The sequence below is a fragment of the Melozone crissalis genome, unplaced genomic scaffold (assembly GCF_028551555.1).
Source record: "Melozone crissalis strain CALT ecotype California unplaced genomic scaffold, PUWL_Pcris_2 ptg000120l_1, whole genome shotgun sequence".
In the NCBI taxonomy this organism is placed as follows: Eukaryota; Metazoa; Chordata; class Aves; order Passeriformes; family Passerellidae; genus Melozone; species Melozone crissalis.
This window is the reverse complement of record NW_026535896.1, coordinates 4,083,058-4,321,800: the sequence shown is the minus strand read 5'-3', so window position 1 is coordinate 4,321,800 and position 238,743 is coordinate 4,083,058. Positions and strand designations below refer to the sequence as shown.

Genomic DNA, 238,743 nt, shown 5'->3' with positions numbered 1-238,743 from the left:
TGTGGTGTCTGGGATGTTCCACCACCAGACTAGCTCACGCCGTGTCCCTCAGGATGCTTGGTGGTACTGCTGGTGGCACTGTGACTTTGGTGGGGCCTCTGTGACATTGTGATGACACTGTGGGGAGAGGGGTGGGCTTGGGCAGGGAGGAGGGATGGAATATGGCATGGGGAACATGGAATGGGGGACATAGAGGGTGTGGAACCAATGTGATAGGACATGGAATTGAGGACATGAGATGAGGGATGTGGGGGATCTGAGATGGAACACATAGAATGGGGACAAGAGGGATGTGGGGGATGGGGGATGGGGGACATGGAAGGGGGGATGTGGGATGGGGGGCAAGAGGGATATGGAAGATGGGACATAGAATGGGGCCACAGAATGGGGACATGGAATAGGAAACATGGGGGATATATGGGGAAATGGGATGAGAGACATGGGGAGGATGGGGGACATGGAGTGGGGACTTGGAGGATGTTGGATGGGGAGCATAGAACTGGGGACAAAGGGGACATGGGAGACATAGTCTTCAGGTGTTCAAAGACATTACAATAAGCAGGCACAGTGACAAAGCAATTTTTGAGGCATTTTTCTTATTACCAGGTCCTTAACACCTGGTCAATGCCCAAATCCTGAGACAGGGATTGCAGTTGCTTGGCTTCACTACCATCCAGTTCCACACTGGAGTTGTGCTACCCCAGCAGACAGCAGCAGCGTCAGCAGGAGCTCTCCCAAATGGCAGCTGAAATCTTTTCACACATCTCACAGCTCACCTGAGGACAAGGATCAGGTGATTGTGTCTGGCCCTTACTTTTCCTCCTGCTGTGAGGGCCCTGCTTCCTCTTCCTCCCTCACTAAGAGATTGGTGCTGATTTGGTCTTGGATTTCTTCTGTATAGCAGCAACTGCTCCCAGCAGGCTCTGTTCCCCTGGTTCAGGAATGCCCACAGTGCCTGTTGCTGTGCTTTCATCCTCCTCCCCCTGAAGCTGTCCAGTGACCAGCAGTGTCCTGGAAACAGTAGCCAGGGCCCTGCAGATTCCATCACTTTGTACCTCTCTGGAGCTGCTTCAGCATTTTTCCTTCACATATTTTATCACTTTAAAAGGGTCCTGTAGCTGTTCAGGAGTGAACTTCTAAATCATTGAAGGAGAGGAGTCCTCCAGATACTGGGCTATTTTCTCCCACATTCCATGCCACTCATGACTATCCACTCTTGGGACAGATCTCTGAATGACCCTCATAGAAACCTCTGTTATGACTCTAAACTTGGTGTGGAGCACACTGGGGAGAGCTGGCAGACTCAGCAACAAGAACAGGCTTTCCTTAACACCCAAAGGGAATTAAAACTTCTCAAAAGCCATTGAAACGGGCCTGAAGGAGGAAAAGGGGGTGAAAGGCAGGGGAAAATCATCCTCTCCCCTTCCCCCCACAGACTCCATTATTAATGGAGTCCCAGAGATAGCACCCAAGGCAAGGACAGGAAAGCAGCATTAAATACACATCCCAAATGACCCTCACTGCCCTTGATGTTCTCGCATCATAAACTGATTTTCCACAGTACATCAACAAAGCAATCCTGATCCCTCGCCTTGCTCTGAAAAAGATGCCTGAGAGAAGCACAGACAGGAATATGTACATGGTGAGCTCCCACACCCACATGAGCAGACCAAACAACATTGTGCCCACTGGCTCTGTCCCTAATACAGCAAATGCTCAGATCAAATTTATTCCCAACCTGCTCAGGGCAGATTTGCTGTTATTCAGCTTGTTGTGTCCCACAATGGCCACTGGAAAGTGCTGCAAAACGTCCCCATAACCCCTTTCCGACCATATCCTGCTCTAACTTCCCATTTGCTCCTCTTCTCTCAGTGTTCACATGTTAATTGTGACACCACTTCTGCTAAAGGAGCCTGGTTGGGAAGAAATTGGCTGCATAACTTGCGGACAAGATATTAATCACAGAACCGCTCATCCCAGCAGAGACAAGCCAGAGACAGAGGAAAGGGGAGAGTCAGGCCCAGGGGACAAGGCTGCAACGATGATGGCTGTGAGGTCACTGCCACTGCAGCAGCCTGGCTGGCCCTCAGCACACATTCTGGCCAGGAAGGTATTGTAAGGTCATGTTGGAATGTTGGGGACACAAGACAGACTATGGACTTTGGACCTGGTTGACATAAGAGATTTGATAACAGGATGCCTTGGCTAAATCAAAAAGAACTTTGAAAATTAGACCTAGGTTGCAAGAAGATTAAATCAGACTTAGAAGATTGAAAAGGTTTACTGGAAAAAGAAAATGCAATTAAACTCTGCAAGCAAGAGATATTGGTATTTGCATAAGTTTATGTGATTTTAACCTAATCATTGTAGTACACATTACTAGTCTCCCTGAAATACTATATAAGTGTTTGTATCCCACAATAAAATTGGATTCTGATCACTGAGTCAGTCTCCCTGTCTCTTTCCATCGCCGACAATGTCACCCAAGCACATCCGAGAATCCACACAACAGGAATTCTATCCTTAGGGAGATAAAGGAGAGAGGTAGGAGGGAGAGGCTCTTCCTGGGCTCTGATTCTAGAGGCACCTCTCTTACACAACCCAACAAGTGCTGGCACACAGGGAGCCCAGCCAGGCTCCTGGGGATCCTGCTCTGCATCAGCCTTGTCACTGGGGGAAAATCCTTCCTTATCTCCAGGGTGAACACCTCCTGTTTCACCCAACACCCCTTGTGAAATAAACAGGGCAGGAGACTTTTTCTCCTTTTAACGCCTTTATTAAAAGTGATCAGCTCAGGATTGCGCAGCTCGACGGGTCTGCAGTCTCCCATCATCTCCCCCAGGGCAACGAGGAGGAGGATATGCGCAGCTTTGTCCACTAGGGGCAGAGCATGGGGTCCGGGCCTCGTGGGAGCCTTTAGGGCGTGGCGACCCCTCAGATGTTGTTGTTCGCAGCTTCGCCCTGTCTGCTCCTGGTTTCGGGATGACCCCCGTGCTCAGGGTGAGGGACTACGAAGGTGTTCAGCATCTCTGCAGGCTCAGCACTCTGTTCCTCACGTCTCAACATCACGCCAATCTCTTAACTCTTAGTTGGTTCGTTGTTTTGGGGGTCTTTTTTAGCAAGCTAGAAGTAGTAGCTTCTCATGGCATGCTGGTCTTGGGGTTATTTTGCATGTCTGCCCCCCCCAAGTCTCTTCTCTTCACTGTTTGGGGAGGTCCCCACCCTTCACTGTCCCAGAGAAGAACCATTAACTTGGCCTCAGCTAGGCTTTTACTGATACAAAAACAACTATTAACAACAACGACCCGTAATTACCATAACACACAAGCAGCACCCCAGCAGCAACAGTGGTACCTTTTTTCTCACAAAAAAATTGGCAGATTTTTGTTTTTAACACCTTGTATTTCATCTTTCTCACATCCTCCAGCAAAGCTTTCACTTCCTAAATACAACAAAGTCACTGTTATGAGTAAAAAAAGTTACCCATTTTTTTAAAAGGTTGCAGAGTGAACAGGTTGGACCAGTTGCTGCCAGGGTGGAGTTCCATTTGTTATTGTAATCACCAGTCGTTTCTGTTAACTACCTGTTGTTGATTGTTAAGAATTCCGCCTTTTGTAAGAGTGACACCCTGCTGCTTCCTAGAAGATTACACCCAGAAGGTGGAGGGGAAGGGACATCGAGTCAATATGCAGATGACATTGGATCCAGCATGCAGAGGGAGAGACTCCTCACCAAACCTAGCCAAAAACTCCTAAAACAATGAGCCAACACAAAATTGATGAATCAAAGTGTTGTCTGGATGTGAGGAACAAAGTCCAGAGCCTGCAGAGACACTGAGACCCTTTTTTGCCCCTTGCCAGCCAGGGAAGGACCTCGGCTAGACCAGGACCCTGGGAGTCAAACCGTAAAGGGGAACAAGGGATTTTTCCCGATGCTTTCGTGAGGATGGAATCCCCAGCTCTGCCCACAGACCAGTGGACAAAGCTACACTCTTCTCTTTCGTCTTCCCCGAATCACAACTGAGAGCAGCAGCGGCGTGAGCGTGGACCCGTTGGTTCTCCCCCCAGAGCTGATCACTTTTAATAAAGGCAATGAAAAGGAGAAAAGTCTCCTGCCTGTGTTTATTTCAGACACCATATCTGAATTTCCCCTTTGCAAAGTGTCCTTGCTGACACTTCCTGGCAGTGGCTTCATGGTCCCTGACAGAGCCTGCCCTGTCCTTGCATTGCCCCAGCTCTGCTGCTCCAGAGCTGCTGGATCAGGAAGGGCAGAGCCCTGGGGGAGGGAAATGCACAAGGACTCCTCCTGGGAGGGACCATGGCAGGTTTCCAGACCAACCCAAAGCACAGTCAGTGGAGAAAGGAACACAGGGATGGGCTGGTTTTGTGCTCTGCCATGGCAGAATGAAATGCAGAGCTGCAGAGACACCCTGCAGGATCCCTGCAGGAGTTGATCTCACACAGTGGTTCCCAGGCCTTTGCTGCTCACTGGTGGCACCGGTTTGATGTTCCCCAGTGGTTACACCCAGCCCCACACACACCAGTGCTGGGTGCACACACATGCCAGTCTCACCAGTGCCTAGGCCCCCAAAGGACACAAGACCTGATGATTTGTGGTCCTCACTCCAGTATCTGGTACTCAGACATCCCTCTGTACCCAGTGCAGAGAGAGCTGCCTTGTCTCAGAAATTTCTTGGCAATGGAGGGTTTAGGAAAATGCCACAGGCTGTGGGGATCAGCTGTTGGGCATTGCCAAAGCAGTGTCCTCACCAGCAAACACTGTTAGGAAAATTAATCCACAAACATCAGAGGTTTATGTCCAAAAAGGAGACAGAGGAGTCCTTTTACTTTATTCCAATATAGGGAAAGGCCATGGGGCATTTCCCTAGGGTCTGTCCAATTTTTGGAGGATGCAGCCTCCTTTTTATCCTAATTTCACAGCCGCATTTCCCTTCTCTCTTTCCCCATTGGCTGAGGTACTTAAGAGGCACAGACTTCCCAGTACATCTGATACTGAAGATTTCCCTGTAATGTATAACTCTCCCTTTTAATTTTCAATTCTTATGGAATTTAGGGGGTTTCCCCATTGTTTCTTTCATCTTTCAATATCCAATTTCATTTATCAGTAAACCTATAGTTTATTTGTAAAAGCAAATATCTTTGTCCATTCATCGATCAGTGGAATCCTTCCTATTGTTTCTTTTATCTCTCAGAGTTAATTTTATCTACAACAGACCCACAGCTTGTTTGTAAAGAAAAATCTGTCATTCCTCTCAGTGTAAACCCTGGTCAAACATTATCATCTCCTCTCATCCTTATTTCTCTCTGTTTTCTCATGCCTTTTCCTCAGCAAATGGCCTTGATCCTCCATTGTTTCACTTCCTGGACTCCCTTCTTAGACATCCTGTGGGAAATCTTGCACATTCCCCAAATGTCCTTTGTGGATTTCCATCATGAGTCTCAGACCTCAATGTAGAACTCCCAATGCTCAGCTGGCAAGGTCATGCTGGAAAGCTCAGTCATTGAGCCCCTTGGTGAGTCTTAAATGCAGAAGTGTCAGAACTTTCCTTGAATCAATTTTTTAATTTTGGTTTTTTTTAAATTGGAATGGCCCTAAAATATCATCTACTTCCCCCTCTTGCTGGGGGAAGGCAGAACCACCACTGGAACAGATGGTCAAATCTCCTGATGTAGAACACATTTTATTGAACACTTTTTAGTTCCTGATATTGAACACTTTTTTATGTCTGCTTCTAAAGACAGCCTGTTTCTCTGTCTTGTCACCTTCATCATAAAATATTTCTTACTTATTATCCAATCTAAATTTACCCTTGACCATTTTAAAGACATCGCCCCTTCCTTTGCCACTAAAGGCCTGAAAAATAATCACAGGCTTTTTTTATATATATATGTATGATCACAATATTTTAATCTGAAAAGACCTTGAAAGGACAAAAAATCTCCCAAGATGGGATTTGGAGGCCTCAAGCACATGACCCACAGAGACTGAGGGCCCTGGGCTCAGTGGAGTGGAGACTGAGGACAGAAGAGGAGTAGCCTGAGAAGTCTTGAAGGGTGGTTTCAGAGATGATGGAGCTCATCTTCATTGTATAAAACAGCCAGAGAAAGAAATTATGCCACCAAAGGCCATGGGGGAGGTCCAGACTAGACACAAGGAGAAGGGAATTTCTCTCCCAGGGTAGTGATGTGGAGCAACACATTCCTCAGAAGGAGCTTGGAGCAGCCCAAAACTTTGTGTGCCCAGGCAGAGGCAGGCAGGAGGCAGAGCTGTCAGCAAAGGAAGGGCCCAGCCAGGTCGGGCAGCCGGGGGATGCTGACAGCCTGCAGAGACAGAGGCGCAGGGCAGGGACACCGTGGGACAGCCTGGGCTGCACAGGGCACAGGGATGGGCAGCAGCTGCAAGACAGCCCTGCCAGAGCCACCTTGGGCAGCACTTTGGCCATGGCTGCTGGGCCTGGACCTGAGGCAGGAGCAGGAGACAAGTGACCCTTGCAGGCCTGGGGCCTCATTGCCTCCTTGTCCCTGCTCAGCAGCCTGGCAGGGGCCGCCCCATGCTCCTGCCCTTGCCATTGCACATCCCCACATGCCAATGCCCATCCCGGGAAGAGCCTTGAGCAAGGAGAGAGGGACAGGATCTGCCTGGCCAGGGGCTAGGGCTGAAGCCTTGGCCCATTGGATTAATGAAAGACATTCAGGTTTGCTCAGCGTCAGAGATACATTTACCTTGTTTGTCCCCACCTGTCATCACTGCCTCTAGTGTTCTGCTCTAACTGGAATGCGGGGACACTTTCACATGAGTTGTGTCCCTCAGTGGGACCGATTAAAACTTCATGAATCTTTGGAATTTGAATCTGACTTTGAATTCTTGAGAGATTTCTTCAACTCCCTGTCAGGGACTGATGTTCAGGGCCTTAGCACAAATCACCCTAGAAGGGTGATTAAAGTCCTTGGGCTGTGTCTGTGCTGCTGAGCTGGGCTGGGCTCCTGGCACAGAGGCAGATCCTGGGAGGGCTGGGGCACTGCCTGCAGCCACTTTGGGCACAGCACAGAGGCACAGAGAGCTTCAATCAGACAGAGCTAGGAAGATGCTGAGAAGTGACTGGGGGAGAATCACTGCCAGCCCTTGGCACACGAACCTCTGACTACAGGACAATGCAGCTGCAGCTCCTGCAGTGATCTCCGGAAGCTGGAACATCCCACTGACTACATATTCTGTAAGTACAAATCAGTATATCTTGGGTGCAGAAGAGGACAAGTTGAGAGCTTCAGCTCACTTCCAGAATATTTCCCAGATAAAGATTTTTATAAAGACAAGGAAATTTCCTGAGATTGTTTCCAACTTCCTTCTCTTGTGCAATGGAAAGGATAAATTATTATAAAATTATTAATTTTGACAAGTATCTGAAAGACCTGAATTGTAGTTTTGAGTGCTCTGTAAATCTACAGGAGTTTCTTAAAGTGCTTTCAGATGTTCCACTGTCCATGGGCAGCACTAGCATCTCCTTTGCTGGACCCGTCAGCCTTAGTCTGAGCTCTCTTTTTTCCAAGCTGCAAAGAGAACCTGCCCCCAGCCAGTGCCCTGCAAACAGGCAGGGTTCTGTCAGGCCAAGGAGAGTGTACAGAGATTTGGGGTCTGTGAGTGCTGGCAGGGAGAGATCAGGCACAGGGAAACACCTGCAGGAGGAAAACCTGCAGGAAGCAGAGAGAAGATCAGGGAATGAGAGAAAACAAACCCCAGCAATGCTGTGGAAGGGAGAGTTTAGAGATGCCCACAGGATCCCCTCCAGTGCAGCCCCTCCCTCTGAACAAGCCCCCTCACTCCTGTGCCCCAGCCAAGCCTCTGCCCTCAGGGCCGGGGCTCCAAGGCGTGCAGCCCCTCCGGTGCAGGCAGAGCTGCAGCAGAGCCGTGGGGCAGCTCTGCAGCCCCAGGCCCAGTTCCCTCTGCAGAGCACAGCGCTGGGAGCAGCTGCCCGGCCCTGGGGGCTCTGGCAGGGGGCACAGCTGACTCAGGGTGACACTGTCCTCAGTGCCCGGCTCTGGACAATGCTGTCAGTGCAGCCAGGGAAGGAGCCGCATCTCCCTTCATCCAATGCCATCAGAAGGACACTTGGGAGTCTCTCTGAGATTTCAGTCCAAGCTGGAGCTTCAATCCAGCATGCATACCTGTCCATATCATTCTTGTGTTATCTGAAAACCCCTCAGTGAGACACAGAAGTTCTATGATGGAGAAAATCATCGTGTTGGGTTGGTGAAATGAGCCTTGTGTGACCTTGGGTACAAATGTGGGGCTGAGACCTTGAGAAGGGGATGGACATTTGGTGGACTGTGGTGGATCCATCTGCTCTCAGCAGTGTTGGGATGGTTTTTAAGGGAAACATGGGAGTGAGAAGATCATCCTCTGTTTAAGAAAGGCGAACGTCCACAGAATCTTGAAACAAGACAGCGTGACAGACTACCTGCCTTCACTCTCCATTCACCACCTTGCCTCACAGAACTCGCTTTGTCCCTGAGAGCAGCACAGGTCCCTGTCCCCCTCCCTCTTCTGCAAAGCAAGGCTGAATTATAAAAACCCTGTGTATAGTTGCCCTGAACCAGAAGTCCCACTCAGCAAGCACCAACCAGGTGCCTTGGACATGAAGGAAAATCTTTTAGAAAGTCAAAAGGGTGTCCCTGTGTTACAGGAGAAGGGTCTAACAGAAAAGGCTTTGATTTTGCTGAGGGAAATTTTCCCTAACCTGCCACTCTTTTTTTCTCCACTAACAGATCCCCATGGCCAGACACAGCAAAAGTCCAACAGCAGCTCCATCAGCCACTTCCTCCTGCTGGTACTGGCAGACACTCAGCAGCTGCAGCTCCTGCACTTCTGCCTCTTGCTGGGCATCTCCCTGGCTGCCCTCCTGGGCAACGGCCTCATCAGCAGCGCCGTAGCCTGCGGCCACCACCTGCACATGCCCATGTTCTTCCTGCTCAACCTGGCCCTCAGCCACCTGGGCTCCATCTGCACCACTATCCCCAAAGCTATGCACAATTCCCTCTGGGACATCAGGAACATCTCCTACAGAGATATCCTGCACAGGAAATTTTCTTTCTCCTCTTTATGTCAGCAGAGTTATATCTCCTGACCATCATGTGCTATGACTGCTATGTGTCCATCTGCAAATCCCTGCACTATGGGGCCCTCATGAACATCAGAGCCTGGGCCAGTGGCTTTCTCACTGCTCTGCTGCACATGGCCAGTACATATTCCCTGCCTCTGTGCATGGCAATGCCCTGGGCCTGTTCTTCTGAAAAATCCTACACATCCTCAAGCTCTCCTGCTCACACTCCCACCCAAGGGAAATCGGGATTCTTGTCATTAGTTCCTGTTTATCATTTGGTTGTTTTGTGTTTATTTTTTTCTCCTATGTGCAGATCTTCATGGTCATGCTGAGGATTCCCTCTGATCAAGGGCAGCACAAAGCCATTTCCATGTGCCCTCCTCACCTGGCTGTGGTCTTTCTGTTTATCAGCACTGGCACATTGTTCTGTCTGAAGCCCCTCTCCATCTCCTCCCCATCCCTTGATCTGCTGGTGTCAGTTCTGTACTCAGTGATGCTTCCAGCCCTGAGCCCCCTTATCCACAGCCTGAGGAACCAGGAACTCATGGAGTTCATGAGCAAAGTGGTGGATTTCAGAAGCCATGAACTGCCTCTTTTCTTCTACAGAACCCTAAACCAAACCCCTACCCTGTCCCTAGCCCTAATTGTAGCCCTAACCCTTTGTCACTCACTACAATCTCAGCCTTTTTGTTCTCTTTTCCCATTTTTGCATTGTCTGAATATATTCCTACTGTAATGTTTTCCAGAAAAGGATATTACTCACAGTATTTCCACATGAATATCTGCCATTATTCTGTATCTCAATAACTTTGAAAAAGATTGTTCCCTGTTCACCTGAATAAAATAATTATTTTTGTGTAGAGATGGAGGGAAGAGACCCCCAGCAGAGCAGCATGGCCAGGGACAATTGCCCTGGCTCTTCCCAGCCCTCCTGTGGTTGTAAGGCCAGAGTGTTCTGGCAGCTCAGTCACTGTCCTGCTCCTTGTCCATGCTGTGACTACAGGCAGAGACAGGCCATGGGCACTGCTGGGACACAGCTGGGCTCCACCACAGCAGTTCCATCAGCAAAGGGCATCTCCTGAGGGCAGAGCAGGAAGGCTTTGCTCTCCTCCAGAGTCACTCTCAGGAACAGACCAAAGAAACAGACTCTGAAAAGACTCCTTGTGTTCCTTGTTCTCCCAGGGCTCAGTAGGATGAGATCAGGGTCCCAGGATGGCCTTCAAGGGACTCAGGTCTGGGTCAGCTTTTGGTTGTTGGGGGCCAGTGTCCATCACATGGTGAATGGTCTGTGCTGAACCTTCCTGGGGCTCTGCAGCTTGTGCCAGGGCTGATGGCAGGGGAATGTTTGTCTAGAGGGCTTTGGGAGCTGCCAGGAGAACACAGGGGACCTGCAGGGACAGAGTGTGCCAGGGATCAGCAGGGAGTGGAGCTCACTGGGCACGGCCTGTGCAGGGTGGGGTCACCCCTAGATCAAGGACTGAATGTCTGCTGTGAGCCAGGAGAGCTCAGTAGGCACAGGGAAAGGACTCTGGGCACTGACTCCTCTGACCCTCAGGGAACTCCCCCAGGAGGATCCAGGGCAGCCCTGAGCCCCTCTGGCAGCCCTGGAACAAGGCAGGCACCTCTGAGCCCCTCCATGGCCCCACAGAGCCTGTGTGGGAGGAGGTCAATACAGAGAGTACCATTAGTAGCCTCTGTCACCCAACTTGAGCAGCAGAGCCCAGCAGAGCACAGCCCCCGTGCTCTGCAGAGCAGCAGCCCCAGCTCGGGGGGTGCTGCTCCAGCCAGTACAAACATGTTCCCCTGGGAAAGGTTCTGTGGGCAGCTGGCCTGTGCCAGGAGAAGAGCAGGAGCCCGTGGGTGTGCAAAGGAGCACTAGCAAGAGGCTTCCCTGTCCCTGGGCCAGCAGGAGCTGCCCTGAGGAGCCCCAGGGCCAAATCTTTGCTGCTGCACTGGGCAGTGGGGCTGGCCTTGGGGCTGCAGGAGCTGGCCAAACTGAGGATGTCCTGAGCATTCCAGACACAAAATCACTGTCCCTGACCTCCAGGGCATCCAGTTCCTGCAGTGTGGGGGGATAGAATGTAAGAAAATAAAGATAATGCACAAGGTAATCTCACCCCTGAGGAGTTGCAGCTGTACTAATTACCAAAGATTAGGAACAGGCCTGCCCTTAACAGGCCACAGCTGTATCCAATGAAGATGAGTGCTATAAAAAAGTGGGTTAGTGTCGGATTTTGGTGCTGTTTAGATGGTCTGGGAAAAGCCCAAAGATGGCCTTGGGCCCCCGGGTTCGAAAGGACGAGAGGAAGCTTCAGATTTTTCTCGGTCTTGGTGTTTATTAATTGCTTATCTAAAAGATTTTCTCTTGGCCTGACAGAGTTCTGCTCAGCAGTCAGCCATGGGCACACACTGAGAGCCCCTGGGGCGGCCACCTATCTTTATACCCGGAGTTACGTATACAATATTTATCATTTTTCTCCAATACCCTCTACCCTTATTAACCAGTGTTCCCCTAGTAAGGTCCAATCCTGGAGTGCCAACTCCACCACAGAAGATGGAGGCCTAGAGGAAGAAGAAGAAGGAGAAGGGCACGCCCCAATTCCTCCATCTTACCTCTCTAGACCCCCCTGTACAGGGATCTTAAACCCTGTATCTCATACTCCAATTAACTTGTCCCTTCACCATTCACCCCAGTGAAATCCTCCTGTCCTCATACTGATGTCATCTCCCATGTGGGATCAAAGTCCAGCCACCAGACATTTCTGGCAGCATTCCAGGACTCCCGAGCCCCCCAGTTCTGAGAGACTGAGATCCCACATCTCCCCCTTCTGTTTGCACCAAAAGACCTTTTTCGCTTTTATGTGAAAACCCCCCAAAGTCCTTAGTTTCTTTTCATTTCTCTTCTGGGTCGTTTTTCGCAGCCTGAGTCTCGACTTCTGTCTGAGTACTCGTCTCTTTGTTTCTCGGATCAGCATTCTCGTGTTCTCGCGTTCGGAATGGCTTCACGTGCCGCGCTGACACCCACTTCAGACCTCGATCTGTGGAGATACAAGCGAAACCCTTTCCCCAAGTGATTAGTCTGAAAGGACCCTCTATTTGTCCGGTCTCTGGGTTTCTGATCAAAACTAAAGGATTTTCCCTTAGCTTTGCCTGTGTGTTGTTTAGAAAATGTCTCACGATCGGTGGATCAGGTTCCGAGGATGAGCTATTTAGGAAATTCAGCACATACAGTGCCTTATTTAATTTCATGTGAGGTGTTGCCTCTGGCTCACCCCTTCTCTGTCTGTCCAGAAGGGATTTTAGGGTGTGATGTGTTCTCTCAATGATTGCCTGACCTGTGGGTGAATGCGGAATACCAAACGTGTGTCTGACACCCCATCTTTTCAGGAATCTGTCAAGCACCCTGCCTGTATATGTTGGACCATTATCTGTTTTTATCTCCTGAGGCACACCTAATGCTGCAAATGCCTGCAGAAAGTGTCGGCAAGCATGGTCTGCTGTTTCCCCAGCATGTGCTGAAGCAAAGACTGCACCTGAGAATGTATCTACCGAAACATGAACATTTTTGAGCCTCCCAAAAGATGGGTATTTTGTGACATCAGTTTGCCACAACTGAAGACTTTGCAGCCCCCGCGGATTGATAGCCCCGGTAGAAGAAGGTGGCTGCACAAGCTGACAGTCTGGACAAGCACTAATGATCTCCCTCGCCTGACTCTTTGTGAGACGAAAGGACTCCATTAGCGCCTGCGCATTCTGATGAAAGAACGCATGACTTAACCTTGCCTGCTCAAAAATGTCCGGCAGTGTTTGCAAAATGGGCATTGTCAACCTGTCCGCCCGAGCATTCCCTTCCGCTAAAAACCCCGGAAGTGTTGTGTGCGCTCTAATGTGTGTGATAAAATACTCTCTTTCCCTGCTCTCTAGCAGTGTTTTCAAGCTTGTCAGGTATGAGTATAAAACCTCATTACTGACTTCTTTCAAGAGCGAACCCTCCAATCTCTTGACCACACCCGCAACATATGCGGAATCTGTCACCAGATTGAGAGGCTGTTTGAACAACTGAAATGCTCGGACAACGGCTGCCAACTCCACAATTTGTGGAGAGCCCTGAACCATCCTCACGTCTGATTCCCAATCCCCTGTCGTTGAGTCTCTCCACGTGATCACTGACTTGTGTGTCTTCCCCGAGCCATCCGTGAACACGGTGATCCCGTCCAAAGGTTCTTCACTTATCTGTGGTTTTGCTCTATAGCATATTTGCGATTGCAGTATTCTGTGTTGGGGAAAGTGGATTGTGCAAGTTCCTGGGAACGCTAACAATGCGATTAACAGGTCTTTCGATTGTTGCATTGCCCAATCGAAGTAGTCTCGTTTCAGAGGTAACCTGATGACTGAGAATTCTCTTCCTGCCATTGTCAGCAGCCTTGTTCTCGCCTTTATGATGATTTGTGCTGCCATCTCCAGATCTGTGAGAATCGTTTTCGCGGGCCTGTGCGGTAGGAAAATCCACTCTATGATTATCAAAGAGTCCTTTTGTGATTCATCCCATTGGAAGATCAAACCATGGAACTGCGTTTTCTTCCCCAGCACTGCCAACTGAAAAGGCAACGATGGAACAAATCGATGTGCCTGCCTTTTCTGTATCGCGTCCGAGATTTTCTCCAACTCTTTTCTTGCTTCTGGTGTGAGTGTCCTGGGAGAACGAATGTCTGTGTCTCCTCTCAAGAGATCAAGCAGTGCTGGAATGTCACTATTTGTGATTCCCAAAACTGGTCTCATCCAGTTGATTTCTCCCAAAAGCTGTTGCAAGTCATGCAAATTGTTGACCTTTGTGCTGATCTCCACCTTTTGAGGCTTTATTGTTTTCTCTGAGATTTTCCACCCCAGATATTTCCAAGGTGCAACCTCTTGAATCTTTGAAATGCTGATTTCCAGACCTGCCTTTTGCACCTCTGCGATCACACAGTCACGAGCTTCTTGCAGCTCCTGTCGTGTTGATGCTGCAATGAGCAAATCATCCATGTAATGAATGATCTTCGCCTTCGGAAATTTCTTCCGTGCTGGTGCCAAAGCTCGCGCCACGTACCATTGACAGATCGTCGGAGAATTTTTCAGGCCTTGTGGAAGACAGACCCAATGGTACCGCTGCAGAGGCGTTTCCCTGTTGATACTCGGGACTGAAAAGGCAAATCTCGGAGCATCATCTGGATGGAGTGGGATACTGAAAAAGCAATCCTTGAGGTCAATGACCACAAGCTGCCAATCTCTGGGAATCATCGAGACAGATGGAAGTCCCAACTGAAGTGGCCCCATGTCTTCTATGACTTCGTTGATCTTCCTGAGGTCGTGTAACAACCTCCATTTGCCCGACAGCTTTTTCTTGATGACAAACACCGGAGAATTCCAAGGGCTGTCTGTTGGCTTGATGTGTCCCTTCTGCAATTGTTCTTGGACCAGGTCTTTCAAAGCACTCAATTTTTTCCGCTCAAGGGGCCACTGATCCACCCAAACTGGATCATCTGTTTTCCATGTCAGCTTCAGTGTGGCGAGTGCTGCAGTGACCCCTATTAAAAATCCATTTCGATCTTCGCGCCCCATTGTGCCAAAAGGTCCCGACCCCAGACTGTGATCGGCTTTTGAACGACAAAAGGACGAATGATCGCCGTCTTATCTCCTGGTCCCGTGGCAACGACGGAATTCTCACTTTGCAGACACAGAGATGCTCCCCCGATGCCTGAGAGAGAGCCCAATGGCGCGACCAAGCTCCAATTGCGTGGCCAAAAGATGTACGATATTACTGTTACATCCGCCCCTGTGTCGAGCATACCTCTGATCGATATTGTCCTGTCCCCACATGTCAATTGGCACATGAGTGTGGGTCAATCTCGACCTATGTGCTTCACCCATGTTGTATGTACTTCAACATGCTCTTTCATAGGGAGACCTTCTTCGTCGAAGATTGACATGACCTCTCCAACTGCATGTGGTGGCAATGCAAAGGCTCTCGCAACCACAGTATTTTCCGGCACAGTCAATGGTGGACGAAGCGCTCTTGCCAAAACTGTTAACTCTGTATTTTTGTCTGCTGAGACAACTGTTGGATAGACAATGAGCCCAAGAATACTGCACTTATCTTGTCCAATTATCAAGAAATCTTGTTTCTTGTATGAGTCCCCGCGGATACCTGTGGGTATCTCCGCATGACTTTCATCTAGAAAGCATACTAGTTTTGAAGCTGCCAATGCACACTGTGCCCCTGGTGGGAGGAGGTCTGGGTCACTGTGGAATCGACTGAGGGTTTTGCTGAGGGTATCTGCTTGTCGCTCACTGATGACTGCCCTGTCTGTTCTTGTGACACCGCCAGTACTTGTGTCGGAGCGCGCTGGGGATTTCTCGCGCTCAATTTCCCGTTTCCCGGATGCGGCAACGGATTTCCTTCCACATCTGTCCAGGAATAACATTCTTTCACAGAGTGTCTTCCTCTTCCGCACCGTGCGCAAATTGGTCTTTCCGCTCTCTGGGCTGGCGTTGGTATATGTGTCCGTGGGCAATTCCTTTTCATGTGCCCAGATTCCCCACATCCGTAGCACTGTCCTCCTTGGGGTCTGCTCTTTTTCTGCATTGCCGCAAGAACTTTGTTGACATTTTCGTCCTGTTGATGGAGTAATTTCTCGAACATCTTCTCCAATGTCTTGTCCTCTGATTGCCCTTCTGAGCGTCCCTTTAGCTGTTTCTCCCATTCCTCATTTAATTCATTCTTTACAATCGCTGCGACGTGCTGAGGCGTCCCCACCTTGCTGCATGCCTCCACCATCTCTGCCAAGGATGGCCGTCCTGGCATGGTGCTAATCACCCGTTGACAATCCGGGTTGGCATTGCCGAAAGCTAAATTTTCCAAGAGAGGCCTCTTCACTTCTTCTGTTGTCACCTGTCGATCCACGGCTTGCGTGAGTCGGTCGATAAATGACATGAATGGCTCTGTGGGACCTTGCCTGATGCAAGAGAACGGGACATCCGGAGCTCCTGTCGGCGTAATTTGCATGATTGCCAATCGCGCTGCTTCTTTGATGTCGCTTAACACTCTCCGTGGAAGCCGCGCTGCTTGTTCCCCTGGATTGTCATCTGGAGGATCCCCTGCTAATTGCCCTTCTGTGAGGTTCGCATTCGGCCCACCTTGGTATCTGTTCCGCAACTCAGCAAGATATTTTCTCCACCTTTTTTCCCAGACAAGACTCTGTGTGTCAGTGAGGATCATTGCCACAATACTTCGAATGTCATATGGTGTGAGATCATACATAGAGAATGTCCCTCTTAATAGCTGTTTGAAGTATTGTGAGTTCAGCCCAAAAGTCTGAGCTGCCTTCCCTAAGTCTTTGAGTGTCTCATGACCCATCCTTTCCCACCTTGGATTCTGTCCCTGGGCATCATATGTCACTGGCATTGTCAAATCCCCTGATCCCGGGAATAAATGCTTTTCCTTTTCCAATGCTTTTCTGATTTGCCTCCAATCCATTGTCTTCACCGGCTCTTGAAACCCCTCTTCGTCAGACTCCATTGGGATTTGCATGAATAATGGTGTTGTAGATGTCATCGGTGATTCATGGTGTCTCATTTTTCGCCTTGAGGTTTTTGGCCTTGCTCCTAAATCCGAAAAGGAAACTCGAGGATCCTGTTGATATTTCTTCTTCACTGTATCGAATGAATGCAAGAAGCTTTTTGCTGCTTCTGCTGCTGATAGCATCCATGTTGGGACACCTTCCGATGCTGTGATCCTTATGACATCTTCCCCTTGTAGCTGTTCTTCATCTGAGCTTTCATCATCTTCATGAAATCCCGAAGTGGATGGATAATCCCTTTGTCGTGTTAACATTGTCTTCTTCGAGGTGCTTTTCTTTTTATATATTGTTGGAAAAAATTGCTGCATTGTTGCAGTCTCGCCACGAGATGGCGCTGTGGCTCCGCCGAGCCGACTCAGCATGTCGTGCACTTCTGCCCTCCTGCCACTAGGTGGCGCTGTCACCGGCCTCCCTGGCATGGATGACGGAGCAAGCTCGACTGCCCCACTTCCTCTTCCTGCTCGGCGTCCCCCGTGAGGGGAAGGGACTGGGACTCCGAGGCTCTGAACCAAAGGCACCAGATCTGGAGACGGTGTGGAGCCCCGGGACGTAGAATCCCTAACAAGGCCCCTCCTCACCCGCGACGTCACAGGGGACCGGGCTCGGGTCCGCCCGCGTCCTACTCTCTGCGCATGCGTACTCTCCGAGCTACTCCCTGTGTCTCCCAAGCTGACATCATCGTCTCTCCCCTGTTCCACCTCCGAGGTTCCAGCCCCTCGGTCTGTCCCAGAGTCCAACCCCTCCTCCTCTGACGTTGTGTTCGCCTCTCCCGCCGGCACCCCGGCTCTCCCCGCGATTCGAGCTGACCGTCGCACCGGATCTGACGTCACAACCGCGCGCCTCCTGCGTCTCTCCGCGGCGGCTCTCTGAGCCTGCACATTTTCCCTCAGCCCGCCTTCCGCCCTGGTATGTGAGTCTACACCCCGGTTTTTGCGAGTTTCGCCCTCCGCGCGCGTCTCCTCATCCTCACCCGCGCTGCCCGCGCTTGCCGCCGCCGCCACCGCGTCGCCGCCTTCGCCGCGAACAGGCCCCCCCCCCGATCCCTTATCTTTCTGCTCCCCCCCTTCTGCTCCTGACTCCTCCACACTCTCTGGAGTTTCAGGACGCCCTTGGGGTTTGTTGCATTTTTTGATCGGGGGTTTTAATATTTTTTCCTGCTCTCTTTTTTCGAGAGCCCTTTCCCCCTGGCTTTTTAAAGCCAGAGCAATTTTTTTCCCGGAGCTTCGCCGCTCCGCCCCCTTCTCTGAGGGTACCGCAGCTTCTCGCTGCTTTTCCAGTCTTTTAGACTGCACTGAAATACCTTGTAACATGATTCTTGCCGGCGAGAGTAGCTTTAACGCTGTCTCATCTTTTTTTGTTGCTAAAATATATAAATGCCTATTAATTTCTTGCCAAAACCCCACTTCGAACAGCAAACATGTCTCCGCAAGTGGATAATTAAGCCTTGCCCATAGTAACAGCTGTTTTAATTCTTTCTTTGGGATCCCTTCTGTATATAATTCTGCTACACTTTGTAAGGTGGATAAGATTTCCCGTTGTTCTTGGGAGAGTGAGGCCCCCATGATTTATTTTGGCCTTCTTACCGAATCTGTCGTCAGAGTGGTCTGGAAGCCCTCAGTCTCCGTCCAGCAGGTCACGAGGGATGGATCAGAGGCGCCTTTCTGGTCCCAGTCCAGGCCGCTCTGCTACGAACTGTCTTCAGCAGAAGCTGAGAGATGTGATTCTCAGTGACTGCTGATTTTTGCAGCTTCTCCCGGCCGGTTTTTTCTTTTTCTTCTTTCTTTCTTCAGGCTTCCCTCCTCAGGAGTTATCAGTGCTGTCCTCTTGGCTCTTCAGCTCTTCAGGGCTTTTCCCCCCCCCGAAAGGTTTGGTGGGAGATAGCCCGCACAGCGGACGCCAGTTGTCGGATTTTGGTGCTGTTTAGATGGTCTGGGAAAAGCCCAAAGATGGCCTTGGGCCCCCGGGTTCGAAAGGACGAGAGGAAGCTTCAGATTTGTTCTCGGTCTTGGTGTTTATTAATTGCCTATCTAAAAGATTTTCTCTTGGCCTGACAGAGTTCTGCTCAGCAGTCAGCCATGGGCACACACTGAGAGCCCCTGGGGCGGCCACCTATCTTTATACCCGGAGTTACGTATACAATATTTATCATTTTTCTCCAATACCCTCTACCCTTATTAACCAGTGTTCCCCTAGTAAGGTCCAATCCTGGAGTGCCAACTCCACCACAGAAGATGGAGGCCTAGAGGAAGAAGAAGAAGGAGAAGGGCACGCCCCAATTCCTCCATCTTACCTCTCTAGACCCCCCTGTACAGGGATCTTAAACCCTGTATCTCATACTCCAATTAACTTGTCCCTTCACCATTCACCCCAGTGAAATCCTCCTGTCCTCATACTGATGTCATCTCCCATGTGGGATCAAAGTCCAGCCACCAGACATTTCTGGCAGCATTCCAGGACTCCCGAGCCCCCCAGTTCTGAGAGACTGAGATCCCACAGGTTAGCTGGTTGAGAAGGGAGCTGGAGTTTGTTTGCTGTGTTGTGAAGAAGGAGGTAGAGGAGTCAGTGCTGTGAGGAGGTGTCCATGAGAAATCACTAAGAAGGTTTGGGAGCTTTGCAATCAACTGACAACACTGCTGCAGGGTCAGACCTGACTCTCCTGCTCCGCTGGGGTGGGGCAGGGAGAGGCTGAATAGGACAGTGCCAAGGAGAGGAAAATCATTGCCCCTTGGTTTTACAAGTCCTCAGAGTTTCAGAGTGGTCTCCATGGTTCCATGAGACCTCACAATGTCATACTGGCCCCCTGGTTCCATAGGGCCCCACAGTGTCACTATGGCAACTGTAGCCCAAAAACATACAATTAAACTGGTTTATCAAAGGTAAAGTTGTGCTAGCATTGATCATATGCACAAACAGATTCACCAAGTATTTTCCCTTTATTGTGCTCTATAAAATCCCTTACAGTAATTTGAGTTAAAGGAATTACTTTTCCATGGGTGGATGTACTGATTCATCTGCACCTTATTTGTATTTCTTCCCCAATTATTCAATTAGACTACTAGTCACATTTTTTGTTCTTCCCATCATGTTTCCAGTATGTTTCATTTCTGTGCATAACCACAGTGGCCAAATTAAAATTTGAGAGATTTTCTGCAGCCATACTAGAATATCTAATGTGAGTGTGGGGACTGTGGCCAATCTGAAGTAAAGACTTAAGTCAGAATTGTGATACTTATCAGAAGCCTAAGAGTCAGCATCAGGAGAACTTGAAGATCATTGGTCCTACTGGCTCTGATGTCCATACTCCTTTGGATGCCTTCTTCACTCATGAATAGTGAATCCAGGGAGGTTTTTCTTTGATCTTGATTGGCACGAAGGTTGTCAGAAGCACCTGGGGCAATCCATTCCACTTCTTTTCCAGACACTGACCTGAAAAAGCCTTAACAAATACCCAGTCTCCAGGTTTAAAGCAATTAATTGCTTGACCCAAACCTCTAGCTCTGGTTTCAAAAACTCTCTCATCAATTTTGTTCATTTGTTTTTCCAGAGTTATTATACGCCATCTCCAGTAGTCTTCTCTTATTTGGCTGATGTCTTCTCCCCCATATTGAGTCTGATAAGGCCTGTTATATAACATTTCAAATGGGCTTAGGCCTTCCTTAAGCTGTGGTTTGACACTAATTCTGAGTAGGGCAAGTGGAAGTGTCTGATTCCAATGAAAATTTGTTTCTTAACAGGTCTTTGCTAATTGCTGTTTGATTAAATGATTCATTTTCTCTACTGGTCTACTGCCATTGGATGATCGGGTATGTAGTTGCCAGTCTATCCTAGGGCCTTACCGACTTGTTGGACTATTTGTGCATGGAAATGTGCACAACTGTCACAAGATATTGTAGCTGATACCAAAAAGTGAGGTATAATTTAGTGTAAAAGTACTTTAGTAACTTCTCTAGATTTATTTGTTCTGCATGGGAAAGCTTCCAGCCATCCAGAGAAAGTGTCTGTCAATGTCCTGGTTTAGGGCAAATTTGGGTTCCTTTAAAAAGCAGATTCAAGCAGCCCCTCCCTCAACTGGTTCAGGAAAATATATCCTTGGAGAAAAGTGGAAAAAAAAATATTTATTTATCAGGCAAAGCATTCATCAGCACAGAAAAAAAAATGAACAATATGTCTGATTGAATTTGTAAAGGCTGAGGAGAAATAGATTGGGTCTTAATGCACCTGTTTTGCAGAGATAAACAAAACTCCATAACTTTTGTGAAAGTTGTAATGCTGGTATGTTTATTATAGCGCTGGACACATGTGGGAATCCTTCTCTTAAAATGACATGCCTACCTCTGGGAACTCCAGATCTCTTTTTATCTCTTTTTCAAATACATATGCATGTAATTTCACAATAGGTTCATACATATTCATTCTACTGATTTCATGTGACACTTGCTACTAATTCTTTAGAAAGAACTCCTAGGTCAGGTTGCCTTGCTCTGTCTGCCTCCCTCTTCCCCCCCTATCTCTTGTCCTTCAGCTGAAGCAGTCTTTCTAAGCACAGGCTTTTCGAGAGAACAGGCAGTCAGACTAAACAGCAAGCTATAGACTTAACTCAAAGATGTTCATTTTACTTAAATCAAAATGGATTTCTACTTTGCTTCATTCCCCCCTTTCTCAAAAGGAATAAGTAAATTCTTTGACTTCATGCAAATTCTTATGACAATCAATGTGCTTTAGTGCTTTACTATGTACGTTTGGTAAGGAGGTTAACAGCTATACGCTGTAGTATTCTCTGATTCTAAATTAACAATAAAAAGGATAACTCCAAACTTAGTCTAATTAATATTAACAAAACTACAATAGGATGACACGAGCTTATTAAAGATTTTATTTGCAGTTGGTGACTACTCAAAGGTTCATCTCACTAGTGATGATCTGACTTTTGTTTTATTCTTTGCAGAATTCTGGTTTCTTTTGTACTATGTTGGACAGTAATTAGGGTATTACAGGGACCTGACGAAGGTCTCCAGGGTGAGAGAAGGATGAGAATCTTGTTTCATGATCAGAAGGCTGGATTTATTGATATATGATATATAATACATTATGACTATACTAAAAAGAATAAGGAGAAAAGTTGCAGAGGCTTGCTAAGCTAAGAATAGAATTGAAAAGAATCTATAACAAAGTTCTGTGTCCAGGGAATCTTTCCCCGAGCTTGCTCCTGTGATTGGCCCTTAATTGTACACATGGAACATGAACCAATCACAGGTGCATCCTATTGCATTTCACAGCAGCTGATAACAATTGTTTACATTCTTCTTCTGGGGCCTTTGCTTCCCAGAAGATGCACAGATCCCAAAGAAAGGATTTCTGTGAAAAAATGTCTGCGACAATTAGGGTTTTCTCTTTGCTGTCTTGGGTTTTTTTTAAGATCTCTAGTAGGTCTTTGGTGTTTAATTAATTGTTTTACTAATGTGAGGTTTATCCTAATAGGAGTAGGTGACAGTCTGTGGTACATTGTGTAACTGGTTTTAATCAACTGGTGGGATGTCACTGGGGCCATGTATGAAAAATCACACCTGATAATCTTAAAAAAATTACAACTACAAAAATTAGAATGATTTCTACTAGACAAAATAACATTGTTGTTATTAATTTTTACAGCAGCACAAGCAGTTCTCAGGCACACTTTTACTAGTATATACGAGCACAGTTTTCTGATCAGTGACTGGATGAATTTCGAAGTGGCAAATACTCTGTTCAGTGTCTAGACACACATCTTGGGTGTTAATAGTATTGCTTTCACAAATGAATGCCATCTGTTCTCTAGTAATGCAGGATTCTAAGTCTACTGTTTGCCACTTTTCATTCACCTTTCGTGCCCACACTCTGTGTTCTGAAGGGTAGAGTATTGTTTTTTCATTATTTAATCTTAGTGCAATGATGGGGTGGATAACGTAAACAGTGGCATTATGTATGGTTAAGCACAAAGGCAGTGGCCACATTAGAAGCAGGACCATAGGTGAAACTTACCATAGTTTACTAGGATTGAAACTTCTTTTCAAAATCAATTACATTATCTTAGACAACTTCCTGAATTTCAGCTGGAAAATCACTTGCACCCCCTTCCCATAGGATCAGAGCTGCTGTTGCCTGCATCTATAACTGTGCTTGTATACAACTGAAAGCTAAAGACACGTTATCTTGAATGTTATCTAAGTGCTTCTACCATTAACTTGTGGTCTTGGTCTCTGTTTTTTTTTTTTACTTTGGCAGTACTTTTGAAATCTGCTACTGGCTAGTTCTTAATGCTAATAGAGATGACTGTAAAGACTGCTTCAATTTTGCCAGGCCACCCACTGCAGTGGCCAGCTTATTTATCAGTATTTCTGAATCAATTATATTTAAAACTCTCAATCCTGTCCCTAATATCTCAGTTAGATCTTTTCTTATTTTGCTCTTGAGATATACTTGTCTTTGTAACCACGTTGTCCAGCCTTCAAAGGATGTTCTTAGGAAAGAGGAGTGGGTTGGTTGGATTTTTGAGATGTTAATTTGCATTAGCAACTTAACACGTTTGAGAGACTATTCTGGATTTAACAACAATTGTTGTACACCCACATTCCTCACTATGTAGGGGCCTATTCTATACACTTCAGGTTCAAGTTTGGGTTAGGTCTGAACTATTTGAGTCATCCTGAGCCCAAAGGCAAGTCATTTCTACAAGCTGTATCAAGGTGAAATTACACCAACAGTCTGATTCACTTAGGCTATCACAAACTTCCTGGTGCCTGTATACAGGAGAGGTTGAGGCACTAATTGCATCTGGTCTCTCATAAGCTGTCTCATTGACTACCTGGCACCCTACTTTGATTTCTTCTCTTCTGATTCTTTGAAGTCCACCGTTTCTGTTCTTGCTACTCTTGCTCTTCATATACTTGATCTTCATGAATTACTACAGTGGATAGGTTTAAATCTTTTATCTCAGAAAGTTCTCCTATGGATCTAGTATGCTGATTAAAAGCTTGGGACTAAGGCCATTCAGCATTGCTTTGAATAGAGGTACTCTCTAATTGTAAGACTCCAGTTATAATTATATACAAAGCAATTTTGTACATTGTTACTGCGCCTGAGTGGGTCACTGCTGGTGAGAGAGACGATGAATCTTGTTTCTTGATCAGAAGGCTGGATTTATTGATATATGATATAAAATGCATTATAACTGTACTAAATAGAATAAAGAGAGAAGTTGCAGATGCTTGCTAAGCTAAGAATAGAAAAGAAAGAATCCAAAACAAAGTTGTGCCCAGGGACTCGGTCCCCTGGCTTGCTCTTGTGATTGGCCCTCAATTATAAACATACAAACATGAGCCAATCAAGGTGTCCCTGTTACATTCCACAGCAGCTGATAACAACTGTTTACATTCATCTTCTGGGGCCTCTGGCCTCCCAGAAAATGCAGAAATCTGAAAGAAAGGATTTCTGTGAAAAAATGTCTGCGACATCTCACCTTTCTAAATTGTATAAAATAAAAGAAAAATGCTGATGTGGAATGAACAGGAAATTTCTTCACCTGTAAAATATACAATACTAACAAATCACTAAAAACAATCCTACAATCTAAGAAAATGCAAAAAACAATGCAAAGAGAATTCAAGTCCATGCAGCTGAGTTTCAGGAACAGTCCATCAGCTGAAGTTGTTTCTTTTGGACATCTGAGAGTCCTTTTTGGTCCTGAAAACAAACTTGCTGCAAAAAGAATCCCATCAATAGTTATCAAAAACCCACTGACAGTCCTACAACAATTTCAAACAATTTCAAACAATTTGAACAACTTTGGAATGTCCTTTTCTGGCCCTTCAATGCTTCAGTGCTTCAGAGCTGCTGCCCGCTATTTTCAATCTTTTTAATTTAATTTTAAATTTTTTTTTTTTTTTTTTTTTTTTTTTTTTTTTTTTTTTTTGATCGAGAAGCAAAAGAGCAGCAGCCGAGCAGAGCAGTGCCAGAGAAGGAAAGGCTCTGGGGGCCCTGGCCCATGCTGGACCAGGAACCCCAAAACTGGCCCACAAAGGGGGACCAGGACCTGTAGGACAAACCAGAATCCCCAAATACATAAGGAGGCCACGCAGTGGGCCCGGCCCAGGAACTATCTGAGCCCAACAGGCCAGGCCAAACCCATAAGGCAGGCTCTGCATTCCCGCAGGCCTGAACCCTGCTGCCAGCACAATGGCAGCACGGGTAGTGAGATGCTTCCTTTCCCCAAAACCACTGAGGCATGCCAGCAGCAGGGACATAGAAGCCTTCCCCAGCAATGCCATCTGGGGTCTGTCTTCCATCCGCTTCATGGCATCACCCCCACCCCCTCCGGGCTGGGGATCAGAGGCAGGGCTCTCGGGATGCACCTGCCCCCCCATGCCACTAGGACGCAGGAGAGGCGGCAGCCTCCATGGGACAGCAACCAAAACACCACCCCCCAAACCGCGGAGAACGCTGATCTTAAAAACAGGCAGCTGGACTGCCGCAAGAGTCAGCTGGCGGGCAGCCCCCGCTCCACCGAAGGAGAGACCCCCGGCCGGGGCAGCTGCTGGGGCAGCCGGTCCGGGACGGTCCGGGCTCGAACCAGCCGCCGGTGCCATGGCAGTCTCTGACGCCGACACGGAGGACAGAGCCTCCGACAACGCCAGAGCCGCTGGAGCGGCCAGTCCGAGCGGCGAGGGGGGGGCCGGAACTGGGGAGGGAACCGCGCTGAGAGTGGGATCAGCCGCGGGCTGCTCGGAGGGTCCCGCAGGTTCAGCGCCGTTTTCAGCCCCATCCTGAACAGGAACTGTCTCGCCTTGAGGCGGCGGGGATGCGCGGGAACACGCTGTTGCTGCGTCCCTTGGCTCTGAAAGCGGCGGCAGGCACGGCACAGGCAGCAGCGGAGCCGGGAGAAGCGGCGGAGCATCGCTGTTGCTTAGCAACAGCTCAAGCACAGGAAGTGCTGTCTCTTCTGCCTTCTCCGACGCTGAGCCGGAAGCTGGAGACGCATCCTCGTCGTTGCCTAGCAACAGCTCAGGGGGCGGGGAGGCCGGTGAAACCGCGGGCGGGACAGCCTGGAGAGGCGGAGACGGGATCTCCTGGAGTGACGGCTCTGGCAGGACCGGAGAAACATCAGAGACCGGTGCCGCCCCCATGTCTGAAGGCGGAGTCTGAGAGGCCGGCGCTGGCTTGAGCGGCCACTCCCATCCCCCCGGAGAGAGAGAAGGGGGGGAAGGAGAAAACTCCATCTGAGCATGCTCCGGAGCAAGAGTGAAAAAAACTTCTTCGCCCAGCGAAGTTTCAGCCCCCCCCGCCGCGAAGCAGGGCGGGGGGAAAAGCCCAAAGTCATCACCCACCGGGTCTTCTGCCAAGGAGGGGGGAAACGGTGCCTGGCCATAACAATTAGAAATCCATTGGAAACAAGCTGCTCTGCGTTTCAGAAGTGGGAAAAGCTGTATAAATGCTGGGTAGATAGAAGGCAGGACACGTCCCTGGCTCCAGACGAACTGGAAAATGGAGTCCATGCACTCCCAGACAAAAGCATCTAAAGCGAACAGGACATCAGTAAAGAACCCAAAAAGCTTTGCCCATCTAAAGAATTTATAGAGATCTGTTTCTGACAAAAAGCAACCATCTTCTCTAGACCAATGGTTCCAGAGGGCTATAAGTTTCTCCTCTGAAGGGGAGAATTGAATCTCTTCTGGCAAGGCATGTGTCTGCCATACAAACAGCCACAGACTACGAAGGGCTGGTTCATCAGGGATAGAAAAGCCCACAGTACCTTTTGAAAGAGTCCAGCTTGCTCTGGCCAGCTCCACAGGTCTGCTGCTCTTTTCCATCATCTTTCCTGAAGGTTTTCCAGAAGAAGGTTCTCTTTGTGGTCAGCCTTGGCTGTGAACTCTGTCCAAATCAGGATCTTCAGTTCTTCAGCTCCTGGCTTGAGTCCACTTTTGTGGTCACTTCAAAGCAACCATCAAATGCTACACATACAGGATTTTTACCCAGTGCAGCAATTTTGCTCCTCTGGTCTTATCAAATTAATTTTTGCTCTGACACGAGGGGTCACCAGATGTTACTGCGCCTGAGTGGGTCACTGCTGGTGAGAGAGACGATGAATCTTGTTTCTTGATCAGAAGGCTGGATTTATTGATATATGATATAAAATGCATTATAACTGTACTAAATAGAATAAAGAGAGAAGTTGCAGATGCTTGCTAAGCTAAGAATAGAAAAGAAAGAATCCAAAACAAAGTTGTGCCCAGGGACTCGGTCCCCTGGCTTGCTCTTGTGATTGGCCCTCAATTATAAACATACAAACATGAGCCAATCAAGGTGTCCCTGTTACATTCCACAGCAGCTGATAACAACTGTTTACATTCATCTTCTGGGGCCTCTGGCCTCCCAGAAAATGCAGAAATCTGAAAGAAAGGATTTCTGTGAAAAAATGTCTGCGACAGTACATGAAATTGTAAACTACCTTTGGTTGCAATATACTCATTTTGCTTGAGTAAGTTTTAGTTCATTGTCTCCTGGTGTCACTCTCCAAGGGGCTTCTGGGGCCTTCTTCACTTGAGAGTGGTGGATTAGGCATTCTGCTCTGATCTTGATTGCAGTGAAGGTGGTGAGAAGCACCTGGAATGGTCTTTCCTACTGTGGTTCTAAAGTCTTTTCTGCAAGAGGTTTAACATATACATAATCTCCAGGCTGTATGTTATGTATTGGTCCATCTAGCTCTCTGCTCCAAGCTCCAGCCACATGTTTTCTATTTTCTCTAAACTGTCTTCTTAAAGCCACTATAGAGGTATTGTGGCTGGAACTCCAAAAGTGGTATTGTTTACTCTGGTCATTTCTTAAGCTTTGACAGTTCTGGTGGGGAACACTTCTGGCTACTCTGAAAATTTATTTGTCAATACTCACAAATACTGACACCCTCCTTTCCATGGGAGTTCTGAAAAGTCAATTTGCTACTGCTGTCTGGAACCATGACCTTTCTTGATCTGACCTAGTTTTGGTCTGGGGGTATTCTTGGGGTTAGTTTGGAGGCAACGATCACACTGTCGGTTTACCGGAGTAATAGTGGCATATAAATTTTTGGCAACAATTCTTTCCATCAGATGTCTGTTCTAGAAAGCCTGTGGAAACTACTACTTAAAAGTCAATACTTCATTTCAATGCATTCTGTAACACTGGCAGCCTTGCTCATTCTGGGAAAGGAGCTACACTTTATAAAAGCTTTTAACTAGTTAGAGAAAACTAGTGTGTTTTCTGGTGCTCTTCTTTTACTAGTGACCACAAAAACGGGAAGGAATTGCCAGCTCTTTTTCAATGGTAGCCCACTTCTTGTGGTTTTATGTCTTTTTTGATTAGTATTATTATTATATTCTGGCTTAACTTTAAGGGAAATCTGTCCATAATTACCTCACCTTTTGCTGCTTTCTTTGCTTCTTCATCTGCCAGCTCGTTTCCTTCTTGTAATTCTGAGCTCGCTCTCTGGTGTGCCTTAATATGCTTTTTCAGGTAGCTGAGCTGCTTCCAGCAGCCAGATTATCTCTTTTTTCCTTGTGAGGTCAGCTGTCCCCTCTCCTTCCAGATGTCTCCATGTGCATGCACAACTCCGAGTGCATACCTCAAGTATCTTTGCATGTAGTCACTGTGTATTTAGCATGTCACTTTTTACTGGCAATGTAGCTACTCTAGTCAGTGAACCAGGGCTCTGCATTGTTTAAAGGAATGTCTTTTAAGTCTGGGTGGCTGGAGTAGGTAGCTTCAATGGTCTCTAGGCAATTGTGGTGTACTGCTTTTCCTTGTTTTCTTCTGAGAAAAGAAGCTGGGTTGACAATATTAGTCACCACTATTTCTTCATCATCTTGCTCTACCATGATGGCCTAGTATTTCAGAAACTTCTGTGGTGAAAGCCAGTGGCTGCCCTTTACTGCTAGTGCTGTAGACACCGTGTAGGGCACTAGCACAGTCATTTTTGTCTCAGGGTAAACTTGCGTGCCTCTTGAATATTCGGCACGACTGCTGCTACAGCTCTGAGGCAACCTGGCTATCTTTTGGCTGTTGCTTGGAGAAGAAAGCAACTGCTGTCTTGTATGGACCCAAGTCCTGAGCTAGTATTCCTACGGCAATTCCCTGTCTTTCATGGGAAGATAGAAAGAACGGTTTACTTACATCTGGAAGTCTCAAAGCTGGAGCTGACATGAGGGTACTTTTTAGCTGGTGAAAGGCTTGTGTGGCTTCTTTTGTCCACTGGAGATCTCTGTTTCCATTGGCAATAACAGCATAGAGGGGTCTGACGAGCAGTCTATAATTATAAACCCCCAGTTGGGACTACTCTGCCATGCTAAAGAAGGTTTGGAATTCCTTTGTTGTTTAGGGTTTTGGGGTTTGGCATGTGGCTTATTTGTGAGCCTGCCTTAAAGTCTCTTGCTTAGCACTCACCTCATACTTCAGGTAGATTATTTTCTGTTTCACTACCTCTGCTTTTTTCTTTGATATCTGTATCTTTGGAGTCTTAGGAAATTTGAAAGTCTTACTGTCTAGGCTACACATGCTTCTCTCATCTGAGTGAGTACTAGAAGATCATCTACATACTGCAATAGCCGTCCTTCTTCCTGTGGAGCTTCCCAGGACTCTGGATCTTTGCAAGTTGTTCTCTAAACATAGTGGGGGAATTTTGAAGCCTTGAGGCACATGGACTATGTGAGCTGTGTTTTGCACCTCTTTTAGGGCTTTCTCATTTGAATGAAAAAATTTTCTGGCTGGCTTTGTGGATAGGGAGGCAAAAGAAGGCATCTTTCAGGTCTGAAACATTAAACCAGGTTAGCTCAGGTGTTAAACAAGTTAGTAAAGTACATGGATTTGCTGCTACAGGGTATATATTCTTTGTTATCTTATTAACAGCTCTCAATCTAGTACTATCAATTATTGGGCTGATTTCATCCTTATCTTCTTTTCAGGGAGTACTGCTTAATTCTCACTGGTTGTGTTCTTTCCTTAAGCTTGATTACTATGAGGGGGCATTCTTCACCTTCCCTGGTACAGCAGACGCCCATTCCTCTGAAAATACTTGTCTTATTATCTCTTTACGAATTTCTTTCTTAATTTCAATGGCTGTTAATGTTAAGCTTAACATCTTTATATCATTTGCCTCCAGAGTAACCTCCTCATTTTAGAATGTTTAGTGAATTGGACATATACAAAAGCTTTTAAGTACACATGTTACTTTAAAGGTTTGCAAAACTATGCCTTCTCAGACTGGCCAGTTGTTTCTCACACTTCAACATAATCATCTTCCACAGGTACTAAAGCTTTATTTAAAACTGAATACATGGCCCTTGTCTCAACTAAAATTCCACCCTTTTCTTCTAGTCTCACTGCTTCTTGCAGAGGGGTCTGTTGCCTCCTAGTTCTGGATGAAACTGGACTGCCAGGAAGGGGATGGGTGGGCTGCGAGTGGGTATACTTTTGGAGCTTGAGTTTTCTTCCTTTTAAGGGAGGTCCTCCTTATCTTCTCTTACTTTAGGAGGAGCCTTTAACAAATCATATGTAGTCATTTTGCAAGTTGTAATCACTTTGCATTTCAGCATGATAAACTTTGTCTGACTTCACACATTGCTATCTTATGCTGCATTCTGAACAATTGATTTGCCTTCTCTTGGCTTTGTTTTCTTTTTCAAGAGCTAACACTAGGAGGTCAGAGGGAGCTCTGAACCCACAGTTACTCTGCCATTCTGGGTGTTTTCTTAAAGCAAGAAAACTACATCAGCATACGGGACTTTATCTCATTTACCTTCTCATTTTAAAACAGCATTAACTGCAATAAGATATTATAAATCTTTTTATTTTCTCTTTTACTAGCAGCTTTCTCTCAGTGAGTCCCTCCCAAAGGGGCTAGTTCAGGAACTTCTTTACTGTGGTTAGTATAAGGAGAAGGAGATAATGAGAAGTATCTTGTTTCTACACAAGCCTCACAGTGTCTTTTCTCAGTTTTTCTTCACACACAGACTTTTAGGTGGCAGGTATTAGATGTGATCTTCCACACATAAGCTTTAAGATCTTAGGTTCTGAATTGGCTTGATCAGGCACGTTCAATTTACACTTGAGGCACAGAAAAGCAATACCAGTGCCTCTCACAAACTCTGCATTGCACATAAGGTGCCAGCCTCTCAACGCACCAAAAGCTCTTGGGAATTGCTTGCAGGCTATTCTGTTTATTACTTTGGCATTTACCATTTAACCTCTATGCTGGGTTGTTCTCAATGTAAACATACTATATTACTAGCTGGAATCTCATAAACTCATTAGTCTCTTATCTAAACTCTGTTTTACAAAATCTCAGTCTTTTCCAGTTCTCTTCTCGCACAATCTAATTAAATCATTGTTTCCACTGACACTCACTTTACTGCCTTGCAAAAGGCTGTGCTTGTTACAGAAAAAACTCTGATATGCCCACAAACACAGACACATACACACCTCCCCCTCTTATCTCAAATTCACTAGAGTCAGGGCTTGAATTGCTGGGGGAGCGGGGGAGAATTCTTGGAATTCCTTTACTTTGTTATACTACAGTTAAACATAAATCACCATACTATAGTTCTTCTGTGTAAAATGCTACACTTATTGCAAACAAAATCTTAAAATCTCTACAAACACCACTATACAATCTCAAGAATCAAATTACCACAATGCCAGGTGTTATGAACAAAAATTCAGTTGATTTTTTTCTGTGAGAAAAAGGTTACCACTACTGCTGGGGTGCTGCCTGTGTTATGGTAATTACGGGTCGTTGTTGTTAACGGTTGTTTTTGTATTAGTAAAAGCCCTGGCTGGGGCGAGGTAATGGCCCTTCTCCGAGACAGTTACAGGTGGAGACCTTCCCGAACAGTGAGGAGAAGAGACCTGGAGGGGGGGGTTATGCAAAGTGACTCCAGGACCAGCATGCTGTGGGGGACTACGGCTCCAAACGTGCAGGAAGAACCCCAAAAACAACGAGCCAAATAAGAGTTGAGAGACTGGAGTGATGTCTGGACGTGAGAAGCTGAGTGCTGAGCCTGCAGAGATGCTGAACACCTTCGGAGCCCCTCTTGCCCTGACCATGGGAGTCGTCCCGAAACCAGGAGTGGGCCGGAAGGAACAGAGAAAATTAACATCGGATGGGATCACCACGCCCTAAAGGCTCCCACGAGGATGTGATTCCCCAGCTCTGCCCCTAGTGGACAGAGCTGTGCTTATCCTCCTCCTCTGAGTCGCCCTGGGAGAGACAACGGGAGACTGCAGCTCCACCAAGCTGCCCAATCCTGAGCTGATCACTTTTAATAAAGGCATTAAAAAGGAGAATAAGTCTCCTGGCCCTGTTTATTTCACCAGGGAAGAACTACACAAACTCACTGGGAAAGGGTAAATCTCTCAAAGTGCCCACTTTTCTCAACACAACACAACATACAATACTTCAGCATTTACCTACATCAGCTTTCTCTGGTCCTCACACACTCTGGACACAATCAAAATAACAGCACACAGTAAAATTCCAGAGATCAAGTCCAAACTACCAGGGCAGAGGAATTCCCTGAGCTTGTTCTCATGGTTAAAATGTGCCAAATCTACACAAATCACCACTTTTAAACACAATAAATTTCTTCATTGACGTTTATCTACTTGTTCCACTTCTCTGCAGGGCACTCTCTGCCCTCACAGGCTGCCCCAGCCAGTGCCTCAAGCCTCACCCAGCCACTTCAAACACAGGTAGAACTCACCCCCTGCACTGTGGATACACTCACTTGTTCGCTCTCTCTTTCATATGCCACTCACTCGCACAAACACATTAACCTTAATCACGCAATGAATTAACCATAAAATGATACAGTGTCTGGACACCACACACACATACACACACGACTTCACTCGATTCACTCCCAGGGTTGCTAGCGGCTGCACTATTGAACAGCGAACCCCTGTCTCTAGTCCAGCCGCTCTTTCAGCTGGTCTGCTTGCAGGTACAGGAACATCTCACTCAGATGTCTGTGAGTGACTTACTCAGCAGTCCTATCTCTCCCTACCGGGGCCTTTTGATATACATACCGTATCCTGTGCACACTAGCAGGTCTTTGTCTGTCTCCGCAGGAGGCAAGCTGAGATGAGAGGAGCTCCTCCAGGAAAATCTCGGGGCACACCTTGGAGGTGTGTCTATCCCTTCTGTGCCTGCGGGGACAGAGACGGTTCCTTCGTGGTTGCTAGAATGTTTTGCAGAGATAAACAAAACTCCATAACTTTTGTGAAAGTTGTAATGCTGGTATGTTTATTATAGCGCTGGACACATGTGGGAATCCTTCTCTTAAAATGACATGCCTACCTCTGGGAACTCCAGATCTCTTTTTATCTCTTTTTCAAATACATATGCATGTAATTTCACAATAGGTTCATACATATTCATTCTACTGATTTCATGTGACACTTGCTACTAATTCTTTAGAAAGAACTCCTAGGTCAGGTTGCCTTGCTCTGTCTGCCTCCCTCTTCCCCCCCTATCTCTTGTCCTTCAGCTGAAGCAGTCTTTCTAAGCACAGGCTTTTCGAGAGAACAGGCAGTCAAACTAAACAGCAAGCTACAGACTTAATTAAAGATGTTCATTTTACTTAAATCAAATCTGCTTTGGAAAATTTCTACTTTGCTTCATGCCAGCCAAGGTATTTCTCAGGGAGTTGACCCTGGATTTTTTCAGGATCAACACAAAGTCCCACCTGGGTTACAGCAGGGATGATAAGGGCTAGGACTTCCTCCATAACCTCTTGGTTTTTTTGCTGCAACCAGAATGTCATCCATGTAGTAATATAGGAAAGCATCACGTTATGATGAATGGGGCTGAGGATCCTTGCAACAAACCACTGGCAAATAGTAGGGCTATTATTCATTCTCTGCAGCAAAACAACCCAGTGATATCTTTGCAAGGGTGCTTGCATATTGGTGCTTGGGACAGAAAAGGCAAATTTAGGAGCATCATCAGGATGCAAAGGAGTGTTGAAAAAGCAGTCCTTTAGGTCAATGATTGTCAAATGCCAATCTTGAGGGATCATGGCAGGAGACTGGAGACCGGGCTGCAGGGCTCCCATGTCCTCCATTACAGAATTAATTTTGTGGAGGTCTTGGAGCAAGCACCACTTGCCAGTTTTTTTTTTTTAATAACAAACACAGACGAATTCCAAGGACTTGTGGAGGTGACTAAATGCCCCTTTTGAAGTTCTTCTTGGACAAGTTCAGTGAGTGTATGCAATTTAGGGATTGGCAGGGGCCATTGGTCCACCCAGAGAGATGTATCAGTCTTCCAGGTCAATTTTAGGGTGTCATGCACTACAATGGCCCCCATCAAAAATCAGACTGAATTTTGAAATCCCATTGTGAAAGTCCCCACAACACCATGGTACAGGTAAAACAAATGGCTTGAAGGAAGCTGTGTGACCCTCTGGTCCTGTCACCTGAATTAGATGGTGACTTTGATAACTGCAGCTGCTTGCCCCAGTCCCAGTGAGGGCTTGGGGTACCTCCATAAGGGCACAAGTGGGAGGCCCTGGGAAATAACAGTGACAATAGCTCCAGTATCTAAAATACCAGTGTTATCTGTAGCTCCTGTAAAAAAAGGGTACATTTGCAGGTAGGGCATTTATCAGAAATTACCTAGACCCATAATATTTGTGGGGTTCCTGTAGAGCCAAATCTTCCCACCCTTGTTTTGCATTCTTTTACAGGGGATGGAGAATACTGTGGGAAAGGAATTACCTGAGCAATATGGGTCACTTTAGGTACAGTACAGAATGGAAAAGGGCTCCAAGCCACAATCCTAATTTCATCATTACAGTCTATGACCCCAAGGAGAACAAAAATTCCTAAATGGGCGGTTGAAGATCTCCCTAACAGCAAAGCACTTTTATGGGATCCTGGTGGGCCAAAAATTCCTGTAGGAAGTAGAAGAGCAGAAGAGTCTAGCAATGTTGCTATGATCGAGGTTGCCAGGTCCAGTCCTGCACTGCTTCCTTAAGTTGCTGGGCAGACTTAAGGAGACCCTGCCTTGAGCATCTGTGAGGGCAGCATCTGTGGGTGCAGCTGAAGCATTTGTGTCTGAGCATGGTGCCATCCCACGGTCTGAGTCCTGTTTCCCTGGATCAGGCAACCTTCAGAATCAGAGTGATGCTGGTTAGCAGAGTGATGACCTTTACAGCACCGTGGGCATATATCATATATATTTCCCAAGGTTCTGGTCCCCTTCCTCCAGGGTAATTTCCTTTACTCACTTTCTAATAGTTAGAAGGGAGTTAAGCACACAGGAAAAGGCAACAGCTCCTGTTTCGAAGGGAAGCAGCCACCATCCAGCGAACTTCAGTTCTTGCCAGGCATGTGTTTGCATTTGAAGGGTGAGTGGGTGTTGGGGACAGAGATCTCACACAAATTCTAAGGCTGTGAGAAATCCAGAAGGGGCAAAGTATCATTCTGGGTCAACTCCTACTGAAATTCCATTACCCCACACCCTCAAAATGGGCAGGCAGGAGGGTTCAGTTTTAAGTGCCTTGTGCTCCCTGGCATCTAAGTGATCATATGAACTCTTGTACTGATTGATTGGGGTATGCCTGCTGAATGAGGAGGGGGAATCTCGGGAGACAGGAAAGTCTCTTCTTCTCCTTTCTCCCTCCAGAACCCCCTCTTAAAAGAGAAATGCCTGTGCTGGGTTACATGGGACCCCTTCCCTCAGCCCAGTGTCTAACTCACTGTGTGGTCTGTGAGACCCAAACCCAGAGGAGTCCCAGTATCAGTCACCACATGGTTCCCACACAGCAGGAGAAAGCACTGCTCAGAGCAGGGCTGGTGATCTGTCCCGATTCCATCCATGCCATTCCTCTCAGCCACAGATACTAAAAGGATCCCAGGAAACCCACAGTGCTCTACCACATCCCAGCAGCACTCCCTGCTGTAGCCTTAGTGGTGCTGGATAACCTCATCAATGAGGAGCTCTGTCTGGTGATGGAATGTATGGATGGAGGCCCTTCACAGGAGGTTGTGGGGCTAAATGAGAGATGACAGTTGTCAGTCAGGAGGGCAGGGACCCCCTTGTGAGTCCATTGGCTTTGGCACTCTCAGCCTACTCTTCCCCAAGTTCCTGGTTTCTGTACATTTACAGTAGAGAACCTTGCTTGTTTTTAGAACTAGAACAAAGATCCCAGATGGAACAAGTCTTGCTGGTTTTAGTCAGCAGCATCAATGACCAAAGGTCATGTTTCCTTTGGTTTGGTCACATCTTTTTTCCTTCTCAGTGTTCAGGCTGGGTTGTGGGGTGTCCTCATTTGCTGCATTTTCTGAGGGCACATAGATTGTGCCCTCTGAGGATTCTCTGTGCTCCTTGGTAACACAGGGGAACCTTCCAGGTAGTTTTTGGGTGAGCTGCTGCTTTGATGTCATGGGAACATTGCTGTGCCTTGTGGTGTTCCCATGGCTGTGGGGCACAGAAGCCTCAGTATCCAGAGTGGCTCTGGGCACCTGCTCATTGCCAGAGGATCCTCCTGCCCGAGGCATTTTCAGCAGCCAGCCCAGCCCTGATGGGTGTCCTTGCAGGGGTACAGTCTGCAGACATGTGCAGCACAGCCAAAATTATACAGCACATGGTTGCTGCAGTTTGCACTCTGTACTCTGTGGCTTCTTATGGGTATTTTTTAACCCACTTGGCACCTAAGTCAAAGTTTTCCCCAGGTGCACCATACCCTGGTTTGTAGCTACTGTGTGCCTTCTGTTCTTCCTTTAGAATGAAGTTGATTTTGAAACAAAGTTGCCATTAAGATGCCGCTCTTTTGGTAGAGCTCCTGCCAACAGCTTCTTGAACAAGGGGTTGTTTCACAGCAGGGTGTGCACAGCATTTGGAATGTAGCCTGGGGAGGTTCTGTTCCCCAAGCAGCGAGTGGTAGTGGAGCCTGGAACTCCCTCCCTTTGCTGGTCCAATCAAAAACTGGACACAGCCTAGCGTTTTGTGCTGTTCTCTTGCTTGTGGTGTGATCCAAAAGGACTGTGGCTCCAGGAGGGATATTGTGAAAGCAAAATGCTCTCTCTTCATGTTGACTTGTTCTATGGGATTTTCCACCATAGGCAAGTTTTTTTCCTAACAGCATCTGATTCATGTTCCCTCTCTTGTTGCAGGTCACCTCACACATGGATACTGAGAAGCTCCTTCTTCAGTGAGCAGGAAAGGAACCTTTGGTGTTCAGAGTTGTGCAGCAAGTTTTGAGCTTGGCCTGTTGCAGCAGAGGGACTGCCTGGGAGGCTGAGAGAAAGTTCTGTCAGTGTCATTGCAGCAGTAGAAGCAAAGGGATCCCTGGCTGTTTTCTCCTTTTCTGTTTAAGAGCTTTTGAACACAGCATGAACAAACCCTCTTCCATACAGCATATGGCTTTTCAGCATCCTTAAAGCTGGGTGAGTGAATTTGGGTTGGATGAGTGGGGTTTTCTGGTCCCACTGCCACCCATGAATTGACAGTCCATGGATAGAAAAACTCTATTCACTGTGAAAGGGTGTGAGATCTCAGCCTCTCAGAACTAGAGTAAACAGTGAAAGAATAAGTTAATTAGAGTGCGAGATAAAGAGTTTAAGATTTCTGTACAGGGGGGTCTAGAGAAGTAAAATAGAAGAATTAGAGCGTGCCCTTCTCCTTCTTCTTCTTCTTCTTCTTCTTGACCTCCATCTTCTGTAGTGATGTTAGCACTTTGAGATTAGACCTTACTAAAAGTATACTGATTAATAAAAGTAAAGAGTATTAGAGAAAAATAATAAATATTGTATGCCTAACTCCGAGTATAAAAATAAGTGACCGCCCCAAAAACTCTCAGTGTGTGCCCATAGCTAACTGCTGAGCAGAACTCTGTCAAACCCAAAAAAAATCTTTTAAATAAACATTTAATAAACACCGAAACCAAAAAAAAATCTAAAATCCCTTCTCGTCCTTTAAAGCACAAGCAACCCAAAACCACCTCAAACCTTCCCAAACCATCTAAACAACCAAAAATCCGACAAAAGGGTCCTGTGAATGAATGGGACCAAGAGCTTGATACACTCCTGCCTCAAAACCCAACAGATTTAGGGCCTCTTCAGGGACCAATGTCTAGTCCCAAGAAGCTCTTTTATTGGTTAAGCCATATAAGGGTTGGGCTATGATGGAAAAATCAGTAGTGTGCCTCCTTCAAAACACCAATAATCCTAAAGCAAGCTGGAGCTCCTTTGTGGTTCCAGGAATTTTCATGTCACCCAGGATAGCTGGTGTGTCAGTGGGAATGCCCAGAGCTCCTCCCCTGCACCATGTACTGCAACCCCTGCATTTCCTTGTCATCCCATCCCATCCCATCCCATGCCATGCCATCCCATGCCATCCCATCCCATGCCATCCCATCCCATCCCATCCCATCCCATCCCATCCCATCCCATCCCTTGAGCTGTTACACCCACCTTGCTCTGTGTTGCCTTTCACTGCCTACCTCCCCTCCCCCTTACTTCGCCTTGCAGACCCATCCATTGCCTTGCCTATCCCTTCCACTCCCCTCCCCTGCCTTGCCTACCTCACTTGCTTTATCCCTGCTGACTTTCTTGTCTTGCCTACTTTTAGGATGTTGGGAGACTCAAGACAGACTATGGACTTTGGACCTGGTTAACATAAGAGATTTGATAACAGGATGCCTTGGCAAAAGCAAAAAGAGCTTTGAAAAATTAGACCTAGATTGCAAGAAGATTAAATCAGACAGGTTTACCAGAAAAAGAAAATTTCATTAATCTCTGCAAGCAAGAGATGTTGTTATGTGCATAAGTTTGTACATGTGATTTTAACCTAATCACTGTAGTACACATTATTAGTCTCCCTGAAATAAGTGTTTGTATCCCACAATGAAATCAGATTCTGACCACCGAGTCAGTCTCCTCATCTCTCTCCATCGCTGACAGCCGACCCCTTTCTCTCCTTGCCTGGTCTACCCATACCTGGCCTGGCCTTGCCTTCCTCTCCCCTGCCTTGTCGTGCCTTGTACACACCTCCCTTGCCTTGCCTACTCCTCTCTTGCCTAATTTCTTTGCCTGGCCCTGCCTGCCCCTCGCTCCCCTTTCCTTGCACTGCCTCCCCCCATCCCTTGCCTTGCCTGCCCCTCCCTCCCTCCCATGGATAACTGTGAAAGTTGTGGTGCCTTGTTCCCGGAGCTCCCACATGGTATTGATGAGTTAGAACGGTGAATCAGCTGATGGGCTTTGTCCTGCTGCCAGATTTATCTCTGCTGTTGCTAAACTGCCTTTTTCCCTTGCTTTCCATATAAGACATCTCCTTTTTCAGGGATGCGCACTTCTTGTTCAGACTGCGTAGATTGCAAGGACTGTTTGACCTTGAAGGAATGTCTCTCCATTTGATTCTGTTTTCATTTACAAGTAACCTGGGAGCAAGACTCAGCTGCAGTCTTTCAATGAGGGGATTTAGCTGTGCACATTGATCTCCATGCCACTGTTTTCTTCTTTGAGCTACCTTGTCCTTGAGGAACTATAGCTGGTTATGGAATACATGGACAGAGGCACTTTTAGAGGATGAAGGAGAGATGGCATCTGTCAGTTGGGTGGTGAGGGATCCCTCTGGTGCTTCCCATGCCCTGGACAAAGTGGTCCTGGTAAAGACGTGATAAGAACAAAACAAAAAAAAAACCTCATCTGCCTTCATGTAGAAAGATGCTGCTCTAATTGTTTTGGATTAGCACCTCTTCCTCTTGGCCACAGCATGTTCTGTTATACTTACCATTCCCCAAGACAAGAAATCTCTTGGAGCCATTTCCTTTCTTTGTGTGATGAATTCAGATCTTTGGTTTTCACCCTCATATTTTTTGTTCCTCTGTTAGAGCCTGCAGGCCCTGGACTTCCTTTATTCCAACCAGGTCATCCACAGGGACGTCAAAAGCTCCAGCATCCTGCTGGGCATGGAATAAAGGAATAAATGGAATAAATCTGTCAGGTTGGGTGGGTGGTTTTGGTCAGGGGCAGCTTTCCTGGGCTGTGGGGTCTGGGACTGCTTCTGCGTGGTGCCAGTTCCCCAGGAGTGGTGCTTCTGGGAGTGCACGGAGCCCTGCTGAGGGCTGAGAGCATTTGCCCCGTGCTGAGAGGGCCAGAGAGGAACAGGGTGTCAGGAGAGACTTTGGTTTGTGTGTGTCCCTTCCAGGGGGACAGTTCTAATTGAAAACTTCCAGTGAATAAATGAAAGCCACTGCATGAAACTTGAAGGTTTCTTTAAGGGGCCACTTCCCACTTCCATCGTTCCTTGGCTACAGCTGTGATGAAAGAGAGCACAGCCACTTTTCCAGCGGCATTCCACAGCAGATTGTCAGCCTGAGAGTGAGGAATTCTTGTGCTTGGTTTCCTCATTCCAGCTGCCTTTAGCAGGATTTGATTTTCTCCTCAGCTGATTTTGGCCTCTGTGCCCAGCTCAACCCTGAGCAGGATGAACAGAGCTCGATGGTGGGGACTGCTCACAGGATGGCCCCAGCTGGAGGAGTGGTACTCATGGCCCCAAGGTGGACATTTGGTCACTTGGGATGGTGGCAATAGAGAAGGTAGAGGAGAACCTCCTTACTTAAGGGAACTCGGGACACAACAAGAAGAAAATTTCAGAGTGTTTGCATAGGCCTGAGTGCACAGAGGGACTGTGCCTTGGGACGAGCAGCTGGATGTTTATCCACATCATTGAAGGGAATCCCCAAAGACTCAGGCCTTGACACAGATTAATACTTCCCATTCTCCAGCAACCATTTGCTTTGGGTTTTAAGTTGTTGCAGCTCTTCTGTCTGCGAGGACGACCTGAAAACATGAAGCCAGCATATCAGATCTAATCCAATCTTGCAAAAAATCCAACCCCCAAATCAACACCCAAACCCAACAACATTTCTGAAAGAGTTTTAAAAACAGGTGTCATGAACCTCCCAATTCTTCTCATTGGGAAACTTGTCCAAATAATGAAAATTATTTTCTAAAGTCCACATGGTGAAACATATTTCTTTCCTAGTCCAAGCCACTTTCTCCATGTCACCAAGCTTGAGCTTTCAGCAATCCAAACCTCCCATTTCTTGCCTGGCAGTTTGTAGGATGCTTGTAGGATGATGGAGCTGTGATTAATGCACCTGAGTGTCTCCTCAGTTGAATTCATTGAATGAATGAATGAATCTTATAAATCTCCAGTCCTGGTTCTTTTCAGATAAACACTAAGTAGAATTCCTAGAACAGGAACAGGAGGGGACCTCTAAAGGTCATCTAGACCAACAGCCCCACAGTGAGCAGGAAAATCTTCAAGCAGATCTGGTTGCTCCAAGCTTTTTCTGACCTGAGTTCAGATGTGTCCAGGGATGGGGCATTCACCATGTCTTGGGGAAGTACCCATATTTCCCCAGTCCCCTTGTAAACAGTCTTTTAGACCCAGTGTGTTGAGTTAAAAGCCATTTCCCCTTGTCCCATTGCAACAGGACCTGTTACAAAAGCTTTGTGCCCAAGTTTCTGAGAAGCCCCCTTGAAGTGTTTACAGATTGCAATAAGCTCTCCCTGGAGCCTTCTCACACTGAACAAGCCCAGCTCCCTCAGCTGTCCCTCAGAGAAGATGTGTTCCACCATCCAATCATTCCTGTGGCCCTGTTTTGTCCTTTTGGAGTTCATTCAGTTTTATGGGTGGCAAGAGAACTGCTGTAGAATGATACTGGGTATGGAGGCCTGAAATGGTTTTGGGGGGCAAGGAACTCAATGAAACCAGTCCCAGCAGGGTGCTTATAGCATAGGTTATGGGAAACAAGGGACCATGGTGGACTCACTGTGAGCATCAGAGGGGCCCTGGCTTATTCCTCCTGCCCCACTCTAGCAGGTTTCCTCATTTTTAAAGATTTAAGTCACTGAATCACAGGCAACCAAGGACAGCAAGACCTATCCATCCGGGCAGCATTCTTCTTGGAAGAGCCCTTGCATGTATGGAATTTTGAAAGTATGGTTCCAATTACAGCCAAGGATGCCTGGATGAGAAGGACAAGTCTTGTCCACAGGAAGGAAAGCACAGAGCCCCAGTGTTTCAGGGGCAGATGAGTGGTGGCCCTCAAAAGACCAAAGCCAGCCAGACTTGTCTTTATGTCAGCATTCATCAGGAAGCAATCTTCGGATATACAAAATTTTGGATCTAGAATCCCAGTTTTGGCCATGGGCACCTGGAGGAGAATGACAGTTCTTTTCCACAGGAAAGAAAAGCAAAACATCCTAGTGTTTAAAGGGAAGAAGAGAGGTTGCCATGAGGCCACAGCCAGCCCAACCTGCCTATCCTGGCAGCTTTTGTCTGGAAGCAACCCTTGGATAGATAGAATTTTGGCACTGGAATCCCAATTTCTGCCATGGGTATCTGAACAAGAACAACAGTTCTTTTCCATAGTCAGAAAATCATGGAGGCCCAGTGTTTCAAAGGCAGATGAGAGTCAGCCCTTGGGAAGCCAAGAGCAGCCAAAGCTTTGCAGTCATGGCAGCTTCTCTCTGGGAGTATCCTTGGACATAGGGAGTTCCAGAGACAGACTCTCAATTTCAGCTGTGGGTCCCTGGATACGAAAGACAGTTTTTTCCGTAGGAAGAAAAGCACAGAGCCCCAGAGTTTCGACCTGTTCCATGTTTCCTTGGTCCCACAAGGCCCTGCAGTGTCACACTCTTCACCTTGACTCAATGCAATGCCACAGTATCACTATGGTCCACTTGGTTCCACAAGGTTCCATAGTGTCACAATGGCCCCTTGATGATACAAGGCCACAATGGTCTCAATAGGAAGGAAACTACAAAGCCCCAGAGTTTCAGAGTCAGGTGGGAAAGAAAAGCATGAAGTTCAAGTGTTTTAGGGGAGATGAGAGGTGGCTCCCATGAGGCCAAGGCCAGCCAGATCCATCTGTCCTGGTAGGCTTGTCTAGGAGCAACCCTTGGATATACGGAACATTTAATGTGGAATCCCAATTTTGGCCATTTGCGCCCAGACAAGAGGGATGGTTCTTTTGCATGAAAAGGAAAGCATGGAGCTGCAGTGTTTGAAAGGCAGGTGAGAACCAGCCTTCAGGAGGCCAAGGCCAGCCAGATTTATCAGTAATGGCAGATTTTCTGTGAAAGCAACCCTTGCATATAGAGAGAATTTTGGAGGTGGAATCTGAATTTCTGCCATGGGTGGCTGGACAGGAAAGATGAGTGTTTTCCATAGCAGAAAAAGCATGGAGTCCCAGTGTTTCAAAGGCAGATGAGAGCTGGACGTCAGGAAGTCAAGAGCAGCCAGACTTGCCAGTCATGGCAGCTTTTGTCTGGGAGCTATCCTGCTGACACAGGCTAACTGCTTGAAGATGACCACAGCTAGTCCAAGCTCCTGGCCCATGCCAAGAGTGGCTGCCCCCCACCCACCCTAAAATAGGGCTGCTTTACTCTCAGAGGCAGCGAAGCTGCTCTGTGCAGCTGCTGTTAGAATCCCGAATCAAGGAGCCCAGAGTGAAGGAAAAGAGAGGGATCACTTGTGTAGATTCTCAAGAGGCTTTAATCTGAGAGGGTCCAGGGACAAGTGACAGGGTTCCAGCATGGTAACAGATCTTAAGTATGGGGGAGGGAACATGGGGAGGATACAAACTTAGACCAATGGTGAGACGCTTGGGGAGGGGCGCAAGGCGGGGTATACATCTTGACATCTAATGGGGGACAACAGGGGAGTGGGACAAGCAGTCTAATAGATATTCAAGGGATACAGGATGGACACAGAAGTTTCTGGAAACAAAGGTGGAGTTTCTGTGACGGACAAGGGAGTAGGCCACGGTCTCCCTGAGTGGCAGGGAAGAATCTGCAATATGGGGTAGGTCTTCAGGGCAAGGGAATAGGTGAACACATTTCAGGTACAAACCAATATGCATGGGGGACAACTGGAACAAACCACTTTGAACTTATAATACCACAACTTCATAACAAAGAAACTCACTACCACATCCTATTATATTCAGAATTTTGGAGGTGAATTCCCAATTTTTTGCCATGAGCACCTGGAGAAGGATAGTTCTTTTCTGTAGGAAGAAAAGCATGGAGTCCCTGTGCATCAGGGTCAGAAAAGATGTGGCCTGTGGGATGTGAAGATCAGCTGGAACTCTAATGCAGCCCGCCAAGAGAGCAAGTCAGCCAGATGTGTTCTTGGTTCCCTTGGTTTCATAGGGCCCTGTAGTGTCAACATGCCTTTTGGTTCCATTAAGCCCTGAAGTGTCACAATGGCCCTTTGGTGTTTTGAGGCCCTGAAGTGTCTTATGACATGATTCCATGAGGCCCTGCAGTATCCCAATGACTTCTTGGTTCTACTACACTCACACTGTCACAATTGTTCCTTTGGTTCCACGAGCTTCTCTAGGGTCACAATGGCCCCTTTTTTCCATGAGGTTCCATAGTGTCACAATAGTCTTGGTTCCATGGCCCTGCAGTGCTCTGATATTGTCATTGTTATCTGGTGCTGTCAGGGAGGCTCCGGCATTTGCAGCAGCTGAGTCAGGCACTGCCCTTTGGATTCCTGCCAGGCAGGTGTTTCCATGGGAATGAGGTGTCCAAGGTTCCCTGTTGTAGGGTATAGGGTTATTATTATTAAAGTTGCTAAGGCTTATGCTCACTAGAAGGCCCTATGGGAAAGGGACACCTTCAGGCTGGACAGCTGAAGTCAGTTGAGAGATGAGAGGAAGTTATGAGTGAAGAGAGAGTCAGTTGGAAGTGAAATTGTGATTAGCTGGAGGAACACATGGACAGTGTATGAGCAGGAAGGTGATTGAATGGTAGGGCCCATGGACAGCAGCATGGCAGATTAGCCAGCCAATGGGTGCCTTCTTTCTGTTATGTTCCATTAAGTCTCACTCTGGTTTCAGTTATGCCAAGTTTAAATTAAAGGTATTAAAAGGGGCCCATTTTTAGAAAGAAGCTATTTCCTTCGGATGCATAAGGAGGTCCGTGTTGCTTTGTTCCCCACTGCTACACCCTGTGAGCTATGCGGCTATGGGCAAAGCAGTCCATGGGAAAGGAGAATGAGCTGAGCCCCCTCTCTGAGATACCATCATGGGCAGACCCAGGGATTGCCTTGCTGTGTCCTTCCAGGCTCTGAGCTGCCCTCCTGGGTGCAAGAGCCTCTGGGAGTTCCCTGAATGTCCCATGAGGAAGTGCAGAGCTGCCACAACTGAGGAAATGCTGTTGGGTTTGCCAAGGGAACCGTGAGTGGCCTTGGCAGAAGGGGGATGCTGAGACCTTGCTCAGAGACCTTCAGAGAGAGTGAGACATTCAGTGATCCCTCTTGCTCTGGTTTATCCCAGGGTGCCACTAGAGTGTAATTGCACTCTGATTCCAGCCAAAGGTACAAAGCCAGGGCAGTTGGGAACAAGCCCATCCAGCCCCTCACCTTGCCCTAAGCCACAGGGCCTCTCACATCTCTCAGTGGCAAACTCTGAGTGCAGCAGAAATGCTGGGGATTTCTGAACTCAGAGAGCCAGAAAAGATGTGAGGGCAGGAAAAAAATTCCTTATATCTCTTCTCTGACATCCCTGTCCTGTAGACCTGAGCGAGCAGATGGTAAAAAGCTTTTCTGCATTAGGAGTGATTCCACAGAAAAATCTTGACTATCCAGCCTTGTTCCTCTGCCACATGGCCACAAACCCAGGGCAGTGGAGCGGGGATGTTGCAACTTACTTTATAAGTTTTTTGACCAATCACACAAAGCAAAAGCATATTGACAGTAGTTCCATCCAGTCACTATAAGCACACGTACCTTCGGTTAAAACAATGCTTGCTTATTTTGAATACAATACCTGCTTGTAAGCCTTAAAACACAATGCACAGAGCTCCATTATTAAGCATAAAACGTACTAATATCTTGCTAGATAAGCTTTTCTTCAGCTTAGGGAGTTATTCTAGACAAGCTTTAATACACAGACCATTGTTCTAGTTGTCCTTACTTTTCTACTTCTCAGATAATTTTTCTGCTGATTTATTTTACGACTAGTGCTTAGCTCTAATCACAGTTCTGCTGTCTCTGAGGCCAGCCTTTTGCAGCTTTCCCAAAACCCTCTGATTTTATGGATTCCCACACAGGGCTGTCATATTTGACTGTTCAAACAGCCCTAAGCCTGTTTATTTACTAAGGTTGTGTCTTGGTTTGAAAAGACAGGTGTCTGTTAAGGAAGGCAAAAGTGTCCCCTGAAATGGGAAATGTAAACTCCCTCCCTACAAATTATTATAATTTTGAAATTAAGGGGCTTTCAGGCAAAGATATGGGAGTAGAAATAACATTTCCTTATTAGGGAAGAAAATAAAAATATTTTAAAAATGCAGTAATACAAAAGACTGATAGAGTCAGAATATGACCCGACCCCCTGTGAGTCAGGGTGTTAGTAGCAGTCCCATTAAATGGTGGCTGCAGTCCTTCTGGAGTGACAGATGTGGTTCCGTTGAAGCATTGATCCTGTAAAAGGGTGTAGTTTTCCTCTGGAGATCCAGTGGTGGTGTAGATGGGCCTGGTCTTCCCCTGGGAATCCAGTGGAAAAGGCTGCTTCTGGTGTTCCAAATCTCAGTGCCTATCCAGGTAGGAATACTTGGCTCCTCCCCCTGGGTGGAGCATTTCACAATAGGATGCTGTGATTTCATCAGACATGCAGTGAGACTCAATGGCCCATTAACAGAAGACATCTTCCCAGAGGGAGAATTGGTTGTGGAAGAGGTAAACTGCCCAATTACAAGAAGAAAACTACCCCACCTCTAATAGATAGGAAATAAATACACACCCCTAAACCACATCTTAAACCCCCAGACAGGATTTTCTTGAAATCAGAATTCTTCATGATGCCAATACCTTGTTTTAACAGGCAGGTGGGCTCTCTTCTCTTCTGACAAGAGTAACAGACCTCCTGTCTTATCTACCAAGCCTCTGTTCAGGCCAGGTGTCCATGCATGGACAGTTGCTGCCTTCCAGACATCCAGAGGGGCTCAGAAGGTTGGTTTTGCTTTGTGTTTATCTGCCAGCATGCTGGAGAATGCAGCAGCCAGGGTGGGTCTCTAATGGATGAACCGTGTGTTCAAGTTATCTTGTGTGTACTGGGATTTGTGAGGAAACTAAAGATCTGTCTGGGTTTTTACAGGCATTAGCAGAAGTAAAGCACCGAGGCTGACATTACTCAAGGAATGAGTTTTTGTAACTTTTCTTCCTCATCCCAGCTCAGGTAAGGGTGTTTCTAAAGAAAAGTGGCTCCCAAACAACAACCAGACCAGCAGTACAGAGGTACTGGGGCAGTTTCCTAAACTATTAGGAGGTTTTGAAGTTTCAGACTTAGTAAATAACTGAAAGAACTTGCCTGAGAACACATAAACATCACACTTTTATTATGTGAAGTGTAAATTTCTTGTCATATAACTTCTGTCTGAAGTGTTTGAGCTTGGAGATTTAACAAGCCAAGGCTAAAGGCCACCAAGATGGCTGTTGCAACCTTGCGGTCCTGTGTTATCCTGGCTGCTCCATGGGCTGCGAGTTTTCCTGAAGATACTCATGATGCTTTTCTTGTTGCAGGCTGTTTCTCACCTCACCTCAGTGCAGACCTAGCAGTCCAGGGCCCAAAGGCTTTTATATGAGCTGTGTTGGTGGGGTTGACTCACTCTGGCATATTTGATAGCAACTGTTAGTTGTCTCTTACCTGTTCTGTGCTGTGTAAGCCATCAGCTCTGCAAACTTCTGGAACAACAAAATTTGGAGATGGGATGACCTCAGCTCTTTCCAATTCTCCATTTCCCTCCTTTGGGGGAAAGCTTGGTCCCTCCACTAAATTTTCCTATACTGCTCCAGTATTCAGTGACTCAAGCACAGGGTTTTCATTGTTTCTCTTGGGAGCCTGTCAGGCTGCTCACCATGAGATGCTTTCCTAAGCCTCTGCCTGATGTGTTCTGCTCCTTGTTTCCAGCCTTGAACTGTGTTGTAGTGTGTTTTTATACTTTGTAATAGTTTTGTTTTTGTATCCCCGCATTTTTCCCAAATGGTTTACCCCAGATTGTACCCCCTCCCTCTACCTGTGTAATCCCTCTCTCTGGATGAGATCATCCCCAAATCCCTACCCTGGCTCTCTGTCAATCACTAAGCATCCCATCTCCTCCTTCTAGAACTTTTGGTCCAGGATGTCAAGTGATTAGCTGGAGGCTAGGGATCAACCCCCCAAGTGTTACTCCATATGCTGTTCTAAATGTCCATTTCCCAGTATCCATACCTTAATTTTTCTTATTGGTTAGTAAAATGTTATCTACTTTAGGTTTCCACCGCCCTTTAAATGTAACCTTGGCACATCTTCCAGGGCTCTCAGCAGGAGGCCCCTTAAGGTGCAGGAGCTCCCAGGAGCTCCAAATAAAACCTTGGATTAACCCCTGCTAAGAGTCGGCCCTTATCTTCTACCGATGCCTCTGGTGTCTCTCCTGCTGCAAAGGCGCCCAGCCCAGGTGCCCTCAGCACCCTCGGGGCACAGAGAGCGTCTCCCCGCTGTGGCTGTGTCAGGACTGGCCAGGGTTCCTGAGGGGCTCCCAGAGAGACAGAGACAGACCTGGAAGAGTGGTCAGCAAAAAGCTGCAGGGGGTTAATGCTAATCAAATTAAGTACTTGAGTACTGGTTAACCCTTTCTGGGTTACTTTGGTTCATGTTCTGAATAAAAAGGCTTGAAAGGAGAATGTCATAGTCACTTGAAGGCTGACAAGTGTGAGCACTGAGGTCCTAGGACTTAAAGCATAGGGGAAGGTTTTAACCTGTAGAATATAAACATTCCTTCCGTGATGATCTTTTCAGCTGAAATGCTGAACTACATGGTCAACTAGATGTGGAATTGCTGGTTTTATTTTAGGTTTTGCTTGTGCCTAGAATTAAGAAGCTTGATTTTTCTTAAAAAGCTGAAGATTTTCCCAAGGATTGCTTTCTCTGTTATCCTGTCTGTGCTGCCAAAGCTGCATAACCAGTAGCTTGACTGTAATGCGGAAGTAATTATTAAAATATCATCTGCAAAACAGAGCAGTCATGACAGGATAAAGCCATTTTCCATGAAAGATGAGTGGGATCAGACCCTGGATACTCTCAAATGTATCCCGCACTGAGCATGATTTCAAAAAGTTAAAATTTCAGCTGAGGGTTAGAAGCAATTCATACTGATCATAATGTAAGTTAGATAGGTAGATGATAGGTTAATGATTATTAAATGCTTAAGCGAGAGCTGATTGTTATATTGTTTGCTATTATGAACTTGTTTGTAGAAGGAAGTGGAGTAAGTGAACTGTTATAAGAACATATTGAAACCAGGAGAACAATGGTTAGCACCTGGGCTTGATGTCAATCAATCATGAAGCAGTGAAGTGATATGCAGAATAAATGGACTCCACAACTTGATGCAGTTATGAAGGGAGTATGTATGTCAGCACCTGGCACAAGCGAGATAGTTCTCATGAAAACTTGTGCCCTGAGCCCTGGTCTGAGCCACATCTTTATTCACAAAGGTGTTCCATATACATTACATTGCACAACCTTTCCATGCATATTCAACCCCTGGCCCCACCTGCTGCTGGCAACTATATACATTCACGAACGAGACGGGGGCACTCTGAACCAGAGTCGTGAGCTATTTATTCAGCACATCAGTCTCAGTACAGTGTTAGGACAATGGAGACAGATTACGTTAACAGCTCTCTGATCCAAAGGAAATGCTAAGGGGGTGTTACATTACAGCATAGCATAAAGCCATCTCAGCTTAGGTTTCAGCTAAATACACGTAGAGCAAGACATATTGACAAGAATTCTATCCAATCATATGAAACACACGTAATGGTAGTTAACACAATGGCTCGTTCATAAGAGACAAAGCACAGAGAGTCATTCATACTAACTTTCTAAAGATATACATTAAATAACTTTGTTGCAATCTATGAAGACACATTACAAAAGTCTATTGTGCTATTTCTCATGTATGCTCTACTGCTTAGAAAACTTTTCGCTGTATTAGCAATGTTCACAAATCTGCTCTCAGAGGCCTGCCTTTTTAACCATTTTCTCAAAACCCTCTAATTTTATGAATCCCAGCAATTCCCCCTCTCTGTTGACTCAGAAAGAAACTTTCATTTTCTTGTAATTTACTACTTGCGTTTCATAGCTCTACTGTAAAATTTCTGCTTATTATCTGCTGGAGGCCTATTCGCACTGATCTTAAGCATTGCTATGTTACAGAACAGCAACTTAATGCTGTGTAGGCTCAGTCTTTGAAAGAAATATGAATCACGTTTGACAATAGTTACAAGTCACTGTTCAAAAAACTCTGGTCGATTTCTCAAAACCCTCTAATTTTATGAATCCCAGCACCACATGTCCTCGCCTCACATGGTAATTAGATCCATGCCCTTCTGAACACGCATTGTTTGCTGTGGTGGTCGCACAGGGGTCTTTCAGTGGTCTCTGAGGCTGAAGGCTGTGGTTTTCCTCATGATTGAACTTTTGAACTTTTCTCGTTTGTGCATGTGCTTTGGTCCCTTGGTGCTTATCTGAGTATGTCTGTCGATTTTGATCTGCTTGGAGCCAGAGGAGCCCCTTTATCTGGGTTTCTTGCATTCCTTGGTCTTCTCCTGGTATTGTTCTTTATCGCAGGAAGCTTCAGAAATTTGCATTTTCCTATATCCTTTGTACCATGGCAGAGGTTTCTTAAGTTAAAGATTAAAATTCAACGCACAATTCTACAAGCTAAAATTTAAATGCTTAATTCATATTGCTAAATTAAGTGAACCCCCAAAACCTCAGTTTCAGCAGGGGACCTTGGATCGTGCCAGAGAGTCCCAGAGATCTGACGAAGACGTTGTTGACTTCATCCCTGGGACCACTAACCCAATTCAAGACCACTGACCTAATTCAAGAGAAGAATTGCACATGTGTGAAGGACTAATAACCTCATTTTAATACAGAGGATGGGAGGTGCTGGGGTTATGCATATATATTGTATGTAAGATCTTGGGAAATAAATAGAGGACAAAGAACCTTGTTCAGTGTGGTCACGCCTTTTGGGATGACTCCCCTGCCACCCACTGGTGTTAATAAGCTTTCTAACTTAGACTAGTTAGATAATCTTTGTCCATGATCTTTGGCTTTGATGACTCAGGACAAGAAGGGAGAATTAAATTCCAAAGTGTGTCCATGCAGGGGACAAAACTAGAAGAAAATCCAGTGTACACCACTGAGAATTCTGGAAATATTTAGGACAGGATGGAAAGCTGGTAGAGGTTAAGAAGTCTGTGGTAGGGTAATTGTCTCAATTTGAAAGACAGGTGTCTGTGAGGGAAGGTAGAAGCCTCCCTGGGAATGGAGAATGAAAACCCCCTCCCTCCAAATTACTGTAAAATTGAAATTAAGGGGCTCTCAGGCAAAGATATGGAATAGGAATTACAGTTCTTTACTAGTATGTATAACAAGGCAAACAAAAAACAACTATGGCATTAACAACAAACAGAACCAGGGACCCGGTAACAGTCTTCTTGATTGCAGGCACTTCCCCCTTTGGTGCAGTTACCATCACAGCTGGCAGGAGTAAGCAAAAATCCCGGGCTCGTGGGCAAGGTGTATCAGAAGTTTCACGGTAGCTGGAACTGTGGGGACATGCTGGCAAAGCAGCCAGCTGCGGGTTACAGCGTGGAGAAAGCCAGAGTAGTACCAAACAAAACAGCAGGGGTGGGGCAGCGGGGGCCCGGCTCGAGCAGGGCAGGGAGAGGCGAAGTTCAGGGTTCCCAGGGCACATGAGCAGATGGTGATCGGTCCCTCAGGGCTGAGCTCCAGCGGTGCTGGTGAAGTCTCCTCACAGTATGTGACAGCCTGGCTGTCCTCCTCCGATGCCAAAAAGCAAGAGAGAGCGAGGCTGCCTCCCAACCATCTTTTTACCTGCCCCCCATTCTCATGGTATCTCTGTCCTCCCCCAAGAGAAACTCCCAAACAAACAGAGGAGTTCTCCCTCCCTCTCAGTACCCAGCCATCAGCGCTTCTTGGCAACTCAGAGGGAAAAAAATACCACAAGTAACAAGGAAAGAAAAGAAAAAAAATAAACCAAAAAACTCAACCCCAAACAGTGATACCTTGTGGGATGGGAAACTCTCGGCTTTTTTGTTGAATTGCTTGGGAAGCTGGTTCATGGACTATATGAAATGAGCAGTGGGCTCTTCAAACTTGGGTAGAGAACAAGGACTGAGCAGGCACAGGGAAGGGTGTTGCCCTTGCACCTCTGCCAGGGGAGTGGAGGGAGGTTACTTGATGCTTCCTTACAGCCTCACACCACACACCTGTCCTGCCAACCACTGTGTGCACAGGGAGGAACTGCTGCTTCCTTGGGGAGAAGTTTTCAATGCTCTGACTGGCTGTGGCAAGGGGAGGGAAAAGCCCAAGAGCGCAACAAAGGGTAACAGAGAACCAGCCTCTGCAGCCTGACTCACAGCCATCTGCAGCCATCCCTCCACAGCTTCCCTCTGTCTTCCAAGAATGTTTAATAATGCAGCACACGTAGCTGAGATCACCCTTCTGGCAAGTGCCTGCTGTGGTGTGAGACCAGACATCTGGCGCCATTGCACCCACTATAGTCTCCAAGGCAATAATTTCTCCTTGCTCTTTGGAAGCTCTGTGTGTTCCTAAAGAAGCTGTCATCCTTCTTGATGTAAATGCAGCAGGTGTGAAAGGCTTTATCTGTGCTAACAAGCTCTAGATCAGGTGGCTGCTGCTCCAAGGAGCAGTGCTGCCTGCCCCTTGTATTGCCTGCTGAAGATATGCTGCCGGTCCATTCATCATGTCCCAAAGCGTCTCCTGCTTGTTCCTATCCCTGTGTGCCGTGTCTGTAGCCAGCTGTTCTGCCAGGGGGATCACTGGAGATCTCTGCTGAGGTGAGGTATTCAGGAAGAATTAATTCCAGAGGAGGTACTTGCTGTTATGAACAAAAATTCAGTTGATTTTTTTCTGTGAGAAAAAGGTTACCACTACTGCTGGGCTGCTGCCTGTGTTATGGTAATTACGGGCCGTTTTTGTTAATGATTGTTTTTGTATTAGTAAAAGCCCTGGCTGGGGCGAGTTAATGGCCCTTCTCCTGATACAGTGAAGGGTGGGGACCTTCCCAAACAGTGAGGAGAAGAGACCAGAGGGGAGGGGTTATGCAAATTGACTCCAAGGACCAGAATGCTTTGTGGGACCCCCGACTCCAAACCCACGAAGAAACCCCAAAAACAACGAGCCAAATAAGAGTTGAGAGACTGGAGTGATGTCTGGACGTGAGGAGCCGAGTGCTGAGCCTGCAGAGATGCGGAACACCTTCAGAGCCTCTCACCCTGACCATGGGAGTAGCCCCCGGAGATGAGGGCCTGCTAAGACAGCCAGCAGAAGTAGGAACAACTGGCGGGGACACCACGCCCTAAAGGCTCCCACGAGGACTGGATCCCCCAGCTTTGCCCCTAGTGGACAGAGCTGTGCATATCCTCCTCCTCTGAGTCGCCCGGGGAGACGACGGGACGCTGCAGACCCGTCGAGCCGCCCAATCCTGAGCTGATCACTTTTAATAAAGGCATTAAAAAGGAGAAGAAGTCTCCTGGCCCTGTTTATTTCACTTGCCAGCCCTGAAGCACTTTGTAGCACTGAAATGGTCACAGTAAGCAAACAATTTAGCAGTGCCCCAGAGTTGTTTCTCTGGGCTTCTCTTGAGCAGTTGGCATTTTCTTACAAATGGGGTTGTATTTTGGGGCAATGTCAGAGGAAAACTCCTTATGCTGTTTATGTAGAAGAACCCCCTGTTAGGTTTTACCTGGATCTAAGACCAGCTTTATGTGCTTGAAAGCAGGAATTTACTGAATATTCCTGATTGTGGGGTCACTGATGTACAGTGAGGGACTCCCATCTCCTGGAAGAAAGCCAGAATTGCTCTTCTGGCACAGCTGAGCCATCTGACAGCTGGAGTGATAGTAAGAGCTGTCTCAGCCCAAGCATTTAATGTTCCCTGTTGTCGCCATGATATTTTCTGAAAAATCCCTTCACCAGGATTTTTCTCCTGAGAAGCTGAGAAGCCTCAGAAAAGAAATGTAAACAATAATTATCTGTTTGCTTGGAATGTGGTCTGGAGGTTGTTTTCCAACAGGTGCATCTTTGATTGGTTCCATGGGAATTGTTTTTCATTAATGACCAATCCCAGTCCAGCTGTGTCGGGACTCTGGTCAGTCACGGGTTTTTATTATTCATTCTTTTTCCACCCTTCTGTCTGTATCCTTTCTCTTTCTTTAATATAGTTTTAGTATATAATTTTCTTTTAGTATAATATCTGAGACAGAGTAGAGATCCATTCTGAATTAGGTGAAGTGTCTAGGAGAGGTGAAAAGTCTGTGAGGCCAAAGCTGAAGGAAAAACTTGCATGCCGAGACAGCAAGGAGACAGAGAAAGAAAAACAGAAAAGACCACGAGGTCAGTTTGCCCCCGACCTAGGAATTCCTTTGATAAAGAAGAACTGGCAATAAATGAAATAAACAGGGCCAGGAGACTTATTCTCCTTTTTAATGCCTTTATTAAAAGTGATCAGCTCAGGATTGGGCAGCTCGGCAGGGCTGCAGTCTCCGTCATCTCTCAGGGCGACTCAGAGGAGGAGGATATGCGCAGCTTTGTCCACCAGGGGCAGAGCTGGGGATCAGATCCTCGTGGGAGCCTTTAGGGCGTGGTGATCCCTTCCAGTTGTTGGTTCAATCCGAGTCTCGCTTCCTCCCAGACCTGGCCCGGGGGCTCTTGAAGACAGGGTGAGGAACAATGAAGGTTTCCAGCATCTCTGCAGGCCCAGCACTCCGCTTCTCACATCCAGACATCACTCCAGTCTCTCAACTCTTATTTGGCTCGTTGTTTTTGGGGTCTTCTCAGTACAGCGGGGGACCCACACTGCATTCTGGTCTTGGAGTCACTTTGCATAACCCCCCTCACCTTCTCAGGTGTCTTCACTATTCTGGGAAAGGTACAACTTAGCCTCGGGCAAGGCTCTGCTAATACAAAAGGAGCAATTAGCCACAACGACCCGTGATTACAATAACAAAACACGCAGAACTTTGGCAGGGACAGTGATCTGGCTGCCTTTTTGTAACTTTTTTCTCACAAAAAAAATATTAACCGAATTTTTGTTCATAACAATAAATGTCACGAGGAATGAATATGTATGAACCTATTGTGAAACTGTATGCATATGCATTTGGAAGGGGGATAAAAGGAGACCTGAGGTCTTCAGGGGTATGCATGCCTTTTGAGGAGAATTTTCTCCGCATGCGTCCGGCGCCGTAAATAAACATACTGAGCTTTACAACTTTTATAAAGTTGTGAGGTTTCTTCTTTTTTCCACAAAACATATCATAATATAATAAATCAGCCTTCTGAGAACTTGGAGTCAAATTCTCATCTCTCACCTCATCGTGGGAACCTCACAACACAAGACCCTGTGGGTAACAGTGTGCTGCTGATTTATAGGAGTTGCTACAGTCACACCTGTCCCTTGCTGTGAGCCCTGTGAGGGAAAATGATGTAGTAGGTGCAAACTCAGCTTCATCATGGAAATGGTTTGTTTGTGTGCTCCATATTGAGTGACAGCTGCTGCAAATTTGCTCCCCTGCAGTTCTCTTGCTGCAATTTTGTCTGTGCTCCCAAACCTGGGTGGACTCTCCCCTCTGCTCCCTCAGGCTTGGGTTTCTGCCGAGTTATCTGTCAACTGCACCAGATAATTGCTGGCAAGTATTGGATCAGGTGCTTTACAGGAACTCTGGCAGCTGCCATGGCTGTAAATAGTGGCTGGCTGATGTTTCCCAAGGGCTGGAGGGGAGAAAAGGTGTTTCTCACTGATTATTGGGGTGATGCTGTAGCACTTGGGAGGCAGGAGCACGTTTGCCCTGTTACTCCAGGATGTGGGCCTGGGAGGACCTGCCCTTGCAGGCTGTGTAGCCCCAGTTTGGAAGCAGACTGGAGTTTTTGGGCAGAAAAAATGAAGTGAGGCTGAGTCATTTAGCAATTAGTGAGCCTTCAGCCATTTAGCAATTAGTGAGCCTTCAGCCCTGGTAAGAATCTGAGTAACTGAGAGGCAGAGTCTGCCTAGCGATTGCTGTTGAAGGATGTCATGGAGGCAGTCCACTTACAGTTCTGGCTGCTGTTCTGGGTTTAACATTTCCTTTTTTTTCCCCTGCTCATCTCCCCATCAGCAAGCTGGGGAATATGCATGGAAAACAAATCAGCAGCAGATAGTAGCATGTGAAGTGATTCTTCTGCTGGCACGGGTGGGACTCTGGGCAATAACACCCGTGGTGATTTAAAGTCCTAAGATAATGTGTTGCTTTCTTGCTTGCAAGCCCTAAAGTGGTTTGGAGGAAGGAGGTGAGAACCTGAGCCAGTTGGTTTGTGACGGATGTTGCATACTGTACAGCTGGTTTGGGTTTTATGTACTTGATTTCTTCAGAACTCATGAGTAGAGGGGACAGGCCGCTGTTACTGGCGTGAGCTGCTGCTCTACTCGTGAGCAGGCACAGGTGTCTGTGTAAGAGGCTCTGATCTCCCAGATAATACAGGTCCCAAAATGCCCGTAGAGGTTTTCTTTCCCCCTCTTTAGCATTTTTCAGGCAACATGGAGGCTCCCCATCCCCACTGGACTGGCTGGAGGCCTGTGCTGGATAAGGAAGTGAAAGAGAATGGAGGAACTAGGGACTCACAGTGAGAATCTATGCTTGGGGTCAGCCAAGAATGCCAGGAGGCAGGGAAATGGGAATTAGTCAAGCAGGAAGAGAGCCAATCCTCTTTGATGCCAAGAGGACCTTCTAAGCACCCAAGATTGCTGTGGGTGTGGAGCTGCCTGGAGTACTCTGTGGCATCCAAAAGAGAAGGGTGAAGCAGGACGGTCTGTGCAGCTCAGGGTGCAGGGGCAACCCCCCAGCCTGGGCTTGTGACTGCCCACACCCATGGAAGCATCTGAACTGCCCCAGCTAGCGGTTGTGAAAGCCTCTCTAAGCAATCATGAAATGTTTTCCTTTGATTCATCAGCTGTAATTCCTCCTGGAGACATGCTTTTCTCATGGCCTGCCTCCTGTAAGTCAGCTGTTCCCACTCAGGAGCTGAACTCTGGGCAGCCTTGCCTGGGTTCCTTTTCAAGGAATGCAGCCTTTCCTTTCACCCAAGCATTCGAGTGCACATAACACTCTGGACTCTCTCTTCCCTGACCCTGTTCTTTGTGTTCCTAGGCTGAGGTTTCCCCTGATGAATTTATTTGGCTCCCTGATCTCTTTAACTTTCTTACAGGTTCTAAGAAGATGGGTACAATGAGACAAAAATGTCAACCCCTTGTATTTTGTGCAGGGGGACAAGCCAGCACTGTTGCTGGATTACACAAACCCCTGGCATTGCCATCATTTGATGGGACTCTTGAGTTTCCCATTCCCAGTTCAGTGGTATTTTGCCCTGACCAGAACTGAACACAAATTTGGGCTGGTTTGTGTTTCCAGAATCCTGAATTGTCAGAAATGTGCTGCATCAACATGAAATGCAGTTTTTGGAGTCTAAGGGGTTTCTTTGTCACATAAAACAAGTAAAGAAGTTTTCTCTGATGCCTGAATGTTGAGGCACAGGGGGGAAATCCAGGGAGTTGCTGATAGACTGATGAGGGAATAAAACTCAAGTGGACTGGTGGCTCTCAGCAAACTCGTGAACCGTTTCCTAAGGGATAGCACTTTTCAGGGTGATTCAGAACTGCTCTTCCCCCACAGAACCCCACTTGGGTACCCTGCAGGCAAGGCCAGTTGCTCTCAGCTGCCTGGCTCAGTTCTCCATCTTGCCTACACTTGTTTCCCTTCCCTCTCATTCTTTCTTTCTCCTGTTGGGTCCCTTTCCTCTGGACTATAGCAGAGGGATCTGGGATTTGCAGCCTGTCCCTTCCCACTTGCCAAACCTCCTTCCTGGCAGTGCTGCTTCAGGAGTCCTTGTGCCTTAGCCAAGAGGGACATCTAGTGGGGCTGGAGCTCAGGGACCTGGGGCTTGTCAATATTTCTTGCATTTTTATTTATTAATTTGTAATCATTATGAAGGAGCAGGAACTGAGGTTTTACGTGGTCCTGGTGGCATGCTGGCAAGGTGGACCTTTGGTGGCTAGTTCATGGGCTGTTTCTCTCTTCTTACTTGCACATAGGGAAGTGACTGTGGAATAGGGCTTTTATGGGAAGAAAGGTGCTGTGGTAGGTGTCACTGTGCTCAGTAAAACAAAACCTGTCTGAACACACTTCTCAGTGGATTTGGTTGCACGAGGTTCAAACCTGGACTTGGAAAATCATCTTCTGCTCTCTTCTTGCTTGGCCATGATCCTGCTGGTTGTGGCAGGAGCCCCAGACTGCATGTGGGCACAAGGGAGAGAGAGTAGACACTGGATCTGGTGTTCAGGTGATGGAACAGCCCACTGCAGATCCTGTTGGAGCAGGTGCTGGGGCCCAACTGCTGGCCTCTTCTCATTAACTGTTTTATCCTTTAGCATCCTGTTATTCCAGGCATCTTCTGGGGACCATCATGCATAACAACTCCTGTTTAGGGAAGCTTTTAGTGGGCCACGTGTCTGGGGAGCTTAATTGCAAACTGTGGGACACTGGAATGCAAACATTTGTACTTTTATTTGCTCAGTGTTGCAAAAGTGCTGCTGATGCTCCCAGGACAAGAGAATGACCACAGTAAATGCTTCCAAAATGCTTCCTTTTGTGTTGCTGTAGCATTGTGTAAGCACAGATCTCAGAATGTTCCTTAACTCTGCAGGGAGGGCTGAGGCACAAACAATGCTCCTATTGTTAGCGTTCAAAAACACGTAATCACGGGGGATTATATGCGGTGCTTTTTATTAAGAGCTCTGGGAATCGGGGTATATTCAACCCAAATCTGACTCCGACCATACATCCGAAATGATCATGTTTTATACTCTATTGTTATATAACTTTCACGTTAATTATTAAACTTATATTGTTCTATTGTATACATAAATTTAGCCCCCCTCTGAATTTCCAACATAGTTTCTCATTATTCTTCTTATGGTTATATAATAATTATATTTAATTACTAAACAATCATCACATCTAACAATTATATAATTTATCACACTGCTTACGCAGGTGCAGTTGATCTGGGAAAACACAAAGCTTAACATTCTAGATTCTATCTTTAACTTTTTCCAGGGCTCCACTATCACTATGAGCCCTCACAGCTGCTTCTTGTTAAGATTTCTCCCCAGACTCTGCATCTCTGTCCACACAGTGGCGCTGCTGTGCAGAACAGCAGTGAAGTGTTTTACTGGGAGAGGCTCAGCTTCCCCCTTAGCACTGAGAGTCTGTGCTGTAGGTTTCTGTTTCAGGAACACTGGCACAGAAGCTCAGGAAGAACCACACAGCCACAGTATTAGAAAATATCCCAGTTTATTGCAGCATCTCAGTTCTGAGAGTTTTACAAAACAATGTATTTACAGGTAAGGAAGGGACTAAGCTGGAGTGTGCTTTGCTGGGGCAGGAACAGACTACAGAGGAGAAAGGAAGAAAATCAGCACATTCAAAAGTCACATTTTTCTTTACAAAAGTAAGACAGGTGTAAGGCTGGTGTGCACAGCTCATTGGTGTCGTCCTTGTGGGGAGCACTCCAAGAAAAATTCAGTGCAGCCCTTGTGCTCTTCACAGTGATTCCAGGCACCTGGGGCTCAGCAGAAGCTGTATCAGCTCAGCTCAGTATGATGTTAAGGCACAATGCAGTGATGCCAATGGCTCTGGGTCTCCACATGTGCCAGCAGCTCTGCCTGTGGCTTCTCTCATAGCGAGTGATAGTGTTTGAGCCCTGCCCATGGCTTTCTTTGGGGTGAGTGATGGCTTTGAGCTCTGCCTGTGGCTTCCCTCAGGGTGAGTGGTGGTGTTTCAGCCCAACATCTCTCTTTCAGGCCCCCGGTCCTGGACTTGGCCAAGCCAGAAGCAGAGCTGGACAGAGGACAGAAGGAGGAGACCATGGTGTGGGACAAGGGAGGGATTCCAAAGGGAATCTCCCCAAAACAATGGTAAGACCTCCATAAGGCTGAAAACCAGAGAAAGGATATGGACGGCTGTTTGAAAACAAATGCACCACTTAGAATATATGCTGAAACCTTGTTTTTGAACTTGTCCAATAAAGTTTGCCTCTAAACACAAACTGTTTGTCTTTTTTTCAATTAGATTTTTTTTAAAGTTTATTACTATATGAAATCTTGAATGATGGCTCATTCAAATTGTTCATGGGAGCTGCACTAGCTTACCCCCCCAAGAGAAACTTCTCCAAACACAGATTTCTCAGACTAAGGCCTACACCCAACCATCAGCTTTGGCTGCACATGGAGTCCCAGGCGCTCACAGCGAGGTAGAGGGAGGGTTGAAGTTCACAGTAGAGGCTGTGCATGGCTGGCACTGCCAAGTGTCTTCAGCCAGCGCTGTCCAAGAGGTGTCCAGGCAGGGATCCATCCCTAGAGGCCTGTGTGCTCCTGGATCCAGTCTCGCAGGCTCGTGAGCCGGCTGTACACCCCAGGTTTGTTCCTCTGGGCACAGCCATCGCCCCAGCTCACCACGCCAGCCAGGAACATCCGACTGCTGGGCTCCACACTGACCAGGGGCCCCCCAGAGTCTCCCTGCACAGAACCACACAGGAGCATAAGCACCAGCCCCATAGATCACTCTCGTGCACAGTGTTAAAGTCACTCACAAAAACTGAGCAAGAAATAATCAGTAAATCTCTGTCTAAGTCAGCTGTCATTACAATTTTTTGGCCATTCCCTGAAACAAATATTTAAGCACAGCAGTAAGAGCCACAGTGCCAGAACAAAGAGCTATAAAATACCAGTCAAGCAGCCTGGCTTGCTAACTAAGGCTCTGAATAAAAGCCAGAAATTGGAGTATGGCTGTATATCGTATCTGGTGAGATGGAGTCTGGGCTGTAGTTTTTGAGCTGTAAGTCATGCATCAACATAACTTGCTGCTGGTGCCCATTGTAATCTGTTCATTTTCTGAATCCAGGAGAATTCCCATAGATTTGTTTTATGTTAAAAATGTAAATATAAGTGGAAGCACATGAGCAAAGGACTGTCTCCCTGCCTAATAACCAATAACCAGCACTAAATCCAGGTGCTGCCTTACCTGGCAGGCATCCACACCCCCGGTCAGGATCCCCACGCACATCATGCGTGGTGTCAGCTGGTCTGTCAGGAGCTGGTTACACACAGTCTGGTTGATGAGCCGGATCTCTGCCTTCTGCAGGATGGAGGCTCCTGTGCCTGCCAAGATGGAAGAGCATCATAAGTAAAAATACCCATTTTTTAACAGCTCCCTGTTTTTCCCTCAAGAAACACAGAAATCATACACTTGTAGAATTTCAGAATGGTTTGAATTTGAAGAGAACTAAAGCCTGTCTTGTCCTGTGCCACAAGTAGGGACAGTTTCCACTACACCAGGTTGCTCCAAGCCCTGTCCAATATGGCCTAGAATGCTTCCAGGGATGTGGCAGCCACAGCTTCTCCTGGCAACCTGTTTAAAATACATCAGTGCAGCACCAAATCACATGCCAGTGCTCACCTCCTTCTGCAGTTGCTCCCCATCCAGTCACCCACAGGTCCTTGCCCACAGGGAAGTTGTGGGTGGCATCGGGCAGGCAAATGGGCTGGACGACAGCTGTGAAGGTGACAGGGCTCTGCAGCTCCAGCACAGCAATGTCATAGTCGTAGGTGTAGTCATTGAAGAAGGGGTGGGAGATGATGCGCTTGATTTTGCGGGTTTGCACATTGGGGCCGCTCCGGTCACCTTGGTCAGTCAGCCCCAGGTAGGCTGTCCATAGGCTGGGATCTGAATACCTGCACAGGGGCCATGACATACAGGGTGAGACATCATCTTGGAGACAGCACTGCTTACTACCTTAAACAGTTTCCTTGAGGAATGCCTCTCAGAGTCAGTGTTGGAATATTGTGGTTTAGGTCGCCACAATATAAGAATATTAAACTATTAGAGAGTTTCCAAAGAAGGGCAACGAAGATGGTGAAGGGCCTTGAGGGGAAGCCGTATAAGGAACAGCTGAGAGCACTTGGTCTGTTCAGCCTGGAGGAGACTGAGGGGAGACGTCATTGCAGTTACAACTTCCTGTGTGAGGGAGAGAAGAGGGGTAAACTCTGATATCTGTTCTGTGGTGCCCAGTGACAGGACCAGAGGGAACAGCCCGAAATTGTGTCAGGGGAGGTTTAAGTTGGGTATCAGGAAAAGGCTCTTTTCTCCAGAGAGTGGCCAGGTACTGGAACAGACCACTGCTTGATGCAGGGCAGTGGCCACAGCATAAAGCCTGACTGAGCTCAAGAAGCATTTGGATGATACTCTCGGACACACGGTGTGACTCTTGGGGATGGTGCTGTGCAGGGACAGAAGCTGGACTCAGTGATCCTTGAGGGTTTCTTCCAACTCAGCTTATTCTGTGGTTCTGTGAAATAGCTGGAAGGACAGGGATATGAGCCCAGTACCTGATGCCCTGAAGTGGCAGGAAGCAGTGTGCTGCCGACACCAGCCAGCTTGCTGACACCAGCGAGGCCCCACAGATGTGGCCCTGGCCCTTGACGTGCAGGCTGACCTGCCAGGGCCACTCTCCCACGTCCGAGTTCTGCCCACCAACGATCCGCGACTTCCTGATGTAGGAGCGGAGACCACAGTCTAGGGCAGAGAAGGAGAACGGGTGCTTGGTTTCTCCTGTTCTCATCCCATGCCTCCCCTCTGTTCCTCCAGGACATCTGACAGCACAAATACCCTGTTTACACATGTCAGGAAGGGTTGATGTTCTCTGCACAGATGCTAAATTAGCTACAACATTTACTGGCCAACTCTATAAAGGGGAGATAAGCCCCTGTATTACCCGTCTAAGCCTTCCTGAATAACACAGACACCCCACAGGCCACTAAAGAACGTGGCTTGGATATTTCCAGATCAAGCTCCTGTACAGAAACACACAGGGGCTCTCTCTGCCACACTGGGGTGTTTCTCTGAGAGACCCAGCCCAGAGTCCCATGTCTCCCCTATTCCTGAGGCACTCACTGCAGTTGTCCTCATCAGAATGGTCCTCACAGTCCTGCTCCCCGTCACACTCAGGGTTCTGTTTGCTGATGCAGTGTCCACTGCGGCACTTGTACGTGTACTCCTTGCAGGGGACCGTGGTCTGGCCTGCTGCAGGCAGGATGGAGGCACAGGGGTTAGTCCCAGTTCTGGGGAGGTCACATCAAGTCCACCTCTTCTGCCCAACCCCAGAGCATTTACACCCCATGCAAGCACACACATGAGGGTGCCCAGCCCCAAGGAATTCCATCAGAGGCTGCGTTTGCTGGCAGTCACCCTCCAGCCGACCCTCACCTGTGCTGCAGCTGCCCTCATCGGTCCCATCCCCGCAGTCATCCTTGCCATCACATTTCTGTGTGCTGGGGACACACTTCCCGTTGTCGCACTTGAAGCTGTCAGCTGGGCAGCCTGGGGACAGAGAGCAGCTCCTGAGGGCTGGGCATGAATCGTGCAGCACCTCAGCACACGGCTGTGCCCAGCTCCCCTCCCTGAGACAAGTAAAGCCTCTGCAGCTCCAAAATACTGTGTCTCCAATCTCTTCTCCAAACTGCACACCACCACGCAGTTATTCAGCCCTTACTATTCCTACACCACTGCTCATCCTTCTTTCCTCTGAGCTCTCATTCACCTGTATCAGGTGAGCGCTCATCATGCCTGGGCTTTTTTGCCTGCTCATTTCCAGCACAGCACTTCCCTCCACCCCACTAGCCTCCATCACCCTAGTTGCCCCCTGTGTGCCTGCTTGAGCCCTCAGTCCTTTGTGCCTGCAGGGTGAGTCACTCACTGCACTGTAGCTCATCGCTGTTGTCACCACAGTCGTTCACGTTGTCACAGACCCAGAACCTGGGCTTGCACCAGCCATTCTGGCACTTGAACTGCTGCTCCGTACAGGCTGGAAGAGCAGAGTAAGAATCACAGGATCATTTAGGTTGGAAAAGACCTCCAAGACCATCAAGTCCTACCTGAGACCAATCACCACTTTGTCAACCAGACCAGAGCACTGAGTGCCATGTCCACTCATTCCCTGGACACCTCCAGGGACGGGGACTCCCCTGGGAAGGCTGTTCTAATGCTAGAAATTAGGGGAGAGGCCTGCAAAGACACCTGTGAAGTCACCAGCAACCCACCCACCACGGCAGCTCTCCCAGTGGGTGTGCAAGCACTTGGAAATCCCAGAAACCAGCTTGGGACCATGCACATGTACATAAATACACTACACACACAGTACATCACAGTATTCCCACTTCTCTGGAGAACAAAGCCATTTGGAGCTGTTGTGTCTGAGGTAGTGGAGGCTGAAGCTGACATCACAACAGCAGGACAGCCAGAGGCAATACTGAAGGAAAGCAATTGCTGCAAGCAGTGGGAAAGCATCTGAGAAACCAGGATCATGGGGCAGCAGCACATCCTTCCCCAGAAAACTGCTCCTTCCAAACCAGGGCACCTCGTCCTCTCTAATAAACTGCAGACCCTGGACAATAACATTAACTATAGGACAGCTGTGCTAATCCAAGAGGAAAACCTGTTACACAAAGAAACAACTCCTGTGTGTCCCATGGGTTTTCCAGATGAGCTCTGCAAAGCCTGCCCAGTTGGGTAATGAAATGTGTCCCTCCACACCACTCAGCTCAGCCAAACCCACAATCAGCAGGATTAAACAGAAAAACACATTCCCAGCTGGAAAGAACTGGAAAGAGAGGGCGATGCCACTGGGAGAGGACTGGTTTAGCAAGAGCTCACAGCTCTTAGGCTGAGAAAGGATCCCCAATTGTGCACCGAGCCTCACTCCAGTCTGGAGGAGGGCGGCAGTGCTGGTTCCAGCCAGCACTGAGTCACAAGTGCTAACAAGCCTAACAAGCCAGAACAAGCCTAACCACCCCATGGTTAGGCACCATGGCCTTTCCATGCTGTGCCAAAGAGAAACCAAAGGCTGGACTTACTGCAGGACCTCTCATCACTGCCGTCCACACAGTCCAGCCACCCATCGCAGCGCATGCTCCTGTCGATGCAGCGGCCAGTATTGCAAGTGAACTTACCAGGGCAGGCTGAGAGGGAGAAAGGGACAAAACCACACATGAGCCCTCTTGGTGTCCCCTCTACATCCCTTTTGCAGAGTTTCCTATGCCTGCTTACAGCAGAACACAACAGGAAGACCAGGAGGTTTTCAGGAAAGCAAGGCATGCTGCTATGCCCCTATGGAAAAGGCTGCTTCCCATTTACAGGGCAGTGTAAACACAGAGGAGGGACAGCTCCACATCTCAGGGAAATTACTTTCCCCTCCCCAGCCCCAGGGTTTCAACTCACGGTCACTGGAGTCGTAGGACAGGAACTCTGCAGAGAAGCCTGTGTCTGTGTAGGACTGGTCCGAGTGGAACCGGAGCTCAATTTTGTTGGTGGTACTGGCCACCACAAACTGGGAGCGCTCCCCACAGTACCTGCAGGGAGAGAGCAAACAGGAGTCAAAAGGCTCAAGGTCAGCACCAAGAAAACCTCCTTCTATCCCTGATCTCCCTCCACACTCGGGAAGCTGAGAGGGCAGGAGAGCAGGGAGCAGGTCTGATCCCAGCACAGACTGCTGGGCCTCAGGGTCCGAATTCTGCTGCTGCTGGCAGAAGGTTTGGGCCAGATGTAAACACCAACTTGTGACTTTAGGAATGGCCGGGAACAAGTTCTTCCACATCCTTGCCTGCCCTACAATGTGTCTGATCTCAGATACACTGGGCTCAGGCAGGATCCCATCTCACCATGGGCAGATTGGATCACGTACGTGAACAGCACTGCAGAGGCAGGTGCTGACTTTGATACCCTCTCTCTGAGGCAGGGTCAGCTCCCTTGTCCAAAACATTGTGAAACAAGATTAATCACCTGCCTCTGAGATTCTAAGTTTTCTCTCTGGCCCAGCTTATATCAGGCTGAGGAATGCATCTAGAAATGCATCACAGGATATGAGTGCCCTGAGAATGGAGAGCTGCTCGTTCAAGCAAACCTACCCCAGATGTTCCTGCCTTCCCACACATGAGCTATGTGCTGTGATGTTCCACAGCATCTGAGGGGTGGTTCAGCTGCAGCACACCACAGTACCAAGTGTGGGACTCCCCACTCATCATGGGGCAGTCCTGGGCTGAGGCAGCTGTGGGGTTTTCAGGGTCTCCCCCGAAAATGACTGCCGTGGGCCTCCCAAACAGAGAAGTCCAGTTAAGCACAACCTGTTCGGGCCCCTCAGGCAGGCTCCAGGGCAGCAGGCAGTCTTAGCAAGCTCAGCTCTTAAGTGAGCCCAGCTCTTTAGTGATTTTCAGCTCATTAGTGATTTTCAGCTCTTTTGCTTGTTAAGTACCTTTGGCAGATGCAGGGAGAGAGAGGAGAAGCTCTGTGTGAGGTTCCACAGAGATGTCTTTATTGGTATCTTCTGGAAAGGGTCTCAGTGACAGCTCTTCTGCCAAACTGGGCAAAAGTAGGGGTTTATATAGGGTACAGGAGTTTTAGGAAACAGTCCAATAGTAAAGGTTGAGGCAAAAGTGACCTATAGTCTTACAGAGAGATAACAAGGGTCTGAAGGAAGAGGGGCTTCTTTTGGTCCAGTCATCATGACTAGGCATTTCCTGTCTTAGCAGGTCCTGTGCCTGCTACACTGGGCACCCTCCTGCCTCCTCCCAGCCCTCAGAGCACCAGCACACTTGTTCCCACAGCAGATTAAGGAAAGCACCAGTTAGTGTGTAAGTAAATGAAGCCACTCCATGGGTTCAGCCACCCAACACCCACCTTGTGCCGTTGATCTGCACATAGTCTTTGGTGCAGGAGCTGACTGGGATCCCAGGCTCCAGCACAAAGAACATGTTGAAACGCACCTTCACATTCTTTCTAGAGGGAACCTGCAAAAGGAAGCACGTCAGTGGGATGTTCCTTTCTGGAGCAAGAAAAAAGGAATAGTTTCACAGGAAGAGGGTTGTGCTTGAGGGAGGACAGAAGATAACTAAAAAGGGGAAATCAGTTTTCTAGCAGGAAAGAAACAGCTTCATAAAAGTCCCTGAGTCACCCTGGCTCCAGAATCCCCAGTGGAACAGGCATACAGAGGGGTGGAAGCCAGACCTGTGGTCAACAGCCAGTGACTGGCATGTCCCAAATCTCCCACTCTCATCCTTCTTGCATGAAGTTACAGGATTTTTCATGGTCTTCTGTGGGGTTCAGGCCTCTTACAACCTCTTCTGCCTTTGCCTCCAGTTCCTAAAGGCTCCCGCAATCATGCCAGACTTGGAGCCTCTGGGCCCCAGTTGCTGTGAGCTCCCTTGCATCATGTCCTGTATGACCAGGGTCATTTGACAGACTTGTTAGGGGAAAGAGAGGGTCCATCTCACCTCAATGTTCCAGACACAGTCCATGTCTGGGGGGTAGTGTGCTGGGTAATAGGGAGTTGTGAAGGTGCCACTGTCTCCCTTCAGGGTCTCACCACAGGCTAAAATCAAGCAGGAAGGTAATAACAAATTAGAGATTTAGATGTGGTTTTTCCAAGCCTCAGCTGGCTGTCATTGGAGGCGGTGGCAACAGTCTCTAACATGGTTAAGTCACTCTCTGGAGAGAGCAGCTTTGCTCCAAGGCTTGAGAGAACCCAGGAGATCAATTAGGTGCTTCCATCAATCTGCATGTCTAATCCAACATAATACTCATTTTTGCCTCCTTGGGGAGCATCCTTACTGCAGTCAAGAACACCGTAGGCAAGGCAAGCACCTGCTTCCAGGTGCTCCAGCCCTGGAAACATCCCTGGCAAACTGACCCCAGCCACAGCCACCTCCCTGTTCAGCTGCCCATGGCAGGGAGACATGGGGAAACAGGTCAAGGCCTCTGCTCACCTTTCATCTTTGGGAGCTGGAAGAACTCAGCCTTAAAGCCAGGGAATCGTCCCTCCTTGTTGGTAACCAATGTGACTAGCATGACGTTCTGGGAGGAGAGGAAGGTCAGGTTGTAGGATGGGGCATAATTCCCACAAAGTCTAGGAAGCAAAGGACAGAATTCGTAAGGCACTACTGCACAGGGAGCCTCAAGCAGCACAGCTCAGCTCTGAGCAGGAGATCTCAGGATCACCCCAGACTTGGTGCCATACAGGAACACCCACCTAACCAAGGCATGGGGCTCCACGGGGCTCAGAGAGTCATACACCTTGATGTAGTCACTGTCATCTCTGCATGGCTCCAGCTCCAAGGTCTTGAAGGTGAGACTGATGCTGGAACTGGCATCTGCCCTCAATGCCCAGTAGCAGAGGGCATTGTTGGGGTATGGGCTGTTGGGGAAGCCTGGCGTGGTGAAGCTGGTGACCTCCCCTTCCTTGGCATGAAGGGAGAACATGCAGCTGTCTGCCCAGAGAGTAGAGAACAGTTAACAAGGCAAAGAAGCCTTGCCCTGCCTTTCCCTGGGATGCAGAGAGTAATTCCTGAAGGCTATCCCAGGGCAGATACCTCTTCCTGGATAACAGCAAGGCCTATGCCACAGTCTGTCCAACCCCAAAACAGCTCTAAGAATCACACTGGGGTCTGCCTTGCATGCAGAGAACCTCTCTCCAGACCCTTCCCCATCCTGCAAGAGAAACACCACCCTAAAGAGACCACTGAGATGGAAGAAGAACTGTACTTACTGTCCCGGGCGGAGTGAGCTATGCTGGGGTCCACAGCTGCAGGAAAAAACAGAGCTGACATCACCCTTTGGGCTATGGGAAATCCCTGGGCACAAAGCCAAGGTTGTTCCTCAGACTGTCATTGATCTGGCCTCACTTGTGGAACCTCTCCCTGCAAACTGGCAGGAGAGCTCTTTCCTGGCCTCTGGGAGCTGAGGGAGCAAACTTTCCCTCTACAGAGGGAGAACTCATCCTTGTCCCTCTTCCCTGGGCTCAGAGGAGAACACAGCATTTCAGCAAAGGGGAACAGGTCCATGCAGCCCCCTTTAGACTCTACATCCCATTAAGCTGTGCTGTGACATCCAGGCCCTTACACCACCCTCAGGGCTGGCTTTCTCATGAGAGGGCTGTGACCAGCACCTTCTCCTTCCAGAGAAATATCCCACCTGATCCCATGCAGAGGCCCAGGGACAGTGGGACCGATACTCACGGAAAGCAATGACTGACTCCACCTTCAGCATGGGGTTTCTCAGGCGCGGGTTCCACCTCTGCACCAGGCTCTGCTTGTCAGCCATTGCCCTGTCCAGGCTCTCTTCCCGGTATTTGGGCACAAGGAATTCTGACCAGTAGTAGGCAATGACACTGCCTTCACTGTGGAAAGGGTAATTGTGGGATGAGGGCAAGGACAGACATGGGAGGACTCAAATACCACTAGAAGGGGCCAAACTACTTGATTAGCCAGTTTTTGGAGCCTGGCCACAAGGAAGGGAGAGTTTCATTACAAGTTAAGCAAACAGCAAAGGCCCCTGCCAGCCTGAGCAGTCTCTCTCAGTGCTGCCAGGCACCACCCACTGCAGTTCACTTGATTTTTCCCAAGACATCTGGCAGAAAACAAAATGTATTTTCAGGTCACTTTTTACTGCTCACCCTTTCCTGTGTCATTCAGGGTGATTACGGGGTACTTCTATCCCAGCATCCTGGGAAGGAGGGTAAATGGCTGATGTGATATCCTGGCATCCTAGATGGGGCTCAGGCAGTGCCTAACACTCACCTGAAGGCAGTGATTACTGTCTCTTTGTGATAAGGACCAATATCAGCATGATTCTTGTAGATCTCCTCCACCTGAAAGGATTAAAAAGAGGTGTTCAGCATGTCTAGAAGTGAGGAAAAGGGAAAGGCTGAAAATAGACAGAGCTTCAAGCCTGCAAAGGAAAACCAGGGCACATCCCTGGCATCCCTGTGTGCAGGAATCTGCAGAGCCAAAGAAAGAAAGAAGGAGAGTTGAGAGCCCCAGAAGAGCACAGAGCTGCCCATCACAGCCTGTTCTGACTCAGCTCACCCACTCTTCCCTGGGGAAGGTGAATCCCCAAGTCTGAGGGAAGAGGCACAGCTTCAGCCTCTTTTAGACACCCTTTTAGCTCAGTTCTTGGCCCTGATTCATCCAGTGATTCTGGGACGTGCCCTGGCAGCTCCTATGGCACCAGTAGATGCCATGGCACTGGGCTGGAGCTGGGATGTCAAGATCCAGCTCCAAAGAAGGTCCCTGCTCCCAGCCAGTGTGACACAGTGAGCAGGGAAAGCTCCAAGGAATCTTACATGGCATATCCCCATGGCCATGGGGCAAGAGGAAAATTCCTTGCTTGTAGAAGGAGGGAGGCAAGAAATCTCTTACCGTGCTCTTCACCTTCTTGGCCAGCATACTGAACTCTGGAGAGCTGGAGTTCTCATAGGCGTCCAGGAATTCCCAGTTCAGAACCCGCAAGTGGCCATTGAAAACCTTCTGGACAGGTGTGTTCCTATCTGGAAGAGAACAGCTCAGGGTCAGGAAGGGCAATCAGAGCTGGGACTGGTGCCACAGCAGATCCCCAGTGACAGCAATTGGGGCAGGGAGGTGGAAATGGTGTCTCCAGAGCTTGAGAGGGCACATGTGAGCAACACCGGGTAGCAAAGCTTTTCCAAGTGAACGGATAGGTTCCCAAGGTGTTACCCTACATGTCACCACCCACCAGACGTCACACTCACATTTGAAGTGCCAAAACAGGAGGCCAGTGGTGAGGGAGACAAGCAGAAAAACAATGATCAGGACAGTGATGACCACCTGCCGCTTTGGGCCGCGCTTCTCCATCTTCTTGGAGTTCATGGCAGGGAGGAACTCCACCCCTTCATCCAGGTTGTTCATGTCCTGGGAGAGGAGGGAAGGCAGGACAGTGAGAAAGCTGTTCTCAAAGCCTGGCTTGGGGAGGTCCAGCCACAGAGCAGCCTGAAGCAGGTCTGGGGACAAGGAATGCGGCAGCACTGAGAGCAAACCTCAGTGTTGGCAGCTCCACAGCCATGGCAGGACAAACCCTGAAGGTTTCTTCTTTGCTTTTCTGCACACACCTAATTCCTTTCTGGGCCTAATTTAACGTCATGACTTCAAGCACACTCAGGGGCAAGTCCACACACCCTCCTGTGACCATGGCAGGTCACAAGCCCACAAGCTCCAAGATCTGCCTCAGCAGATGAAACTGCAGAGAAAAATTCACCCCCACAAAGTGCTCGCGTTGTGCAGGTGTGTCACCCAGAGCTCATGGGGCACAGCATGCTATAAATAGCATTTCCCTAATAGAAGAAATCAAGCTGCTTCCTTCCTTTACAGCTTTTTCACAGCTCTCTGTCATGCCTCCTGAACCAGCAGCACTTCTGTGTTTCTGCTTAGAATCTCTCATCCAGCACAAATACTTGCTAAAAGAAATAAACCAAAAAATTAAGAAGAACACACAAAACATCCCCACAACCCACGAGCAGCCATGCTCCCGGGACAAGACGTGGAAGAGAGGAATGAGGAATGACACAGCTCTTGCTGTCATCATAATGGGCTGAGTGAGGAAGTGGAAGATGTGTTGAAGCATTGAGCTCTGTATCAGCTGTAAAATCTGAGCTCTATATCAGCTGTAAAACCATTGGTATCCCAAGGTTTCAGTTTCTCACACCTTCTGTTCTGTTCCTCCATCCTTGTCCTGCTTGTGCATCTGTACCTCTCACCTGGGGGGGAGCGGGGGGGAAGGTTTGGACAGCTGCAGACCCAGATGTTTTTCGAGGATCCCACACAGCATCTTTGGTACTGTTGGACATCGTGGGGGCCCAGATCCACACCTACCCTGGCACCTCCTCTCCTACCAGCACTGCCAGTGGTGTGGCCAGAGCTCACCACATCTGCTTCTGATCTGTGCCTCCCTTGGGAAGGAAGGGCTCTGCACATGCTGCAATGGCCCAAAACAGGAGGATCCTTCACCTTTCTGCTCACCACCTTCCCATTTTCTCCTTAGCAGGAATTCAGCAGCTTCCTGAGCTCTGGAACCTCAGCATGGACACCACAGCACAAAGTGCCAACTCACACAACTCTGTGGCATTTCCACATGCCCCATGCTCCAGAAGGGTAAAGCTGTCTCCACAAACAGAGGGTCAGACTCTGCCTGCCCTCTCTCAGCCCAGGGCTCACACAAACCTACTCCAACAGCTTGGGTTAATTTGAAGCAAATGTCACAAGCCCCTAAATTAAGGAAAAATATGTACAAAGGGGATATAGCTTGATAGAACACAAGGGAATGGCTTTGAAACAAAAAGATAGCAGGGTTTGACAGGATACTGGAAAGAAATTCTTCCCTCCGAGGGTGGTGAGGCCTTGGCATAGGTTGCCCAGAGAACCTGTGGCTGCCTCATCCCTGGCAATGTCCAAGGCCAGACTGGACAGGGCTTGGAGCAGTCTGGTCTAGTAGAAGGCATCCCTGCCCATGGCAGGGGAGTGGGACTGGATGGGCTTTAAGGTCCCTTCCAATCCTAACCACTCTGGGATTCTATGAAAAACAACTAGCAAAGGGGATCCTGCTAACACAGGGATCTCTGAGCCTGCTGTACAGACATAAGGAAAAAGCCATCTTCACTGCATTTCCTCACTGAACTTCCAGCAGGTACTTCATCTTATCTTTCCTCAGCCTTGCCTGGCAGGAAAGCCCAGCTCCCACCTGAACCATTCCCCCACTTCTTTTGCCCTTTTCTTCACCCAATGCCTGTGCTCTCCTCCCACCCTCCACACCCCATTGCAGCCTCTCCTCCTTGCAGTATTTGCCCAGGGCCCTTCAGAACAGAAAGGGAAGGGGCAGGCACCTTACTCCGAGTTGTTGTCAAGGACTCTGTAAGTTTAATCCTCTGCAAACACCAGAAGACCACCAAGACCAGAGCAACTCACCAGTTTTCACATCACCTGCTCTCAGAATCCTCTCAGTTTATTATTTGGTGGTTCAGGGAAGGAGCCTTCATTCATTTTTGAGTTTTACTGCCTAAGGCTAGACAGAAAGAACTGTTTCCATCCCCAAAATCCACCCACCTCCAAAATAAAGAGACCTAGCAGGGCTGCAGAGGACAATGCCATGGGGAATGCTCTGAATCCTGTTTGGCTTCTGATCATACAGGAAAAGCTTGAAGATATAACCCAAGGAAACTTTCAAACAGATGGCACACAAAATAAAGCTTAAATACACAGAGACATCCTAAATCAAGAAATTCTTCAATCAAAATCAAAACTACCTGGAATTTGACACACTGTCTTCCAAACTAGCTCCTACCAGTTTTCCAGTCATGAAATAAATCCCCCCCAAAACCGGGTAAAGAGAAGAAACTGGCCACAAAACTTGCAAACACATCCTCTCTCCCCCCACAGGGCTGCTCACAATGCAGAGCCTTCTCAGGACTTCCAAGGCATTGCTGCTGTTGATCAACATCTGCAGGAGTCTATGGCAAGAAGACATTCTCAGGCACTTAAATGATCTATCAGTTTCCTCAGACTTCCTGGAGCCAGCGAGGAAGAACTGCAAAGAAAACCAATTTTCCACAAGAAAACTCTTCAGCTGTGGGGACCTTCAGCCCTCTGCAGAGTTCATACACTTCTGTTTCACCAAACTGCCAGGAAAAAATAAGGAGCTCCTGCTGTGGCTGATGCATTTTAACATCCCCTTTAAGCTAAAGATTGTGTCCTTGCAGAGAGAAAACTCTCCCAGGGAGAAAATCATTGCTGTGATTAACTCAGAAGGCAAACAGAGCCCCCCTCTGCCTCCAGCACACACAGGCAAATGCACGGCTCGTGGGAGCAAGGAAATTAGACAGGAAAACTCACCATGCACTCTTTCTTTAGGCAATCTCTCTGCTTTCCTTGGAAAAAAAAATAGTATGAAAAAGCTAAACCTGGGAGTTTACAGTGCGCCTTCGTCAGTTTTTTCTTGCTCCAAAGCTGAGCCAGCAGCAACACAGAAGTGACAGGAGTTCAGGGACTTCTGGGAAGGTTACTTTTGTTTTTCCTCCAGTACAAGGTGCACAAGCAACCACTGACACTGTTACTTGCCAGAAGCTATCCCGTGACTACAAGCAGATAGGAGGCACGATCCAAAGAGGTTTCCCTCCCTACTCACCCTCTGTGTTGTATTCCAGCTCTCATCCTCTTCCATTCCCATACCCTATGAATGCCATTATGTTCCTCAGCCAACACACACACTTCTGTGAAGAGCCCTCACCCATCACAGCCTGGGTAAGGAACAGCCATTCCTGCAAACTCTTCCCAATACCCAGTGAAGAATCTGAAGCCTCTCTCAAGCACTGGAATGATGAATCAGGGCATGCAGAAGGTCTCAGATGAGGCCCTGTGTCGTGAACTCTAAGAGGCTGAAACCTCCCTGCCCACACTCTGCACAAAAACCACCAGTTTGACCTGAGGATAAGACTAGCCTGTGTCCCACAAGTGCAGCTCAGCCTCTGCCCCCTCACTCCCTGTGCTCCACATGCCCTTCGTGCCCAACACTTGGGAGGAAAAATACCCTGTCACCATTCTCTAAGCTAGACGGAAACCAGACAAAATCACATGCAAGACAGGCTCAAAGATTATGGTTAAATCAAGAAAAAGACAATTGCAATGTTAATCTCCTTTAGCTGATGGCTGCTGCACATTTCCCTCGCGTGCTCTGAACAGCAGCAGCTGTAAACTAGAGGAGCTGAACACGTACTGGGCTCACCTTGTCCATGGTTCCTCCAGAAACCGTCTCTAGCCTCAAGTGACTCAAGGTCTGACTGTCTCACCCTTCTCAAGGAAACTGCTCCAATAAACATTATTAACAGAAAACCTCCCTTGATATTCTCTCTGCCTTAGTCACTGCAGCAGTTACTTCCTTCTGCTCCTCCTCACTCAGTCCTTGACGGTACAGCCAGGCTCCCCACACAGGGAGTGTGACCCACACTGGTCACAGCATCAGCTGTGGCAGCAAAACCAATCCAGGGAAAAGTTCAGACAGGCACTGCCCCAGCTCTATCATGCCTCAATTTCCCCTGGAGTACCAACCCCATGAAGAAATTTTGAAACGAAGTGCACATAGATGGATTCATAGAGCGCTTGGAGGGCTCCTGCTCCTCTGCACAGCGTTTGAGCTCAGTCCTGGCGAGAGCAGACCTCCCACTCCTCCTTCTCTAAGCCACACAATGTATTTTTAGACAGTGACTGTGCTCTGTCCAACTGGACAAACCAGATGCAGAAGTGACTAATTCTGTCAGCAGGAAATTCAGCTGGCATAAGGGGGTGGTGGGAACCAGCTCTGCACTGGAGATCTTACAGGAAAGCAGAGATTCTCCTGCAGTGGGGGATCATGGAAAGGCTGGGATACGCCATGGAATACGGCTCCCCAGCATGATGTGTGCAAAGCAGGGGTCCCACAGGGAGCAGCATCCCCCAATGAGGCTGGTTTCTGCCTTTTCGGCACTCCCAGATGGTGATGTGTCCCAGGCACCAACCCCCTTACTGTTCCCCTCTCCTCCAAAACAGCTGTTCAATCTCTCCCTCAGTTTCTGCATCTGTTCAAAGGATTCTGACCCACAGGACTGGGCTCCTGGCCATTAGTTTCACCTGTCCTTTATGAACACCAGAAAATTTGTTCATCCAGCACCAGACATGAGATTTACCTACTTCCTTTGACTTCCCCAACTCCAGACTCTGCAGGTCTGCCACAGGACTGCTCAGGACCAAAGCTGCCCAGATCATACAAGGTAAGAGCAAGTGTGCAAACAAATAAAATCTCACAGGGAAAAAAGGTCACTGTCTGACACCAATGTACACAACCAAGAAAAGGAACCCATAAAATGCCAGGCTGGAGGAGGCATAGGGAGGTCAGAGATGAAGCAGAGTCATTGGACAGCATGGTTAGACTCTTGAGGGTAATTACAACTTGCAGATCCCAGCCTGTGTATCCAAGAGGCAATTCCCACCTCCCCTTTTGTAGCCACACCTGCCTCGGGTGGTGTTCAATAAAAACTAAAACAAATACCACATGAGAAACGAGAGGAATGACACCTGTCGACTGGGCCACAGTCTCAGGACATAGCCAGCAAGGCAGTTCAGAGCTCAGGAGACCAACACAGTGGGCTTGTGTGGCAAAGAGTTGTATTTTCAAAAGCTGAGAATTCCTGGATCATGTTGAAAGCCCACACCAGCTTTGTTGTGCTGGTACGAGGGAAAACAGCCTGTTACCCATCAGAAAAAGTAAAACAAATGTAAACAGCATGTGCAACTCACTTCATCCAAGTAGCTCAAGTACAGCTACAGCATCCTTAAATCAACTCCCTCACCAACTTTTGCTGCAAACCCAAATAACTCCTCTGGAAAAAGATCTGATAAGAATCATCTTCTCACTTCTCACTCTTGATAAGAAATAGATGGAAACAGCACACATGGGAAGCGAAGTTTACATAAGGCGTATTCATGTTGTGCCACCCCACCACAGGCAGCAAAGCACTGAAGAAACTTTACCAGTGCATTATTTTTTGTCTTCAGTTCTGTATTAAGGGCAATGAAGCTATAAAATGATGACATCAAAACTAGAAAGGGAATATGGGGCAAGAGCTCAAGGACAGAGTCCTCTAGACTGGGCACCTTCCAGGCGCAGAGGACAGGTGCAATAGTGAAAGATACAGGTCACACACACCTATTTCACATACCAAGTTTGAGCTTAACCCTCTACAGCAGATTGTCTTGTGATCACCCTGAGTCATATGAGAAAACTAATTCCTTTAGGTTTATTATAGAAGAAACTAATGTTAATTTTTGCAGAGATAGCATAGGCTTGGCTTGCTGTCCCATCCAGGCTGATGGGTGCAGCTCTGTCCTGCATCACAGCAGCTCAGAAAAAGCTACCATGTTTCTGTTTTTCTGTGGTACTAGAGGATTTTACACTTAAATCTTAGCAACTCTTGGGGAGAAGCTGGGAATAAAGGTACTCTACAGCCCTGATCTGTGTACCTATGGGCCATGAAATTCCTCCTTGCAACACACTGATGTCCCAAGAGCGGCAGAGAAACATGCCACAGATGCAAACAGCTCATTTAAATCACTTGTATGTCTTTCCTGGTACAGACAGAACTGTCTGGAAAACAGAACTGCCTCCAGCAGCTTAACCAAAGCAGCTGAGCCCCAGACCTCAGCCTCCACAATCCTTGTGACACTTTACTCATTCCTGAAGTTCTGAGGTGGATCAGGATCATGGGTCTCTGATGTTTGAAGCCAACAGCAAAGAAAACATGAGCACCTCCAACCAGGAAATTCTCTGTCTGCCAAACCCATCCCTGTTGGCTGCTCCCTCCCCATCCCAGTCCATGGCCCGGATATTGCAGGGCATATTAGCTCCCAGTCTGTCCCCAGCGGCCTTTGGATGGAAATGACACATTCTGCCCTGGGCAAGGGGAGAGAGAACCTTTGTACCGATACCTTCCCCAGAGCCAGGCCCTCAAAACACTCTCACTGCTCCCTCAAGGGTTTTACAGAGTGATCTTTCGTTTGCTGAGCAAAGGTCTGGCCTCAGCCCTTTTCTCATTGTGTCTTCCTTATCCCTGTTTGCTTTTGGCACCAACAGCAGCCAAACTGGCCCAAGCAGCAGCTCACCTGCCAGCCACTACCCCAAGGAAACTCTGCACCTTTCCAAGGAAGAGCAGCAGCTTCTCCTCAGCCCAAGAACTACAGCAGCTCCTTTACCAGCACAGGAGGAGACACAAGATGTTGCAAAACCACTAATTTCCTCCACTCTCATAAGGGGCCAAGTCCAACAACAGTCCATGGGTGACAAAATCCTTGGGTTGTTTCCTGCCAGGAGGGCAAGTACTGTCTTCAGGGAAGCTGCTCTGGATCAGATCTGTCCCTCTTAAACTGACACAGGGGGAAAACTGATCCAGAACTAGGGAAGGGACTCGCTTGAGCCCTCAGTCCTGCATAGAGACAAATCAGAGCACAAAGCTACCTTCTGCCAGGAGAACAAGCCAGGCAGGGAAGATCGTGTCCCACAGGTGCCACCCCAGCCTGTGGGACAAGGAGCCACCCCAGGGACAAGGAGCTTGAGCTGAACTGCTTCAGTGAGAGCATCTCCTTCCCACTCCCAGTCACGGCACACACCGGACAGTGGGATAGGAGGCAAGGGAAAATTTCTTGCTGCAGGCCAGCTTTTTGATGAGTGCCAGAACCAGCAGCTCCTATGTTGCTGCGAGATAATAACTACTAAAGCCAGGCCTCAGAGACGGACACCACACAGCCTGCTGGTAGGGTGGGAAATGCTGTTGTCCTGCTTTAACCCAAAACCCTGGGTTTGGAACAGCTCTGTGGAACAGAACAGGCTCTGGAGGTGCAACCCAAACTCAGCCATCCCTGCCCGACCCTCTGCCACGAAGATCTACACAAGAAGCTCACTCAAGTCTCAGAACACACTGATTATGCAGCGGTTAATTACTGAAGCCCCACAGCCCTCCCTTTACGACGCTTGAACACGTTTAGTTGGATCTGTTGCTAAACAACCCAGAGCCAGGCCCTGCACACAGCTTGCTAGCATGGAGTTTACCTTTACTCACAATCCCACTGCTTTAGCTGAAGCCGAAACCAAAAGCCCTGGAGCGACGGCAGCACCAACACCGAGGAGATCCAAAGCCGGCACTGACAGGCGATCTCCACTTCCCCAAAGCTGGTTTTTTTCTGCTCTGCTGAGCTCAGCAACGTCCCCCAAACAAGTTCTCCTGACCTTACCCAAGGGTGAGCTGGAATCCCCCCTTCCTGAGGGATCCAGAGCAGCCCTGAACCCACCAGGCTCGAAGGAACCAGACGAGCAGAGGACGAGGCATCTCGGCCCACGGCTGGCAGGTGTTGTGGGAGCTCCCCTGCCCAGGTGTGCCCTCACCTGCAGCTGGGTGCTGTACCGCACGCCGGCCCCGCTGGCCGGGGGGCCTCGCTCCATGGCCAGGGCAGTGCGGCGCGGCTCAGGCCGCCATGGCGCGGTGACTGCGGCTTGGGCACCGGGCCCGGCTCCTCCTCCCGGCGCTCCTGCAGGTGCGGGCAGCCGGAAACGCCCGCAGGTGCTGGGCCGCTCCCGCCTCGCCTCTCCACAGAAATACGGGAAAACACCGTGCCCAAAAGCCCCGCATCAGCTCTGCAACATCCAAGAGATCCTTCAGCCACAAGCTTTGCTTTAGCAAATGAAACCAGAAAAATCTTGTCTTCTAAGAGAGGCTGCCCTGCAATCGGTAGGAGGGCTGGCTGGCATGCAGAGATGCACAGTTCCTAAAGAAAAGCTTTGTGTATCCAGGGTCTCATCCCTCCTCCGGTGACAGCATTATCATGCTATGAAACCCTGCTGCAAAGAGGGCACTCTCAGCACGAACAGATAGTTTACCCCAGGGACAAGCCTCGTGCTCCCAAAAACATTTGGTACACTCAGAAGCAAAATATTACCTTTCCTCAGCCTGAAATCTGCCCTCAGCAAGGCTACATCAGTGTAGGAATGAGCTTTCTCTTGGCTAACAGAGATCAGATGCAACGTGAACAACACAGCAGTGCTGCAGAAACTGCTGTGCACCCAAACGTGGCACTCAGGGGATGCTCACATAGCCACAGCCCCTGGGGCCTGTGTGGTTTAATATTAAACAGAGAGGGAAAGGAGGAACTGGGGTTCTGAAAAAACTCTAATGCAGGCTTAAAAGAATTTGTAAAACTGAAAGCTGCATTCAATTTTACTTCACTATTCACCCTTTCTTGAAAAGATGATTCATACACACACTTTCCAATATTTAGGTTTCTCACATTCAAGAGCAAGTCGGGATTAAAACAGCTAGATCAAACTCACTCTTTCACATAAAAGTTCTTCCTTTCTCCATCTTACATGTGCCAATCCTTATGAATATGCAATATGGCCATTCAAAGTTGAACTGGCCACGCCACTGCTGAGCCACACTTTTTACACCAATTGCATCCTGCCCTGAAACTGAATTTTTTAAACACTTGAACACTTAAAACTGCCCAAAACTCTTGTTCTGGTACAACAAGAGTTGCTGATCACACGCAGAAAATACCTTGCTGAGTCTCCTTTGTTTCCCCTTGCTCTACGTGGTCTCCTGCGGAGCAGAAGTTTTGCAGGTTTTTTGCAGGTGGTTTTTTTGGGAAAAAAAAGAGAAGGAGTGAGGTCTCTGAGCCTGCTATGGTGTAGAAACACATAAACCACCGCCTTCCCTGCCCCCTCAGCAGCTGCCAGAATCCAACCCACCGCAGAACACGGCACAGGAGGCAGCATCCCCGAATTTAAGGTACTCCTTTTGAAAAGTGTTAGTCAGGCTGCTGATGTCAGGAGCTCTCAGTGCTCCTGCTGATGCCCAGCCCTGCCCAGCGCTCTTTTTACAGCCACTCCCTTACCTGCCTGGCTGCAGCCTGTCTTAACACCCCCGTGAAACAGCATATTTTGGGTACAAAGCAGCTGCTCCCAGCTGAACGACTGCTCCTACATTCTACACATTCTTCCTGTTTGGCGCATCCACTGATCTCCTCCAGGCCGATGGCAAGCAAACACCCGTGCATCAGGAATGTAGATGATGAGGGCAAAATGTGAGGATCCACAATCCCTGGTTCGACACCGAGCTGTGAATGCTCACTGCTCCCTGTCATTCAAGCCACTGACATTTCACAAACTAATTCACGAGCCCTCTTTGAACAAGGGGACACAGTCACCGTGGGGAAAGCCAGCAAGCAATATATGTGCAAAATGTAAATATTATACAGCTGGGAGGTGGCTAGTTCGAGGCCTCAATACCAGGATTCCGGTTTTTCTGTTGCTGGAACACAGGGAATTCCTTCGTGGCTGCGCTGCAGCCATTACCGAGTCACCGTGGTGGGAGCAGGTCCCCTCCTGGGCAGGGTACAACCCCAAAACATACAATAACAATTCCCAACCTGTCTGCCACGTGCTTTTTTTGGTGAGATACTTCCACGTCTGACTGAAAGACGCTGAGCGCAGCCGAGACACGGTGAAAACGCAATAAAGCATAAAGTTCAAGGCACTCACCTGCATGCAATGGCAGCAACCACCCGCAAAGCTTCTGTTTGCTCCCGCTGGAACCACTTTATCCAATAAAAGCTGTCACCTCCTCCTCCTCGCGTTGTCTCAATGTAGCCACAACAGCATCTTGAGAGCAGAGACGAGGTTTCGGAGGAAGGCGAGCCCTGAAATCTGAGAACCAAGTCCGGCTTGGTCAGAATCTGTGCGAGTTGCAAGAGCTAAATCGCCCTGAGCTCGAACCCCAGACAAGGATCAGCTGCAGGAGCAGCAAACTCTGGCAGGATCCTTCCGCGTCAGCTCCCAGCCCTGGGAATACCATGCAGGAGAAAGAAGGGAAGAACTGCTTACAGAAGGAATGAAGGCCGGCTGCCGGCGGGAGAGGAGTCTTCTGGTGAAGGCAATTGCCAGGAATTCTAGCATAGGAGCACCATCCATCCACACCAGCGACGGGCCAGATTCAGTAAGGGACGAAGGCTTTTCCTTCCCGTAGTATGGCTCAATGATTGTACTCTCAGCGCGACTCCCAAATTCAAATTTCAGCGACAGTGCCCTCCCACCCAGATTCCTGCCAGGCAACCCTGAAACCACCCCATCTCACAGCTCAATCCGGTCCGGCAACTTCTAAAGCATTACAAAAGACTGGGAGAGAGATAAAACTCACAGGGTGTCCTGTTACTTTGCATTCCAAAGAGTAAATAAAAGGCTGATTCAGTGGGAGGAGAGGAAAACGTCATCCAGCAGCGCTGTGCTTTCCAGCTGAACAGGCAGCCCCCAGAGCAAGGGCTGGGTACCGCTGGGGATGGGCACAGCCACCTTGGGCTGATCCAGCCTCTCTATCTGCAACGCAAGGGAATAATTACTGACTGTGGAGAATGGGAGCTGGAAAGGCGTAGCGAGTTGCTCTCAATTGACTACATGCTGCTCTGGGGCAGAACAGGGAGGTGGCACTCCCCTTCCCAAAGCTGTTCAAGGGTTACTGTGTCATTTGGATGGAAACTTCTCCTTTGATCTCAAATGTTTCTCTCACGAGCTCAGGAATGAGAGCCCTGCCCCCAAAACATGATTTTGGCAGAGATCAGAAGTAGCTTTGCCCTCCTGAGACCGTGAAAGCTGGCCAGAACTAAGGGGTCTAGTGCCCTGCTCCATCTCAGGGATGTCATGGGCATAAGGGCAGCCTCCAACACACCCCAGACAGCTCCTAGAATCGCTTCCAAAATCCAGGAGGGTAATTTCCCGTGCCTCTGCTTCTGGTGCCAGCTACGGGGCTCCCAAAGGAATACAAAGCACTAGGAAACACTAGGATGTAACCTTGCTGCCGGGACTATAAAGACAGCCAGGTCTCCTTGAGCTCTTCAACGCTAGAAAGCAGAGAAACTCTTTTGTGAGCTCTGAATCAGCAGCAGTGTTTGCCAGCCAAACTGTGAATGCAAGAGTGGACAGGCCTGACCGCCTGGTTTCTGGCACCGTGTGTTTTGAAACCAGTGGGCACGCCCAAGGCTCCAAGTCAGGTAAAGTTTGTCTTCTAACGAGCTGCAAATGTGTAAACTGAGGCCTTGACTTAGCTTAAAGCAGAGTGCCCTTTCACCCTCCCCCAGATCTGTTTGACTCACCTCAACACAAGCTGAAAATTAAGAATACAATAAATCCTGTCAACCAGCCTAATTCAGCTTTGTAATTATAATTACAAAGGACTCATCCCTCCGACTGGGGGCTCTCCTGGTCACAACTGCCTGAAAACAGACTAAACTTTCCTGTTGCCCTTCAAAGGAACAGGGTGCTAATTTTCTGCCAAAAAATACTTAGGGCTTTTTGGGAAATACTCAGCTTTGCACATTAACACGTTCCCTCCTCTCAGCTGTCCTAGCAGAGGCTGGAACAACAGCCCAGCTAAGTTTAGGATTTTTGGTAAAGTACAGAGGCTGCATATGACATTGCAATTATAAAAGTGACAGGACAGATAACAACCTTTGCACCAGCACCTTCACAGCCATTTCAGGGACCATCCTAAGCTGGAAGTCACTTAGAAGCCACTCTCAGTACAGGAGCACTGGCAGACCCAAAAGCTCAGCTTACCAAGTTACTGATTGTCATTAAGGTACTCAGGACATTCCTAGCCAGTGAAACAGAACTTACTTCCTTACACAAACAAAGGGAGTGCAAAGGGAGGTCAGTCATTCATAAAGCCGCAGTGACTAGAGGGCTTGTGACTGTCTCATATCCATAATTTCACTGTGTAACTGAGTACACAAGAATAATTCTCATCACAGGCTGACTTACAAGAACTCTCCTTAAGCAGTTTAAAAGCCCTCAGTGCAAATTCCTTTTGGGTTTGTTTGTTTGTTTTTTTTTTTTTTTTTTTTTGAGTAATCCAGCATATTTTTATATGTATAGAAGCATATTTTTGTATGCATGTCTTGTAAATATCAAGCAGCCATTGCTTCCCCAAGCACAAACCAAAAAGTTTCCATAAATTGCTTCAGAATAACAAATAGAAACATTAAAGCCACTTGCCACGTTTCCAAAAAATGCCAGCACCTTGCAGGTCCCTGTTAACTCTTCAAGCAGTGTCAGCATGCAGGGAGAGCATCCTGACCTGCAGCAGGTTTGCTCTTTTCTTTCTCTGCTCTACTTTCCAGGCCCTGATGGCCTTGCTGTGGGTCAGCACAGCCACTTACTGATGCTCCTCTGGGATTTGGTTGGTGCCTTCTCTAAGTGTCATTGCAAAACCTCGTGGTTCTGGAGCTCTGAAGGACCAGCATGTTTCTGCTTCAAAGATCTTGCATTTGGCAGCTGACTTAAACTGCTCCAGGTGCAAACTGCAGGACAGTGAGAAAAAGTAACATTAGGAGGTATGGGTGCAAGGCTCATCAAATTGGTTTGGTGAACACTTCCAGACATAAAGAAACAAATTGCTTCTTAAAATACTGACCTCTGATCGAGTTTCAGTATTCAGGCCTCAATGCAGGATGCCGTGTACAAGATTAATCCAGGCCCAAATGAACTAATCCACATTGAATGGGTCACTTGGCATAACCTGTGTCATCACCTGTGTCATCCCTAAATTAAATCATCAATAGTTCAAATTTGCACTACTCATGCAGAATTTCTTTAATAGTCCACAAAACCAAATGGCTCTATCCAGGGGGTGATTCACCGTACAGGGAACAGGAGAGAGGTCAAATAAATTGTTCCTCTGGAGGGATCAGCAGCTGCAAATGTAGTCTTGTGGTGAGAAATTCAGATTTATTTATTGAGAAATTCAAAGCACAAGAAAGATGATTCCAGCTTTCCACCTCTGGATCTACTACACACATCTGGTCTAGCCACATAACTAGGGTCCAATAAATCTCAGATTGAGATGAGTCAGTTGCAAAGGGGTTAAGTACAGGATTAAACAATTTTTCTACCAAAGCATGTTTCCAGCATGGATCCAGCAGCACATTCTCCCTTCCCCACAGCTCGAAACTGCTGTGTTTAGTGTTTAGGCTATGGGGCAAAGTCTGAATTCCAGAATGCCATCCTACAGGATGAACAGCACCCAGCCAGAAAGGTCCTGAGTTCGAGCACTATGTACCCAACTTGTGGCAGGCACAAGAATTGGGTCTATTGTGAGGTGGTTCAGGTTTGCCATGTGACAAACAAGTAACAAGGTTTTTGCATTTACTAAAAACAATGCTAGGATTTTCAAAGGTATTGGAAAAATGAAGATCAACTGTTAAAACATGTCCAGTTAATGACTCTTTTGAAAGGAACACTTGAGGTGAGCTCACAGGGTTATGAGGGCATCCTACTGAATTATATAAATACAGATTTCCCCCATGATTTAAATAAAACAAAACAGTTGTTAAAATAAAGTTTAGAAAGGTTTTAAATGGCTAGTGGCTGTTTGTGTAGCCTGCTCAGTTTTTTAAAGCAGGTTTTACACAATATTCTCTTTGTGGAAATAAACTCCTAATCCACAGCTTTTAGGAGATAAACAAGGCTCTTTGATAACTAGTGAGCATCTCAGTGTGACAAAAACAGGCTGAACTTATTTTTTAAACTAGAAAAGGTATTGACAAAGATTCATCAGGCTGAATGGCCCTTTAGTTCCAGGCAGGGCAGGTGGAAAATGGGTAATGTCAGTATAAATACTTTCTCTAGGCCCTCTTCCCCTGCATGCTGCCCTAGCAGCTCTTACTGCAGAACTCATCCAGAACAGCTTTCAGGCTGCAGAGCAAGAGGATGTGGGAGCATACACCACCTGGAACACAGTCTAGTTTGTAGATATCCTCCCCCAGTCTCAGCACACCCACAAAACCACAGGAGCCCTCCTCTGCCCTTCTGCCTCATACAGTTCAAAGTTACTTATTAAAAACAAGGGCTCTTGACTTGCAGTAGCTTAGGGGTTATTTTTCAACCAGAGGGGAGCAGCTCATCAGACAGGTGGTAGCTGAATCACAACAGGCTGTACTTTGTTTGTGAAAGCTAGGATAAACACTTCCGACCCAAGCCAGCACACGGCCATTCAAAATCAGAAGCCCATCCAGTGTCTGATGCTCTTTTCTCCCAAAACCAGACTTCAAAATAAAAGAGCATAAACCTAAGAGAAGCAACAGGGAGGCAAATGTTGCTCAAAAGTAGGACGGTGTTTAACAGCAAGACACTTAAAACCAGCAGCAACCACCTGAGACACACTAAGCTTCTCGGATTAGATGCAGGTTTCTTGTTTTCTTAAGCTTAATACTTCCAAAGCCTCCTGTGTCCAGCAAGAAAGTCATGAGGATTGACAGAAATTAAAGGGTCTTCACAATGTAACCATCTTTCAGCACTTGATTGTAGGTTATTTAATAATTTATTAATTATGAACAGAACATAGCAGGATTATCTTGATTATGTTTTGAATTCAAAAGGCTCTTTCACATAAGCAATAGCAGGAAATTGCTCGTTGCCTGCTTAATTTAGTCTTTTAACTTCACAACTTAAAGGACTTTGGAATGTCCTCACCTCCCTCCCACACCACAGTCCTTCTGCTGGCTCCTGATTGATAAATGTGCAAAACACGTACCAAACATGGCAAAGCAGGACAGAAAACCTTTATCACTCCATACTGTGAAGCATATGGACCATAATTCAAGCACTTGCTTTCAAATGCTGAACTGATGTGTCCTACTAACTCAGCATTTATATCCAGTCACTTCTTTTCTTACTGAAATAGCTGTTTTCCTTCAAAGTGGGAAGTGGGTTAGATGCAGTACAGAAAGATCCACAGCCCCAGCCTGAAGCCCAGCAAAACAGTAACACACACAGAGCTCCAACCACAACAGTCCCCAACTGTACATTTTGGTTCTTTAAGCATATTATATTCTATTATATATAACTTGGAGTAAACCACATCTTAAAAAAAAGCCTACAAAAAAAGACCAGGTTAAAAAGAACCATCTTATCAAGAAGATGGGCAGGTAATTAGAAGATGGACAGCCCTTGGCAAGCTGGGCAATGACTGTACACAAAACACGCTGTAGAGAACCAAAAGGATATAGCAGAGATCTATAAGGCTTTCTACACTTTTATTCTTCTCCTGGTCCAGCACATCTTTTGATCTCATTAAGCTTCAAGGTCATGTCAGAACAGCCACAAATTCATCTCCAGTATGTGCAAAATTCAAAAACATTTACATAGACAGATAAAACTACAAAAGTAAAACCAAAACTAACAGCCAGGGTCACGGGTTAAAGTATTTCTCCAGAACCCAAGAGACAACAGTTTGGGTGTATTTGCAAACATATTCCAACCTTTTAAATCAAGGTACAGTTTGTTTCCACTGATAAAAAGGTTTCTATGTTGAAGAAAAATAAAAGAGGATTGTTCTTGTGAACATCACCTTTTTCCTTTCCACTACAGTCCCATTTGCTGACAGACTTGTTCACACAGTGACTTTCTGTCTCTCATCTCCCTCTCCCCCATGCTCACTCTTACAGCAAAAAAACCACTTTGACTCTCACCCTATCTTTGACAGCAAACTGACATGGATGTAAGTTACAATAACTCCGGTGTCAAAGATACCATCCTGAGTCACTAGGTAACAGTGGTGACAGCCAGACTCCAGTGAAAGCAGACATCTTTTCCATGACTTTGAAAAGCCACTGAATAACCCCTTCCAAGCAACCTTCCCTGCTTAATGAAGATCCAGGATAACTGCTTTGTCTACAACTGAAAATGCAGAGGAACTGTATTTGCCAAAAATCCTTTGGATGAAAAAAGAACAAAAAACAGCAAGACGTTTCTTAAAACAACAATTCCACAAAACTTGGATTTTCACATCTGAATTGAAACATTTTGTTTTGCAGGTACAGCATGTTTTTTTCTGTGGAATTTCTACCCAGACATGGCAGTGCTGACCCTGGAGAAGCAAGGGCAGAACCCAGTCCAATTCCAAGCCACGGCTCGGGTTATGCAGCCTCAGGTGTTTGGTTGGATGCAGGATGACAATAGGCTCAGGGAAGTTCTTAGAAAGTGATCCATGTTAAAACCAGAGGTCACAGCTGATCCTGAGTCTGCTTTGGAGATGGAGCTGTTGTCACAACCACAGTGGACACTGCTTTAGTTGAGCCAGAGACTGTTCCTTGCTGGAGATGGGAGGCTGGAACTGTTTGAATTCGCACCTGTGTGAAATGGAAAGAAATAACTCATCTCAAGAACAACCTGGTGACACAATGACTGCACCTGCACTGTGCTCTGGTGAAGTACCTGCTTCTGCTGCCAACAAAAACTCAGTGATTAGAACAACACCAAGCACCAAAACCACTGCCAGAACAGAATATATCATAAGAAGGTCATTCTACCCACTGCCCATGAGAGATGGTGACAGGAGATTTCCAGATTAGAGAGGAAGACCTGAAAAGTAGTTTGAATAAAAACCTGTATGTCAGCTGCTGTTACACATTTTCAGAAGAAGGACTTGGATCCATTGGATACCTCACTTCTACAGACTTGTTAATATCAGCTGTCGATGCAGATTAATGATTTGGAATTATGGAACACTAAATTTCCAGACAGAAAGATGGATATGCAAATCAGTTATGTGACTTCTTCAAGAAAAAGTGACCCACAAAAGCTAAAGTAAAAAGCACTACAAAGACTGCTGCATGTATAGAAAAATCCTGACAGGACCTTTGGTTTTACATTCATTGTACTGGCAGTGCTTCAAAAACATTTAAAAACTTTATTTGGATGGAGAGAACGTAAAGGTGATGACAGATTCCATGTGCTTAATGCAGACACTACAACCCCATGTATCCAGTGTAATGTCCTAATGGAGATGTTAAGTCATTAAAAAGCAAATAGAATGATCATTCCAGGTGCCCTTACCTGTGTGGCTTGGCCTTGCTGCTGCAGCTGCTGTAGCTGCTGTGCAGTCAGAAAACTCACAGGCTTGTTCCCAGCAATCAGTTTAGTCCCTGCTGGCATTGTAGTCAGAATGATATTTCTGCCTAATCCACTGATGCTAAGGAATAATAATTGTTGAAAGGTTAGTAAACAGCACAGCAGGCTCAATCTTTCCAACTCCAAACCATTCTTCAGTTGCTAGTAGATTATAGTTCTACCACATGTACTAACCATTTTAAGTAGTGGGTTTTTTTTTCCCCCCCATAGAACTGGCAAATACACTAGTGACAAGTTTATGTCAGTTTTTATAAATATGACAGAGAATTAATTTAGCACACAAATCACACCCATTAACTCTGGACCATGCACACACTGGGTTAGCCTGATCAGACCTGAACACTTCACAATGCAGAAAACGGCTGAGCACTTGAAATATTAACTAAGGGAGACACTATCAGAATTTATGGAAGAATAAACAAAAAGCCTTCAATATCTGAATGCCAGAAGAATTCTCACTAAGGCAGTTAACTTCTCTTGAATGGAGAGATAGCCTCAGATTACAGATATTTTTCAGTGTGTTAATTCTTGCTCAAACACACAGAACTAATTGAACAGCTGATTTCAAGGCATAGAATGTTTTTTCTTTGGTGTATTTGCTAGAAGCTGCATCTCAAAATAAATAACTAAAAATTACAATCTCATTGCAGACACCATATCCACGCAGTTTCTTGCAGCTGATGGACCTCTTAACAGACTGCAATCCTATTCCAGCCTCTGTCTGCCTGCTCCCCAGAAACCCACTGAACACAGACCTTCCTCAGCCAGTTTCTAAAGCAGAACTATGAGATGCAAAGCACTCACTTGGCGCCGATGTTGCCCTTGATGATGGGGGCAGTGACCACGCTCTTGCCCTTCACTGGTTGGCTGATCACTGACAGGGGTACTGTGATCCGTGCTGGAAGTTTGCCCTGGGGAATGGGAAGAACACATGAGGAGCCATGGAGAGCTCAGCAGAGAAACTGGTCGACAACATCTGCTTTGTGAGAGTCCTGTGAGCAGAAACCAGCAGCAGTTTTGCTGATGAAATTTGTGCTCCAGTTCAGGCTTCTTAAAATTCATGTCCCTCTCATTCACTACACAGCTGTCTGAACCCTGAAAATCCACATCATCTTTGCACCACAGGATCTATGATTTTTATCCTTAGGAAACAACCATAGTATCATTTAGCTTATGTAACCACAATACAGTTTATGGTGCCTTCAGATTAGGGTATTAAAACAGCATTCAAGGATGAAATCAGTAAAAAAGTTAATACAAGTAATAAGCACTTCTAGTTCTGAATGTTCTATGACACCATTCCAAGGGAAATTATTGCCAGGGTGTGGGGCAAGACACAGAGCTGCATGAGGCAGGACTTCAGATATGCAAAGTTTATTTCATTCACTTGCAAAAGGACATAAGGGAAGTATCTGACTTTTGGGGGGCATTTCGCTGCAATTTCAACACCATGAAATGAGTTGCAGACCCATACCCAGAATACATTGTGGCTTCCTCATCCTTGGAACTGTTCAAGGCCAAGTTGGATGAGGCTTGGAGCAACCTGATCTAGTGGAAGGTGTCCCTGCCCATGGCAGGGGATGGGACTGAATGAACTTTAACGTCCTTTACAACCTAAAATTTAGAACCTAAATACAACCATTGCATGACTGGCACATTAATGTGAGTCTTTGTGGATGCAAAGAGCAGTTTTCAGCCATAAAACATCAGTGTATTTGGCACTCCCCTTCTTTACCCACCCCCAGTGAGAGCTCAGCATTACTCACTGCCTGGGATGTAGATACCACTGTGGTGCTGACGGGCACCTGCCGCACAGCCGTGGCTCCTGTACCAATGGTGATGGGGGTTCCCGCAGTTCCTGAGGCCACGGCAACTGCTTTGGACACTGTGGCACTCATGGTGGGTAAGGAGGTGTGGCCTGTGCCAGCAATGCTCACCGCCGAGGACGAGGGCACCTGCTTAGCATGAGTGGCTACCGTGATGGTCTGCCCAGCTTTGGGGGGTATCACACCCAGCCCCTGCACAATTCTGATAGTGGCAGCTGGCTTGGCCTCCGTGGATGCCACCGTGGTTATGGCTTTGCTCTTCTGATCTGCCACAGTCATGCCCAGGGCAGGCATCAGGCGGAAAGCAGAACTTGTTGGCTCTGCAGTCTTTAAGTCAGGAGTCACTTTAACCACAGTGCCTCCGGCTGGGCTGGAAGAGGCAGGAGACACCGTGCTTGTCCTGGCTGGAGACTCAGCAGTCTGGACAGGGTTGGATGTCACGTGCAAAGTCGCAGAAATGCCTTTTCCACCAGCACTGCTTCCCGCAGCTGCTGTGAAGAGGTCCTGAGTCAGTTTGACAGTAGTGACTTGAGACTTGGCCAGGGTGGCCATCATATCTGGAGTGATGCGCAGCACTGTTTGTCCCTTTGCGTCCGTGGTGATGGAGGATGGGGGCAGGCGCAACACATCCTTCCCTTGGATCCGAAAATTGGTTGCTGTGAGTGGAATGCCACTTCCAGCCTGGGTCTTCACGCCGAGCTGTCCTGTAATAGCCACCTGGGAGAGATCAGAGAAATGGTTCTGTCAAACTGGGAAAAGGTCCAAGGCATACTCAAAGCAGAACTTCCCAACAGGATGATGTTTGCTCCCACTAGAATGCAAGTGGAATAAGACTAGCACTCAGTACACTACTGGAAATAGTTCTGGTTGTTAATCAGATGGCATTCCCAATCCCATCTGAAATAGGAAACACTTGCGGGGTTAGTTTCTTTTCCAAACAAAATGAAGGAGAGATCACAAAAGAACCTGCGCTAACACATCTTTCACCTGTACATGAAAACAGGGCTCAAACACACAAAACTAGCAACCGTGTCAGCCCGCACAGTCCATGAACACACACAGCATTACAGCTCTCAGATGTTTACATCTGCACAACAGACAACAATCAGGTTGTGGAGCCCAGTTCCAAGTCTCTCCCTCCCTCTCACCTGCTTGATGATGTTCTGGCCAGCCATGTTCTGAATGATAGTGGTGGAGGAGGTGCTGGCAGCAGAACTGCCTGGAGAGCTGGTCACTGGCTTCACAGCAGGGCTGGGCACTGCAGGCAGCCCCGTCACAGTGATACCTGCCTGGCTGGCCATGGAGCTTCCTGCTCTTGGCACCTGCACCGGGCTACTTTGAGCTTTTACAGGCAGAGTCATCACAGCCTACAGAAGAGAGGAGGAAGACTATGAGCAGACTACTACAGTAGGAACAGTCTAGTGATTCTTCTTTGTATTGTGTTAGCTTGAGGGTTCAGGGAAGTTCACGAGAATTCCCTTGCAAGGATTCCAACTGCTTGGAACTGTAGTGAGGTGGATGTCAGTCTCTTTTTCCAGGTAACAAATGACAAGACAAGAAGAATTGGCCTAGGGTTGCACCAGGGAGGTTAAGTTGGATATTAGGAAATTCCTTTTCACAGAAAGGGTGGTAAAGCATTGTAACAGACTGCCCAGGGCAGTGGTGGAGTCACCATCCCTGGAAGCATTCAAAAAAATGTGTGGATGATGCACTTAAGGATTTGGTTTAGTAGTGAACATGGCAGTGTTGCTGCTGTGTTCATGGCTGGACTTGATGATCTTGACAGTGTTTTCTAAGCTTAACGATTCTGTGATTCTAAGTTCTTTGGACTTTTTATGTAATGCACAATTTAATGATGCCAGGTAAATATGTGAAAAACAGAGCACTGAACAGCATTGCACATGTAAAACTGTTTCTGTGCTCTTGACTGCAGTTAGTGCATGCTTCAAATGAGCACAGAATGCCTGCGCATCACACAAAAACACTGCAAGTCAGATCAGATGTCAGATACTCTACCTCTTCCAACTCACCTGAGGGAGCACTTTGGTTTGTGTGGCTGTAGCTGGAACACGGATTTGAGGCACTGACGTGGGCTGCTGCTGCTGCTGCTGCTGCTGCTGGGTGACCACTGGGGTTTGCTGGGACATAGTTGGGAGGCTGGACTGGGCAGTGACCACACGGACCTGTGGCAGGCCTGAGGAGCTGCTGTGACTGACCACACATGGGGTGGGTGCTGGCCCTGGTGGTGCCTGTGAGCTCTGAGCTGGGGACAGCAACGTCCCCAGCTGGGGCATGGTGGGAGAAGACACCAGGAGAACGCTATGGAAAGACAGAGCCAATAGGTCAGCAAAGATGTAGGAAATTCACACAATCAGAGAATCACTGAGGTTGCAAAAGACCTCTGAGATCATCGAGTCCAACCTGTGACTGATCCCCACCTTGTCATCCAGCCCAGAACACTGAGTGCCATGTCCACTTGTTCCTTGGTCTCCTCCAGGGATGCAGACTCTACCACCTCCCTGGGCAACCTCTTTCAATGTCTAATTATGCTTTGTGAAGAAATTCCTCCTGATGCCCAACCTGAACTTCCCCTGGCACAGCTTGAGACTATGCCCTCTTACCATGCTGCTGTTTCCTGGGTGAAGAGTCCAACTCTCAGCAGCCTCCAACCCCCTTTCAGGGAGTTGCAGAGAGTGGTATGGTCACCCCTGAGCCTCCTCTTCTCCAGGCTAAATAATCCCAACTCCCTCACTAGTGAATTATACAAATTATTGAAAAACAGCCAGCAGCATTCCCAAGTCACATAGGGGACAGGAGCAGTACCTCTGGCTGGGTTTTGCTGGCTCTGACCCAGCACCAGATACACTCTTGCTGACTGCAGACACCGGTGGGGGTGAGATGGGTGTTGCTGGCAATGCAGGGGCAGTTGGTGTCACAGGAGTCACAGGAGTTGGTGGCATGCTGGAGTCACTGAGGCTCAGCTGACTAGGATCTGCTGTGCTGGTGGGGAGGGCTTTCACAGTACCCTCCTTACTAGTCGACTTCTACAAAGAAACCACATTCAGCATCACAAAATCTGGGGTTAATTGCTGCACCTTACAGTAGGCTGAGCACTGCAGCCTGAGTTCTATATGGTGGTGAATGATGCTCTGCTGTTAAATCCTGAAATCCAACATGACTGACTGTCTGCCTTTCCCCAGCTGCAACCCTGGACGAACTGGTGTGTTTGTTTGCTCTTGCTCTCAAGGAAAAGTGCACCTCAGTTGTGACAAACGTTCAGAACATGCAGATTTCCACCCTGGTTAATGTGCCAATAGACAAGTACTTCAGAAATATTTAATTTCAGACATCCAAACCCTGAGGGCTTCAGCAGAGCAAGGGGGAGAACAGATGTGTTCCACACACTCTGTTACAAATTAACCTCAAAACTAGATCTGAAAGACCATCCCTTTGATAGGGAGCACAAATGAGAGGATAATAGTGGAAGCTGTGCACTGACATTCATATACATCATGAATTACTAACTCAAACATGGTAATTTTCATCACCTGCTATGGATGCAGAATTTATGGATTAAATTAAGACTAATTTCCTTCTCAATCCCAAAACCAGCTGTGCAACCCTGAGCAAAGAAATCTACCATTTTAGCTGGAGGTTTTGGCTTCTGAAGAGCTTTCTTGGCCTTTGCTGCAGCAGCTTGAGCATGATGGATCCGTTCTGCAAGGACGAATTAATGGTTAGAGCTCCTGAACACAAGCAGACAGATTTAAGGAAGAGGCTAAGTAAGAGGTGCAGATTCTTCTTCAGACAAGGAATTAAGCACACAGTCATGTAACGGTGCAAAGAAAAACATCTAGAAAATTAGCCAAAAAGGTTGAAAATAAGACACATAAAAACATATCTGCACATGGGATGGTATTTTTCCAACAAATGCTTCAAAGTGACACACTGCTCTCTAAAACTGGGTTTAAGTGCTGAAGGACTAACATAAGCAATTTGACTAGGGAAAAAAGCTAGACTGACAAATCAGTGTTCATTATCCATCTTTAAAAACATTTTTAATTCTTAAGATCACCAACTCAGGCTTACCAAACTCTTCCTCGCTCCTGTCCCGGTGTAGGTAGATCCACAACTTCCGCCCAATATCGTATTTCACACAGGGATCTTTCTCATAATGCAATCGGTCCAGAGCACCACTAACAACAGTGTTAACCTGAAGTTCAGAATTCACAGATTATAAGATATCCTTTGCTGGACTAGCTAAAACTGATGAATAGCAACATGATCCTATTTGGTATAAAACCTGAGTAAGCTGCGAGCAATCTCCACCTGAGGGAGAAGTGACTGGGGGCAGATATTGCATCACAGGATGGTGTTTGCCACCTTGGGTTACATGGAGCTTCCACCAAATCTCTGAAAATTGACTGCTCCTCAATCTAAAATGTGAGCAGCTCCATGACAGTGTTAACGCTATGGCTTTTCTAGCTGGTTTTCATCATCCAAAGTTGGTGCAGATTTGCAGCAGCTCATCATAGTAGTACACAGCTCCCTTTTGCTCATCACAGCAGCATAAAAACTATTGGGCCTTTGCCACTGAATACTGCCTGGCACCATGCAGTGTATTTTTATGAGAATCTGAGGCCAGACAAGACATCCAACTTACCTGAGCACTTGTAACATCTGGAGCTAGGAACTGGGAATCTTTGAGCAGCTCACAGATTTCAGCTCGAGTTCCCTCTCCATTAGGAAGGCGAGCAGCAGCATCACGAACTGAAACAAAAAAACCAGAGCTTAAACTTCCAGCTGTAACTGGACAGCAGTACTCAGGTACTCCATCAGATAAATTTTGGGACTGCTCTATTACCCTTGCTCTCACAGTCTCTACTTGCTTACTAAAATCTAGCCCCAAAAATCCCTCAAAAGTACAAGGAGAGATTATAAAGGATCATTTTAAAGTACATCAACTGTGCCAACTTTGTGCTAATAGTGATGAACTTGGGTACCAGCATTCAACCCCAATGTAGATTCCTGAAATCATTGTTTTAGGGGTCAGAGGAATGTTCTTCTTCTTTACAGAAGTTTTTCTGGCCATGACCTTACCAAGAGATAAAATGGTGACATATGCTGGTCTGTCTGAGCGCAGGAGAGAATGTTCCCGGGCTTTGTTTAAGGAGGTTTCCTTGTCAAACACTCCCTTCACAGGACCAACAACTGACTCAAAGCCATGCATCCGGAAGGTGAAGGCTTTGTGGGGCTGGCTGTAACGGTAACGCTCCTGGAGGTGAACACAAGAGCACTGACTTTACCAGGAAATATACACCAAAGCCTCATGTCATATTACCAAGTAAGTTGTTATCATTCTCTAGAGAAAGCCTTTTTAAACTAAAGGCTCAAATACTGCTATATAGACTTATTTTAGATCAAGAAAATCACAAACCATTTCATGCAAAGTACAATGCTCCACCTAAGCAAGTTGTGCAAGTGCAACGCATTCACTGTCAAGCAGCTGCACAGACTAGAGAGGTGCCAGAAGTACAAGAGATACACCTTCTGTCCCCTTCCCCTTCCTTCCTTTTATCTGGCTAAAGAGAGATTTCCAAAATTTAACTTATAAATTCTGTCCTGTAGACAGCACTTGGAGAGAAGGGAGAAGAATCCCTGTCATGTGTTTGCCCTCTAATTCCCACTTGCATCTACTACAGATAAGATAACTAAGTGGATGGTTGCACTTACTGACACTTATTTTTTGCTTGCACACATACATGGCCAAAAAAAAAGAGGTAAGTGGGGGATGGTGGGGGATGGCAAAGGAGACAGAGGGGTTGGCACAACCAACTGACACTATCAATTCCATTAATTTTATCCAATTAATTTTTACCAAATTAATTTTACCCACCGAAATACCCACTGGAAATACTGATGGTTTTGAAACAAGGCTATGTCATTAGCAAGTTTTATGCAAGGCCAAGATACTGACTTCAAGGCAGACGCAACATATCAATTCTTCACATTAACTACATTTGTGTACAGTATAAAACAGCGGTCCTACACAAATTCTCATGATTTAGTGGCCAACTGTTTTAACAAGTGCCTTTAAAATAAAGAGTCTCTTCTTACTTGCTCTTGAAACACCCGTTTCTCCTCTCCAGTGCTAGGCCGGACTACATAGTCAGTCCTTCTGAAACAAAGGCACCATCAGTTCTGAGCACAAGAAGCCCACAACAGTCCCAAATGATAAAACCCTTTATCCTTCTGCAAATTCTTCGGAACAAATCCTGAAAATATTTATGGCAACAAAAGCAAGCCCTGCAGAAATCTTAAAGTATGCTATGTGCAGTACCTGAAGGCAAGCAAGGACTATAAATTATCTCATTAGTAAAACCTAAGCTAGACTGCAGCTTTGTTCTGATAATATACGTGAATTTGGATAAAATCAGTTGATTTCATGAAGTCCAGTTACTGCATTTATAAAATCAAACTATCAAATTTTCTCCTGCCCCATGATGTAAAATTGTTTTATTTTAAGATCCAGAGGCACAAGGCCCAAATCCCAAGATTCAGCAGCACTACAAAGGCTTTCAAGCAGTGTTGCACACTTACACTCTGGGCAGTGGCATGGCATCTGAGCTGTCTTCATTTTCCTATTGAGAAAGAAATGTCAGTGTTGGGTAGAACTCAGTCAGGTTTCATGCTCCTAGAAGGTGGTTTTTGTCTCACTCACTTTGAAAAAAGTCTGGTCTTTGGTCTCCAACCAGAGATGAAACAGTGCTGACAGTTCCTTCTCATGATCTTGGTAACTACCTAGTAAGAAATAATGAAAATGTAAAAATAGAACTTTTGTAATTGTTAGGAAGCCAGATGCTTGTAACTCCCAGTCCTCTCCTGTTCCCTTCTCTCCTCCATGCATAACCAGTCACAGATGTTCAAACTGCAATATTTGAACACCTCCAGGCTTAGGAAATGCTAAATCCCAGTGATTCCCAGGAAATGCTAAATCCCCAGTGATTTTGGTGGTACAAAAAAGATGGTGCTTCAACTCCTAGCACAGAAGGCAAGATGCTGTTTGGGACACAGTCCCCTGTTCCCACTCTCCAAAGTAATCCCAGTTACTGAATCCATGAGCAGAAACACTGGCCTACATAACCTCCACCATAAACTGCAAGAGGGATCAGAGGAAAAGCTTCCTGACTCCAAATCTCTGCCAGTTTAAGCCTGCAAATGTGATCACTAGAACCACCATAGTAAAGCATGAAAAATTCTGTGTAGTAACTAAAGGAATGAACATAAACACAGAACATCTGTAATTTAATCAGTATGAGCCTAAGCACACTGATCATTAAGTTGCTCTTTGGTTCCCAATTTTAAAAATGAGAATAGTATCAGTTTGCTCTTCAGAGAAGCTTAATTCCTTTGCAGTTGTGATAATTACTAATTACTCTGAATCATCAGAAGGTATGCTCTACAGAAGGGAAAATAGGAAAGTGTTCAGACAAATTTGAAGGCTGACAAACATAGTTAAGTCAGCAACAGAAAGAAATACAGCCCAGTGCCTTTGTTCATTTATGTTCTGTCTGCTGCTGATACTGACGTCTCAACACCTCAAATCCAAAACATGTATTAGCTCAGCTAAAAGAAAAGAAAATGCCTAACCATGGAATTAACAGCTCTGTTTGTGTTTCTCTCCAGGCTGCAGAAAGACAAAAAGTAAAGTCCTGGAGAAAACAACAAACCTTTACTATAGTACATATCATAGAAGAACACAAGGTACTCACCAAGCAATTTCCACTGCTGAGTTTTCTCCTTGAATTCAACAAAAGGTGAGAAGCTGGAAGGAGCATCTACAATGACAAATGTACATGTCAGGGACATTATACCATTATCCAACCTCAAAATCATACTGTGGTTATGTCAAGTTAAAGACTCACACTGACAGACAGAGCATTTTAAATTATTATGTAAGTGCATCTCTAAAATTATCCTTGCCCTTGGGAAGGGGATAGGATCCCTTTATCACCTTGGGAAGGTGAGCATCTCAAGAGTATAAGGGCAAGCACAAAGAAAGAACAGAACAGGATAATGAGTCTTCCAACAACAGGCTGTCAGCTAAGAGCCTCTTCCTGCTGTTCACCATGTTCAGACCCATTATTTAGTGCACTGGGATGAGAAAATGCCAGCTGAGCACTTTATCTTCAAGCTGAAGAGGAAAAAGAAATATGAGGCCCCAGGGACTGTTATTGTACAGTGAAAATTCATGGACTCATGGGAAGAGAACTTGAGATTTACAGTATTCACCAGCATTATGGACAATATGCTGCAAGGCCACCACAAGGCCACCACTCTGTCTCTACCTTTAAAACTTCTCACTAAGCAAATCAGAACCACAGAATAATTCAGTTTGAAAGGAATGGCTGAAACTCAGCTGGCCCAAGCCCAAGATGGGTCAACCTCATGTTTCAGTGGATTGCTCAGGGCATCATCTAGTTTGATTTTTATTATCTGCAAACCCAACTACAACTTAACACTGTGGGGGAAGAGACTAATTCTTTCCTGCTTCAAATATCCTGCCTGAAGCCATGATCAGAACATGAGAAACTGTCTAGAGACAATTTCACAGACATTTTCACATACTTGGGAATCATGCTGGGTCTTATGTACTATCCACATGCAAAACAAGTCGACCACAACCAAGGCATGTCAACCAAACAGCCTATCACAGAAATACTGCAAGCAATGCAAGGATTTCTTGTAGTGGTGAATGAGAAGTTGATTTGAGCTATACTGCAAACCAGACTAACTAGAACAGAGAAAAAGCACAATTAGTATTTTTAACATCTCTTCTTACCTCTGCTATCGCCTGCCAAATACTGCAAGGCAGGTAAAACCAATTCAGACCAATTAGGGGCAAAGGAGAACCAGTTATTGAGTGCACTGGCATGAGAAGATTGCCAATCGAGAACTTTATCTTCAAGCTGAAAAGGAAAGATAATTATTTTATTAATGATCTCACAAGTTTAAACTATGACTGTCTTCACAGAAAACAAACCAGCTGAACACATGCAGGGGACAAAAAGGTTTTTATGTACGTGAAATAATCACCTGACTTTTTCAAGTAAGACAGCGCCAAAGAAGGGGAAAATACTTCCCGATCCCTGCCCTTAATATAGAAAATATATCTAACCATGTTCTACGGAATGGGTATGGAAAAACTCACAGATTCAACTGATTAAACTCATGAAACATGTTAAAACCAGAAAGTGGTAGCACTCCCACAGGGTTTAATTTCTTTAATATGTAATCTAAATCTTATTATAATTTACAGCAAAGTAAGTCTGGAGAAAAGTCACTATTACAAAGCTGTAAGCTCCTCTATTCTTTGCTTCCTGCAAAGATTCTTAGTAAGTGGGTGGTTCCTTACCACAGAGAGAATAGCAGGTCCTTCCAGAAACAGTATCTCCAAAAGAAGGAAAAAGAAGCTGGATGATATTTCATTTACTTCAAGGCATGGCTTCATATCTTCAAGAGGTCTTCAAAAGAAAGAGAACGCAGAGTAAATCCTCTGAGTAAATATTCACCTCCATATACAAAGATGAACACCACGTATTTCACCCATCCCAATCTGCATGAAAACGCAGCCTGCAACAGTCCCACAAAAATGTGAGCTGAAACATGTTGCTTTTTCCATCCACGTTAGGTGTTCAGGGCCCTCTGGAACACTTACTCCTCTTTGACAGATGACAGAGGGAGTGGGGAAAAATCCTGAGACATTGATGGGAGTCCATCTGCATTGCCAAGAGAGTCAGCCAAATCTTCCACCTCAGATTTAATAATCTTTGGCTTCTTTTTTTTCTTATCTTCCTTGTCCTTCACCTTTTTCTTGAGGGTTGCGAGGTCAAATAAGGCTTCAGATATGATAGAAGTTAAGAAGAATACTTAGCTTCTTACTATACCTTAATGAAAGTCATAAACTATTTAAGTATGTATCTAGAAATGTATGTTGTGTGCACTCTTTCACACATCAACCATTCCACCTTTCCAGCTGCTGTCATAAATCTTCACTTTTCCCCTCAACAGAAAACCTCTAGTTTTTAAATCAACATATATGAAATAAAAAAGCAAAGGATCCACTGACTTGCTAAGGAACCTTTCCTGCCAGCATTCACTCGAGTCATGATGTCCTCAAGGGTCAGGTCTGTCGTGACAAGATCCGGGTGATCCTACACAGGAAAATAGTACAGAAATTAAACTGAGAAAGGACAAAGTCTTAAGACAGCCATAAAGTGAAGAAGTACCCAAGTACAAAAATGCACCAAACTCAACCAGGATCAGCTTACTAAATTATTTACTGCAATAAAAGTTGGGAAGTCTTCTAACCCCGAAAACCAAAACTTTGTCCCTCCAAAACACATAACACATAAAATTATAAAATCCTTCTATCGAGGTGAACATGGCCAGAAGCTGCATCTATACACTGACAATGGAACCCAGGTTACAACAACGAGCTAATGGGTAGGTGCACACAAAAAATAGCAATCATTTCATCACCCAGAAGTACCCTGATCTTTATGGCTAGGAGATAAAAATATCCAAGTTAAAATGTAGTCCCACCCCCCAAGACTTTTTGACATCTTACAGGCTGACGTTTTCGTTTCTCGTGGTGCTTCTTCAACATCATCTTTAAATCACTTTCTCCAAGTTCTATCTTGTCTGCAATGAAAATAATTATTTGCAGTTTTCCTCTATTGTTACCTTCGACACTTCTTAGAATGCCATTTTCTATCCATTTACACTTCCAGCAATCTCCAAATTTCAGTAACAAATTTCTCCATATATGAATTTCCTTCATTCATCCATTCATTTCAGTGCTTCATTCAGTCATCAGACTTCACTGCTGATGCAAGCATGGAAAAGAAGCCAGAACCAGCTTGAACAGTTTGAAAAATTTATTACAGTCACTATAGGAGGAATTCTCAAGTATTTTGAACTGGACTATGCTAATGCTTCAACATCTAAAATATAACAGAGGAATCAGTAATATTACAGAAACTATGATTCTTGTGTTCAAATACTGGCCTTGCAAGAAGAAAAAGATTCTTCTGCAGAATCTTTTTCACAGAAGAAAAACTGGGAAAAGAGTCAACTATTTTGATGACTGCAAAAATGAAGCATCACATGATTTCCCATCAAGCAATAGATTTTAAAGATGATTTCCTGCAAGGTCTCAAGGTAATTCTCTCCCCTCTAGCCATACTGACCCCCTTTGTTTGGTTCTCACCTGCAGTTTTCATGTCCAAGGTTGACAACGTGGGGATCACTCTCAGGGGAACTGGTGGACTTGAACAACGTGCTGGAGAGCGTGGAGGCCAAGAGATTAGATCTAAAACAGAGGTATAAATTTACTTTTGCAAGATCCGACACCAATCCGCTGAACTATTACCATGTGTTCATTAGATCTCAGCCAGCGGAAGTAGAGCCCAGAATCAAAAATGTGTCTTTTTCCATTCACACCTGGAGTGTTCAGTTCAGCCCAGGGCATTACCTTCCTCATCAGAAGACAAGGCAGTGTCTCCACACTCCTCTTTCACTTCCCTCAGGATCTTCAAGTAGCGCCGATGTGTCCGTCTGTCTCGTTCTTCCGAGTCGTATGTTGGTGGGAAGTGCTTTCTCCTCAGGGTCATGTCAGGGCCTCCTTTCCTGGCTAATTCCAGCAAGTGCTGAAAGGAAAGATTCGTGTGACATTAGCTATGTCAGCTACAGTGCTGTAAGCCAGGACAGGTAAGCCCAGCTCAGATAACTTCCAGCAAGGTTACCATGAGGTGCCATCAGCGCCTCAGATCTGTACAAGGGGAACCTTAGGAAGAATCAGTATCTGCCACACACAGGATTTTAAACCTAGCATTTTAGATCATTGTTTAAAGGGGAGAAAAAAAACCAGGTGAAATTTCTACACCTTCTCCTCCACACGTAACACTATGTGTCATTTTATGTGAACTGTTGAGAAGAACTTAAATCATTGGTGTGAGGTGTAGTTTCCACACAAGTATGTAACAATGTAACCTTTGAAAAAAACATTTTACTTCTCATGGCTACAGAGGAAATAACTTCCTATGTATTCCATATTGTTGCCCAATTAAGTTGTGGATGCCCCATCTTTGGAAGTGTTCAAGGCCAGGAGCAACCTGGTCTAATGAAAGGTGTCCTTGCCCATGGCAGGGGATTAGAATGAGAGGAGCTTTAAGGTTTCTTCCAACCCAAATCATTCTGGGATTCTCTATTTTCCACAACATTGTAGGCCATTTTATAAAGACACATTTTCTTCTTCATCCCTACATACCAAATGTTTCAATGTCTAAGTGTAATGAAAATAAATGAGCAATAAACACATTTCAGCTGGCAAAAAATTTGCTCACAGAAGTATCCACAGAGGAAGACTTTACCAGGGATTTGCAGGAATGAGAATCACAGGTTTGGACCCACATATTTTCTAACTGTAGTTAGTTCAGAAATGGTAAACAAACAAAGGTAGAATGACTTGTTAAGAAAATAATAAGTTGCAAAGGTGCAAATGCAGGAAGTGGGAACAAGGTGGGCATGAAAAGAAGACAGGTCACACAAGTGAGAGCTATGAGAGTTACACAGCCTGAAATATAGCAACGAGTCTATCTGGCCCACTGGAAAATCCAGAAGCATTACTCCTTCAGTTCATCAGAGGAAAGACCTCAGAGAACTGTGACTGCACCAAGACACTTTTAATAAAGACAGGTTATTCATCCCAGAGCACACTCACATTGCGGGAAGCCAGGATCTGCTTGAGCAGCCGGTAGAAGTACTGCTGCTGGGCACTCAGGTAGCGCTTGTACTGCGACTTGTAACAGAGCTGCCGGTACTTCACCACCTCGGGATTGAAGTGTCCATCTGTAACAAAGACAAAACACACACTGGGTTTTCAACTGCTACCTGAGATCTTGCCCCAAACCCGCAGGGAAGCTCACGAGGCTGACTGACCCCGGAAGAGTTTCTGGGCGATGTGCAGCGGGTTCCCAAACCGAAAGTTCTCCCCATTGAACAGCGCTGAGATGAGTTTGTTCTGATGCTCTCGGTTGTTCTCAGGGAAGTGAGGCAGAAATTTTTTTAGGTGCTCTTGCTGCTCATCTGTCAGGACCTCCTGCCATGTTGACAAGCTGACAACCTCAAAGAAGATCTCAGGCTAAAGAAAGCAAGAAACAACAGTGAAGAAAATGCAGCCACGTTTTTGACAATTTTCTAGCCCTTGATGCTTTTTAAGTGACACCAGTCATGAGACACTGTTTTATAAGATACAGGAAACAATAGAGCATAAAAATGAAAGGTCAAGAAATTGATACTACTAACAAGAAAACAAATTCAAAGCTTGCAACAATCTTCTTAATGGCAATTTAAAAATAATAAGAATGTAACAGAATTGATTTAAAAGATATTGTCCCGAGATAAATCAAACACTCGACACTTTTCCCAAGGCAGTCAAAAACACCCCTCCTTTCCAGTTTGCTCCATAAGCCCCAAAAAAAGGAGTTAAACACATTGTTTATATAGAGGCTATGATAAGGTAAAGTGTCTCAGCACTACTCACATCCTCCAGGAGGTCCTCAGGCAGACTGACCCGGGTGGTGCCCAGCATGCAGTCCTCCATAATCCGTGTGCAACTGCCCTCCAGCTCCAGGGGGTCTGTGAGCATGTGATCCAGGGAATCCATCCTCAAGCCCTCCTGCTCCTGGAAAACGACAGCAAAACCCTCAAAAAACAAAAATCCCAAACCCAGATACATCCATCCTGATGTGAGGAATGATGGAGGACCAACCTTTGATGGGTGATTGTTTAAATGGTAGCTATGGAGCGGGCCTTCAATATCTCTGTGTGTATATATATATGTGTGTGTGTGTATGTATGTATACACACATATACATATGTATACATATCAAACCCATACATACAAACACAATGGAGAAGCATTGTCATGCCAATGGAGAAGTGCTTTTTCAGACAGGTAGATTGGGAAGTACAGCTGACCCATCACACTTTCCTTCCCACCAGCAGGAACCCTTTTCAACACTGTTAAACACCAGGACAGACTACATTTAAATCCAAAAGGCGGTTTTAGGGTGCAGAAGCGAAGGTCAGGTCTAAGGCGGGGTTTGCCTCAGGTTGAAGGTGTGACAGGGCCAGGAGACCCGTCCCCTCCGGCACGACACAGCCGGACCGCTCTGAGATGCGAAGAAACGCACAAAACACGCGAAATAAAGAAAAGGGGAATAAAAACACGCAATGAAACGGGTGGGACAGCGAAGAAAACAGGAAAACAGGTTTATTTCATACCCCTCACGCGGCCCGGCTGAAGGCGGAAGGCGGCGGCGCTGCCGCGCCTGCGCAAACGCCCCGCCCCGCCGAACTGCGCATGCGTACGGCCCCGGAGTCACGACAGGCCGCGACAGTGCAGTGGCCTACCAGAGGACAAGTGTGGAAGTTCCCCTGAAAATACGGTAGTTGTGGAATGCTGAAGGCACCTATCAGTGGCAGATTTATACGGCTTGACTGCAGTCCTGTGCAGTGGATTAGTCATTGAGATGCTGTGGTAATATTACAATGAAGTGTTGAAAGGCTGAATATTTTGAATTTTAATGCAAATTTTCATACAGCAAACAGAGGTTCTTACTGTCTCTCCGCGCCTTTACCCACTGCCAGCCCCCTCCAAGGACGCACATTAACAATTTCCAGAATAACACTCATTTAATAAAATCTCGACGGAGTAAGGTGCAGGATTGCAGGTAAGGCAGTGTACTCACAAACTCTAATCTGTGCCACAACTTGGCACAATTAGCAACGAGAAATCAGAGTGCAGGTCTTACCCAATGAGCAAAAGACAGATTCAGTGCAGAACTTATGATGGACTCTTCCCTAACTTCTCCCTGTTTTTGTTCTTTCTTTACATTTAGGTGGACCTTGAGTGACTCTTAGTGAGTGATTGGAGTGGATATGTCAGGATAGTACCTGAAATCACCCTGGGATGGGGACAGGAGTTGCTCCTAGAGGGATTTTGTCATGGTTTGCTGATTCAACGGACATCATTCTCACCTCCCTCAGTTTTCAGATGCTGTGCAGCTGATCAGCTAGAAAGAACTTATAAACTTTACCTTTAAATTTAAAAATAGTTTTTAAAATTCCATATTTTGCAAGGGTTTCAACAGAGACACAGGGGCTCCACGCCAGTCCACTCTTCACTTATCCTCCCTTGGACTGTGTTGTGGGAGGTTGGAAATTCTGTGATCCATCCAGAGAGCAGCAAATGTATATTCCCCTGTAACTGCTATACTGTTATCATCCCATCTATCCACGCTCCACCTCACTCACCCTCCACTGAACACCTTAGCCCAATGAACAGATTGGTCATCGCGAGTGATTTAAAAAAAAAAAAGAGAAACATTTATTATTTTCAGGTTGGTTTGGTTTGTTTTTTTTTTATACCTGCCAGGCTGCACAAGACTCTGAACACAACAACAGTCACCAAATGTACAATAAACATACACAGTTAAATAAGAAATGGGGCCTGAGCAGTCCAAGAGGTGCAAGATCAGGGTGCGCAGGCTGGGATTGTTTTCTTTTTCCTCTAGGAAAATACAGAATCTGACCCAGAATGCCTCCAAGGGGCAGCATCTCCAAACAAAACAGACCTTCCAGGCAACTGAGAGGACTCTGGATTTACACTTCTGTGGGATACAACTTAGAGAGATCTTTGGGTTGCTCTGGTTTACAAACAATAATAATTCATCCCATTCCTTCTGCACTGCAGAAATGGAGAAAAAAATCCGTGCAACCTTTGCCATCTGTGCAATCACTGTAGTTCCTTATTTTGGAAAGAAATTCTGTGATACTTCCATTTCCAGACTTGCTTCTTTCACAGGCAATTCATTCAACTCATGACACTAGGAATTACTTCACCTGGAGTCAGGCCAATAGCCCGAGGGTGCTGCTGCTGCTGCAGGGCAGAGAAACTTTGATGAGGAAAGTCAAAGAAACTTTGAGTTCAAAAAGGCTGTTTTAAAATGGTTTTCTGTTTTAAATAGCTTTCACTTTTAAATAACTGGTAAAACTGTCCTCATTCATGGACCGTTCCAACAAAGGTGAATAGAGCAAAGTAGTTTTTAAACCCCACATGTGCAAGATCAATAATGGGAACATATCTGATGTTTGTCTATTGTCAAACTTTTAAGATTCTTAAAACTGCTCCCACAGTCCTCTAGTATCCCAGTCTTCCATTTCCAAGTCTGCTATTTTCCTACTACTTGTAGCATTTCTGGCTTGTTACTAAATTAGCAGCAGCCTGAAAAAAGCTATGACAAAATTCTCCCTACTCTCTTCCCACATAAACAACATTGCAAGACTCAACGTTGTAATTCCAAAGTCCTCAGCAACATGAATTCAAGTTACTGGGCATTGTGGTTGTTTCTCCCCATTGCCACAGTGGCTGGGCTGCCAAATCCACAGAACGTAAGGTCACTCACTCACTGCACTTGACCAAATGGGAGCTCTGGTTCACGTCAATTCTACCCTGCTCATTAGTGCCTCAGTATGGTGGTACAGCAAGAGAAGAGAAATCCTAGGAAAAAAAGTAACCCACATTTTGGCAAGTCACTTCTCAGCTGGCCAGTATTGGCCAACTGATTTATCTCAATACTATTTCCATGCCACATTAACAGACACATTAATTACCAAAGCCATGCCTGCTGAAAGGCTTTACCCACAAGGAACCAGATTTGCTCTTGTGCAGCCTGAGTGTGGAGTTCCCTCATGCCAAAGAGCTTTAACTCCATAAAACCTGATACCACAATGTGTAGTGCTTACTGACGTGGGTAATCCACACCTGAATCCATGGGAATATCTATGGAAGAGTCCCATAATCACACTCAGTGCAGTACAAGAGAAAACAAATCAAAAAACACTTCTCAAGTTTTTCTGTCTCAAGGACCTCTAAGACACAGCATCCTTCTTTGTGTCTGTTTTATAAATAAATGTATCCTGATATGCACAGATGAGTTTTCCAGCAAAGAATGGAAATTCAGACATACACAGTATATCCCACCAGGAGTCAATGGAGTTGTAGTCATGTTTTTGCAACCACCAGAAAGCCTTAAACAACCAAGACAACCTGTGAAGAACTATGTAAGGAAAAACATATTACATGGCCTTAAAAGATAAACCTTCTCTTTCCCTTTCTCCTGGTCCCTAAATGCAACATGAATTCTGTATGTAGACCAGGTCCATCACATCTGGCAACCCTCATGGATGGCTTTCCATGTCCCATAAATAGTGGTCCACTAGCATGTTTCTTGTATGCTTCCCGAGTCCATGGTTGGTTGTTTTCTGGAACTGTCGAAAGGAATTACAGTACATTGTTAACAAGGTTATTTGGAAAAAAAAAAAAAAAGAAACCAACTCTCCATCCAGTCTTGAAGAGGAGAAATATGTTTACTTTGAGGTGGCCACAGAGATAGCGAACCTGTCCCTTCAGAGGAGTGCTCTGTATCCTCGTTTTCTCCTTGTACAACTATCTTAGATCACAGCAGAAGCTACTGTGCAGGTTTAGCTGAGCTGCTTGCTTTTTTGTTTTGTTTTGTTTTTTTTTTTTTGTTTATAGGCAAAAAAGCAATTTTCCCTGCAAACACTGGAGGGAAAAGAAGTAACAGTGGCTCTGTACTACCCTTAGGTGCTCCTAGGACTTCAGTCAGTTTGTTCCAAACAACATGGGGTTAAGACTGTGCTTTTCTTGCTTTCTGAAACTGCTGGGTAAAACAGGGCAGGGCAGACAGCACATAAACAGTTCTGGAGGGCTGGAAAAATAATAATTTAATGGACTGCTTCGGCACATCTTCACAGCTTCATTGTTCAATCCATCCCCATAAAGGGACACCACGAACCACCGCTTGGCTGCTGCTGCTCCTTTCTGCTCATATGGCCCAGGGACACTCCCCTTCACCTTGGCTGCTAGAAGCCACAGGAAGCAGTTCTGCCATATTCTAACAACTTACATGATGCTCTCCTCTTTAATGGCTCCTGTTAAAAATATACATACTACAATTTGCCAGTAAGCCTTCAGTTAGGCAGGCTTTCTGCCATACAGCTGAAATAATATTGTTTGCTGGACACACTTCCAAAAAGGAAAAATAAGGTTCAGCAGACATGCCAAAAATAAAGTCCAGGGCCAGCAGAGGTTTCACTTCTCTTGTCCTTTTTCTTAAAAGCTGCATAAAAAGCATCCCAGAAGGATTCTGAGGGTATTTCATGGTCACTGTGAATTAAACCCTCTTAAAGCATTAACAAGAGCTCCAAGATTTTAGTAGAAGGTAAGTGAGCATATACATTAAAACATACAGAGCCCCAGGGTACCCCCACATCTGGGCTGTCAGGGAGGTGACAAGGACAAGCAAATGGCACCATGAGGCCCTTTCACTCATGCTCTGCTGAGAAAGTCCTGGTTTTGGAGATGTGCACTTCACTCCCGCCACTCCCGTTGGTGGTGGTTGTGATGATGTACTGGGTGGTTTGCTGCTGGTTGCTCGTCTGGGATTCCAAGGGATCCGTGTGGGCTGTGGGCTGGGAAATGCCCACCTGAACCTCACTGGAGAGTGAAGAGTTTTGTTTACCATCCAGATCAGGCTGACCTTCAGATATCACGTAGTGAGTCTGCATGGGGAATATAGAAAATAACTAATAAACACTGTATCTTTTGTAACTTTTCTAATAGTCCGCCCACAGACATTTTGGTGTGAACAAGGAACTTATTTAATAAGCTCTATTTCATTTAAATGTATTTGACAGCAACATAATGCCTGTCATTTGATTTGAAGGACATTTGACTTACTTGGCTTTTGGTTAATTTACAAATGGTTAAACTCATTACACAATTAGATATTCACTACAGAATAAAATAGCAATTTTCAATTGCACTATTCTGAAAGGTTTTTTTCTTGTATTCCACATGTTGTAGCAGAGATTGCATTCCCAGTGACTAAGATCAACACAAGCCAATGACTTGTCTCCTTATGCTGGATTGCTTACAAGGAATAGCAGGAACTCTTCTTATTTTTTAATCTTACATATAACAGAAAGCTACTGAAATGTTTCCAGAAGCTGTTCTGAAATTTGGTTTAATGGATACAGCTTAATCATAAATATTTTTAAGACTAAGCAGTAACACTAAATAATTTTGTTCTGCAAATGTGATTAAGTGAAGATGTTAAACTGAAAGGAGTCACATGTACAAGAGCCAGATAGCATGAGCCTTGTAAATGGTTACAATGCAGACTATACTGTGCAGTCTGCATCTCTTTAGGTACCTCCTTTAGATACTCTGTGTCCCAGTCACGATTTTGGCATTCTTTAAGCCTTGAAGCTGAAGAGCTTTATGCTTGGTAATATTCTGGATGAAAAAAAGGCCATGATGATTTTCCTTACCTGAGTAACTGCTTTTACTTGCCCTGTGTTGACAGTGGTGACTGGGGTACCCACAGCAGTCTCTGTGATCACATACTGCCCTTGGGGGATGGCCATCATCTGAATCTCTGATGCTAAAAAGTTGCAAATTGGATAATCAAGACCTTTAGTCAAACTCAAAGACAACCTTCAAAGATCATATCTTATGTCAGAAAGATTTAAAGTCTGAACAGTGGGTATTGAATAGAATTCAGGTGATATAAGGCCTTGTAGAACCCTACAGGCCTCAGCAGAATTTTGCCAGTTAACACCAGATAGACATTTGGCAATTCATGCAGAGAAAACACATCCTGTTCTCACTCAAATCATCACAGAATTACCATCCAGAACTGCATGAACATGAGAAATCATCTTCATGTCACGCTCCTTTTCTACACAATTCTTTCAAGCATGCATCCAAATTTGAACAAGTAGCTATCCAACACATGGATTCTTGCTGTATGCAAGTTTCTTGGAATAAAGGAGCCCAGTGTGCCTGCCCAAACTATGTACTGGATCAGTATGGATGATAGTGGAAGAGCTGGTACAACCATTTACATTTGTCTGAAGCGTTATCTTCTTGATATCTATGAATATTAACCACAAAGCTGAATGAACTCTGAAAACACTGTCCCATTTGGTAGCTGGAGACATGGGGCACTTGTTAGTCAGACACACTTGCCAGACAAGTAGTTAGAGCTACTGCTGACACTTACAGTAGCTCCGGAATGAGTTCCAGTTGCTGGGGAGATATGTGTGCTGGACTGAGGAGCCTTGCTGCTGCTGGAGGGCTTGGTTTGGTGTCGATGTAGTTGTCTGTATCTGTGAGGGGCTGAGCTCCTGCTGAGGTTGTTGCGAGGAGGGACTCAAAGGTTGACCCCCAGCCTACAGGGAAACAAAAGTGCAAGTGTTCTTGGTGTAGTAAGGATTGCACAGCTCTATGCTGTCACAAACACGGCCTTCTCATTAAAGGAAAACACAGGAGGGGTTCCAGAGCATATCGAACACAAGAACTGAACTCTCTCTCTTCCAGCTTGCTTCACTCTATGGTAAATAAGCTCAGACCAGGAAACTGAAATAGTGATATTGTTGCTTGCCAAAGTGAGTCTGTGGCAGAGACCTGAGATTAGAGGCTAAATTCTACCCAAGAGCATGAAGAACTGCACTTCAAATCTTTGAGGAATGCCAGTTTCCACTTGCATCTTCCAACTGACAAACTTAATTTAGCTGCAAGTATGTCTGTTTCCAATCCTTTATCTCTCCTTTGTACATATTGTTGAGAAGAAAAAATACTCCACACCAAAAAACCCATACAACAAATACCAAAACAAATCCACAACAAAACACCCCCATACACCTTGAGACATCTGGGCACTGCTTGATGATCTCAATGCAAGAGTAATTTCATGTGTGGTCCTTTACATGAAAAAGAAAACACTATTCCCTGCATCACCACATGCAATATGGCAGCTGAGCAGGCTGGTAGGGAAAGCATTTTCTGATGAGAAGAGGGAAATACCTGTGATGATGACTGAGTTGCTGGTGATGGCTCTGTGACCTGGATGTGCTGCACCTGGATGGCATGTTGAGTGTATGTCTGGGGGTCATGGAGCTGCCCAACATCCACTGTGGAGTGCTGGGACTGGTGAGGTGAGGTAGCCTGGGGAAAAAATTAAACAGAATTCTTTACCTCAAATTCTTTACAAAAGCAGCCATGCAAACCTCTTCTGGGACACAAGGTCTGGAATAATGAAGTAGGTGCCTTCGTGGAGCACACCTGTTGAGCCTCGTTGAGTTTCTTTGCACCCCGGGAGATAAGGTACATTTAATAGATGTAATGGCACAGAGATGTTCTATCTCAGTGATACCAATGGAAAGGACTTGCCTAACATCATTCAAGCTGTTTGTGGCAGTGGCTGGACTAAACCAAAGGGGCTCAAAAGCCAGGATTAGTATTAACCCCTTCTCTGTAAGCATCTCTCTGTACAATGCATACATACTCAAGATTTGCATATCCAATTCTGTAGTTTGACACAGCTCTGCATCAATACAAGTGGTCAGAGGTTTTTAAAGGTTTTTCTGAACAACACTTGCTAATGATACCAATTGCAGTAATTGAATTACAAATTTTGGATATTTATAAAATTAAGATCTTGCTAATATTACCTGCAGGAATCAATGGTCATGCTCTTGGATTGTTACAACAGCCACAGACACTATTAACTGGGGCCATTGCTTAGGCCTTTATTAACCAAATTCATAATCTGATTTGATAACATGGAATTTCAGATTAAAATATAAACACATGGTAGTTTCAGCTTCCTCCAGTGGGTAACAGATTTCTTACAACTGCCTGAGATATTTTCCTCAGACCAGTTAATCTAGTTACACTGGTTTCATTTTTAGGAGGTTGATGAGCATTAACAGAATGAATATGCTAATAGATGCTATGAAAGGAACAAGCAACCACTCTCTGTACTCCCAAATTTTGGCTCTGACTAACTGAGGACAAGGAAGTACAAATCACTCTTGAACTGCAGAAAATGGGTCACCCACCGACCCACCTTTCCAGTAGCTGGAAAACATTCCTAGAGCAGACTTGAGCAAAGCTGCCCAGATGGGTATAACTACATCTGGACAGCGTCGATGTGTCTCCAGCAAGCTGACCAAGGCTGGCAGGACTATTTATGCCCAGTACAAGTGCTTATGAAGGGAACTCTATGCCTTATCAGTTGATTTATCTGTAAAAAGTAGCTACAGCACTTTTTGTAACTACTCCTTACCACACTTTTGTGTGCTAGAGCCCCAGGAACACACAGGCTTGGGAGGGAAGAAATCAAAAGCACAGCAAGATCCCCACCAGGTTACTCACCTGGGCCACTTGAACAACCTGCAGCTGTATGTGCTGAGGCTGCTGCAAGCCCGTTGTGGATTGAGACACAGGGATGTACTGGATGCGCTGGTAATCTCCCTGGGGAGTCCGGTAATCTGTAGTGAGGGTCTGCGATATCTCTGTCATTGCTTGGGTCAGTAGATCTGTTGTCTGAGCAGGGAGAGAGAGATACAGATCATCATCATACTGATGTACTTCTTCAGGGCTGTAGTTCTTTTATCTACATTTATGTGGATCTGGTCATTTTTTCACAAGAGCTTCATGTCCAGAGGTTGGGGTCATAAGTAGTCACCAGGGATCATCAACTAGAAATTGCTGTCTTCTGTCTAAATCCTACTCTGGACTAGTAATGGCTAACTTAATATATCATAATAAAAATAATTATTTTCATCTTGTGACATACCAGTGTTCTGTTAAACAATGGAAGTCCTGGTATTTGTGAAGAGCTGAGTTGGTTTCCAAGTCAAAAAGTAATTTGTTGATATAGTCCACCTTTCTTCCTCCCCTGTCAGAGTCACAACTGTATTTCTACTGTGTAAAGACATTTAGTACATAACTTAATCAGGTTTATGAAGCCAACAGCATCCTGATTAAATCTCTCCATTTTCAAGCAAAACAGTCTTTTATCTAGTCAGTCTTTAGATAAGAAGTTTTAAACCGTGATCAATAGGACTTTTAAAACTACATAGTATCCCACAACACTGAAGGGCACATTTTCTAGTCTCAGCTTTCACTTCAGTGGCAGCTGATGTATTAACAGTGGAGAGATCAGCCACTGGAGATTCATCTTTCTCAGAGCTGTGCTGTCCAAAGGATTACAAAAAGATCTGACTCCCTGAACACAGTTTGATCCAGTCCCCAGTCACTGCTAAGCTTGTCCTCTTGATGCCAGGAACTGCATCTCTCACTTCCTGAGAAAATTCCCAATGAAAATCCAGGAGATGTGTATCCCTGAGTTCATTATGTGGAGTCAGTAAGTCTGAATGAAAGAAGAAAATGGATTTGGGGATAAAAGACAAATCCCTAAAGCTCCAGAATGAAATGAACAGCTCCTGACAGTGCAAAACGGGACCACACAGGTTTAAAACCAGAAGTGATCTCAAATAATGTCCTAATACGGGTTTAAAAGTGGTGTCTGCCAAATAAACCAGGGTTACTAATACCAGAAGGCTCCTGTTCTGTGTTTCCCTGCACTGCCCTTGTGTGCCTCCAGTCCTTACCACAACAGTTTCTCCAGTCGTGCTGTCCGTGGTGAGAACAGCTGGTGTGGAACTGATGACGGCCGTCGCCAGCGGTGTATGGATCGTGTTTGGGAGCTGAGCAAACTCTGGGTGCTTCTTGCGGATGTGCTGCACCATCTTTGTCTGCAGAGAGAAGCAAAGGAGCGTTGGAGGGACAATCAGTAACTCTGCTCAGGGCCATGTGAAATACAACAGCCTGGCCAAACACAGCTTTTATGTTTCTCTCAGTAAAACAGCCTCCAGATTGATACTATGAGATCCTCTGGTCAACAAAGTTGAAAACAAGGATCACAAACCTGCTGCTGATTAGAGGTGACACTGAAGTATTGTCCTCAGCAGGTTTTTACCCCAATATCGCCAAATGTTTTATGACTTTTTCCAAAGGTCATCTGTTCTGTGTTTTGTTTCCCTGCTCATCTCCCCTGTAACTATCAGAGAGCAGTTTTCAAGCCCTTCCATTCATGCTCATGCTCTGGTAACTTTTCAGCACAAACCCTCTATTCATGGAATCTTTTGGCCCTAAAACAACAGACTGTGCCTGCACTGTCAGCACACAGCACAAAACCAGCACCCTGACTGAGAAGAAGAGAGGTCTGCTTGTGGACAGACAGGTGACAGAGACCATGGTGAAACAGCATCCCCAGGGAGAGGCTGTCTGAGGCCAGAACCCCCCATACCTTACTGCTGTATTGCTTGGAACAGTGAGGGCAGCACACTGGAGGGGTGGCAATGGTGCCTGTCAGCTGTGTGTGGGTGCTTAGCATAGGATCTGGCTCTCCCGGTCCTGCAGGACGCAGTTTCCGGATGCTTGGAGGTAGCTCAGCACCAGGATGGTTTTTCAGGATGTGTGCTTTGCGTTTGCTGGCACTCTTGTACACCTGCAGGGCAAAGATCTGGATTAAAATGGTGCAACCCTGGTGTCTGCACAGGAAACAGATCCCAGTTATCTTGATCTGGAAGGTCTGCATGTTGCTTTAGAAAATACATTTAGTTAAATTCCCAAACAATTACAACAAAAGGCATGAACATACACCTTCCAGTGTTTCATCAACCTGTAAAAGCAACTGACTCCTTGTGTAGCAGAGAAGCCTTTTGAGAACATATTGCATGCCATAACCAAACACCAAAGCAGGACAAGGAGGTAAGAGGAAAATTCTTCTTGCCATATTTGAAGATCATATGCCCAATGTTAATTTGTTATGATGGTTGATGTCTCTACTTGACACAGAGCATCAAACTGTTTTAGTTTAGTGATCAACATACCTTTTAATTCTTTTTAGGCACATCAACAAACACTATCTAATAATTAAAACTATTTTTTCTCCCCTCAAACAAAAGGAAAAGAGGCATCACAGAAAGACATACTGAGGATAAAGACAGTCAAAAATACACTCCCTAGTAAATAAAGGTCCCCAGGCATAAAAGGCAAAGCAGAATAAAAGCAAGAACCCAAAGGTACTGCAGAAGCAGCTTCAGGCTCCACTGACCACTGAGACATGACCTAGTAAGCAGCTTACAATAAAAGATGTTAAAGACTAACTTTTAGAAACGCAAGAGTACTTACTGGCCAGGAATTATATGCAGAAGCATACTTAGTCCTGTGCAAACACAAGACTAAGAGTCAGTGACTGTCTGCAGGATAATAGTACTCAAGTTTTCCAATGCCAAACACAGCAGAAAGGGGAAAACTACAGCTTTCAATTAGCATTCCACTGCCTTGACCTAAGTGCGTTTTGTCGTTTTTTTTTTTTTTTTTTTTACAGTACTGCAGGAATGTTGCTGGCAAGCACCTCAGAAAAGCTACAAACTCTGCCAGAGATTTCTACGCAGAGACAAATTGGTTGCATCCAGGACTGGGACTGAGCTATCCTCCGAGTGGTGACTTCCCACACACCTTATCGCAGTATTGACAGAAGTAATCTCTGTTGGGTTTTATGATGGGCAACGTGAGCTCTGGCACCTCTTCTATTTTCATGTCTGGATGTCTCTTTGATAAATGATTCACCTTAAGAGAAACAGAGGACAAGAACATATTACAGCTGAAAGCCGAACGATTGGTGCTTCTCCCAGACATGGGTAACAGCCAAACCAAAACCGAACGATGCAAGCCAGCAGCACTGGAAGCATGTGCTGCTGCAAGGGTTATTGTGCACTCATATTTAACTGCTGAAGGTAAATGTGGTCTTGCTAGGTCTTATTTACAGTTTCTCTAACCAAAATTAGATAGGAAGGGGTGAAATAGTTTGCCAGAATTGTCTTGTAGGTGATATCTGAGAGTGAGGTAGCGTGAAGGGCCTCTGCCCAAATCAGAACCCTCATGAAACCTTAGCAAACAATCTCTTGCTGCAGAACAGCCTTTATCCAGAGGCAGTGCCAAGACATGGCCAGAAGAGGACTTGGAGAAGGGGGAGAAACAAAAAACAGGAAAGACCGCCAGGAAAACGAGGCTCTAAGGCTGAACAAGGCAGTATTTTCAGCTCATGTCCTGTTAAATACAGTACACATCAGACAGCATTACTTAGGGTTGAAATATGGTACTGACAACCAGATGTACAGTGCAGGCAGTAAACATGTGCAAATTTGCTGAAGATGTAAAACACACAGGTTTAAAAAAAGATTGATCACCTCAACTCAGCTACAAAATTTGCCAAAATTTGTTTCATAGCATCCTGGCTGGATAAGACCAGATTGGATGGGGCTTGGAGCACCCTGGTCTAGTGGAAAGTGTCCCTGCCCATGGCCAGTAGGTGGAATGAGATGAGTTTTACGGTCCCTTCCAGCCCAAACCATTTTATTATTCTTGTGTTCCAACACTGGAATTCCATCTTTATTCCTTACCTATTCATCAGAATAGAGTAGAGAGGCTGTAACAGCACCCAGGCACTCACCAACATGCCCCTGCGGCGGAAACCCATCATGCAGAGGCGGCACTTGAACATGAAGCTCTCATAGTCAGTGGACGCGATCCGGGGCTTGAAGGTTTTGGAGCGGCTGATCCGATCAGCCTTCTTGGCCTCCCTCTCTGGGTTGTGCATCCTCTGCATGTGCTCTCGCAGCTTGTCCTTCCTCTGGGAAGGAGAAATTGGGGGGAAAAATGTCAGCAACATCACAGAAACGAAGTATCCAGTCCCTCAGTGTCCCATCACAAACTCAGTGACAGGGAGCAGGCTCCTGCCACCACTGTTTACCTGGCTCACAGTCTGCTCCATCTGTTCCAATGGGATTTGGAAAGGCATCTGGATGACATGTGCTGACAAGATGGATGCCATGGACACAGGCATCTCGGCCAGGAACATTATTAATCCACTGGCACCAGCAAGTTAACTGACAATGTATAAACAATGTAACCCAAACACCTGGAAATGGAGATGTATGATGTCCCAGTTCTTAATGAGCAGATAGAAAGTTCCTTTGCTATTAAATTATTAGGAATAAGATCTGTTTGAAATAAGATGCTGAGGTGACCTTGCCTCTTGTCCTTCAGAAATGGATGTCATAGCTCACACGGGACACCAAGAAATGCATGCAACTCACAGGCAAGTCTAGTGTGTTTACACGTGTTATTTTCTTTCACCTTTGAGAACATGAACTTATTTCCTCAAAGGAGGGTAAAGAATAATTTTTTTTATACTACTAATGATCCAGCCAAGAGCCACCTCACCTTAAACTGCTTGCCACAGGTGGAGCACAGGAAGTCTTTGCGGTCCGAGTGCCGCAGCATGTGGAGTCGCAGCTTGTCGGGGCGGCAGAAAGCCTTGTCACACTCTGTACACTGGTAAATCTTCTCAGAATGGAAACTGCGCACATGTTTCTTGACCTAAAATGGCAGATCACAGAAAAATGAAGTTTATTCAAGAGAGAAGTGAGTTGTAACACACTAGGAAACTCTTCGCAATATGAAAGAGAAGGAAAAGGTTTTGAAGGTGTGTAATATACTTTGGTTTAAAAAGTATTTGATCAGAACAGTTGATATCTCAGCAATAGTTTCTATGAAACTGTAACATCTTTACTACTCATCTGGATGGGTAATTTGATTTCCTCAAGACTGAATCTTGAAGGCATCAGCTATTGCACAGTTGCAGTTAATGGACAGCAAAAGTCCAAAATGCACCATTTGCACAGAATCGCCCTTGAGTAAACAAATTCATCTGAGGTTCATTATCTTCCTTTCATTTATAAGAAACCAAAACATAGGGACTAATTCCTTTCAATCAGACACAACGAGCTTGCAATTATAATTGACAAAGAAGAAAAAAACTTATTCAGAACAGCATTTGCACACCATTCCTGAATGGCAATTACTTCTTCATACTCAGGGACTATCCTTCACCTCTTCAGACATCTAGAGGGGTATTTTTTTCCTCCCCCCAATAATTAACTAATGAAGTTTGACATCTGAAATGAAAGCACTGTTCAAGAAATGGATCTCTAATTAAATCCTTACCGTCTTCTAATACTGATCATACACGGAACAACTTGGCATCTCTACCTGTTCCACATAGAAGTATTTCAGTAGGCAGCAGTGACTAGTCTTAATTACCCACACAGCAAGAAGAGAAAAAAAATTATTGTTAAATGTCAAAAATACAACCGAATAGCTGGAAAAAAAGCCATGGGACTTTCAGTCAGTTGCATGGGAAAGTTTACAGTGAATTAAGTTGCAGTACAGCATTTCTGAATCATCGACATTCTTCCTTGCTGAACATTTACAGAAGATGAAGGACTTCTTCCAGGATGGAATTATATTAGTGAAATCACTTTCCCCCATCCTTTCCTCTTCAGTCTAGTGGGTAGTCTATCTGTTCCTATTACTGATCTAAACCGGATTTCTACATTTCAGTTTCACTCAGGCAGCTCAGTAAGACACATCAATTGCTCTGTCCCTAGGAAGGATAATGAATATGTGCACGGTCCATCTCAGTTTTTTCTTACTGGAAGTGGAAATAGAATCTTTAAATTCTACTAATGACCTTGTCCAAGTGTTCAGCATAGTGCAGAGTAGCCGCATTACTCACTGCTCCAGTGCAGTGTGCAGGGAAGGAGAATAAAGTGCCCAACTGAAGCTCAGGGGGGATGTCAGGAAGCAGAGTATCCTGATCTGTTCTGGCATTTCTTCGAGCTGTTCAAATGAATTATCCTGACAGAAAGTAGGCAAGGGATTAAAGATGTAAAACCCCTCATTTTTTTTGTTCAGAGTTTTAATGAAGAAGGGCAAGGTCTGTTCAAGTATACAAGCTGAATACAACAAAAGACAATTCCTTTTTGTGCCACGGAGATGTAGTAGTCAGGACTTCTGCTTCAGGAATTTCTTAGGAATAAGGCATCCACCCTTCTGCACTACAGTGCCTTCTAATGACAGATTGAAGCATCACATCTGATGATTTAGTGAACAGAGCACTTCAGTGTCATAAGACAATGTCTAGCAGTGGTTGGTCACTCTTCCATTTCAATTTCTGACTGAGGTGGACCCCTGCACCTTGTGAGAATGAACTGCTGTGCAGTTACACATGGAGAGCACTGAGAAACCTACAGCCTTTTGGAGAGACCCCCAAAGCAGTGCTTCAGATCAGTACAGCATCTCACCTGGATAAAATCTGGGAAGCGTTTCTTGCAGGTGGGGCAGGTGAAATAGCCATCATTGACATGGACGGCCACGTGATCCTTAAGGAGATCCAAGCGGTCAAAGGACTCGGGGCAGAAAATGCAGGAGTACGTTTTCTGGTCCATGTGGAACTTCATGTGGCTCTCGAGGGCACCGCTGTTGATGAAGCCCTTGTTGCAGATGTCACAGGTCAAAGGGCAGTTCCCTTCCCGCCCATGGAACCGCAAGTGCTGGTCCAGCTTGTCCTTCTCCCGGAAGGCCTTCCCACACTGCAGGCATTTGAACGGGCGGAAGGATTTCCGGATGAACAGGTGCTGCAGAGCTGCATTCTGAAAGAAGCATCCAAGAGACCGTTAGCTTTCCTTACCATGTATAGATTCCACATCCATATATATTCAGAATTAAATATATCAGATGATTAGTGAACCTAAACTTCAAGAAATTATTTTCCATCATGTTTGGCCTCCAATTTACAGCAGGGGAGGCTGTGACAGGCAGAAGTCAGGAGAAACATCTGCAGCTACACCCTGAGCTAGCAGAACACAGTGCAGGAGTTTCCTCTACATCCCTGATTTCTTCTGATTTAGCTGACTTTCTTTAAACATGCAATTTTTCTGTAAAATAAAACTAAGTCCTCTCTGAAGCACAGACCCGGGCCTGAGAAAAGCTGCAATTCCAGCTGATTATCTGGCATCATATCATAAGTTCAGCCACCACACAAAGGAATGGTGAGCCAGCACTGTGTGTTTCCCTCAGGAGCAGGGCTTATGAAATTCCACAGCCCTTTACAAGATCACCTTTTGCATCAAATATCACCACAGAGATGTGCAGCAGTGGTTTAGCATTGTCTGGAGAACTTCCAGTGGAACATGCATTCCAGAAATGCTGGTCTGAACTGTTTTTTACTATTGCCACAAAGAAGAACAGAGTTTCAAAACATGATGACAAAGGCAGAATGGCAGCCTCATCAGCAGCACATAAGACCTTGTGAGCAATTCTCCACTTCTACTGTGCACCATGTCTCTTCTCAGCCCCTATGTTTTTAGTGTGTGTTTGCCTTCACTCTGCCTTTTCTGTAACATTTAATGATCGTTCTCTGTTTTCTCTCCCTACCCCTCAGATAAATGTTTATAGAGCCATCCCAGTCCTGACCCAGTACTCTCTGCTGGATGAACAGCTGCTGGATGCACTGCCTATAGAAAGAGGGAAGGAGGTCCTGCACTTGCATTTCAATATTGGATGAGAACTTTCATGTTGGATAGTTGCAAAGCTGGAATTGAGCCCCATGAAATCCCCCAGCACACTGTCATCCATACTGCACTCCAAGTATACTGCAATGCTCCATTCCTCTGCAAGAAGTCTAAGCAATATCCACTCTTCTCTAAAATACTTCTATAAACCATTATTTATTGATGTCTTTTTTCACATTACACACAGAATCTACATCATGATAGTTAGAGAAATAATGTGGAAGAGCATAAATTTAAGTTGCATATTAGGAAGAAATTCTCAGCTGGGAGGGTGTTGAGGCCCTGTCACTGGCTGCCCAGAGGAGCTGTGGCTGGCCCATCCCTGGAAGCACTCAAGGCCATATTGGATGGGGCTTGGAGCAACCTGTCATAGTGGAAGGTGTCCCTGCCCATAGCAGGGGAGTGGAACTGGATGAGTTTTAAGGTTCCTCCCAGCCCAAACCACTCAGATTCCACTAGAATATTGCTGACACTTCTGAGCACATGTGTTCCATATGACCCATTCATGACTTCTGCAAACAGATTTCCCTGGTTTCCTGTCTCCTTTGCTTGTGGGAATGTGACAGGTGACACAACTGACATTTGCTGTGTCTCTTAAATGCACACCAACAGCTGACACTGATTTAATAAAGGTATGAGCTCTTCTGCTGGAATGAGGGGACAGCTTGGGAATACTGTGAAATGCTGTGCTAAGAATTAAATTTGTGAACCTCAAAGATCCTTTTTCACCATCTGAACTGCAGAGGGAAACCTAGACTTTCATTCCAGAAAAGAACAAGAGAGCAAATGTTTTGCTACCAAAAAAAATATTAACACCATAATACAGGAGCTCCAAATAGGGCTTCCCAGGAGCTGTCATCATCACTATTCCCCATTTTACAAGTGGAGACAATGGGAAACAGGGATCTGCTCTAAACCACACTGGGAATTGGAAAGACAGCCATGTGCTGTGCAAAATCTGATGTGTTGCTTGGAGTTCAAAAGATGTAATTGTCCCCTTAACCACAGGGAGATGCTAATAAAACACAGGTGAAAAGATGTATTTCAAGTCCTGAACTGCACTATTGAGTTTTGATCACTGGTACCTTAGCAGGGAGCTGACTGCTAATACAGCAGGCCAGACTCAACATAGCCCTGTTGTTATCTCAAGGGCTACAGAATGTGAAATGTTTTACTGCTTTTTGCTTTTTGGTAATCTATCAACTACAAAAACAGAACCAAAGAACTAAGTGTTGTCTCATTAACTTGTAGTATTGATCCGGCACAAACAATTGTGCAAATATATCTTCCAAAACTTTAACACTGATATTATGGCTCTTCATCCAAGCAATTTACCCCTATAAAATCCGCCTTAAATCTACAAAGAAGTGGCATGAAAAGGACTGGAGAAATGCAAATTGTTATTCAGGTAACACTTAGTTCTGGACACTGGTTACCTAAAGAAGAATGAATGTGACGATTTATGGTGCAGGATCAATCAGGGAAACACTAAACAGGAGTTGGACCAAACAACATGGAAGGCAGCGTTGATACGTACCATTGGATTAGATACAGGAGAAACCCAATGAAACAAAACCCCAAACCTACCTGCAGCTCCAGCTGAGCAGGCAGCATTGAGAGAGAAAAAAATACTTATGTTATGCAATGGACTTGAGAAAACAGAAGCCTTGACTTCTGCAGGTCACTACAAGCGCTCTTCCAAATAGAGTTTACTGCTTTGAGGTTTTTGCCTCAGGAAACACTAAACAGATCTTCCAGGTTTAGTCTGTAGTTAGTAACTGGGGAGTTAAAAGGACAAAGACAAAAACCACAGTTAATCTTGAAGGGGTTTTGTGACCTTTCCTGTTTTCCTAGGGCTCATTAACAGGGATGCAATGTGCATTGTAGAACCATAGTAAGAACAGAATGCTTTCAGCAGAAGGGAATAATTAGGTCAGGATGACAACAGGATAGGGAGAAGGAGAGTAAAAAAGTTAAGGAGAAGGGACTTTTTCTAACCTCATTTTACTGGCTGTGCTCCTTTTTACACAAGTACTTGCATTTCTTTCACCATGAAGGAAGTGACTGTGCTTTCCAAATCGTATTCCTATCCCTCCTGTTTCTGGCATTAGCACACAGACACCCTACATACTGCCCAGAACTGAACTAAAAACAAAGATTCATTTTGGCTGTGGACCACAGCGTTCTTCTAATTTTCTACAAGAGTTCTTGAAGGGTGCATGTATCTCTTTTCAATACTAAGGACCCCCCAACTGCCATAGTTAAAGTCTGATCTCCAAGGAAATCCCACAGACTCTAAAGCAGAGGCTAAAAAATGAACTGATCCTATCAGGACTTGAACCCTAGGGCAGGACAAATCAGTGCTTCCACCTAGCATGAAAACACTCTCGGAGTACCACTGTCTTAAGCCTTAGAAAAGCTGAAGTAATTCACAAAGAATGACTGGTTTTGAAAACTAAATCCTATCAAATTAATGAGGAAGAATAAGAGATACACAGGTTTCAGAATCATAACTAGAAGTCAGGACTTTTTACCTGTTCTTTGGAAGTGAGTAATGTACCACATATCTAAAAACCAAATGTTTGCTTGCGTTTATTATGAAGTGCATGTTATTGTAGGCAGGTGCTGTGTGAGTGTTAAAAGGGTGATTTTTTAAAACATGATGCTTGCTGGTTTAGTCTTATCTCAAGTGCTCATTGCTCACAGTCTGATGCAATATGGAAAGGTCTGTGCAACCATCCATCTGCCATTCTGCCAGTGCTACTGGCTTGAAACATCTCCAGGACTCGGCTGAACAGGAGCTGCCAGATAAAGGGAAAGATCGGAAGACTTGAGATACAAACATATCACTGAACCACCACTGCACTCCTCTAAGCTGTCATCCATTTGTGATGAATTTACAGAGAACAAAAGTGAAGTCACAAGACAAAGAAGTAACTTCAGAATTTCTGTCATTTTCTTCCTACATTAATTACTTCAGAGGATCCTAAGTTCACATCTTGGGTTCAAAAGTTCAGGGAAATGGGCAATGCTTTCTTTTCTTTTCTGAGGATGCTGTAGCACACTGTAAGCAGTACATCCCCATGCTCTGTCAAAACTTCAGCATCTCTCTCTGTACTCTATTATACACCCTTCAAAATACATTCAATAAAAAATCCCACAAGATTTTAACATATAAAAATGAAATCGCTGCTAGAAACTTGTCATTCAGAGACTGCAAGCATTTTGTATGGTTAAAAACTGTGCAGTCTTAATGTGGCCAAGCCAAACTCTTCCTTCAAGACATGTCACACCATTTTTGGGGTAATACCACCATTGTTCTTGCATATATGTTACTGTAAACTGCAAGCAAAATTTGGTTCAACATCTTCCAACACAGAATACTCAACTTTTTTCTAATCCTTCCTCATCCCCTAAAAATGACATCCCCTAAAAATGAACCCTGGCCCCACTGCAGCTGTTTCTTTCCTTAATCCAGAGTTAACACATGGAAGAAAAAGATTTTAAGCTAAATAAACTGATCTCCCAGTTACAAAGATTCAAGGATTTGAATTTGTGCTTGAATCATTTCCCACCCACACAGAGAAAAACCAGCTCAGCCAGTTGACATAGAGCTCAGGCTCAAAGTGTTTGCTTTTAACACGGGTTTTGCTCTCAAAGGCAGGGTTTTCTTCCCCAAAAAAGGACTTTATCACTAAGTATCATCATCATCTAAGTGGATCCAAACTGAGGTTGTGGTTCCTCTTCGGCAATTATTTGCAAGAGAGCTCTGAGAGACACAGATGGTGCTGTGAGCAAGTCATTAGTATGTGCCACAGCACCAGCATCTGTCAGTTGTTTGAAGCACTCCTGCTTACCAGTTTGGATGGACTGTGTTTCCATGCAAGAATTACTGTGATGGAATTCAATCAGCTCCAGCTCCTGACCAGTTCTCACTAACACCTGTGAGATACTGTGCTACTGTTAGTGGGATACTCTCACTAACACCTATGAGTCCTTTATGTGAGATTTGTCTTCCTCTCAGTGCAAAGAAAACTGCTATGAATGAATGAGATACTTTATTTGGGATTTGGAAATGGATCTGACAGTGAAAGGAGGACCAGCTGGCCCTGGCAGGCAGGCCTGGCATTCCCTGGGTTACAGTGGACGTGATCCCTCATCCTCTGTGCTTACCCTGATGCGCTTTGCTCGCCTCATGTCATCTGCTGTCACGGAGCTCTGTGTGGACACCGTGTTCGCCTCGTGCTGTGGCTGTACATGGAGCACGTGGTTTTCCTGCTGCTCCAGCGCTCCCTGTGGCTCTGTTGGCACCGGAGTCTGTTCCTGCTGCTCCAGCCCATTCAGTGGAGCTTGTCCGGCCTCATCAAACTGCCCCTTGCTGGAAAAATGCAGCAAGTCCTGAAATCGCAAATCATACAACCAGTGATTATTCCCCCCACCCACTGAAAAACACTTTTGATAGTACTCAGCAGACAACAAGATTTGTACATATTTAATCAGAAACTATAAACAAAACAGCATAGTGTAGTGTCTATACTAACTCCTACAGTTCTCCTACTGTGTCCACTGCTGCTTTCGGCATAATCACCTTCACCTACAGCAGTGTCACCCAGAGCTCCAGGGAGGCAGTGCTGCAGGTGGGTGACTCTCCATGGGCCATCCCTCTCTCTGCCCAGCCATGGTCATTATGCTTTCTTTCTCAGTATTCCTACTCACCCATTCAACTCAGCAACAATGCTGCAGTAAATAATAAAATGCAATAAATAATAAAAACGGCATAAATTCTGGCAGCAAAACCAATCAGCATTATCTGGCTGATTAGCTGGATAATAGCCAACAAGGCTCTTCTGCACTCAGGACTATTTCTGCTTTAACCAAATAGACTAGTGCAGACCCAGGAAAGGAGAGAATTTCTGTCTCATGGAAACTGTTGTCACTTTGAAACACTGTGTGTCATTTTGCAGTGTCTCCTCCTTTCTAAAGAACTATCTGGAGTGCCAAACTGGAGAGTGACAAACAAGGTGATCACACTGAGCACTATGTGGTTTTTTTATCCAGTTTCAAGCTCTGCACACATCACTGCCATAGAACACACAAAGCTGTTTTTCCTCCCCTTTTGCATTAGCATAAAAGGGAGGTGCTGTGAGCAGGAAGCACATGCCAGAAGTCTACATTCTTTCTCTGTGAGTTCCAATAACTCATCTGGAGTGGAATTATCTTCTATTACATAAAAAAACCACACAGATCCTTATTTGACACACACAATGCAACTGAAGAAACTTAAAAGCACAAGCTAAGAAACAGAACACCAGAATAAATTTTGAATTATGTCAGTTGAAGGCTGGTGTTGTCAAAACACAAAAGTGGCTGTGGGAGAAGAAAATCAAGGAATGAGGCCCTTACAGACTGTGAGTGCTTACCAGAAAGAGACCCATAGTAAACTATACACAATCTCAGTGTCCAGCCCAGGTCTGGGGGGCAAGTTTCGATCTTGCTGACACCCAGCTGTGTTCTCAGCATCCTGACTCTCCAGTTCCCAGGCAGAACTCGTGCCCAGCTTTAGTGAGGTGAGCAGACCTCCAAGGGCTTAGGGCACCACCCTACCCCACTGCACAGACACACGTGAGCCAGCTCTGTGCCATGCTCCAAGCTGGCAGGACACAAGCTACCTCCAGTCCAGAGGCCACTCACACACTGGAGTGTGCCCAGCAAGCGCCATCTCCCCAGAGTGAAGGGTTTGGAACCAGCATTAGGTTTATTTGTCTAAATGAGGCTGGCATGTGTCATGTCAGCCTATAGAGAGGGTGAGCTCACAACTGCCTGCACCTAATGCAGCATTTAGGGCATTGTAGCAGGAATTCACAGGCAGAGTACAGATTCCTCCGTCTGAGTCAGCACAGAGCCATGACCCAGTGAGGAGCCAGAGGAAAATTACCACTCCAAATACCAGCTTTCAGCTAAGTCATAAACCAGAACACTGATTCCTTTTGTCACTGCTCATAAAAGAACTTAGTGGTAACCTAAGCATGGTCACCATCAGAGAATTTAGTTTTTTACTTAAATGCACCATATTACATCCCTGCAGAATATAACCAACAGCTACAAGCAAAAGAACGTTTTGCAATAAGCCTGCCTACAGGAGGCCCTTCTGTTATTATTAAAACATCATGGAGAATCATATCTCAAACTGATTTAATTCTACCAGCAACAGTTTTAAAAGCAGGCTGATCTCACATTCCAGAAAGGACAAATAGAAGCCTAAACTACTATTACAGTTTTACTGTCTGAATTACTTCTGTGAGGCTGCTAAACTGTCACAATAACCCAACCTCACTGCTAAGTGCTTTGAAGTGAAACTTGATGCAGAAATCCAAGTGATTTTACAGGTTTTATAGTAGGAAAGTACTGTGCTCTTCTGGCAGAGAACTCCAGCTAGAAACCAAGAATTACTCATGTGTAAGTCCAAAGCATACCTTCAGTTTGCACTGATGCCCCGAATTCTTTTAGTCAAGAGTTTACATTCCATGTGCTATTTTTTTCCCTCCATCTCCAAAAATATACCTGTGTTCCTTCTTCACACTTTTCACCATTTTCACTGGTTACTTCTATGCGCATAAATTTGGGAGGGCGCCCAGGGCGTCTGCCTGGTCCGAATCTCCTCTTTCCTCGCCCACGACCTCGGCCTCTGGTTCTGCAGAATACAGGAGTGCTCCAGGTTAAGATACAAAAAAAGACTAATTTGGATTCTCCACTGATTTTATGCTTTCTTTGTCAGCATTCCTACTCACCCATTCAACTCAGCAACAATGATGCAGTAAATAACAAAATACAGTAAATAATAAAAACTGAATAAATTCTGGCAGCAAAAACAATGGGTTTCTGCCTGGTATCTATTTATTTTGTGCTTTATGAGAAGCCAAGGTTCAGAATACATTAAAATTTCTATCAGTAATCATGGGACCAAGAGGACTACTTGCTTCCATCCAGCCTTCTGCCATGGCAGACTTCTTCTAACACCCCAGTTTATGTCGTGCTGAGAAGCATTTTCAGCATGCTGGAACAAGTGCACAAGGACACCCATTTAAAATCTGAAGCCATAACATTCCTCCCCAAAAAGCACTCAGCTGTTGATGTCAGGCACTAAACAGAAGGGAATAATTTTGCATCAGAAAAGCTAAACAAAACAGAGTCACTTGCTACATTTCAGGAGAAAGAAGGCACCAATATCTTCTGCTCTGTGACAGGTGTTTGTAGATTCAGTTTTCAATAAGTCAGGATAAGCTATCTTGCCAGTGGCACAATGAGACACTAGAAGCCTTGTTTTCCAAGCTCTGTTATTTCCGTATCTCTGAGAAACATAGTATTTCAATACTGTGATGCTGAAGCATTACAAATATTTAAAGTCATTGTCAAAAGAAAAACAAAACAAAAAAACTTTACTAATTTCAACAGACTATTTATTTCTCTCAAGCTACATGTTTCACTGAGTCTTAGACCAGTCAGCCTCCTGCTGCCATGATTTTCCATTCTGGTGCTGACTTGATCTCTCCTGAGTTGGTCACTGAGATTTGCAGGACAAAGCCCCTCCTTTCTGCATGTTTGGGGAAGCACCACAGTGATCCACAAGCAAAGCTAAGGCTGTCAGTACCTGCTGAAGAAGTCCAGCTTCTCATCGTGGGAGTTGAGGTGCTGCTGGAGCTGCTCCGAGCTCATGAAACGCCGATTGCACTCGTAACATGGCCAGTTCTTTTCCTGCTCCCTGAGCACTGTTGGAAATGTCAGTAACACCATTTCACTCATCACCTCATTTTTTTGCCCCCAGGCTCTCTATCCTCTGTGGGCCAGATTTCTCCCCTGAAGGTTAGACAGGCTGCAGAATACCCAGCCCTGCTGGTCTTTGCCTTTATAGTCTCTGTACTGTGCCAAGACCATAGCTCATCACAGACACACAAATATCACTGGGGACAATTCTCATGGAATATCAACACTGTTAGATATTCAGGGGGATTCTGAAATTCACCCTTGTGTGGAAGAGCATCTACAGGATTGTGCCTCTGGTGTAAGTTAAGGGAAATCAAGGGAAATTTCTAAATCTAAAGCAGTCACACAGCAGACAGTGAGTACAGAAACAGATCTCTTCTTCGGAGGAAGTAACCTAAAACTTCCCAGAAACTGAATAAAAGGCTTAAATTAAGGTAATATTCTTATGAGAATAGTTATTGGAAATAAGCCCCAAAAACACAATAAAGATCTGGCTTAACCTTTCCTAACCTAGCAGAAATTTGGGAGCACTATACAGGCCATATACTTGAAAGTAAGGAGTGCAACTTGCAACCACCACCACACTGAAAGCAGAAGATCTCAAGTTACCCTTCCTTTCCTCCTCAGTTATGTCATGGATCTTCTGGTTCACAAACTCAGCATAGGAGGCAGCATACCACACCTGCAGCAGGAGCACAAGGTAACAGGACACTGAAGTGGAGCCAAAACTAATGGAATTTTGTTTTAAAATGGGTTTTAAGCAACACATTCACTTCACTTGCCTCAACCACTAACACTTATTTCTCTTTCCACCCTCAATAATAAAGTCTGGTAAGATCAATGTGGCCCCACTGAGGAATGTAAGAGCTTTGCTCAGGAAGTACATCCATTTAATTTTAAGGTCTAGCTTCCTAACACAAATGTTTATCTCCCACATGGCTTCCAGTAGCTCTAAAGGAAGTAAGATTAATGTCTCTTCAAACCCAGCTATATGACTGTAAAGGAAGGATGTCATCAGAGTACTGATACTTGTACCAAGTGGAATGGAAATGTTATTAACTTGGGGGATTTCCCATTTCTTTCCTGCTCTCCTTACTTAGACAATAGGCAGCACCATCCACATAGACTCATTTAAAATGCTTCTGAGCTTCAGAAGGATTGGAGCAATATGGTCATGCTTCCCAGAACAAAAATCTGCCAAGCTGGCATGATGGACCCACTTTTGTCATACAAGGAATTTAAGCCTTCAGCAAAGGCAACCACACGAGGCAGGAAGATAAAGTTTATAAAAGCCTAAAAGCAGATGCTCACATTTAGATGAGAATTCTTCCATCATTTCATTTGTTTGATGAAAAAGAGTGAATTTTAGAAAAGATTTCTCAAAGAAGGCATCAACAGATTTTCATCAGGAAAGACTCAAACAAGTTTGAACTTGCAGTGGGCACAGGCAGAGGTGAGTAGGATTTCAAGGACTCTCCAGCAGGTGCATCACTCTGCAGGAATCTCACTAGCTGGACAAAGACAAAAACCTGGAGCTCCTGGACTACACACCTGGCAGGCAAATCAAAACTTCCCAGCTTCAACTACTTTATTCTCTGTACAAAATGTGCATGAATGCCCTACATACACTTGGGGAAGAAATCAGGACACGAAGTCTTTCAGTTAGCAAGCCATTTTACCCCAAAAGACACTATTAACACATAAAGTAAGAAAAATGATGCTCCCACATGGAGGTCTGTACAGATTTAAAGTCTTATTTCGAATGGTTTTAAAAACTGTTGAGAAAATGGTGTTTGAATACAGTTAATATGGATTTGTAAGATTTCTAGTAATTCAGCTTAAAACATTAAGGACTGATTTCAGATAGTCCTGCTCTTAAATGGTATAAGTAGGCTTTTGCCCTATTCAGTAAGTGCACTTACTAAACAGTTGTTTTTCCAGACAAATTGTTGAAATCTACATTCAAGAAGAGATTTGAAGAACAACAAAATTTCCTGATATCAAATTTTTTTGGTCTCCCTCCCAGTGCCCAGAAAATGTTGAAAATTAAGGCCATCTCAGCCAGCCACACTGCTTTGAGTTCAAGACAATCAATAAATTTTCAGAGGGAACAAAAAGCAAACTACAGGAAAATCACAATATCCTTTATCATTTTTCACATGCAAAGTTTCAAAAGCTCCAGGAAAGCCAGGTAAAAGGGGAGACCACATTCACTTAAGGCACCAGAAAACAAGCCAGGAACACACAGGGCTAACTGGAAAGGGCATCTAGAATTAAAAAAATACAATTGCTGCAATAAAAATTAGATTGTATCAGCAAAATATATGCTGTGTAAAGCATGACAGGGAGAGACAAATAATTTACCTATTTTTATTTTAAACTTCCTCATGAACCAAAGCTCATTAAAATGCATATGTTGGTGACTAACTACTTACTGACTTCAGTGATATTCAATTCAGGCCAGGCTTTTTTTCAGAGGAAAAAAGTTCTAAAACTATTCACATCAGTAGTTTTTGGCACTTAATAGGCATCAACTTTTAAAGTACTATTTAACCAGTAGAAAAAGAGAATCCTGACACACAAGCAATGCCATACCTTGAGTTCCTGCTTGGGTTCCACATTTTTAATGGTGGTGTAATAAATGTGGTGGCCATACTGATAGGCCACTAGGTTCTGCTCCAGGTGATTTTGAGCTGGACGCACAAACATCATCCAGTTACACAGAGCCTCACTGGACAGCTCAAACCACAAGTCCTCTTGCAAGTCTCTGTCTTTTCTGTCACCCTTATCAAGAGAAACCTGTAGCAAAATCCAATTACATGTGACTGTAACTGCCTGGCAGCACTTTCAAAAGAATTTGACTTACTAAGGAAACTACAGTGCCCATGCAACTGTTACATTAGGGGAGCAATGAAGACATAGCTCATTTTCTCTTTACTAACAGAGATCCAGAAACAAGCAGAAACATATTTAGCAACAGGTAAAGATTAACTAGGGAGGCACAATGGATCCTTCCAAGGTTTTCAGGGACAAGAATCATTCATTAAAGGGGTCAGGCACAGTATGAATAAGTGACTATAACAAATGACACACAGGTAGCTGTAGCTTTAGTAGGCTACAGAAACATCAGTCAGAAGTTTCTAACTGGCAGACCCACTTTTCCTTTCATTTCTTGAGTCATAACACTGTCTCAAGCAGGAAACAGCTTTTTTTTAGCTCAACTTCTCTTGGTTGCTGGATCTGCCTATGATCACAATTTGCTTGTCAGACACTGACCATCAGAGCCCTCCTAAGACTGTGGATCTAAACCCCAACAAATAAAGGACCAATTTTTCCTAGTGAAACCAGCATGGATAAATGGATAAAAGTCACTCAAATACATTTTACCCCATACAATTACTTGGCAAGAGGAAAGGCATAAAAATATCTCCTCACCCCTACATCTTATGAATAGAAAAGTAAGAAACATATTTTGAACTGCGGTTACAACATGACATAAAAGAATGGCAGCAGAATTTCCTCAGAAGGGGCTGCTATTTTTATGTCCAGATGCTGCTTCAGCTCATGTGAGAGTGATTCACAGCCTTCCATGCTATGCACCCTATATATACATATATATAGCCTATCACCATAATGCCAGAACATTCACAGGGATTAGTGTGTCACCCTGAATAACAGAGCAAAATTGAAGCCAAAACAATCTGGGTATTTCTTAGTTACATTCAGAGATGGAAGTAACAAAATATCTCTAGTGAATTGATAAAAGTAGAGTGACAAATTAATGAAAATCAAAGCTTAGGCACAAATTGATTTCCCCTTTTCTCACCCTTACCTTCAAATGGATATAGCAGTCTTTGAGCTCAGTCTGTCTGACCAGAGGTCCTTCCACAGGCCCAAATTGTGTTCGCTTTGGGATGCGCCTTTTGGAGAACACACCTCCCAAAAACCTGTCTATGTAGAGCACCAGGGGAAGGCTGGCCCTCGCCCTGGTCAGCACAGGCCGGTTTGGGATGGGATGCAAAGGTCCATGTTTTGGACACACTGAGGGATGTGCGTTATTACACTCTTCACACCCTGCAACACAAAGGCAGAGAGGAGATGACTTTTAGGTAGACACTCACACACCAGCTCAGAGACAGCCTTATCTCTCCCTAAACATCTTTGGCTCAGCTGTGGGAACACTTATGCCAATAGTCTGTCTGTATTTCAAAATATTAGACAGGCCAGTGTCCAGCAAAATAGGAACAAATCAGCTCAGAGACTTCGCTAGAGACAGAATTTTGTCTTTTCAGTCAAGCAGCCCAATTTGAATTCACATTTCTCTGTGAATCAAGACTCACATTTACTCATTACTGCTAAAATCTGAATGTTTTTTGCCTCTCTTTACTAAAGGTCTAATGGAGAGGGAAGAAAAGAAGGGGAGGCAGGTAGTACACTACATATGACTGCACATGCTTACACAAATCATTGGGATCAAAGGGTCGAGGTGGATCTGGATCCCACTCATCCATGTCAGTGTCTTCCCCATCTTCATCCTCATCTTCATCCTCATCATCTTCCTCTTTTGTTTCTATCCTTTCCATTTGATTTTGCAGAGGTGCTAAAGAATCAGAACCATCCACAGCCTCCATAGGAGGTAACACTTGGTTATGCACCGGTAATGATGCCTGAGGAGAGAATTCATAATCAGTTCAAGCTGATTCAATAAGCAAACCACAAGGACAAGTAATGAAGGACCTTGCTAGCCTGCCCTTTCTGCTGCCTATGGTAATGGAGAGGAGGACAAGAGAAGGTGCTAAATTACTGCCAACGGATGTTTTGCATGGCTGGCTGCTGCTGATGGCCTCACTGAAAACACCTGTATTACTCCCTGGCTATACCCTGCCAAGGACTCAGTTCTCAGAAGAAACTGAACTCAGAAGTTCTTGATCCTTGCAGAAAGTTTAAAACCAAGTCCAGGCTCCGTGGATATTACCTAGAGCCTAAAGCTGTATTTTAATTTCTTTTGTACAAGTGAGAGAATCCTGCACTTTGGCGCACCATCTTCTCTTGGCAATCCAACAAAACCAATCTCCAGAGTACAAAGGTAGAGGTCAAGAAGGGGTGAGGTAATGTGGAGACTGGATATAAAGCACAGGACATGAAGAACAGTTGAGGCCCTTGCACACTTCCACTAATTTTCAAGTTTAGCCCTTTCCTTCCTTAAAAGAACTGCAACATTTGTAGTTTGGCGCATTTTTCATCACCCACAAGGTTTCTCAGGTAGAGAACAAGAAATAGTACACGCAGCAGAGCTGCCTGAAAACACTGGCAAGGAAACCCAGTGGATGTTACTGTGACAGTCAGCACTACACCTTCTGTTAACTTCACTTTTCAGCACTGACAGACTTTTAAAGTGGCTGCTCACAGAACCATCATTGAAACAGGTTTCTCTGTATATTAAATATATGATATCCTAAACACCCATACATTCCATGGCAAGACTAGGGAAGACAGTAAAATCTGCACTACACCTTTCTCAAATCTCCTCCCAGATCACTCAGCTGCATTTCCTCCCCAGAGATGATGGAGCAATGGAATCAGTGCGCTCATACATGAAAAGGAAAGGGTGCCTGGCAACTTACTCTATCTGCTTGTGGCCCCTGCTCCAGAGCCACTGGCTGGGGGGGATCAGCAACGCTGCCGAGCACAGACAGGTTGGTGGGATTCATGCTCTGAGCAGCAGCAGGCAAGAGCACCGTTACCTAAAATCACAGGCACTCATTTTAGCACTGCAGCATTTCCATCAGTCACTTAACACATGGGCAGGGCCCGGCATGCACAGCTCCCTTGAGCCCTGCACTCTACTCAAAAACTGCTGCATTCCCATGATTTTTGGGGTTCAAATAGGGATAATGGGCTTGGACAGAACCTGCAGCTCCTGGGACAAAGGGAAAGACTTAAATCTATAGACTTTGCAATTTCTGAATTACCTATTACATATTTTTAAATTAAGGTCCTGGGTTCAATTGCACTAAAAACAGATGTTAGGAGCTCTTTAGCTCTTGGTAAAACCAGTGATTTGGGGTCTCTTTTCCTCTACACCCAAATTTACTTTCATTTTCAAGGGAAAAGGTAAAGAAGGACTAAAAAACATTTCCTCATTTTTTGACTTTTTCCTTCCTCAACCAAACCTTGCTGATGGCTGAGGAGTTTAGAAGTAGATAAGCTTTAAGATCCCTTCCAATCCAAATAATTCGGTGATTCTATGATCCAGGCTCCATAAAAACCAAGATGGTGTATTGACCTCATGAGATGATCAACCTCTCAAAAAAGAGGTTCCCAACAATTATTTTTCTTTACATTTGGTCAAACTGTATATTTTTGTTTACATACTTTTTTTGGTGCTGTAACAAGCTAATTAATGCATATTACATTGTTTTCATCCATTCAGCAATAAAACAAAGCACAACTAAGGAATCACCTTATTTGTGCCTTGCTTTATTGCTGAATCCCTAGGAATCACCTTTCCTGCCTTTTGTTTCCTGCTTATCTATACAGGGATTTGCCACCATTTTTTCACGTGACTTTTCATCCTTCTCTACAGCTGATATCGTGTGGCTTCTAGTCTGTGTCTCTGACTGTGAAGCAGCTTTTTGCTAAAATCCAAGCTCTTGCCTCTCTGCGGAGTGCTTAATAAATATCAGATAAAACAGAGAACAGTGCATTGGGCCAGCAGCAAGGGAGCAGACAACAAAATTCATAATGTAAGCACTTGGTCTTAGTACTTTAAACTAGTTGCTTTGTTTAAAGAGGTATTAAGAGTATTTTATGAAACTCCTGAAAAACAACAGCAAAAAGACTTCAAGGAATGGTGCAACAGTGAGGATGAAGCCACCATGACAGTCTGGTATTGACAGTCCTGAAGCCAAGCGGCAACAAAGAGGCATCATTATTCCTCCAGTGTGCCAGCAAGGATAGGGTCATACAGATCTGGATCTATTTGTACCCCCTATTAGCTTTGCCTACTACTAATCACACCAAACATACCCTTACTTGCACTTCCATGTCAGGCACTGCATGGATTATGGGCATTATTTTTAAAAAACTCTCACTTTCTTTCTACAATAAAGTTTCTTCTGAAAGACAAGAGGAACTTTAATTATTATTTTATCATTAGTTGTCAGTTCAGGGATGTCCCACATGAAATGCTGCTGTAAAAACAGCTGCACAGGCAGAAGTTGATATAGTGAGGGATTAACTGTTCACCAAAAAATTAATATCTATGTTAGGACTGCTATCAGACTGTGTTGGAATGGAGGACAGGCTGAGGACAAGGCCTGAGGACAAGGCAAGTGCTTCTGGAATAATAACAGTGGATCACCTGTGTTGGAACTCCCATCTGCACTGTGTACAAATAATCTCTAATTAATCATACATTTGTTAAATGAGCTTTAAGACAATTAAATTAAATAAGAATTTCTCGCTTTTTAATGCAAGGAAATGGATGGAGCAAAAAATTCAAGAACAAAACTCCAGAGAATAAGAAGAATGAGAAGACAGGCAACACCTTTATTGTGTTAGTCATTGCTTTCCATCTGTGCCTCAACCATTTAGAAAATTTGTTTTCAGCACAGATTCAATCTCTCACTCTGCCCCAAGACTGTCAATAAACACACATTTTAATGATGGCTTTGGTAATGATTCAGAACTAGTACATCCATTCACACATGTCATTAAAGACTCACCAAGCAGAAACGATTTTAAGTCTATGACAAGCAGAGAATTCCAACCAGAGATCTGAAAGCACCTGTCTACAGCTGATTATCATAGCCCAGTCCCCAAAGATACCAGTAAGAGTTAATAACAACTTCCCCATCCATGATGGATGTAAAAAGAATAGGAAAAATCATCACAACCTTATAAACACAGGCTGCAGTTTTATTTTTTTCCAGCCCACCTCACACTGGCAAGCCCACCACACCTGACAGGGGAGCCGGTCACTGAACTTCTTCAGGTTTCACTTAATTTCCTGTGACATTTCTAGTAAACCTAGAATTTAATCTAATTTTTCTATCCCTCAAAAGCCTTCTGTGGACTCCAAGGCATTTGGATCAGAACCTGTATGAGGACAACTAAAAACACCACCTTTCCAAAATGGCACATTCAGATGACATCAGCCACATGTGCTGCAGGGACACTGCTGAAAGATTTTTTCATGCTATGTGGGGCAGTAAATTAGAATTTTTGCTGAATATGAATTAAAGAGAATAAACTCAAAATAATTCTTAACTTTTACCGTCACTCATGCTCAAGGTGGTCAGGCCTGGCCTTGATCAGGATAACAGCACAAGACTAAGATGTCACTGGACAACTTCAAAAACAGCTCATTACCCTCCTGCATCACATGAATGTCCCTTTACCTTCCCTAACTGTTCCCTCAAAATATTAGGCCCAAAATGAATAATATCTCTTCCTTACCTGCTGGGTGGTAGCATCCTGTTGGACGTAAGCCACTTGGGACGGATCTGTAAACAGAGTCTAGACAGAGTGAAAAAGGCTTATCAAACCAGCCATGGGGGTTTTTACTCCCAACTCACACAAAAGTTATCCTGCCATTATGAAACAACCCACACTGGAGTCTTTGTCAACAGCTTCTAACCTGCCCGTTACCACCGCAAACTACGTCAACTTATCCAAGTAAACCTATATACATGGAAATTTAAAATTAGGTAATGCTCCATAAAGAGTTAATGTATTTATGTGGCACTTTGCATCTGCATAGCTAAAGTGTTTCACAGATTTTATTTTTTTTATTTACCAAAATCACTTTGTCAGTTGTTGATTTGATAAAATCTGTAGGATGAAATTCAGTAGCTCTATCTATGCCCTTAATGTGTAACACTTAAAAGCAGGATAGAAAGTAACTGTGAGCTTTTTCTTCCTGAAAATTTACAACTATCATGTACATCCTATATAAGAATTTGATATGGCCAGGATGCTGTTTAATTTCAGAGAAGCCATGCCAACTTTGGTATTCTGCAAGAACAGCCCTGACAGAATCCCAGGAAATGCAAGACTAAGGATTGACTGAGGCCAGCCTGCCTTAGCCAAAACTTGAAATATCTGAGTTTGCAGCAGCCTGGCTACAATAAAATAAAGCATGATATAATACAAATTCCTTTAGCATTGTGATAATTTCATCTTAGATGCAAGAAGACTGTCTGAATACTACATATCTTTTGAGACAATGGCTGCATTTAGAGTTTTGGAGTTAGTTGGCCAGTAACTTCCTGATAGATATCCTCTCAGGACATCCCTTCACACAGAAGCTGGTTTTCTGGGACAGCTGACAGGTACACAAGACACAATGTGCCACATGAGGCCCTGCCAGCACAACAGGGGTGCCAGGGACGTGCACTTTGCAGCACAGCTAATCTGCTCTGTCAGCAAAGATATTATAAAACACTCTGGACAAAGCGAGCCTGTTCCTTTTTAATCTGTCCACACAGAAGCAGAGATGCATAGCATATTGACCCGATATAAACATATGCTGCAAGGAATAAAGGCTGTTTGATACGATTATGCAGAAGAAAATTAATATAAAAGATCTATAAAATCAGCAACTCTGCAGAGACCACAAAATTACGTTGAATAAACAGAGATGCTCTGCAAAAAGACATGACTGTTATTGTAACTATCAATTATGACAACTGTACTACACAAAACAAAGACTCTTCCAGAAGGAATATAGATGGCTCTTAGCTTTTTACTGGATACAAGAGGCAGAACTACTGGTGAATTATCCATGTTCTGGAAAACACCTCTGAGTAAATTATAATCTCATCCACTTCAGTGAAATAACCAGCATTTCATTATTCATAGCCTCACCATCCTTTGACAAGCAGATTTGCACATTAGACAAATGAACAGCATGAAGTCCCTGCTCAGCAGTGGGCAGAGAAAACTGCTGGGAGCGACTGCCTGCTATTTTCCAGTCATACCACTTGGCTGGTAACTGGCCTTCATCCCAAACAAGATTGTTGTGTTTTCTAGGTGCCAAAACCAGGGTGGGCTCAGAACCACACGTGCCTGCGTAGCTTCCACGGGGTGGATGTAAACGAGGGTGTGCTCCGAGGTGTCCACAGAGGTGTAGGAGGTGCCGTCAGCCGTGTAAACCACCTGCTGGGCAGGGCCGCGCTCCTGCTCGTCACTGTACATGATCTGGGCCACCGCTCCCCCCTCGGGGACAAAGTGCACCTGGGGAACAAACAGATCCTGGACTCGCACCAACATAGGCCGGTGGGACGCAGCACCAGAGTCACGGGGTGCCTTGGAAAGCAGAGACAACTTGTGTCCCAACTCATCTGAATGCAGTGAAAAACACAGATTTCAAATCTCACTCAATTATTCCATCAGTAGAAATCTGGACACAACTCCCATCAGTGTATGGTTTTACTTTACTGCTACAAAGGGCACCCACCCATACTTAGTTCTTGCATGATGCTTCAGAAATTTGTAAGGGAACAAGTTCATATTTGAACTAATGTATCTATTAAATGTATTGGGCTATTGTTTCCCTTTATGCTCATATCCCTTTCACGATTTATGGTAATTATTTCATTCAGCTAGTTCTGTAGCTGGAGGTAATTTTTGCTGTCTGATGAGAGGCTAATGGAATTTATTAACTCTGATACTCCTCAAGATATAGTATTGCAGTTCTCAAAGTCAGCAGTAGGGCACATTAGACTGCTTCTCTGTGGTATGTATGCAGCATCAGTAGAAAATTCAACTATTTAAACAGACAAACCTATACCTAAAAACATTAAGCACAGATTCCAAGGACTACTGGAACAAGTTATGTCTAGGGCAGAACTTCAAATCTAAACAGGTCAATTTTACCAGAACATTATGATCATAACTGATGATCATATAAAAATTATATATATATATATATTAAATGAGCCAGAATACTGGATTCCAGTGTCAATAGGCTCTTGCCATCATTTACATGTTGAAAAGCATTTTCAGTGCATGGGAAAAATAGGACAGTGAGCAGGAAATCTAGTTTGAATACAAGTATTCATAGTCACATAAAATTCTTTCACATAAAATGATACCACAGTTACATATTTTATTTTGTTTCAGTTTTTAGCTTATGCTTCAGAAGACACCTGGTACTCCTCCGTGGATGCTCAGTGTGGATTGTGTACAATAGATCTTCTCACAAACACTATAATTTCACATTTGGAAAGCCCTCTGCAAATACTCATTAAGCCTTAAAACTGCCATGTGCAAACAGCAGCATGGTTATCCCACTGCAGAATGAAGGGAACACAGGCCATTGAAAACTGCCTTTCTCTGCAAATTTTAAAGCTGGAAATTACTAAGAGACCAAATTTCTCAGCTTGTGGGTCAAATACCATGCAGCACCCTTTTCCTATCATACTTAAAAGAGTAAATCAATTTACAGAATTCTAGAAATTCCCAGCTGTGTTGTCTCAGAGGCAGAGGGACAAGCTGTATACTGCAGAACCTGAAAGAATTAAAACTGCAGAATTAAAACTGCATTAGTCACTTACAATTAATATTTCTCCTTTCCTCACTATCCAGATGTCTGTCTGGAAAAAATTACTCGTATTACTTTCCCCAGGGTCCACCCACAGTTCCATCTGATTCAAATGATGCCACCAAAATCGGCTGCCACAGACCAAGATTTTGCTCATTACTCTGAACACCCTTTACTCTCCCACATGGTAATAAATGTATTTGGATACAAACTTCTACAGCCACTGCTTAGTTTTGTTCAGCTCATTTCAGAGCTCTGTGTCTTCACTGCTGCGGTTTGCACAGTTCAGTTTCTGAAGCTTTAACCCTAAATCACCACAGAAATGTTTGTATTTCTGCTCAAACGAAAGCTGAGCTTCTAGACTCTAAATCAGGGCTGAATGGGAACTAACCCATCCCACTAATCCCAATTCAGCCCAAGCAGAAGTGGAGCTCTGGCTAATCACCTGAGCAGTGTGCTGTTCCTGTCCTGCAGACTCAGTCCACACCTGAGGACTTTCCTCTTTCAAGTCCATCTCCTCCCTGCCTGTGTGCTCCATGAGGAGAAGGAGACCTACTGGAGTAATATCTGGCTGAAGGGATTCATCTGTTCATTGTGTTTCTGCTTCCAGAAGACAAGGTGTTCTTCAGCAACATGGCTGTAAAAAAACAGAGAACAGAGACATTAAAACCAGCATGACACATGGCATGGAGCTATGAGGGATTTATTATTATCCAGTAACACAGACTAAAGCAGGTTTGGCTTTATAAACACCTCCTACAAGACCCAAATACCTTAAGTTATGGGAGCAAGGGAACAGAAATCTGATCTCACTGAGCATGGTCAAGTCCTACTGTTTGCCACTTTCCATATCCCATTAAGGAGGAAACAAATCAACCATTGCACCACTTGCACCAAAAGATTACACTGAATTCTTCCTTCATCTCTTTCCTTGGCCACAGGCCATCCACATCACCTTCTCCTCATTGTCCTTCTGGCACCTACAGGCCTAGAAATCAATAAATAACGCAAAAAACGGACCTGAGGCTTCCAACAAGAAAACACTATGTTCAGAGATGCATCACCAGTTCCTCAGTTTGCCTGAATGATGTTTTGTTTCATCACCAACTGGTTTTCCATGTACAGACAGATTTGACCTTGGACAAAACCCCAGTCCCAGGTTAGCAGAGTGTTACAAGAGCCAACTACTAAAAGGGAACAATGAAACTTCAACTCTCAAAGATCCCAACAAACTGCTTCCAAGCTTGGTTTTATTCACCTCTTGCAATTTTACTGGGGCCTCTCAATCTGCCATTGTGATCCCAGAAGGGGAGTTTTCAGCTCTAGTGATTGAGTCGGTGGTTCAGCACCCTCCCAATCCTTCGTCTCTAATGCCGTATTAAATCATAGGCCAGGAATTAGCATGAGGCTGAGCCCATTTCATTTCTCAGCTACTCCAATTAACTTTATTTTATATCCAGTGCCTCGCTGGGCTGATCCAATGCCAGTACCCATCTGTGCACCAGGAAGGAAGCAGAAGGCTCCTTGCTGATGCTTTCATTCATTTGCATTTTAAATGCAAATTATTTTAGTCATAATTTATCCCTATAAATGCTAGCATTCGGCTTGTCATTGACAAACTGAAAAATAGATAAAGAGAGGTAAAAAAAGCAGCAGGCACTTTATAAATCCTCCTAATTCTGCCAGCAAGGATTAAGCCATGCAGACCTGAGCACTGGCTGTTCCACTGGGCCTGGCCAGCACGGATAAATCATCAGGGCAGGAAAATCTCAGGCTAATGTCACTGAACTGTGCGGTGGAGCAAAAAAATCAGATTACTTACATATACACAAAGAAAAACAGTGGGAAAGACATTTCTGGGCATTGCTAGACACCAAGTCTTGCTGTTACTGGTGACTGGAGTTAACGCTTGCTGTCTCATGCTGAGCAACCCAGCACATGGGAGCCCCACAAAAGCAGACACTGAGGAAATGTTCTGACTTTCTCTTATATCCAAACATCTCCAGTTATGGGAATATAGGGGCAGAAACCTCATCTCCATTAATATTGCTTGATACAAAACATCACCAAAAAGCACTTAGGAGAAAAATTAAAATAAAATCTATGTACCAGCATTCAATGCCTGAGTTTAGTATGAACAAATTAACTGCAGCAAACATGAGTGATAAAAAACCAGCCTTGTCTTCAAAGTGTGGAAGGTCAGGGCAATTTACAGATAAATATTATTTATTTATATATCCAAGCGCACACATGCTCTGATCTATAAATAAATACCATCCATCCCTACAGAGAACCTTTCTCCTAGCTACTTGTTATGTTATTAAGGATTAAAAAGTCGGGAATTTCCCATACCTAATCCTACCTCATTCACTGATCTCCTTCACTCATTTTATCAGGTATAGGTTCTTTATTCAGAATATATAAATATATACATATATCAGGTATATGATCGCCTCTACCCATGCGAAACATGACAGCATTTATGTCAGTAACACACTGTGAACAACTTCTTTGCAAAATGTAACACCTATCCTGTTGATATTTTTCAGCTGGTTTACCCACAACAGCTCTTTTCCTAGACAGCCAGTATTAATCAAGGGCCAATTCAGGTAATTGCACTAACAGTAGCCAGTAGTTTAATAAATTACCTGACTGCTTAGAAAACTAAAAATACAAAATAAATATTAGAGGTTTCAATTTGGGGTAGTTTGACTTTTTAAAACAAATATAATTATCCTGTTAAAAAGCAAGCAATTACATTATCTACTAATTGAATTAAGAGAAAGGCTCAGTTCTGGCTAATTCCACATGGTGCAACCTGTAGCAGAATTTTTGGCTGACCTTCCCCATGAGCAGACAATGAAGGTCTGAAGGAAGATGCTGACTCACTCCTGCAGAGTCATTTTGGCACAGATAACTTACAACTTGAGTACAAAGGAGACTGAAGGGTTCAGGCAGGGTCTTTAAAAGACAAAACTGGGAATTAAGAATCATCTCTGAAAAAAGAAGTACCCAAAAAGTTGCAAAGGAAAGCAGAAGACAGTCATTTCATGGTTCTGAAAGTTAGCACTAACTTTTAATCTTGGGGGAAAATAAAGCAAGGCTGAACCAAGTTCAGTGCCCCAGTGCTGCAGATTCTATAAACAGTCCAGTTATTGCTGTTCTTGACAGAAATGAAAATAAGAAACAGCGCAGCCCAGCCAATTGTGCAGCAATAAGGAACAATATTAAGAACCACAGGCTTTGCTGATGCTTTCAACTTCTGTACTTCCAAATTCATCCTAGGATTGACCTCTGGTATGCATTCCCTCAGTATGTCTGTAATCATGAAAACACACTGAAAAGCACATTTCCCTGGAAACATGCATGTGCTGAGAAAGAAGACAATGCAGGAGGAGACAGGCTGTGTCCCAGAGAGGTCACAGGGAGCCAGAGGGGCAGGAGGCAGGAGCAAGTGTTGAAATTCAGCTGTGAAACAAGGCCAGGAGCTGGAAAAATCTTACCCAAAGTCACTGACAATAGAACTGCCACAAACACCAACACCTGAGCAAGTTTTCTGACACCAATGACAAGAAGACCACACTAACTACGCTCACTGATCTTTCATAGGATGCTCCTCCTCATGAATCCTGCACAATCTTATTTCCTACCCTAGATACACCCCCTCAATTACAGCCCTGACACTAACAGCCCACAGTGTCTTGAAATGTTGACCATTTCCCTGTGGTCTTCTCTCAGCTTTGGCAGTTTTTTAGCAGAAATAAATGTGAAATTTTGGACATAAGCATTGCCAAATCACTGGCATGCAGGGAGTGCTGTTTGCTTGCTGTCCACACTCTTTGCCCATGGATTATCTTTGGCAATTGTTGATTTTTCTCACTGTATTGAACACATCAGACATTTTCAGACAAGCTAAATAAACACCAAGACATGCACCTCGATGGGAAGCTCTGCTGTATCAAAGGGATTACCATAAGAATCTGTGTAACAGAAATTGAAACTCAATCGCAGAAATCCTAAAAGAAAAAAAGATAATTAAAGATAAAAGGCATTGTAATAGGATAAACTCAGTTTTTTCTCAGTATTCAGAAAGTAGGCTACATTTTGTAAGAAAAATCCATGTAGAAGTTTAGTAAAACAGTAATCTAAACAGCTTGCTTAAACTCATGTTAAATTTACATGTTATGTATGTCACAACTATATTCTCTCCACTATAAGAGGCCTGGCTCAAATATAATTCAAAATTTTTTTTGTAAGTTCTTACTTTACTGGAAGTAGAGACATTTAGTCAATTACGAAACATCACCCAATAATCACCCAAAATTCCACCAGCACCCCAATGTTTTCATACAATCCAATGAGCATCACAAACATGAGCAATAAGCAATGCCAGTGGGAGCTGTTAAAGCATTTGCAGTGACTGCAGATGCAGCATTTTCCTCCCCAAACGACAGGCATGCCTCACCCTGTCTGTGCTGGGTGATGACACAAGCTGAAACAGTCACAGGCACAACTAAATGGTACAAAGATAGTCCAGTGGTGAGGCAGTGACAGCCCTGTGTCACGATATATTGTGTGAATCACGACACAACACGATTGAAGAACCAGCACAGCTCCTCTGACTTTGAAATATCTCCTCTAGTGGAGCATTAGCTCATTCTGAGCTGTTCAAGTAAATTAACCATCCCTTCAGGATAACATAGGTTTGTCTCAGAACACCATTCACATTTACCTTCCTTTTCTCAACACCTTCTGGGACCTGTTGCTGTCACAGACCTACAGCCATCTCTCTTTACACTTTTTTTAAAGGTTTTACACTTTACATCCAATCCAGAAAATGTCATTAATGACAAAATTTCTCCTCTGCTGTTCCTGATGCCTCAAAAGCATCTTGGTGTCATTGTCTGACATTTCTTCTTTTTTCTTGGAAATCATGCTTAAAACCTCCTTTTGACCTTGGCAACACTCTCCAACTCCTCCCTCCTGCTCCTGTGGGACAGTGTTTTCTCTGGAGCTGTATTATTAAATCAGCAGCTTCCCATGAACTGCATTCAGTTCCAGAGGATGGGAAAGCACTACTCAGAGGGGCAAAGCACCTCATTTGCCTACCCAACAGCAATGTATTTGTTAGCTCTGCTGCCTCAGAGCACCCTGAGCCACCACAGCCCCACGTGTGTCCCCTTACAGCTGCATGCATGATCCCCCCACAAACACTCAAGAGTGAACAGCGCTGTAAGAGAAAACCACTAACAGCAAAGTCACTGCTGGTTTGTGTTTGGTATCCAAGTGTTTTAAACACAAGGTAAACCCAGTGAACTCATCTAGGGCTTCAAAGGTAAGCTCTGAAAGTCAGAAAAAAACACCACAAAAAAAAATTAGAATCAACAATAACCATATTTTCTTGGCAAATTTGCTATTAAAGAATGGCAATTTCTTTCAATGTTATGACTACACAAGAATATACAGAGACAAAATCTCTGGGGACTTCATCTGCAGCAACCTCTGTGAGGTTCACTAAGGGCATTCTGCTGAAAAATCCAAGCCAGTGGCTGCCAAACACTCATTTTTGCCCCTTCTCTGGGATGAGAAAGGGGGATATTAAAGCAGAGGAAGGGGAAAAGACCACCTCCCTGCTCAGGGAGGAATAAAGGCACTCAGTATCTCAAATGAGAATGCACTTTACAAAAATGGTGCATAAACCAGCTAATGTGATTTACTCCCCAGTGTAAAAAAGCCTTGCCATAGCCTGAGGTTCCCTGCAGCAATAACAGCAGGGACTATTGGCTAAATCCTCCCACGACTGAGCTCACTGACAACTGAGCATCACCCCAGCCATGTGCAAGGGCACCAAGATTGGTACAAAAGGAGTTTTACGATTCTGAGTCTTCCTCCAGCTTTTAGTATGAAAATGATTTATGATGCTAAAAAGGAACATCACATTTGCCAGCAAAAAGCTTTACCCACACTTAATTATCCTAGTTTGCCTAGAAGGCAGAGCCAATGCATTTCCTGAGATCCTTTAGCAGGAACATGCTTTCACTGCTGCAAGAAGGTTTCTAACCTCATTGAGGAGGACTGTTGTCACCTCTTCTGCATTCCCATCCATCACAGGCACATACTGTTTCAAGGAGCTCTGGTCCTGGTGCATTTTGTGTGAATGGTATCAATCAGGTCACGTAAAACCACATTTTTTATGTTTTACTGGAGAGTTAAAAATGGAAATCATACTAGGGCTGGGACAGCAAGAATTATTTATCTCCACAAAGGGAAAACTGGCTTCAATTTATTTTGTCATACAATAAATAGAAGAGCTCAGCCAAACACCAACTTACTCTTTGCTGCCATTGTACATAATGAGTCTATCTCCTTATGGCACATCCACCATCAAAGCAACAATGAGCTGGGAAAGATCTCTTAGACCAAGGCCAGACTGCTTGACATGGCAGTTCCAGCCCTTTTCCTAAAGGGACAGTGCCCAGGCACTGAAGGTGACAGCACAACAGCCTGATGTAACTATTCTCTCAGAACTTACTGGGTAAGTAGCTGAAGATCCATTTCTAACAGAGAACACAGGAGAGAATCCAGCCTGAGCACAGGCTAATATCCTCCTGGGAGCTACCTAGGCTGTGTTTAGACACCTACTCAGAGATGCTCCAAGGACATCTCTCTTGAGTCCTAATTTTTGTATAATAAAGTATTTCTCACACTGTCCTCTCTCTCAGTGGGCAAAGACTCAACTTCATTACTTTCTACATATGCAAATCTCTTCTTTAGTCACCTCTCTTCCCATTTGCTCAACATCTACATAGCCACTCCAGCAACTGATTTCTTCCTCCCACCCTCAGTTTCCTGAATCTCTGGCCATGTTCCCCATGTTCTTGTCTTCCCAATGTTTCATCCTCTGAGGTCCCTGTGATATCATGGTTGTTGAATCACATACTGCAGTTTTTGGGCTCCAGCTGCTCGAGACAATGACCGTGCCTTCCTAAAGGACTTGGATTATAAATCACGAAGAGAGAAGTCTGATAAAGCAAGGAAATGGAGTACATGCATTTAAAGTATAGGACGACACAAAAGGAAGATAAATGTCTGTATCAGCGTCTTCTACAGTTCTGCCCACACAACCTTCAAGATGGCTCTATTAGGGGTTACTGAAAGAAAATAAACCATTCCCCTCCAGCTTCTTCCTGACAATTTTTTGTCTTCCATCCCTTCTCCTCCTCCAGTAAACTCTTTCCAAAAGAGTTGTCAGTTGAAGGGGATTCTTTCCTTTCCTACAAGTGGGTGGTGCTTCCTCTCTCCTTCTCCCACCTCCCTGCACCTCTCCTCAAAATTTAAATCACCTGTCATAAAATTCAAAAGAATAAACCTACTTTGTTTCTGTACATAAAAACACATACATGAGATAGCTCCTTCAGAATAGCTGTTGCTCTGCACTACCCCAAAGAACCAACGGACCATCTGCACCTTCAAACAGGTGGGCACTGACATATAGAGCCATTTCAGGGCTACAATACAACTGCACGTTTGACTAGCAGGAGATAAAAGTGACAAACAGACCCAATCTCACGGTCAGGTCGAAACAAAATTCAGCATACAAAACCAACCCAGTTAATCAGATACACTTAGAAGTCTATTAGAATGCAGTGTACATAGCTGCCAGCAGGGCAGGTGCCCAGGAACACACTGGGAATGGCTGCTCACTGCAGAGCAATTTACCCCAGGAGAGCTCATCCAAGGATTTTCTGCAAAGGATAGGACTAAGGGTGTCAGAGGAGAGCAGACAATACCACAGACCCATTTCTCTCTAAAATCAAATTGTCAATTATTCTATCAGATAACAATAATAACAACTACTCCGATATTTTATCTTATAAAAAAGATAATAAAGCTGTCTCTTTTTGCACAAGAGAAGCATCCATGAAGCAAATATGTCAAAAGCCATCACAATTTCAGAGAGAAGTTTTCCATTTAAGGACAGACTAGAGCAATACACACTCCTGTATTAGTTTTCCTAGAAATGAAGGCATTAGAAGGCTCAAGACTGCCAATTATTTTATTGTATCCACAAAAGATGCAAAGAATCCTCTTGTAATATCAGTTGGTGATTCATTAGCATCTCATCTTCTAACTGAACTATAAGAAAGAAAAAACTAAATTATTAAAAATCTGACAGAAGAAAGCAAAAGTTCAGTATAGTCTCTATTCCCATTGAAACTCACAGGGAAACATTGATAGGTATTTCACACACCCAGCTTTGCACTTTGATCATTCTTTAAAGGCCTGTAAGAACCATAAATATATAACCATATAGTGATACACTAGATACAATGCTGAGGTACAAAGAAGTGCATCACAAATACAGACCCTTCATTTCACTGTCAGGACTATGACTACTGTCAGAAGCCTAAAGCAAGTTTAAATTGTAATTTAGGGATCCTGTAAGAGCCCTCCTGAGGCTCTGCAATGTCCGGCTGAGAGGTAAAAGGTGACCACACACAGCTCTTGTACAGGGAAATAACCCTAAAAAATGTGAATTATCCCTTTAGGATGAGTAATTCTGACACGCACAGCATCAGGACCTCGTTCTTCCATTCCAACTCAACTATTTAACAAATTCACATAAACTCACTTTTAATGAGCTGGGGCACAGGAGGGGAAACAGGACAACTCAACACCAACACCCACAAAGCAAGAGAGCCACCAGATCAAGTATCCACTTGCTACAACCATACCAAGACCACAGGAACCGGGTTTTTGGCACCAAGACCACTGTCAGGAGACCCGTGAACCCCACAGCTTCCACCTGCCTCAACTGCTGCTACTCGCACCAGGGCCTTCGTGAATGGAACTCCCTCAGGGCAGCGGGGAAGGGCCTAACTTCCCTCAACACCAAGCCTCAGGGCCACCCGGCCAGGAGCCTTGGCCTGCTGGGGCCACACAGATGCCCAACACACCCGCTGGAGCAAGGGACCCTCATGAGGGTGGAACGGGCAGAACGCAGCGCACCACGGCCCCTCACAGGGCCCACTGGGGTTCCTGCACCCACACCCCCGATAGAGTCGCCACGGCCACCAACAGCCAATCCGAAGACGGGGTGAGTCGCCCCCTCCCCTAACTAGGCCAATAGGAGGCAGGGGCGCGAGGCATGTGGCCAATCGGCAGGCGTGAGTGACCCCCCTCCCTCACACCGCCCGCTTCCCGCCGCCGCGCCCCCCCATCCGCCCCCGCCTAAGGGCAGCGGCGCCATCAGCCCCTCGTGAGAGCGCCCGGCGGCCAGCCGGCCCCAACCATTGAGCGCCGAGGAGGGACACGGGCGGGCGGCCAGGGCGGTCGCTGAGTGGACGGGCCGGGCCGGGCAGGGCCGGGCCCGTCGCCGAGGGAGGGGGAGCTGGACGGAGCGCGGTGCGAGCGGCCCAGAATTATGGCGGAGAGATGAAAGACCCCCCCCACAATGCTGGGGAAGCAAAACATGGCTCCGGCACCCCCCCCCCTCCCCCCGCCGCTCAGGTGCCGGGGTCTGGACCGTACCACGTAGGGAGGGGAGAACAAGGGTGGGGGCACCCCCTTCTTCCCGTGTCCGGGGCGGGTGGGGGATCCCGGCTAGGGTGGGGGGAAAGCGGACTGTACCTCTCCCGCGGGGTGTGGGGGGAAGGGAATGAGTACGCCCTACTTCCTCTTCCCCCCCCCCCCACTGGCGAGAGCGAACGGTTTATCCCGGCCCCGCACCGCCAGCTCTGGGCGCCATCTTGGGTGCGACTAAAACAACAAGTCTAAAACCCCCGGCGGGTCCCCGCGGCGTCCCCGGGCCGCGCTGCCCTCCCGGACCGTCCCATCGCGTTACCTGAGGGGGTCCCGTGCGGGCGCCGCGCCCCGGCCGCTGCCGTCGGCCCTGCAGCGGCCCCGAACCCCCCCACCTGTCCTCACCTCACAATGGTAGCTGCAGAGCGGGGGGGGGGGAGGGGTGGGTGGCCGCCCGGGCCTCATTACCATAATCTGCCTGGCAACAAGCCGCGGCGTCGCGCGCTGATTGGCTGAAACTCCTCCGCCAGCCACGGCGGGGCACAGAATTCCCCAAGGAAAAGCTTGGAGCGCCCAGCTCAGGGGGCTGAGGCGCCGGGGGGCGGGGGGCTGGGACGACGACACACACCCCGATCCGCAGGGGGTGTGGGGGGGGGGGGGGTCCTCTGCCCAGGTTTTTACTCTCACCTTCGGCTGCTGGCCGCCAATCAGAGCCCCTCTCTCATCCCCGCCAGGGGTATCTTGGCCAATCAGAGTGCGCTTTTCATCGCGGCGCTCCGCCCCCGCACTGGGGCTGTGGGCGCCGCCAGCAGTGCCCCCTGCTGTGGGGTGGCGGGGGGCGCCGGGCGCCCCCTGGTGGCGGGAAGGGACAGAGCGGCGACACCTCCGACGTCCCTCACGCCGAATGTTCCGGGACAGGTCGGGCCGGGCCCATTCCCCGCTCCCTTCTGGATAAGGAGGTGGCTCCCAAACTTCTCGTGAAATCCCATCCGCAATGCTCTGCAGCCCCTTGGAGCATAATTACCTAAAATTGTGTCAAAACCAGTGGATTCCACTGGAATTTTACTTAAAGCAGAAATGTGAGCTATTAATATCTGTTGAAGGTCAACCCATGAGAAAATGCCCACTAAAGGGCTCCTTCTGCCTAAAACGTCCCTAAATAGTGCTCTAACAATTTTTTTCATGGTACATGTGTCTGAGTCCTAAATGTCTGCTCAAAGAAGGATAATACTGTTGTTCAAAAATGTAACTAATTGGTCATTCCAGTGTGGTTACTGCCATATTTGTGTTAATATTTATCTATTTGTATTATGGCGGCACGGAAAAACATCCCTTTCTTATCACTCATTTGCACACACTCGGGTAGCTCTTTAATCAAGTAGCTCAGTAGATATTTAAGCCAGACAACCCCTGTGTTTAGGACCTTTTAGTTTTATTCTAAATGGCTTCATGGACTGTGTGGGACCACTGTGAAACCACTGCTCACTGCAGCGTGGGCAGCTACCAATCTCTCAATGGGCCATTGTGGCCAACTGACCAAAGCCCAGGAGGACAGATAGGGGAAATTTGGGTTAAATATTAATCATTACTTTTACAGAACTGGTTTTGCTCAGTCTCTGTGCTGGGAGACCAATGAGAGGGTCAGATCTTGGTGCCAATAAATGTAACTCTCCATTAGGTCTGTCTTTTTAAAGCCTGGACTAGTCTTTTAAATTAAGAGCTGCTGTTGTAAATTGAAATCATCCCCTGTTGTACTGACCCCCTTCCATGAGCAATCAAAATTTCAAAAACAGCCCACAGAGATACAAGTTTTCTAAATTGTGTTTATGAACTTGATATTAAAATGTTAGATATGGGTTTTACACCTCAAGTCAGCAGAATTAGCTTAATTTAGAAGTTTGTTCATTTTTTTCCCCCTAACTATACTTCTTTACATCTCTGGGCAGTTATCTTAATTTAAATTGTGGGAGTCATGGAGCCAGTTTATTTCTCTGTCCCATAGAACCAGCTTCAATTTCATTATACTGTACTGAAACTTCAGGACAGCAAGGAAACACATAAAAGCAATCAAAACTGCTTTATTTCTTATAAATTTTAAAACCTGCATGTGTCACATTTTAAAAAAAAATCAAAGTGTATTTTTATTTACGTTTTCCAAAAGTCTCCCTAACGTTTTTAAAGACTTGGTGGCTCTACCACAAGAGATGTAGCCCCATGGTGGAATACAGAACAGTGCCCTTTCCTGAAACAGGGCTCACATTGAAAGTTGTTCCACAGGTTATTTTTTTTCCCCTTTGTAGTCAAATTAATGCAAGTTTGCTGTGGATGCACCAAAGCTGCCAGATGCTGGTGTGATTCATACCCTGCAGTATCCGGCATCTGATGTAATGCCTATTGTAATTCCCACATTTGATGTGTTGTTTCTGATGCTCCAGCACAGGCTTTGTTTCCCCCACAGCCTTGTGCTGGCAGAGAGAGAGGCCTTCACAGGAGGTTAATTTATTTATTTCTAATCTGCATAGTTCAAGGGTAGGCCATGAAATACCTCTCTTCACCTCCAGTCTGGAAGGTGCTGGAACCCTCCTGAAAATCCTGCTCAGCTCCCAGGCCATCAGATCCCTGTCTCCATGCCTGCATCATCTCGTTTGGATGCTGCTGCTGCAGCAATTTCTCTCATCTGACAGAAACCAGTTCTGGCTCTTCCCTCTGGTGACTCCAACATTAATTTCTCCACTAGTTCCTAGATGGAAGCAAGTGTACTGACTGGCTTCTCCCCCCTTTTCAGATTCCAGGTGGAAAAGCACACTGGAACTCCCCCCTATTTAATTTACTCATGAATATCTTTCTGCCCTCTTTTCCTTGGATCTCCTCACCCCTTCCTTTCACCTAGAAAAGCCACTCCTAAGTCTCTGCCATAAAAAGAAGCCTCCCATCCCTGGACCCTACTCCCTAAAGCTGCTCCCCAAGCCTCTCTCAGACCCCTAGACAGGTTTTCTGGTTTTTTCCCATCCATATGGATATTTCAGGTTTTGTTTGGGTTATTGGATTTTTCTCCATGACATAATCCCATTTTGAGCAACATATAAATTAAATATGACAAAGAAAAATGCTCAAGTGCTCTAAACTCATTTGAGTTATAGAAGCAGCCACTGCCTTCCTGGTCCTGGTGACCTCCCCGTCTCATTCTGTGCATGACAAGTAGGTACTTAGGTCTAGATTCCTAAATTAAACTGCACATGGAATTGGGCTATGCTTTGTGGCACCCACTTCCCACCCTCATGTAAGTCAGCAGCTGGCTGTGATTTAAAACTCCAATTGAGAAGATGGAAGAACTTTAGCCCTGTCCCTGTGTCTGTTACAACCTGCTAAATTATAATGCAACTGAAATGTAATTACTTTTCCATCCTGCACAGAGAATACAAAACATGAATTTGCTAGTTTAGAGTAAGCCACAATAAATTTAATTAAAATGGCCTCATGTAAAACACATACAAGTACAATAAAGTTATTTTATTTTGGTTCTCAGGATCGCTCCTCCCCCAGAAAATTTGTCTGTTTTTTAAACATGCTGAATTAATCCCTTTAACTGCAAAATGACTAAAACAAGTTTGAGGGTGTTGTAATAGTACCTACATCAACTCAAAAATTTAAATTTTATTTTAAATGAAAAACATACCATTAGCTGAAGCATTCACCTCATGCATTCACTATTGGTTCACTTTTTGCCTGATTTGTACCCAACCAAGTGGCATTTCTCTTCCAATTGTTAATAATAAAGAGGCACAAAAATAAGTCAGGAAACAACTTGCATCATCACCCTGCCCCCAATCCCCCTGATTTTCACTGGTCATTTGGTAAAAGATACAGCAAGTTTTAGGAAAAGGCAGCTTTTCAGTTCACTGAAAATCTATTTAGCAAAGCTCTGCTGGGGTGTTGGGATAGGAAAAGTAAGTCCTGATGCCAAAATGCCTGCAGAGAAAATATTTTGCTCCTCACACACCAACATCTCCCTGACTCCATTAGAACAATATTTATAAAGGCAGCTGCTGCTCCTGATGATGCCTTGACATCCCATGGTTTTAAGGAGACAAATCAACTGGGAGCTTGGCATATCATAGCTTTTGCTGCAAACTGTCTCTTTGCAAGATTCTGCAGGGTTAGAAAGGGATTTTTCCTTCTTGTGCTCAGCTGCTCCTGTGGAGGCCCAGCCTGATGTCGTGGTTCCAGTCAGCCCGGTTTAGGCAAGTACAGTAACTCCAGTGCAACCCAGTTCTTCTCTGCATTGCCAGACTTGTTCATTCTTGGAGCATTTCCCAGAAATCTGTGCTGGACAGATGTAGTTCACTTTCAAATCCAGGTCAGCTACTTCTTTAGCTGGGATTACTGTTCATTTAGTGCACACATTTCTTCTCTGGGAAGGATCTCAGCTCCCATGATCCTGACAGCCCTAAACTGCCAGCACCCAACCCTAGCATCTGATTTCCCACTGGAGTTGAGATGTCTCCATGACCCAGCCCTGGCTGTGTAGAAGCATTGTCATTAGTAGGAAATAATTTGTGCATCAACTGCAAAGTAAACACAGAGGATGTTTGGGTTTCCTTTCCATTAATCAGGCCAGAATGACTCAGGAAACTCGCCATGCTTTTTGATATTTCTGAGTTCACTAGAAAGCTAAATAAAAGTTTAATAGTCTCTATTAAAATTATTACTCTATTTAAAATGATAAAATAATTATTGAAATGATAGCACATTATACAAGATTTCTAATTTTTCCAGAAGATTTGTCTCCAGCACTGGGAAAGGATTTGATCCAGCCTTTGACAACCTTTTTCAAAATGTGGCAATGACAGTCAGCTTTCCTCCACCTCTGTCAGGAAAGAAGGGATCTTCAGAGATTTTCCTCTTGCTTCTGCATACATTTGGTAGATGAATAAAAGGGGCAACATAAAACCACATTCAGTGATAATTTATGGTAGATGTTTAGACAGCAGCCACATTTTCTTTTAAAATATTGTATTTTGAGATTTAATTTAGTACATGTACTAACTCTAGACTCTTGTTTATCTTGACTTTTTATAGAAGAGCTAAAAGTAAGTCGCCTAGCTGGGAAAACTCTGTATCCTTTTTCAGGATGTATAAAGATAAAAATATTTTTCTGTCAGATGGTCAGTCTTTCTCCTTCTGCAGGAGTTAGAAATTAGAAGTCTGATCTTCTGATGGATGTAGGAGCTGGCAGAGGGTTTCCAAGCTACCAAATCCCCTCTGTCACAGACACCTCAGTATATAACTTGAGCAGGCTTTCCCTGATGAGAAACTGAGATGTTTATTCTTGTAGTTTTGAACAAGAAACTAAAAACATCATTGAAGACAAGTTGATTCTTTTTTCTAAAGTCTATTTCTACTTATTTCATGCCTTTTAAGTAGGGTCTTTATCCTTACCCGCAGTGTTTACTCTCCTGATGTGTTTATAGACAGCAATCACATCCTCACTGAGGTTTGTTTTGTCAGACTACACAAACCATGCTCCTTTTGTTTCCTGCTGTCTAGCACATTCCTCATTCCCAGCTCTCTGCCCAGCCCTGCTGCTCTAGTGGGGCAACAGGGCTTTTACAAAGAAGATTTCATTACAGGTGATGCAGTTTTAGAAAGTGATTGATTTTTAAAGGCAAAAAATATCCCCTGGGATAGCCCCAGCTCTTATCTAAATGTCTGGATGTCCAAGCTTGTGGAAATACTCAGCAGTTCCCATTCCATCCTTCAGCACCTAGAGAAGATAACTAAGATTCATCGAGAGATGACATCCAGAGAGCATTCAAAAATACAGATCAGCAGGCAAGTTCAAGAGGACAAGGCAGACCTGAGTCCAAAATTAGAATCAAATTTGCATGTCATGATGGAGGCTGGTAATGAAAGTAGGACAAAATCCATTAGTAACTTACCTAATCTGCAGCACTAGCACAGATTCAAGATCCATAGCCAGTTACAATTGATACTAAGCTAAAACCCAAGACTCCTCTAGAATTACTCAGACAAGAAGCAATGGCCCTAAACTTGGCTTAAGTAGGACTCCTGGGCTTGGAGATGGGGGGGATAGTCCCAGGTGAAGCTGTTTGGGATCAGGAGGATTTATGAGTGGCCTCTGAAGTCTAACTTAGTGGTGTACTGCTGCTCAGGTGCTAAAGGTAGATCTTAGGCCTGATTTAGCCATGGGTTCTTGGAGAAGTTGGTTTGGCTTTTTTTTTTCATAAAGGTATAAATCGAGTCGGTCTTAAATCTAATATTTGTATTATTACCCTATTTGTTAACAGCTTATAGGACTGGTGCACAAAAAAGGAAAATACAGTTGTGGTTGGATTTTTGTCCTTAATTTCAAGCCTTTACTTACTATGGTCTTAAGTTATTCTTTAATTTTTTATCATAACATTTTAAAAATGAGATCTTTGGAAAGAAAAACACTGCTGACATTTTCTTACAGCATTCTGAGATTTTAAGAAACCCCCCTTATGGCCTGTGGGTGGGGTTGTGTTGTTTGTCACCACTTGGGGATTGGGGTTTCCTGTGTGAGTTCTGACCCTGCAGCAGGTGCTGTCTGAGCAGACCCTAGGACTGGTGTCATTTTGGACTACATTCAAAGTATTTTTGCAGTGGGGTTCTTTGCAGTCAGATGTGTCCTTCAAGAGGGTAGTTGTCTGGGTAGAAGAGAAATGTTTGTTTAGTGAATAATCAGTTTAAAAGGAGGGAATGTTTTCCAACTTAACTGAGTTGGAAGTTAAGTATATTCCACCCACACTGTAGACAGGTATATGAATAGCTTTGAAAACACCTGGTTTAGGAGAACAGGAGGAATCAAATGGAGCAAGTGCCAGGATTTTTCAGGGAGTTAAGGCTGCCTTATCTCTGAAGCTGATAAAAACCAAATGATATCATTCCAGACAGCCATTAAGATTGAAGCTGTGGCCTCTGCCTTGGTGCAGATGGCTACAAATAAGAAACTTCTGTAGTCACACAGACAGGAAAAACATAAGATTGTGCTGTTCAGGGGGAAAGCACAGAGCTGCCCAGAGTAGGGAATGCTGGCAGGGCTTCTGCTGTGCTTCAGTCAAACAACACTGGAGGAAGGATGCAGATACTGTAGCCTGGGAAGAAATAAAAATTTGCTTCCCCAAAATCTTTTAGTGAATAGAACATAACCTTTTGAACTAGTCTTTTTTCAGGAAATAATCCTCACTGTCAAAGTTCAGGTGATGCTATCCAGGTGCACCCAAATGTTATGTACTCCAGGTGTGCCCAGGCACCTGGCAAGCCTGACCCAAAACAAAGGTGCTTTTTTTCAAAGCAGCAGATTCACATGGTTAAGTTAGGGCAAGACTTTGCATTTCTCTGTTATTATGGAATTGTTAAACTGTTGCTTTGAAGTCCTGTAACTCCAGCCTGCACATAGTGGAAAAATTCCAGATTTGCTTGCCTGAACATGAGGCTGCCTTTCACAATAAAAGATTTACTGCAGTTCCAGCTCACAGTGCTAGTGTGTCCTGCATCATGTTGGGTTTGCTCTGCCTTCATTTTGCAGGGATCCCCCTGGAGACTTGTTTCCAGAGTTTTGCTGTTAGAATACAACTGGTATTTCCCAGGGCTCTTAAATCTGTTTGCTTGGGAAGACTGTCTCTAAAGCCAGTATACCCCACTGGGAGCTCAGGTAGGATCTGGACTCTTCAAGTTTATCAAAAGAGCCCAGACATTGATCCCTGATTTCCAAATTGTGCTGCTTAGTGAATTTGCCTGAATAATAGAGCATGGTAATAGCAATGGCACTTCTCAAAGCAAATGTTGAGTATTTTTTAATCAAGAAACTTGGCAGCTGCAGGCCCAGTCCCTCAGAAGCTGATTTTTACACTGAAATGTCATTGCCACTGTGGTAAGATTATCTTGAAAGTTATTCTTATAATTGCTGAGGTATTCAGGAAGGCAAAGAACAGGAACAGGCCTAAGATGACAAGGTCATTTTTCACTACTTGGATCAGCTTAATATGGGCTGAATTATTCTCTCTGGCAAGTTCTGTTTCACCCAAGAATACCCTAAAAGTTGAATGAGCTGCTTCACATCCTAGTGGTTCTCCTCAACCTCAAAAGGTTGTAAATGCACAGAGAAGGGAAGCTGTGGCTGCCCCATCCCTGGAAGTGTTTATGGCCATGGTGGATGCTCCTTGTTGGAGCAGCCTGGTCTAGTGGAAAGTCTCCCCTGCCCATGGAAGGGGTGCAATGATATGGGCTTTGAGGTCCCTTCCAATCCAAAACATTCTGGGATTCTGTGATTTCCTGTATTCATCTTTGCACTGAATTCCACATCCTGGCTCCCCTTTTCTGCTCTTTCCTCATTAAGTCCCTGCAGAACTTTTAGGAACTGTGCTGATGATGCCTGTTTCTCTTTTTTTCCCATCACTTACCTAGTTTTATTTTTACCTGCACACTTTCAATGTAGAAAAAAATATTTTAAAATTCTATTATTTAATTTAGTATAGAGCAACTGTAACACAGCAAAACCCCACAGAAGGTGTAACAAAGACTAAATGTCAATTCAATATTTCTGTGACACCTGCTGGGAATTTATCTCCTTTCAAAGCTTTTCTCCAGGTTTTATTTCACAGCTGACATGTTGGTTGATGACAGAAATATGAAATAAAAAGGAATGAAAGAGCCCTCTGCTGTACAGAATGCTGACTTCTTGGCGTGGAACACTCAATAGTGAATCATGCAATTGTTAAAAAGCTATTGACAAACATTGGAGTTGAAGGTGGCAGAAAGACATCATGTGCAATATTTTTCCTTCCCTGACTTTAAAGAAACATCCTTCCAACAAAGACAACAACTTACCTAGCCATAAACTCATTTGAATCTTATTTTTCATTGCTGTACTTCTTGGATTCTCCTTTGGTAAGTGATTTCCTGCCCCGTGCCAGATGCTGTTTCCATTCACAATGAAGTAACAGTCCTCTGTGAGTGATATCATAGCACCATACCACAGCCCTTATTGTGACTTCTCAAATTTACCACACCGAAATACATTCTTTGTTGATTGTTTGGGGACTTTCAGATCTAGGGTTTGACTGAAGTCAGTCTAACAACAACAACAACAACAACAACAAAAACAAAAAAACAAACAAACAAAAAAAAAGAGAACAGAGCCTGGAGAAATTGGACAGTTTGCAATATGCAAGAAAAACATAGAAACAAAAAGAAGGGCAAAACCAAAATGTTTGACTATTTGATACGTTCTTGTACAGAAAGAGGGAAAGCTTGAAATAAGGCTTGTGTAAGTCATTGTTTTTTAGGTTTTGAGGTGATACAAATATTTAATTACTGACCCTGCCAAGAGATCTACCCATGTGCTTTTTCTAGATGATCCAGCTGATGCTGGATCAGTACATGGTGTTGGCCAGGGGAACACCTGGCTTGGGGGCTGCTCCCCTTTTACCACCCCACATGTGCTTCCTGGCCATAGCTCTGTGCCCATGTGCCAAAGGAAGTGTATCCAAATACAAATAGTTTCTAGATAATCACCCTGACCCCCGGTTTACACCTTTCTAAACATAGACAAGGAACTTTGCAGTTGCCTGCTGTGATCTGTATTTTTTATCTCATGCTGATGCAGTTCCAACCTTTGCTGGGATAAGGTTTATGAAAACTGGTGGATGTGTTTTGGCCAGTGTCTGTGTGCATAGAAGTGATTCTTTTGAAGGGTTATGTACAGAAATATGTTCCAGAAGACAGAACAAATAGAAGGAAGCTGGTTGAGTTACTTAAGTTCTTATCATGCAAGGATTGGAGCACTCTGAATTTTAACTACAGATTACAGTACTTGCATCACCAGGTCCCTGTAAAGTTGCAGAGGTGTGTGTATCTGTGTGTGTATGTGTGTTTAAGCATAAATTGATCTAAAGACATAATTATATATGCTTATTTTCTCCCCTGTTAGAAGTAAAATGGTAGCTGTGAAAAAGAAAGGGAGATGGAAGACTTTTGCAATTGGTTAGCAAACATTGATTTAACATCTTTGCTAAGCAGCTTTTTTTTTTTATTGCTTTTTAGCCTTCTCAGTTGACAAAGAACTGGCAAATGGGCCTGTCATACAGCTGTATTTTCAGTAAGTATGGAAAAGGTCTTGTTAGACATCTTAACAGAAATGAGGGTGTTATTTATCATACCCAGCAAAATATTGATGTGTTTAAATATGCTGATCTATAAGATTTTAGAAAATAGAAAACATGGTCAAATTTTGCCCTTATTGTTGTCCACTGAGACTGTACCAAGTAGTACACTGAGGAAGAATTTAGCCAAAAGGATTTTGAGGGAAACTATTAAAATACAGATAAATGAAGATGTCTGCTGACCCTAAGAATCTGCATTCATGTGGCAAAGGATTCATTCTCACACTGCAATGCTTTCTTATACATATTTTTGTATCATCATTTCCCATTTTAAATTAGGCTCTTAAATCCCAAAGGGGAATTAACTACCATCCATTTGCATTTTAAAGTCAAAACTCAAACCTCAATAGAGTGCTCTACTTAAGACTCCTTTTTTATAACTTAGCCAATGAGCTACATTTTGGTGGAGACCTTGGGGAGTCAACCAAGTGACTGGGACAAGGCAGGACGCCTGGAGTTGGAGGAAGCCTAGTAATTTGCTTCCAAAACCACTGAATACACTGATATCAGTGTGAAGCTCTCCTTCAAAATGGTGTTTTTCAGTATTGTGGGGCCCAATGTCTTTAATTTTGGGGGAGAAAGGAGATCTTCAAGCCTTGGCAAGCTTTGAGTGGCAAAAGACACAGGCTGTTCTCTCTCCTATGAGGGAAAATCATGGTAAAATAAAAAGGAGCAAGTTCAAATTCAGCCTTTTGCAAGATATGGGAAAAGACTATTGGAAAGTTGCAGAACAGAGACTTAGTTAAAGATCTCTCAGGAGCTGACTCAGCTTCTGTGAAAATGTGATTCAGAAAGAGGTTGTTCTCCCCCTCAGGCCATGGGTTTGGGGTGGAAGTTGTAGGCGGCCCCCTCCTTCCCTTGGAGACACTGGGATTCAGCTTCTACTTACATGTCCTAGTTCTTTTCAGCTGTGTCCTGCCCTTTGCCTTTATTCAACTGACACTGACTTCAAATACATGTATTTCTGTATTTCTTATCACCAAGAGAACCTATATTCAAACTTCTTGCTGCTTTAGGAGTTTAAAACCTGCCAAAGCACTGCTACATCTCACTTCCTGTGGCCCTCCAAAGAACTCTGTTTCAAAGGTTATAAAAACCCCGGAGCACAATATGAAGCCTCTCTCTTGAATGAGTTTGTAAGTCAATAGTGCTGTTGAGCCCTGGGTGTATTTGGAGCATTGAAATAAAGAACTTGTAGAGCAAGGTCTGCAAATATGAATTCCTGTGACTGGGAATTCCTGTATCCCACTGATTTTCCTCTGACTATCAGTGGAAGACCAGGCTGCTGCTCAGAAAAGACCCTACAGCTCCTTCCCAAAGTCGAGTCTGGTGATAGTGCTGGAGGCAAAGCTGCAGGTCCTGTGTCTCCAGGTGTGCATTTCGAGCACCTAAAGTCAATATTCATGTGTTGAAATAAGAAGGATGACTCGGTGTTTGAGAACTGTGAGGCCCCAATGATTGTAACAGGAAATGTCTTAATATTTGTTTAAATAGAATGATTCAAACTGCAGCCTTCTGTGCTGATACCAAATTAAAGTAAGGAGGAGATTTTTGAAGTTATTCTGCTTTTAAGTGCAACAGGGAAAAAAAAGCACTTAAAGGTACCATGCAAAACTACAGTTCCCAGTAATTTGTATTATCAGACATGATGTGTCTCCTAGACATTTTAAATTCCTTATTGCCTGTTCCTGTGTCATAACTTCCTCATACACCCTGTTCTTGCAAACTGAGTAACTGCTCAAACAAGTGATTGGGGGTGAAATAAAAGGTGACTTTGGTGTGCCATGGAACAGCTTGTTAGCACAGGCAATTCCATGATGCCTGATGGAACAGATGCTGAATCAGACCTGATTGCAGAGGGAGGAATCAATTTTTTGCTGTTGAATTACACTTATCTTCAAAAATGTAAATGATTCCACATTTATTCAGCAGGACAAGTCCTGAGGTTTTTATATTCCATGTTGTTCATTGCTGTGCCATTTGTTACGATGATTTGGCTTTTAATCTACCAATGAATACTGAATGAAGAATTAAATCATGAATCAGATCTCTTCTGTTACTTGCCAGTAACACAAGCCATTTTTATTTTCAATTTCAGATTTCTTTTACAGTAGAGGACAAAAATAAATTATAAGTGAAAAGAAGTTAAAATTATTCTTCTCAAGCAAGTCTCCTGTATCAATGCCTAATCCTTCCATTATATCTGATGTCATTAATCATTCTACTGTAATATTTGACACAATCATTTGTGGGACAAATGAGGATCTAATATAAAAGCTGCAATAATACTGACTTATGTGGAACTGCAGCTAATTATAACATATTTGAATTTTCATCTTTCATTAAAGACCTCTGTAAAATGAACAACCTTTCACACTGCTGAAATGAACAACACTGCTGAAATGACTGAGACAGGAAAGCAGAGGAGGGGTGAGGGAAGAAGCATCCAAGGACAACAGGAGAAATCTCAGCACTGTAATGAGCCAATATCAGTTGTTGATGGATTCTTTTTAATTGTGAGCTTTTTCTCTTTCAGATGTCTTCTCTACCACAGCTGTGGGACTCAGCTTATTTAGGTTGGAATGGTTTGTTTGCCTTGATTCATGAACGACTGACTGCCATCTTCAGAGGTTAAACATCACTTCAGTCTTCACAGGTGGACTAGAAGAGATAAAGGAGACAGGATGCCATTGCAGGAAGATATGTCTCACCGAGCAAGAGGATGAGAGTTCACTAAATATTTTCTGCAAAGCAGCCTCTCCTTCCTCTCTCCCCACCGTGTCTTCTCTGTGCCTTTACTTGTAGACCTCTAGAACCTCAATCTTTGAGTTCTCTCTTGAAGTGTCACGTTCAATGTTTGTGTTCAGATCCTTGGAGAAGCATCAGGCGTTGCTGCCAGTGCTCAAAGCCTCAGCTCCATCTGCAGAGAGAAAATGAGCAGCATAAATTCCCAGTTTGTGTATTAGCTAAAAAGGTGGCTAGTCTCTGCTATTTCTGTATTTGGGATCCTCAGTCTGAATGTGGGCTCATTACTCTATTGAATTATATATATCAGAAGTAATTTCTTTTCCTGGGAAGTGAATCCTACATACATGCAAATCTATTCCAAAATGGATTCCTCCTGTCTCTCAGATGTTGCTTTTTCCTTGGATAGCCTTCAGAAAAACAAGTTGTCCAATTAAATTCACCAATGGTTTTGCCCCCCATGTAGAAATGAGAGGAGATCATAGATTTAGCACATTTTCTGGATGCTGAGATTCATATGCAGAGTGTTGAAGGAGCAGCAGCTTTCCTTAGCAGCCACTCTCTTGTGCTGTCCTTAAGCATCCTGGATTGATGCATTTTTCATTTTCCAATGCAATTGAACCTTTCTGTGCTGGTGCTTCAGCAAAGCTGTGATATCTCCAAACCTAACAGAAGGGTTATTTTGAAGATTTCAGTTACAGGAGTATTAATGCCAGGCTTGTTCCTTTAACAGTCTGTTACATGCAGTAGGCAAGGACTGTGCTGTTTGAGGTGAATACAGCACAAACTCCTGTGCAGATCTGCCCACTTCAGACATGTCAGTGGAAGCCAGATGAATGACACTGTTTCAGGCATGGACCAGAGCAGGGGGAAAATGGCTAGCAAGAGTTAAGAATTTATTGGTATAATGAAGGGTAGATTTTCTCCCTTCCCTGCCAATCCCTTTTAAAGAAGTCTCTGAGCAGAAACAAAGGCTTACTGTCCACCATCATTTACTGAATCACTTCTTTTCACAGATTTCTGTGCTGTTTTTCTCACGTCTGCAGTTATTCCATTTATCCCTGTTATTCTCCATCCTTTCACTCTTCTAAACTTCACTGTATTCCTCTAGAAATCACCTTTTTGTTTTTAAGCTCCTGTCTGCCTCTCAACGTTTCTGCATTTTTTGTTACCATCTTTCTATGGAGCATCTTTGTTCTCACTGTATATCTTGAGCCCAGTTTCTTCAGCAGTTTCCTTCATCTCATGGCTGCTGGACTTCCTACGTCTTGTCCCCACTGTGTCATTTTCAGTCACAAATGGAAGGCTGAGCTGCAAGGCTGCAAGAACCCTAGACTTCCACACAGAAGTGCTGTAGCCAAATACAGATGTCCAATTCCAGACGAGGCTGGCAACCTTCTGATGTTATTTTTGAGTCTGGAGAAATATTATGTCCCACAGGCACTTAAATAGCTGGATGTTGGATCAAGTTTGAGATGGCTAGTAACAGTTTTGCATTGCTTTCTGCTCCTTACACAGCCTTGATGATAGGTAGAGGTCTTGCCTGAAGGGTAGGATGGCTCCAGATGAGTTGGGGCAGTTAGGTGGGCATCATTTGTGCACTATATTTTTCCTAGAAGCACTACTTAGTATTTCTTATATTGCTGAATTGTATTCAGCAGCAGTACAATTGGAGTATGATTATGATACTCCAATAATAAACAATAGGGAGTTCTTTACTTAATCCCACCACATTCTTTAGTTGTTTCTAACTTCAGTTTGCATTCTACCTCCTAAAATGCAGATTGACTCAATTCTACCTCTGCAAGCTCTACCTTGCACATACCTGCCACACAGAACTAGTACGAATGATGCGTTCCCCCTTTTAAATCTTCAATCAAGTTTAGCTGTACAGGATTACAATTCACTGGTTAGACTAATATTACACTTTAATTTCAGGAATTCAGGAGAATGGTGGGAATCTTCAAAGATTTCCTCACTGCTGAACTCATTCTCCAGGTACTGAAAGGATCTCAATGCATAAGTTTTGTACAGTTGCTGCTTTAATGAGAGAATTTAATGGTACCAGGTGCATTCCTTGATGACTTCTGTTTGCTCTTTTTATCACAAATTTAACATTACTCTTTCAGAGCGCATTTTTGCAATCACAAATATGCTCTTTTTGTTTACACAATCATGGTCTTGCAAGTCAAAAGGGGCAGAGATGATCACTTGTAACATTTCTTACAGAATAAACATTGGCAGCCAAAGGTGAGGATGAGATTCTTAGTGCTTCATTAGCCCAGATGTCCTGGAAAAGGGCACTAAGAGCTCCAGAACTTGGGTAAAATGGGATTCTTGGAAGTAAATGTAAGCTGTCGCCTACCTAACAGGTTTAACAGCAGGAGAGGTGTCTTAGGGAATGCTGCAGCCTTGGAGCGTTGATTCAAATGGGTGCTGTTGTCACAGGCAACAGACAAGTACCAGTGCTCACCTGAAATAAACCTCTGCACTGAATTAAACATGGCCATCATGTCACTATGCCTGCAGTGACCTGTGTGGACAGGTGGCTGAAAAAAGCCATCCCCAAATCCTTTCCATGCTAAAAGCCTTTGTGGTTTTTCCAGCTGATGGAATTCCATTTGCATCTTGCTGGAGGCTCTTATCTCAATCTCTCTCCCTGCCATCCTGCAGTCATATGAATTTAGTTGCATGTAGAGCTCCTGATCATCACCAAGGAATGACCAAGGTCTGGGAGATAAAACCTTTTTCTCTGGGGACTTTTTGTCCTGCTAGGACTGATCTCTCTGTATGAAGGGAAATGTATTATTCTTCAAACTTTGATTTCTCACTTGCTTTTTAGGCAGTGAACTGAGCACTGATGGCCTTGGCTCTTGAAGAGGAATATCCTGTGTTTTAGCCTCACTGCAGGACTTCAGCTCTAACACCCTGGTGTATCTACAGTTCAGGACTAGGAGCAGGTGAGGATGCAACTAAGTTTGTACCTCATACTTATCAGAGAGACTTCTCCAAGAGTCACTAGATTTAAAGTTTTTCCGAAAAACAAGGATCATACTGTTGGAGTCAGTGCTGTGAACATAAATTCTCACCAAGCACTATGTAAATATTAAAAGCAAATTAATTTATATACGTTATGAATAAGAAGCTTGACTAGGCCAATATTCAAGCAGCAATCAATTTATTATTTAACATGGTAAAGTATGAGCAATACAGCGCTGGGTACAGTGGGGGAAGTTTTCCCTCCAACTGCACACCGATAATTGAGGGTTACAGGTATTTATAGGGGTACTCATCAGTTTTTTTTTCAGCAGTTTCTATTTCCAATCTTTTACTCATCAGCAATTTTTATTCCAAATTATTACATCACAATTCTATACACTATTGTGATTTTAATTTCTCAGGATGTATCTCAAAGGAGTATCCCCAGATGGTGACGGTCCAGTTTCCAAAAGAAGAAGACGAAGCCCATCTGGTGGGGTCCAGCTCCACAGATGTGTGTCCACCTTTTAATTGCAGAGACTCTAAATCTCATAACAGTGATGTCCAGCTTCCCTTTGGTCAAAACCATAAGACCTTGAGGTGATGTTCATCTTCTTTTCTCAAGCTGTTTTTCTCTGCTTCAATAAGGCGTGAGATAAGCATATTTCCTTTATATATATCCCAAAGCTATAGTTTCAAGGATACAAGTAATATTCTAAAATTATACTTCAAAAGGTTATTATTGAAGAGCTTTTTATGGATTAAATGCAAGCAAAAAGCAACACCTTTAACACCTTAATTCCAATGCTCCTAAATCAACCAGGGTTAATTGCAAACAAAAGATAGGTTCAAAGGCCTTTTTCCATGCTTTATTTTCCTCAGTTATTATTAGAATTCACAGCTCTCCCATTGTCGGTGTCCACACATATCACAATCACAAGCACACACGTCACCTGTTTGTACCTGACACAAAACACAGCTTTGCATCTCACATATAGCACTTTAAATACTATATAAATTCAACCTCGAATGAAAATCCCATCCCAAAGATTTATAAAGAACTTGTACATTTTAGACTGGGGGGGGAAAAAAACCCATCCCTCCTTTTTAAGTAAAGGGAAAAGCTTAATTCAGAATTGTCTTGTTATTTACTCCTGTATTCATATTGCACATTAAAATACTTACATAAAATGTGCCAGTTTTCAAAAGCAACTTGTTACTCTGTTTTTCAACTGAACTTGGCCAGACTAAAAAGAGAATTATATATGCCAGAGGACTGCAGTAAAAGAGATTTAAGGGTTTTCAAATAGTGTAAGAAAGAGACTATAGTAAGTGACCAGTGGAACAGTCAGCAATTTTAATTAAAACAGGGCTGCTTATTGATCTGTCATACAGATTTACCCCATCTGCAATATTTCAGCAATGTTCCTATTTCAGAAAACAGCAATGTTCCTATTTCAGAAAACGGCACTTGTAAGAGCCAGTAAAGAATATGGAAGTTAAGAATGGAAATGTTTTGTAACTGGGACATTCTGTGCTAAGATCTTTTTCTATCCCATTTAAGCACCTCATGTATCTTCACACAAAAATGAAAGCAAATATATGGAATCTATAGGATAGTCTATCCTCGTCTAGTGGAAGGTGTCCCGGCCCATGGCAGGGGCCTGGAACGAGATGAGCTTTTCCAACCCAAACCACTCTGTGATTTCCATGATATTGCTTTTCTAACTTAATGCCAATGGGTTCACTGCACATCAGTGTGAAAAAAAATCCATCAAGTCTAAAATATATTGGTATTTTTAAAGATCTTATGTTCTTGAAACAAGTGGGATCTTTAGCGGTTGTGTCTTCAAGGTGGTCATTTGTCATCCCTGAGCTGACTGACCTACATTTCCATTGGGAAAACCAAGGAAAGTACTAAAAAGGGGCTAATAAATGCTCTGCACACATTTGGAAGGTCTGTGGTATCAGCAACTGCACTTGGTAGATCTGCTTTTTTCCTGAAGGGCTTGCTTATTTTAAAATTCTAATTATTTAAAATTTCCATTTTTAAAGCAACATGGTGAAATTAAAATATCCTCAATGCAAATTTGGCACAAAAACCTGGTTTTAAAGCCAGAATGTGTCCTGAAATAGCAGCGCTAGCAGTGGCAGAACATCTGCACTGGAAGGAACTGCTGCTGTGCTCTGATTGAAAAGAAACACAAACTGAAGGTGGTGATGGTGATGTGTCTGTTTTTTAATTCAATACATGCATGTTATTTAAAGTTGATGGAGAGCTGTGCTGTGTTTACACAGCAGCTTGTGTGGCAACACATGTGATGTCTTCCAGGTCGTGTCTGGTGAGCACCTGGTGTTGGCAGAAAGATGAAGCCATCAAGATTATCGTTCTTATCGTTCAACAGCTGTATTTTAAGAAAAAAGAAATAAAGAAGGACATATGTGTTGAGTTTTATTATGAAACCCAAATGGCTGGGAACTTGATGCTTGCACATGGGTCGAGAACTTTGAGAAATCGGGGATAGATGTAGAGACGGTTTTTTGAGTGGGAAACATCATTGTTTTATTTTTAGATGAGGAAAACGCCTCATTAGGCTTTTATTACCCCAGAATGTTCCTGCTCACCGCAGTGGTGAGGTGAATCGTTTAGCCTACAAATGGCCATACAAGCCACGGCCTTTTCCGGGGCTCGCTATGCGCAGTTTTCCCCTCGGGCCTGATATGGCAAGGCCCGACCAGGCCACGCCCCAGCCCCGGCTGTCCCCCCACGGCTCCCGTCAGCGCCGGCCGCCATTTCCCGCCGGGGGGCGGCTCCACCTACCGTGCGCCTCGTCCCATTGGCTGGAAGCGTTGCGGAGGTGCGGCTAGCTGCCGCCTCTCGATTGGCGCGTGCGGCTGTCACTCTTGGCGGAGGCGTGGCCTGGCGAGGCGGGTCCCCGCAGGGGCGCTGCGGCCGCAGTTGCGCTCGGGCGGCGGCGGGTGATGGCGGCGGCGATGGGCTCAGTGATGTTGCCCCTCCTGGCGCTTCTCGGGCCCATGGCCGCGCTCGCCGGATACATCGAGGTGTGTGAGGGCTGTGGGGGAGGGCTCCCCCGGGGTACCCGATGCATAGGCGGGAGGTAAGCGGGATTCGGGGTGTCTCGGCTGGTGTGGAGCCGACTGGAGATTGTCCAGCGTCTTTGAGACCTTCTCGGGGTGGTGAGTTCGTATTTTACCGGTGTTTTCGCGAAAGCCGTGTCCTTCAAGCCGCTCATCTGGACGGGAAGCTCCGTCTCACCGGGATGCTTGGGGCTGTTTTTTTGGGGACGTGACCTCGGCATTCTTGGCACGGGAACAGGAGCGGCCAGCTCAGATGGGTCCAGAAGCATTGAAGACTGTTAGAGGGCTATTCCCTAGAGAAAAATCTCGGTTGAACGAATCCATTTGGTTGATGATGGATCCAAAATAAATCTTTGAGTTGGAACTGGTACCTCGGCATTCGGGGAAGATGCTTCAGCCAAGTGTAAAGGCTATGTATTTCAAATAGAAATGGCTTAGATGCCCATAGGAGTCTGTGTTTGTATGTGTGTGTATACATAAATACACACGTGCGCACACATAAAGGAGTATATATTACTTTTGTGTGTACGAAACGTGTATTGTATTTGCATATATGAAAATAACTGGACAGAGGAAGTTCCAGCTTTTTCCTAAATCTAAGAGCTCAGTATAATCTAGCTCTCCAAACGACAAGATGAGTAGGAGAAAATCTTGTGAGTTTAAAAACGTGATACTATAACTTGTCGTCTTAGAGGAAAGGAGCAAAACAAGGAGCTAAGTATGTGCTGAGCTTGAGAAATGGCACGTAAACAGAGTTTAATAATCTACGCCTGAATGTTGTTTGGAAATGCAAAACAGCTGCATCAGTCTTGTGGAGGTTCTGGGTTATGTAGGGCTGGATAAAGAAAAGGCTGTTGGCTGTTTGTGAATGGCTTGATTTGAGAGTTTATAATAAATTTTAGCAAGCTTGGTTAAGCAGAACATCTGCCTCAGTGTGATGCAAAAATCTAATGCTCTAAGCTGGTGGTAATTCCTAACTGGCAGTAACCTTGGATATTTTTAATATATGTTATACGAAATTGGTCTGGTCTGTGATTTCTGCTTGTTTGGTTGCTATTGAGGAATACTATTCCACATAGTTTGTACCAATCTTTCTGTTAAATTTCTGTAAATCAATGGGACATGGTTGATAACGATTTGTGGAACAACTCGTGGGGAGGTTATCTTGCAGGAAGGATGGTGGAGCTGCTCTGAGGGCATGGAGCTAATGCCCAGATCAGGTTCCTTGGCATTGCCTTGGTGGCAGGGGACTGCCTGGTGCTACATCCAATCTCTTGCACCTGTTTGGCAACTCCTCCAGCTGTAGGTCACTTCCTCTCTTACATCCGAGACAAATTTGGCCGCGATGCATATCCCTTCTGGAATCTGCTGCTTAGGGACATGTGCCATGAAAAATCAGCTTGGAAAACAAATCTAGCTGTCACTTTATTCCAAGGCCTGGTGGTGTCTGTGTGATGAAACAGATCCCAAGTTTTGCCCCTCCCAGGACTGGCAGAGAGGGAGAGTGGCTGTGTCACACGTTGACACTCCAGGAGGGGCCAGCGGCCCCAGAGAGGGGGTCACTCACCTTTTGGAGAAGGATTAAAATGAAAATGTTCCTGCAATTCAGTTTGCTTCCTCTGAAGGCATGATAGCCGCCTTCCTCTGCTGGCATAAAATATCAACTGTGGCATTTTAATCCTTATTTTTGCTGCATTCTTTCCCGTTGTCTTGTCGGTTGGGGACTGCAGCTCTCAAGTCTTTTATTGCTGTCAGATTTGCTCAAGAACCACTCTCGATGCAGAGCTTAGGAAGTAAATGGCTTTGTTCTGGGTTTTACACTGTGGTCATTACTGGATTTTACCAGCTAATGTGATGAAAAATATGCAAGCAGTTGTTTTTTTTAAATAATCAAGATGTCATTTGAAAGTTATGGAGAACATGTAACAATGTCTGCAGTTATTAGTTCAGCTGGATTGGCATGGTCCCATTAGGTGGATTTTCTGTCTCTTGATTATCTTAGCTCCCATTCCCTGTCCCTGGAACACCCGGTAATCATCTTATCAACTGCAATCTGTTTTTCTTTCTGTGCAGGGCAGAGCAAGGGGAGTGGCAGTTTATTTTTTTCTCTTAAATTATTGTATCTGAACTCTTGACTAGGGCGTTCCCAAGGGTTGGTGCTGGTGACAGTCGGTCTCCCTTTCAGATCATAGTGTGGGGACAGCTGATAACCTCTGACAGTCTCTCTTCCAAATGAATATGAATAGAAGAGTTTAGAGAAATCATGGATCCCAGCAATTAATGTGTTTCTTTCCATAGCAGTATGTGTCTGAATTTTGCTTGTTTTGATTGTGAAGTCCCCAAGAAACTCAAACAGGACACTCATGCCAACTGGAAAAAGAAAATAAATCTATGCTAATTAGATCTGTATTCCAATGATAAACTACTTCTGCTGTGCCCTCAAGACCTTTGAAGGTGCAAAGTTTTTTTTTTATTACTCTCTTGTGTAATCAAATTGAAGGCAATGCAGACTTGATACGGCTTTTTTTTTTTTTTTTAATAATGTTTGGTATTTTTCCAAAGCTCTCTTGTATGCTTGCATCTGTTACCTTCCTGCTCAAGTCACCAGGATTTGGGGGAGGGGGGAAAAAAAGGGTGTGTTTTGCAGCAGAATTTCATGCTATTATTTTTGTCTCGTATTGCTTAAATTCTCCCTGGCAAAAATATCAGCCTTGTGCCATTTCTGCAGACCTTGGGGACTTCTAATTGCCTGCGGCATCGAACAAAGAACTCCACCTAGGGAAATTTCCACTTCAGTCTTTGAGTCCTGAGCAGAAGCAGCTCAGGAAAATTCCAGTCTTGAGCCTGTGGCCTTTAGTTTGCTCTCAGTTCCTAAAACTTTGCTTCTTGGTGTTAGGAAATACAGCTTCCTATGAAGGTGATAATATGCAGTGCCTCTTTTAAGCTTCAGTAAAAGCTCCTCTGAAACAAAGATATGGAAATAAATCTGATGCTGCGGGGAGGCTCTGGATTTTCTGCTGCATTGTAGGATGGCACGTGATGATAAGTGCTTCTTTTTGGAGGATGCCTTCAGCTCTCCTTGTTTCACCTGTGAAATAATTCTCACCTCTATTAAATGTTACATAGGCATTAATAGCTCTACCAGGGATTGAATGACTTTTTTGTTAAAGTGGTCGTTTCATCACCTGCAAGTAACTCAAAAACTGTTCTGTTGGTGGCTTTAGCTGTATTATAATTATGCACTGCTTCTCCTCCAGCTCCTGGGAGTCCAGGGAAGGATTAGTGCAGTTCCTCGTGCTCTGCTCCAGTTGTGCTTCTCTCTAGATATGCCTTGTAAAACTTCTGCCATTGCTTTTCCCTGTGTGTGTCTTGGAGGTGTATGGGCTCAATCTTGGAAGAATAAGTCACTTGATTGCAGCCTCTGCTTCTACACATGTACTTACACCAAGGCCTTGTTCCTCAGCTGAAAATTGAAGAGTAGTACACCATCTCCATCTATTTCTTGTTAGAAGGCAAAGCCTTTCCCTTTCTTTTTTTACACTTTGGCATTTCACACTCTGCTATTTAACTCCTCAGGCTTTCGAAATTGATGCGATCCCTGGGGCTCTTGCTCTTGTGCTTCTTCTGTGCAGTAAAACTTGGTGTCATTGTTTTTAGGTTCAGGCAGTTAGCGCCTCTGAAACATGGTGTTAATTTAAGATGATACTTGCTCTTAATTGGAAGCCTTTCAATATTCACAATGGCCTAGAAACCTTTCTGGTGAGGCTCTTAATTCAGAATTGCACTTGAAATTGCAAGATTGACCCCTCCCCCCCTCTTTTTTCCCCCTCCAAACTGTTGTCTGCACCCATTATGGGCATGTTCTGCTTTCTCTACTTGCAGTGTGTTTATCACAGTGAAATGGCATCTCCTACCACAGGTTTTACTTGCTGGGTATCTTAAATGGAGTATTTAGGGCTTTGTGAGTATACAATAACTATATTAATGTTATCATTTGCTTTTGGGTAGTTCCCTTTTCACCTTTTTCCTATAGGTGCCAATAAGTCTCAGGTTTGTGGGGAGAAATGGGTTGACAACATCGTGCATAAAAATTTACAATTTTTCCATATGTAGATATATACTTATTATATGCTTGCTAGTGTGAGGCTACAAAGTAGTAAAAAGGAAGATGTCAGTTAATTGTCAGGTTCTTTTTATTGTGAATTATCCAAAATTACTTGTTTTTTTCTGGTTTGGAAGGGTTGATGGCTCCTCCTCAGATACAATAGGATAGAAGTAACTTTATCCTGTTAATACTGTTACTTGTATAGGGCAAGTGGCTGGTGCTGTAGGAGCAGCACTCTCGCTCCTGAGGGGCAGTGCACAGGAAAAGTGCATTTTGGGATGCCTAATTTGGCTGAGGTTGTTTTGAGACTAGTTTCTTAACATGAGATTTGACTTTTTTTAATTTATGAATTTCTGCAGCTGTAAGCAGGGAGATATATATGCATGCGCACACACTTCACATGGAGATCTAGCTTGTGAATGACAGTCTTTTTTTTTAACTTGTTCAGCACTAGATTTACTACTTCCACCTCCGTCTGCTTTCTCAGTTTCTCAGTTGGAGTTAAATATATATTTGTGACTGAGTGTTCTCTAAGCTATGCTACCTTATGGGAGGACGTGGAAAACCTACACGTACCAAAGAATACAGAAGTGCAATCCACCTTTTAGCCTGGCTTTTAAATGTCCATTGGTTCTGATGCTTGCTCTGAAGGATTGATGTTTAAAATGCAAAATTCTGTCTTTAGGTGCATTTGTAGGAGTTTTAAGTTACAACCTAAGATGAATGACCAAAACACCAATGTTCTGCAAATGATGTTAAACTAATCTCCCTGGCAGCCAAACCCAGCCTGCTTGGCTTTATGTAATCAGGTGTCCACCTGATCAGGAGCACATGTGGCTAAGCTGCTTACCAGCTTTTCATTTGGAGGTATTACAGGGATGTTTTGTACACAGCCAGCGGGGAAAAGGATGTACTCCTTATTCTTGAAAGATCAACCTGTAGATGTACTAAATTGAGTTCAACTCCATGTTGTCATGTTTGCCTGCTGTGGTAATGCTCTTGTACAAATGAATGTATTGCAGATCTTCATTTTAGTTTATTTTTTCAATAGCCTCCTAGTCACTCTTAACTAGTATGCCCAGTCAAATGGTGCTGATCTCTGCGGCATTTGGTGATTTATTTCACTTTCCATTTTTGCTGGTGACAATGGGAAGTCAAATCACATGGTGGCACATTGTTTCCTGAGGAAGACTCACTGCTGGGTGAGGCATAGTAGGGAACAGAAGGCTTTCTGGACTACAGGCAAGCCTGGTTCATGTGCATTCCATCTGATTTAGACATTTCTCCTGGCGAGACTGGCCCAGTGGTCTATGAGGACTGGTGCAGCTGAACTATCCTGACGTTGGAGTGTTTACTGCAAGGATAGTGGCTTCACTTGAGCTGTTTTTTCCCTGATGATTTGTTTCTCAAAATGACTCTGTTGGGCTGTGCAGTAACATCTGTTAGCAGTGGTTTGAGGGAATTCTTAGTTCTCAACCTGCAGATCAGTGGCTGCTTAGAGAGTTCAGTCTAAACTTCTTTTCCAAGGCTTTCTTGGGGGGTTCCTCCTCTAAACCTTCAAAAGTCTCACCAGTTATTTGTAGTGCTAGGATTTCCTGCACAGGTGAGCTGTGGGGTAGAATGCTGTGGCTAGACAAGGCCTTCAGTTGATGAAGCAGGGCCTGAAGTTATTCCATGCAGTATGTGAGCTTCAGAGAAGGAGGAGACAAGTCAATAATTGTTTGGCTTGGACGGCTTCACTGTGCTTTGAGACTAACGGAAGATCATTATCAAAGGATGACTTTAAGCTCAAGTTTTTCAAACTATCAAGTATGAAGGGCATTAAAATTGTCAGTATAACTTAGATGCAGCTCGAAAAAAAACCCCAACAAAATCCACAGAAGGTGGGAGCTGTGCCGTGGTTCCCAGTTGTGCTGGAGAAAGCTTTGGGGTAAGACACTGAGTCATTGGTGTGTTACAGCTGTTGGCAGTGTCACCGACCTGTGGTATCGTGCCGAGGTGCAGCAGATGATAAACGTGCCTCAGCAGTCAGATCTCTGGCTCTGTGACAGGGATGCATTTAGGTAATTTCATACAGTAAGCTTCTCTCTAACAAAATTATAGCAGTGCAAAGTGTATTTTGATCCAGGTCAAGGACAGGGACAGGCAGACACTCACAGGCACACTGAGCTGGCTGTGGCCATGCTTTGCTTGACTATAACAGCAGGTTGATATTCAATGAAATTTCCATTTAAAAGTAGCTAATTGTCATCTCCTTATGGATGACTTCATGTTTAAATAAATGCAGTGTTTAACATTGAAAGTTCCTGTTCTCATTTAGGTCTCTTTTCCTCCAACAAATGTTTTCTAGTTATGTTATATTTTCAAATGTGTGAGCTGTTCTGAGGTGAAGGTCAGGGGGTTGGTTTCTTTCAATTCTTGCATTAGTGAGAATTTTATTATTTTATTAATGCTCTACTATAGTAGAGCTTGTGTTTTCTCATGAAGATGTTGTGTTTGGGTTCTTGAACCCATCACTACAAACCTCTAAATGGAGCCAGTGAGGTGAACTCAAAAATCTTCATCTGGTGATGATGTTGCAGAGATGAAACAGAGGTTTAGCAAACTACTTGGTATTTTCCACGAGTTGCCATTTGCTAGCTTCAGTACTGAGATGCTTAAATCAAAAGCCAAACATTAGCATTTTTGATCTTTGGGGGTTTCTTTAAAGGCTCTTATTTTTAGCTCCAGCTTCCTGCCAAGAGCTTGGTTCCTTTTATTTTGGATTTTGTGTTGATGAATCCCACTAGTTATGATGTCATTGCATGGTGTGAAATGACAGCAACAAAAAGAAAAATCTTAACCCATACCATCTGTTACAGTAAATATTATGCACTCCCATTAGATTCCAAGCGGATTTGGATTGCATATTTACAAGAGAAGCTGGTCTCTGCTTAGACTTATGGTACCCTCTAGCATAAAGCCTTTAATCACCAAATTCTCTATATGGCTTTGGATTTGACATGACACATTGCAGGTCTAAGTTTAGTTGGTTTTTTATCAGTGTTTAATCTTCTGTCATTCATATCAGGCCTAGTAACTTGCCAGAAATTATCCTAGAGGAATCTGCATGAATTAGGATAATTCACTAATACCAAGCATTGGTTGACTTCTTACAGTGGTCATCTTACAGTAATTGTGGCCTGAAATAGAGAGGGGCAGATTTGCTTTAATCTCATAAGTATTCTTCTCAAAGATTAAATGCAGAATGTTGATTCAAACCTGTGGTTAGTGCTCCCCGAGAGTGTATTGGCATTTGCATGTGTCTTTCCCTGCATAATTTATCAAAGCCCTCACTGAAGAAATTGAATTTGATAGGTGTTTTATTTTATGCTGCAAGATCACAAACATGTTTAGAAACGCTAAAGAAGAATGAAATGGTGTCAGGATCCAAGCAGAGCACGGAGCCTGCCTTAGCAGCCTTGGTCAAAGATGAATTCTGAAGTGCAGGGTACAGCAGTGCTTGTGCATGAACTGAGATGTGCTGCCTGCCAGGGAAAAAGGAAACTGAGAAATTGTTGAGGATGCATGTTATCGTGGAAAGCAGTTATTACTCTTGAATGGAGCAGGATGCTCTCAACTCCCATTTGGACTTGGGATAAGATTTAAGTGCCTCCAAGTAGCTTGAGTTGCAGGGTTTCAATAACCATTTCCAGAGGCTTTAAGCAAAGCCTCAGTGCTGGAAATGTCAGGCAGTGGAGAAGGTTTTCCCTTGGTAACCAGCCAAAAAAATGGAGATTTTGCATTTGCAGTGTATTGATGTATTAGGACTCAGCCTTTGGGCATGGATGGACGTGATGCTGTGGCTTACCTGGGCAAGACCCAGATCCCAGGAGTTGCTGGGGGAATTCTTGAGGAGGTCACAGAATGAAGTTGTGATGCTCCTTTGAGTGTGTGAAGTTTGGGCTTGGGACAGAGCATTGTCATTGCAAGAGACACTGGGGAAAGAAGGGGGGACAAAAACATGTTCCTGCCCTCCTCACTCCTGATAAATGCTGTCTTGTTCAAATTGCATCAATACTTGCCCTGCACCAAAGGCAGTCAGTATGTGGATGTCCTGTTAAGGGCACAACCACTTTCTCGGAAGCAGTTTTCCAATAGCTGAGGCAGAGATGGATGACCTCCCAGAGCAAAGGCTGGATGGGGTGGAAGGATTTGCACTGCTTTATGCCCACCTTGTCTACAGCTGTCTTTGTGGGCTGGATCACAGCTTGTCACCTGTTCTGTCCCTTTCCACCTGCCTATGTGCTTATGCACTTTTTGTCTTTTTTTCATGGTATACGCATTTGAGTTTGTGAATAAGAACTTGCACTAATCACAGGAGCTGAAACCTATTACCTGTGTTTGAATCCATAGTGCTGTGTTTTATGCATAGTGTCTTTAAATAATCCTTAATTTTAAATCCTTGTGTCTTGCTGTGGAGTATATCTTGGTTTCTCAGATTGGGAGACCAAGAAATAAACATAAACCAGCTGGTCTCTCCCTGCACAACAAGAAATAAACATAAACCAGCTGATCTCTCCCTGCACAACAGGTCCTTCCCTTTGCATCCTGGCTGCCAGGTAGAGGAACTAGAAGAGCTGGATTCCTCGCATAGTAGGGCTCTTAAATGGCAGGAAATCTTTGCTAAAATGTAAAATCCACAGTAGAGACAAAAGGGATTTTGCAGTTGAGACTGAAATTTCTGGGTTTGGATAGATTTGTTGTGCTCAATTCTACTGAGCAAGCTTTTGCAACTTGCTTCACATGGGACTTAGCGTGATGAGGAGAATACTTTTCAAAATATAACTATGAGAGGTTTTCCACAGAGCATCTACAGCATGTTAGTTCCCTCTTTCACTGCAGGGGCCTGAGTAGAATGCAGCATTGTAGTCCTTTGGTAACAGATGCTGATGGATTTCAGGAGCAGTGCTGTTCTGAAATGGCCACTGTCATACTTCTAGTGGTGTGTGTGCAAACTGCTATACTGGGTACTTCAAGGAAGAATATTATGGAGACACCAGGAAAATTTTGGGCTGCAAGCTTCCTGTGTGCTGTAGCAGAGACATGAGGAGCACTGTTTTCCAAGACCCTAAATGGCCTTTTGCTCCAGGCAAAAGCAAAGATGATTTTTCTTCATTTGCTTTGCTGTCCTTGATTTCAGTTTGGCTTTTTAAGCTTTATGCCATTGTCTTTAAAGAATTTTGCAAAAATCTGAATCATTATTCCTCATTATCTGAGTGGCTGATAGCATTACTCATAATTTTCTGTTGTTTTATTTATTAGGCTGTGATTCTTACATTTATTTTTATCTTATAACTGGGGGCACAACAAACATTTAGCCACAGCTGGCAGCAGCATTAACTAAGATAGGTTTAATGTGCTAAACTTTCAGCAGCTCTTCCCCTGGTGTTGACTTGGAGATGCACTGCCTCTGAAAGTCCTTTGTCTTTTTTAAGAGGATGCTGCTGACCTGTTCTAAGCTGTTTCTCAGTTCATAAAAGAGGGCTGAATTTTACTGTTTATAACAGCAAGCTTTAGATACACCAGATCAAGCAGAGATTTCTTTTTGGTTTATAGTATTTGCCTTGGAATGACTGCTCTGCCTTGAAGTGGCTCTTCAGGTCTCTGAGCAGCATCCATCTCACAGTCTCTACCTACAACATGTCCAGGATGATGCTCTTCACTGATAAAGGGGATTAAAATAGTCATTAAGCTGCTGAATACACCAAATGTCCTGTTAAGTACAAAATAAAGATAGTGAACATGCTGGAGCGCTACAGTCTGTTGGAATGCATCAGGATGGGAACATCTTTAACTTGAGCCACACTTGAAATGCTTATATCACAGAAAGATGAAACCAGGGCTTAGTTTGCATATGGAAACTCTTGGCCTAGTGCTGTCTGTAGAGACACTTTCTTGCTCTCATTTTTCTCTGCTGTGATTAAGTGAGTAGTTGGTCCTGTCTGCCCCACCTTGACTCCTGAGTGCCACTTTAAATGGTGTGCTTGGCACTATTGTTAGGATGCTTCCTGCAGTGAATTAACTATGGGAACAACCCAAAGCAGAGGACTGTTCTTATTTATTTCCACCTCTCTGGGTTAATATTCAGAGCCTTTAATTGACAGGTATAACTTTGAAAATACAGACAGCCTCTAACACAATTGTATGACTGTGACTGAATAGTTGATCTATTTGCCTTTGTTGTCCAGGCTGTAGAGTTGCCATGTGGCCTTGGCACCCACAAATCCATTTTGTGCTGGTTACCAAACCTGTTTTCCCCCTTTCAACAGGTACTACAGTGACATACGAAAGTTCTCAGTGCAATATTCTCAGAATGTTCCCAGCCTCAGAATGCAAATCCATGTAGTACTGGTCCCACTGCTGTCCAGGCTGGCTGGGAATTGTGCAGGGAGAGGCAGCCTCCAGGATAATTAAAGCATGGAACTTATTTGGGCTCTCAATGATTTTTTGTTTTTGTAAGATATCCAAAGTAATTATATTAGAATGGGATATGCTTCTGGCTGTCTCGTGCTATTGCATATCAGGCTATAATTTTAGTATAGCTTTCTTGCGTGCTGCTCCCTTATGATTTGAGACATCTGAGTAGATTCTGTGCAGCTAATCAGCATCAGGGATTTGCCAGATTAATTTGCAGCTGAGATGTGTGCACAGTTGGGTTTCTGAATTTAAGAAACACCTTATTGGGCCATGTCTGAAGTCAACCAGCGAAACATAAAACCACCATTCCCCGGGGTTAGAACTGTATGCAACATTTTCATCCTTTGACTTTGAGAAAGCCCTACTGAAATGACTCCGCCCATGGCTAGGAAAATGGTGAGTGGCCAATTGCATCAATAGGCAGATCAATCTACCCTCCAACCACCGTGATCAGATTTGCATGTTAAGTCGACATTTCAGTCAATGTCCTTATCTGCTTGTTGGGGTCAAGGAAAGCAAAACTTGTTTGGAAGACTGACCATTCATTTCTTTCTCATTCAAGCGTGTCTTCCAAGAGCATCTGAGCAGGAGAAAGAAAAGCATCTCTAAGTAAAAGTCAATAGTCACTTCTTTCCCTGCCTAATAGCCTTTTCCAAGCAGGAAGATAAAGAATTGTTTGGAATGCATCTGTTCAAAATAACGTATCTGGACAGTTTTCTTTACAGTTCCTCTCCAGCTGCTCTTTATACCAAAAAAAAAAAAAAAAGCTGCTGTGATGGACAGCCCGGGAAAAGGGTTTAAAAAACTAAATTAAAATACTAGTACATTCAGAGACTTTGAAGAGGAATATCAGTTGAAGTAATGGAAATTCTCGGTGGACAGTGCCTCTTCAAGGCATAACAAGATGGTCTAAAACTGTTCTGCCTGCTCTTTTTCAGGGAGTGATTTCCCTTGCTGTTGCAGAACAGGCAGTTTTTGCTTCCACCTTTGGAGTAAAGCTTTCAGCACCTGATTGTTTTGTGCTTAGAAGCCCTCAGTGAAGTGTCAAATTACTTAAAGCTCATCAAGAACCTGCCCATCAGGTGGGTGCAGCTGCAGCCTGTGAATTCTTCCACTAATCTTCTGGTCAATTGCATTTTAGCTAAGCCGACAGAAAAGAATAGTGTTCTCTTCCCTACCTTGAATTTTTTTCAAAAAATGAATAAAGAAACGTCAAGGAAATAATTATCAGTGTACAGAGAGTTCATGCTTCCCACTGAAACCTGGGAGAGATTATTAACAAGTTAAAATCTCATTTTATCAAAGGTAAAAATCCCCTCTCCCATTTTGTTTCCATGCAGTGCTGTACAATCTGATACAGCTCAATAGGGTGAAGAGGTATAAAATTCAGCGTAAGAAATTCAGGTGTTCAACATGCAAAGCCAGGTAAATATTCTGCAGTGATAGCCCTGAAATATTAGAGGTTCTAGGCTTGCTTCTGTGGAGCTAGTTTTACTTTCTGGATCAGCAAAATCAGTAATGGCCATTTCAGCCAGCTTGAGTCTGTTCTATAAATTACCACTTAATTTTCTAATAGCATTAGGCAGCTGTTGTAAAAAGAGCTCTGCTGCTTCCTGTGAAGGAGCTGGTTAATATGTCCATTAGAGCTTTTGTGCAAGGCTAGCTGTGGGGTGGTGCTGTGACTGTTAAACCCCGGCTGATGAATTAATGCTTTAGAAATAAAATGCTGCTAAATTACTTAGGATTGCTTTTAAAGAGTGGAAAAAATAGAAATACATTAAGCCATTGCTGAGGTCCTTTACTTTCTGTGACCCTGCTCCTGACAAATTTTGGGGGTACTTCAAAAGGCTTTTTGTCATTTGACTTCTCATGTGTCAGTGCTCAATCCAGGTGTCTGAGTTCTAGAGAATGGATGGAAGTCTACTTTTCATCCTCTGCTTTGGAAGAAGGTGAATTGGAAGATTCAAGCCTGAATTCTGCTGATAGTCACAGGATCTTTTGAGCACTGGTTGGCTGTGTGTGTAAGCTTAAAAATGAGCAAATAAAGCTTTTGCCCTCATTCTTGGAAGTAAGAAGTGTTGCTCTGAGCCTTCTTCCAGCACTCCAGCCTCGTCCATACTTAGCCAGGGTGGTGCTTGCCATTCTTCATTCTGCCCTTGCTTGAGGGCTTGCTCCCTCACATTCAGTTTGCTGGCAGTAGTGGAAGGCTGCTGGCAGCCTTTCACCACTCTTATTGCTGGGATAAGAAATAGCTGCAGTGAGGAAAATGAAAGACTCTTGTGGTGACAGTTTGAGATGGTTTTGCTAAATTAATTCTCTTACCTTTTTTTAAAAATATTTTTTAGTGGAGTGGTAGGAACTGTTCCTAATCAGCAGCTAACTGTAAACTAAACTTTCTTGGCACAATGTTCACATTGAAGTTTTCTTTAAGGAAAAAGATGTTGTTTACTAGACCTGAATAAACTTACAGAGCCAACATAGGAATCTCTTTAAAGCACTGATTTCTGCATACCTGGACATTAAAGGTTCTTAAAATATTTTGTTTTGTATGTGAGCAGTCATGTAAGCTGCTGCCTGAAAGATGCTCCATAACTCTGAGTAAATAACAGGAGGAGGGGTATGGGAAAATTGTTTTGGTTTAAAATTCCAATATTTTTAAATAGATTTACTAAGAGCCAGAGTTGCTACCTGTTCTCAGTAACAGATACTTACTACTGACTGTTTTCATAGGCTTGAAATTTGTAGAAGTAACCTGTGCTTTTGGGTGGACTTAAAGTTTAAAGTGTAAAAGTGTCCTAAGTTTTTATTTTGGAAACAACGAGGGTATTCCATAATTTTTTGCTAACTCGTTAATTTTGTTGTGGATCAGCATAAGCTTGGCAGAGCTTAGGGAGCAGCAGCAAAGATAAAAGCAGCCTTATATTTTAGTGGTTTCCAGTTTTCAAAAGATGGTCATTAGCATGGTTTGGAAAGCCAAAACTTAAAAACTTCATGGTTTCCTCTGCAGATTTGAAGTTTCATCTGAATTGTTTGGAGGACAGAATTACCAATTAATTGTGTTGAGTTCTGGGTTTTTTTAACAGAAGATTGTGAATTTAGATGTGGAAAGCATTAGGCATGACCCGCAGAGCTCCAGCTTGGTCAGAGCAGGGCCTGTGTGCTGTTGGGAAGTTGCTTTGTAGCCTAATTGCAGGACTTGAAAATTCGAAGTATTTTATCATATTCAAAAACACATGCAGTCTGTGCACATAAATAATCAATCTGTGATGCTGAAAAACATCTGTTAGCGGGTGGATACTTGAACCAAACTCAGACTGCACTGCAAACTGCATTCCTGCTCGTTATCCTTCTTTATCCTTATCTTGGTTTTTTTTCCCCTCAGGAATTTTTCCTTGCCACTTCAAATTCTTTGTTAAAATACACCCTTCAGTTTCCTGCTTGCCTTTTGGATCATTGTGTTTTAGATAGAAATGCAGCCTTTTTATCTGGAGTCAGCTGAGGGGTTAGACAAGTAGATGGAGTGAGAAGCCACAGGGTCATGCAGTGGCCCTTTTGCACAACTCCCAGTGAGCTTCACAAGATCTGTAAAACAAATGTTTGTGCTGTTTTGAGGAAGGAATTTTGGTTTGTCCCCTCCTAGAATGCTAAATCACTTTGAGTCAGTAGTAAGGGGTGTATTTTTCTCTGCCTGATGTTAACAAATTATTCTATCTCCTTTCTGCCAGATTTGGCCACTAGGGAAGTTAGTGGAGAACTCGTGTGGGTGTGTGACTTGGATTAGTTTTAGTCCAGGAGTTACTTTTGCCTTGAACAAATTGCTTTGAAGTTATGAAAGATTTTCTGAATGTACTTTCCTGTTTATTATGGAATCTGTCTCCTGGTAACTACAGTGATTATATTCCCAAACTCTTGCGGAGCTCAAGTGCCTTAAGATGGCTCGAACTCTCCTATCAAACCATGGAGAAGTTACAAAATAGCATCTCTCAGTACTCCTCCACATTTGCTGCTCTCAGTGATGCCTTTGTGGTATCGGCAGTATGGTTCATATTAATAATCAGTTCAGAAATGAAAGACCTGAGAGTTAAACTTTTCAAACACTGTTAAGCCATAGCTGCTGTCCTTAGGCTTCAGTTTGGATCTCCGTTCTGATAGTCCAGGAAGGCAAAACTGCCCTGTGGCCATTTCTTCGGTAGAATATTAGTGAATGTGAAAACATTAACTTGCACTCAAATTTTTGCTTGCTGACTGGCTAACAAACAAGACATCTTGGGTCTCTGTGCCTCAGATGCCCAAATGATTGATGTGAGAAAGCAGTAATTAGTCGGGCCATGCAAGACAGAGTGATGACACAGATTGGAGCTAGGAGACAGCATTAAACCGAGCTGAGCCTGCTGCTGGGTGACCTTAGGCAAGTCTCTTGACTTTGTGCCTCAGTTTAGCCCAGTGATAAATAGGCCTGGCTCTCTGTGCTGGGATAGGACTTGGGGTGGTGCCATAAAAAGGGGACTTTGAAATAGTGCTGTGGCAGTGTTCTGCTGTGAGGGGAGGGAAGTGGCCGTGAGGGTGTCTATCTGACACAGCTTGGAATTGTCCCTGACGTCCTTGTTGACACGTGGAAGATGACCTGGCTGATTAAACCTATTTGGACCTACCTGTGAGCAGTGTGAGGATTATCAGTGTTTGTGCTTTCCTGTTCTCTTGCCCTTATTCTTAAGGAGGCTTTGTGTTTAACTGTTCTAGTCCCAGCCACTATCCCCAAGCTGTACTTTTCGAGCTTGAGGCCCTGAAATTGATCTTTTTTCAAAGGACACAGTTCTGGGTACAGCAACATTTGTTCAGGAAATGTTCCAGTGCAGTTGTTATGAACTTTGTCTCTCCAGGGATAGAAAAGAGGATGCCAAAGGCAACTGTGTTACACAAGCAACTTCAGGAAGCTGAGGAAGTGCTGAGTTGTGGCTTTCCTGCATTTGATCACCTCTTCCCCAGCCTAGCACTGCCTGCAGTGTGGCACTCCCTATTGAATACAGCAGTTCACAATGTCTCACATGCAAATTATGTGCTCTTTTACTCATATAGGCCCTTATGGAGCATGATAAACCAGAGGGGGAGGGGGAAATAACCTCATACCTCCTAAGCACAAATTCCAAGGGCAAAATAGCTGCCTATGAGTCAAGGGTACTTAGAAATCTCCCCTTTTCCTTGTGGAAAGGCAGTGGAATGTGCACGGCAGTAAGGAATGCTTCAGGCTGCAGTAGGTTTTTAATCCTACAGTTGCTGTCGGCACACATGGAAGTAAGTGGATTATTGTCACTGAACTTCTGGGTGTTCAAGGCTTCATGTTGGCCATAAACACAGGCATCTAAACATAAACTGCACCCCAGCTACCACTGCAGCTCCTGCCTTGGCTCCCAGTTCTCTGCTGGTGCAGACTCCTCCACCACAAGTGTCAATAAAGGACAAGCAGATGAGAACTCCACCCTTTCCAGCAAGTTAAAGCAAGCCAAAGACTGCTTTAGTGAGATTTCTGCCATTTAAATTCAAAAGCAAACCCAGGCTGGTATTATCAGCTCACACCAGATCTGCCTGCAGACAGTAATTCTTCCTGTCTTGGACCCCTGCCCATGTGCATTATTGTAATTATCAGCAATTTAAAAAAAAATAAAGCAATAAAGCTAGGATGAGCTGCTAGTCTGTAGATTTACTGCCTGCTGTGTCAGGCATTCATTCCCCTTCCTGGGTTCAAGCCACCTATCTGCTGAATAAAAGCAGGAAGAGGAGCTAAGGAAAACAATACATGAAACACCATTTGAAGCATGGATTGAGAGCTCTGCTTGCATTTACAAGTTATCAATCCAAAACCAGGGGAATTTTAAGTATTCTGTCCAGAAGTTCTTGTGTGTAAAGTTCTTCTGCCAACTTCCCTCACTTTTTAGTTGAAGTGTTGGTTTCCTGAATACTGACTTAGCATTAATTCCCAGGTGAGATTCATGGCAATGAATGTTAGATTTAAGGGCTGTGTTGCACGTTGTAATCCAGGAGGGCTGGGCTTTACAATGGCAGCCCAGCTCTTCTCCTTCCAGTAGCTTCAGTTTGTGACTGGCTCTTCTTAATTTCCATTTTCAAGGACCGGCCTCTTCTTGGGGAAAGGAAAAGGCCTATGGACATCAGTTGGAGGCAACCCTCTTATGGGGGATGCAATTGAAGCAGTTTGAGTCCCTGCACAAACATTCACACCAATTTTTCAGTCAGGCAAAATGTTTGAATCCTCACATATTCAAAAGCAACTGCTGTGGAGGGTTTTGTTCACAGAAAGGCTGGTAAGGTAACAGGGCTCATTTTTGTGTTGAAGGAACTGTTAGAATTCCTCAGTGGTCTTGAAAGTATTCCATTTATATCCTCAATATCTGTGAGTATTGCACCTACAAAGGGAGGTTTGCAGAATTGCTCAGATAGAGTAGGAAATGTAATTTAAAAAAAAAAGGCAACAGAAAGAGTTCTTTCTTAATTTTAAGGTGGGCAGCGTGATTTATCTGAATAAGGACAGTGCTGAGCAGCGTGTTCGTGTTCCGAAGTCCCTCAGGTTGTGGTTCACGTGGACTCTGATTTAATAACCAGTGTTGCTTTTGAGGGCCTTAGCCTAATTAAAAATAAACAGCACAAGTAATCTTTCCAAGTGCTGCCCTGCCTTTTTTTTTTTTTTTTGGTCAGTGTAGCAACAACTGGTTGTGAAATATGTGTAACTCTCAGGAGCAGGAATTCCGATCTGACCTGTAGAGAATCCTACAAAGGGCCCTGCCTTGTCAGTTAAGGCAGGGTATGCCCTCAGCAGCCAGTTCTCTGCCCACCAAGTCAATGCAATTCCCTATTGGAGCTTTCCTCAGCAGCTCATAAATTCTAGCGGCTGGAGTTTCAGTCTTAGAACAGCTTAATCTTCCATGGTTTTGTGCAGAGAGCTACTCTTGTGTTGCTGCAGAGGTAGCCTGATGGAAGGCATGTGTGGTGTGGGTTCTCCTCATAGGCTCTCCATGCTTCTCAAGCTCCCATCCACTATGGTTTTGTTGGAATAAAGGTTCATTCTGGCTAATCTGATCAGATGGATGAGGCTCTGGTCATGTTTGACCTCACTGAAAATGCAGAGTTCAGTTAAATATGATATTTTGCAGATACCTTTGTGCTGTTCAGGAAAGCTCTCCAGAACTAATTTCTGTGAATTATAATTATCAGCTTCTCTTCACACGAGAAAAGTTCCAATCACCCTTCAATCCTCAAGTCCCCATCAGCATGCCAGAAGGTTTTCCAGAATAGTATTCCATAGGGAGCTGTATGGACACCATATGAAATAAGTTATGTTGTGATGATGTTTAACAGATCCTGCCAATAAAAGGCAAGGGACATGGATGTCGTTTTCATGTTTGTCTTTAAAAACCAGAACTGCGGTGTCCTGCTTGTGTTCCAGGGGTAGATGTAAAATTGTCTTACTAAAGTCTGTAACCTTGTGTCCCTCCTTTGGGATGGGGGATGCTTGCAGGAAGAGCAGATATGACCCTTTTTAGCACCTGGAGCCCAGGCCTCCAGGTGGGTACGCTCACGCATCAAACCGTTGTCACAAGCTGAAGAGGCCACTAGTAAATAAAAGCCAGGATACTCGGGCAGACATTTCCATCAGAGAAAAGTAAGATTTAGAGGCTTGAATTCCAGTGTTTCAAGGCCATAAATTGGGCACTGGCTGGCAGGGTGAGGAATTTACTGACATTAACTGGCCAGAGATTTATGTGTTTATGAAATAAAGAATGTATTTCGTCTTGGAAAGCAAACTGGATTACAGAATTAGGCCAAAAGGCAGAGCCCAGTTTCTCCCGAGACATCTTGTAAATGCAAGTTCCAGTGAGGAAGGTAATGGCTTATGGAACAGTCTTTTCCCAAGTAACATTTGTCTTGCTCTCATGTTACGTATAGGCATTAACAGGATAATAGCTACTGAAATAATGCTCAGCAAGGACGTATACAACTGGGTGAACTTTCTTCCATCGTGTGTATGTTGTCCCTCCTGCTCTGTCAGGCTGCTTATTTAAGGGATTGAATAGCTGCTTCCCCGTACTAAAAGAAGCAGCTGCTTCCATTTATGGCTGGGAAATTCCCAGAGAAAAATGTGCTGTCAGTTTGTTCATCCCTTTGCAATGTGGAATGGGTGAATTCTCTGAAGTACTAAAGAGCTTAACTAAGGACATGGCTTTATCCCAAGCTCCATGCCTGTTTACATGTTTTGCAGCCTTCCTTTTGCAGAGTGATGCTTGAGGGATCTGCATCGAGTTTTCATACACTGAAGGCAATTGTGGGAAACATCAGAAAGTCACTTGGTTCCAAAAGGTGATCTTTTTCCCTGTTTAAGTGTCAGTGTTAAAGGTGTGGCCTCCGTGAAGCTTGGAGGTGCTGTATTCTCTCATTACAGCTAAAATGAGATTAAACTACTAAATTAAAAAACTTGTATGATTGAGGCCTGGAGTGGATTGCCAGTGGAGGAAAAATTGAAGCCCATTGCACAAAAATCTTGCCTTGCAAGTCCTGGGGTTGAAGAATCAACTCATGTATCTCAAACTTCATTAACTTGCCCAACAGCACAATTCAGGAGAAGATTTCTGCCAGTTGATTAAAAGTGATGAAATCAAGCAAGTAATTAGTGTAGTTTGGTCAGCTGTGAATTGGGGCTTAGCATGCTCTGGTAGCTATGGCAACAGCACTCGACTGATATGCAAGCTATGTGAGCAATCCAAGAAGGAAGAGTGATACCTTTGCAGGGAGCAAGCTGGAGAGGCAGCAAAAACAAGCACTGGTTCGAATCAGTATGTAAATAGCGGGTGGTCATGATTTCAGGAGGTTGGTATGTGTTTGAACAGGAGTTTTGCTCATGCAAGAAGTGTGATGAGTGGATTACTTACGGACTGTTTCTGCCTCTCAATGGATCCTGCACCTCTCCTGCTCACAAAGTTCCTTTATTGCTGCAGACTTGTTAAGTTTGCTTTGAAGGAGTCAGATTTCAGGCATCAGCAGTGCCATCACAGCACATACGTTTATTCTCTTTTCATGCCCTGTATTCTTACAAGGATTAATGCTTCCTGGGTTCTTGATCTTGCATTTCTTTTCAGTTTTTTCCAGGGGTGGAACTTGGATGTGCTTGCAATGTTGCCATCAAACAAAATTGTTTTGGGGATTGTTTCCTGCATGTTAGGTCCTGTGGTCTCTGGAAAATGATTGTTGGTACCAAAGTGTTGTTTGTTTGGAGAGAGATAAAAATGGCCTCTTAAAAAATTTGTGTGTGTTCAGGGAGTTCTGAAGGATCATTCTACATTTGCTTCTTTCTTCTGAAAAGACATCAGGGAGGAGGGTGGTGCAAGACCTGTTGCAGGTTCTGGTGTGTGCACTTGTAAGATGTTTATTAAAGACTTGATTTCTGCAAGAACCAAGTTACTGCACCATATTCCCAACCCCAGTCTATCCCTCAGAGTTCCTCCTGTACCTGGAGGTACAGGACTATGTGACTCTTTTTTCTTTAGGACAGAGAGTACGACAAACGTACCCATAGTAAACTTGAAAATATATGTGAATTTGGCAGCATTTTGATACTGGGACATCAATGCTGCTATCTCTTACGTGTAGTTTGGTATTTTATTACTTTGTGGTCTGTGCTAAAACATGCTGTCATGAGCATCTGTTAGTTGGGAGGGTCAGAGTAAGTAGAAACCACTTGTATAAGACTGTTTCTCTTAAATGATGCATGGGTGAATAGTACTTAAAACTCAGGGGGTCATTTTTCTTCAGTTAATACTTGAATTTATGCTTTTGTGCCTCAGATTGGTTTTCTCCCCCAAGCACTAATCTTCTGTTCAGCACTAAACAATCCTTGACTTCATGAGTGTTGAAATGGCTCATCTCTAGGCAGAGAGATAAGGGGAGGGGGAAAAATATAATAGTTATAAAAAGAGTTATTCTTTTTCCTAATATTCTGTAACTAAGAGCTGCAAAAAGAAGTTGTCCAGTTGAATTCTACTCTTTACTCCTTTATTTATTTTAAACATACAGCTATTGATATGAGTTGATGGAGGTCTGCAGGCTGTAGGGAGTGAACAGTGCCCACAGTAATTCATACATTTTTCTGTTCACAAAAAGTTCAATATGAAGGCAGGACTGGTAGCCTGGGGTTGTGTTACCTGCCAGGAAAAGCAGCTTAAGGCCAGCAGACTGTGCATTGCTGTTTCTATCTGGAGAAGTTGAAATGGATTCCATTCCCCTAAACACCTTAAAGAGCTTTGGAGTTCATCTGGTTTTTTTGCCTTATGCCTCTTTCTGTTTTACAACAGCTAGCAGTTTTTTAAGGAGAGCATGTTCAGCTCCCAGCAGTCCACTTGATCTTCTCAGAAAAAAAAAAGTCTGCAATTTAATTTACTCTTCTTTTCCTCTTTCAATCCGCCAGCAGGATTTCAGAGAAAGGTGTCTGACCTTGTTTTCATTATCAGTCTGCAGTTTGACCCAGAATGTGGGCCTGGACTGTAAGGTTCCTGTCTGTTGGTGCAGTCTGGGAAGTGCACAGAATACACGTGTGAAACAGCTCCCCATAAGAGTGCACTGAATGGGATACAAGGCTTTGGGAAGCTGGTTGTCACAGCTGTTTTTTCTGATTCAGTAGAAATTTTCTTTATTTGTATGTTTGAGCAAAAAATCAAAAAAGCAGAATTCTTGCAGTGAGACACAGTTGTTTTATTAGTGGTAGTAATACCTGCTTGTGTATAACTTCACAGAGGTCCTTCTGCCAGAAGTTATTAGTATTAGTTATTTGGTAAGTTTTTCAGAATCTGTTTTAGTCCATGTGGGTGCAGTCTTTTAGGGGGAATTACTCTTGGTTTTGGTAAGTTGTTGTTTCAGTTATAAAAAACAGGATTTGGGGAAACAAACCCTTTGCTCATGAAAACTTGTGATGGACTCACCATCTCAAGGAATGTTGTTACAAGATAGTTTGCAAGACTCCACTGATATTCTGGATCAAGCAGGAACTGTCTAAGAAGATGCCAGAGGGTTTCTGGTTCTTTGAGTTGTTGATTAGATAATACAATCAAGGTGTTCTGTTTTGGTTTGTCTTCACAGGCCCTTGCAGCCAATGCTGGGACAGGGTTTGCAGTGGCAGAACCTCAAATTGCCATGTTCTGTGGGAAGCTAAATATGCATGTGAACATCCAGACTGGGAAATGGGAACCTGACACTTCTGGGACCAAGAGCTGCTTTGGAAGAAAGGAGGAGATTCTGCAGTACTGCCAGGAGGTGAGACTTTGTGTGTGATCCTGAATCTTCACTGCTCTGAAGGAATTGGATTCCAATTTAGCTGCTCAGTAGCAAATTAACCCTGTAGGAGATGCGCTTGCTTTTGCCCAGTCCAATTCTCTGCACTATCCTGCTGTGTTGTTGTCCAGGAAGAGCAGGGAGGACACTGCAGTGGGGTTTAGAAGCTACCTCACATCAGCTCCTACTGCCACAGAAGGTCATTGGTCTGTTCAGTCAGAGATATCTTCATGTGTTTGCAGGGCTTTACCCCAGTGTTGTTCCCCTGAGCTGGTTAACCAGTATCTGCTCTCTGTTGCATAAAATGGAACCTGACACTTATTTTAGTTAGAATGCAGCGATGCTGTTTTAGTGACATGCTCAGATCAGGCAGAATGTTAGAAAAATATTTTAATCCAATTTTGTCAGTATTTTTAAGCTCTTTAGACTTTATTGAAAAACATGTAATCATCTTCTAGTGTGTTCCAAATATACTGTAACATACTGGTCTTGTCCAGTGTCTTTAATTGCTCCTGTGAGGTGACAGGCATGTAATATACCACAAGGAATGTATTTTTATGAATGGGAAAGCAACAGACTGTACCGTGTCTAGACTGGAAAACTTTTTAAACTGTTTTACAAGGCTGATATAACTGGGGCTGCAGTTTTTTCATGTGGTAGAAGCCTATATATAAGTCAGTGTCTGGACTTGAGAACCAGGGTGTAAGGATCAAATTAATACATCATAAATGGACCAGGCATGAGGAAACCTGAGGAGGTGGGTGCATATTTTGACAAGTGATGAGAGAGTCTGAAGATGGTACTAAACCCTTTTTGTTGGTGATTGCTGTTCTGGGGGTATTGTACTGCTCCAGAAAGAATTAAACAGCTACGTCTCCTCCAAAGCCAAATACCCAAATACTCCTCCTCCACTGCTGTGCCAATCCAGACCTCTCAGCTTAGTGCCAGTGAGGACTCTTGCCCTGATCTGGCTTTCTCCTGCCTCAAGGCAGTGGCATATCTATTTCTGAAGCCCTGTGTGACAGACGGCTGGAGCTTTTTTATGTCTCTAGCTCTCCTGAGCTTGATCCAGAGCAGAGTTGTGCGTCCACGTGCAAACTCCAGCTTGTTCCTAAGTTGGAGTTGTTCTTGTGTAGAGAATCAGCCTTACTACTCTGGTAGGAGCTGCTCTGCGCATTCTCTGTCCTTTCTGGAGAGAAACCTCTCTGTCTGTGCTGTTCCCAGATGTACCCAGACCTTCAGATCACCAACGTGGTAGAAGCCAACCAGCCCGTCAGCATTGACAGCTGGTGCAAGCATGGGAAGAAGCAGTGCAAGGACCACACTCACATCGTTGTGCCCTACAAGTGCCTGGGTGAGTGTGTGTTTGTGGGTGTGCTGTGCCTTCCTGTGGGAGAAGCAAGGGGTTGCCTCCTGGATTCTTACAGAGAGAGCAGCTCAGTTTGTTAGACTTGTGGAAATGACAACCTGATACAAGACAACTTTCCCTGTTTTTCTTTCTGACATGTTTTTCTTCCCACAAGATGGAACTCTGCCTTTCTGGAGCAGATCAACAGCTTGGTAACAGCTGTGGTAGAATAATGGTGCCTGGCATGAGAAACAAATCCCCATTCTCTCTGCAAACGCCATAAAAACCTGAAGACTATTGTATCTGAGTACCACAAAAACACTGGGATTTAATACTTTGATCCTATTTTTGTGAAGCTTTAATATTTTGTTGCCTTGGAGACTTAAATGCTCTGTGTGCTCAGGCTTCCTGCTTGGTCTTGGCAAGAGATCTCTATTTTATTTCAATGGCTATATATAAACTTAGCTGTTTCAAAGAAGCTCTTTTTCTTACAGCTGTATCTCCTTTCCCCATTTTGAACTGTGAAAGAATATGAGATAAACTGTGATGGATTTCATGGTGCTTTCCAGAATGTCCCCATCCCCTGGAATCAGGCAACATGTGTTAACTGGTTAACTTGTGACTTTTGACCTGTGGGTTGTGGGTGTCACTGCACTGCCCCACTGCACTGCATGTTCTTAGGAGTGAGCTTAGTCTCAGCTGGCTTTATTTCAGTTATCCACTGGAAAAGACTTGTAAGAGGTCTTGGGAGAGACCTCCTACTGAATGCTCCCAACTGATTGCTGGGAGCATTGAGTAGGAACCAGTTTTCATAATTTGTGTCCATATCTCAGGTTACCATGTGATTTGACATGGGATAATACCAGCAAAGCAGCAGAACCATGTGTGTGCTTTGTCCTTTATGTAATGCCTTCCATGAGACAATCATAAAGCACTTCATTAAACATAGAATTTATTGTGGACGCATCCTGGGAGAAAGGTGCTTGTCTTTATAGATGTGGAAATTCAGGTTTGGGAAACAACCAAGCCAAACTCGATCATGAGGATCTCCTTATGATCATCTCCTGATCATAAGGAGAACTTCTGCTGGAAATAAGGATGAAAGCAAGATCCCTGTATTTATAAGGAGTCATCTCTTTTAGAAATAATCGTTCCCCTAAGCTATTCTTCAGCTAAAAAATAAGCTGATTTTACTGACGCTGCCCTAAAATTTGATTAGCATTAAACCATTCAGGTTTTTCATTAGTATATTTAACAGTGTTCATGATTTGCAGGCCCCAGCCTGTGAGGCAGCCTTGGTTTTCAGATCTGAGTTGCAAGTCTGGAGGCCATATGTCTATAAAATCTCTGTCTTCAGCACTCCACGAATTGCTTCTTGTAAATGGATGATGCATTTCTCTGGGATTATAGTCAAACTGTGGGATTTTGTTCCCTTTCGTAGTTGTGTTTTCCTTGATGCATTAATACACAGGGGACCTTGAGGTAGGATCCTGTCACCATACCCTGTTTAATCTTCCCTGCCCCTACCCCAACAAGGAAAACTACTTTGTGTTTGAAAAGTGAAGAACCCAGAACCAGAGTCCCTTGGTTTTAAAGTTTGCTCAGTTTTACTTTTCTTACCAGAAGCATTTAAACTTTTCCTGATAGAGTAAGAAAAAAAATCTAACTGATCTGTTTTGAGGTGAGAAAATGGGGAAAATACAATCTCTCTTTTAGTTTAAAATATAAGTAATTGCAAATGTCATTTGATTTCACTGTCTTCAATTATCAGGTAATCTATCTCTAAACTGTTTAACTTCTCTGTACTTTGTAGATGTATCCATGATCATTTAATATCAACAGTAAGGATCTGCAAAAAAATTGGTCATGCAAACAATATTTAAAATATATTTTGAAAAGATGGTGTGAAAGTTTGGTTTGACAAAGAATTCTGCTTTGTGGAAAAGTCTTCTCCAAAAGTCTTTTCCTGTGAGCAAAGGTCTTTGACTTAAAAGCTTTTCTCCAATTTTAACAAATGTTGCTGCTCCTAATACTGCTGGTCACGTGTGCAGGGAATGCTGCTTTAAAACACTTGAGCTGAAGATCTTTTCCTGGTCTTCTCAGAGTATCTAGCTCTCTCCTTATTTTAAAATTAATGAATGCAGCATTTGAATCTGCAAGAAAGAAAAACCTTAGCTTGGAGAAAATTTCATGTTTGGATTCCAGTGGCAGTGTTTGCTGGGACTTCTTGGGTAAGAAGTGGACGTGATCCTCAATTGTTTCTGATCCGTAATTCATGTGTGTTGGTACCAGGCTGAATGATGATAGAAATTTAGGCTAAATAGCTTTAAGTCCAAAAAGTAGAGCCTGTACAGCAGACAGATTCTCTCTCTCCCATCTTCCCCAAAAGTAAAAGTCTGGGTTTGGCACAAGGATTGTACCAAAGCTTCCTCATGCTAGTGAGGTTGAGGTTATCTAGATACTGGAATGCAATGTATTTGCTGACTCTGGTTGTACTCTGATATTTAGGCTGTATAGTTTTTATTTTCCAGCTCTCTGTGTTTTGGTTAGGGCAGTGAATGTGCTGCAGTTGATCTTGAATTGAACCATCTGGAAAAAAAAAAAAGAAAACCAAACAAGACTTGCTCAAATACTGAAAACATAGATAATGCTCTCAGCATATAAAAATTTCCAGGCTGTTACAGCAGAAGACAGCATGAAGGAACTTTGGTATGATGCAGGTCATTTGAAAATAGGTGATTTGGTAGTTTGAAACTTCATAGTGCAGACACAGTCTTCTCAAAGATTTGAGTGAAATCTCTTCAGCCAGACCTTTCATGGAAGAACAACTATTGATTAAGTTGTGCTGTAAACTCTGCATTCAGCTTTCGGGGTCAGCAGAATCACCCCATGCTCATCGTTTTACATTGGACTCTCTGAGGCTCTATTTTTCTTTAGATTCTCAGAAATAATTTTTACAGCTGGTGTGATTTGTCTCCTTTAAGAATATACCATACCCCCAAGGCACATTGTTGTGGTTTAACGTATTTAAGAAAAAATCCATGACCTATGGAAGTGATTCCCTGTAAAGACCTTGGCAGCTTCCTTCAGACCTGATGGAACCAATCAGCTGGCTGGTTTTGAATATTGACGCCCTGTCAAACCACTTAAGAGAGCTGAACGTGCCTCTGCGGAATCACATTTAAAAATGAACAAACCCTGGGAAAAACTCTTTTTTTGGGCTTTTGAACAGGTAACTGGACCTGCACCAGGCCAGGCCCTACCCCACCGTGGGGCTGGGCTGGGCCCTGCTCTGCTGCAGCGCTGGCCGGGCTTGCTGTGCTGCGCAGCCTGGCTGGCTCAGATTCTGCCATGCTGAGTTCAGCCGCGGCTGATGGGCCAGGCCGGCTCCCTTTGGCTCCGGCTGAGGGCTGCCGAGCCGTTCCGCTGGCACCGTGGAAAATCTCATGGCTGAGAGCAGAGGCGGCCCTGCAGCCCCACACAGAAAGCAGCCCCGGGGCTGGGATTGACCATGCCGGGGCCAGGAACCAGGTGTGCAGCCAGAGCGGCCCTGCCCTGCAGAGATCACGGGGCCATCCGCAGGCCCGGACGAGATATTAACTGTTCTCAGTGCACAGGTGAAACTTGCAGACACCAATCCTCTCCTGAGTGAGAGAAAAGGAAAGGGTGAGGACACGTAAAGGAAACAACATGGAGACACCAAGGTCAGTGAAGAAAGAGTCAAATCCCAGATGGGAGGAGAATGAGGAGATGCCTTAGTCTTGAGCTAAAATTCTCTTGTAAGGCTATGGTGAAGATATAATTGACACACCAGTTTTGTTTTTTTCCCCTGTAACTCATGGAATGCACTGGGGCGATCTGGGTAGCGTTCTAACCGTGACTATGAGCAGAGGCACCTGTGTTGAAGCAAACAGATGTTGAAGTAGGTGTGATGCAATGAGAAGCTTGAAGAGAGAGAAATGGGAGAGGTGAAAAACCTTGCCCCAGGGATGGAAGAAGAAAACCTCTGTTTGCAGAGATAAAAGAAGAGAACTTTTGTTTCTATACTAGAACAGCTCATCCCTAAAATTGCACCCTAACAAGCTGAAGTGGCCCATGGTGGTGGTTGTGGGGAAACTACCAAAACGTGGTAGGGACTTCATGATTGCAGATTTCTGGGAAGGGGCTAATCATGAAAATTAAAACCACAAGAAAACTGTTTCTTGTGGAAAAGTCTCCATGGCATGGCAGGAGAGACCCCTCTCCCTAAGTAGACTAAAGAAAGATTATTTTAAAAGTGGTAAACTGAGTGAAAATACCAAATTTATCTCTTTATGTTGTCAGTGGGGAAAAGAAAAGTTGTGAGGGCAGAGAAGTGTTCTGAAGGTTTATTTTGATTTTTTAATTATTTTTTCTTTTAATTCTGTTAACAAAGTTCCTTTGAAAGTTCTGAGCCTGCTTTGCTCTCCTTGTAATCTCTATTTTCAAAGCAGAAAATGAGTAATTCTGGTAGGTGTGCTGGCATTTGACCTGCACTAGACCCCATTAAAAGGTGCATTGGCCAAGAAACTCGGCTTGGCGAACAAAAATGGCTACACTTAAACTGGTATTTCTGCCTGGTTCAACTGAAACTGCTAAGACATGCACAGAGTGCACTTTGGGGGCGTTCTGGGAGGCTTTATTTGCTGACGCATGTGAACTGTGACCATTGTGTTTTTCAGTGGGTGAGTTTGTAAGTGATGTCCTGTTGGTGCCTGAGAAGTGCCGGTTCTTCCACAAGGAGCGCATGGATGTGTGTGAAAGCCACCAGCACTGGCACACGGTGGCAAAGGAGGTAACGGAGCCACTGGGACAGGAGTTTTTATTCTGGGTCTGTCTACTCGGATGTTTGTAGTGTTGGAGCATAGCCGTGTTTCTCTCTGCATTGCTGTTCCCATGTTCTAGTCAATGAACTGAGGCTGACAGCAAGGAAATGAAAATTTAAAAGTTCTCAAGTGACATAAAAAGCCTGTCTAGCAATTGAGTTATTCTTCATTAAAAACTCTCCTAAATAGCTTATCCATATCACAGAGGTAGGAATTGAAATCAGCTCTCTGCAATACTGCTTTAACCAATGGTTCATCCCTCTTTATTTTTATTTTTTTTTCTCCCAGGGAGTTACAGTGAGCGTAGGATAGTTCATATTTTTCTTGGACATTTTGCTTTAATGTACGTTCTGCTGCTGGGGATTTGGTTGGGAGGGCTTGCCTGGGAGAAATCTGAGTTTTGTTGGACTGATTAGTAGAGGTTTTACATAAGGGATGGATTATATTCTCAGAATAAATCTAGCCCATGGTTTGGGGGGGGGAGGGGGGGTTTTGTTTTTTTCTATCTGGCTAGCTAAACTGTTGTAAAAGCTCTGCACTCCCATTTGAAGCTGGGATAATAAAAACAAGATCATGACAGTATGTGCTTGTTTTCCATTTTGCAGAAGCAACAATTGTAGAAACAGCAATACAATGGCCAGTTAAGAATGCTCCACTTAAAATTCCTTGTTCTTTAAAATCATGTGAGCAAAAATCTGTCTAAATAAAGCTATACTAGAGGAAATGTCTTTTAATTGAGGGTAAACTTGTTAATGTCTAGAAAATTGAAAAATCATTTACTTTAAACGTGTTTGTAGAACTTTTCCAGCAATACTTGGCACATTTGAAAGCAGTGTTGAAACAGAGTAAAGCACAAAAGGGTTCTGATAGGCATAATAAAGCTTTTCTTCATTCTTTTCTGGGCACCTCTAAGCCAAGTGTTTCCTTTGCTTAAGAGAAGTATATAGACATAATGTCTAAGTGTACTTTATATTTAACTTTTTCTTGAATTATCTGATTGATTTTCCTCTTACAGTTGGTAAAAAAATCTTGACACAAAGTCCATTTGAGCAATTATTCACTTACTACAATGTAAAGCTTATTAGATAAAGCTTACTGAAATAGCCAGCCCAAAGGAGAAAACACCCTTTCTGACTCTTTCAAGTGTTCTCCCTTGAGTTGGCACAAAATGTTTAGGGTTTTTTTTCCTGAACTTTGCCAGGTTGACAGACCATCAGTTGTTGGGGCCAGGGTGTGAAATGTTAGAACCAGGAAGTACTGGGTGTTTCTGAATCTGGGACATTTGTGGTTTTTTTTTTTTAATGCTACAAGTTTCCCCTCTCCTTTGATGTTCAGATTTAGGTCATATGTTGCTGTTGTTCTTGCTGTAAAACTTAAGCCATTCTTGAGATCTCTGATAGGCAAACTTGAGCTTTATCCAGAGGAAGAGCTGGACTGACGTGAGTGGGCTCCCCTTTCAGGCCTGTCTGACAGAAGGGATGATCCTGCACAGCTACGGGATGCTGCTGCCCTGCGGAGTGGACCAGTTCCATGGAACAGAATATGTGTGCTGTCCTCAGACTAAGGTTGTGGATGAGGCTCTGTCCAAAGAGGAAGAGGATGAGGATGAGGATGAAGACTATGACCTCTACAAGAGGTAGAGGTCTTACTGGTATAGATATTGAAAGCTTGGCACATGAAGCTGCTGCTTGGGAATATTTCACACAGCAACTCCCTTGTTGCGAGGATTGAGCAAATTTCTGTGCTTCTGAGTTTCTGAAAGAAGTGTCCTAAGCCTGAAGAGGACAAATGGCTCTGCAGTCCCCCTTTTACTGGAGGAGAGTTGGCTTAATTCAGCCTCGAGAAGAGAAGGCTCCAGGGAGACCTTAGAGCCCCTTCCAATGCCTAAACAGTCTCCAAGAGAGTTGGAGAGGGTCTTAGGACAAGGGCCTGCAGGGGCATGGGTTCACCCTGCCAGAAGGGAGTGTTAGATGGGATATGGGAAAGGAATTCTTCCCTGTGAGGATGGTGATGCCCTTGCACAGGCTGCCTAGAGATGCTGTGGCTGCCCCTGGATCCCTGGAAGTGTCCAAGGCCAGGTTGAATGGGTCTTGGAGCAACCTGGGATAGTGGAAGATGTCCCTGCCCAGGGGAGGGGGTGGAACAAGATGGGCTTAAACGTCTTTCCTAACCCAAACCGTTCTGGGATTCTGTAGTAGGAGCCTGACTCAACAAGGTTAGACTTTCACTTACTGAAAAATGGAAAGAGGCCACATGAAGGCAGAGCCATGGAGAATCTCTGCTTGCAGCAGCAGGAGTGTCTGTAATAAGGGATGTCCCCTTGCTGTGAGTGATGGGCTAATTAATAGTTAGTACACTTATTTTTCCCATTTCCATTGTTTCTAGAACAGATGGAAAGAATCATTATTGAGGTACATCCAAGTGATTAGACTTAACCTTACTCCCTAATTTATCTGTGTCCCTCCAGTGAGTTCCCTACAGAGGCGGGTGTAGAAGACTTCACAGGAACAGCTGTGGAGGAAGATGAGGATGAGGATGATGAAGGGGAAGAGGAGGAGGATGTGGTGGAAGACCGTGATTACTACTATGACAGCTACAAGGTTGATGATGACTACAATGAAGAGACACCCACAGAGCCCAGCAGTGACAAGGCTATGTCTGAAAAAGAAGTGAGCAGTGACATGAAATGTAAGACACATTCCAGTCCACAGGCCTCCTGCTCCCTTGAGATCATTCCTGTTGGCTGTTTGTTAGTGATGGGGTTTTGATCAAGTCGATAAGTGCCACTTGGAAGTTTTATTTGCCAGATAAGTTAGCAAACAGAGGAAAGCTGATGATGCTTGTTTCAAGTGTTGAAATTAACTCTCTAGAGCATGGGCCATATGTTTCCAGATAAACAGCAGTTCTGCTGGCAGGAAGCCCAGTGTGTGGCATGTTGAACAAGCACCTTGTGAAGGTGCAGTGATGAGTCAGAAAAGCCGTATCTGCAAATTTTGGAAAATCTTAAAGGGACATTTGGGGTACACTGTAAATTTAAAATCTGGTGGTTTATACCAGCTTAAAATGAGGAAGCTGGAAGTGGTGGGCCATACTCTGCAGATGTGCCATCTGGTCGCTTAAGGGTGAGGAACATCCTTGGTGCTGCCTTTGCAAAACACTTCTCATCCACAAAAGAGAGCCAGCACAACTGCCCCAACTTGATTATATGTTAAGATAGACTTTCTGCAGTAGTATAATCTACTGTGCTGGTGGCAGCTTTTGTTGAGCGGTAGGTGCCTCTGCAGAGGGCTCATGATGTGATGCCTTAGCATTATGTGATGTCTTACACTTTGCATGTAGAAGTGTCTGCAGAGGAGGGAGGAGCGGAGAGGGAGAGAAATTCAATTAGCTACAGATCACTGAATCATTGCCAGCAGTTCTCGCATCTTTTTGGTAAAATGCCAGCATGCTGCAGATAATTTTCCTTGCTGAAACAAGGCTTAGCTCATATGTGTACAGGGCTGTTGCAGATCTGCAGGTTTTGTAAGAGGCTTGGAGGAACATGATTGGGGTGTCTGTTTTGGGAGTATGCAGTCTTTTTTTCCCTGAAGTACTGTGAACAGTTGCTAATTTATACGCTGTTATCTGCTCTCTTGCCTCAAAACAGCCCAGCTGCTATTGCTGGCTCACCATGAAGCATTCCACATACCACGGCTACATGGAGTTTTAATATTTGGTGCATAGATGTTTTCAAACCTTAAAACCTCAGTGTCTGAGGCTGGCATGGAGATCAATCCCTTTGTTTAGCCTGCTTTTTCACTTACTCCTACACTTGCCCTATAAGATATAGAATGTCTGTCCAGGCAGAGTGCAGTGAACTGAACATCCTTTGATGCTTTAAAGCAGCCCTAATTGACTGGCTTTTCATGCTTCTGGTTTTATAGAGTGGAGGATCTCCTGCTGGGGTAGCTGGGGCATAATTCTGTGGTATCAGCAGAACAGATTCCTGTTGTCTCAGCCCCTGGCTCTGGAGAAATCTCTCACAGATGAGAGCTCAGTTTAGAGACGGAGTGAGCTGCTTGGCTACCCAAAGCACCACGTGCAGGCATCTCCCTGACCAGCTTGTAATGGATGCATTGGAATGTTAAGCCCCCCAAAACTGAACAGAAGCCCTTGGGTTGGTGCAGCAGCAATGTTGAGGCCAGTGCCTCAGAGGAAGGGGTGAAGTAGAGCCACCTCTGCATCATGTAAATCACTCGGCAAGGCCTGTGCTCCTCACTAGCTCATGTTCTCACCCATCTCCACACAGCTGTCTGCTCCCAGGAGGCCATGACAGGGCCCTGCCGGGCTGTGATGCCTCGTTGGTACTTCGATCCTAACAAGAGAAAATGCATTCGCTTTATATATGGAGGCTGCGGAGGCAACAGGAACAATTTTGAGTCAGAGGAGTATTGTATGGCTGTGTGTAAAAAGATGAGTAAGTCCTGCCTCCCACTGGCCTTTTGCAGCTGGCCACTGTCTGTCTGGCGTGTGGTGTCTCCTCCTTCCCTTGGGCAATAGAGGACCCGTCTGTAGCTTATTCCTTTGGTTCTGGTGTCTGTCCCTTTGCAGCAGTCTCCTCCTGTCTCTGCTTCCCTAGGTTTGTAGGGTGATTGTTCCTCGGGAAAGTGCCCCTCACCATATGCTGTCTGTGCTCCCTGGTGACTTGCAGCTCTTGCTGAGGGCTCAGCTGTCCTCTTCCAGATCTATAACAGGGACCAGGGGCTGTATCTGGCCTCTTGCCCGACTGGCTTTTTAATCAAAATATATGTAAGGAAGCCCTTGCTTTCCCCAGTCATGTTACCATGCATATGTTTGACAGTAGGTCCTGAAAAGCAGGCTGCTGTTCTGGTAGTAGGCATTTTCTTGCTACTTTGATTTTGGAAAATATCAGACCAGTAGTATAGAATTCAGATTCCCATTTTCAACTTGGTATGAAATACAAATCACATCTCAATGCCTGTGTTTTTGAGTGCTTAAGGTTTTTGGCACCAGTTTCAACTGGCTTTTATGTCAGATGATAAAACTACTAAAAACATTTTAACCTCTTTATTAATCTTATTATTGAACTCCAGCACTTCCACTTCAGCTACCATTAAAGCTTTTGAAAGGCTTTTTGTGTTATCTGGGGCTTGGCAGCCTGACTATACAGCCATAATCCTGTTTACAAAATGTGCTTCATGCAAGTGCTTTAGATTGGGCTGATCTAACTGAGGCGGTGAAAGAAAAGATGCGGATGTCAGGAGCTTTTTGTACAAAAGATTGTCCTGTTACAGAAGGATTTGGGGCTGGGAAGAGAGTCCTCTGTGTCCAAGCCTGGTTCAGAAATGCCAGGAGCAGGGCCAGAATATGGGACAGATATGACATTGTACCTTGCACGCAACAATAGTGCCTGTGATGTATGTTGTCATTATTTTGCCCTAGTCAGAGGGAAGGGTGCAGTGCATGCTGAATTCTTATTCAGTGCTCATGCTGAAGTGCCAGGTAATTTTTTTCTGAAGTATGCTGTCTTTAATGACATGTTAGAGGTTTTTCCACCCAAATAACTAATATGGATGACAGGTTGCCTTAACTGTCCGTTTGTGCCTTCCCTCAGGTGAAGGGTAAAAACAGAGTGCATCATGTTTGCCACAGATCTTTCAGAAAGGCTCTGGGATGTGTAGTTCCTAAAACCATAGCACAGGCACACTTTCAGCACTTCCTGAACTGCAGTATAAGAAATACAGAGCCCCTGATGTGGATTCTGTAGATGCTTGAAGTTTATCAGTTCTCAAACTTTGTTTTTCCCCTTGTCGAATTTGGATGTCTTGAAGTTACAAACCATCCAGTGTATTGGACAAGTCGCTTTGTCACACTGAGTCTCCTTCTGTTGCTGTCTTGTCTGATATCATTGCCTGTAAGTCCTGCATGGTGCATCTGGTAGGGGAAGGTAGGTTTGAAGTGTAAAATCCTGCTTTTGTGCAGATATATTGTCAAACTCCCTAATGATGTTAATGACGTCTGGAGCCAGCTTGTCAGCGAACAGCTAATGCACAGAATGTCACTTAAACCATCCAAGGCCAATGTGGAAGGGAAGGGAAAAGTCGTTCTTTATCCTGTCATGCCAGGCACTGTGTTTCTGGAGCTGAGTGCTGCTCACCTCAGCACTGCACAGGCCAAGCAGTGCTGGTAGCTGTGGTCATCGCTGCCATTTGAGCTGATGTTGGACAGAAAATTGGCACTGTAAAGATTCTAAAACGGACTCTGGAAGGTGGTGGTTCAGTAGGCTCAGCTTGCCAGACTATTAATTGGGCAGGCATGGAGAGTCCTTTCCTTGCACTCTGCAATCCAGGATTGCGGCTTTCTGACTGTGCTTACCCTTCCCTCTTCATACAGTGCCAACTGATGATGTGGATGTCTATTTTGAAACCCCTGCTGATGACAATGAGCATGCCCGCTTCCAGAAGGCCAAGGAGCAGCTGGAGGTCAGGCACCACAACCGCATGGACCGGGTGAGTGTCAGCCTGCAGGCTTTGCTGTGTGGTTGTTGGTGTGTCAGCTGCTGCCTGTTTTACTGGAAAAATTGGTGATGAAGTGACTTGCTTTCCAGTTTGCAGCCTTCTGTGTGTTTCTTTCAGTATGACCACACCATGGGAATCAGATTTTTATTTCTCCAGTGTTGAGAGAGAGAAATTACATTGATACTGGGAAGAAATTCTTTATTCAGATGGTGCTGAAGCCCTGGTACAGGTTGCCTGGAGGTGTTGTGGATTCCCCATACCTGGAAGTGTTTAAGGCCAGGTTGGACAGAGCTTGGAGCCATCCAGTCTAGTAGAAGATGTCCCTACCCATGGCAGGAGGTGGAACAAGATGAGCCTTCCAGCTCATCTTGGATGTCCCCTCCAGCCTAAGCCCTTACAGGATTCTGTGAAGCTTGGCTTGTTACTCAGAGTGATTAAGTGCTAGGCTTAAACCCCACAAGAGCTCTTTTGTGCCTTCAAAACCCAGCCAGGCTGTGCTAGGATCTACCTGTGAAGGCAAAGCAGTTCATAAAGATAAGATGTAAATTTGTGTCTTGTTCATGTGTTCTGTCCTTTTCCTATCCAGGTGAAAAAGGAGTGGGAGGAAGCAGAGCACCAGGCTGTTAATCTCCCCAAGGCAGAAAGGCAGACTCTGATCCAGGTAAGAGTGGAAGGATCCTAAGGGGAAAGTTACTGAGAAGAGAGGGCAATATTCAGAGCTAAAAGACAACTGAGATGCAAGAACAGCCTTCCTGCTCTGTCAACAGCTGCCTTTTAGAGGAGGTTTGATTCAATTGTTTGCTTTGTTCCTTAAACTGGAGATGATCTGATACTATGCCAAGTCCTTTCCTACACACACTAGTAGGAAGTGATCTCGCACCTCAGGCGTAGCATCAGTGGAGCCAAATTGTAATTTCAGACCTTTGGCCTGTTTTGCACTAACACTGGCCTCAGAGCCTGGTTCAGAGTCAGCTCTGGCTCTCTGGGCACACATTTCCTGCTCGGCCAGACTTAGTGAAAACAGCTTAGACAGCAGATGAAGCTGATTTGCTGCCAAAATGCTAATCTTGTGCCTTATGAGGAGAGTTCAGTTGGACTGTGAAGTCAATGAGAGATTGCAGTGTGGGATCATTAGGGCAAGGCTCTTCTGGCAGTGACAACTCTGTGAATTTGTCTCAAACCAGTATGCAATGAAGTGGTTGACTCCAGTTTTTAAGCCCACTTTGGATTTTATCCTGGAACACAGTTTTCTCTCTGCATTTTTAATATAAGTCACTATTTGGAACTATGAGCAAATGCAGAAGTTTGTCATTATCTCTGTTGAAACGTAACACTAGTGGACTGTTCTGGTTGGTTTAGAAATGAGGGTTATGACTTTTCTAAAAGAATACAGAGATTTGATCTGAAGGCACGCTGATGGAAAATTTGCTATGAAGTACCTTTGTAAACTTTTGCAAATTCAAATTAATGGCTTCAGGCTGAAGGGATCAATCCTGTTTTTGTATTGCAGGGTTGAGGGAAAGAATAATATTGTGTCAGTTCTTCAGCAGAGCCTGGATCTCCCATCCCCAGCATAGTCTTTATGTGCAAGGTCCTTTTCACTCTTCAGACCTTTGAAATGGCTTGTGTTCTGAATTTGCAGAGATGAAATCTGCATCAGCATTTTTCCATGCCTTTCTCTCCTAACTGTAAATGGGTTGGATGTGGAGTTTTACTGTCTTTGTTAGTTCTGAGGAGTTTCAGATGGTGTTGATCACACAGTGCATTTCACCCAGATTATTTTCTTTGTTCTAGCACTTCCAGGCCATGGTAAAATCTCTGGAGAAAGAAGCAGCGAGTGAGAAGCAGCAGCTGGTGGAGACTCACCTGGCTCGTGTGGAAGCCATGCTGAACGATCGCCGTCGCATTGCCCTGGAGAACTACCTGGCTGCCCTGCAGGCTGACCCACCACGTGTGAGTTTCTTCCCTACACATTTTTCCAGTAGGATAGCATTGGGTAGGATGGCAGGTGGGAATGTCTTGATGAGTAGATTGCCTGTGACTTGCAGAAACTGGGAATTGGTTCCTAGGAAAGCTTCTTCATTGTGGAAGTTGGTGCTGCAGACTTAGCAGTGGGTCTGTAATTGACTCCCACTCCTTCCTGCCTGGGGAGAAAAAAATCTCTGCTTTGTTTGGTGTCCATTAAGCACAGTTCATAAGATGTGGTGCTCTGAGTTATATTGACCTAATTTTAAGTGTTCTGAATCAAACCGGCTTAATTAAAGTAAAAATAAAAAATCTGGAGGGTGAGTGCAGGTGATAGATCTGTCCAGCATCAAAGTAGGCTCACACCTGAAGTGCTGTTTTCAGCTGTGGGTTTGGAGTTGACACCAGTGGTTTGACCTATTCCCTGCTGCTGTCCTGCAGCCCCACCGCATCCTGCAAGCCCTGAAGCGCTACGTGCGTGCCGAGAACAAGGATAGGGTGCACACCATCCGCCACTACCAGCATGTCCTGGCGGTGGATCCGGAGAAGGCTGCGCAGATGAAATCCCAGGTATGAGGGGGTTTCTGTCAAGGGAGCCATTATTGTCCAGCCCTGGGGCTGTTGGAGCCTCTGGAAGCTGTGTGTTGCAACTTCATCCTTGTGGAGCTCTCCCTCTCTCCTGTGCTTACTTCCTGTCACCAGATGTGCTCGCTGCATAGTTTGCCTTGGTGCCTGACAGTGTTAAAAATTGAAGCTCTGTTTTATACATTGTTGGTCGCAGTGGCAAGTTGAGGGGTTTAGACCTAGGTCATTATCAGTTTTATATTTCCTTTTATCAAGCACCCCAAATACATATGAAATGTATTTATTGGGGACTTGGTTTTCTTGAACAGGCTTCCTCACTTCTTCCAAGTTGTCTATGTGTTTCTTTCCTTAGGCTTGATCTTCATAGTGCCTGTGTTTGGGGTTTGTGGGAATTCTCTCGTGCCTCTGCAGCATTATTGCCTGGTTTCTAACGCATAAATCGTAACCATTTCCAAGTACTCGATCAATGTTGTTGGCTTTATCAGAAAGTCTGGTTTTGATGGGTTTGTGTTGTACCATTTGTAAGAGGAAATCCATTAGTTATGGAAGTGATTCTCTGTGTGGACTGCTAACAGCTTCCTCCAGACCCAACTGAACCAATCAACTTGCTAATTTTGAATATAGGCACCCTGTCAAACCACTTAAAACTAAACACACCTCTGTGAAATCACACTTAAAAATGAACAAACCCTGGAAAAAGCACTCTTGCTTCTGGCTTTTGAACAGGTAACTAGATGCTAGCCGGGCTTGCTGTGCTGCGCAGCCTGGCTGGCTCAGATTCTGCCATGCTGAGTTCAGCCGCGGCTGATGGGCCAGGCCGGCTCCCTTTGGCTCCGGCTGAGGGCTGCCGAGCCGTTCCGCTGGCACCGTGGAAAATCTCATGGCTGAGAGCAGAGGCGGCCCTGCAGCCCCACACAGAAAGCAGCCCCGGGGCTGGGATTGACCATGCGGGGGCCAGGAACCAGGTGTGCAGCCAGAGCGGCCCTGCCCTGCAGAGATCACGGGGCCATCCGCAGGCCCGGACGAGATATTAACTGTTCTCAGTGCACAGGTGAAACTTGCAGACACCAATCCTCTCCTGAGTGAGAGAAAAGGAAAGGGTGAGGACACGTAAAGGAAACAACATGGAGACACCAAGGTCAGTGAAGAAAGAGTCAAATCCCAGATGAGAGGAGAATGAGGAGATGCCTTAGTCTTGAGCTAAAATTCTCTTGTAAGGCTATGGTGAAGATATAATTGACACACCAGTTTTGTTTTTTTCCCCTGTAACTCATGGAATGCACTGGGGCGATCTGGGTAGCGTTCTAACCGTGACTATGAGCAGAGGCACCTGTGTTGAAGCAAACAGATGTTGAAGTAGGTGTGATGCAATGAGAAGCTTGAAGAGAGAGAAATGAGAGAGGTGAAAAACCTTGCCCCAGGGATGGAAGAAGAAAACCTCTGTTTGCAGAGATAAAAGAAGAGAACTTTTGTTTCTATACTAGAACAGCTCATCCCTAAAATTGCACCCTAACAAGCTGAAGTGGCCCATGGTGGTGGTTGTGGGGAAACTACCAAAACGTGGTAGGGACTTCATGATTGCAGATTTCTGGGAAGGGGCTAATCATGAAAATTAAAACCACAAGAAAACTGTTTCTTGTGGAAAAGTCTCCATGGCATGGCAGGAGAGACTCCTCTCCCTAAGTAGACTAAAGAAAGATTATTTTAAAAGTGGTAAACTGAGTGAAAATACCAAATTTATCTCTTTATGTTGTCAGTGGGGAAAAGAAAAGTTGTGAGGGCAGAGAAGTGTTCTGAAGGTTTATTTTGATTTTTTAATTATTTTTTCTTTTAATTCTGTTAACAAAGTTCCTTTGAAAGTTCTGAGCCTGCTTTGCTCTCCTTGTAATCTCTATTTTCAAAGCAGAAAATGAGTAATTCTGGTGGGTGTGCTGGCATTTGACCTGCACTAGACCCACTACACCACTACACTGTATTTTACTTCTGAACAACCAGGAAATCCTTTTCCTTCTGCTGGGTAGTGTATGTCAATATGTTACTTAAATCTGGCTTTTGTATTTGTATGAGTACTTGCAGATACTCCAGAAGTCTTTGGAATTATCTTGATACTTGTTTTCACTTGTTTTAAAATAGTGAAAGATGTGCTGAATTCAAAATTCAGATCTAGAATGGTCTGTTAACCCTGGAAGATCTGTTTGGAAGGATGTGCCCTTTCTTAGGTTCAGAGAGAGCTTACTGTCCTTTTGCAGCTTTAGAAATGTTTTCCTAGTCTCAGTTTGTGGCTGGTAGGCTGCTTTGGAGTATCTTTGAATTCTGCAGTGCACAAAAGATAAACAAGAATGGAGAGCTGCAGGGAGACAGTGCAGTGGAGCACATTTAGTGCTGCCAAGAGGAAGAAGTAGGCACTGAGGAAAAAATGCATAAAAAACTGTATAACCAGGAGGTGGAAATGTCCTGGGTTAAGGGTAGGAAAAATCTGGAGCCTGTTGCTGTCACTTCTTGTGAGGGGCAGAGTGGTGTCAGAATGATTTTCCAGAAGCAAACCTCACACTGGGAGGTGGCAGATTCCATGGATTCCACCTTGTTTTCTGGGTGTTGGCAGTGCACATTCACCTTGTGTCTCCTGGTCTTCCACTGCCTATGGGATTCTTTTAAGCTGCACATCCAGGAGGAGTGGTGGCAACTGTGGTGGTTATGATGGTGCCTGGCTCTCCGTGTGGAATTCGTGGTCCCATTTTCAGACATGTCAAGCGCAGCCCGGCCCAGCGCTTTGTTCTGCTGCTGCCACAGCCCAGGAGAGAGTGTGTGAACTGTGTTCTTAAGCTAAACCCTTAACAGTTCTCAATTCATTCCGAAGGCTGCAGTGTCAACAAATCAACATGCGAGGGATGTGGGTGGTACAGTTCAATTTCCATTCACTTTACTTTTCACATGCACTTTTAAGCTCCTCAGTTGATTTTTTGGATTGATAAGTTGCCACATGCAAATTTTCATCCTTGCTCTTAAAGGTCAGGCACACATCAGACTGTGAAACAGGTCCATCTGACTCTAGCTTTTTGCAATGTTTGACCATCTATATAAATGTTTTCCTTGATCCCCAATTATGCAGCACCCTCTTCAGGTCAGGCCTGACCTCACCACTGGACTAAATGTGCTTGGGAGGAGTGATTTGAGCTTGCCCAGAGCTTGAATGTATTGCTCAAAGGAAGGGAGAATACTGCTGCCAATGAGTGGGTGTAGGACAAATGTAATGCCACAGTTGGTTTGAAAGGCACCTTTGTTCTGAAACCAGAGCTGATAAAATATCCTGTCTGCTCCTTTTGCCTATATCTTTTCTAGCAATCAGGAATGATAATCCATTTAATAACGCTGCTACAGGAGATGAATTATGACTATGTTGGGCATATGAGAAATACCAGCTTCAGTGGCATTTTAGTGTTTGCAGTGGAGAGCTGGTTACAGTGAGAGTCAGCTGAATGCTCTCTTACTCCCAGCATTTGCCAAACTCCTGAGAGCACCGTCTGCAGATGGCCAGTTCCAGTGAAGTGTGAGAGCGCTGGTCACAGAATTGGACTGGATGGATCTGTGTCCCCCATTGCCTGCCATGGCAGATCCACCAGTAATAGATATTTATTGAGCAAGGAAAGAACTGGTTCTGTGAAGTGACTGACAGTTTTTGCTTACTCCAACGCATTCTTTTACATCTGCAGGTGATGACACATCTTCATGTGATTGAGGAACGGATGAATCAAAGCTTGTCTCTGCTCTACAAGGTGCCATATGTGGCTGAAGAAATCCAGGATGAGATTGGTGAGTGTCTATGCTGCTGTGTTAAGACTCCCAGGTTTTTATATCCAATGAGCTCCCAAAAGATTTCTCTCTCCTTTGAGGGGGTGCCCTCAACAACAGGCGCTTGGGCTCAGCTCAGGGAAGATACTGTCTGGATGTTACAAAATAACCAGTCAGAATAGCTTGTTCCAAGAATTTTCACTGTCCCTTTCAGATAAAGTCAACAATGTTCAGAATAGCAAAGCTGTCTCTCTAAGGGAGATTTAAAAGATCCATTAAAAAAAAAGCAAATGCGTTCTCCCCTTATGGGTTAGTTACTCTCATCTTGCCAAATCCTCTTGCCACATCAAACCTCTTGGCCCTTATTTGAATGCATTTCTAACCAACGCCTTTACTGAGAATTCCAGATGAAATGCACAAGATAAAATAACCTGGCAGCCCTGAGAGCAGTGTTCCCCTGCAGTCCTGCCTCAGCCTGCTTCAAACCATCTGCCTCTCTCTGTCACTGCCAGGTTTCATGCAGTCTGTGTAATAATTCCTTTTATTCCTTTCAGATGAGCTGCTTCAGGAGCAGCGTGCAGACATGGATCAGTTCACATCCTCCATTTCTGAGTCCCAGGTGGATGTCAGAGTGAGCTCTGAGGAGAGTGAAGAAATTCCCCTGGATGGCAAACCTTTCCACCCGTTCCAGGTGAAAACCTTCCCAGCCTTGCCTGAAAGTGAAGGTATGTGGAACTGAACACTGGGTTTACTGGTGGTTTTCCTTAGACAGTAGGCTCAGCTGGAACAGAAAAAGCTCCAGTCTCTTTGGGTGATGTAGAGTAAAGCAGTCACCCTGACAGGACCCCTCATTCACTGGAGAAGCAGTGCTGCAAGTAATGTCTGCTGAGCTGTTCTAATGATTTTCTTATTCTTCTCTTTGCAGAATTGTCCTCTCTTTTCATTTTGCAGTGAATGTTTTTACAGTGCATCTTGACTCTGGAATTAATTTTCAGTCTAATAAAAGGGTTCTCGTGTAATGTTAAATCTTTGTGCTGTGACCTGTTGAAGGGCTGAAGGAATTCTCTTTCTTTTTTTAAATATGTATATCTATTTTTTTGTATCATTGGATGTTGACAGCTGGTGTGTGTGCGCGTGTATTTATTTTAAAAACGCTTGATCAGAGTCCTGAGCCTAAAGCTGTAGGCTAAAAGCTTTTCCCAGGGTCTGAGTCAGAAATCATGCACAAACCTTTTTTTTCCTTTCTCTCTTAATCTCCTTTCTCTGCTATTTTTGTTTTTGTTTTCCCTCCTGCTAGATCCTCAGCCGGATTTGTACCATCCAATGAAAAAAGGTTGGTTCTAAGCTGCTCCCTCACAGTGCTTTTGATCACACTCCTACCTCCTCCATGTGTCTGATAGCTTCATTTTAGTTCCATACTCACCTTGATTTTCATTTCCCTGCTTTCACTTAGATCAGTCATGTTCACTTTTGCTTGTTTAGGCCTAGTGTTAAAGAAGCCAGGTAGTCTGAGCATCCAACTGTGTGTGTGTTCCTCCCTGATGGGCTCACAAGGGTTTCAGAGTGCCTCGAGTGGCTCTTAGCCCTTGGGGAAGGTGGCCTTAGCCAGTGTCTCAGTGGCGCTTTGCATCTCTCCGTTTGTGACACTTCTCAGATGAAACCCTGCTGTGCTGGTGGGGAATAGTCCAGAGGCTCTTCTGCCTCCTGTGGAACCTGTCCTTGGTGCCCCATGACACCACAAAACACTTCAGGACACAGGCTGTTTCCAGTCCAGATGTCCTTATGGGAGTGCAGCTAGTATTGGACAGATAAATCAGGAGATTCCTCCTCCATGTTTGTGCTTTCCTTGGCATCACCTTCCCACACGTAGCATCTCTCCATACTAGCAAACTGTGTGTGGTTTTACATTTCTCCCTTAACTCAGGATTAATTCTACAGTAGCTCAGTGCCTGGCTAAAAAGCAGCTTTAAGAGCAGCATAGAAATATTAGCATAAAATAATGTCTCTATTAGTGATATGCAGTCAGGGAAGGACCAGTAGAAAAGGGAGGCTCTTGCAGAGTAGTGCTGCATGAGCTGTGTGTGGAGTAAACCCAGTGTTTTAATCTGCCTTTGGTTCCAAATATATTGTGTAGATCTCAAAGGAGAGCAAAAGATTTTGCTAATAACCATTTCATGTGAGCACACGTGGTTTTGTAACTCAGTGAAGACCAAATAGCTTGAAACTCTTCTCATTATCGATCTTTCTCTGAAAATATAAGTCACCTTCATCCCTGGTGTGGAACAGTGTACAGTGTACTGACTGCTCTGGCAGGAATTGGAACAGACTTTAGTTAGATATTGTATTTATTAAATTTTTGGACAATTGCTGTGTTGCCTTGAGGATGATAAATTTGTGCTAGTTCTCCCTGTCTGGGTAAATATAAGAGTCTCTGATGACCCAGGGACAGCAATTGTCCTGCACTTGTTCCTCTTCTCCCTTCCCTTTTCACTGAATTGCTTAAGGACTTTGAGGGAGTATTGGGTTGGTGGAGTTGGGCGGGGGGGGTTTGTGCAGGTGTGTGTTTTTGGATTTTTTTCCCTGTGAGGTATATAATATAAACTGTGCCTTTGAGCTACATAGCACTGGGTCTGTTACTTGGTTCTGCACACTGAGACAAATAGCAGAGCTCAGTGCAGCAGCTGAACTCTCAGCCCTGGAGACTGTGCTGGGTTGGCTCCTGAAACTGGAATAAAGCAGCCGTAGGCCAAAAGCTGATACAGTAGTTCTGTACAAACTATTTGTAGCTGGTTTCTCCTGAAAATCCTAATCATTGGTTCCATAATAACATAACCTGCTTTGACAGTTGAGGGAAGTCAGACTGGCAGTCGTGGCCATGCTTGGAATCTGATTACTGCCTCTAAAGAAAAACATGATGCACTAAAACCTGAGATGCTTCATAGTGAAATGTTATTTCTGTGGCATTTCAAGGCAATACAAACTTGTCACTGTAAAAACTTGCCTTGAAGCCAAGTGGCCTGTCCTTGCAGCTCATCAAAGAAAATGTTGCCAATTCCAGCAGCAGTTGACATGTCTTGGGCACCTTGCAAGCTCAGCAATTTGTGCAGAGTTGGGGGTTTGCAGTCACCAGCAAAGCCTGAAGTGCTATAGTAGAATTTCCCCCATGTCATTGGAAAGATCCACTGCAGGTTTGAGGCTTCACTGTCCTGCTTTTGCACTAGTGCGTCACAGGTCATTGCATTGTCCCCAGCACCAGTGGAACACTGGTGTTCTAACATGCTGTGTTATATCAGGGCAGTTTGCATCAGACTCTCTTACTGATCTGATCTATTTATAAATGCTTTGGATCAAAACAGTTTATGCAGAGCCTTCTGTTAATTGATATTCTTCTCTTGAGCCAGTGCTGGTTCCAGCCTGGAAATGGGGTAGTAGTGTTCTGGTACAAAGGCTGGTGTAGTTCTCTGCTCCTCCCTTGTCCTGGGATTTATTTGTTTTGGGCTTCTGCCAGGTATGGGACAACAGCTCATTACAGAGCCGTGCTGGGTGACCTTGGAATTCAAATTCCCATTCCTGAGGCACTTGCTGATGTGCCTGATTGCAGCAGAATGGGCAATGCTGAAAGCATTCCCTGTGTGCTGGCTCTTGGCAGATGGATGTGTGTCCACTCCTGTTCGGGGTCACAGAGGGGTGTTGGTGGCCTGGGGTGACACCAGCAGCCTTTACTGCACTTACTGTGTGTTATGTCTTGTCTGGAGCTGTCTAACAGAAGCACTTAACTGTACGGTTTGTCTGAATTGACACCTCAGCCTGATTTTGGTGATGAGTCCTGTCTGCTCCTCTCATTGCCACCTCATTTCCCCTCATTAACAGCCCTCCTAATCACTTGTCACTGTAGTTTGTGAGCTGCCATCTGACACAGCAGCATGAGGACAGGTTAATACTCAGCAGTCTGTGCAGTTAAACACACGATCCAAAGCAGCTCTACACAGAGTAGGTGACCCTTCCAAAATGTTCTTAAGGGCTGATGGACTCTCCTTGCTCTTTTGGTGCAGGTTCTGGCATGACTGAGCTGGACGGGCTGATTGGTGCTGAAGAAAAAGTGATTAATAGCAAGAACAAGGTGGATGAAAATGTGGTGAGTTCTCCACCTTTATTTTGTGAAGCTAAACCTGCTGTGGGCACTAATTAATAGCAGTGGCTTGTTTCAATGTCTTGTTCCAGCTCACAGAATGTCAGTGTGTTCATTATCCATATGGTGTGGGGGAGTCAGTTTGGTGACTATTGTAGGCTCTTAATACTGATTAGCATCAGAAGGGTGGGAGGGGAAGGGAAGGGAAGGAGAGAGCTTCAGATCTTTGGCAGTCTGATTCTGAGAACTCTCTGATTCAGGAATGCTTTTCCCAAGCATTTTTGATGTCCCTTTATTTTCACTAGGTTCACTGTCTGAACACACTGAATGCTGGTGTGTTCCATCTGTGTCTCCCACTTTTTTTTCATGGCAAGGGAGGCCTCGCCTTCCTCTGAAGTTGAGCAACCCAGCAGAAGTTGTCTCTACAGTGTCAAGAATTCTCTACGTTCTAGTGACAGCCCTTTGCCTCAGTTCCATGGGTTTAAAAAAACTAAAAAGTCACCTTTTGAATTTCCTTTCAATACTGTTTTAAAGACACAGGTTACATCTTACATAACAGAAATGCTTGGTCCAAAGTTAGCAACTTTTTTTATTGGGGTTTTTTTTTTTTCTCTGGGGCTTTAGTTTGAGATAGTGTGGAGGTAACTAGCTGTGATACTATCTCAATACTGTCTCTGGTGGCTGTATAAGAGTTGGAGAACATTCCATGCTGTTGAGAGCAAAGGGGAGATGGTAAGTGGTCCTGAGCCTTTGCTAGTGTTCATTAAAGGTCTCTTGTTTGTCTTCCTCTTCCTTCTCCTCCTTGTTTTGTGTGGATCCTTCCATAAAACACTTTTGTGGCCGTTTTTAGGTAATTGATGAAACCCTTGATGTGAAGGAGATGATTTTCAACGCAGAGCGTGTCGGAGGGCTGGTGGATGAGCCGGTACGTTTGTGGCTGCTGAATCCAGGGACTGGCAAATTCCTAATGCTGGATTTTGATGACTATTTTTACTGAATTCAGGATTTGGTGCCTGGATGCCTAGGGGCTCATGCAGAGTGAAGTACAGCCCTTCTGTGTAAGGATGTAAACAGTGAACACACATTAGATATTAACTTGACTCCTACTGCAAAAGTGTTTTGTGGGATAGGGAAGTGATGTGGCCAGTGTCTGTCCAGAGCTACTAAGTGGGGAAAGAATTTTGCAGTGGTTATCCTTTTGATGGAATATTTAGAGGTGAAATATGTAGGGGTGGAATACGTAGGGCTGATATATATATACACTGTCTAGTGTATAATCAGTCATATCTCAGTACCACAGATGGTCAAAGACCTTACTAGTGGCCATGGTTTAGGTTGGTGTTCAGCAGTGCATCTCCCTTATTGCTCTTCCTCAACCTGCTCTGTTTTCTTCCCTCCAGGATAATGACAACTCCCTCCGTGATGACTTTGGCTTCAGCAGCAGTGCCCTTATTGGGCTGTTGGTGATTGCTGTTGCCATAGCTACTGTTATAGTCATCAGCTTGGTGATGCTGAGGAAGAGGCAGTATGGGACCATCAGCCATGGAATTGTGGAGGTGAGAAACAGCTCCATAACTGAGGATGAAAATAGTCAGTGTTGAGTCACATGTGTGTGGGGGTAGAGAATGGCAGGAGCTGCCAAGCCATGGAGAGTTCTGCTTCTGGCTGGGTAGGAATTAACTCTGTCCCTGCTGACACCATCATTGCTCGTTCCTCAGTGTGCAGGTGCCAGTCCCTGGTGTGCTGTGCTGGCACCTGCCACTCCAGAGTTGCATTTGCTTATCACTAGGATTTACTTAGGCTTTCCTGGCTGGCTCAGGGTAGGATTTAGCAGTAAATGAGCTTTTCAGGCAATATCTTCAGCAGGGCAGTCAGTCAGTCAATGCACAGCAATTTGTCCTCCTGGCTAATTGACAATTAAGATGATGTGATTGGTGAAATGCTGAAGAGCAGCTCCTCCTTCCTTGCACATTTCTATGACAACTTATAATGGAGCCCAGAGAAAGCCGCTTTTTCCCTTTGCCCCACCCATGCAGGAGATCATAACAACCTCTTCAATGAGAGAAGTGGGTCCCTGACTTGCAGTGTTGACTGAGCAATGACAGATTTGTGAGAACATCCCCACAGGGGATTGGGTGGGCAGGAGGCATCAGCTCTTGAACAAGCAATTCTATTCAAATTACCTTTTGCAGTTTACGTTTTTTTCCGTTTACTGCTCACCATGGTATTCCCTCAGTGTTTGTCTGTTGCCTCTTGTTTTGTGGAATCAATCCTGGAAGTGTCTCCTTGACCAGTATCATGTGTTTTTTCCAAAGGTTGACCCGATGCTCACCCCTGAGGAGCGGCATCTGAGCAAGATGCAAAACCATGGCTATGAGAATCCCACTTACAAATACCTGGAGCAGATGCAGATATAAAAGAGATGAAGGTGTAATAGCCCCGATGGGAAGAGGTGCGGGGCGAAGGGCCAAAGTGGTTCAGTGTTTTGGATCAACTACTGACCAACAGTTGCTTCAAGAGGACTTCATCTTACATTCAGAACTCCTGGATCATTAAGACTATAATTACTACTGTAGAGTTGCAATTTCCATTCTTTAAAATGGGTGAAGAAATGATAATATAACAATATGATATATAAATCTCCTTAAATGGGAAAAATTGATCTATTGCAGATATTTGACTGAGATGTAGTTTTCTTTTTTTTTTTTAATAATCTGAAAAATACCAGTTCTGTTGTACTGTTGTCTGATACAAGCTCTATATATATAAAAATGGGAAATGTTGATTTTTATTTCTGATAGACCACCTGTATATTGAGGGTCGTTTGTACCAGCCCACCTTCAAAAAAGGAGACAGTTGTGGCTCTTTGGTCATTTTGGCTTTTGTATATAAAGCATTATTCTTTTCCTTTTTTTTTTTTTAAGTGAATTTCACTGGGACTTGCAAAGAGATTAATTTAGGGATAGAAGCTATTACAGCATAAGCAAAGAAGCAATTGGGAATGGTAACTAACAGAATTCCCTATAATGAGACAAAAAAAGAAAAAGAGAAAAAAAAAAAGGAAAAAAAACCCCCATCTTCATATGCCAGTGGTGTGCACCCTGCTGCTCAGCAGCTCGGGCTCTAGGAATCAAGACTCCCTGGAGGCAAGGAGTTAAAAGGCTTCTAGCATCTCTGTTTATAGTTATTCTAGTAGAATGTTAGAACATGGTTTGTGCATACTTGGGTCTGCACATTCCCCTTTGAGATTCAGTTCTGCTCTAGAGTTGGAAGTTCTGGTATTGAATTGAAATCTCTGTTCTCAGCCAGTTTCCTTCAGTACTCACCTGGCATTAACAGCCCCCTCTTGCTACTACTTTCTGATTTCCCCAGCTCTCCTGCCTCACCAACATGGTAAGTAGTTAAGAGCCACAGGTTTTTGAGCCTTTGCATCTCCCTGGGTGATGTTGGGCCAGAAATGACAAATCACTGCAATAACTGGGACCTTGGGAGCTGACAAACACAGAGAGGTCTCTTTGCTGGGGATGGAAGACAGTGACATGTTGGGAAAGGGATGCTGCCTACTTTAAGGGAAATAGGATGCATAGGCCCCAAGAAGAACAAAAGGGGCATTTTTCCATTCACCATCATCATGTCTTTGTAATGCTTGTATAGTTGGTGTTAATGCTCACAGCTTTTTTGAATCTGGGGGTTCTGGTAACCTGTGGTGTATTTTTTCTATTTTTCCTGTGACTTTATTTTTTCTTCCCCTTTCCGTGTTTCTTCCCACTATGCACAGATTTACCTGCAAACTCCTTAGTGTGGTCTGTGGGGAATGTACAAAGTTTAAACACATCAATAAACACTTTAACTTCCAGATTGCTGCTTCTCTTTATTCATGGGCTCGCTCTAATTCCCTGTCCTCCCACTCTCTCCTGCCAAACTCACAAAACCTTTCCCTGACAGTGAGAAAGACTGTACAGGTTCTGATGTATAACCATACCTGGAGTCTTTTGTGGTATTTCCAGATCCTGATAACATTTCTGGAGTGGAGGAGGCAGGATGCTAAACAAACAGCTGGATCCTGAGAAGCGTTAAAGCAGCTGCTGGAGTGCAGGTTGGGGAGAGCTGGGCTGGGGCTGCCTCTGGCTGCTTTTGGAAGATGCTGTGGATGGTTCTCCCCATTCCCAGGATGCAGGTGGCTGCTGGCACACTCTGTGGGAGCAAGCAGAGCAAGGCTCTCTGCGGTGACGAGCTGTTGTGTCCCTGGCCATCCACCTGCACTTCCTTGAGAGCCACAGGGACGCTGTGCTGCCTGTGTGCTCAAAGCCTGTGACATGCACAGGCCTCAGGAATGGGACTGGGCAGAAGGACAGCAGGAAACCTTAGAATTCCTAGATACGAGGGCATGGATAAAGACCTCACAATGACACAGTTTCTGTGGTTGCCTCTGGTGGATGGCCAGATCTGAAATAATTGAAGTCATAGAGCCCAGGGCAAGAATCAGCTAATTAAGGTTAGCGCTCACTGAATTGCGGCTGCTGTTTTATGAGGGGAAATAACTGTTTGGTTTAAGTCTCTCTTCCAGAACATTTAAAACTAACAGCCTGTAAAGCTCAAAGCTATTTCTGGTCCCATGTGTCATTCCTCTCTATTCTCCTTTGAGGTGTGACCTCAAGCACATATTCCTACTGTCTCATCTCAGTGAAATGTTCTAAGAGTCACTGTCACTTGAATGTCATTTTAGAGGTCAATAGACAGAATTAATTTTCCTCCATATTGATCTATGCAGTTGCCAGTAGGTCTGGAGGAAGAGAGGGAGAGGAGGAAACAAGAAGGTTTAGCAATTTGGAACAGGAAGCACTTGCTTGTCCTGTTTCTCCTTAAACATGGGCTCCTTGGCTCCACTGAAACCTCCATATTCTGGTTAAATTATTCAGACACTGAGGAAAGAGCAGATGCTGTCCTAGAAAATGCCTTCTGTTGGCTTGTCACAACTACTTGGGAAAGGGTTTTGATTTTAAACTAAATTTAATTTAAATGATGCCAAAGCATATCTGCAGCCCAGTGCCATTCTTGAACTGCGCCCTCAGGTAGGGTGACCTGCAAGTGAAACAAATTACAGAGGCTGCAGACTGAGTTCCAGAATTGAATTTGGGTATCAGATTTTTCCTTTGATAAATTCTATTAGTTCTGCAAAATAAATACATCAGGCTGGAATCAAAGTCTGTTAGTTCCATGCTTTGGGGCAGACTGCCAAGCACTTGGGATCAATTCTTTAGGATGGATTTTGACCACAGTTTCTGAAAAGTCATGCTGAAATTTAGCTGCTTGAAGATGGATGCTAAGGCATGTCCCAAGAGTTCCTGGTTTTAGCTGTGCAAGCAGAGGGGCTGATCCCAGCAAAGAGGCAATGAGGTAGTTTGGGAAAATATCAGCAGTTTCATGGCAATGAGATGCTTAAAATTAGATTAGTCAGAGCACAGTGGAGCAGTTGGCTGAGGGAAGACTTGTAGCATGTGGAGAGCTGCATTTCAATAGAAACACTGATTTTAAAGAAAAAGTGCTTCAAGAGGAAGCACTTTTTTTTCCTCACTCTCAGGTGAGGAAACAGGATGTTTGAGAAGGGTCTTTGAGAAGGGAATGCCGAGCAGAGGAAGTGCTGGGTCAGTTTGTCTCCTTTCTCCTGAAGCTGTTTGTAGCATTCCTGCAAGGGCAGAGTGATGAATGTCGGTGCATCAGGACTGTGATGTGCACAGGAACAAGTGGATGGAACGTGGGTGGATTGATTTTACCAGCCTTACTTGTCTCTGATGTGCAGAGCAACTCTTGTGTGAAGTGTGGTTTTGATCATTCAGCCCTGGCCCACAGAAGAGATTAAAAGGTGCCCACGATGAGCTGAAGCAGGTGGTGATGCAGTGCCTGGAGCCTTTCCCTGTTGCCCCATCAAAAGGTGACATTCATCTGATGGAGCACATAAACCCTCCTAATCCTTTGACCTGGGGTGTTTCAGGTAGATGTTTGAGAGCTGCAACTCTCAAGGTGAGGTGTCCTTTTGGTCCAGACTGAGTGGCGCTTAAAATTGGTGCCACCACACAGGAATTTGGGTGGTCTCCAGAGCAGGTGCAACTCAGTCAGTGGCATCAGTGGCTTTGTTGTGGTGAAAAAGGCTGCCAGATATGTACAGCAAGGGCAACAGTGATGAGCCAGAAAAAGACAGTTTTTATAGGACATAGTAGAGTAAGGTAGGGAAAGCAAGGGTGAGTGAGCTGCTCCTGCTTTCAGGTCTCGGTGGGACCACATGCAGATCACCTGGCTGTGATCCTTAGCAGCACTGTGGGATGGAACTCTCGGGGAACTGGAAAGCAGCAGGCTCAAAAGCTGTTTCTCCAGTGCAGAAGTCACAGCATTCTTAACCTTCTGGGTGCCTCTCCATAAATTCACAGTTTGATCTCAGCAGGCACTGGTAGCTTTGCTGCAGAGGCAGGGGGAAGATTCTGCTGAGCACAGCACCTGATAGAGGTGAGGGTTTAATTCATGTACATGTGGTTCCACCGGAGCGAGTGGGTTAAACACGGGAGCATTTTGCTGTGTTTACCAGTGACCTGTGTGGAGGCTGTGCTTTGTAGCAGGAGCACTTAACCCCTGGACTGGAGGCTTTCTGTGTGTGCTGCCAGGATGAGTTTATAAAAAAATTTATTTCCAGCAGCACTGGGTTCCTGAGAGCAATTTGAGAACAGGCTGTGGGCTGAACAAGCTGGTTATTTAATACCATCAGTCTCTGGATGGCATCAGGGAGGTTCAGAGTCTGAACAGACTCTGGTGCTTGGAGTGTGGGGCTGAAGGTGGTGGGAGGGACTGGGCCTGAGGGAAGTGTCCCATCTCCCCAAAACCTTGCCATGATGTGTGTCAGTGGGAGGAGGTGAAGACCCTTAAGAGGATGAGGTGATGGGGCAGAGTCTGTGGAACTTTATACCTGAATTGCTGTATCTGCTGTGAAACAGCTTGGGGATATCCCAGTTTTCTGAATGCTCCTTCATCCTCCCATGTTAAAGCTTCATGGAGCTCTGGGTCCCACAGCCAGAGGGGGACCCAGAGTTCTGTTTCCATACCTTAGATTTCCCTGTATAAGCCCTGAATGTGAGAGCAGAAAGAGCAAGGGGAGTCAGTTTACCTGCGAATGATCCTCCCGACATCCTCAACATCCTTGCAGTCTCCACAGCAACATCTGTCCTCTGGATCTGGGCTGGAGGCCACTCTGGAGGCAGGAACTTCTCAGGAGTGTCTCACCTGTTCCATGGGAGAGCAAGGATCTTCCTCCTCCTCACCTGTTCCCTGGGAACATTCCCTGGCAGGGAGAACATCAATTCTCTCCTCTGTGTCCCTGCCTGCATACCAGGTGCTTTTCTCTGCCTGACTGTGCAGCAGGAAGTGAAATCCCTGAGAATGTGTTCACTCTTGGCTTCGAACTTCCTGCTCATCCCATGTGTGTGTGGCTGTGAAGAATCTCTCCCTGTAAAACATATTGCTCTGATGTTGAAGAGGCTGAGGGTGCTTCTGTTCTGGTGCTCTAGAAAGCGTCAGTGAGGGGTAAGGGAGATGCAGATGGGTTGATTGGGATTTAATATCCCTTCTGGATGCCATCATAGCAGCTGTCTGGTGTATCCTCCTGCAAGGTCTCTGAGAGGAAGGGCTCTGTCTATGGCAAGCTCAAGAAAGAGGGAAACTGGTCTCTTGGATGGTGCCAGGGTGGATTTATTTTTTTAGCTGAAAGCACAGGCACTTCAGAGAAAACACCTGCAGGGAGAAAGTGGTGTAAAGGCTTCTGAGCAGAGGGACTGGCTCCCTCAGCTGCTCCCTGGGTGGCTGCTAGAATGGGGACTCGGCACAGGGCTGCCATCCTGGAGCTGGGCTTGGTGCTCCCAGGGTGTTTGCAAACATCTGGCAGAGGACCTGTTCTTAGAGCAACCTTATAGAGGTCCTACAGATTGGGCTTTTGGTGCTGCTGCCTGGGTTTGCAGGGTGTGTGTGTGAAAGGGAGAGGATGGGCTGTTCTCCTGTGGGCTGACCAGGGCCTCTGCTTCCCACAGTGGAGAACAGAGTGGGGCTGGTTCTGCACTGCCTCACCAAATGCAGAGTGAGCAATAATTGTTTTCTCAGCGTGGTGCTCCAGCAGGGAATAATCCTGCAGCTGGAGCAGGCTCATGCAGAAGTGAAGGCTGGAAGGAACTCCTGGAGGATATCACACTGAATTCCCAGCTTGGGTCAGAGCAGGTCTCTGGGTAGTCAAATATAACACTGCCTTTTTCAGCAGCAGCTCTCCTGCCTGTATCCATGGGTTTTGGGGCAGGAAAAACTGTGATTATCTGAGGCCAGGGAAGTCTAAAGGGGGATCTTTACACTGAGAGCAGGTCACAGGGAAATACCACCCTTTATTCCTACTCTAGGCAAACTTATTTGTGTGCAGCCCTTTATCTGGGGCTTAGCCCTTGCTGTGCACCTTTTGGGATCACTTTTTTGGATGCAACAGGATCATCTGTTTTAGATTTTGTGTTATCCTGTGAAGATGCAATTATGGACATGCGTTTTCAGCAGGCACGAGGAAGGAAACATTCCTTATGGCCATGTGAGTATTTGGATACTGGAAAAGAAATAAACTGCAGGTAAAGTAATGATCCAGCCATTCTCTACTGGGATGAATTCCTGTCGCAGACATCTTTTTGTGAAAATCTTTTCTTTAGGATTTTTCCTGCTGAAGCTGAGAAGTTTCAGCAACAAATGTAAACAATTATTATCTGCTGCTGTGGAATGCAACAGGTCCACCTGTGATTGGCCCCTCTTGGATGTATACAATTAATGGCTAATCAAGACGGAGCTATCTCAGAGTCCGAGAGAGCTGCCTTTTGTTATCATTCTTTTCTTTTCTATTCTTAGCTTAGCCTTCTGAGGAACCTTTTCCTTTCTATTTCTTTTTAGTATAGTTATAATGTAATATATATATATAAAATAAAATAATAAATCAAGCCTTCTGATCATGGAGTCAACATTCTCGTCTCTCTCTTCACCTGAAAACCCCTGTGACCATGGTCACAAATTCCCAGTGGTTTGAGGTTTTTTAAGAGCTGAATTTTGGATTTACCCCTTGCTGGTGACACAAGTAAACTACTGGAGATCACTCCAGCTACTGAGAATCAAGAACTAGACTGGGACTATCCCAAGGCTTGGTCACAGATCCAGCCTTCAGTTATTTCAGTTACTTCATTAATAATCCTTTTTGTACAGATTATGTGTTTAGTTCCTTTCTCTGCTCGTAGTTCTGGGAATGTTGTCTGTATTGCCTTTTGCTAATTGCTTTCTCCTTGCTTTGAAGAGTGAACACCAAAACCAGCTTTTTGGGTTGAACTTGAAGCATCCTTTGTTTTCCAGGATGATGCATTAAGAACTACAAGCCACGGATGAGAAAAGCCCTTGTAACATAATTCCAGGCCTATTTGCTCAAGTTTATTTTTAAAAAAGCAGAGAACACTTGAATTTCCAACAGCCCAGTTTGTGCTCTGAATTACACTCTGGGTTTAGGTGGTGCATTTATTCCTGTGCTGTCAGTTGATATTTTTTCAAGACACTGGGTATTTGACAATGTTCAACCGTTCTTTACTTTTACAGACTATACATATATGTGTATATATACATATATAAACTATATACAGCGTGAGATGTATATAGTTTATATATATACATCCGCCACAACACTTTACTGGTATATTTGGAATATCTTGCTGAAAAAAGGAGCTTCAGCATGGAAATCAATGGTGATTTTTTCTGATTAAGTGCTGCAGCCTGAATTGGTGCTAATAAAGTCCAGGGTAAGGAAGCAAAAAGGGCCTTTGCACGGTATCCACAGATGTTTAATTCAGCCACCCAGTAAGATGCTCAGGGTCCCAGGCACTCTCCTGGAGCTCCCAGGGTCTCTCTGCCCAGAGCAGGGGTTGGACAGCGGCACTGGGGCAGAACAAAGCCAAGGGAAAATGAGGGAATGGGGAGGGATGGCTCAGAGACACAGGAACAGGAGCCAGTGGGGTCTTAACAGCTTTTTGAGGGAAGCTTCTTGTGTCTCCCTAACCAAGGGGATGCCCCTCAGGATCTCTACAATTAAGGACCCACATTTTGGCTCATTTGAAAGAATTTTTGATATTCTGTGTTTTTGGATGTCTAACAAACTAGAGGACCACACTTCCAGGTAGCTGGTGTGTTACTTCTTCTCCTGGGGGGGGAGGCTTTTTTTTGAATGTATAAATTCTAGGGGAGGGGGGAGCTGCAATTTTCATTTTTACAGCAGTAAACACCAGGGCAGAAACTATCTCAGTGCTTTGGATTTTGGCTGGGGTGAAACAAGTCGGAGGGGACCTGATGGTGTTTGGAGTTTTTCTTTAATATTTAAATATACTTTCATTTTAAAAATAAAAAGTAGAAGTGAATATAAAATAGCTGAAAAAACCCTCAAAGATAAAAAGGTGAAAATTAAAGTAAATAACTGTCTTGATTTGATGCTGGCACAATGCCAGTGCCCCCATGAAAATATATTCTCCCTAGTGCCTGCTGTGAGATGTGACCAGAAATAGGGCAAAGCAGGCTCCAGCTTAGGAATAAAGGAAAAAAAAAACTTTATTAACTTACAATATATAAAAGAAACACACAGAACTCAGGATGAAAACCTTCCAAAACCATTCCTCCTCCCAGTTTCCAGCACCACGCTAAACAGAACCTTAGATTCTCAATCCAGTTACCACTCCTCAGATCACTGACTCTCAGACCATCACCACCCTTTAGATAATCAATTCTCAGTTCATCAAGAAGAGCGGAGTCCCTCTTGGGCCATAGGCTTCCCCTGGAAACACAGTTCAGACCTCGTGTGTTTCCGTGTCACTCGTGGCACCGCCCGGAGATCATTTCCCATGGTGGCATCTTCCTTCCATGCCCAGTGCTCTCACCACTGCACATGGCCCTGAGCAGCTTCTAGAGTTCCCCTTTAAGGATGCTTTGCCCAGTTCCAAAGAAAGCACAGTCTCTCACCTTCAGGACACCTGTCCCTCCCCAGATTCACCCCCTGCGGCTGAGGGGTCTTGAGAACAAAGATCTTCTTCTTCCCTGAACACAGAGGGCACCACCACCCTCCTCACCCGTTGTCTCTGTTCACGCACTCCTTCACATAACATCACTGCACTCTCTTGGCTCCGAGCCATTGCCTCCCCTTAAATGCAGTCTCTGTGTCACAGGAAAAATGGTTCTGTCCATGGCTGTACAAGAAAAGTCCAGCCAAAGGCCACTCCATCATCTCCTCCCACCTAAGGTTCTTCTCAACTTCTCTCGTGGCCATTTCCTCTTATCTCTATCTCTCTCCTCATTCAAATCCAGGAGGATCAGCATTTGTAAGGTTTCCATCATTCAAGAAAGGGTTAAAAATCTCAGTCTCTGCCTGTCCAGAACTCCCATGGCTGCCCTGTTGAGCACCTTCTCACCGCACGCCCCTTCTCCTTCTCGGCCGGCCGTGCTATCCAATTTCAAGGTGGCACAGGCACAGGCACCAGCTCTCTCTCTCTCTGTGTCTCAGGGGCCGGGGGCTGCCCGATGCCTCTCAGTGCTCCTCCACCCTTCCATCCTGCAGGGCCCTTCACCTCCCCTCTCTGCCCCAGGCCCGGCTCCCCTCACCCGGCCCCGTGGCTTCCCCTCCCGCACCCAGCCCAGAGCCGGGCAGGGCAGCTCCGAACCTTTCAGCGCCGGAACCAAGAGAGCTTCCCCTGGGAGCTCCCTGCTTTTAACCCGCTGTGTGCTCAGAGGTGCATCCATGTCCTCCTTGGCCGCACCTGGTGCCAATATTTGAATCTGAGCACCTATTGGTTTGACCACAGCATCCCAAAAAACTCACTTCCTTTTCAAACCAGGACAATAACAATAAGTTAAAACAAAAGTAAGCAAACCTTTAAACAAAAACTAAAAGTAAAGCAAAAATTACTTTAGTTTTACTTTTAATTTTTAAATTATTTTAAGGGTGTTGCGTTTTGCTTGAACAAAGATCCCATGCGCTTGGTCTAAATCATCTTTTATTGTGAAGCTTCTCCTCTTCCAATTAAACACAAAACGGAGAACAAACATTCTCTACCCAAAGAAGAACAGGAATTTCTTTGCCCACAAAACAGCTTTACAGTCATGTTTACACATCCAGTGCTGTCTGAGCTCTGGGGCTCCAGCTCTGCTGTTAAAGCTGGTCTAAAGTATAAAACTGGTTTCTGCAGAAGCTCAATCAAGTAATCCATGTGCTGAACTGATAATTTAATTAACCAATTGGTTAATTAAACTCTACAGCTTTGCCTTCAGGAGTGAAGCTGGGAACTGCATCTCCAGTTCTTATTTTGCCATTTAAATCCGAATTTTACCTGGAATTTGCCACAGAACATCAGGAAACTTAGCCTGTACACAGTAACTTAGTTTTCCTTAAGTCAGTAATTAAAACCAGTGGCTGAGCATCTTCCATTCTTTATTGGATCCCTAGGAAATACAAGGATTTTGGGCCAACTCCTCCTTTCTGGTCCCAACTTCCAAAGGCTTCTGTAACAAAAATGTTTGATACAATGTTAGGTTAAAGCAGAACTACAGCACAATACAAAAACTTCTTAGACCTAAAAACCTCTCTCTTTTAAACCCCAAGCCCCCTCTTTTAAACCCCAAATCTCCTCTTTTAAACCCAGCTAAAACTCTCTTTAAAGCCAAACAAACTCAAACTCCTGGCTCTGTGTAGAACATCACAGAATCTAAAACAAATACTTTGAATTTCAGGATAAATAAATGTGAAACTGATATAGTTTAAGAATAAAAATTTCTCCTTGCTGTGACACTGCTGAGGCCCAAGGTACAGTTAAGACCCAGCTCTCACAGGAGCTGTGCCATGGCTTGGCCAGGTAGAATTTTTATTCTGATAAATTGCAGAATTAGTTAGGTTTTGTCCATTGTGACAACAGAGTCTCCCAGTGAGGAAGAGACAAAGGAGGAAGCAAGAGCTGCACCATGTTCATCAGATGCCAGCAGCCCACAGGGGGAAAAAAGAGCCAGCTAAACCCAGCAAGAAAGGACATTTTTTCCACCCTTTCATGGCAGTGGCAGCACTCAGCAGGTGATGGAGCAACTGATGGAGCACTCGTAACACATTGTAGGGAAACACATCAGGTCAGCAGAACAGATGATTCACAAATATGCTGAAAATCAAATAAAAATTATGTTATTTGATAGATTCAAATAATACCTCTCTACTACACTCACACATCCCTGCAAGAGATACATAATTTATTTCCCAACGGCATAACCCTGAGAAACAAGGGCCGATTGAGCTAATCAGTACGGGAAGGTGAACAAGAGGCAACTGCTGTTCTTTCAGAATCCCAACATCAGCTCTGGAGAGCAGCTTTTCCAGGTTTTGCTGCACTACTGATGGCTTCAGCTAGGTTTCCAAGTAGTGCTGGCAGCTCATGGTTCAAATCCAGGTAATTAATCTTTTAATCCAGATAACTCACGCCCCCATCACAATATCACCATATGTGGGTATCTCTACCCAGCACACACAATCAAACCAAAGGCAAGTATTGGGTTATGATATTAAGCATTAGAAAAACCTTTCTTTATCTTTACATCCAACTTTAAACTGAGGCAAGAAGGCAGGGAGAAGCCTGGCTGCTGTTGCAGTTGAAGAGCCCAAAGAAGAGCTCAGGTTTGCTGAGGTGTCCTGAGGATTAACCAGAATTAAAAGGTTAAAAGGTTAACCAGATTTAAATAGTTGCCTCAAAGGTGTTTCCATGTTGCTTTCTGAAAATCAGTAGGATGTGTAATAACCATCTCACCAGAATCCACTGTGCTGAAAAGGATGCTCCTAGTGAACTCCAAGCATCTCACAGAACCAGCAGAAATGGGGCACGAGTCATTCTACCACCAGCCTCAGCACTCACACAATGCATGAACCTTCCCATAGCCTGCAGAGAAAATAAATATTATTAAGGTTAATAAACAGGGCAATTTTTTTGGTGAAACACATTGGTACACCTGGATTTTTCAATTTTATTTCCCTCCACAAAACACAGTCACTGGTATCTATTTTCAAAGCAGTGCTGAGAAAAGAAACACCTCCCAGGAATTCATAGATATGTCAGGAAAGAGGTGAGTGATGTGAGCACTCCGAGACTCCACAGATGTTACACCCAGGGGAAAACTGTATATTTTTCAATAAGGCCACTCTTAAGATTCATTATATTTGAGCATCTCCTTATACACACGCATTCATCAAACTGTGTGCTGGTCTGAAGTTTCATGAAGTACAGTGGAAACGCATTAGCAATTAACAATGGGTCTGTCACCCCTGTTACACTGTGTAACTCTCACTGAGCATCCTTGAAGCAGGAGCAGCCTCCTCTCCAGCCAACACTTCATGATCACCACCCAGACACAGTCCAGAACCTCCAGCCTCCCAAGAAAACTACTCCAGCCAGAGCTGGAACACTTCCCCCTCCTTGGCAGCACTTCTCCAGTTCTGTTCCCTTCTCCAAGCTCCAGCACCACGGCGTCCTCCTTGTAGGGAGGGACCCAAACCTGAACACTATTCAAGATGCAGCCTCACCACAACCTTGGAAGAGATTCAGGCTGTGCATCCTCAGAGGAAAATAACCATGTACTGCTGACTGTTGTTTCTTAAATCACTTGAGTTAATAGGCAAGAAACACATTAAGATTAAAAAAAGGAAAAAAGTAATGGAAAATTTTAAGTTCTGGAAGAGATAAGTGACCTAGAAAATCCAATTGTCCTCTGAACAGCAACTGCATTAAGTTTGGAAGCTAAGTGTAATAATTAAGCTAAAAGAATAGATTTTAGTGACGTTTAAAGTGCTAATTTCAACTCCTCCTAAAACCATGCATCTCCAGCAAATCTCTCAGCAATAACAATAAAAGGTTTTGCATACAGATCTGAGTACTGAGGGCTTGTAAAACACCTCAGCTCGTCCAGCAGCACTTTTCCATACGGTCTCAAGAAGTTTCTGTTCCCTCTGGCTGAGGCAAGAGGACACCCAAATTACACCCAGCCATCCTCCAAAGGCTTCTATGGCCAGTTCCTCTGGCACAACATCCTGTTCCTGACATTTACCAGCAGCAGAGGATCTGTGGAAATGGGAAAACTTAACATGACATTCTCCCAACCCTTGCTGTGAGAAAACTTGTGCATTCAGTCTGGAAGTGCAAAGGTCCCTGTTCCTTCCAAACACTTCAGCATGTGTGTTCTGGACACCTCAATCAATTCTCCAAATTTAACTATGCAGCTGGGAATATTTGTCATCAATAAAACCAGTCTTGGTGTTTCTGTGTGCCAATAGGCAAGAAAAAGGGTAAAATGCAGGTAAGAATTACCTTAAATCCTGGTTTGAGCAGCATCATTTAAAGCTTAACAATGTGTGAAACAACAAAGAGACACAGCATTGCTTTCTGGCCAAGGTATTTTTCAGGGAATCACAGCCCACAGCCCATGGAAAAAGAAAATCATCCACATCTCTACATCTCCCTGGGGACTAACAGTGCAGACAGACCAGGAGCTACACAAGGAATTGAATGTTCTGTCGCAAAATAACAGGAACAGCATCTGCCAGGTCTGTGTATGATAAGTAATGAGGTCCCCGTAATTAAACTCCCACAGGCACACATCCTAACCGGCCTTGGAGAGGCAGGGACTGCAATGAAACATGTGTCCACCTCCCACCTATTTCAGGGTTGCCTGTGTCCACAGCACATGACTGGCAATGCTTTGGGTGGACAACGGGGTCTTTACTGATCACTTGAATCTTGCCTGGTCATGGAATTCCAGAATGGTTTGGGTTGAAAGGGATTTTAAAGATCATCTCATCCCAACCCCCTGCCATGGTCTGACTCTCTACTCAGTGAATTTTATTCCCTTCAGGCTTCACAGGGAGAGATGTTACAGGAAATATCAATCCCATACCCAGGCTAGCTGGGAACTGTACAACAAACACAGCCACAGCCTCAACAACCTCATCTCTTCTTTCTACTTTATTGACATGATGAACATTAGTCATGTATCAAATATGGGGTAGCTCTATCACCTAACATGGTAACAGGTAATTTTGGCTGCTCTGCTCAAAGAAACCTTGGGCTTGGAGTGTGGTCCCACTGAACCTGTCAAAACACACAGCACGATGATTACTGTTTGCTCTTACTTATATTTATTCAAAGAAAGAAGAAACATCACCAAAAACCCCCAACATTTTATGCACCAAAACCCTCAGTAAGAGATTCAGCACTGCAAAGATAACATTTGGGCAGAAAAAAAAAACAGGAAAAAAGTAACATCGGTGGATCAAAGGGGAAAGAGATTGTTTATCCCCTTCTTTTCAATCCAAGCTCAGTACACCAGGTTGTAACCTCTGCACTGAGCTTCCCATTAGTGGCAGCCAGTCTATAACAACTTGACACAATGACCCCACTTCTAGTCCCAGGAGGATTATTAACAATGGGAGCACATCACCTCCATGGAGCACAATGCAATCTCTCACTACAGTACTGGAGATCCACAGCAGTCCAACTTACAGGCAACCAGGTCCTGGAGAAACCATTGCTCAGGAGGGCAGCCTGCTTCATCCTCTGGGTGTGCTTGCCAAATGTGGGAGCCCAAAGTACTGCCTTACTTGGTTTTCTCTGCTCCTCAAGGCTTTTTTTCTGGACACAAAGCATTGGTCTTCTTCCAGCCCTGCTCCAAATGGAGAAAATATAAGAATAAAATGCAAAAAAAAACCCAAAAAACCAAAAAAAACCCAAAAAACCACCAAAAAACCCCAAAAAACCAAACAAAACCCCCCAAAACAAAACAAAAACCCAAAAATAAAATACAAAAATAAAAATAAAATGCAAAATTAAAAATTAAATTGACAGTACTCACTCTTCCAGGGAGTTCCCATGGGGCTGGGAATTGCAACTGGTCTGAGGCAGGAGGAATTTTTCTTTCCTCCCAGACTGTGCAGCACATCAGGGATGTGTTCAGACTAAACTGGCTCTTGCATTTCTTAGGGGAATACAGTAACAGTTTTGGAAGATAATAAAATCAATGCTGCTGGTGCTCCCCTGTTCACCCAGTCCAGCCCTCAGCCATGGCACAAACATTTTAGATGCTGATTATGAACTTTTGGATGATGATTAGTGATGTTCTTTCACTAAGTCTCCTAATGCTATCTTTTGCATTCAGTTTTGTTCTCCATCTCCCCTCAGGAAGGATCTCCCCGCACTGTTCTGCTGCAAACAAAAGTAGACTCCAACAGCAAGGCAGACAGCCTCTAACTGGAAGGTTTCCTTTGGAAGTGACTGGCTCCAAGGAGGGAGTAAAGGTGTTGGAGAAAGATTGAAATCACTGCAGGGCTCTCAGACACTTCTCAAGACCATCCATACACCCACCCCAGCCAGCTGGAACCATCATTTTGCTTCAAGGGTGTTTCAGCCGAGCCCCCTGCCCAGCAAACATCCCAGGAGCACCAAACCCCTGGCTCATGTGCCTAACCCAGCTTCTGACGATAAACTAGCAGGAGAGCAGCTGCCCTCCATCCTTTCCATCCACTGGCCACCCTCCTTCCCTGGGCAGATTTATCCACATTAAATCATACACAGTCCCACCCTTCAGATATTTCCTCCACTGCCTAAACCATTTTGAAGTCAACATTACCTTAGCCTGCAGCAGGGTGTTCAAGAGATCCATGGAGGAGATGTGTTAAAGCACTTTATTGGTGATCACAGATAGTCTGTACATTCAGCTTAGTACAAAACCCTCCCCATTAACCCCAGAGAGAACAACGGCCACCAGGAGCTTTGAATGCTGGCTTGGCTCCCTTCTGAGGAAGCAGAAGGGAAATGTTAGAAAAAATAGTCTGGTTTGCCACTCCAGTTGGACTCCAACAGCAAACTAGTCCTGCAGTCTGCAGCCTGAGCTGCAGCTCAGAGAATTAAGAACTCGTGTCTACCAAAGGGATGCACGAGGAAAGATTTGGCATCTCCTGTCATGCTCTGCCTCAGGGTCCTGCCTCCTACTTCTGATGCTCCACTGTAAAGTGCTGCTGTAATTTATCAAGACTAATTAAAAATTTCATCTCAAGAGTTCTAAACCATCAGGGAAGAGATTTCCATGCCCACCACAGCCTCATTTGTCATCCAAGCTGCTCTCTGGCAGCAAGGCGCCACCGGAGCTCTTCTTCCCTCTGTGGAGGCACAAGCCACAGTCCAACTCCACGTCAATGTCCCCAAATTTCAGCTGGCAGGACTCATTGCAGCTGCAGGAGAGACAGTGACAATGGTCAAGGACTTGTGGGTAGTGAGACCCACTGGCTCACCCTACCCTGCGTGGGAAGGCTGCTCTGTGCTAGCACGGAGCCCACTCCTTCACGCCAAGCCACGCTTGTGTACATATGGACACCCACACTCCTTATCCCATGACACACTGGTGCATGCATTTCCCAGCCCACTGCTGGATCTGGGTGCTGCTCTTGGCCACCCAGCCCGTGCCCTGTGCCAGGACCCCTCATACCAGCGGGATGCAGCAGCGTTGGCAGCCACCACGGCCAGGGCACCCAGGTAGTGCCAGCAGAAGCACATGGTGAGGAACAAGAGGTTGCTGGAGTCGCTCTGGTCCCAGCCTGGTCCTCCCCACGGAGGGGACAACACAAACCCAATCTGGTCACAGATGAAAGAGAAGTCAGACTTTAGCACATCCCTCCTGTTTTCCTCCTGATTTTAGCCTACCTGCTGCAGCTGACTGTGGACTAGCACTGTAACCCCAAGTAGCACCTGCGACACTGCCCTTGGCTTCCCCAACCACTGACACAAGGTGTCAGGAGGGGATGGATTCTCTGCAGATAATCCTTAGGGCTTGCAGTGCAAGCCCAGCATCCTGGAAAAGGGCAGCATCTAAAAAGTGACATTGCCAGTCTCTGCATTTCCCCCTAGACCAAGAGATGGGAGATTACATGAGCGATTTCCAGATGTTTCCAGTTACTTGGAACAAACAGGAAGAAAATGGACCTAATAAAATTAATAAAATTTCATGATTGTGATTTCCTTCCCCTGTGGGCTCCAATTTCCATTTTCCATTCATTTCCAGGTCTGTCCACGCTGCTACATCACACATGCACATCACGATGGCAGCTCTGGCACTGAGCCTCATTTCCTATTCTTATTTACAAAGATATTTGAACATCCTGGAAGTTTAACCCCAACAGATGTGCCTATAGGGGCAACTCCCCTCCACTCAGCTTCCTAGGTGCAAAGATCGGAGGAGAACGCTGGATAGACACTGACCTGCCAAAGCCAAGAGCCCTGGAGCAGGAAGGAGCTGGTCCTGAATGTCTCCAGGATGATATGGTCTCGATGGAACACCTCTAGGAGGGCACAGAGGGCTCCAGCAAAGATAGCCACGGCCAGCAGGGAGTGGAGGTGCTGGTCCAGCACAGCATCGCTGTAGTCACGGAAACAGAAGAGCAAACCTGCCAAGATCCACCCCGTGTTAGCAAAGGACACTCTGGGGTTTTCTTTTAAAAATCGTCTGAAAACTCACTCTTAGGCTCCAGGCCTTGCCGTGATCTGCCTGGGGGAAAAGAACCAGAGAGCCACCAGCTGCTGTCACCACCTTCCCTCTGCTACCACCAGGCAGCCCCAGCACTGTCTCAGCTCTGCTCCCTGTACCTGTGGGAGTCTCTGAGCCCCCTTACCTGGGGGGATCCCTGTGTCCCAGCCAGGGCTGCAGGAGGAGCACAGGGATGGGCACCTTAAGCTCAAAAGATGGTGGGGAGCTTTGTATCTGTCCCTCTGCATCCAACCAAGGTGGGGGGATGACACCTTTTTGTAACTTCAGGGTGGGAGAGCTGCTGGCCACCAGGAGAAGCACAGATCCCTCAAGCATCCCCTGCGGTATCCAGCTATGGTTGGATCCATATTTAGGAGGAGCAGGGAGGGGGGTGACTGTCACAAAGCCAGTGCCATCGTGCATCCACACCCCCTCCAGGTCTGCCTTTGTGGCCCCCAGACTGCCCAGGAGCTGTCACACCCATGAGCACTGCAGCAGTTCCCTATTCTGTGTCTTCCCCCAGCACCAGGTACAATTCACCTTCCACAAGCAGAGCCAGGGACAGCGAGAGCTGGTCTAAGCCAGGGGGCAGCTTGAGTGGGGAGTGTGAGACCACGTCTGTGATGCCGGAGAGGAGGAAGAAGAGGTAGATGGTGGAGTAGTGCCAGTGGGTGAGGTCAGTCCAGCTGTGCGTCTTGGGGCTGTACAGCTGCAGGTGGGGACCAGTGGGGACAAACTGCTCCACCAGTATCCCTGGACAAAGACAGAAAACGTCACTTTTCCTTATACATGGGGAAATTACAAGCCTGAGGGAATGTTTCTTTGCAGGTGTGGAGCTGTAAAATTCCTTTGCTGGTGTTTGCCCAGGAGAATGACAGCAAGCTCCTTGTCCCAGGGTGTGCCACAAGCATGTTCCTAAGTCCCACTAAAACAGGCCCAGTGTTGTGGAAGAGTTGCTGCTGTGCTAGCAGATATTGGGGCACAGACTCACCATCACTCTCTCTTACCTACTAGAGCAAAGAAAGCTTTGACCGCGCCTTCGAAGAGCTCGGCGTGCCCACGGCCCGGCTGGCCCTCAGCACCCCCTTTCCTCCTCAGGTACTTCAGGGGGTACCTCACCGACCACCACAGGCCAAAGGCGAAGAAGAAAGTGCCCCGGAGGGCACTGCCCAAAAAAGTTGTTGGCATCGGGCTCATTCTCTGGACCTGCAAGGACAAACGGTGCCTGAGGACCAACCAAAAGCATCCCCAAGGGAGTTGTTGGGCTGCTCAGCATCCCCAGGGATCCACAGCACGACAGAGCAGGTGCACATGGCTCAGTTGCAAACAGGGAATACCAGAAATGGGAAATCAGCACAGGGAAACTGCCACTGTGCACCACTGTGTATATGTGTGTATGTATGCATTTATGTGGCTGCATATAAAATCAACAGAACTTCATGCCAGAAAACAATACAGTAGTGCCCAAGAAAGCGTAACAGCTACTAGAAGAGGAAGCACAACAAAGTTTTTACCAATAAAAAGCAACATGACAATGATTTCCTTAGACCATAAACTTGCTCCAAACTAGGCAATTACCAGGGTGAGAATCCAGAGCTGGATTAGGAGCTCCAGCCAGTGAAGGCTTTTCTGGGCTGTGCAGGAGGAGGCAACCCAGGAACCATTAACATTTGGAAAAAGAGCGTTATGCATATTCCACACAACCTTTGTGTGGCACACAAGTGGTGATTTGACACAAGAGATTTCCTCTCCACAGGAAGAAGCATAAAGAAAGCCTTGACGAAGTCAGACCAATGCCAGAGTACCAACCAAGTAGGATGGAGAGGAGCAAAGGTACAGCAAATTTATATCCTGCAAAGTATTTCAGCCATAACAAGATTGCTTAGAAAAATCCCAGTGTAGCGAGTACAGAAAGGAATAAATAATGATCAAAGTGTTTCTAGCATTGCTTTACCTGGGGATCGTCTTATTCCCTCCAGAAAGACCTCTGGAGCTCCTTGCTCTCTGTAAGCTTCTACCACCTAATGAGGACTCACTTTTCTCCTCCTCATGGGCTTTCTGGTCCTTTTCTGCAGCTGGGATGTGCACAGAGGAAGGCATTACTCATTCCAAGGCTTCCACACCGACCTGCCCTTGCATCACAGATCACATCCTCACTGTGTTTATAAATACCAAAGCAAATTACAAAGGCTAGATGAACAACCCCAGCACGTTCTCCGAGTCCTCCCACACTAGAAAGTAATTAGGCACTGCAAAACAAGGGTAGGATGTGCCTGAGGTGAGGGAGAGCTCTGCATGACGTTCCAGGTCAGGTTATGGCTGCAGAGCTGGCATGGGTCAGACTGGCTCAGCTCTGTGTGGCAAACACAGGATGGGAATGTGGAAACCATTGTCATCCTTTGCATCTCTGGGACACAGGCAATCTGGGGAAGGCTCAAATCTATGCTAGGGCTTCCTTTCAGGATGGAAATTACTAAACTGCCTTTCAGGTAGGTGAGAAATGACCCATCCAGGAGCTGGGAATCACATATGGCTCTCTGCTCTATTTCGGGTGCCTGCATTAGGGTGAGGTGGTTGATGCCCCAGGAGAACCCACATCTTTCTTGATTATACCCTGGGCACTCCAGCCAGGACACTTCTCTTCCTTGCACAGACATCTACATCTGAAGTGTCTAACAATAAAGCACATTTAAGCATAGCACAACTGCATGATACATAACTAAATTTTACCATTGTCCTACTTGTGACTGCAAGGGCAACAGCCTGAAATTGGAGCACACCCTGATTGAGAGACATGTGAGGAACATTAATTTGGCCTGAAGTGGAGGAGAGAAGGAGAGCAGAGACATCACAGAGTCCAGAAATGACAAACGTGTCCCACCTGCAGCCCCAGAGGCTGCTCCAAGCCACGCCAGCATCCAGGATTAACCTGGGGGTCTGTCACCCCACATCCACCTGCCATGTCCCCCTTGGTGTGAGTTACCAGCAGACCCAAATTGCTGTTTCAGAGCTGTCCCTGGAATCTCCTACCCTGACCATCCTTCTCCACAGCAGAGCAGCCTTGCTCTTCCTTGCAGCACCAGGGACCCCCTTGTTTCACAACACCTCTGCAGCCCAATCCAGCAAGGCCTTGGGGAGTTGGCACGAGTCTCCTTTGCTTCCCAGCAACTGGAAACAGCCCTTCAACAGCCACCACAGATCCCAGAATGGTTTGGGCTGGAAGGGACCTTAGAGTTCATCTCTTTACAACTCCCTGCCATAGGCAGGGACATGTTCTACAAGACCAGGTTGCTCCAAGCCCCTTCCAACCTGGCCTTGAACACTTCTAACACTTCTAAGAATCCAGTCATGTCTTGGGGCATCCCTCTTGCAGCAGAGATGGCCCAAACCACCATCAGACAAGCAGAAGTTTGCATATAGCTCATTCACTCACCGAAAAAAAAAAATTAAAAAAATCCCACTTCCTTTTATAAAACAGCCGCTATTCTGCAGCAAAACCAGACGTTTCCAAGCAACAGTCCACTTGCACAGCTCACATATTTGAAGCACAGAAAAACAACCCCCACATTCACAGAGCCCCTCCACCAGCCCAACAAGCCCAACCCTGACATCCCTGACCCAGTGGCTTTTCCCACCCAGCTTTGGAGCTCACGCTCACATAAAAGCTCATTTAGCTCCAAGGAAGTGGCAGCCAGCAAAGAGCAGAGGCACCAGGTTATTTATTCCTCCTGGGAATTTCTCTGTCTGTCAGAGCACTTGAAATATGGCAGCAGACAGAAGTCATTACCTGAGCTGCCCTTCTCCCTCCACAGCTTCCAGGCTGTGATGCTCCTGCTCAGTCGCCCCCGGGAGCTGCCTGCTGTCCTTGCAGAGCCATGCCTGACTGCTCACAGCCTCCTCAGCCTGGGCTTGGGAAGGACAGCATTCCTGCCCAACTCCCAGGCTCTCCCCTGGAGCCACTGCAGCTCCAGATCCATCACCATCCATGATTTTGACCCCACCTGCTCTGGTGCAGGGGGTTGCTGCTGTCCCTCTGGATGCGCCAGCACTCCCTACAAGTACCCATCAGCATTTCAGGACAGCCAGCTTGTGTGCAGAGGACAAGCTCAGCACCTGGCTGCAGACATTTGGGAGGGTCTTCTCTTTGCGACTCCTCCTCCATACCTGGACGTTTCCAGGGATCCAGGGGCAGCTTCCCTGGGCAGCCTGTGCCAGGGCCTCACCTTCCCACAAGGAAGAATTCCTTCCCAATATCCCATCTATCCCTGCCCTCTGGCACTGGGAAGCCATTCCCCCTGTCCTGGCTCTCCAGGAGTCCCTCTCCAGCTTCTTGGGGCCCCTCTAGGCTCTGGAAGGGGCTCCAAGGGCTCCCCAGAGCCCTCTCCTTTCAGGCTGAACAACTTCCATCCTCTGCTATCACGCAGCTCCAAAACACAATAATCCCCCCAAAAAATGGCTAAAGCCAGAGATTTCTGGCACCATCAGCACCACTTCCACCAGCCTCACCCACAGCTGTCATCACAATGAACCCTTGTCTCTCATGGATGTTCTCCCCATGTTCCTTCTTTTCAAGTTCCAGCAGCCATGGCACAGCTGCTCGCCAATGTACAGATGGAAGAGTTTACCTGTGACTCCTGCCTGTCCTTCTCCCTCTCCAGATGTGTCAGCAAGGAGGTTATTACTCAGAAGAGGCAGATAAAGGGAGAAGCCACCACGGGGAGGTGCCCCTCAGACAGGATGTTTGGAGCTGAACATTCCATGGGCCAGTTCAAAGCACCCTGAGTCAACCTCCTTTCACAACCTGGGCCACCTCCTGTCTGCTATTAAAAAAACAGCCAACAACTCTCCTGGAGTTTGCCACAAAAATCAGAATAAGCAGCCAATTCCTGTTCCCATGGGAACCCTGTGTATTCAGTTGTTAGATGGGGCTGGGGATGACTGGGGAAAGAGCCAAGCAGAGAGAAAGCAGCAGTAAGGTCTGACAGGGCTCTGCTGCAACTCTGGGCTGCCAGGGACATGATAACCTTTTAGGAGGTCCAATCTTATAAAAGTTGCCTGAGGACAGGAGATTTTGGGCCAGAAGCTCACAAACCAGATCAGAGCCTTTGCGAGCTTCCCCTCCCAGCCCACAGCAGCTGAGAAATGTGGGCCATGGCCCTCTCTCCCCCAAAAGATGGGCAGGCAGGACACAGCAGCCTGTTTCCACTCCTTTTCCTCTCTAATACAGCAACGCTGCCCTTCACCAAGCAGCCACAGATACAAGCCACCTTGAAGCTGCTGTCCATCCCCTGATGACTGCAGCGATGAGCAGTGCAAGTGCTACAGGCAAATAAATACCTCAGGCCACCCGAGTGTCCTCATGTCCTTCCAAAACATTGAGGTGATGGTGCAGAAACATTCAGCATCACCCCAGAGCCTTGCTCAAGCCCCTGACCCTGGCACAGCCACATTCCCAAACCAGCAGTTCTCCTAGGAAGTTGAATATTTCTCTCACTCGTGTTGCCAAACCCACCCCAAGCAAGCTTGCAGAACCAGCCTTGCCCAGAGCCAGTGACCCACAGGAACCC

The 238,743-nt window shown here is 45.0% G+C and overlaps 5 protein-coding genes across 13 annotated transcripts; 1 reads left to right on the top strand and 4 right to left on the bottom strand.

Annotated features, from left to right (window-relative positions):
- Positions 1 to 59,254: 59,254 nt before the first annotated feature.
- ST14 (ST14 transmembrane serine protease matriptase) lies at positions 59,255 to 78,802 on the bottom strand. The gene is made up of 19 exons (XM_054292861.1): positions 78,746 to 78,802; positions 70,542 to 70,701; positions 70,192 to 70,319; positions 69,571 to 69,641; positions 69,010 to 69,170; positions 68,541 to 68,576; positions 68,025 to 68,262; positions 67,762 to 67,901; positions 67,270 to 67,367; positions 66,677 to 66,786; positions 65,222 to 65,352; positions 64,858 to 64,962; positions 63,702 to 63,809; positions 63,212 to 63,325; positions 62,900 to 63,028; positions 62,335 to 62,521; positions 61,406 to 61,680; positions 60,971 to 61,107; positions 59,255 to 60,465 (listed from the first exon to the last, which is right to left on the bottom strand). Exons 1-19 carry the CDS (start codon positions 78,800 to 78,802, stop codon positions 60,304 to 60,306), a joined length of 2,547 nt encoding a protein of 848 aa, XP_054148836.1. The 3' UTR covers positions 59,255 to 60,303.
- Positions 78,803 to 86,422: 7,620 nt separating this feature from the next.
- NFRKB (nuclear factor related to kappaB binding protein) lies at positions 86,423 to 104,547 on the bottom strand. Of its 2 annotated transcripts, none has more exons than XM_054292877.1 (26): positions 104,491 to 104,547; positions 103,748 to 103,888; positions 103,144 to 103,345; positions 102,926 to 103,053; positions 101,678 to 101,852; positions 101,414 to 101,515; positions 100,772 to 100,845; positions 100,271 to 100,355; positions 99,860 to 100,040; positions 99,557 to 99,665; positions 98,984 to 99,110; positions 97,914 to 97,979; positions 96,863 to 96,942; positions 96,742 to 96,782; positions 96,259 to 96,319; positions 95,242 to 95,416; positions 94,805 to 94,911; positions 94,231 to 94,354; positions 93,782 to 93,858; positions 92,965 to 93,185; positions 92,172 to 92,460; positions 91,290 to 91,508; positions 90,082 to 90,858; positions 89,120 to 89,226; positions 88,241 to 88,376; positions 86,423 to 87,534 (listed from the first exon to the last, which is right to left on the bottom strand). In XM_054292877.1, the coding sequence occupies exons 2-26, from the start codon at positions 103,868 to 103,870 to the stop codon at positions 87,409 to 87,411; spliced, it is 3,912 nt and encodes a 1,303-aa protein (XP_054148852.1). In that variant the 5' UTR covers positions 103,871 to 103,888; positions 104,491 to 104,547; the 3' UTR covers positions 86,423 to 87,408. The 2 variants fall into 2 exon arrangements, with proteins under 2 accessions (XP_054148852.1, XP_054148853.1); XM_054292878.1 differs by lacking the exon at positions 104,491 to 104,547 and adding an exon at positions 103,976 to 103,994.
- Positions 104,548 to 108,117: 3,570 nt separating this feature from the next.
- PRDM10 (PR/SET domain 10) lies at positions 108,118 to 165,367 on the bottom strand. Of its 6 annotated transcripts, none has more exons than XM_054292908.1 (24): positions 165,260 to 165,367; positions 149,927 to 150,044; positions 140,382 to 140,573; positions 138,460 to 138,627; positions 136,849 to 136,908; positions 134,013 to 134,132; positions 132,848 to 133,055; positions 132,221 to 132,462; positions 130,984 to 131,187; positions 128,998 to 129,070; positions 128,276 to 128,393; positions 127,189 to 127,318; positions 124,801 to 125,025; positions 119,359 to 119,706; positions 117,437 to 117,592; positions 116,664 to 116,843; positions 115,670 to 115,780; positions 114,453 to 114,653; positions 113,755 to 113,898; positions 112,514 to 112,684; positions 111,161 to 111,301; positions 110,358 to 110,526; positions 109,624 to 109,736; positions 108,118 to 108,852 (listed from the first exon to the last, which is right to left on the bottom strand). In XM_054292908.1, exons 3-24 carry the CDS (start codon positions 140,472 to 140,474, stop codon positions 108,616 to 108,618), a joined length of 3,612 nt encoding a protein of 1,203 aa, XP_054148883.1. In that variant the 5' UTR covers positions 140,475 to 140,573; positions 149,927 to 150,044; positions 165,260 to 165,367; the 3' UTR covers positions 108,118 to 108,615. The 6 variants fall into 6 exon arrangements, with proteins under 6 accessions (XP_054148883.1, XP_054148881.1, XP_054148885.1 ...); XM_054292906.1 differs by lacking the exons at positions 149,927 to 150,044; positions 165,260 to 165,367 and adding exons at positions 143,873 to 143,952; positions 145,998 to 146,133; XM_054292910.1 differs by lacking the exons at positions 149,927 to 150,044; positions 165,260 to 165,367 and adding an exon at positions 150,146 to 150,241.
- Positions 165,368 to 168,333: 2,966 nt separating this feature from the next.
- On the top strand, positions 168,334 to 217,412 carry APLP2 (amyloid beta precursor like protein 2). 3 transcript variants are annotated; one of them, XM_054292911.1, is made up of 18 exons: positions 168,335 to 168,450; positions 190,187 to 190,360; positions 191,603 to 191,732; positions 196,427 to 196,539; positions 198,031 to 198,206; positions 199,038 to 199,258; positions 200,859 to 201,026; positions 202,964 to 203,079; positions 203,675 to 203,749; positions 204,883 to 205,041; positions 205,495 to 205,623; positions 209,349 to 209,448; positions 209,982 to 210,152; positions 210,725 to 210,760; positions 213,480 to 213,562; positions 214,407 to 214,481; positions 214,957 to 215,112; positions 215,872 to 217,412. In XM_054292911.1, the coding sequence occupies exons 1-18, from the start codon at positions 168,370 to 168,372 to the stop codon at positions 215,971 to 215,973; spliced, it is 2,265 nt and encodes a 754-aa protein (XP_054148886.1). In that variant the 5' UTR covers positions 168,335 to 168,369; the 3' UTR covers positions 215,974 to 217,412. The 3 variants fall into 3 exon arrangements, with proteins under 3 accessions (XP_054148888.1, XP_054148887.1, XP_054148886.1); XM_054292913.1 differs by lacking the exon at positions 200,859 to 201,026 and having other exon boundaries at positions 168,334 to 168,450; XM_054292912.1 differs by lacking the exon at positions 214,407 to 214,481 and having other exon boundaries at positions 168,334 to 168,450.
- A 14,345-nt stretch (positions 217,413 to 231,757) lies between these two features.
- Positions 231,758 to 238,537, bottom strand: LOC128948317 (transmembrane protein 45B-like). Its single transcript, XM_054292977.1, has 6 exons — positions 238,514 to 238,537; positions 234,184 to 234,382; positions 233,717 to 233,929; positions 232,912 to 233,096; positions 232,142 to 232,287; positions 231,758 to 231,887 (listed from the first exon to the last, which is right to left on the bottom strand). The coding sequence occupies exons 1-6, from the start codon at positions 238,535 to 238,537 to the stop codon at positions 231,758 to 231,760; spliced, it is 897 nt and encodes a 298-aa protein (XP_054148952.1).
- Between the last annotated feature and the right edge of the window lie 206 nt (positions 238,538 to 238,743).

What these genes read in the sequence shown, in the direction of transcription:
- ST14 (XM_054292861.1), bottom strand. Translation starts at nt 78,802, where the DNA reads ATGGAGCGAGGCCCCCCGGCCAGCGGGGCCGGCGTGCGGTACAGCACC. An exon ending in GAGCCCCATGCCTTGGTTAG is followed by an intron (nt 67,902 to 68,024) that starts GTGGGTGTTCCT and finishes TTTGCTTCCTAG; the next exon opens with ACTTTGTGGGAATTATGCCC. An exon ending in ACTGTGTCTGGAACATTGAG is followed by an intron (nt 66,787 to 67,269) that starts GTGAGATGGACC and finishes TTCCTTTTGCAG; the next exon opens with GTTCCCTCTAGAAAGAATGT.
- NFRKB (XM_054292877.1), bottom strand. Translation starts at nt 103,870, where the DNA reads ATGGATTCCCTGGATCACATGCTCACAGACCCCCTGGAGCTGGAGGGC. An exon ending in AGAAACGAAAACGTCAGCCT is followed by an intron (nt 100,356 to 100,771) that starts GTAAGATGTCAA and finishes TTTCCTGTGTAG; the next exon opens with GATCACCCGGATCTTGTCAC. An exon ending in AACGGGTGTTTCAAGAGCAA is followed by an intron (nt 95,417 to 96,258) that starts GTAAGAAGAGAC and finishes GTTCACCTCCAG; the next exon opens with GAGCGTTACCGTTACAGCCA.
- PRDM10 (XM_054292908.1), bottom strand. Translation starts at nt 140,474, where the DNA reads ATGGAGCACACAGGCAGGGAGGAGATGGACTTGAAAGAGGAAAGTCCT. An exon ending in AACCCAAGCAGGAACTCAAG is followed by an intron (nt 129,071 to 130,983) that starts GTATGGCATTGC and finishes CTCCTGCTGCAG; the next exon opens with GTGTGGTATGCTGCCTCCTA. An exon ending in GAACTCATTCCGGAGCTACT is followed by an intron (nt 109,737 to 110,357) that starts GTAAGTGTCAGC and finishes GCAACTTTTTAG; the next exon opens with CATCAGAGATTCAGATGATG.
- APLP2 (XM_054292911.1), top strand. Translation starts at nt 168,370, where the DNA reads ATGGCGGCGGCGATGGGCTCAGTGATGTTGCCCCTCCTGGCGCTTCTC. An exon ending in GACTATGACCTCTACAAGAG is followed by an intron (nt 198,207 to 199,037) that starts GTAGAGGTCTTA and finishes GTGTCCCTCCAG; the next exon opens with TGAGTTCCCTACAGAGGCGG. An exon ending in CTGCGCAGATGAAATCCCAG is followed by an intron (nt 205,624 to 209,348) that starts GTATGAGGGGGT and finishes TTACATCTGCAG; the next exon opens with GTGATGACACATCTTCATGT.
- LOC128948317 (XM_054292977.1), bottom strand. Translation starts at nt 238,537, where the DNA reads ATGAGGACACTCGGGTGGCCTGAG. An exon ending in CCTGGCTCTGCTTGTGGAAG is followed by an intron (nt 233,097 to 233,716) that starts GTGAATTGTACC and finishes GGATCTTGGCAG; the next exon opens with GTTTGCTCTTCTGTTTCCGT. An exon ending in AACGCTGCTGCATCCCGCTG is followed by an intron (nt 231,888 to 232,141) that starts GTATGAGGGGTC and finishes TCTCTCCTGCAG; the next exon opens with CTGCAATGAGTCCTGCCAGC.